General features: G+C 43.9%; 7 protein-coding genes and 1 long non-coding RNA gene across 19 annotated transcripts; 4 read left to right on the plus strand and 4 right to left on the minus strand.

The window, feature by feature from the left end:
* Window positions 1–18,321: 18,321 nt before the first annotated feature.
* On the minus strand, window positions 18,322–19,544 carry ARL14 (ARF like GTPase 14). Its single transcript, XM_068692608.1, has one exon. The coding sequence runs from the start codon at window positions 19,379–19,381 to the stop codon at window positions 18,797–18,799; it is 585 nt and encodes a 194-aa protein (XP_068548709.1). The 5' UTR covers window positions 19,382–19,544; the 3' UTR covers window positions 18,322–18,796.
* A 1,878-nt stretch (window positions 19,545–21,422) lies between these two features.
* Window positions 21,423–27,799, plus strand: B3GALNT1 (beta-1,3-N-acetylgalactosaminyltransferase 1 (Globoside blood group)). Of its 7 annotated transcripts, none has more exons than XM_068692600.1 (3): window positions 21,423–21,853; window positions 23,151–23,509; window positions 25,021–27,799. In XM_068692600.1, the coding sequence occupies exons 2-3, from the start codon at window positions 23,346–23,348 to the stop codon at window positions 26,069–26,071; spliced, it is 1,215 nt and encodes a 404-aa protein (XP_068548701.1). In that variant the 5' UTR covers window positions 21,423–21,853; window positions 23,151–23,345; the 3' UTR covers window positions 26,072–27,799. The 7 variants fall into 7 exon arrangements, with proteins under 7 accessions (XP_068548701.1, XP_068548706.1, XP_068548705.1 ...); XM_068692605.1 differs by having other exon boundaries at window positions 23,151–23,245; XM_068692597.1 differs by lacking the exon at window positions 21,423–21,853 and adding an exon at window positions 22,060–22,367.
* A 7,115-nt stretch (window positions 27,800–34,914) lies between these two features.
* On the minus strand, window positions 34,915–94,298 carry PPM1L (protein phosphatase, Mg2+/Mn2+ dependent 1L). Of its 2 annotated transcripts, none has more exons than XM_068692606.1 (4): window positions 93,420–94,298; window positions 47,436–47,610; window positions 38,777–38,938; window positions 34,915–36,026 (listed from the first exon to the last, which is right to left on the minus strand). In XM_068692606.1, the coding sequence occupies exons 1-4, from the start codon at window positions 93,816–93,818 to the stop codon at window positions 35,680–35,682; spliced, it is 1,083 nt and encodes a 360-aa protein (XP_068548707.1). In that variant the 5' UTR covers window positions 93,819–94,298; the 3' UTR covers window positions 34,915–35,679. The 2 variants fall into 2 exon arrangements, with proteins under 2 accessions (XP_068548707.1, XP_068548708.1); XM_068692607.1 differs by lacking the exon at window positions 93,420–94,298 and adding an exon at window positions 73,565–73,851.
* A 15,900-nt stretch (window positions 94,299–110,198) lies between these two features.
* On the plus strand, window positions 110,199–116,468 carry LOC137861330 (serine palmitoyltransferase small subunit B-like). Of its 3 annotated transcripts, none has more exons than XM_068692611.1 (3): window positions 110,199–110,655; window positions 111,773–114,022; window positions 115,410–116,466. In XM_068692611.1, exon 3 carries the CDS (start codon window positions 115,442–115,444, stop codon window positions 115,682–115,684), a length of 243 nt encoding a protein of 80 aa, XP_068548712.1. In that variant the 5' UTR covers window positions 110,199–110,655; window positions 111,773–114,022; window positions 115,410–115,441; the 3' UTR covers window positions 115,685–116,466. The 3 variants fall into 3 exon arrangements, with proteins under 3 accessions (XP_068548712.1, XP_068548713.1, XP_068548711.1); XM_068692612.1 differs by lacking the exon at window positions 110,199–110,655 and adding an exon at window positions 110,671–110,833 and having other exon boundaries at window positions 115,375–116,468; XM_068692610.1 differs by lacking the exon at window positions 110,199–110,655 and adding an exon at window positions 110,674–110,833.
* Window positions 116,469–122,809: 6,341 nt separating this feature from the next.
* Window positions 122,810–132,206, minus strand: NMD3 (NMD3 ribosome export adaptor). The gene is made up of 15 exons (XM_068692613.1): window positions 132,056–132,206; window positions 131,784–131,918; window positions 131,204–131,300; window positions 130,569–130,649; window positions 130,064–130,192; window positions 129,432–129,522; window positions 129,270–129,348; window positions 128,870–128,966; window positions 128,479–128,596; window positions 127,526–127,671; window positions 126,740–126,852; window positions 125,739–125,811; window positions 125,082–125,188; window positions 124,147–124,217; window positions 122,810–123,695 (listed from the first exon to the last, which is right to left on the minus strand). Exons 1-15 carry the CDS (start codon window positions 132,097–132,099, stop codon window positions 123,562–123,564), a joined length of 1,515 nt encoding a protein of 504 aa, XP_068548714.1. The 5' UTR covers window positions 132,100–132,206; the 3' UTR covers window positions 122,810–123,561.
* Window positions 132,207–147,163: 14,957 nt separating this feature from the next.
* On the minus strand, window positions 147,164–157,288 carry SPTSSB (serine palmitoyltransferase small subunit B). 3 transcript variants are annotated; one of them, XM_068692345.1, is made up of 3 exons: window positions 156,815–157,288; window positions 154,668–154,783; window positions 147,164–148,770 (listed from the first exon to the last, which is right to left on the minus strand). In XM_068692345.1, exons 2-3 carry the CDS (start codon window positions 154,709–154,711, stop codon window positions 148,497–148,499), a joined length of 318 nt encoding a protein of 105 aa, XP_068548446.1. In that variant the 5' UTR covers window positions 154,712–154,783; window positions 156,815–157,288; the 3' UTR covers window positions 147,164–148,496. The 3 variants fall into 3 exon arrangements, with proteins under 3 accessions (XP_068548446.1, XP_068548445.1, XP_068548447.1); XM_068692344.1 differs by having other exon boundaries at window positions 154,668–154,786; window positions 156,815–157,287; XM_068692346.1 differs by lacking the exons at window positions 154,668–154,783; window positions 156,815–157,288 and adding an exon at window positions 151,962–153,852.
* Window positions 157,289–170,175: 12,887 nt separating this feature from the next.
* Window positions 170,176–173,819, plus strand: OTOL1 (otolin 1). The gene is made up of 4 exons (XM_068692206.1): window positions 170,176–170,503; window positions 171,534–171,623; window positions 172,117–172,188; window positions 172,310–173,819. Exons 1-4 carry the CDS (start codon window positions 170,176–170,178, stop codon window positions 173,203–173,205), a joined length of 1,386 nt encoding a protein of 461 aa, XP_068548307.1. The 3' UTR covers window positions 173,206–173,819.
* Window positions 173,820–176,838: 3,019 nt separating this feature from the next.
* LOC137861176 (uncharacterized) lies at window positions 176,839–254,879 on the plus strand. The gene is made up of 4 exons (XR_011099448.1): window positions 176,839–176,986; window positions 246,809–246,914; window positions 247,347–247,400; window positions 252,400–254,879. It is a non-coding gene; the product is annotated as an uncharacterized lncRNA (long non-coding RNA).
* Window positions 254,880–286,918: the final 32,039 nt, after the last annotated feature.

The following is a 286,918-nucleotide window of genomic DNA, read 5'->3' on the forward strand; positions in this document are numbered from 1 at the left end:
CCCGCGCTCCGCGCCGCTGCTCGAGCGCCAGTTAAAACGAGACAAACACAGTCCCCAAAAAAACCACGTTTTTCATCAAAAGCTTCCACTCGGGGCCTGGCGGTGCGGGGCGGCCTCTGGAGACGTGGGTAAGCGCCCCTGCAGAGCCAACGTCCTCCACACGCAGTGGGGTTTGGCAATGTTCTCACCTACACCACACGGCAGCTGTGCTCCAGCTCCCCAACATTTAGGGGGAATGTTTCTGATGGGGATGGTCAACATCGAAAGCAAAATTATTTTACCCTAAGATCAGATTTCACAGCACTTCCTAGCCTCATAACATGATAAAAAGAGGCCCAAAGGGCGTATTTATGCCCCAAATAGGTAGCTGTCAGCTTTTGGATGGCTACCTCAGAATTTTTTTACAGGCCCACATCTTAGCATCTGATGATGACAGTCAGGTTTTGTGGCAGTGGATTTTGGCCAGTAGTAACTGCCATAACTCACTGTCAGGTGATGTAGGTGGACGCTCTTCTCATACTAATTATGAGCTCTCAGGACATAGGTTTCTGGGGTTTGAGTATAGTCATCAGTGTTACATGTTTGTTAACTCTCTGTTTCCTTCCAGGATGCTTTGTAACAAGAAATGTTACTTACGTGTTACTCAAACTGCCATGAGTTGCAAAAAGCCCTTCCTGAATTTGTATTTAACTCATCAGCAAAGGGAATGATACCAGGAAAATTCCGTAGAGGTGCGTTGTTTGTACACAGCCTGAGACATTTTGTTTACACCAAACAATGTGGTTTTCAGACTATGTCCCTGTTTTCCTTTTGATAAATCCTAATATATATATATATATATATATATTTATTGGGAACTCATTGCTGATAAACTATGGCCTCTTGACAGTGGCTCTTCCAGAAAGAAGAATCTCCCAGTTCCATAGCTTTTCTGTGATGCAGGTGATTAGGCTACAGAAAACATATAAGAGGTAGAAATCAATGATGTTCAGGGGAAAAAATAAATAAATAAATAAATATAAAAGTATTTTCTTCACAAAACATCCAGTGTTTTTTCTTCTCAAGGCTCATTTGGTAATGCATGTGACATCTGAACTCAATTTTAACTTGAGAGGAAAATATGCTCAGAGCAGGACCTGTTTCCTCCAGTCTCCCAGAACATTAGAAAAAAAGCTGCTAGCCAAACTGTTTAAGCTAACCTGGTTCATTTTGTTTCAAAGGAGGTAAAGAGTACTGAAACCAAGAAATTCACTTGTAGACCAGAGGATATGGTAAATTATTTTCTCCTAACATAACTTAATTCTATACATAAGTAGAAACACTCTCTGGAATTTGCAGTCCCGACCATGCTTACATGTAGTTTGTACTCCTAATGACCAGAAAAGTAAGTCAGGGGTTGTGGTGACTCTTCTCTTATGGGACTGCTAAGTCCTGTATGTTGATAAACCTCATGTCATCAGTGGCCTTGATAGATGTTGAGGAAAGTCAAAGCTATGATGGGAGATGCAGTCTCTCAAGTGTGTAAACTCAGTCACTCAGAGATATATGAATATCAGAAGAGAGAACTTGATTTATGTTTTATGTTCAAGAAGTCACAAAGATGGTGACCACTCGGACTACAGGCTACTAGGGAGTGTTTTATCTCTGGGAGATTTTTCAGTGGATGAGGCTCCACTCACAGGCAGAGAGAGTTCTAATCAAGGCTGAAAGTGACAGAAGTCCGAGTCACCACAGCCACTTAAATATAGTAACAATGTCACAGCAATATGGGTAGGGTAAATTAGGCTTAATTAGACCTGATGTCATTCCACATAGGCATAACTAGTTGTCTCCCAATATGTAAACCATCTTGTTCAAAGCTGGCTTTGGTACAGCAACCCCAACATGTTGCAGGCTGGATAGACAAGAAAGACATTTTCTTGATGCAGCTATTTCCATTTTTAAAAGTAATGCTGTTTATCCATTTGATACTGATTCAGGAGACTACTTAGAGAAAAAGAAAAAATCTTCTTAGATAGTTCTCATTCATTTTTGTTGAGAACACAGCTGACTTAAGGAAACAGGATGTTTTAATGGTATAACCATGCCAATACCATACCTCATTGTTTCCAAATTAATGTATTTCCAATCGATGTTGTCATTTCAGAAGGAAGTCTTTACTAAAGAAACAAGAAAAAGATCAACATAGGAAAAAAGTAGAAATGCGTAAAGTCTAGGAAACAAGAAATTCTGTCAGTCTCTTCAATTTTATACAGAACTGACAGAGTGTCTCATTGGTTTTAGGTTCTGCATTTACTGTTTTAAGGCAATGATTAGCAAGTAAAATATTTTGCGTTACCAAATTGGAAATCTCTTGTATTTGCTATGGCTTTTTATACAAGTTACCCTGTATCTACATCTGAGTGGTTTGAATTAGCTGAAGTGAAACTCCCTAGATTTAATTTTCAGGCATATCTTAAAACAGCTGCCTCCTTTTGTGATGAAAGGTTGTGTCGTATGTTTCACAGGGACATGCAAAATCCATGCATCTTCTTCATTCTCTGTCATCTCTAGAATTGCCCTTTCTGAACATACCTATTGTAGTCACACAGTTGGTGTGATGGAAATAGTATTACACTGGCAACCATGCTCTAATACTTTTTGCTGAACCACAGCTTTTTTACATAATAAAGGTCTCTCGAAAGGAATACCTAAAAATAACAAAGTTTTAACTAATAAGTATCACAAATACTGTGAAAATTCAGGGTGGAACACTGTGAATCTCTTATTCTGACTGGCTGATCTGTTCATACAGCTAAAGTTCAGCACCTCCCGAGGAAATTATGCACAGATAGAAGGAAATACAAGACTTTTAAAAATAATATCTTTAGAGCTTTATCTGAAAGTATCAATTAAAGTATTGAAAAGTTCATGTTAGAGAACAGCATGAAGTCATTGTCTCAAAATTAAAACAGGGACGCACCTCTCAATAATATACTGGTTAGTTGTAGCATCACGTCTTTTGAGAAACAATTTTAGTGTCCCCGAGAAAGATTTTTGCAGAGTGGTTTTTAAATTTTTGTGGTCCAAAAAAGTTTTCTTTGAGAACCAATATTTTAAGGCAAAACAGATTCCTGACCATGCCTTACGATCACAAGTAGTGAAGGTGGGAAATACACAGTGTCTAAGTAGTTTGTGGAAGGGCAAGAAAAAATGTTTTGCCTGTCGCTGCACCTGTCATTGTTACCTTTTTCTTGTCTTCGCTAACCCAAACAGAGTGAGTTATTGCTCATCCCACCTCTGCCACCTCCCTCTGTCACCACGCTTAGCAATAGCTGATGATGTAGCATGAGGTTTGGAAAAGATGGAAGTGGAAAGCCAGCACATTCTCTAGCGACCAAAACTGACTCAATGCCCTAACTAGTAACAATGACCTTTTAGTGAAGTCATCTCTTTCTTAACCTTCCCCCGTGTTCTTGGAAAAAGATTGACAGAGACAAGGACTGAGCAATAGTCATGTCCTTTCATGAGTAACCGTTCGAAAATAACTGAGAACCACCAAGCTGGTGTTCCTTGTAGGATCTTCCTTCAAATTGACACCTGTCATAAAATCCCCTTGCTGCATCACCAGATCTAACATACCCTTCTGGTGCGAGGAGCTCTCTTACTGCGCATCCTCTCGTGTAATGTAAGAACAGGCTCTGCTCTTATGAAATTATGTTTGTTTGGAGGACGACTGTCCTTCATCAGCCTTTGATCTGCACTTCTGATCTGGTATCATCTGAAGAATAATTTACGGTCTGACTTAAGTGAAGACATAATCAGAGATTAATCAAGTGCATTTTGTTTAACTGCAGTCTAATTAATCTGTTTAGCTCTCGGAGGAACAATTACCAAGTTATTTTTTATTGGTTTGATTTTACCTCAGATCTGCAGTGCAAATCTCCCAGCACATGGAGGAATAGTTCTGAAGACCAGTACCCTTCTGTGTTCTTGATCTTGTGGCACTGGTCTATCTTCTAACAAAACAAAACAACAAGAAATCACAGTTATTTCCATTCTCAATGAGTTTCTCTACAAGGATATGGTTTGGTTTAATGTAGATACCTACAACATAATAAATTATGCACATAATGCAAATTCTCTTGGCATGCTAATGTTAAAACATCACATGATAGTACAACCCAAAGCTGTACATCTTTTTCATGTTTTTGCATATTCCTCAGATTGGAAAATAACACTAATGCAAATATAGAGTTGTGAATTAGGTTTTTCTCCTCTTCCAGTCCTTCAAGCATTAACAGGAAAGATGCTGAGAGCTGGCTTAACCTCTTATTAAATGAGTGGCTCCTGCAACCTGAGCATAAAGTTAGGGTAGCTTGAGATATAAGTGCAGGATTTGAGTTCTCTGGGGATGTATAGGTGGTAGAAAGGAGATTCCACTTGACAAGGAAGAATTTTTCTCCAATAGGAATTTCTTGTTGCTGTTAGCAGCCAATCTTGTCACTTTTCAGAGTTCCTGACACAGAGGGTTTGCTGCTTGTGCATGGTATGAAAATTCTGTCCTGCCAAGCAGCTACACCGTGGAGAGGCCATGCTGGTTTATAGCACCGATCCTTGGACCTTGGGGGAGGCAGAACATGTGTGCTGGAGGTGGCTTTCAGCCACAGCTGTCCCTTACCCCTGGTTGTCACTTCTGTGCTGTTCGTCCTATGGGGTGTAAAGCAGTTAATTGGTTCTTCAGCGTTCCAGGTCATGCTGTGAGCCTCCCCTGCCTGCCCTCAGATGCTCACAAAACTAGCTAACATTGCTGAGCCAGGCCTGCTTCGGGTCTCCAAAATGGTGTTCCTGAAATGGTGTTTCACTCGCTGGATGTCACAGAGGGCAGCTGGGCCCTCCTGCACGTTCCCACTTCCAACATCCTTTCCTTGGGGCTGGGGCCACAAGCAAGTGCAAGCTTCCCAGCATCATCTGGGAGCTCCCTTCCACAGGAAATACAAGGTGGGGTACTCAGTGTTTTAAAGCCCCTTTATTCTCAGTCTGGCATAGTAATCTTACTTTAGAAAGCTAGTCTCCCTTTGATTTTTTTTTTTAATACTTTATTTCTTCAGCTAATAAACTTTGTTATGGAGGTTACTGAGCTTTATACATGCATATATAGATGCATCAGGAATAATTTACATTTACAGACTTGTAATGTTTATAATTTTGGACTTTGCACTTGATTATACAATTAGAAAATATGTGATTATCAGGTTATTATCTTGAAAATCTCTTTCAAGTAATAATAGAGATTGATCTGAAATCTTTTACTAATGTGTTTTGCCCTAAACCTTCATTAAAGTAACATGAATTACTGAAAATGGCATCTCATAGCCGGCAAACCTATCTCCCTGTGATGAGAAACAAAGTATTATGTGAAGCTGAGAAGATTTGTTTCACAAATAAAAATGTTTATTAATCCTGGGGTTTATCTGCCTTTTCAGACTCGAAATGGAATAGCTAGTATTAACAAAAAAGTGGATCACTGGACTGCTGGTGGGATATTTTCTGACAATCTTTCATCTGGTATGCAAACGCAGCCAGTGGTTTTCATTTTACACACATCATCCCCAAGCCTGGATTCCAACTGCGCTTGCTGGACGTCGGAACAGCCATATCAAATAATGCCTAAACTTAGCCTGGGATCAGCTGTGAATATTGCACCAGATGAAAAAGGCTTAAAAAAGCTGTCACGCAGAAATAGTAAGTACACAGAATTGAGCATCATAGAACATGGACGTTGTTATAAAAGGGACATTATTACAAAAAGCAGCTACCTAAGACTGAACAGGACCAATTCAAGTAAGGCACCATGGTTTTCTTAGGCTCCATGAAGCAGCTCAAGTTCTTTTGCTGCCTTTTTTCTATTTCACCTTTCCCCAGAGCAGCTCTGTAGCTCCTTAGCATCAAAAGCCTTTTCTAGAAAGAACCTGAGGTGCTGACAGACATTTTCTGCTGAATGAGAGGGCAGCTGGAGGCACAACGATCCCAGAAGCAAGTCAGCACAGAGCCCTTAGCATCAGCTCGTGCAAACCCCGCACCACGCAGCAATGGGCTGTGAGCAGCACTGCTGTGCTTGCATTTCAGACCTCCCTGCTGAAGGAACAGCAACCACAGGCTGATTTCAGGGGAAATAATCCAAAGTCACACTTTTGCAAAAGACAACACAATTTTTATGGTTAAATCTAGGAAAAAGAGATGATTTCTACTCCCTGAATGCAACTTTTGCATTTAGTCTTCTTTTACGTCGTTGCGTTAGAATCATGCCATTAAGCAGCAGCTGTGTCTCGGATCTCGCCTTTTAGTAGTGTTTGATTTTATTTGAGCCTCTATATTCACCTCTGCTGTTTTCTTATTTTACCCATTTGAACTGTTTGAGCCAGACTGTATTTTTTCTCTCTTAGAAAACATTCACACAAACTTGAGGTTCTTTTCCAGACTACTGCTTTGTTAGCTGATTCTATTAGTTGCTCGAATTTGCTTTGCTCCAGTTGTAAGCCATTTTGCAGTGAAAGGCCGTACATCGAGTATCTGCAGCATCTACAGCAAATCCACGAGAGTTCCTGCTATCGCTGCTGATGCTGCTATCCTTGCTTTACTCTTGCTATTGTCTAGAGGCATGCGAAAACAGCAGTGTGACGGACTGTGCACTGAAGACACATCTGGTGTGGATGCGTGTCATCCCTTTTGAGCTGCTTCTTGGACAGATTATTAACCCTAACACAGCTTCCTCCCCTATTTCTCTTCTCACTTGAAAAAAAGAATTGATATGCAATCATTTCAGCTTATTTTTTCTACTTACTTTTCAAATTTCTACCCTTACAGTTAACAGTTTTTGATGGAAGTTGTCTTAAGTGCTTTGCATGACAGTAGAAAAAGCTGTGGACCACAAACTCTTGACTACACATAATACCTAGCACAGAAGTCTAATGTTTTGAAATTTAAATACCACTGACAAGTGTCTCTGTTCCTTACAGGCCTAGAAAGATATCACAGTGCTGCTCCGTGCCCAGGGCTGGGAGATAAATGACTTACCCTGCTTTGAAAGGTAATACAGCCCATGTAACCAATGACAGGTGCTACTCTAGAGCATGAACAGAAAGAACTTTTAGGTAGTTTTCTCCAAGTAGTTGCAGCTCTCATATCTTTGGGCTAAATTCATTCTCATGCAGGGGTCAGTATCCTGCACAGTGGGACACTTCTGTTGTGTTCAGAAGCTGCAGAGTTCCCACGCATGTGTCTCCTTTATTTTTCTGTCTATTTTACAGCCAGGATTTAGAATTATTTCCTATATTGTATTTTAGCTTTGCTGTATTTTGGAAAAAAAATATGTATTTACACGTATAAAGACTACCCTTTAGCTGGAGTGGTACTTGGAAACCTACTTTCTAGAGCACAATTACTCAGAGTAATGAACTGCACAGAACTGAAAAAGAAAATCAACCTAAAATATTCTAATATGTCCAAAACTCAGTAGGATTCAACACCTTTCCACTTATAACACTTTAACCACGTTGTACAATACACTAAAATTACTAAGAGATGTTCTTGAATTTGGTTTCAGTAACAGCCCATATCAGATGTTCATGAGGCCAGAGGCATGCTGATATCACTGTGCCAAATTAGTTTTAGTGCTCTCGCTCATTTGACACTGTCCTTCACCAGGCTTTCTTTCCCGTGCTTACTTCGGACCTGAGCACTATAGATGCCTTGAGGATGTCCTCCCACACGGCCTGTTTGAATTCGAACTGCATTAATGAGCACTTTTTTCTAGTTAAAGAGCTCTAGATATTTTCCTTTTTCATTTTTTTGGAAGCTACTGCACAATTAGTTATAAGATAATGCACAATATTATTTTCCCTCCAAAAGAGAGCCTGCGAAACAGATCCCCAGATGGTACAAATTAAAGGTAGTTCCTCTGGCTTCAGTGGCAGTTTGCTGATTCACATCAGCTGAACATCTGCTCTTGCGATTAGAAAATAAACTTAGGGCTCCCACATGACTGCAAACACTAAGCAGCAGGCAGTCGTGTTAAAATTTATGTCCAGAGTTTCAGAGCTATCTCTGAAACAGTACACGAACCTGTGTCTGATTTTATTTATTCCAAACTAATTTAACTTTGTATTTAATATAACCTTTTATTTGGGGATTGCTTTAATTTACCTTAGTGACTTTTTTCTACAGTTCTGCCTGTATACATTCAGCTTTTAATGCATTAGATCAGATCATTTGGAGACAAAATTACAGATTATAAATTGACCCTTGCTAATGAAGCTTCTTGATGCTGGAGCTGGAGTTGATCACAAAATTTATCAGCTGCAAGAAGCCAAAAGAGAACAGGAATCAAGCATGAATCAGCAGATTGCAGGGCTGCATTTCCTGTCTTTGTCTTAGCAGCTCTACCTTTCAAACAGAACAATTTCCTAATGAGTGCAAAGGAAGAAAATTTCATTTGGAATAAAAAGTGAGGAAACAGTTGGCTAAAGGAGGTGTTTCAGTGTCCCTAATATCAGCTCACGGGACCGGGACCCTCAGCATTCTGAATTCTGTTCCCCTTGAAGGCTGACTGCCTGCAGCAAGAGTAGGTCAGTTGCCCTCATATCCTTAGTTTCTTGGCCTTTCAGATGGAAGAGTGATGCTCAGATCTGTATTTTAAGAAAATAATATATACAGTACGGTTAGCTAATTAAATACCAGTATGAACTGTTAGGTAATATGAGTTTCACGTTGTACATGAAGCACTCGGGCACTGGACCAGGCTCCCCAGGGCAGTGGTCCCAGCACTAAGCCTGCTGGAGTTTGGGAAGCATTTGGATAATGCTCTCAGACACAGGGTTTGGGTTTTGGCTGGTCTGCGTGGAGCCAGGAGTTAGAGTCAATGATCATTGTGGGTCCCTTCCAACTCGGGGTATTCTATGATTCTGTGACTAAAAGGATCACAGAGATAGAGACGCTTATGGGAGCATCTAAATTGTAAGCTGCCTTACTTCTGGCTGTTAACAGTGCCAGTGAGCAGAATTTAGCATATAAAATGGCATCGGATCCAAGATGCCTCTTTTATGCAGCAAAAATGTAAATGTCCAGATGCAGATTGCTATTTTCAATGCTGTGTTTCAGGCTAATTTTGCAAGGAAGCTAGAATACATAACTGACTTAGGAATTTCGGAAGGCTGAAGGATTGATGTTGAGTAGAGATGTGAAAATACACTAACTATGCATCTCTCTTTGTTAAACTCTAATGAAGAAAATGAGTACTTCTGAGCAGCAGCACTAATGAGGCCCATTCTCATAAGGACTTGAGACTGATCTCTCCTTGATTTTCGGATGTCTGATAAGGGGTAATATTTCTGTTTCAGCTTTTCTTTTGGAGGGGGGATAATGGCCACCTAATTTTCCTGAAATATGTAGAGTTTTAGTGCCTATAAGAACTGTACACCTGTCAGATCACCTAGATCAACTCTTTTCTTTTAATGTTCATTACTTCTTTTTATATTAAAATTTCCTTTTAGGTACGAACTGTAACCCAAGGCTCTTATAAATCACTACCTCCTTCATGCGAAAAATCATTTTAAGGTTAATGGCAATTCTAATTTAGCAGCACATCATTATAATCTAATAAGCTGAGGAGTCACTATTGTCCTTTCTCCACCATGGTATTCAGAGTCCGTGAGACAGATAGGGTGGAATATTGTTGAGTTCCTGCAGGAGAATAATGCTGCTGGCACAGAGAAGGAAACAGAGGAAGTGAAACTGCTGAGGAGTGACAAGGGACTGGGAGAATGGCAGTCTGGCAGTCCCAGATGCTGTAGTGGCCAACAGAGTATTTTTTTTTCAGTATTTGCAGTATTTTAGTAGTCTATGAGTAATACTCGCCCACAACCTAGGAGATAGAAAACTGATGTAAAGCTGGTTGCACTCCCATCTGTTGCACAGAAGACTTTGAGGCAGACTTACCTGCCTGAGGATTTGAGTACATAGCTGCCAGTGTACATTTTACTCTAATGGTGAAAATTGCTTAAAAAAAAAAAAAAAAGAGAGAGGCAAAGAAGAAGGGAAAAGGAAAACCTCACAGTAGCCAGTTAGGAAGAGAAGCAAGGGTGTCTGCAGACAAGTTACCTCCCGTGGGCTCCTCTACAGTACAGCGCGTTCCCCCATAATACCATTCCTGTAGAAATGAGAGAGTTTTCATTCAGATCCACTCAACCCCCTATTGATCGTTCCTGCCTTTGATGCTCTTGTTGTGGACAGGAGCACACTTTAATGAGGAGCATGTGTTGCACACTAATGGGTTGTTAAGCTTTGGCATCTATATTACCGGGTAATGCATATCGAATATTAAATGAATATTGTCTATTTCTCCCCCCCTTAGTGTAAACCAAAGACTACAACTGAGAAATGGAAAAAGGATGGGAAGACTGGGTGATTCCCACTCTGGTGACACTGCCTCCTCTGGAACCCACCCCAACAGCCGTTAAGGGCTTGTCGGTGCACAGCCGTGAGCGTGATGGGACAAGATTTCTTTCTGGAGAGGTAAGTTTGGTACAGTCGGAGGGAGGTAGTAGGTTGGGATGAGTGCTCTTGAAGTTACTAACATGCAGTGCCACATACCGACAGCTTAGTAGTCAAATAGTAAACGGAGTTTCTTCCAGAGTTATCTTCAATGCTCCGTAACTTTGAAAGATGTTTCAAATAAATGTCAGGCTTGTTTTGTTAGCCTTAGCTCATTACATCGTAAGCTATCCATGATTTGAAATCACTATTTCTTCTATGGAACAGATTGCAGGAGGGATTCCCATGAGATATAAACACTGTTTTTAATCCTCTCAGCATTTATATGCTGTAAATAAATCAGAACCCTGTGAAGCAAGTATGAAAAACTTAATACAATTTGCTGTATATGTGAATTATATTGCTAACATATTTAATGGACTTTTAATTACAGTAAAATATACAATATCTTTGTGCCCGCTGGGTTAGTGAGGTTGGTAATAACAAGCCCCTCAAAGCAAATGGAAAAGCATATAAAGGAAGGTCCTGTGTTACTGCTGCAAATCATCACATTCAGTGGGTCTCCCTTTCTGAAAGGGTGTTCTTTTGGCAGCTGGGGGTTAGCCTTTCCCTTGCTGGTTATAGCTTTCCCTAGCTGATGGCACTGTGCATTGAAAATACTGTGAAATGAAGAGACGATCCAAAAAACTAAAAAGTTAAGGTCAGAAGCTATCCTGCTGCAATACCTTTTTCACACTGAGGTATTCTTTCAGTGTGCAATACTATTTGCATTTATTGGCTAAACAAGTTTATGAGAAAAGCTACAAATACTGATTTAACTATAGTTCATCTCAAAAATGTTTGGCTTTTTTTTTTTTTTTAATGAAAGATTGAAGTAGAAAAGAACAGAATAATAAAACTTGTTAATGAGAAAATTGTCAAAAATAATTTCCCTGAAATAATTTATCTCTAGAGAAATCTTTTGACAAAATTTTTTGAACATTTGAGTCTATAGAGTTTCAAGTTTAATTGGAATATTTACATATTAAGGGACAAACTGGCATTTTTTGCATCAGATAAATATTAAAGTAAATGCATTTCTCTGTTTTGACACACTTCTTTGAGAAAACAGTAGTTGGGACATCACTTGCTGTTGTGAAGTTTCTGTTCCCTAAAGTGCTGTAGCTTTGAAACATTCATCTTAGTGTGGAAGGAAATGTGGGTATTTCCTAGAGTGCAGAAATTAGGATTTATGAAATCGTCACCGTTGGGTTGTAAATACGTCATGTCTGAAAATGTCTGATCAATGTTGTAATTGGGCACTTTGGGTTGAAAAAGTGAGGTACAGATCTGTGACTTGAACATCTCAAAACAGAGAGATCTCAAGATCATGTTGTTGCCATTAGAATTTACAATCAGTTTCATTTTTATTAACTGCAGTATGTCTTATGTGCCACAAGATGTCTCAGTGCATAAATACTAAACCTTATACAAGTACTTTTACAGTATTACTCAGTTTAGATAAGAATTTCCAGTATCTGGCTTGGGTTTCACCTAATACTCAACAGGGGCTTTTTAACAGCACATGAGAAAGAGAAGTGGATACCTATTTACCTATTAGCAGAGACAAAAAATTATTATTTTAAATGGTTAATGAACAAAATGACTCAAAGGAAAATCTTAATTTTAAAAAAGGAAGGGCTGAGAGTATAGCCCTGAGTGAGCAGGTGATAGCTGAGAAACATGAATGTTTTCTTACGTAGGTTATATGGAAAAACAAATTTTAACTACTATATTTCATTTCCACATTTGTTTTTAATAAGATGTTACGTATTTTAATTATTCATATTCAGGATTAATATTGTTTGTGGTTGCTATAGGGAGTCGACATGTATAACATTTTCTCTAAGGTGACATTATCTTTGGGGCCTAATGTTACTAAAATCTATGAAAAAATTGTCTTTTGCATGTCATATATGTTCAGAGAGAATACTCGTGTAGTTACATGTATGAACAAAAGTAGGAATGCTTGCCTCCATTAAACGTTTATTTTAAAATAAGAAAATAAGAAAAAAATATGAAAAAAATAAGGAAAGGCTTCTTAACATACTTGTTACAAGAGCAGAATGGGAAGTTTTCTCACCAATTTTTCTTTTCTCTATCCTTTTCCATTGTGTTCTTCAGCTTATCTTTTTTCACTTCCTCTCCTACTCAACTTTTTGTATACTTTCTCTGTAGAAAATTATTTCTTATTTTATTTCACCTTCTTAGATTAGGAGATAAAATAGAATAATTCAAGCTGTATTTGTATGTGCTCATGCCGGTGTGCAGCATGTATAAATAACTGATGAATACATAAGCATTTGTATTGTGAACAGCTGTATACATTTTAGGTACGTTGAACCTTTCATTGTAAAGCCTTAACAAAGGAAAAAACACGTGAATTCAGTGAAAAGCCATTGCATTGTGCTGCGGATACGTGCAATGATAGTAGCCAGCGGTGGAGCCCCGGGCATGAGACCCAGCCGATAAGGAGAGTTAACATTCATTTCTCAGAGAGCCGTTTCGCTGTTTACACAATGCCTTTCCATTTTGCTTTGTATCAAAATGAAAAGAGGGATTTTAGCGTGAATCTATGACGGTCTTAAACAAAACTAGACCATTTCAGAATTATGAATCAGTTAAGAGAAGGCTGCAAGACTGGCTTTCTTTAATGATTAACGTGTATGCCTTAGATAAAGTAACTGAAAACGATTGATTAAGGCACAGTTACCCTTTAACAGCCAAGCGCAGTTGTTAGGGAGATTAGCTTTTCTTTGGATCAATGAAGTTGTTGCTGCATTCTCCAACTATATTTGCTAAAAAGGAAAGGCTCAGGTTTTAGAGCTAGATGATTTATTTAAACTCACAAAATTACATATTTTAGCCAATGTTCCACAAGATTTGGGCTACTTGTATCAGTAGTATATGGTCCAGAAACTCTTCTCATCAGTCAGGCACAACAAAAAGATGATCTTTGGACCAAAGAAAGAATATTCTAAGGCTAAAAGGGAATGAATGAATAAAATAAGGAGTACAAGGAAATAATAAAAAGAACAGCCTCCAAAAAATATGGGCCACAGCCTTATCATAAAAGTGTAAGAGCTATTGTCAGGGTTTTTGCATACATCATGGGAAAGGAGTGCTTTAAGGAAGGACCTGGAAGAAAACAATGAAGCAATTTTGTAAACGTGCTTGGTTTATTGTTTCTAAGTACAAGGAGCAGCATGAGAGCAAGCACAAAAACGCTCGATGAAAATCTAATAAAAAGACCACAAAAACTGTCATCACCGTTCTGATAGCTGCTGAAGAACAGGGAAAGTGAGAAAATATCAGCTGTGCAAAGACCTGCAAGTGTCACTGGCAAGGGGGACACAGAGGAGACAGGTGAGGGAAGGTGCCTCGATGGCAGCCCAACTTAGCTCCAGATGTGGTACGATTGCATTGCAAACTGGGAACCAGTATGAGTGGTTCAAGAGCATCATCACAGTTTGAATACTGTAGAAACTGAAACACAAGATAAAGCACGATTTGTTAAAATCGTATGCATTCAAAATAAGGTGTGTGTGTAATTGCTACTGGTTCATGAATTTATAATTGCAAATTTTACCTGCAGCTTGGTATGTGCTGTTTAAGTAGGATCTCCACCCTCAAGAATTTACATCCTGAATTACAGAGGCTTAAATAATCTATTTTGTGATCTGAGGAGATATATGTCCAGAATCCTTATGCCTGGAATACTTGAGCTAATTATAATTGCAAGAAGTCTAATTGTAGCAGCACAGAACTCTGCATGGGACATGCACTTTGGCAAGAAAGCCTACTTCAAGCAGTTGACTATGCATATGGTGCTTTTAAATATTGTTTTTCTACGCACTAGGCTTAGAACTAATATTTGATATTTCAAAGTCTTTCCTTCAGTTGTTTCAGTTAACTTCTTAGAAATGAGGAGGAGATAGAAACAGAGGTGTTTGGAGTAACTCGACCAGCTCTAGAAGCTTGCATCACCTGACACTGAAAAAGCCTTGTCCTGCGTTCCTTCTACATGACACTTCCCTTGGATTCTGCAGAGTATTCAGTTACTGGGAGAGTGGTCTCCCAGGCAAAGGAGGAGGGCATGTTACTATCCAAATTTGTGGTGGTTTCTTATGCTGTTCCCTGCCTTCCCTTAAAACAGTGTTTAATCCTATTGGAATTATGTTCAATCAGCTCCGTGACAGCTGTTCCAAAACTCAGAAAGCGCATTGTATTTTTATACCTCGGTCATCTTATCAATGAATGGTCAAAAGGGCGATTCCCCATACTCTGGATTTGTTAACTTTGAAATTGTCACACCCAAACATGGTCCAGTGGATAAACTTCTCGAGAGGGGCAGGATACAACATGCCTCAGGATTCACAGCCCCTGCCCGTTGTGTTTCACAATCCATTTATTTATTCAGGGATGGTTGTTCTGTCAACAGAAACAAACAGTTACAGCCAACTTTGTGTAAGAAATAACAGCTTCAGACACGATATCCCCTTTCCAGTCCTGTTCCATTACAGGGAACATTTTATTTTTCAGCTAAGCAGTCAAAGGATCTAAAGCTCTCCGTAGCAGGATGAAGCAGCGAAATGCCTTGTGTCGTGGTTTGACCCGGCCGGCAGCTAAACACCACGCAGCCGTTCGCTCACCCTCCCCCCTCCCTCTCTGGGACGGGGGAGAGAAATGGAAAGTGAAGCCCGTGAGTTGAGATAAAGACAGTTTAATAAGACAGGAAAATAATAATAACAAAATAATAATAAAAATAATAACAATAATAATACAATGGTGATAATAGGAAAGTAACAATAGTATGTACAAACAAGTGATGCACAATGCAATTGCTCACCACTCGCTGACCGATGCCCAGCCTAACCCCGAGCAGTCCGGCCCCTTCCCCCCAGCTAGCCACCCCTATATATTGTTTAGCATGACGTCAGATGGTATGGAATACCCCTTTGGCTAGTTTGGGTCACCTGTCCTGGGTCTGTCCCCTCCCAGCTCTTACTGCACCCCCAGCCTGCCCGTTGGCAGGACAGAGCAAAAGGCTGAGATGTCCTTGGCTTAGTATAAGCACTGCTCTGCAACAATTAAAGCATCGGGGTGTTATCAGCACTCTTCTCATCCTAAGCCAAAACACAGCATTCCACCAGCTACTAGGAAGAAAATTAATTCTGTGCTAACTGAAACCAGGACACCTTGATAACTTCCTTGCTATTGATTGCACCGTGTAATGTGGGATGGGATCAGATATCAAACAATTTCCAGGCTTCCAGCAGGGACAAAACAGTGCCCTGGCGTGAGTATATGCACAAGGGCAGGCAGGCACAGATGCTGCATTCAGTGGCACGGGGGGGTCCTGCTCCCTGCCTCTGACAACTGACCTTCATTCAGCAGGAGCCCGCCTGGTCGTGGGCCAGGGCAACGTGCCACACTGGCTGCCAAGCGCGCACAGCTGTGCTCTGCTCTGTATTCCTGCACGGCTCAGACAGGAGTTGCACTTCCTCTGCACCTCCCTATCCGTGTAATAAAACTTTCCAAGGACCTTTACACCAAACGTGCTGGATATTCAGGGAGGTGCTTTGCTCCAGGTGCAGGAAGGAAATTTGAAACAGTGGAGTAACTATCCACTAACTCCTCATCCTAAAGAAGCCCCCAGGTGCGCTCTTTACTCACACAGTACAGGAAAAGACCAGCTAGCTCCAGGAGCAGACGAACTAATTAAGTCTGGGCTCTGTGGATTTATGTGCTCTTGTTGGCTCTCCCGCGGCTAAAATGGAACATTTATCCCACAGAGATTAGTCTCTTGTACCTTATCAGCCTTGCCTTCACTGAGGGCACCGGTGTGGTCACTTTTCTCTATCTCACTGATTTTTTAAATTAAACTTGCAGTCATGTAGTCCTTTGAGAATCCTTCTCTCTGTCCGAGCTGATTGATATTTAAGGCTTAAAAAATATTCAAAAAGGTAGGGGACTCCATAGGCAGATAAAATGGCCACGGTTTCTCTTCTTTAGGAAAGCTCATAGAAAAAAACAAATTTTAAATTCTTGATATTCTGTAGAGTGAATGGAATAGAGTCCATCTCCTTCAGGGTGTAATGTATAAGATTTTCTTCATATCAATGCAAGCATTGTTTCATCTATTTTGATAACCTGAAGAAGCAACTGTTTGCCTGAAAGCTTATTCTCTATTCTTGCTCTATCAGCTGGTCTATGTGTTGTTTCTCCATTCAGAACTTGCTTCTTGTCTAATTAGAGACCCCGGTGCACTCATTAAGCCTCTCAAGGAGTATTTCTCCCTGAGGAAGTCCTGAGGCCAGTGAACTAGACTCAGATTTATAATAGACACATGATTACATTAAACTAGTGGGAGAATTAAATGTACCACACACATGCAAATGTTCCTAAATGTCTTGTTCTGAAACAACACATTTTTTAGCACTGAACTGATGGATTTGGAAAAAGAACATTACCATTGTTGCGGACTTTTTCAAAACCTTTTTTGGGCAAGAAGATGATATTTTATATTGACCATAAATCTTCAGACCAAGCAATGACAAGTCTAAATAGTTGCTCCCCTTTTAGAAACGTAGGCTCAACATGACTCAGGATTTAGCCCACAGTAATTACTGTCAGTATTAATAACAGCTTCTGTTGGGAAAGCTTCCTTTGTTCACTGTTACAGCAAATTCACCTGATGACTTCTTGGCTTTGAATAATGTATGCATGAGACAATAGGGTATGTCTGGTGCTTTTCTTGCCGCTTCACCCTTCTGTAACTTGAAATTCCTGCTTGTTTGTCAGTAAGGACTAAATGTAAACTTCTCACGTGAATTGCTCGACATGGTCGTTTTGTCGCAGGACAGAGGCACACAAGCTGACCTTTGCCACAACTTTTTTGAAGAGCCTAACTGGGCATTTCATTCTGCCGAGGCACAGGGGGACTGAATGACTTGCTCATGGTCAAGGATGACGACAGATGTAGGGGAAAAGAGATCCAACCATCTAAGCAAACATCCTAACCAGTGGAGCATGCTACCTCTGCAGACATTGCTCACGAAGGCGAAAATAAAAGAGCTGGATTTTCTGGGACCGTATAACCAATAATTAGATGGCCTTTTTCTCTTGCTTTTTGAAGAACAAGGTCTATTAACTTCTCTGCCTTAGCATTTAAACTTCTCATGGTTGATACCATTCAATTAATCTTCTAGTTAACAATCCATTGTTGCTTTAATGGCATTCAGAATACTAATTCACTCCGCCGTGAACCAGTAAATCTCAACGGAAATTGCATTTAAAATTTTTCTCTCCAAACTGGAGTAGTAGAAATTGTAGTTTTGTGCCACTTCTTGTGTCAGATTTAAACAAAACTAAATTTATCAGTAACAAAATTTAACGTGTCCTCAGTACAGGCAGGACAGGATGCACCAAGATCTGTAAAAACTGACCAAGCAGCCTGTCCCTCCATTCCTCCCCCCCACCAGGATCCCTGCGAGCAGTGGGACATAAATAACCGGCGCTTTGCAGCGCTGATGCTGTGCTGTCTTCCATAGCTCCGCTGCCGGCTACGGGCAGCAAAGCAGCAGTGCAGGAACAAATCCAAACATGGAAACCGGTAGCGGTGACATCAGACCTACACCTTACACATGGCAGGGATCTCACTCGTCTGTGGCCTGATGAGGAGCAGATCCTGTTCGTTAAAATCAATTCATAGTAATTGGTTCTGGAATGCAATAATATCCAAACAAATACTTCAGTTTCTTAGGTTCTTTTATACATAACTAAGAGTTTAAACTCTAACCCAACTGTATTTTTACATGAGAAACACATTCACAGGGCACTTATTACAAAATGACATTTTATGTCATGTTTTTCTTGCTGAACGAACCACTTGGCTATTTTACTTTTTGACAAAATATTTGATGTAGATATTTTAAGAGCTGCTCATCTATTTTGTTTCCAATTGCAAAAATTCAGATGGTCAACTCTGCTTTTTTTATCATTCAACACACACTTCTAAGCTGAATAACCCCGAGTATACTATCACTAATAAAATAATACACAGTCATATCTCCGAAATATCTGCAGGTAAAACAGTATAATTTAAAATTGTCAAAGTGCTTTATAAATACATAGTTACTTATAACAGTTCTCCAGAAACAAATACTTCAGTCTGTCCCACAAAATACTTTGAGTAATGTTCGTCAAAATCTGACGACAGAAATTCTTACAGTTTTTCATTTTCCTTAAAACTTGTAGAAAACTCCTTTGATTTGATGTAGTTTTTTGCAAACACAGTTAGTCTTTGGAGAGCTTCTGACAAACCTTCTCCTGTGATTGCACAACAGGGTTGTACGTACCAATTTCTGTCACAGCAGTGCTTCTTCACGTGGAATCTCCTGGTTACTTCCTCAGCATTTAAAGCTCCAGGCAAATCCTGCTTGTTTGCTAGCACGACAACTGGTACGTTTTTTATAGATTCGTTCTTTAAAATGAGTTCAAATTCTTTCTTTGATTCTTCTAGACGTTGCTTATCAGAGCTGTCCACGACATACAGGATTCCTTCTGTGTTTTCCAGGAAGTTGCACCAAAGCTGTCTCATTTTTTGTTGTCCTCCAACATCCCAAATTGTCAACGTAAAATCTCTGCCGGTTTCAATCATATCAACATTAAAGCCAATTGTTGGTATTGTTAGAAAATCTTCATTATACTTGAACTTGTACAACAGTGTAGATTTCCCAGCAGAATCAAGTCCTAACATCAGTATATTAGCTTGTTTGACTTTGCAGTGTTTGGTGCTCTGGAGGCCCATCTGTGCCGCGTTATCCTGTCTGAAGCCTTTACAGGTGGTATTCGCTGTCTTCTGGGCAGCCAAGTTTTCCAGTAAGACTTTTTCCCTCCTCCGCGAGATGAAGCACGAAGAGTAAGGAAGAGGAAGTGGAAGCAGCAGCTTTGCGCTACGAAAAATAAGTAAAAGCTCTGTACAAATACACTCTGGCTTTTACCAACTTGATAATATGCAAACAGTGTTTATGATGGTGTAATATTCAGTGCCAAGCCTGTGGGTGGAACACTGAGTAATGCACCGATTGGTCACAGAGCCCAAAGGTTACAGTCTGTGAACAAGTTTGAACACTGACCCACACTTAGATGACCATCCAGCTCTAGAATTCAAGAACGCTTTTTACGTTGTAAAATTGTCTGGTGGTCCAGGGAACCACCCCCTGTCTGCTGCTGTTTCCGTGTGTGCTCAGAGAAAATTGCGTTTTTATTGCATCCATTTTGGAGAAGAAACCTAATATCGGTACAGCCAGCGAGGCGCGGAAATCTTATAGGTTTGTCAGGACTTATCGATCTGCAAAATGACGAGGTACCTGATTCATCAGTGTATCTCATCTCCCAGCAATATGCTAATCTCAAGTGGCTTCTAATGTAAGTCTACGTAGGTATATGGACTCAACCAAATCATAATAGCGTAGGAGCCTAAAATGCTGAGCACTTAAAAATGTGCTCTGCTCTGAAACTGTCTCCCTTTGACTTAGTAAGTTCCCTTCCTGCTCATTCCTGTGTGAATTTGTCTGCTTTGATTGCGCTGCTGTAAACCCGGTGAGTTACGTTTTTATGAACACGTCTAACTGCGCCCGGCATGATGGAGACAGATAAATGCAGGTCTTATGATCTGCTCATGGGTGAGATTCAGCTACCTGAAATCAGGAGTTCCTGTTAGCTTCATTGTGATCTATTCTGTTGTTTCTCGCTGATCCTACAATGAAGATTTCCTTTGAGAAAGGAGTAAGAAAGGTGGAAGTAACTGAGTCTCAATCAAAAGATGATTTTTTAATTTTTATTTTTATACTAACATTCTACATAGTAGACTAAAAAAGAAAAAATTGAAAATTTAGTCTAATATTATTTAATTCATGTTAGGTCTCAATTTTTTGACAGCTCCTAGATTTATATTGAGCTAGTCCAACACATACCAAGTCCTTCAATATTTGTTTGCCCTTATAACCAGATAACTAGTATTTATTAGTATCATTTGTCTTAGCTTCAGAAAGTACATAATCAGCAAATAGATGTAAAGGTCTTCTGGACAAATGAGCTGCTGACTGATAGGGTAATCATTTTGGTAATTATGACATCGGTTGCCCCGGATATTACACATTATGTAAAAAAAAAAAAAAGTCAGTCTTGACAGACAAGTTATAAGCTGGTTTCTCTTGAAGCTAAAAGGGTTATACCAGAACTAATTGGAGGCAACAAAAGATGACAGTGACAGACTCACTCTTGTACATTTTTCATGTTTAATAACATACATAGATTATGTATAGGATTTCTTTCAGGAAAAAGTATTAAACCATGGAAGAAAGTATTGCTGTTTCTTTATAAATAATGTATATGAATTGAAAGATGGGGAGAGAGGTGACTATGCAAAACACATTGTTAGCACAGTCAAATGAATCATAATTCCCTGCAAAATAGCATGTCATTTCCATGAAATATGGTTATCTTGATAAAGGGCAAAACCTCCCTCCTGCGTGTGCTGTGACAGCGTGGATGGATGTGTCCCTGGGTAGTGCTGTGATTTAAAGATTACTTACAGTTCTCTGTCCTGTACGTTTCCTTCAACTGTATTCGATATTTATGGTCTCAACTGTTATTTTACTAAATCTGACCATCACTTTAAAGAAGTGATTAAACAACATCTGACTTTTTACAAGCAAACTAAATTTATTTCCAGGAGAGAACTGCTACTTCCCGAGGACTGCGTGCTTCTGCAGGTGTAAACCGTACCTCATGTCAAGCACTGCTTTGCTTCAGAGAACGGTTTGGTAACTCAGAGCCACGTCCCATGACTTGCTGTGCTCCTTAGCAGCTCGTGCAGCGGTACGCGGTGCTGGCAGAGCCACGGCCACCTGCATGTGGAGCACCGCGGCGAGGCCTCCCCACCAGCTAGCAGGAGGGTGGCTGAGTGGCACTGCAGGTTTCATCCAGCATCCTTCATCCTTCATCCATCATCCATCGTCCGTCATCCATCATTCAGCACCCAGCGCCCAGCACCCAGCAGGCTGCATCTGGAAGGTTCTGCGGGCAGGGCCGCGGGCTCGATCCTAATTCACTTACAGAACGAGCAGGGCTGCAAAGCGCTGCCACACAGCCGAGTGCTGCATCCTGGGAGGGCACAGCGCTGCTCCAAAGGGCCACGGGCAGCCTCCCCGCGGGCTGTGGATGCGGAGTGGCACCCGATGCGCTAATCCGGAGCGAGCCGCCTCAGGACAGCCCGGTAAGCAGCGCTCTGCGTTCACCCAGGCAAACACACATCTGGGACACCGAGAGAACCACCTCTGCGTTGTCCAAAGGTGTATTTGCTCTGCCGGGGCGAGGCTGTCGTGCCGCTGGGGCACGCTCAGCTGAACACCCCGGGGTCATAAAACACAGAGAGGGGGCGGCGGGGCCGCCGGGGGGACCCCGGAGCCGCTGAGGCGCGGGGGCTGAGGCGGGAACGGCCGTTGGGCTGAGGCGGGAACGGCCGTTGGGCTGAGGCGGCCGCCCGGCACCGCGCTGCTCGGCTCCCTTCCCTTCCCTTTTCTTCCCTTCCCGTCCTTTCCCGTCCCTCTCCTCCATTCCACTCCCCTCCTCTCCTCTCCCCGCCCCGCCCCGGGCCGGAGCTCTCCGCGGCGGCCTTGCCGTGAGGCGGCGGCCCCCTGGCCGCGGGCCCCGCCGGTGCCGCTGCTGTGCCCGCCTCAGGTCCCGCAGCTCCCCCGCAGCTGGGCGCTGAGCCCCGGACGGCTCGCAAGGTAAATGGCTCCGAGCCCCGGCTCGCAATGCAAAATACCGCATCTCTATCTGTATTACTATGAAAATGAACGTAACCCAGCGCTTTCTGCACAGCAGATTTGCTCTTAAAGGTTTCTGCCTTCGGGCCGCTACCTCCGCAAGCTCTTCACTCACTGCAAGCTGTCCTAGAACGGAAAATTGAGATTGCCCAGACAACTTGAAGCAATAGGAAGTCATTACAAAAATATTGAAAGTGTTTTGCACAGTACTGTTGTTTTGGATAGCCTGGTATCTTGCACAAATACCTCTATCGGTAGTAAGAACTTGAGAAGCCAAAAAATTAAAATGGATTTGCAAATGATTTCTGCAAGTTGATTTTAAAAAAATATTTTGCTATATTTCTGGAATTATAACTAATAGCAGGTATTTTTAACCTTTAAAACAGTCAATTCATTGATTACTGTTATTAGAATTTAATTATTACAATAATTTGCTACTTTTTTTTCCTGTCAAATATGCCCACGCTAAATAATAACCCAGCTATAACAGAGTGAGTATCTAAAATTCCTAAGAGCATGCTCAGACTGTTTTCTGAAATTTGCTTTAAAGCAATTGGTTTTATCTGGCAGCGTAACCTCAGACATTATTGAGTCTTGCCAGGAAGCTGCAAATTCACAAATGAAACCATTTCCTTGGAAGGACCAATCCTGAACATTCATTTAAGCATCTGAGCTAGGAATAGCAGTGGATTCTTCTGTCCACTGAGGGTTTTCTCTTTAATTTGCCCTTTCTTTCTGCATGAGTTTGAAGCAGAGTTCTGTGCCAAACACGTTTGGAGGATGACTGGCCTGCATTGTGGATGCTCAGCACTACAGAAATAGCTGCCTGATGCTTTGGGGTGCGTGGCTTCTATCCCTGACCATCACGAGAGCCTTGTGTGGTGCACCTGTGCTAGCTTGCAAAGAGGTCAGCGTGTCACTGGAGGAACGTGACCTTGGATGTCCAGAAGTGCTCTCTGCCATCAGCAGTGCTCCTGGCACCTGCTGGCTGCTGCCCTCTCCTTGCCATGGATCGCTGCCTGCCCGCGGGAGCCAGCAGCTTGCCTCTGGCTGCCCGTCCTCTTTTCTCCCTCGTGCAGCTGTGTGATCTGCCTGGGTGGTAGGTTGGTGTACGAAGAGGAAAGAAGTCAGCACCTTTTTTTCCAGCTTGGAGTGCGTACCAGAAAGGGAAATGAGAGTGGTTTGGGGTTCTAATCAACTTCCCTAAGTTACTGGTAGCTTGAACAGTCCTGATGATACTTTCCTCTGCACTTACAAGACTTCAATTTTGTTTTATTTGCGTGTGTTTAATTCGTGTGGAGAAACAGAAGTGAATCAACACAAAATTTCTGAGGTTCTGTGTTTGTGTAAGCTAGAGAGAGACCATTGTCATGTTAGGAAGTCCTTAATAAAAGCCACCTCGTCACCTGCAGCTCTGTGAGGTACCCTCAGGGAAGGATCAGCTCCTGTAGCACGTAGTGGTTTGGAGGTAATACATCCCTGAGAGGCATCAGTCTCCTGTTTAAACTGCTTTTTGTATAAAATTGCTTTAGTACATTCTAAGTGGTGCATTATGCATCGCTGATGAAATGGAGTCTGAACACTTCCTGTAGGGAAGGTTTATTTCAAGTCAAGTCACACAGAAATAGAAGGCAGGTGGGCTCTGGTAAATCAAATCAACCCAAATTCTAGCATTGTTTTTTTTTGGTAAATGCTTTATATCAAGAAAACTCCAAGCTCTGCAGTGATCTTTGCAAAGATAAGTTAACGTATTTAATTGTGCTGAGAGGTTCAACCTTCCACCATCCGTACGGTGTCCTTGTATTTCACAGTACGGGGTAGAAATCATTTGGAAACCTCTCAGTATGACATAGTAATTATTTTCACTTAAAGATACCTAATACATGTTCACAGTGTATGTAATTTTAAAGAAATATGGTAAAGGTAAGCACTGCTGAATGGAGGGCACAAAAAAATGGGATTTTATTTTTAAATGTAGCTGTAGAAAGCTGTAGTGGTCTGAGCTTACAAGCTGTAGTGCCTTGTCCTGGTACTGTACTTATATCTTCAGCATGGACTCCAGGCACAGCCCTGAGGTGATGGATGAATTATTTGCCCATACTTCTTTCTTCACCTGCTGTCTTGGCTGATTTGCTCCATCTCATGAAAACTAGCAGAGCCTCCCTTCTCTTAAATAAACTACACATTTCTGAAGGCTCTGAACATCCATTTGACAAATGCTTTGTAGCCATTAGATTTTGTGGTCTGTATTCCTTCCTCCAGATTGAAATGAGTCGAAGACATTGTGCTGAGAGCTTTCGGCTTTCTTTGGGATCAAAATGTTTGATGAGTGATCTCTTGCCGAGATGTGGTTTATGTAAGGGAAATTTCCAGGGTGAAGGCTTAAGAGGCTTCAATCCATAGCATACTCAGCAGCAGCTCAGTATTCTGCTCATGCTTGTTTCTGGGATGCCGCGTTGGTTCAGGGTATAAAGGATGCTGCATGTGACAGACGGACCAGTGAATCTTGGATGTGTCTTCATTATTTTATAGCACACTTTTAGCTGACAAGCTAAGAAAAAGATCCTGTTTGAGCAATAGCCTTCTGAATACAACTTTCTCATTTCTTTTTCAGTAAGAAATGTGCCTCAGAACTTGTGGTGCAGATTTGGAAGGCCACTGATGTACTTCTACAAATTAGCTATTGCCTAGTTCCAGAAAGTGTCATGTATGTGGGACTGTTACAATGGGTTTTCTTGCTGCTTCTCATATTTTCAATCGTAACAATGTGGTACATCACCTTTTCTTCAAACACTGTGATTGAACATGCAAACACCATGTATTTCTATGAATACGAACCAGTTTACAAGCAACCCTACCTCTTCACGTCACGAGAACACTTGAAATGCAAAGACATAAATCCGTTTCTAGTCATCTTGGTGTCTTCAAGACCTAATGATGTGGAGTCAAGGCAGGCCATAAGGATAACATGGGGATCTCACAGCTTCTGGTGGGGACATCGGATTCTAACCCTGTTCTTACTGGGTCAGGAAATGGAAAGAGAAGACAAGTCTGCAGCACTGTCAGTAGAAGATGAAAGCATCCTGTATGGTGACATAATTAGCCAAGATTTTATGGACACTTACGACAATCTGACCTTGAAAACAATTATGGCGTTCCGATGGGTGACTGAGTTCTGTCCAAATGCTAGATTCGTCATGAAGACTGATTCTGATGTCTTCATCAACACGGGTAACTTAGTAAAATTTCTTCTGAAGCTCAACTCCTCAGAAACTATTTTCACTGGTTACCCTTTTATAGGTAGCTTCGCCTACAGAGGCTTCTACAAGAAAACGTACATCTCGTACGATGAATATCCTTTCAGTTTTTATCCGCCGTACTGCAGTGGCATGGGTTATATATTGAACGGAAACCTGGCGTTGAGGGTTTATGAAATGATGAATCATATCAGACCTATTAAATTTGAGGATGTTTATGTTGGAATTTGCTTAAATATACTCAAGGTGAACATCATCATTCCAGAAGAAGAACGGTTCTTTCTTTATAAAATTAATTTTGATGTCTGTAAGTATAGGCATTTGATTGCAGTACATGGCATTAAGCCTAGTGAAATGATCCAGTTTTGGCAGGATTTGTCATCCAACACTTCAGTTACTTGCCTTTGATTCTGTATAAATGTACGTGAGCTTAAACCTGTACTGTCTTAAACCTAGAATTGTACTGCAAAAGTGTTCAACTAATGCACAGGGCCACACAAAACAAAAGCATGGTTGTTGAGCTGACTTTGGCTGAAGGACAACTGTGCTGCTGGGGGAAAGCTGCGATGGCAGCATTTCCTGGGATGTTCTCATATTCTTAAGTGAAAATATCAGGAATTCACAGAGCACTTTTCCATGTATATATCCTATGCATGCAGGATACTTTGGAGTATGCTGTCCTGTCTTGCTCTGATGCTTCTGCACGCTGTATGCTGTAACCATGGGATTTCTGCCTGAATCTCCTGAAATTTATAAAATGTTACAGGAGTTATGTTTATGCCAAGAAACTAGCTTGGAAGATGCTTCTCAGGGTACTGCCTAATTTGACTTGTTTTGTTGTTTTTGTGAACTGCATCGTCCTTTGCTGCCTTCAGGTACTTGTTCTCTGCCCAGCACGGAACTCGGAGCTACCTTCGTACTGACACAGAAACCCCTCTGTAATCGTTCTGAGTGTCCCAGGGCTCTGGATTTGTGGGGTGTGCAGAAGCCAAGGGGAAGTTCTGAAAAGGGGATGCACTCTGTGTGCACGTGTCTGTATATTTATATACATGTAAACCAGAACTGTTTTGGTGCCTTACAAGGAACATTAATAACGTTCACACACCAGTAGAGGGCTGGCCCCAGAATACTCCATGTGCAGTGTGGGCCCAAGACATCCCTCACGCAGTGGTATCAGGTACCGCATGTATCCGTACACGTGTGTGTGTGCTGATGCATCCCGAGGGTTCCTGGCATCACACTTCACATCCATTCAAAACTTTATATCCATTTCAAAAATAGTCTTCGTGCTTCAGGTATTAAAGTGAAAGAAGTATGACGCTCTGTGCTTCTAATGTAAAGAAGACAAAGTGTACTGTATCTGTAAAGATGGGTATTCTAATCACTTTATTCATAGCGGCAAGACCAAGGTTTCAGTAGTTTACACTTCTAATAGACAACGATACAGAATTTGCAATTACATTAACATAATTATTCTAGACACATCTACTACACAGCAGAGACTATAGTTACATCCTGTACATCTAGAATGACAGAGCACTGCCACTTTATTTGTACTATAGCTAACGTGTTATGATATATTTACATTTGGCTGTCTTTCAGATAGTCTCTTAGAGACAAATTAGAAGAGGTACAGAAGCCTCTGGTACCAAGACTGAGGTTTCACCAATGTTTTTGTTATGCTGTGGTTATGGTCAGTATTGAATTCTGCTGTCTTCTCAATAACTACATGGTTTTATGATGGAAGTATAGGACTTTTTAAATATATATAAAAATGATGTATTGGGGAAAATACTGCCTAGACAAGTATTTCAGATATCAGTGTTCTAAGAACGTATGGGTCAAAGCTTTTCAAAAATACATATTTTTCGTTAAACCAAATAGCTAAAGCTACTGTATTGCATAACCAAGGAAAGAATGCTGTTGTAGCTCCTGAAACAGAGGTAAAACTACAGTTATTCCTGTTGTTTTAGGATCCGTTATTTGATTGTTGTAGCACTGTGGTCAGATCCTGAGAGCTCTGTGAGAAATGGTTAACTTGCTCTTTGATTGTTTATACCTCTAAATAAAACAAAGCCATTGGTTTTTTAAGCCTGCCATGTAAAATGTTTAGAAATAAATTATTTGTCACAAGAACACTGATACTACAGCATAGTTTGTATTGCTTTTTCAAAAAAATGTGGTTATGAAAGACTATGAAATCTTTAGCAACTGGGTAGATAAAGCAGACAGTGCTCCTGGTGAGAGAATAAAAAGGAGTACCCGGGGTAAATGGCTGTGCAGTGCTGCAGTAAAAATGTGACCGTCACCAAGCAAGGTAGTTTCATATTTGCACCCCAGAATGATAATGCTGATTATAGATTGCAAGGCTTTTGCTTTCACAAATGCAGCTTTATATACACCGTGAGCTGTTTATGCCACCTGAAATTGTCATTTAAAGGGAACATCAGTTCTGCACTGCAAAGTATTCCTGATTCTGTTTTTTTTTCTTTTTTTTTTCTGAAACTCTTTCCCAAGTCTAGTTTGTATTTGAGTCTGACCTTATTATTGCTTAAAAGGCTGGAAAAACACACAACTAAGCTAATGGTTCTGCTTAAAGCAAATATCGGGAGAGATTCTGGTGTGAGCAGCCATGCAACAGGTAAAAGAGCTTATGACGGGGGACTAATACAAGCATTTAAATCAGTGCTGGGCCCAAATTTTATAGCATCTGCTTACTGAAATTATGCATAAACCACAGGCTAAGATTTTTCCAAAGCCTAAGATTCTTTTTACTGTGCACGCAGGTGGCTCAGAAAGCCATATTAACATAAAATGCCAAGCAGTTATGATATTGATATGTTTCTGTTTTGAAAAAGCTGACAATCCATTGGTCAAAGATGTCTGGAAACTACTTCAGGGTGAACAGCAAAATGTTTACAGTCTGACATTTCAAGCCTGTCTTGCCTGTACATTGTTTCACAGAGTTCCTAAGTCAAAATGCTTCTGTGTGTTGTGGATGTTTGAAAATAAACAAGGTCAGAATAAGCCACTACGCGTGTGCTGCAAATCCAGAGGCATTATTCTCTACAACCAGCTCAGCGTGAGAGCACGCAGACCGGTGGGCACATCTTCCTAAGTTTTATGGTGCGCTCTCTAGTTAGTACTAACAGATCTCAGAGCAAGTGGTAAGTACCTCATGAATAGCTGTACAGTAAATGATGTAATTTCACCATATTTAAAAAAAAATTAAACTAGAAGCTGACTGGAGGTTAACCAACCAAAGTGACACCGAGTTGCTGATGTGCCTACCAGGTACGTTAGCGGTGGGGAGGCAGAGCTCTACTGCCTATTTTTTGTCTCTATTTTTGTCTGACCAATGTGTACCACGTTGGTCATTTATTAAGTTTCCTGTGATTTGCTTACAGTCGAGGGGTGGGGGAAAGAGATGGAAAGCTTTCTGCAGTCTGACGGTTAAGTTAAGCTTGTCAAGTTGTAACACAGTTACTGGGTATTGCTGCAAGCCATAGCCGAATGAAAGGACTCCATGTAGGAAGGAAAGCAAACAGTTAAAAAGGAACACGGCAGATGGTTTATTAGTCCTCATTTTAGAGAAACCCCAACTTGTGAAAAACAGAAAAATAGACCGGGTTTGTGAAAATCATAAAGATGCTTTCTTTCACAGGCCGTAAGAAAGCACAGTCTGTCTGAGATACTGCTGTTCCGTGAGTCTTAGCTACAGGCCCTGTCCACCTGCCCCTGGTACGAGGAAACATTCTATCTTCTGTTGGACAGTTTGTCTCACCTGCACTTACGGGACTGCACTTAATTTTCTTGTTATGAAATAAGCATTTAAAAACACGGTGTTCACCCCAGGTGACCTCTCCTGAGCGGGTCTGTGGCTCTGAGCACTGTTTACCTCTGGCCTTCCCACAGTTGCTACGCAGCACGTTCATTTTCCAGGCCACATTAATCCAAATGACCCGAATGAGGTTTTTTATAGTGTGAGTGACGATGGTGCGTAGATGTCATAAGCATCCCGGTCTGCTCTCTGCCCTGGGGTGACACAGCCCGTGTCCTTGCTGCTCCTCTCAGTAGTGCTGTGTGGTAGGCCTGGAAGTAAGAGGAAAGCGTAGCCTCCCCTGAGCTTGCAGTAAAGATGCAATCTCAAAAACACGTGTTTTTGAGAGAAAAAATGTTAAAAGAGAATCCGGAAGAGGCTCTTATCTAAGAGAATGCAGCGACGTTGTACTAAATGGAAGCTGTCTTTCACCAGGACAAATTGCTTAAGCATGGTGGTTTTATCTGGTGTGTTGTGTAGGCTGTTCTCCAATAAACATCCACACTACCTGTACAGAACCCTCACTGTGCACTTCATTTTCATAATGAGCTTTCCCTGGTCATTTTTTTTTGAGAGCACTTCAAAATGCCATGTGTAGAAGTGGTTTTGCAGGCACTCAGTGTAATACTCGTGCGATACAGCTTTAAAGTTGTTCTGGTAGCCCCGGCCCCTGTTAGCTTTGTCCTTAACGCTAGCATGATTGGTACAGTTTGACATGTTAAAGGCAGGCAGATTTGAAATGTACAAAAGTGAACTTCATTTGTAAATCCAGGACTTGCTAACCACTGAAAGAAACAGTTTATCACGGAGCAGTGTAATGGTTCGGTACAGAGTGGAACCAACTCCACAGAACTTTTTCCAAAGGCAACTCTTTAACATAACTCATTGTTTTCTTACCCAGACAAAGTTGAAAAATTGCACGGGGACTTTGGCAGTTCTGGCGTGAAAGTCTGATTTCATCGGCAGATGAAGCCAAGTGAGCGCATGGGCAGAGGCACAGGAGCAAACTTGTGCTGCTTTTGCACAGGCACAGCCCTGCTTGCTGGGGGCGCTGAGTAGGTATTTGTCACACAGCTTGATTGTGACTGTTCTCCTAATTACCAGGATTAAAGCACACGCAGTTAAAGTACACTTTTGTCTACATTACCCTCACGCCCCTGAACACAGTGTAGGAGTGGGCAGAGAGCAAGGCTTCTCAGCCTCATATTTTCATTTCTAAAGCGCTATATTGATTATTCATTCAGCTTTGCTGCATACAGGCTGAAAAAGATTTCTGGGCACCTGTGTCCCAAGAGGTACTAACGGGTCTGCACAGGCTTCAAAGAACACACGGCTGGTGCTTTAGATGCAGGGTGAAAGCTTTATTTCCCTCTTGCTCAACCACCTCGGTTTGTCCTTAATGCCAGATGTAGGAGCTGACACACTCATAAAAGTGGATTTCAAAACTTTAGTCCAGAATTGCTCTTGATGTCAGCCTCTCTATTTATGGCTTTAGACAGGTGTCAGCTGCTTTGACTGCACACTTTGCTTAACGGAGCACAGTAAGCCTGCAATGGTTCGTGTAACTGGTGATAAACTGAAACCCGGAACCTCTGGCTACCTGGGGGAAACCAGTATTTAAAACAGCTGCTTACCTGAGCCTGTCACTACTACGTAAATACAAGTAATTCAAAATGCAAATCAATATTAGCTTAACTGTATATGTCTTACTAGATACGAGCCCTCAGATTTAGAATGCTAAGTTATAGCATATTGGTAACGTGGAGGGGCAGCAGCTCTGGTCTTACAGCTGTCACACTCTGCAGCACGTTGTAATTCCCTTAATCGTGCAGTTGTGTACGGCCAGACCTCAGGATGGAGGCCGAACAAACTACTTTAGAAAAGGCTGATGAGTTGTGGCTTTTTCCTTTGATATAATCATTTACTAAATGGTTCTCTGCACACATTTGCAATATATCAATACTATATAAAGCCAGAATGCCATCTATTCTGAGAAGCAGCTGAACAAATTTTATTTTCAAGATTCAGCATTAGTGGTGACGTAGCAGTTAGTTCAAGCTGATGCAGTGTTCTAGTACTAATTTCTGTATCCTAAAATCTTCACAACTTTCTAATTTTACGTGTAAGTGGTATAATACTCTAATAACAGTAACAGTAGTTCTGATGCCGACCTTATGTTTGCAAGTCAGCAGACAATTCCTTGTTATGTTAGATGGCATTTACTTTATTTGCATTTATCTAAATACCGATCAATAAAATGGACTCATTCCTTTCAGATTTAGTGCTTGTAGAAATGTTAGGCCTCCAGAGCTGCTGCAGCCCCCAGAACGTTACCTGTGACCATCTGTCCCCCGAGACAGCACAGCCCTGCCCTGCCACCAGCACCAGGGGCCCACCAAAAGCAGCAGCACGCGTTTTGCACGGGACCAGCGATGAGTTCTGGAGCATTCCCAGCTTGTTGCTGTGGTCTGAGCGAGCTGCGCTCAGGCAGATGTTTGGAGCCCGCAGACAAACACCGGAGTGTTTGTGAGGTGTCGTGAGGTGCTGCAAAATTCAGCCTGAGAGCACGGGCCCGCGCCAGCCTCCCGGGGAGCGTGCACAAGGGGCAATGGAGCCTCAAATCTCATCGTCCCGTGTGTGTGTGCCCGCAGCGCGGCTCTGAGCTCGGCACTGCCCGGGCCGTGCCTGGGGCCGACCACGAGGCGGAGCTGTGAGACCGCCCCGCAGCCGTGGAGCTCCCTCAGTGCACCAGGAGCAGAACGGCGAGGTGCAGCCCTGGGCAGGATGACCGGGTACAGGCACAGTTTTCACATTGGACCGTACAAAAGATGCTCTTTGGCAGCAACTTCATGTATCAGCTTTCTGCCAGTAGATGCACTTGCCTGATGAGCAGATGTCGCTGATGGAACTTAACTGACAAAAAACTTCCATGAACACCTAAGGCAAGGAGGGAGCTCTGCCACGTCTGCTCTAAGCTGTATGAGTAAGGCAGGAGAATCAGGCCCTAGATATTTTAGGCTGTTTAAGCAATATGGACGTTACTTAACCTGGTCATGGGGCAGCTAGCTGCATGGATCAGAGCAGAATTTGGCACAAATTGGCACAGCCAGAAAGCTGCAGAGAGCTAAAACTGGGTTAGCAAACTGAGACATCTGGCAGGGAACATGGGCAGGCACCACGCCTGGACAAGGAAGACTGCACGAAGCCTCCATCTCCACTAGTCCTTCATCTCTAAACCTAGAGCAGCTGTTACCAGTTTTTTAAAAGTAAACCAAAGCAAGACAAGACAACAAACGCCAGCAGCATCACCAGAGATCACTGCCTTAACAGCTGTGGCCAGGAAGGGAGCTGCTACAGGGGCGGGAGTGTTACAGAGACAGCTGAAGGGGATGGAGCAACCACTGCTGTAACTGCACACGCTGAAAGGTTGAGAAAAAGCCGAGTCAGTAGCTGACGGGGCAGCCACGGGCGTGAGGAAATCCTGGCATAAATATCCAAGCAAGCCTGCAGGACACTTCTGCATTGTGCTGTGAGTTTTCTTAAATTCTTCAAGCAGGCCATGTGAGAGTTTGCTTTACTCCCTCCCTCAGCTTCCTATGGCAGCTACGGGGCTCTGAAGGCACGCATTTCCCGCTACCTCATTTCCCAGCTATCTCAAGTGCTACAGCACCCAGAAAGGCAGCCGTGCTCAGGAGGTCTGGAATTCCTCAGCAATGCTTGCCAGCTTCAGGAATGGGCACTGCGGAGAGGTTTACTGCAGCCACAAGCTTCTCACTGAAGTGGGGTTAGGCTACAAATATTTTTTAGAGCTGCCCATTGTTCTGCTTCCAAGTTCTCAAATGCCCGTGACGGACTGGTGGTTCTGTCACCGCTGCACAAGCCTCTCTGCTTCAGTCTTCTGTGGACTGCTAGGTCTAATTCTTCTCTCTGGGCAGTTGTTTTGATAAACATCCAATCTCTCTCTACACAGGAAAGCCAGCACAACAGAACCATCACCTGTGAAGGAGAAAGGAAAGGCAAATGCTCCATGCACCATGAGCTCTGCCTAGAGCCCGGTTTCGATCCTGCTGCTGTAGCATTATGATGTGATTTAGCACTCCCTTGAAAATAGCACACGAGGTTTTCATTGCACAGCATCTGACCTCAAATACTTCTTCAAAATAAAACAATGGAGGAACCCTGCAATTATCAGCATTTCTGGGTACCCACTCCGTTTAAATGCAAATCTGCATTCCAAATTCCCTGAAAGCTGTTCTTCCTGTTCAAGGGATTAAAAACGCCTGAAACCTTGCATCCTCCGGGGAAGGGCCACTCAGGCTGGCTTCAGAGCACGCTGGACACTTCTGTACTTCTGTGTCTTTGTCCTCTACTCGGAGCCAAGGGGCTCTACTCGCAGCTTTGACCGAGAGGAGGCAGCTGAAGGCCACGTGTACATGTTGGAGAGCACTGGCAATAGCAACATCTCCAGCTAAAAATTGTGATTATCTCCAAACAAACTCAAGAAGGGAAGTTTGGTAGGACAGAGCTAACCTAGAAATAAAAATGAAAAGACTGAGCTGGGAACTCCCTGCACAGAAAGCAGAATTTGTGCTCTTATCTTGAGAGACATCCCACCTGCTAACACAGCCACAACAGAGCTTGCAGAGACCTGCAAGCCACTTTCCCAGCAAATGCTTTATGTGGGCGATAGCTTTTTGTCTGATTACTTTGTATCCTCACCCAAGAAGCAGTGTTAGTTACTCTCTAACTACAGCCGATGGCCCTGGTTCAGCCCAGGGACCAATTCCGGAGAACTTCCACTACCTCCACGACAAGAGACGGCAGCAGATCATCCAGGAGCACATCCTGAAGGGGGGAGGAGTCCTAGGGGACACGATGCAGGTATGCAAGCCACCCAGAACACCAACATCCAACTCGGGCCCCGACTCTGTTCCCCTGACATGTGCAGTCCTGTCATGCCGCCACTGCTGCCCCTTGTTCATGAAGCAGCTGACTACATTATCAGATGGCACACTCAGAATGCCATTGCTTAAACTTACAACAGTCACAGGTTCCAAAATACAGTTACATATTGAAAGTTAGATCTAAAAATATTTTTATCTAGATTTATCACAAGCTTTCATCTCAACAGTGCGGTGACACTGTTTGGCATTAATCCATTAAACCAAAAAACAGTTCTAAGGAGGCCTTCCCCCGAATTAAAACCACAAATTAACCTGCGGTGCTACAAAGAAGTCTTTAAGAGGCGTGACTTCCACCTAGGTAGCTCTAAGGAACATCTGCTTTGATTAGTTTTCCAAACAGTCACCAAGGAAATGAATTTTATCTTGCATTGTTCTCTTACATGCCTATGAAAAGTTCATGCGAAAGAAATAACAGAAAGGTGAGTCTCAGGCAATGACAGGCATTCTGATAGCGCAACAGAGCTTGGTTTTGTTTTGTTTTGTTTTGTTTTTTTTTGATAGATGAGGTGACAGACCTCAGACCGCCAGTATCCTGCTGGAGTTTAACACTGTGGAGTAGAAGGAATGCTGGTAAAGCAGTGCACAGACTGGACAAGTGTGTGTCTTCGGGTAGCTCAGTACCTACACCTAACCACGTGCTCGGCAGGGGTTATTTAATGCGGGGTGGGAGGGGAAGCAAAGCGCGAGCCAGCTGTGTGACAGCGGGCGAACAGCTGGCTCCTCCTCGTACCAGTAACAGCCCGACAATCACAGACCTCCTCCAACACAACCTTATCACTGCAGATTAAAAAGAAAAGAGATGAGAAACATTAGAGCATCGTTCTGATAAGTCACACCTACAAGTGAAAAGCACCATCACTACCACCTGCTATTGGCAGCAGCGCTGCCCTGCCCTGCTGTGCATCACAACAAACCTCTGTTAGAAATGAGAGGTAAAAAATCAAGTGAAAAGCATACGCAGGATTTTGAAAGAAAATTCTGAAATGGAAGATTACAGTTAGCTTCTAAGGAGCAGCAAGGTCACAGGAGACAGATAGGTGTGAACAAACTTAATTCTGATAATCACTCAAAATGTGTTGGTTGTATTGCTCCTTCTGTTAAGCGAAGAACAAAGACCAGAGGGATCTGTTCTTTTCGTGGAGAATCTTAATGGTATTTACTAGAGCCTTCCACTATGTTTAAAATGTAAGAGTTTGTTTTAAGTTCAGCGTGAGGCAGAGAACCACTGGTAATTATTGTTCTTCTGTTTTGCTGCTATTCCTGAACTTCACCACCATCACTGTTATATTATCAGGGCAGCCTCTGTAAAAGGACTGTAGAACTATACTCTTTGCACCAAAGTGTGGCTCATCCAAGCGTTCCTTGATGAACCGGACAGCCTCCTCGTTGCTGAAAGCATCCCACAGGCCGTCGGATGCCAGGATCATGAACTCTGGCTGCAGTTTGTCCAGGTCAAAGGTGAGGATGTCGGGGTCGGGAATGACAACATTCAGGTTCTTCAGAGGGTAATCCCCCAGCGAGCGGGACATGGCCAGGATCCCCTGAACACGCCAGGAGCCATTAAAGCTGATGAATCCACCTGGAGGGAAACACAAACGCTGTTAAAACCTTCCCCGACTCGCTGTCAGATCCACCCAAAAATTCGTGATGCGGTGTCCTGAGCTACATCAACATTACAGATCTCAAAAAACAGGGGATGTCTTCAGTCAATGCCACTGTGCTGCAACGAAGAGCGGGACCGTGCCCGCCTGCTCGTGCTGCTGGAGCAGCTGGAGCACACGAGTGGCTGCGCTTTTGAATGAAACAGCTTTGTAGTCCCCAGTGAGACTGCACTGTACCGAACGCACAGACAGGTGTTGCTGTGCTGCACAAGTTAAAAGTTATTGGCAAGCCTTGTGGCAATGTTAAAATGAAAATACTGAAAGCGAGTCTTTACATCTTGTGTCAGTGAACCCTCCTTTTTCAGTGAAGTTCATGTTTCCCCACCTCAGATCTCTGAAGGAAACATAACAGCGACAACACCTGCAGCAGGGCCCAAATCTCACTTAAGGCGTTAGGAAAGAAGCAAACGCAAAAACATTTGTAGGCTCTTCTAGCAAACTGCCCCGAATGAGGTCTGTCAAACACACCCAAAAAAACACTGTCAACAAACCAATCACAAAATTTTAAGCTACAAAAATGCAGGGTGGGATCTGACTGTCTGACCATCACCACGATTAAAGCTACTGCCAGTTGAAAATGTGTTACAGCATTTAGAGGTTGCTCGTACTAAGATAGGTTTTGCACTGATACCAATGACTGATCCAGCCAGTGCCTGGCCCGACTGCCTTAGCAAGGGAACGACACAGGGCCTCGAGGTCACAGCAGAATGGCAGCACCTTCAATTTCACGTGTGTGCCTTTGCGTGCCACTGTCTGCACTGCTGCACAGCAGGATTTCCTCCAGCTTAACAGGAATCAAAAGTCAGAGTCCCTTGAGGACAACTGACTTGCAAAATGCCCAACACGGAGCATTAAAACACAACCAGGTTACACAAACTGCTGTCTATCTGCAGCTTGTCCCCTTTGGTGCTCTTCGAGATGTGGCTGTTCTTTGTAGTTATCAGAGTGTTTTCAGCTCCTCTTTTACCCTTCTGCGACTCCACTTCAGCCAGGCAGCTGAATGAGCCCTGTCCAGCTGCTGCTGCGTGTTTGGAGGGCACCTGAGCTGCCCGTGGCACGGCCACTTCCTCACCAGCACAGGGATTTTCTTCAGAAGTGGTTAGAGCCGTAGTAACTCGGCGTGTAATGGTACGTACGTATTGGAATGACAGGGGAAGCAAAACGCAATTAGGCAGAGGCAGTTTAAGCACACATTACACACACAATTAGAGGAGAGCACTGCTGCCATCCGTTACTGTGCTCACGGAGAGGGAGCTGATGCTGACTCGCTGCAGCGCGCTTACGCCAGCCTTTGCAGGCAGTGCTGCTGCGTACAAAGTGACTCTTCAGTAGGCAACAGGTGAGTAAATCCATTAAGTTATTACGCTAGCTGGAGTATTTCTTGTTCAGCTGCAGGTAATTATAGTATTTGCCTATTAAATTAGCTTCTTCCAAAGTTGGAAATTCCTGCAGAAATCCAGGTTCATTTTACATGTTGCTGTGTTATAAAGCCTCATTTCAACATAAACAATAAACAACCATTGAGTGAAGGCCTTCTCTAATGAACAACTGTGCAGAGCACCTGGCTGATGTTGCTAGAGGAGGCCTCGGGAAGTTGAACTGCTAAATGGAAAACTCTCCAGTTTTTATGAATACATCTCCCAGGTACACAGCTGAAGCAAAGCGAGACCAAGATTTTCCTACTCCTTCTTCTTAGGATCTGTAAACTTTTTATGTCCCCTTGGGGAACTTACACGACCTTGGGTCTCTCTGCAGCAGCAGCAGAATCGCACTGCTCTCACGCTTCCTCAGTGATAAAAGCAAACCGAGCAGGCAGGCGTTTGACACGTACAGGCATTTATACTGGTGTGGGCATACTGATAACCTGCAGCTTTTAAAAATGCTTTATGCTCAGGGAAAAATGTGTTATTTCCACTTTATAGATGAAGAATTTGAGGCAGAGAAACAATGCATCTCTAGAGGCAACGCTCATCAGTAGGCTTAGCACCTTTTTCTTTATCAAATAATTCCCTGCTGCAGGCTGCTGTGGGAGCCACACCAGAAATGGGTTCAAAAGAGGCTCTGACAAACTCGTGGAGAATTGGCTGTTAAACTCAGTGCTCCAAATGTAACTGCTAGCCCAGGGGGTCGCTGAAGTGACAGGGTAAGCAAGCTAGGAAGATTCATTGTGGAAAGATTACTGTTTCTGTACTGCTGCAACATACATTTGTGCTTATTAACAGCGATTATATGGGAATGAAAAATAGTTGTAAAGAATTAGATTCGTGCTCTGCTTATTTTAGCAACTAAACCTCGCTGAGGTTCAGACCCAGCCTCTTAGATGAGGGCTGCTGCCACGATGTGGCTGTGAGGGGGCTGTGTGAGGGGGCTGCTGCTGGTTGTTAACGTGCTCCCCGCAGGGGCACTGGCCAGGACAGCACACTGGCTGTTGCAGACGAAGGCCGCTCTTCTTACTTTGACACCACCTCATCAAGGCAGAGGCCAGTTGCTTCCATTTGTCTGCACCGTGAGCCCCTCCCAGCAGAGCTGTGTTAATAATGGAAGGGGTTTTCTGCTGATTCCTCGCTCCGGTGCTCTCGGTGTCTCACAGGGGAGAAGGCTGCATTACTGACAGAGGAGAGAAAATAAAGATGAACCCTCAATCCGGAGCACAAACGCTGTAACTCACCAGCTCTTTTAATCCTCTTCCTCTCCTTCAGCTGGTAGGGCTTGTGGTCGTGGGACAGGGGGATGGCGTTCCCGTCCTTGTCACACAGCACTCCCCGCGAGTCGCCGACGTTGGCCACCGTGAGCTCTTTATCCGACAGCAGCGCGATCAGACAAGTCGTACCTGGGGAACGGAAGAAGGCAAGGGGAAGCAGAAACCATTACAGAGGATACAAAGATCTGCAGTTACGCTGCAAGTTTTCTCCAACATATACCTGCAAATTTGCTTCAAATATCAGTGCCAGGGAGCAGGCTGTCATCACACCTGGCAGCTTTCTTCTAACGCTACTTAGTCTGTTAGATTTCCTCTCTTATCAGCTGGTTTTACCGAGTCATTCCCTACTTAGGCTATCTCACACCGTTGCTGTTTGGACAGACGTTACCCTGCGTCCTGCTGCGGTGGGCACTTAGCTCAGCATTCACTGCCTGCTTCTGCAGGTAGGCGACTGGGGGTGAGGCTGAAAATAAACTCAGTGGTTTCATGCTCAGATAGGAAAAATGACTAGCAGGAAGGTGTTCTTCAGATCTGTGATTTGGGGGAAGAGCTCAGGGGGAAGAGAGGTTTCCAGTCTCTGAGCACCACCTTTTCCTGATGGCCAAAAACAGCAGCAGGGGACAGAAATGTGTCTTGCAGCAGAGCCCCTGCGCAGCTTCTATGAACAGAAACTACTGCACGTGGCTGCGTGCTCAGTGTGACGCTAGGAGACAGCAAACCTGCTAAAACTGCTGCTGGGAGGAAGGCTACAATCTGAAGGATGATTTATTGAAAAAAGAAAATGATTTGACGTTGTTAATTACTTTAACCTTTAAACACACAGAGCATTTAGTCAGTCATTGACCACAGGCACGGTACTAAGTGGAAGGGAAACACTGGCAAAAATGGGCTGTTCTCAAGGTACTGACACCAGGGGTTTGTTTTTCCTCATTCAACTGGTGCGGAGCAGAGCGGATGCCATTAGGAATGTGCCTTTTATACACTCTGCCCTTGTAGCCAGTGTGATATGAGCTGCATTAATGAAAACTCCAGCTAATAGAAATACTCCTGCACCAGCTTTGGTGTCACAATTTCATTTGTATGTTAGAACAGAAAGATGACAAGTGACTGAGGTTTGATACAATCTCTCATAAACATTAAAAGGGAACATTCCTGACACGTGGGTTTCATTACAACGCACTCCTGAAATTATGGCACACTTCTTACAAAAGGCACTCCAGCATCCTTCACCAGTAAATTAAATTCATTTTGTGGCTGCTTTCTTTTCCTTTTACATGATCGAGGGAAGCACATGGCTGAGTTTTCACCTCCGTTGTTCATTTCCATCTAATTTTTCATTAACACGAGGCACCCACCCTTGCTGCATGGCAGAGACTGACAGGGAAAGTGGCACCAGCTGGGCAAGAGATGGAGACGGGCAGGATGCAAAAAACTGCTCCGACACGGGCTTCTTTGATGTCTGCGTGGCTCTGCCAGGAGGGAGGCAGAGAGGAATCCCTGCGGGGGCACAGAGGGCATGAGCAGGGCCCTCAGGCAGCAGCGTGCTGCAGAGCAGTGCGTCTGTGTGTGGTTTAACCTGACCAAGAAGCAGCTCTAAGGAGAATGCCAACACCCGGGCGTACCAGCACAGCCCTGGGCGGCTGCCTGAGCTCTGGTTTTGCCCGTGGGGAGCTCTGCTCAGGCCCAAGCCCATGCTGTTCCCCTCAGCCTGAACTCCCACGGCTGCAGCTTGTTGCGGTGCTGCCCAAAACGAGAATGAAGAGCTGAGTCTTGCCGTTCCCACGTCAGTGGTGGAATATCCCACGGCTGGGATAAATATAATAGCCAGCAATAAACAATTTGTTTTTAGACGCGCTGCGTGCTGGGGAATTTATTTTTTAACTTAACGGTCTGTCTCGCACAGCTTTAAACCAGAAATCCCTTTTCAGAACACAGGCACACACACAGAGATTATTTTGTGCAATCGGCTGACGCTTCGCAGACCCAAAGGGGCACAGTTTGGTGCTAACCCCTGCTCGCTGCACAGCCTAACAGCCCGGTAACAGCAGGACCCAGAGGAACCCGGCCCCAGGCTCATCCCAGGAGCCCTGCAGGGCTCGGGGACTGCTCAGGGACTGCCCCAGCTGAGGCTCCAGGGGAGGGGCCCCAGGCACCCCAAATGCAGGGCTCCTGCTGGCACTGCTGGGAGTGGCCCTGCCCTCAGCACAGGGGAGAGCAAAATGACGAGCCCCCTCCTGCCCTGCAGAGTGCCAGCAGCACGGGGCTTGCTGCTCGTACAGGCAGGAGAGGAACTCCCACGTGTCCTGCTCAGGGAAACACCACCAGGAGCACGGCATGGCCCCGATGTTCGGGCAGCACACCGCTCCACAAGCAGGAGCCTTAAAAAAGGTGACTTTGCAGGCAGTCTCCATGGATATACAACCTCTGTGTATGGAAGAGGGTGAGAAGCTGAGCCAGGAGCCAGCCTGCAATGTGATTGATGAAGGATGAAGCCCGCACTGCTCGGCCTGCGCCGTGCTCTGCCTGGTGGCTGGGCCAGCGCCAGGCCCTGACCCCCCTGTGCCAGCTGATTTCACTGTTTTCTTTTCCAGCTATTTTTATTTCAGCCGTTTAACCTTGTGCAGAGTTGGGAACCGCTGCACTCTTGTCAGTCGACTCAGATGTAACACGAGTGCACAAGGGAAAATTCCCAGCAGAAAGGGCCCAGAACTGACCGCGTGGTGGACTGGTTCCTCGAAGCAGCTGCCTGAATAGTGTCCTGCTGGGCCATTTAAAAGGAAAACCACCAGAAAATGTAAAACCTGGAGTACGCTGCCTGCACAGATGGGGTGGGGCAGGAGGGCAGGTTGGGGGCAAGGCAGCAGCGCTCCAGCACGGCCTCGAGCCAACGGTTTATTGAATGAGTCTTGTAAAGGGAAATAAAAGAAATGAGAAACAGAGATACAGAAGGAGCTGGAGGGGCCTGGGGAACAGAAATGTTAGCCAGGGGGGGTTTGGTGCCCCCACATGAGGGGGTTGGTTGGGCTCACGGATGTGAGATGAGGCAGCAAGGAGGGCAGGACAGGCTCCTGCCTCCCACTGGGCAGGTGCAGCGAGGTTACAGCACCAGGATCCTGTAATGCCACCTTCGTGTGCCCTGGGGATGAGCCACCAGCTGCAACCCAAAGCCATAAAAATAAATTCATTCTCCACTGCTTACCTACCAGGTAAGCAAAGATGAATCAGGCAGCAGACATCCCTGTGTCACCCGCACCGGGGCCGCGAGGACACCTCACAACATCCATGCAGGATGAAAATCCTTCATCAAGGATGTTGTGGCAGGCCGAGCTAATTGTGCTCATTAGCGCTCCTTCGCCCACTGCTCCTTTAGAGGTCATTCAAGTGTTGAAATCGTTTACAATTGCTCTTAGCAAAAGCCACATGGATTAGAGAAAACGTTACTGCAATTTCCAAAACAGCACCCAGTTCTGCCCCACCACCAGGATGACACAGGCTGCCACCCTCATGGCACCCTTCAAAACCAAACCTGCATTTTTAAGGTGCCCAACTGCCTTCCTCCAAAGTTCTTGCAAGGTGGCTGGGGCCGAGCAGAGCACCCAGCACACAGACGTTTGTCCTTGAGTCCCCTTGGTGCTGGCGTTTCGTCCGAGCGAGCAGTGCCGGCCTCTTCCCATGGTTAAATAAATTGTTCTGCAAACATCTGCGCTGTAAAGCACAGGCCTGAAAATAACCTTTCTGAAAAATGCGAAGTCTCAGAGTTTCTTAATCATCTCAGCATCACATCTTTTCCCTACAATTAGAAGAATGACGTATTTTAAAACAGAAGAAAAGAAACCCCGTGCTTACAGACCTACAGAAATCACGTTCAGCCTCTACGATCACAGCTCAGCTCCCACCCTGAGACGATCTCTACCTGCCTGTGCGACACCACTTCAAGATTTGGTGTTTGAAACAGAGAACTGCTTTGTGCTCCTCTTCAGCCCTGTCCTGTTCTCTCCATTAAGCCATAATTCAGTACCAGCACCCGATGCTGCTCACCCCAACCACACCAGGCTCAGCTACAGCACCCTGGGATGTGCCCACAGACAGAGACTCAGATGCTGAGTCTCTCCATCACAGCACGATGAATCCCTCGTCCTTGTGAACAATCACCCGAACGCAGGAGGAATGAATCTCCAGTTCCGTTCTGAAGTCCATTTCTTGGCATTGCTCTGATATTTAGTTTCACCTCGGCACCACGCCCAGCGGTTGAATGCATCAGAAGTAGAAATACCCACCAAGGGGATGCAAGGAGCCTTCCAACCCCCAAGACCTGGCGTCAGCAGCAGCAAAAATTATTAATGTGAATTTGGAGCGCTCAGGACGAAGCTGTGAGGTTTTCACCGGGCAAGATGAAGGCATTGGCTGGAGAGGAGAGCACTGAACTGTTCCAAGGAAGAGCAGGATCAAACATTTTAAACAAACCAAAGCTACATGGCTTTACGGCAGGATTTGGGCACAGCCTACTTAGCTAAAATTTGTCTCTAATTCCATCACATCGTCTGGAGCCACTACCAGGGCTTCCCAAAGGTTCACGCAGGAAGGTGAGTTTTGGTTATGACTTTTATCAGTAACACCAACTGCAACAAAGGCCTGGGGCTGCCCTGGGCAATTCACGCCACGCACGTCCTTCAGGTGCCAGCCTGTCCGCTGAATGTCAGCTCCCAGGTCATTCAGAAGCCGTCCCTCTGGTGGCTGCCACAAAATATCTCATGAAGACTCGTGCAGAGATGGGATGAAGTCAGTGGTGATCGTCAGGCTTTCGGGTAACAATTCTTACTGGGTTCCTCTGCCTCTGCCAGTGCTGGGCTCCTGCTCAGGCAGGGATTTAAGCCCTGGGGAGTCACCGCTGCTGAAATTGTGCTCTGCTATGTCCCCATGGACCAGCCCCGTGTGTCAAGGAGCAGCCAAACATGTACCAAAAGCAGGCTCCCAGAATTTTAAGACTTTTCTTTTTTTTTAATAACGTGGCTGCAGCAAACCCAAAAGATTTCTTCCTGCATTTGTAACATGCACGAGCTATCGTGTGATAAATACCATGGGGGCGAAAATAACTTACTGTAGCTTGGTTGTGATGTGGCACGACGATGGCTTTACCTGATCAAACTTCTTGCAGTGGAAAAAAAATGATGTTTCCCCAGCAAGGTGTTCATTCTCCCAAATTACAGCACGTATTCCCAGAGCGCCCACACTAACCTGGACATTTGTGTGAGAGAAATGGATTCGCCAGCCTACTGGGGTGAAGCTGAACCTTGGATATTTTTGCTTTTCTGTTCACCTGCCAGAAGCAGCCAAAGCTCCTGGGCCGGGACCTGGGCAGACCGGTGCCAGGCTGCGTCTTCTTGCAGGTCCTGAAGCCAGAAGGAATCCTGAGTCTTGGATTTACACTCAGGGCCACTTGTTCCAGAGCCCAGGAGGCACAGAAACCCAGCCTGGGCTTCTGCAAGGCACGGGAACAGAGGCTGAGCAGGAGAATCGATTGAATTCATCATCCACCCATCGTGTGCTAACTCCTGCAGGGCCACAGGGTGGCAAACACCTCACGTGCTGGGCACGTTGGGTGCAGGCGGAGCACAGAGCACAGACCCCACCTCATTACGGCGCTGCAGCACGCCGTAGTGCTAACGGGCGCGTTTTAGCTCAGCAGAAAATAAATTCTGTTGCTAAGATGGGAGCATTCGGGCACTTTGGGACGTGAGCTGCTAGCGTAAAACCACTCCTTACGGAAACAAACTGCTGACACGAGCAGTATCACTCATTCAGTGGCACTGAAAGATGGGCTGGAGGAGGAAAAGGTGAGCAAAGGGCTGAAAATGGAGCTATCCACGACAAGGACAGCGGGGACAGCTGCTTGTGCTCCTGTCTGCCGAGCTGGATTCCCTGGCTCCCTTTGGACACGAGCGCTTCGTGGTGAGGCAAAATGAAATTTGTCTTTTTTTTTTTGTTACCCGGGGAGAGCGGCCACCCGTCACAGCACAAACTATCAGCAGATCGCCCAGCAGGCTGGAGCCAACTGGCACGCAAGAGCTCAATGCCAAAATACCTTCAAGTATCCCAAAATTTCATTTGTACAGCAGTTGCTGACCACCCCAGAGAGGGGAGATGCCGTAGGTAGGCGGAACAGGATTTACATCCAGCAGCGCTTCAGAGGGAGGAAAATATCCTAGCCCAAAATTACCCCAGCTGTAGCAAGCCAAGAGCGGCACTTTTTAAACGAAGGGATTTAGAGATTAGGAGAGGATTTGTACCCATCTGTCACGCTGGGCCTGCTTTCATCTTACCAAGCTTTCTTAGTCAAACTTCACTAAAAATCTTGTCAACATTTAACTATTTTTAGATGAACTCCCTGCGTTTGGTAGCTCTGGGACCCCGAGCTCCTGACAGGGAAGATTTACAGGAAGGCGTTACGGTGTCCAGCCCTCCGAAGCTGCACATTGTTATTAACATCACACGCCGTGCTCTAACGGCTCAATTAACAGGCACAATTGTACCAGAAGCCCAGGCTGGTTTAGCACAGCTCTGTTTTCACCTGGGAAATGGATGCAGAGGAATCCTACATGCAGAAAAGGCGTTTGTGACCTCTGAAATGATGGAGTGAGGACAAGGAACAGAAGAAATTAGTTCAGACCCATTTCAGAAGTGCTTTTCCCTCGAGCACACCATGGACTACAGCACCTAAGTACAACACCCAGCAGCGTGCCTCCGAGCAATCAGCCAGCTCAAATTGAGGATTTTAATTTACAACAAGGCGCACTCACTGCCTGGGACGTGTGTACACCGAGACCTTTCTAAACTCGGTATTTACATAGCTCCTAATTTCTACATCATTGTTTTATTGTGAGATATAAATCCCCAGTGTGTGTTTGGAGCAGCTTACTCTTTATTTGCTCTGCACAAACATGCAGTTTTCCACAGAAAAAAATGCTTTCTCCTTATCCTGACAGGAGCTGGTAATTTTCTCCCCTGTACCCTTCCCTTCCTAACAAACTCCTATCAATCAAACTGACTACAGAAATAAAGGGACCGAACCAGCGTGACCAAGAAAGATCTGCAGGAGCCACCGGGCTGATAAATTCTCTGTTCAAAATATAAACAGAAGCGACGGAAAGCAACGACTTCCAAAGCTTGTTTTTTATGCATCATTAAAAGCAGGAGGTACCTGATGAAAAAGACAACCCGTGCCCATCTGTTAACCGTGCTGTCCTTCAACAACTCACACGACTCCGAGCTCCTTCAGCACAGGAGCACACGAGTGGGCTGCAAATGGCACCGCGAGCTGCCCGAGAGCTCCTGAGATCAAAGGAGTTCAAGAGAATCAGGCTTATTTACTGGGGGAGAGCGCGGACGTGGTTGATAAAGGACGAGAGCACTGTAATTACTTCAAGTTCCTAAAGCTCACAGTCCTCTAAGCACCCAGAGCACGCAGTCGGCAAATGGCATTTTAAGTTGCTCGAGCGTTTGAGATCAAAGTAGCTTAAGAGAACGATATTGATAGTGCGGGGGAGGCTGAGCAGGAGGCTGAACACAGCTGGGAAGTGGTTCCAGCATTTTAAGCAGTTCAGGCCACTACAGCCTAAGTCCAAAGTAACAGCAGAAAATGCCACAGGCTTGCTGCTGCTTGGTTCTCCAGAGCTGGGCTAGGGGAGATGAACTCAGGGGATGGGGATTTTAGCAGTGCCATTTAGCAAGGGCCAAACAAAACAGTGATCCGCCTGGAGGGGTATCTGGCAAACGTGAGCTAAAAGGGATGAAAAACCTGGTTATGAGTTTTAGGCTTCTGGCTAAAACAGCTGGAAGAAAAACCTTGAGTTATGCTCAGAACGCTTCCCAAAGGGCACCGCAGTGCCAGCTACAGCCAAAGGGGAAACAGAACAAGAAAGTACCAGGGACTAAGAAAATCCACTCTCTACCATGAATATTAATCGAGCAGTAACACTTCTAACTGTACTTTTTGTAGTAAAAAACCCACCTTTTTCCTAGGAGAAAGTGTTAGCTGCACCTAAGAAAGCCACCACATACCTAGACTGTCAAGGCACAAATACCAGAAGCGAAGAACCCCGTAACTGCACTACTAAAATGCCTCCGACACTCTACCAGTTGTCTATTTTTGACTACCCACACCCATCACGTCACAGTTAGAATTCAGATTCCATGACTCCCCAGTACACTCTTGGCTAGGCAAGTCCAAAACTAAGTCGTGAAGAAGAACCCAGTGACGTGCAGGACGTGCATTTAACAAGAACATTGTAACAGGCTGCAAAATCCTTCCAAACTGCATTGTGTGACTCGGTCACACAGCTCGCAGAGACAATGCGAAACACATGGCTCCACCACCAACATCTGTAGGTTACAAAGAACAGTGTTGGTACGATAACTTCCTTTCAGCTATTTAGGATGCAAATCACCAAAGTGGATTTTTTTCTCCTAAATTAACCTGATTTTAGGAGAAAAATGTTTCACTGAAGCACCTCAAACCTTTAAGAACAGAGTTCAATTTGCCAACACGACCCCTAGTAGTCTGAAGAACATCTGGAAGTGGGCAACTTGTTTTCAGTAAAACCTCACTTAGGAAGAAATAAAACCATACCTGCTTCATCATAGGATACGGTCAGTTTTTCCAGCATTTCTCGATCAATTGATAAAATCTGCTGTTCCAGGATGGTCTGGTAAGACAGCACGCTGTTCTCCTTGTCCTTCTCATAGTCTTGTAGGTGTTGCTTTAGGACTTCAGGCAGCCGGGACTTCACGTATTCAGCTGCTGACTGTAGAAAAGAAACAAAGGTTTAACCAGGACCTTTTCTTTTTGAAAAGCTTCGTGCGTATCCAGAGCACTTTTTTTTATTATTATTTATTTTACAGCATTTTCAAATGTGACTCCTCACAATAAATACTCCCAGTACTACCAACTCCAGTATCAGATGATCAAAAAGATCTTCAGCTGCTATGGATACATAACCGGGTTAGGACAGGAAGCCCCAAATAAATCTTTAATAGCATTAAAAACCAACGTACAGATACACATCCAAAGATAGAAAATTATTCCTTTTTTTTTTTTTCTGTGACTGCTCAAAGCCGTAAGAAAACAGAAATTAACACAAGGTGGCATGGTTGTACCAACGTTAGGGAGTATTACGCAGAAAATGCAGAGGGCAGTGAGCACCAAGGGCTCCTGCCCCTGGGCAGTGGCTCCTTGCTGCCTTTCCAGCAGCGATACAAACCCAGCTGGACAGGAGGGATGCGGCGAAGGCTGCTGCCCCGTGCTCTGCCTTTCCTGCCAACTCCCAGGCAGGGGAGAAAAATGAATGGTGAAAAGGTTAGATTAATCCAGGGAGTGGCCACAAGTTGCCCTGCTCAGCAGCACGCTCTCCTGGGTTTATATTTAGTTTTCTAAAGTCAATTGCTGATTAAATTTCAACCTTAAAATATCACTGAAGTTGTGGTCAATTTATCTGCAGGCTAAGCCACGGGAGACGAATGAAATTATTGTAGGGAAAGCAGAGGAGCTCTCCCCAGGAGCACCACACAGCCCCCGTTACAGTTCCATCAGTTTCCTTCCCAGGGAAGGCCCAAAGAGGCACTGGGTGCAGGCCTGGATATTTCATGTTCCTCCAAGAAGAGGTTTTGCTCTGCACAGGGACATTTTGGACTCTCCCACTGCCTTTCCACAAAGTCACTTTCAGGATTAAATCACAATTTTGGGAAAATGTACCAAAAACGTGGTCTTGTTCGCGTAGGGGGCTCTGCACTCTGTGCCCGCAGCAGTCAGGGCAGCTCACGCTTAATAAAAGCCACGTGAAACAGAGTAAAATTTCCCTGGTACTTTTATAAAACTGCAGGTCTGTTTTCCCCCTGAAGCTCCCTTCTCCAGCTGAACAGAAGGCTGACTTTAATAGCTCCATTGATTTTAAGGCATTTCATTCAGCCACAGAAATCTACTGCTTTATGTTGTGTACCTGCGAGGTAATACACTTGCAGAGCTGATTCACCAAAAATCACATTTTTCTCGAGTTACGGGGGAAAAAAAAGCCTGCACAAAACAAAAACCACATCAGGAGATGCTGAAACCCCTCCCTGTGCAGGAACCCAAACCTCACAAGCCCCCACATCCTCATGTAACTGCCCCACTTGCCCACGTTTCTCAGTACTCACTGCCTTACCTTGCTGCATGCAACTGGCGGTTTATACCAAAGGCAAAGAACTGAATCTCACGACAGAACAGGAGAAGAAAATGTTAGGAAGTGTTTATCAAGATCAGGTAGTTTCCAGCTGGCTGGGCCAGATGGCATTAATTCAGCTACAGGTGGCTGGCTGGAACAAGTCCCTTACCAAGCCCTATCTTCAAAATGCAGAGGATGGTAAGATGCTGTTTGGAAAGGGTACATGTAGGGGCCCCTTTTAAAATAGCATAAAGGAAGGCAAACAGACCAGTTTGTTCAACTTCGGTGCCTAAATAACGGAACAAAAGATCAATTGATTTCTAAGGATGCGAAAGCAGCAAGATTTGGAAGCCACAGAGAGCGAGGTGCTTCTCTCGGGGTTTATGGAGATGTTCATGTGGTTCGTAGCAGCTCTCTTCTGGGGAGCAAACCTTCCTTTGTCACTGCAGGCAGCACGCCCGTGCTCAAAAGCCCCAGCACTGCTGATACATCGTCAGCCCCAACACTGCTTTGGGAAACCAGAGCCTTTCATGTAAACGGGGATGCAGAATCCCATGCAGATTGAACATTTCAGAGATGTCCACGACCACCACACATCGGCAGCATCCCTTCTGACCCGCCAGGTGAGCTGGGAGCTGCCAGGGAAGCCCCAGTTGCTGTGCCACTGCCACTGCCTCTTGTTTGCTCCTCTCCAAGCTCCATCGTTTTATGGTCATGGAAATGATTTCCACCAGAGGAATGTGAAACATGTACTGAGCCCCCTTGGGATTCCACATTCCGTTGTACTCTTACACACATGCTTCTGGACTTACATCAACCACCCCAAACCCGACCCAACCCCACACTCACTTCTCACAGAAGCGTGCCCTTACCTTACACCTCACCCCACCTCCAGGCCGGCTTCATGGGCAGATTCCTGCTTTAAGCAGAGCCCAGCACCTTCACTCCCACTTCACCTTCTTTCCACACCGAGCAACCCAGCCACAAAGCTTCAGGGGGTGTTGGTGACACCTCGGTCCCCTGCTGGGCATTTAGGACAGGAAAGCAGCAGTCAGGGAATATTTTTTGCACTCCCGTTGATGGGAGCTGCACTCCTCACCCTGTTCATGAGGAGGGGTTGGTGGGGGCTGAAGGAGATCCAAAAATTCTGCCCCGGACCCAGGCGTGCCCCTTACCGGAGTGGAGGGCAACGCAGGGGCACGAGGTCCCAATCTGGCATCTCACGGGGCTGATGCTCTCCTCCATCAGCACGAGCCACAAATAACTCCTCTGAAGTCAGGGGAATTTTGCTAAGGCAAACCCCTTGGAAAAAGGACACGAAGCTATTAATAGCCATTGAAAAGGAAAACATGAGAGCAAAACATAATCTACTCTCGAGAGGATAATGCAGGATCTACCAATGGTGCTAGGACGAACATTTTGCCCTCTAAAGCCAGCAGCTATTTAAAGAACAAACAGGTCGAAAGAGACTCCGGAATAACATTTTCCCATAACCTAACTTTTGGTACAAGCAGCCTACCGGTTCTCTTTCAAAGTGTCTTTTCCTCCGAAGGAACTATCCAAGCAAATAATTTGCTATTGATCAGCCTGGATCCCAGGAAAGCCGAGCTCACAATGTGAAGCAAAAGCACGCCTTCAGAAGCGTTGCAGGACTCAGGAATCGCTCCCAGGAGGCTCAACGAGACCCAACACGACACCCACCACTATTATTTTGCAATCCACGCACCACATATTGCCATAGCAGGAAAAACATTAGCCTCACAAACATCTTTAGCTCATCAGCAGCTCCAGCATCACGAGAAAATTAACCTGATTCCGAGGAGATGCATAAAGTTCAAATTAGTATTCGCCCCGGATTGCCAGAGAGAGATGAAATCCATAATTACAGTAATCCACAGCTGCTTCCACTGTAGAAAATAACAAATTGCCCAGTGAGAACCGGTGTCCGTGAAACGGAAAGAAAAGGCCATCTGTTGTGGAGCTTCGCCCTGACTTCATGCCTCCAGCACGGAGAGCTCCATCCCCTCGGACACAGGATTTATGGCTACGAGCAACGCAAACAGCACCAAGCAAAGAGTAACAATAAAAATGAGGAGCGATGATGATTTACGGCTTTAAATTATGCATTTGAGCTTCTTCCCTGAGACAACGCTTGTCACTCACTTCTTAAATAGACGTATTTAAATGTCCTCGACTGAGCAGCAAGGAAGGCAACACGCTGTGTAATGCAGAAATCAGCCTCCTGCTCCGCCGCCCACCGCCCCTGCTAGGCACGGGGAGGCACACGCGGTGCTAGCATGGGGCTCCTCCATCCAGGACCTGGATCGGAAGAGGTGAGGCTAAATGCAAAAGAATCATTTTCCATCTTCCAATGGGAGAAGGGACAGCAAAATACGTGTTCGTGTTTTTTTTAAGAAAGAATTTTAATTAATTTGAATTAGCAAGAAGCACTCTGTGCTATAGGCAAGCAGTCACTCTGCAGCTAAGGAACAGGACTCGGGGCAGGGAGGGGTTTGTTGGAGATGACACCGTTGTTGGCAGAGCCACGAGGAGAGCTTCCGAATCGGGCCGTCTAATTCAAAGATTAATTTTATCAAAGCAGGGAGAACATTACAATTATCTCGTCCGACATCTCAAATCAGGAGGAGCACAGGACTGCTCTGTCTCATTGCTTGAAGAAGTCATTTAGAGAAATATCCAACTCTATTTGGGAGGCAGAGGATCTTCCACTGCCCTTGAAGTTAATTACCCTTCTTGTTAGTGGGCGATTTCACACAGCGCAGAAACCTTCACATCATTTCCAGTCTGAATCTGCCATTATCTACGACTTCCAGCCACTGAATCGAGTGAAATGTCTGCTCACCTGCATTGCTCTTTCTCATGCAAATGCATGCAAATTGATCCCATCACCCCATTATCCTCCCATTGATAAACCAAATAAATGGAGCTCCTGAAGGCAAGTTGTTTTACGTCAAGTTAGTGTGAGCGTTTTCTGATCTCATGGTCGATCCTACAGTGGATGTGCTGCCACTTAGAGAGGGTGAAAATGTTCCCAGGTAACCCATCAGGATGACACGCCGCCAGAAGAAATCCAAGCAAGAGTGGATTAATTTTATTTGGTTGGCATCAAAACTAGAAGATTTATTCCGGTTCTTTAAACAACTGCATCCATGCACCAAAAAGCAATGTTTAGTAAATATATTATGAGCAATAAGAGGAGCTGTTACCCTGATAAAAGGAAATGCATTTGGACCGAAACTGCATATGAGCAGACACAAATTCTGAATCCTAATTGTGCTAGGAAGGCAATTATTATTCATGTCCTTTTTAGGAGAAAAATTAAAATGAGAAGGGAAATTAAACTGGAAATTAGCCCCAGACAAAGCTGTGATTTTAATGCTCCTGCTAGGCTTAACAAAGAAGCTGAAGCTTATTGTGAAGGGCTTGTGCTTTGCTAACCCTGGAAGACACACACGGAGAGACACAAGGGACAAACAGTTACAACTTCCACGTCCACTTGGCCATATCTGAAGGGCATTACCAGTTGGCGTATCAATAACGTCTGCACTTGCCAAAAGGCGTGACTGAGCTGGTGGAACACTGCAAAAAGTGTTTGAATGAATTATTAAAAAAAGGAGGAGGAATGTCAAGGCTTTGCCTGAATTTTCTGATAATTGGTTGCCACTACAAACACAGAAGCAACCAAATATTAAAGCAAGAAACAATAATAAAAAAAAAAAAGGTTTTAAAATGCATGCAAATGCTCGGCTCCTACCAGTTAACGCTGCAGAAAAATCTGGGTCCCAAATTGCAATTTATGGTCAGAAGAGATTACTAAATATAGCCGCCCATACAGCTCCAGCAGCAGGGACTGCGCTTGCTGAAGACCTGCCAGGAAGAATTTCATCCAACCCAGAAGAACTGAAACATTTTCTTGTATTGCTATAATCAAACCTAAGCGATGGTGGATCAATTTTTTTTTTTTTTATGTTGGCATAAAACCCAGAAGCAACAGAAGCAGAGATAACGCTGAAAATAATGGCTGAAATATCATTAAAACAACTAACTTTACGAGGGCATCGAACTGCTCATTTTGCAAGCTAGGCATCAAGTGCTTCTTTGATACCGAAAGCTCCGGCGTTTTGTATTTTACTGAGCTCATCAAGTTCCACAAAGGAGAAAAAAAAAAAAAAAAAGTTGTGCAAAATGAAAATGAGGGCTGCTCTGTGCAACCCCTGAGAAAATGGTGTTTAAAACTTGGTGGCTGTAACCCTGCATTAGTACAGAAGCTGCAATGAGTGCCTTCATCAGCTATTAAAGTGCCTTAAAACCACTCCAGAGGATTTCTCCAGGTATTTCTGTGCAGATGCTTTTGCAAATAGCAGTAGGTTGTAAGATGCTTTATGGAGAATCACTTTTACCCAACGCCTTTCATTCTGCTGCTTTAGTTTAGTGAAAAATGTATTTATAGCCTATTAGACACAACTAAATAGCAAGAGGCTTTCTTCTTTCTCTGACATTGTTCTCTTTCTCCCGGCAAAGGAAGAGCGAGCAGAGGAATATTTCAGTCTAAATGCTCTCTCCTGACTTAAAGCTATCACTTTCTGCCAAGCAGGAGTCATCACAAGAATTAGAAAGATTCAGCCTGGGCTGAAACACTCTACGAATTAGCTCCTTACGCAGCAGACCAAGAAGATTCTTGCTTATAATTTTGCCCAAATTCCACCATCTGGCCAGAAATTTATAATCTATTTTAGATTCCTACTCTGTAAGAAAGAAAAAAAAAGTAGTCAAAGCAATCCAGTTCACCTAGAGAACATTAAGGCCACAATTTCCCCAAGACCTGGAGTACCTGCAGGGCTCCCACCGCTCCTGCCCACAGCGCCCAGTCCTGGGCTCCTGAAACACCTCTGCAAACTATTCCAGTACAGTTTCAAAGCTGCAAAAAAGCTTAATGAGCACAAAATGGACAGGAATTCTCCAGTAACATCAAGTACTGTTTTACCTCGCATGGTCCCAAAGCACCTTAGAGATCTCCTGACCACAAATTGCTGCAGTGGCAGGCAGCAAGTCAGGGACGTGTGCGTGGCAGAAGAGCCCTGGCCGGGAGCTGCCCCGTGACAGCCACCAGCCAAGCCCTGCCCCGCTGAGGCTCCTACCAACCTGGATTTGCCTGCTGGTGGAAGCAATCCTTCAGCTCTCACTCTGCGTTAAGAAATCGCATTAATAATTAGCCCCAGGATACATCTGATACTGCGATGAGAAAGAGATAAGAATTACGATAAAGGACTTCGCTGTGAAAAAAAAAAAAAAAGCATCAGCAGGCGCAGAGCCTGAGGGTTAACCCAAGGCCCGGGGATGTGCTCTGCTGTGCCGCTCGCTCAGGGGCTCGGGGGATTACTGAATAGCTGACAGCACCGCAATTTGTTCCAGCCCTATTTAGGGAGCCCCCACTGCCTCTTCAGAAGCTGCACCAAGCGGTGCTCAGGAACAGCGAACAAGGAAAACGTGGCCACGGAGTCCTGTAAACGATTTACCACGGGCCCGCTGCCATTTTCCTTCAGCCGCGTATATGGAAATTAAAATTTGTGGAGATAATGACTTGGAGATTCGATGAGCTCTGTTTAAATGCAATTACAGACCTTTCGCTTGTTCTCTCCTCGCCTCAGCTCTGTAGGGACCCACGCTGCACAGAATGAGTACGGGGCGAGCAAGGCGAGTGCTGCATTCACTGTTCATGTAAAGCTGATCTGACGCTGCTCGAGAAGAGTGAACTTTTGTCTCCCCCCTGTGTGTCCCAGCGTAACACCAGCCCGCCAGGAATAAAGATTTCTCCTGCCCATCAGACCTGGGGTCATGTGGGTGATGAGGGGCTGAAGCACAAGATCAGGGCACGGCACTGTTTGAAGAGGCTCCTGCGATCCCACAAAGTATAAATAGCAGAACAACACATGGCTGTAATGAATTATTATGGATTCATTAATGGCAAATAATATATTAATGGTAAATAATCTCCTTCTCATCCCTGCTGTCTGAGAACCAAGAGATCGTCCAAAGGATGAAGGACACAACGAACGACCAAACGAGAAGCAGCAGGGGCTGCAGCAGCAGGAGCAAGGAGCTCTCAGTTCACCAACGCCAAGGGGAACTCATCTCAACCAGGCAGATCGGCGAGGGGACCCAGCAGGCCAGGCTGAGGGATAACAGTAAATGTTGTGTGATAACACAACAAGCCGCTAAAAACACATTTGGGGGAATAATTTATATGCATTTTTCTAAATAAAGCATTTGAAGAATCGCATTCCTGGTGGGACGACATTTAAGGGAACAGCGTATTAATTACGGGCAGCAAAAGTTCATTAATTCTTTCTTAACTGCATGCGTGCAGGCGGCAGCAGCCAGGCGGAGAAGCGAAGGAAGAGAAAGCAGCAAGGCTCTCTACCTGCAGGATCCTTCATAAATCAACACAAAACCCTCTGCGTTTACACTGGTGAGCATGAAACGCGTTATAAATAGATTTGTAAAAAAACAAACCCTAAGGTTATGGGTTCTCTGTCAACAAGGAAGCACCACAAAGCCCTCCTCACGCCAACATCCTATCCAGGGCTTTGTTCGCAGGTTTATTTTAGATGGGGAGGGGAAATCTTCACAAGGTTTCCCTTTGATGTGTCCCTTTTAGAATTATCTTAAGAGGCTTGCCTTGGACATGGTGCTCATCCCAGCCGCGCACAGGATGTTTGTCTGCTCTGTATTTGGAAATGGAATTGGAGTGTCCCGGAACAAACAGCAGCGCCTGATGTTCAAAACACTCTTTTCAGGGGAGCTGCCAGAAGAGAAATTGGACGAGCCCTCAGCTGATGACCAGGGAAAAAAAAACAAAACATTCCTGACCCCAAACCCACCCTCTGGTGGATTTTCAGCCCCGCTGACACCCGTGCTCCACAGGCACGCGGAGGCACGGCTGTGGCCTCGGGAAGCTGTTCACGGAACAGACACAACAAATGCTAAAATCGGCACTGCTGAGACAGGAGGGGAAAAGAACAAACCCCAAGTGACTGCACAGCCAGGGACATCTCAAACCAGAGGTGGTTTGGGAGAAGGGAGGTGGAGGACAGGGCCCGATCAGCCCACGTGCTGCCAGCTGCCAGCAACCCAGCGAAGCCCAGCACCGAGGGAGCTGAGCGGCTGCCCCTGGATTCTGAAATGCTGATCCTGAAGCTGGACAGCTGACAGCAAGCCCCTTCACACACTACACATGAAGCAGGTTCATAAACCTCAGCCCCTTCCCATCCTTTGTGCCCTTCTCCCTTCCTGCTGCTTTCAGACACCCGAGGAGCACCTGGGGCTGCCGGGCAGGGCGAGAGGCAAGCTGCCTGGTTTGGGTGTTCTTCAAAACTCTCCCATCCCACTTGTTCCACATTTTCGTTAAGACAGACATTGCAAACATCAATTCTGTGCTAATTCCATGCTGCATTAATAAGTTCTTCATTATCTTTCCTGATGACGGACGTGCTGAGAGCTGTGCTAATACAGCCCGCGTTATCGCTGCTGCTCCTCACGGCACAACGGCTCCGCGAGCACCATGCAGGCTGCTCAGCTCCATTTCCCTTGACGCTGAACCCGAACATCCCTTAATGAAGACTTCTCTCTGATAACTCCACGCACCAGGGAGGGACCAGCACGTTCACAGCACTTTGAGCTTCCCAGCACTGCTGCCAGTGCTCGTCTTGACCAAGGAGGGCTCCAAAAAGCCTTGCCCGGAGCGTACGTACCCATACGGTGCCTTGACAGAGCTGGTGTCCTCCAAGCACTGCCTCTTGTGAGCAGGACAGGAACAGCAGAGGATATCGTAAAGCAGGTGCTCAGCAGGCCTGGGCTAATGCAAGAGCTGTTTCATTTCTCCTAAATACAGGACCAGAGACTTGGGGGCTGAAATGGGGTCTGCACGCATACATATACATATAGGAGGAGATCAGGAGGTGGCAGGAAACAGTTATCTCACCAGCAGGAAGGATTGAAGGGGCAGTGACATCGGCACACTTCAGACAGCTGACACCTGAAAAATAAGGTTCTGCACCGAGAGAAAAAGAGCAAAGAAAAATCTGATAAAAGAATAGGAAATGATTCATGAGGGAGTGAAGAAGAAGTCATCTGATACGGTTCTGAAGGTCGCTAAGCAGAAGAGCAGACAAAGGCACAGCCGGGCACCTCGCTGGGTTTCGGGAACCAGCACAGACAAGCGGGAGGAGAAGCGAGCGCACCCGGCTCAGCAGCAGGACGGGGAGATCACAAGCAGCTGCCAGGCTCTGCGGAGCTGGATCGCAGCCCTCCCGGCAGGGGCTTTAAAACCAGCAAAAGGAGGAGGCTGGAACTGGAGAGGACAGAATTCACTGAGCACGAAGCCTTACTGGTGTTTGCTACCAAGCAGGCTCTTTATGTAGGGCTCCCTGCGCTGGGAGGGCGGCTGCTCTTCTTTCAGCTGCAGCGCACACGATGGGGAGGGAGCGGGCTTGGAGCTCAGGTTAGCAGCTTCAATCGCTTACTTGTTACTTTAACGCGTTTTAGCTAATTCAGGCTAATTGAAAGAAATTGCTCTCAAAGTGCTGCTGCCTGCAGAGCTCACGCAGACGAAGGCGACGTTTCGGGAAGACCTGTGACGTTATCGATAATAAAGGACCAAAATAAGGATAAAGAAAGTTCTATTTAGAAATAAATGAATGCGAGGAACTATCTCCGCACGCCTGAATTGCCATTCCCCTCGTGACCAGCTCTCCCAGCTGATTGAAATGCACGTACTGTCCCCGGGGTAGATGGGGCGATGGAAAAATAATTACAGAAGATGATAAATGAAGTAAATTACACCCAAACCGTAGCTATAAAGCAACAACAACAAAGTCTGCTTTGTGTCCGATGTTTTGAGGTATTTTTAAGACTAGAAAGTTTAGAGATTAATCCAATAAATAGAAAACTGCGTGCTGGTTTTAGAACCCGTGCAACATCGCTCTTAAACACACCACAACCCACAGCAGCTACAGAGAAAGCTGATTTCTCCTGGTAAAGGGGAGACTCCTCGGAGCCGCGTGGCTCCAGCAGTGCCCGATCTGGGCTCAGGCCAGGCTGCTGGCTAACGCCAGCACCGATAGCCCTGATGGGCTAAAAAGCAATCACACCTTCTGCTGCTTCCAGGAGCCAGACCTAGGAGCAGTTGGTATTTATTGCCTGCTCTCCACTTCATTAAATCTGGGTTTTTATAAAAGGGAAACATGGGCGGTGTGACCGTTGTTCACATCCAACCAAGAACTGCTTTTATGTACCAGAGGGTGCAGCAGGTGGGATTTTATTTCCCCAATTCCAGTGATTCAAACAGCTTGGCACAAGACACTCCTCGCTCCAGGCTAAGGGTAGGATCACACAGTGCTTACTTTACCTACAAACCTAAAGGCTGAACCACAGTCAGCATGGGGAAATTAATTTTGACTTGTGCAGCGACAGCATCTCCACTTTGTGATTTGCTGACCGTTGCCTCTCGTCCTCCGTGGTGGGAAACAGCAGCTGGGAGAGGGACCTGCCTGGTCCCCGAGCTGCCCTCGGGTGAGCTCCAGGTAGGAGCTCAGGAATGGAACAAGCACAGCAGGTCGGGGAGCTCAGCCCCACGTCCTGCAACTGGACCAAAGGTGCTGCTGAGATCCCTCCTGCTGGGTGCAGAGCTCCCACACGCACTGCTCTGCTGCCTCGAGTCAACTATCGCATTTTCAGAGCACTTACATACAAGGGACACAGTAAATTGAGCTGAATGTAAAGTTTAGAATGACATTGGCCCGAGCAGCTTTTCCCTGAACAGCTCAGAAATTTGAAGTGCCGCCTTCAGGAGCGCGGGGCTGAAGATGAAATCACAGCTATGCATTTTAATTTAATCAGATGAAATTATTTTTTTTCAGCTGTTAACACCAAATTAGCATCACATTGTCCATTAAAGCACCACTAGAGAAGAAAAAAGATGCAAATTAAACCTAAAGCTGCAGCTGATGCAGGGAATAGCACAGAAACTAAACATGGGGGGGGGCAGAAACGTGGTACAGGGGACAGGGATTAGGAACTTAACTCCAGGATGTTGAACTTTTAAGATTAAAACCTGAACAATGTTATTTTAACGCTGCTGGAGGGTGTGCTTCATGAACCTTAGGACACAGCGATCCTCATGGGGCCCTGCCTGCCCAGGACAGCCTAGGGCTCTGGGCAAGCCCCACAGCAGAGGAGCAGGAGCTCCCCTACACCTGCCAGGTCTGTGGGTGCACGCACGGCTTCACTGTGTATGGCTTGCAGAAGACGTGCTGTACAATACCTGAAATCATTGATCTCCAGGTTTTTTTCCTTCCAGAAGTTGAAGTGGCCAAATTGCTGCTGGCGCAGGGCTCACGTGTCAGGTTTTTCTCCCTAAATCCACCACAGCGTAAACATTTAATGAATACAGTTCAGAAACAAAATAAAAGCCTCAGCTCAGAATTAAAAGATGCCATGATAGAGTCAAGATTTGAATTTCAGATGTAATTTTTGCTGCTGGTGTTAATGGAAATCGCTCGTGAATACAGCATCAAGCATCTTGTTGTCAGGTACCCTGCGAGATGACTGAAGGCGAAGCTCAGAAGCACAGCACCGCCTCCTTCCACTACTTCGAAGAAAAGGTTTAAAAACCCAAGTTCATAAGGCAAGTTAGAAAAACCTGATTTTACCAAAATCCCCCTGGATTCGCAATCCACTCTGGCAGCAGAGATGCTTCCCTGTTGCTCGTGGTTCAGCAGCACGGAGCTGGGGAGCAGGGGCTGTACAGGGCCATCCCTGCTGGAGAACAGCCCCCAGCAAGAGCAACAACTTGCATCCCGTGTATGAAAGTCAGAGCTGGGTTTGTGCTGCTGAATTTGAGCTGATGACTGGATGTCTGAGCAGTATTTTTAAATGTTAGTAAGCAGAGAACACGCAAAGCAAAGGGTCAGCAGCATGACTGTTGTTTCAGCTGCTGCTAACCTACAGAATTATTTAAGGAAATGGATTCGGTTCCACTTCTGAAATCCTTCATGATACTGAAATTCCAGCTGCCTCCCAGTCACACTGCCACCCGGGGTTAGTCCTGGTGAAACCCGTTTGTGCATCAGAGTAGGGGGGAGACTCGGCCTGGCCTTCTGGAGGCTGCTTTGGGAAGGTTTCAGCAGCACTGGCAGCTGTGGCGGGGCTGTGCTGAGAGTTCAGAAGTGGTGCTGGGAGGGAGAGCCAGGATGGCTCACGAGAGGCAACATCACGGCAAGAGGGCAGCTGTTACCACGCTCCCTCCTGCCCACGGGCACAGAAGAGGCGTTTGCTCAGCAGGTGGGACACGCCACAACCACGGCCGGGTGAGCTGACAGCTGTAGGCACCACCGAGACCTCCCCTGTGGGCTGAAAAAGGCGAGACAGGAGCAGGGATGAGAAGGGGAAAGCTCAGGAAAGCTGAGGGGGCTCTGGCCAGCTGGAAGAGCCGCCCCGCGGAAACCTACTGCACCCAGAGAGCCCAGGAGCAGGCGTGACACAAGCAAAGAAAGAAAGCACGAGGTAAAGTTTCAGTTCCAGAGGAACATCTGGAAGTGCACTACCAGGAACAGTCAGATTTTAAAAGGGGAAGGGAAAACCCAAGGGATTCACGCTCAGTGGTTTATCCCAAGCCATTAAGATCTCCCCAAAGCAAGGAGAGCTGTGCCAAGGACCCTGAACCAGAACACGAAGCACAATGGGCTGAAATGAAGCAATGATTCTACCTGGCAAAGCCCAAAATGAAAGCTGAAAACTACACTGCAGCAGGACTGAGGCAGGCTGTGAGATCAGCCCGCATCCCAAGCCGAACCCTCCTCTTTCTGTAGGTGCTAACTCCCTGAATTGTTCCCTCCAGCCAGTACCTGGATGCGCCACACGGCGACACAAGCTCCCCTCAGGACACCAGCACCAAGCACGTTAAATAGGAAATGAGATTTGGTGCTTCTGGCAGAGATCGTTCAGCACAGCCACAGCTTGTGTTGCCTGGCAATCTGCAGTGACCAGGAATTTGTTCAGGGCTGCCAATCTAAGGCAATCCTGGAGTATTTCAGACAGCAACACATCCATATAAATGCACACACACACGTTTTTATGCTTCCAGCACCATGTATAATATATAAACCATAGCTAAGGACTACACAAGTTCTTGCTTTATACACAATGCAACAGAATTTTCCTTCCACAGGCTGTCTCTTAAAAAAAAGTCAAATCAGAGAAAACTTGTTTAAAGATAAATAATGCAGAGCCGTTCCCAGAAAAGCTGGAGGAGGAAATCCAAGAACGCACTCGCCCTGCTTTTTTTCTTACAAGAAACCTGAAGGGTTGTCTTTGTTGCTCCTGACACCACAGGAGCACTGAAAAGGAGAAGATTTGTTTGGGGAAGCGAGGGGTGGGCGCTGCTGTGCTCTGAGGAGACTTGATGTTCTGCCGTCATCGCGGGCTGATGCAAATCTGAGGGCTGGAAGTGGCACAGAGCTGGTTTGTTATCCCAGGAACAGCATTCAGCCTTAAACGTGGCCAGCAGCACTTGCAGAAGGACAGTTTCCTCCGCTGCATTTGTCCAGCAAACGAGATGTGTTTTAACGAACCCCTGATCAGTGCATGTCTGGCATCGGGCTGTATCACCTCAGCATTCAGTATATGCACGTAAATGAAATCAGTCCCATCACCGTGGTCCTTACCTTCCCACTAAGCATTGACACGAGCCCACCACCTCCAGCTTTGGGATGGGAAACCTTGCCAACTGGGCAAAACACAATCCTCTTCCCCAGACGGATACAGGCACTCTGTGCAGAGACGCTTTCTTTCACCCCCACCAGCTTTTACAAGCCAATTCCTAAGAGGAGCTGAAGGATGTTGCACAAGTTACTCTGTGCCAAGGTGTGCCGCTTTGATCTACACCCTCTTACTCTTGTGTAAGAGAAAGTGATGTTTTTAAGTGCCCACCTAACAATGGAAGCCTACCAAAGCAAACACAGCGCTGCACAAACAAGTTCTCACCTGGAAAAGTGATACAAAGGAGAAGGAGTTGTTATGGACCCGAACACAATGCAGCTGCAGTTCAACCAGGACAAGCAGTACAGGAACTTGTACAGCATGAAATGTGTGCACAGGGGCTGAGCAACCACAAAAGCACACTTTGAGAGGCCTGAACACCAACAGAGTGCCAAGAACATGACAGGTCTGTGAGCTGTGGCTCTGGGATGCAAGGTGCTGCGAAGCAGAAGCCGCGTGCCCCTGCACAGCTCCAGGCTCCTGCACAAATCCCAGCACCCTGCCGGATCTCACAGCCTGGACACTTGCTGCTGGAATGCTTTTTGGGACCCAGAAGCAGCTGCAGGGACCTGTTTCAAACAGATATCACCTGGTCACTGCCATGCAGACAAGCAGCAGGCATTTTGGGGGACAGCTGCTGCTGGGATTGCTGCCAGCACCGAGCTGACAATTTGCCAACAGAAAAAAAAATTCACTTCTTTAAGCCCCTTTTTATAAACTTTAAATCTTGCTAATTTACTCCTATCACTGCATATGAAGCGTGACGATCTGCAGCAGCTCCCATTCCAGGGGGAAGCCGTCCTTCCAAGAGGAAGCTGTCAGGCTGATTAATCCCAACATAAAGTCACATTATTAACATTACTGAAGGGCAGATTTTTGCTGAGCGTGAGCTGTCAGAGCTGCTCCAATGAATTTCAGCCTGCAAACTGCCACAGACCTTCCCAATAAAGGAAGGTTGCCCCTTTCACTCCCAGGAGCAATGCTGAGGCAGGCAGGGGATGAGAGGACAATGAGAAGAGGAGAGGAGAGCCCCAGGAGAGATAACGGCTCGGAGCAGCTCTGCTGCTTCCCTCGCTGGGGAAACGAGCAGAATAAGCTCTGGGCTCTCCTGCTGTGCCAGTAAGGCTGAAGAGGGGTGTCAGAAGGGAAGAAGCATTGAGCTGGGGAGCATAAGAAGCTTAAAGAGCCAAAAAGCCTCTTCCTTGGAAAGAGAACAGATGAGAGCAAGTGGTAAAAGGAGATGTGGGACTTGGAGAGCACGCAGGTGTTGGGAAGAACTCACAGTTCCTGCTGGGTAGGAGACAGGGTGGTTCATGGCAAAGGCAGCAGGTCCCATGCTAGCTTCATGTTCGTGCACTGTGCCAGTTCCACGGCACTCTGCTGACCTGTGAGACTTGCAAACCACAGCGTTCCTCCCATAAAGGAGGGATGAGGAAACCAACATCGTAATTAACAGGCCAAAATTGGAGGATATAATCGTTTCAGTGAAATTTGGGGATTTGAAGCTTTGGTAATTCCCTGCTGCCTGTGGTTCTCCAGCTGCCCCCCCCCTCAGAAACTTGCTTATAGAGATTCCCATAGATCAGAGCTTTCAGCAGAGCACAATAAAAGCCCATCCATCAGAGTCAACTTGACAAGCCATTTTCCTGCAAAACGTGCAGGAAAGATAAAGGGTGCTTATTCATAAACTTGCTTTATGGGCACACCTCCTGAAAGCACCTTAATAACGTACTATATTTGGATTGCCACCAAAGCCTCACGCCTCAGTTGTGAACACGAGCCACATTTTGTATTTATGACAGGCAAGAAAGTGTGTGACAGACCTCCACTGGAAACAGCAACTGGGAATAATTCCCCAGCAGAAGAGGAAGGAGGGCACCCACTTGGTTACAGATAACCACGGGATGCTGCTCAATGCTGTTAGCAGGATGTGGGAGCTGGAGAAGAGCAGAATTTCTGCTTTAATCCGGCACTCAGCTCTGGTCAGCACACACCAGAGGAGTTTACTCCCTGTATATCCCCACCGACAGCCTTCAAGGAAGCAGCTCTGGCTGCAGGACGGACCATGAAGTTCATCACTGGCAGTCAGCACCAGCAGCAACCCCCCACAGGCTATCTCAGGAGCCAACTTCTCCATGTTCAGCACAGGGGGAGCCTCAGACAGAAATCTGACCTTGCCTGTGGTGCTTCAATGCAGGTCACAGGACGCTTTCTTCCTCCCAAACCCCAGGTGTGAACACTCACGAGACCGAAGAGAAGCCAGGCCACGGCTTTACTGCAGTGAAGGCCATTAACACAAATGCTTCCCTGAAGAGCAGAAGGAGAATGATATTTCTGGTATTGAAAAGGACGTTTTGCATCATCAGCAAACGCTCTGATGTGTTCTTCTGCCCAACACCAACAGGCCTTGCTGCCTTCTCAGCTGCTCCAAGATAAATATTAATGAAAAAGTACGGGGTAAGCACTTGAGTGGTTCCTCTGAAGCTACTTTACACTAAATAGGTACTTTAAAATATGTTTTTGCAGCAAATCCTTTCCTCTGTTTGCTGGCTTTGGCTTGGGTTTCTCCTCAGTCACACTTAAAGCTCACATAAAAATAGGCCTGATGGCTGTGAAGAGCCAGCAGGCAGAGGACAGGAGCTCTGCACCCAGCAGCAAGGGCAGTGAGGAAGCAAAGTGTGATTTGACACAAACCTCCCTGGACAAACCTTGCCCCCAAGGGGTGGCCTTACAGGGTGGGCTGCTCCTCTCAGCGGTCAGCCTCTGCCCCGTGTCTCCTCCAGGCCCCGCTGCTCTGTCCTCAGGCAGATTCCTGCTTCCCAATCGGATCAGGGCTGGAGCCTGGCCTGTTCTGAATGAAAGTTTAAGGCAGCTTCACTCATAAAATAAACATGAGTGAAATGAGCGTTGCACTGGGTAAAGGATCCTCCTCGTGCCTCTGAAAGGCATTTACGGTGTCTATGTGTCCCGAGTGCTCGTGCAGGGGAAATCACTGGTAATTTCTTCAAGGCAGGGTTCTGCTGCCTGCCTGCTCACAAGGATGCTGTTTCGTGCTCTAACAGGCGATGTAGGGCTTGCAAACGGCAGCCAGGCACAGCACTTTCTGCTTTCCTCCTCCTCTGAGCAGGCATTTTCACAGAAGTCATCCACGCCACACGTTACAGCAGCCTGAATCCCCAAGTAAATGTAAGATGAATAGTCTCTCGTTGGCACTTTCTAAAAATAGCTCAGATGTACATTGTGCTATGAATAATTCTTCAGTTTAGGAATATTGAAGTGCCTTTTAAGTTCTAGACTGCAGTCTGCAATTTGGACAAATGACGCTGCCAGGGGCCCTTCATTCAGGCAGGGTAAGCCGCTGCCGTTTGCTCGTAGCAGCGTTGTCGCCAGCGCTCCTTTCTCCAGCTCTTCGGGCTGATTTGCTTTCCCGACGCCATCCTTCACACATCCATATTCATTCAGGCTGCCACGGGGGTGTTTTCCATTCCTAACTCACAGATATCTTCACACCTGCCAATTACTACACCCAAAGGCAACAGAGACTGGGATAATCCCAGCTCATCAGGCTTGTCCTCAAGGGACAGGGGATGGAGCTGCCAAGGCCAGCTGAGACCAGCATAATAGAGGAGGAGGAGCTGCAAGAGGAGGCAGCAGCAGCTGCTTCCACCAGCCAGGGTCACCCTTCATTGTCCCCGTGTCCCCTCAGCCATCCCCCCAGCTCAGAAATCCCGCTGGGACCCCTGGAGCTGCCCCCTGCCCTGATCCAGCAGCACCCCTCTGCCTCCCAGCCGTGCCCAAGGCTCGTGGTACAGTCAGGAGGAACAACCCCATCTCACTTCTAGGTTTCACCAGCCCCTGTGGCTTGTCAGGTGTGACCCGAGCCTCAACTTTTTGAGCTGAGCCGTGAGGGTTTCTTGGTATCTGCACTTCGCAGATCGGCTTGAGACAGTGCAGCTTTGTGAAGACAGAAAACATTCACAACTGCATTGAAATCATAACGAAAAGCAGCTGGGAAACCTGCGGCCACCAACTTCTGGACTTCAGATGCCTCACCCAAAACTATTTTGTATTTCAGTCTGCTCATAAAGTAGCATGGGCAAAATTAATAGATGCTTCTCAATGAAGAGGAGCTAGGTAAACACGTACACCAAATCCAGAGTGTATCATTTTGCAGAAGCATAAACACAACACAGTTGTTTTAGTACATCATAGAAAAAAGCCTTGGAAAAACCTCAGCCGATTTAGAAGGGACAGGAGTAAGCCTGGACACAGATTTGATTCACCAAGTTAATTAGGAACTCGTTTTACTTGCATTAACCGCATATTGATCATAGCAATTACCGCTGATGAAGCTGGAGAGCTGCTTTAAGCACGTGCTAGGCACAGCTAATGACACAGCTTTCCTCTCGCTGACCACCGTGGAAACAAGAGCCCTCTGAAGATGCACCCCTGGTGTCGCTTGCTGATTTTCTCATCTCGATGAACTTAACTCCCAGTTACTTAGAGGCAATTTAGGAAGAGTCACGCTTTAATTGACAGTTAATTGCCCAAGGGCTTAATTGCTTCCTTACATGTGAAGTTGGACAGGAAAAAACTATCATTAGGGCCTGTAATTTAGCACAGAACTTTCTGGCTGCCAGCATCCCGGCCTCAGCAGGGCCTATAAATAGCAGGGACGGGAGCTGTGCAGCGCCGTGCCGCACGCAGGAGCTCGGGGCCGGTGGCAGCAGCAGGACAGCCACCGGTGTCATCCCTGGGGCTTGGTACTCACTGGGCTGCTGCCAGCAGGAGCATCGTGCCGGATGCTGCTCACCAAACCCACCTGAGTGCCCACTTTTGGTTAGGACAGGAACCAGTTGCAGGGTTGCAAGTGGTGACCTGGCTCCTGGCCGGCACACCACGACGTGTTCGAGCTCGTGGTGAGCATCAGCACATCAGATTGTTCCACGCGCAGCAAACTGAAGAATCCCGAGCATTTATGTAACGGAGGCACCAAGGACGATCACAGCAGCGTTGCTTCCCCCAGTCTTTGCGGAACGGCCGCCTTAAAGAGCTCTTCTCATTCATTCCCTTCTCCTGAACGCCCCAATTACTCCAACAGCTCCAGGCACTATGTCCCAGCACCTTGTACACCAGAAGCTGAGATCCCATTCGCCAGGACAGGCAAACTAACACAGCCTGTATTTACCCTGCTGCAACACCGGCTGCCTCTACAAGTGTTCCACGGCAGTTTCTGTCAAACAAGGTTTTAAAGCTTTTATCCATTTAATCTCAATAGAAAAAACAGATTTAAAGTGCCAATCTTCCTACAAAACGTTATGTTGACATCACTACTAAACTTCATCATCATTACTAAACTTTCTCTAAGCGTGACCATAAGTAAATAACTTCCCCCCTCACAATTTCAGGCCGCAGACAAGGCTCCGTGCTGCTAACTGGGCTACGGCGCATGCAAATCGAAGAGGTGAGAGAGAGCGCACGGTGCTGGGGAGAACATCTGGGGTTTGGGGCTCTTCAGGGAAACAGCTCTAAAAACAGAACCTGCAATCCTCTGCCTGCACAGCTCTGCTAATTAATTCCTGGTGGCGATGGTCGAGGAGAAGTAACTTCGTTCCGTTCTGCTGCTGATTTCCCTTTCTCTTGCCCTATCATCGCACACTTTGATATCACTTTGGAGTGCCTAATAAAAATACACATGAATTCAGAGGGACAGATTACAGACGGATCAAATACTATTAAACTTCCGTCTCTTCTCCTGCTGCACAACCAGGAGCAGAAGAACTCACCCTGCTTTTCTGTTATAGCAAAACCTGCGGTGCCTCCATCTCATTTGAGATGTTAGGTGATTATTTAACATTACCCATACAGTTCTTTGTAAAAATCTGAGAGAAAAAGCGACTAGAAGCACCTGTGGCTGTGTAAATACCAAAGGTATTTTGTCATTTGGTTCCCTGCTCCACCACCTAGCATTGTGCCTACCACACCTCCTGTGGGATGGATTTCCATCACGTTACTCTATAAATTTAAGTGTATTTCAGAACAGAACCCCACACTGTACGAGCCACCTGGCCACACGGCTATCGACATGTGAAGACACCAAGCCCAGGAGCCAGAGCCGAAGCTTCAGCTCCCTCCAGCACCACGCACCTGGCAGGCGGTAAGAGGAGAGCTGCGTCTCCAACAGCTCTCATGGAGAAATGAATCTAGTTTCCGTCCAGCAGCCCAAAACCAAGTGTCCCCAAAGGGAACCAGTTCCAAGTTGATACCAAAACATACTTCACTAGGCCTAAAGAGGTCTCTCCGAAGCCATCCAACTATGGTTACATGTGGGTTTTTTTGGCATTAAGAGCCAAATAATTAAAAACCAAGCGTGTTGTGCTCACAGCACAGTAGTTAAGAGGGAAAGCCTAAATTGATCCGACTGGGGAATCATACGAAAAAGCAAGACACGGGCCTGTGATCATTTGTTTCAGATTCCTAGCAGCTCCTGGGGAACCGTTTGCGTGCCTGCATCACAGGCAGACGATTTTATCTTCTGTGAGTAAAGAGGACCCGCATCCGAGTGGCGAGCTATGAGAGGATTCATTCCCAGGCTGGGAATAAAGCCTGGCACTTGTTATGGAGCTTTATTACACCACATAAACCCCAAAGTGTTTGCTCTTTGCATCCCAAAGCCACTCAGGCTACCATTAAACGTCACTAGGTAGCTTTCTAATCCTCGTTTTTTACTGCCTGGGGGAGAGCTAGATTTTAATATTTGGTATCATTAAACATTTAGCTGGATGCTTACATGCTCCTCAGCCCTCTGATATCCAATTTGGGCCCATCTGTTAGGAAATGACTAGGGCCCAATTCACCGGGCTTGTGTCAGACTTTCTGCATTACAAAACCCCACAGAAGCAGGGGGAGGTGCCAGAAGTAGCTGGGAGGGGTGCTGATCCCCGTGACACCAACCAGAAAAGAGGAGCAGCAGGGCTGGCTCAGACACGAGACGCTCACTGAAGTTACCTGGCACTGCCTGGACATTTCCAGGTTTTTCTGAGATGCTGCAAATCCACGGCTGCACGGTTCCCTCTGCTCAGAGCTCAGCAGATGGCAGCGGGCGATTTGGGGATGCAGCTGAACGACGCCACCGGACCAAGCTTCTAAACAAGGTTTTATCTGACACCCGGAGCCCCTTTCTGAACACCGGCGACTAAACAGAAAGCTCTTTTGTCACAGCAGCCGAGCCTCCTCCAGAGTGGGCTGACATTCCTGCGAAAGAATAAGGCGCCTGAGAGAGCCAAAGCCTCGCGAGGAACAATCGCCTCCTATCAGCACCGAGGCAAAGCAGGCGGGTTGGGGCTCTCACCAGTTTTGGTTTCACACACAGGACGCATTGTTCTGCTTCGCTTTCTCTCCCTGACCTCACGGCGCCCAAGCACAAGCACTGCCTGCTGGGGAAGCACCTGCGGTTTCTGCAGAGAGAGATATTTGTTGGACCAAGGGTGGGCCCCGAACTCCATCGCATTAACAGAACGCTACCTGCAGCAGATGACTTCTCCAGGAGATGATGTAGGACCCCACAAAGTGCCAGAGCACCACAAGGCAACTCCTTGCTCTACCCACATGAGCTGCTGGCCATCAAAGAGCTGGATGCACGGCGCGGGCAGATCCCCCATTACCCAGAGGGCTTCAGAAATAGCTTCAAAACAAGCAATGTGTTCATTTGGCATTACAAACAAATTTAACTACAGTTCCCCCACCCCCTGCTGTGTTCCACATTCGTATTGCAGAAGTGATAAACGGGTAGGGGAAGGCTGGCCAGGCACTAACAGCTCTGCTGGCAAAGGGATAAATCAGAACTCGCTAAGCAGTCGGATGTTGCCACGCAGTTAATGTGCAAAGCTAACCAAAAAGTAAAACATTGGACTATATTTTTCAGTGGCTTTTTATTTCATTACTGTTAGCACCTATTTCTGTGCCTGGCCTTGTTCTGTAAATTGCGTTCAGCACCTCAGAAAAGCTACATGCTCATTCTATATAAGCCCAGACCACAATTTGTGTGAATAAAACCTGAAAATTTCCTCCCAAACCCATGATTTGTGTGAAAACATTGCTGCTCCTCCAGCAGGGGAGCCAGGGCGGGGGGAATCTGGGGCCCGGCAGGGAAAGCAGGCCAGGACGTGAGCTCGGAGCCGAGCGTAGGCCCAGGGCTGGCAGCCTCACACGCAGTCACTGCTCGGAAACAGCACCCAGAAAGAGGAGACGCCTGGCATGAGGAGATAGATGAGCACGTCGTGGTGCTGCAAAATTTAGCCCTGGGGTGTACAGCCTGCCAGTCAAGGAAATTATAAGAGGAAGGGTGATAGATGATGGGGGCCTGGCCACTGAGAGCTTAGCTCAGGGAGAACGAAGGGTGAAAACTGAACATCTTAACCTGAGGCTTGGAGGGAGAAACAGAAGGGCAGAGAGGACAGCTTTCACTGACTCTCCCAAAACATGGACAGGTAGAAAGATGGGACAAAAAGGTGCTGACAAAGGAGTATGAAGGAGAGGAGGAGACAAACTAGTGCCCAGGAAAGGCTGAGACAAAAAAACAGTGGGAAGTCTGAGTCAATGGCAATCACAGGATGAGAGAGAACTCCAAAGAACACCAGAGAGCCCCATGTTTTAGGGAGAAAGACGCTTTCAAGGATGTGATAAACTGCAAATCCCTCATAAAAACACAAGTGAGAATACTGAAAGTGAACAAAAGATTTTGCCATAAAAACGACTGCATCAAGATGAGGCTACAGAATGGATCACAACGGCAAAGAAAAGCTAAATGCAAAGAAATCTGATTTGTTTTCCCTCTCCTGTTGGGGACTGCAGCTCTGTCAGCATCCCCCCATTTAAACGGCAGAGAGTTTGTGGGTACAGCTGGAAGGCAGCTCAAACAACTATCAGATCAGGGGGGACTGCTAGATAGGAAGTGCAGTGTCCTTTGAAACCCTAGGAACAGCACCCCAAAGCCTGTTGAGATGCAGAGGAACACGGAGCATCGTGGAACAAGTGTGACAGACTGGTGCCAAAATACAGGCAGAGAAAGGCACTCGGCAAGAAAAGGAACCAAACAGGGCTGGTGCCAAGGGACAGCTCGTCAGGTGCTCCAAAGGTATCGGCATTCACCCACCTGGCATCGCATGCTGCCTAAGCGAGAGACAGGTCCCAAAATTATTCCAGGCAATGCTGGGATGGGACAGGATAACTTGCAAGGGGGAGCACCCAGGTTTGGCTGTCTGAGCTACTCCAGAACCAGCTGCTGTTTATCGGGTCAGGGGGCTGCTTTATGCCATTTCCCAGCACAGCAAAGCTACAGCTCCAAGGAGACCTGAAAAAGCAAACAGGCTTCTGAAAGAAAATCAGCATTTCAATTCTACGCATTAGGATTCCCCACTCCTTCCAGAGGACAGCGTGCTCCGCCCAAACTAACAAGTCAATGGATGACAAATACGTGAATCTAAATGCAGCGCTGGGAACAGTCTCTTCTCTGCTGAAGTTTTCAGACCCATTTATAGCATTCACGAGTTTTTTCAGAACTAATTTAAAACAGTTCTCGTAAGGTTAATTCAGTTCCTCTCTCTACTGTCTCTGTTTCATTGCTGGTTCTCCAGCAAGGCAGCTTAATCCCTCGCTCTCCAAATTCTTTATAAAATTATATGCTTACCACACGGATAATCCTTATTGACAAGCAACCCATTAAAAGCAAGGCGAGATTCCTAGAAGGCTTATATGAGAGAAATAAAACAGAATAGCTTCTTTAGGCTCTGGAAACAAAACTTATAAAGCAACAATAACCAAACCATGTTATTATTTCTAGAATAGCATACTTTGAAGTATAATTGATTTTGCACAGAATCAATTTTAAAATTACAGGCTCACTGTTTCTTGTCTTAACCCCTTCAAAATGTTGCCTTCAGAGCAGGCTGAAGGAATTCAAAGAAAATTGCTACTCTAAAATGTCTCTGAGCCTTTATAACTGCAACATCTTCAGAGCTTTCAGCCCTCACATTTGTCACGTGAAGCTGTTTTCAGTGCATGCAAGAAACTCATCAATTTGTTTATCTATTTCCCTCTAACAGCTTGAATGCCTTCTGCCATACAATACGGATTGAACACCCAGACACCTCTTCTGTGGCTAACTCAGCAGATGGAGGCACAAAGGCACTTCTACCGTGTTCCCTGCTACTTCCACAGCTCTCCTACAAATCAGCTGGTGATGAAGTGCTACCCCTAGGTATGTGCATCACAGAAGCTCTGCCTTCACCTTTTTTAAAACAAAGCCAGAGATGACACTCACCTTTATCTTTATGAACGTGACAAGCAATCTTTTTTTCCTTTCAAAGTTACATTAATACAAATAAAAACTCACCAAGCCCCAGACCAAGCATCCAAAGGGCAGAGGCAGAGCTGGCTGCCACCCCCAGCCTGCTCCCTTGGCGCGGAGCAGCAGGCCAATTACCCCACCTGCCGTGCTGCGAGGCAACGCCGTGTCTGGGGCCTTATTCCTAAAACCTGCAGCTATTATTAGATAATCTCTGACTTCTCTCTCAAGTTTTGCTAAGCCGAAGAGGCGACACGAAACACGCATCAAGCAGAACGTCTGCTTTTGCATTAAAGGAATTAGGAATTCTTAAATGCAGCTGAGAGGATGCCAGACAGGTCAAGCTGCGCGAAAGCCAATTTGGAAGCGCACACGTTCCTCATTGCAAAGTGAAAATAAATCACAACAGCGAGAAGCTGTGAAATGCCGTCAGCGAGGCCAGGACAACAGGAGCTACCTCACCGAACAAATACAGCACCGCGTCACCGCGCTGAGATTGAAGCTGGCTGCTGAGGGGAGTGCTGGCTCAGGGGAAGGCAGCGCCTCAGCTCTCGCTTCAGCTGCTGAGTTTATCACAGTACCACGTCCAGGAAAGCAAACCAAACAACATCAAGACAACACTACCAAGTAACTCTATTCCAGCCCCAGGTGGGCAGGCAGTCCCTTTTCCCTTCTACCCTCACCGTTTTCCTAGGAGCAGGTCGCTCCTCTCTAGCCACCTCCTGTCTGGAAAACACAACTGCTCTCTCTGGAGGAGCGCTGCTAAGAATAAGCCTTAGCAGAGCGACAGCTTCATTACACGCGGTTTAGCTCACAACAGGTGAGGCACACACACCAAGGGAGGCGTTTCACCTCGAAGCCATTCTGCACCCCAGCTCGGGGACACCCCAGAGGTGCCAGGCTGTGGCACAGCACCAATTTCTGTGGCCTCCGTGACAGGATGCCCGGAGCTGGTGCCAAGAGAGCCGCGCATCTCCTCCAGTTGGATTTATGGAGCTCCGAATGCAAAGGCTTCGCAAAGCTCTGTTTTACTTGCCTCTTAATGGCTGGAAGGAGAGGAGCCGTGCTGTTGCTCCCGCTGCCAACACGCGTTAGCTCCCAAAGTGCAGCAGCTACTTTTAGATCCGAGCCGTCGGATGCAGCCCCCACAAAGTTTCTCCTCTCTGTGTTCTGTCTGCTTCAGAGCGCTGCGATGCCGGTGGCTCTGCAATGAACATTAACAGTGCCTCCGAGATTTGTTCTGTCTCTGCTACCCCAGCACGTTATGGAGCACTCGTCAACCTGCAGTAACAGTTTATTACACCGGAGACAAGGAATTCACTGTACCCATACAACGGGAGCACACAAACCGTGCACAATGTTAGTTACTGATCCTACCTTCTTCCCAGGAAGCTTCTTCTTTCACAAGGCACAAACTACGGCTGGCTTACATTGCTGTAGCTGAAAATCATGCAGGGAAGCACCACTGCTTGTCTCCCACACCTCTGTAATATTTCTAACAAAATGATTACTTCTCCTATAGCTCCACAGACTGACTCAAAAGCACAAGCAGGTTAACACCCAAAGGCAGGCACAGAAAGGAGAACAGGAATACAGTAAGGGAGCAGCACCAAATTGTTGGAACACCAAAGCCAGAGGAGCTCAGCTTACTCTTGGAGCCAGTGAAGGGGTTGGAAAGGGAGCTTTTGAAAAGGAAGAACGCTACCAACAAGGCACAGGTGTAAAAAATACAATGGCAGACTGGGTGGGGTAGAAAGCAGGTGCTGAAACACAGAGCATGAGTCACAGAAATACTCTTATCACAAGGATCTTAACCTGAGGCACTGCCTTCAGAAGGCAAGGCAGGTTCTTTCTGCCAGGGTTGCACAGAAAAACAAGTGTCTGAGAGTACAAACTTTGTACAGAGAAACCCATCCAAGCAGAGGTCCCTGCCCCACGTTCCCTCTCCTCCCTTCATGCTGGCTCTAGCGTGACTTCGTGCCTGCAGCCACCAGCTGGGGGCAAAAAAAAAGCAAGCCGCCAAGCTGCTGGGTCCTTACCAGGCCAGCGCCTCCGGGGAGCCGTGGAATTGGGAATTTCCCTTTTTTTTTGGTTATTTTAGCAGTGACACTGTGGAGGAAACAAAGTCCATGGAGGGTTCATCTAACAGCAAGGCAGAAAACTTCCACCTGTGGTGTTTTGAGTGTCCAGAAATAAAAGAGAACAAATGGGGCAGGCAGAAGGTAGCGATGCCTGGTACAAGGTAGGTGTAATAACAGGATCTGCTGAATCACAGCAGCTGGGACAGAACGAAAGGAGTTGATCCTTTGGGGACTGGGCATCTCTGGTGTCAGGCAGAAGAGCAGGGCCAGGGGACATTTAGGAGCCTGTGGTTGTACAGCCCCACAACCACAAAAAGCACCTGGGGAAGAGGGAGGAGAAGCGCAGGGAACGGGAGCTCCCCTCCTGCTGGCAGCTTGCCCCCGCGCTGGGTTGGGTGAAACAGGAAACCCTACAGGATTTGAAATCCTGTATGTTGGTGTAAAGTAATTCAGTGCAAACAAATTAAATGTCAATCCGCCAGCACCTCTGGATACCGTTGAACACTAAGGAAATACAGACCACAGCCTAGGGAAGCCTGCTTCGAGATGGGTTTGATGAACTGGAAAAGAAAAAGCAGGAAACTACACAGGGCAAATCTCCTGATGACACCCGCTCTAACTCCACACCGCATCGCTTGCTGGAGATCGGTGCTTTTTCACTGCCTCCAGACACCAAAATGTTCTGCCACAACTGTTTCCTGCTTCTTTTTTTTTAGGAAAAAAAAAAAGACAGACCATAGTCAAAAAAATAAAAAATAAAAGTATTGATCACATTGGAGGTTTTCTAAGAGATTTTCAACAAACGTTCAGACAACATTTCAGCCCCATTAGGGCATTTTGCTTTCCCTAGTATGACCGTATTCCTGCTACAGGTGTTTCTCAGAGGCAGCGAACACCAGGACGAGCACCTGCCAAGCAAACGCCTCCCGAGCTCTCTCTGCTCTTTGGTGCCAGCGGTTTCCACACTGGCCCTTCTTCCCCAGAGGTGTCTGACAGCCTGATAGCCTCGTGCAGACTTTTTTATCAGCTGGAAATACGTACCTCAGAAACCATTTGCTCAATTATTTTCTTAAATCCCCCAGTCCCTAGGACTAATCATAACCTGGTAAAATTTTAACACCTGCTTCACAAAGTTTTAATCCACAGAGTTTGTTTCTGTTTCCCAGTAACTTGATGGGGGCACAGGAGAAGAATTCCCACTGTGCCTCTAGGACCTTGCTGGCGTGTTCCAGCCCTGAGTGCAATCACAGCTTGCTCTATTTCCTAGATTTCCTTCTTACCAAAATGGCATCCGAATTCAGCATGACATCTCCACGAACTATTGCCACTTTCTGAAGCCTCGTGCAAACATTTAGTGCCCACCATCACACTGAGGATTTTTATTTCTGCATTTAAAGACCAGGACTTGACAATACTGAGCCCGTGTGTAAATACAAATACCTGACCCACACTGCTCCTGTTACTGCCAGCAGACTAAACCAAAAGGCACATGTCCCAAGAAAGCTGCCTGGTAAATGAATTTCTTCTAGTGCCACAGACATTTAAGCAGCACCTCTAGCTGGGATGCTCCTTCTCTCCCAATGCACCTCTGACTTAGTGGCAGGAAAGGCTGGTTGCAGGCATGCAGGGCTCCTCACAGAGGAAGAATTAGCTGGCATTTACTTGTACCGTTTGTGTATAACAGCTGGGGCCTTTCTGATAAGGCAAAGGAGAACCACCTCTTGGAAAACATGTATAAAAATGTATAAAATCCAGCCTTGGAAGAATTGTATATTTAATTTCATGTATAATTAAGAATACCAATTGGAGCTCCATGCATCACAAAGGAAGCAAATCCATCCTCCTCGCAGGGTAGTCCAAGGGCACGGTTGCTTGGGCCGATCCCTCGAGCGTGTAGCCCCCAGACGAGCCCCTCTGTGCAGTTTTGTCCCCAGAAAACACTAACACATTTTCTCCTGATTCTAAGCAGAAGCTGAGTGCAAAGTAGGTTTTTCTTTGTTTGTTTGATGCAGGAGAAAAAGCAGAGATTAACACATTACGTCAGGCAGCAAGAGGTTTGCAGCAGACCACCCTGAGAGCTGTCCTGCCCTGGTCATCTCACCCGACTAGAGGCAGTCCTGGAGGGGAAGAAGTTCAAACAAAAAAGCATGCATGAAAAAATGTGCCCAGTTTACGGCTATTTGGAATTCAGGGTTGTACAATTATTGTGCTGTGCTTATTGGTTCTTCTTCTTCACTGTTGCAGCTAAGGAAAATATTTTGAGATCTCCTGGAACACGACTACTATTTTTTCCTTCTTTATTTAACCGTAGAGCACTGAAGAAAACTGCCCGTGTCCAGTCAAAACATCCTCAAGTTACAGATGAGTTCTGTTTCAACTGCTTTTTTCACTTCTAGAGCAACAACATGAATTCAAACTTTAATTTCTTCTCCCAGACAGACTTGCTTTGCTAGCAAAGCACCCTGCAGCTTGCAATGCAGCTGTAGCAGGCATTCCCCTAACGTGCTTTCTTGTCCCTCACAACCTCAGGAGACAGCCGTGCTTTCCTGCCATACAGCTGCTCAGGTGGTAAAATAAAGAAATGGTCTCACCTCCAGCGTACAAAGCCTCCTACCCAGCACGGCCCTGGTGCCTGATTTCTGCCAGGTGGTTCAGAAATTAAAACACTACACGTTTTGGTGCAACAAGCAGCCTCACACTGAGAAGTTGTAGTTGTTAGGGGTGAACAGCCCTCAGCCTGGGGCAAAAGTTTCTCTTCTGGCTTCCATAATACGTAAGCCAAATTTTCAACCTGAACTGTTGCAAACACTGAGTTCTCTGACCTCGGGAGGCCACAAATGCCATCAGGGGTTGCCACGGGCCGGTCGTTGCCCCAACACCAGACTGAAGCATCCCGGTGGAGAACAATCATCTGTTGGGACTGGGGAAGAAGAAATAACCACAGAGCACACATGTAACTAGATCCAGATTTTAAAACAGCATTATTTGCTCTAAACAGAAGTGATTTTCTTAAGATGGGATTAACTTTAAATGGGACTAATAAATCCAGTAATAACACAAACATCCTTTTAAAAGGCACATTTACAATAGATGCTCAAAATGTTTTGTAAGCAAAATGCAGTTTCCACAATGCAGGAATGACCAAAACAAGTTTTCATATATCACCACTCCATTTCTGTGGCTGAGTTTACACAACAGATGCTCCAGCTCTGACATATTTCCTAGCACAGGACAGAGATACGCTAAAAGTTTCCTATTTTAATCTAACCTAACAAATCCTCAGGAGCCTCTTGTCTAATAAAGGCCCAAAGGCCAGTAATGCTCTCAGATTCTTCTTCCCCCTCTAGACATTTTTTCTTGACCACTCCATTCCTGACATTTAGCTGGGACAAATCCTGTAGACGAGCAGCTGCAGCCTTCCAGCTGCAGATTTGTGGTGAGATGTCCTTGTTCAGATTGTGAAATGTCACAATGTTTCCTTCAAGTATTGTCATGTTTCTGCTAAATAAATCTCCGTATTTTCTTTGAGTCGAGATAAAACTTTTATAACTGGGTTATATCTCCTACTCCACGTGGGTTTCACGGGCTGTTTTCCTGTATTAGTGCACATGAGTTCAACAGTCTTTGAGCCTGCTGTCCACCGAGGCGTTCCCTGCCCCAACAAATCGCTGTCATTCCACTCGTCTTCTGTCAGCGGAGCGAGGGCTGAAAACACCAGCTGGGAGAATGAGGACAGGACAGCCCACTAGCCCTCGACATCCTGGCCAAAAGGAGCTTGATACAGCTGCACGACACCACAATTCCCACCCTCTTTTTGTTCTTCCTCATCTCGTTCTTTGTAGGCTCGTACACCGCAAGTCTCTCTCTTTGGTCTCAAAGTTCAGCTTCCATTTTGTCTAGATGAAGGCGACTAAAGAACCCTTGAGAACTTTAATCTGCAGCTGGCAAGGCAGCAGTCACACCAGGATTACAACCAGGGAGCGATGAATTATTCAGCCAACATAAATCTGCAATTTTTACTGGATGGGCAATTTAAAAAATTTATGAACTTCCCTTTTAGGGCAGTTTGAAGCACCCTCTCTAAAGCAGGAGTAAATAGTTACTCCAACAAACTCTCCAACCTCCTCCTGCATTAAATCCTGTTTGCACTGATGCTGAGGCTTCCAGCTCACCAGCTGCCAGTCCAATCACTGAGTTGCACACCCATAAACAATGCCAGCAGAATGTCACTGGTCTTAAACATATATGCATGTAACAAGAGCTTTTGTTTCAAAGATGACCTCTTTTAACTATTAATAAAACCTCCACTAACTATACTTCGGGTGTATGAAACATTTATGGTTATTGGCTGCTTTCAACTTAGGAAGAGCAACAGCATTTTGCAGCCTGACCTCACGCTGTTTATGTGCACGCTGCGGCCAGCCACGCCGTGCACTCCTGCCCACGCCTGATTTATTCAATGAGTACAGATGCAGATCTCTTGTCCAGAAAAACAGCAGGAATTAGGAGCACTGATGAAATCCAGATACAGTGCTAGCTACTGCTTCGCAAGCTTCTGGCTTCCAAAAGCGCTTAAATCCGGATTGTCATATTCAGACTGAAATTCAGCTTCAAGGCAGGCCGTCAGGATAAAAGTCTGTACTTTAAAAGCTGTATGTAAAGGAACAAACCTAATGCCCACAGAATAAATAATCAGCACTAAATTCTCTCGTACAGCAGAACATAAACCAGCACTTTTATCGTCTCTTATTAGCTGGAAATCTCCGTTTCATCCTAACGAGCTGGGATCTGGTTTCACGCACAGACATCAAGTATTAAGTCCTGGAACAGCCATCAAATATTTTATTTAAGCAGTTAAACATTTCAACTTTGGGGCTGAGTAAAATGAGGAGGAATTAAGTAGGTCTGGAGGAGACAGAAGATGTGTTATACGGCAGATAACCTATACCACTACACCAAAATGCCAATTTTAAGGCGCTTCTTTGCATATTGCTAGCGTGTGCCTGCTGCAGCACGGCGAGCCGCCGAGGCTAACTGGGCCCAGCTTTATCAGCTCAGAGCACCGCAGCAGCTGCAGGAGTCACGGTACCTAAACTAGCTCAAAGCAGCTAACTCACGTCACAGCCACAGCAGTGCCTGTGGTCTCCAAACCACCACAACGTGATAGAACTGTGTATTCCATCGCAGTATTCCTCCTCTTCTTCTTAGGAACAATTTCAGATGAGTGCTGGATCTGCTGCTGCCTCCAGCTTCTGTGCAAGATGCCCTTTCTCCCGATGAAGAACTCGCAGAGCAAAGCAGGAGCTGGCTCTGTGCAGCCCCTTCCGTGTGCTGTGGCAGCGCTCTGCGATGAGATGAGCGATACCGAAACCTCTGCAACTGCATTTTTACATCTCCTTCCTGTATCACCTCTCTCAGCACAACCTGCAAATACCCAGTAGCGCACAGGACGATATTCAAAGTCAATGCCTCCTGCTTGCAGGGCAGCCGTCCTCCCTTCTTCACTTCTGTCCCAAACAGCTCGACATCGAGAGCTTTGGAAACGACACAAGGGCAACAAGCAGGACTGACGGACACACAAAACTCAGAGCCAGCTCTTTGTGGCACCTTGCTGCAGGAGGTGCGGGGCCAGGAGCAGCGGTCGGTGCCCACGGTGATTCTGCACACAAACAAGCGCACAACAAAGCCGGCGTCCGTATCCTGGTTCGGCACCAGGGCCCTCTCCTGCCCCTTGCTCCAACCTTTGCTTCAGAGCTGGAGCCGATGCTCTCAGCCTCACTGGAACGAATCAAGGAAGCAGCTAACGGGCTGTTTTTCTCTGGGACAGAAAGGAAAAACCTTGCCTTGTTTCCCTGACTTTTAAACATTCCCTCTACTCTCACTTTGGACTGATGCGATCTTCAGTTCCCGTTCTTTGATATACTGATGTTTTTAAGCTATGAATAGTGTCCCACAGCGCTGTAAATTCTCCTTATGAAAGAGGAAGATGTCAGTAAGAAAGGCTGTGTTTATGTCTCCCCTTTCAGGTCCACCAGCCGTGACTCCCACGTAGCTGACAGCTGTGTGAGCCGCACACTACACAGTCAAGCCCATCACTGCTTTGGTCCCTTTGTAATTCAGCTGTCATTTAATTACTTCCCTTTTTTTTTTTTTCCAAGCTCATGCAAGTAAGAGATCATTAACACATTTACTAATTGCAACTGGTTCGAATTGTCTCCAGTACTGGAAACTATTGCACGTGCAAGAGGAATGTCCCAGAACAGGGACCAGCAAAGGGCAGTCGGGCAGCAAGGAGGCGAGCTGCAAAGCACTTATGGAGCACTGCCAGTGCTACCAGACTTCTACAGCTCCCCGCAGGCGTCTGGGCACCTGTGCACACCCGTGTGAATCAGAGGCCAGAGCGTTCAAAACCTGGCTGTGAGGAGGATCTCGGACTCCTCCAGCACATCGCTGGGAGCCGCAGGACCCTGCTGCTGCACAGACACATCAATGGGAACAGCTTCCCCGGGGCGTTGTGCCTCACCTTCAGCCTACAAAGGCAGCTTCGTGGCAAGCTCCTGAACTCCAGCGTTTAAGTTCTTGGGTATTACGGCATAATGCTGCATGATGGAAGCAGGCAACAGTGAGACAATCAGAAACTGGAGCACCTGTACTTCCTAGCAGCCCACAGACCCGGCCACTAGTAACTTCTCTTTACAAAACATTTATATATTCGCTCCTTTCAGGCCCTCATTATCTCTTTCAACCTCCCTGCCCCCCAGCACCTCACTGATCTCGCCGCACACAGCTGACACTTGCAGGTCATTTCCACTGGCACCGAGCTCTTCAAGCCAGGGGCCTCAGGCAGCAGTAAGCACCCTGATCGGCTGGGAGACACGCACACACCTCTGTAATTTGCTTCAATTCTTTTCCCTCCTCATGTGGCTATATGGAGGCACGGTAAGAACACAGACCCTCGTCCCCAGCTGTAATTTGTTTAATTCCCTTTTATTGTTCTCAGCCCATCCTTCTTCCTTGAGACTCTCCTCTCTGTTTAGAGCGATCTTCTTGTGATAAAGAACTTGAATTCAGTAAACACCAGGTCAGCCTTGAGTGTTTTATCAACATAACTAAAGGCCGAAACCAAATAGCTCACCCCAACCATCCTCCTTCCAGCCTCCGCATTGTTGCTGTGGTCACAACCCAGCCTCTTCAAAGCTAATCTCCCGGATCCAAAGCAGCAGCTTCCAGAAGATGTCAGTCCTGCGGGGCATTTATTTCACCCTCCTTTCAGCACCAGAACATTGGAGGGAAGGAGGAGAACTGCCTCGGGAGCCCAGGCTGCCACACCTGCAGTCGTTACACTGCAAGCAGTGCACTTGCTCGCAGTGACGCCTTTTTCTTGCTCAAGAGGGAGCAAACGATGCCAAGTTCTCCAGCCCTGCCATGAGCTCCCTGCACTGCAAGACTTGTGTTGGCAAGGAACGAGAACACCGCGTCCCCCTTCCAGAGCAGCAGGTGAGCACCACGACAAAGTTCAGCCTCTCCCCCTGGGCAGCACCACAGGGAAAGCCTGGGAGCTCTGGGAGCTACCCCAGTTAGGCAGCAGGGATTAAATGAGCGACATCCCAACTCCTGACACTGCCAGGCAGAACCTCTTGAGCTCCAGAAGTGACCGATAAAGCACCAGCCTCACAGCTCCCGCACGGGATGAGTTCATGGGATCCGCTGTGGGCTATGAAGTCAGGCAGCGGGCTGGGAGCTCACTTGCAGAGGACCAGCTGCACTCTTCACCCTCGTCTAATAGGGCCAGGCAGCTTCCCACATCCGTGCCTTGTTATTTCCATTACTTTTTAAGCCAAAAAATCTGTTTCAAAACAAAATGCTGAAAGAATTCATTTAAAATGCGGTAAAATTAAATGTTCTGGCATTTCACAAACGTTGCTTTTTTATTTGAAGTATTTTCCTCTTGTTTGTCTAGACAGAACAATTCAGGAAATTCAATCCAACGCCATTAGTGTTAGCGTACAGGCCCAGGAGAGGATCTTATTCACACTGTTCTCTACTGCTCATTTTGGGTTTTAAAATCAACCTGTGGCTACGAGAGTTCAGTGCTAAGGAACTGAGCAGTGCTGGGAGAGAAGCCCCAGCCCGCTCAGGTTTACATCAAAGCTGCTCACAGGGCAGGGACACAGCAGCACCGTGCCCTGGTATGAAAGGTGACCCTTATGATCCGTGGTGACGTGGAGAAAGCATTGATGCTCCCGGATCTCAGGCCCCATTATTTTCTTGATAACCATTAAGAAAAAAGAACCTGAAGATTGCAAAAAGCAGCAGGCAGGTGATGACATTAAAAAAAAAAACAACAACCTGGAAGCTACACAGTTAATGATGCTGGTGCCCGACAGAGAGCAAAAAGGTTCAGTGGCACCTGGGAGAGAAAAGCAGGGGGACTACAAAGTTCTATTTTCAGTTGTATTGCTGACTTGCAGCACATCAGCCAAGGGACGTCAACAGAAATTCAAGCCTGTAAAGTGATCTGAAAACACCTGTTCACAGAGGTATAATGTTTTCTCCCGATATACTTCTGAAATACTTTGGATCAGAAGCTCAGCCAGGTAAACTTAAAGCCCCCGGGACAGACAAACCACTACGTTTGCAACTTGTATATAAAAATAATCCCAATTAACGTTAAACAGCGTTTGTCACTCAAATTGTATTCTGCTCTGCCAATCAATTGGGAGTGCTGGGAAGCTCAGTAACAAAACATTCCAGTAAAAATCTCTCTGCACCGTAATAGGTTTGAGGTTGTGTCCTTTCCTATTATTCATCAACATGATTCTCATCTTCCTTCACAGTCAGGTTTTCCCTTAATAAGAGGCGCACAACCCACATGCCAAAAAAGCTTTTAAAACTTAGGTTTGAAGCAACTAATTCCAATATGCAGCTGGATACGCTCTCCTTTGGCTCTTCTGCCTTGGCACCACTGCCTTGTTTAGTTTATTAGAAACAGCTATGTCAATTGCCAGTCTTGAAAGTTTACATGAACACTTTAGAGTATACAAACTCCAGCTCGGGGAACTTAAAGCGAAGAGAGCAAAACCCAACACATCCCAAGAGCAACGCTGAGCTACTCAAACATCTGTCCAGCAAAGTGACACGCAGACTCGGGCCAGGACACCGCTGCCATCCTGCCTGGCTGGGCACCACTAGCAGGCAGACGAGTGCTGCTCTTTTTGGTTTGAGAACACGCTTGAGAATAGAAACTCTCACCTTCTAAGACAGCTAGCTGAAATAACAGGCTCTGAACTGTACCTGCTTGCCTCTGAAGGTTAGAGAGAAGCGCGGTTACTGAGGTCGTAGTATCAAGGTGCCACCTTCGAGCAGATTGACACCACCGCTCCAGCAAAGACCACCTTACAGGATGGCAGGCTCTCCAAAGCAGGGAAACGTTTGGGGTTTTTGAAGTGACTGGCTGGCTTACGGTCATTCTCTCTGAAGGTGGTAGGTTAGCTTGACTGCAGAGCAGTACTTCCAACTCTTTTCTGTCCTGTTGTGATTCAAGTTAGAAATGGAGCCTGAGGAGACAGTGCCTGACCTCATAACCAACAGTGTGGCCACAACGTCCAGGTTTTTGGGAAAGACGCTTGGTAAGAACACCTCCAATACAAAATCAACCTTTAAAGTCCCCAAAGTATGTCTCAGATCAATTCACACTCCACGGCATTAAAACATCTAACACACTTAGTTCTATTAGCAATCGTTCTGTAACTCCCAACAAATGCAGATACATTATTTAGTGTCTTGTTTTTCTTCTGCTTCTATTTACAGTTATGATATCCACACAAAAACAGGGGAAAAAAATCTCAAAGAAGAAACTGATATCATGTACCATTCTCCTTTTCCCAAACAATACAAGATGCAGATAATGCAAAGAAATATATCAGGAGATGTAATTGCTAAAATAAATACTAAAGCAAAAAAAGAATTCAAGTTGATGATTTAAATGCTTGTCAATTTAAACCCTCACAGAAAGTGCTCATTTAAGGCACTGATTGAAATAATTCCATCCCGGAGGCAGGAGATTGCTCCTGCCCTCAATGTTAAAAATAATATCGTCATTAACCTCAGCAACAATTTTCTAATTGCCAAAGATTACAAATCTTTTATGTAACATTCATCCACTGAGAATTCAATCACTCTGCTTTGCCTTTCAAAACCACCGCTGGAAGAGCAGTCGTAAGACGAGCCCCCTTTAAAAAAAGTCAAACTCGTGTGATGCATTTTGCATGAAAGCATAAAACATTTCTCTTTTGCAAAATGGAAAGTTTGTCCCATCCATCTCCCTGTGAATTAACGCAGCACCTCGCATTCTATTTCTGCATGAAACATAAGCAAAAGGAGGGGCAGCCTGGAGCTCTTCTCTGACGTTTCCGTGCCAATTGGCACTCCGAAACCGGCAGCTGGTCCCGCATTTTGTTCTCTACGTCCTGAGCAATAAGGACTCTCAATGCGTGCCAGCAAAGCAATGACGAGCAGTAGAAACAAAGAGGGCAAAGTTTAGTTTTCAGAGCCGCCAGAGTTATAAAACTGTTAGTGCTCTTTCAAGAGCCATAAAGAAACGCAGCCAAAACGCACACTCATGTGCTCTGTTCCTCTCAAACAGGCACAGAAAGAGAGAGATAAAACAGGATTCATCCTAACCCCCCGAAATCACTCTCACACACACATCTCCCAGGTCTGGGAACTCGGGCAGCATATAAATAGTGGTACCCTGAGAGTAATTTTCCTGTGGCTGCCTGACAGCCGTGCTAGGAGGGTTATTAAACGTCCCCAGCCCTACAGCAACCTGCAGCTGGGGCAGACCGATGCGCGCACACACACACACACTGCTCTCCCCTTTTCAATACCTCCTCTTCAGCATGTGTTTGGTGGAAACACACATTTCAGGGAAAGTTTAGGCAATCCTGCAGTCCACACGTAGACTACCTGCAAATAAACCACGTTCCCATTTAAAATGCAAGTTTAAAGAAGTGCAAGCAAGCCGTGGCACACCAGAGAACTGTATTAGGGACCGTGCGCTTCCACTGAGCGGAAGAAATGTTTCGTGCCCTCCAGCAGTTTTCTGTCTGGTAGAGAATAAAAAAGTAAAGAGATTTATTACATTAAAAAGTGTATTGATTGAAAACACTACGGTATGACAGTTTCAGCTATTATAGCAGAACTTAATAAAATCAAGTGTTTACCCCTGAAGGGGATTTGGGGGAAAAAAAAAAAAAAAAGAAAGAAAGAAAGAAAGAAAAAAAAAAGAAAGCTTTTGTACCATTTATGACAATGAGAAAATTTGCAAGGGATAACATTTTAACACCAAAAGTAAATGCAAATAAATGTTCATTTCTCCAGGGGAGCTTTGAGGTTTGCCGACACGACGTGCTGCGGGTAATTGCGCGGCGGTTTAGCAGTTAAGACACGTCCTTTGATTGTCTGGCTGGAGATGTCAGCTGCTCACACAGCTGTGAATCAGACAAGGTCGGAGATGATGAGAGCCAGCAATGTTTCAGCATCATAATCAATTTGTATCAGCAGCAGCGGGATTGCAACTTGGTGCTGCCACGCTGCGCCCCCAAGTTCGCCCCGGCACTCGCCGGGCACAGCAGTGCTTCCTCCTCCTCCTCCTCCTCCTCCTCCTCCCCGTCCTCTGCCTCAGCGCTCAGCTGCAGCCACACGTCAGCCCCCTTCCTGCAATGCCACTTCCACGAGAGCAGAAAAGGCTCAGATTTTCCGTTCAGATCATCTCACAGCCTGCACATGACTCTAAACCTGGAAGCCCCGAGTCTCGAGCAGTGCGTTCTGTTCTTTTTAGTTCTTGGGTGTGCTCACGATAGTTCACCTGCAGCAGCTCAGGCCCAGCTCTGTGATCCAGGTACCAGGCAACGCTGGCACTGCAGGGCAGTTATTGCAGCTGCCCTTTACACCCTCACTAGCATCACCCACTCACCCTGCCTCAAGTATTTGTTGCTATTCTGGCATCTTCAAAGCTTTTTTTTTCCTCCAAGTTGTAACAAAAATGACACGCTTTTTAAGCTAAATTGCCTTCAAACAAATCTCTCCGTTTAGCAGCAAGTTTTGAGCTGCTTTAACAGAACCACTAGCCGGAGTGTTTAACACCAGCTAACCGACTGGAGCGAAGGCACACCGAGTGCCCAGCCCAAACACTGCCCAGCTCGCAGCAGCTGCTGACCCTGCCCACACCTCCTGGCAGCCTGGGGTCACGAGCTGTCTGTGGGCACGTCTTTGGCAGCACGGAAACTTCCTTCTGGACTTGTCTTACGTCTTCTTTGTTGTCACGGTACGTTCAGGGTGAGCTGAAACTCCGCGGGGCTAATAAGAAATAAATCTTCATGATGATCTTTTCCAGCGAAGATCCCTTGGGCGAGGAGCTGGCCAGCAGCCAGGGAAGCTGCTCTGTCCTGCTGAGCTGCCAGCGAGGGAACATCCATCACGCCCAGAACAGGAGCAGGGGGCAGCCTCTGAGGCCGGCTTGGAGCAAGGAGAGCCCGGCTGTCACCTGCTGCCTGGCTGCAGAGACACACAGGGAGCGCGTTCCCGAGCTCAGAACGGATTTTGCACATGGAGGCGCTTCTAGGAACACAGGGATCACGTTCAGCAGCACGGCCCTGCCACATGGCGTGAGCAGCAGCAGCTTGCCTTACCTTGGCACAATGCCCCTGCAGGCGAGCACCCCGGCAGAGACAGCGACTGCTGAGGGCTCCTGCACAGCTGCTCCCACATCTCCGTGGTCCTACAGCTGGGCACGCATGGGGTCTGCCCTTGCACAGCCCCAAATTGCTGCCACAGGCAGAGTATCCCCTAAAGGGGTGAAGGTGTAAGCTTCACGGGATGCGAGGGACAAAGGTAGGGCCCCAAGGTTATCTGGAGAGCAGGGAACGGGAGCCAGGACGCTTCCCTCGAGCAGGGGGACGGCAGTGGGGTCGGAAAGGCAGAATTTGGGTTGGGGAGTTCGCTGCAACCTTAAGGTTTTAATGAATTTTGGAGAGAAGTGGAGCCAGAGGCGTATGACTTTCAGTGCATAATTATAGCAGCCGCTGCCCTTAAACTAGTTCTGGGAGCTCTCATTTGGAGGCTGTGAATTCAGACCAGAGCTCACAGAATATCAGCACTTTGTTCCTTTTTCTGGATCCACCGGTGTCTGTGATGTGCTTAAAATGAAGAGCGAGCCCTGAACACTGAGGTTCAAGGACCAAAATCGTTAGTGCCAGACACCTTTTTATTGCCTTTTGGGTCACAAAACACGACTGGTCTCATCCAGCACTGTTCCCAAGATGTGATTCAGAGGCTCCTGGTGCCAGGGCAAGGCACCTCACGACACGAGGGTGAGAAGTTACTGCCTGCAGCTTCCCTGCTCCGAAGGCTCAATGTGCTTTGTGCACATGCTTTGAAAACATCCAACCCCCTGACCTGCAGACCTGCCTCCACCAAGCTCCCCGTGCCCCAGAGCCATTTGTTTGGGCTGGACACTGTTAGCACAGGGTCTCAAGTTGAAAAGCACCAGGCCCGCTCCCATCAGCATTCGAACATTCCCGTCCCACAGCTGTGGCGATGGCCGAGCAGCTGAGCACTCAGCCCGGGGCAGGAGCACGCACACCAACACTTCTCATGGACCTGCTCCCCTTATTCCAGCTCACCGAGAAACTTCAACGACTGCTCATAACCTAAAAGCACCTGTGGATCAGAACTGATGTAATTAAATCAGTGGCAATCAGCTGGCCCCGACGTGGAAGCAGCGGTTCGAGCGAGGCTGGCAGACCACGTTTAGAAGTAATTGACTTTTTGATGTTTATAAGAATTGAAAAAGATTCAATTCCATGCCCAGTAATACAGCTGTGAATGACAGCGACGAGACTCCCTGCTTCCAATTACACGTTTTTACACCATTTTAATCAATTTTAAGTCACATTTTTGCAGAGTCAATGAGAGCACAGAGCAGATCTAAACATTACACAACCGTGGTGTTGTTGGGTGAAAATCCTAACCCTGTAAGGCGACATCCAAGAATCAAAATTTGGGTACAGTAAGCAAAATGAGACAAGTGTTCCTCTGTGTCGTTTTGGTTCACGTTGCAGGCCACTTCTGTGGAATTTACACGCAGATCTGAAACCCGTGGATCAACGCGGCCTCACCCATGTAAATATTCATTCAAACTTAGGCACTTTGCAGAGCATTCTTCTGAAATTGAAAGAAATTAATATAAAAGGAAATCAGCAGTAACCCCAGCAGTTGCTTTTTTAAAGCTGCAAAGCTTCAAAGACTTCACCTTTATGAGGCTACAACATCCGCAGAACCTCAAAGCTGTTTTTTCATTTATTCCTACGTTTCTTTTTTTAAATATCAAGCCATTAATCCTCAATGGCCTCTGCTCAGAAGTACAACAGACACATTTTCATTGCTAAGTTTGCTTAAGTAGATCTGTATCAGAGGAACAGGGTGTGAGTTAGTTAACAGATCCCAAATTAAAAAAAAAAAAAAAAAAAGGAAAGAAAAGAAAAGAAAACTAACAGAACTTTCAGCTTTCTCTTCCCAGCATAAACACCTTTTGCTATTAGGATCAGAAACAAACCAAATGAAAGCAAACAAACAAAGAAACGAAACCAAAGATGAAGTCATTCACTTGTTGTTAACCCATATTTGGTAGGAGGCGAGCATTTCCTTCCAACTGGCAACTACCATCTCCGGTTAAGCAGAAGAAATTTCCCCCCATCAATGCTGAGAAGATGACGCTCATCACAGCGTGGCCTATGCACACGGGAGCTCAGGTTGTCAATCCCGTGCACTGCCAGGAACACAAGCACCGACTCGCAGGCGTGCAGAGCCCAGAGGAGCTGCCGCGCTCTGCGAGGACGACTCAGGGCTGCTCAGCTCTCCCCACACCTCACCCACCTGGCACGCACGCGGCGGGCTCGCTGCAACGCGGCTGGAGCGGTGCCGTCTGCTCCGGGCTGCACCTCAGTGCTCTCGTTTCCATAGTCTCGGACAACATTAGGAAGGGCTCTCATCATTATCTTCACACCTTTTATTTTTTTTTCTCTTTTGGTAAGTTAATCAGTAACCAGAGACTTCTGCCAAAAGTTTGTGCTACTGATTTCAAGGCCCCGCGGCACAGAAGGCTTTGCAAGGTTTGTAGAGTTCGAAACTTGAGCTATTTATACAGCAAATCCTCTCCTTTCACATTTAGGCTTCCCTACACCATGAGTAAAGAGGTGCATTTCCCATACTGCAACACCACCTCCGCAACTCTGAAACCAGCTGTATCAGGCAAAATGCCCTGATCCACATGCACGGGTTCCCAAGGAGCAAGCCTTGCCATGTCCCTGCCTAAGGAGGCTACGAGAAAGAGCGAGACACTTTTTATGAGCCAATTACTCAGCTTTAATTTCTCACCGTGATGATCCACGTCCGTTTACAGCTGCAACAAGCACAGGCAGCACAGAAGGCACTGTCAGTAGAGTTACATTAGAAGTCCTCACCCGGTGGGACCAATAAAACAACCTGCAGAGTAGCCACAGCCACAAAACTGCAGCTGGCAGCGGAGCTGCTTCGTCCAGCACTGAGACCTCAGGTCAGCCCGGTGCTTGAGCCTTGAGGATCTCCAAAGGGGACCCTGTGGTAACTGCTAGTTAACGTGGTTAAATCATTCTGATTAAGCATCCCTTCCCTTTGGCTGCTCAGCTTTCAAGCTCATTGGGTTTTATTTTATCATTTATCTAGTTCGCTACTTCTCCAAGCCTCCACAGCCCCAAGACTTCTCGATAGAGAAAGAAAAAGAAGCGTGCAAGACATCTTTAGGCTTCCCAAAGAGGCCGATGAGATAACAGCCCAATGCTTTATTTGGTTCTGATTTGATTCCAAGTCACGTCACCTTACAGACTCCTCTGACCAGAATCATCCAGGGAGACACCAGGCAGAAACTTCTTCGTTCCCCCTAAGCCTGCTTCTTTGCCCTCTACCCGTGCCACACCAGTGCTGCTCAACCTTCCAGGAAAAGACAAGCTGACTTCGTAAGAAAGGAAACCTGCACTACACACCACGCATCACATTTCACCCCTAAAATATGATTCCCTGTAAGAGGTAATTGCAGCAGCTCGTCAGATCCTTAGCTGAACACAGAGCATTTACAATTCCTTTTGTCTATCAGTTTATCAAGGCAGCCACAAACTGAGGTAAATGGCTGCCAACCTATTCGGGATGAAATTGTAAGACGGGAGAGCAACTGACATAAGAGAAGGGTAGAATTTACCCAGAAAGTTGGCTGTACTTGAGCAAAGCCCAGAAATCTTCATAAATTAGCACGACGCAGTAATTCCTGTTACTTGAATCGTGCTTCGCTCCCCTTCTGCTTCACCCCCCTTCCGCTTCACCCTGACAGGGCAGGAACTAATTAACGAGGACACGTTCCCCTGCACATCGCTCTAAGTACTCAGTTCGCATCTCACACGTGGCACTGACCACTTGGAAAACATTTTTCCACATCTAGAACAATTTGTTTCACACGCAGCTCCGCAGATGAGCCGGTCTTTGTTCTTTATCTACACACAGAGACATTTAATGGGAGCGCGCAGTGAAAATTTAATCTTTACAAAGGCTTTGCTACACATGAAAGCAAAGCCTTCCACAGAGTCATTTGTCTCTTTTACAGAGATAAAAATAAAATAAGACATCCAGAAAACCAGTTCAAATGGAGGCTTCAGGTTCAGTATTATGTACTGCCGATTAAATAAGGCTCTTCAGTCCTGGTCTTTCTTTTCTCCCCCCTCGTTTCTACTGAAAACTCTAAAACCTGCATAGATAAAACCCAGTTTTCCATAATATGCTTTGGCTGTATGGAAAGCACACGGTTCATGCTTTCCTGATCAATTTTGCATAAAACCTAAAAGTAGAAACTCCTTGTGCCCCAGTGACCAGACACCTCTCTCTCAGTGGCTCTAGATGCCACTGAGAACATCTGGAGATTTTCTGAGAAACATAAACAAGAGAAAGGACAACTTACATTTAAAAATATTAACTTGAGTAAGATTTGGAGAAAGATCTGCAACACCCTTCAAAGGACAGGCTTCTTCTAAAAGCCTCACGCTTTGCCACTGAACCAATTAGAACAAGTTCTCTGAGGATTCGGAATACCGAAGATAATTGAGCTTTCCACAGGTCCTGTACGAACACTGTAACAGCTTTACTGGATGTGATTCCAAGCTCCATAACAAAATCTTTCTGCCTATATACAGATATATGGACAGACGTATAGAGGGAGCACATTCTTGTCATCTTGCTGTTCCCCGTGTTAGTTTGGGGTTATTTCAGGTACTGAGTACGCAGGTACGGGGCAGAAACACAGAAGATACAAAACAAACTGAAGAGGATCGCTCCTCCACAGTGCCCAAATCTGAGTGCTTCTGTTGTACTTCTATCTGCAACCACCTCAGAATATCATTTAAAAACACAACAGGGATACTCCTGCAAACTTGTTTTGGCTGATCAGTTCAGACAAGGAAAGCTGACAAGTGAAACAACCGGGAAGGCGGCACAAGACGCAACACGAGCACCTTCCCTCCCAAAGCCTCCGAAAACAAAAAGCCAGATGTACCAATCCGGGCAGCAGAGGTTGTATTCCCTGAAGAGAAGAGACGCAGCAGTTTGAGATCCATACACACGTTGCTACTGCTATTCCTCAAAGGCCAAGGAACACTGACCTGGCATGAGTGTGCCACTAAGGGCTGCCACAACTGTGTCCCAACCAAAAAGGAGCCCAGGGTTCAAACACAAGCAGGATGTTTAGGAAGTTGCCTATTTTCAGTGTCCAGCGTGTTTGCTTTATTTTAAAGGGGACAAAATGCTAGCCACTGCAGGGCAGCAGCATCACAGATGACCCCCTTCCCAACTGTGCAGGCAACAGAAGAGAAGCTTTTCTATTACGTGCCTAAGGCCTGGATCCTTCCGGCAGCACTCGGAGGTTCAGAGGGACAGCAGCTGCCATCCTGGTGCTCCATTAGCGTCTGGTCACTGCCAGGGCTGTTTCGGGAAGGACTTTATCTGCGTGATCCATGAGAGCAGCTGGAGGAACAGCCAGGCTCTCGTGCTGTGCAGCACACGCAGCCTCACCCCTCTCCTCAGCAGGAGCACTTTCATGTAAAACTTCCCCATTCCTCTCCATCTCCTGTCATCCTAGCAAAACCCCGAAGGTAATTTCCTACCTTGCGTAAGGGATGCTGGAGCTGGCGTGTCAGACAGGAGCCGCCTCCTCGGCATTTCTTTGCCACAGTTATGAAGGACGTGCTCCGTGCTACACAACGAGCTGAGTGGCACGCTGCTAAATGAGGAGGAAGCTGGAATTTCAACATTTGTCACCTGAAAGGACTGAGGGACCCCCTCAAGCTCTAACCCTCGTTACACAGCTCAACCTCCAGGAAACCACTGCCTGAGAAGTTGGAGGTTACGCACCCGAAGTTTCCCAACGGTGTTCCTGGCTTTCCACTAGCGAGGGCAGCAGCACGCCAGCACAGTTAGAATTACGTTAAAACCACATGCAATTCATAAACACAATGCTCGTCCTCAGTGACTTGCTGGTCTTCGAGGGAAGGTGAATTGCACAGAAGACACGCACACAAACCAGCTTCAGGGCTGCACACATGCCTTGCTCGGAGAGGACGCTCCTTCCGAACGCAGCGGATGAGCACAGCTCCTGACAGGAGGGGGAGACGAGACTAGCCCTTTGCCAAAATCAGATCACACCACACTTCGCTGTAACAAAAGATGCCTCCGGGGAGTTTGTGTTCATCATCGTTATTCCACGCACGTAAGAGCCACCTTCAACGGCTTTTGCTTCAATTAAACCTTTACTACTGCAAAGGGCAGAGGGGGTGCAAACGTATTCACACCATGCTGATCGTGGAAGTGGTAATGAAAGAGAAAGCAAATGGAGTATCTCCCTCTGTATTCAGAGCATCTTCCCCCACACACCACCACTGAAGGAGAAAGACACAACCCCCCAAACAATGTCTTGAGATAAACCCCGAAACCTCACAGGCAAGGACATGACCGTGTCCCTTGCCCTGTAACCCTCCTCCCCCCACATCCCTTTTTTTTTCCAGCTGAGCACTTACCTCTCCTCCGTGCCCATCAAATATCCCGAAGATGGAGGGGTGAGTCTTGTTCACCAGGTCGGTGATTACTTCGAACCTGTCCTCCATGTGATCCCTCCGGCCTTGGATGGAGTAGACGGCCACGTTGTGGCTCTTGAACTCCCAGGTCTTGGAGAACTCCGCATCCAGCACGTCCAGCCCCCCGAGCCGGTCATTCTGCATGATCTCGGCCACCTTGCCCTTCACCATCTTCACCGCATCCCTGCTGGACTTCACGATGGTCTTCACCTCATCCGTGTGGAAGAAATAACTCCACAGGGCCAGGCTGATGCACAGCAAGAACAAGGTCTCCGGTCTGAGCAAGAAGTAACGCATGATCCGACCCAGCAGAGACAGCAAAGTCATTGTATCCTCTATCATTTATTATCGGCACCGGGTATCCCCGCACCATGCGACGCGCGCCCGGGCGGCCGGGCTGGGGCTGGGGGCGGCGGCTCGGGGCTGGGGGCTGCGGGCTGGGGGCTGGGGCTGGGGGCTGGGGGCTCACCGCATGCTCGGCCGGGGCGCAGCCGGCGTGCGGCCAGCCCGAGCCCCGCTCCCCACCGCTGCCTCCTCCCGCTGCCGGCCTCGTCCCGGCCCAGTCCCGGTGCCGGTCCCGGTCCCGGTGCGGCCCGGCCCGGCTCGGTGCGGTTCCCCCCGGCTCGGTGCGATGCGGTCGCTGTCCGCCCGGCCCCGCTCTCCCCTCAGCGCCCGATCCCGCCCCTAGGCCGCTGCTCGGCTCCGCTCCGCCCCGGGCCGGGCGGTCGGGAGGGAGGGCGGGAGGGAGGCCGGCGCTCCGGGAGCTCGCCGCGGGCAGGCAGCGGCCGCACCTGGCCCCGCGCCCCCCCCCCGGCCCCCCGCAGCCCCCCGGCCCTCCCCCGGGGCGGGGCGCCACCGCCTCCGCCGCGCCCGGCCCCGCCGCCCGCCTACAAGTCCCGGCGGCCCCCGCGCGGGGAGGCAGCGGGCGCGGGGTGGGAGCGCGGGGCGCGGGGGATTGTGGGGGATGTAGTTCCGTGGGGTTGGGCCTGGGGCTGGGGCCGGGAGGGCCTCAGCGCTGCGGGTGGGGGCGCGGGGCTGAGGCAGAAAGCCCCGAGCTGCTCAGGCGGAGTGCTGGGATGGGCAGGCACGTGGGAGTGGTGCTGAGAATGAAAAGTGGAAATTTTGAGAGAAAAACGCGCCTTTGGAAGTGCCTCTCAGCCTGCACCCTGCTCCAGCCAGCACCTGCCGTCCACCCGCCCCGCTGCCTTGGGGCGCTGGGCAATGTGGCACCACGTAAATGTACACGAACGGGTTCCTGCTGCCTTGTCAAAGGTCAATCAGTGACACAAACCCAGACCTGGTTAACCCAAACACAATGATTTTGTCTCTTTGTGTCTGCTTCTTACCTCCAATTACGAAAAGCAGGAAGGTTAACGACATGTTGTAAGTATCAGCAACACTGCTTTAAACCTTAGCGGTATCTGGCACGCCAGTAAGAGTTTAAAAGGTGAACGGTTCAGGAAACTCTCTTACCTTTATCTTCCCACGTGCCGCTGTCCCCTGGAGCTGAGCCACGTGCCCGTTACCTGAAAGGCCAAGACACACACACGTCAGTTTGGTGACATGGTAGCGGCGAAGGCTTTGTGTCTGCTGCTTGCGGGGTGGCTAACCTACCGAGTGCTTCATGCACCACGGGGCTAATCGGGACACACAGGAGCTGCAATAGGTTGTACCGAGGAATTATTTCTGTTAGTTTAGAAAACTTTGTAACAGCGCCAGCACTGGAGCTTTTCGGTCAGTTTTTTTTTTCCAGCTGGGTCCCCAGTTTGTAATCCGAGCTTTTCTTGCGAAATTTCTCAGTTTAAACAAAACCTCTGCTATTATTATTATTATTATTTCTATCTAAATTATGTCTTAGTGTGGCTGGGACACTTGCAGTACAACACAGATCCCTCTGCACAATTTGTCTTTGTATGTATGGCCTGAGAGCGCCAATTCCTTCTCCCTGGCTTTTTGCTGTACCCGCTAGAGCAGCTCCCCTGGGAGTTACTTCTTGCAGAGCCGATTAAATGCCAGCAGTGCAGATAATATCAGCGAGTCCTGCACAGAGGTACCAGAAATGCAAAGTGAGGAGGTTCTGAGCACCCGTGGGACAACCCAGCGGTCAGATCCAGAGTGAGCAAAGGAGCTCACCGGAGGGTTTCGTGATGGCCAAATCCTACACGGTTTGCTCCAGCCAATCTCCCAGTGGAAGAACAGAACTTCAAGATGCAAACACGTTCTTTTAAACATTGGAAATCAGAAAGAAAATTTCCTAAGTATTCAGCATATCAGATGGTACTGAAAGATTTTGTTTGTGTTGGGGGGAAAACTCTGGCATTTGTTCACTTGTGAAAGCAAAGAAAAGCAACCCCCGAGTCAGCTTCACAAACGCACTTAGGGTACCCGCTATACCATGCGTCGAGCATGTAGGAACAACCATACCTTGCTCAACAGCTCCTCCTGCTGCTGCCATGTATCATGAAGCTGTGAAGGCATCATTCGATCTCAAGCATAAGCTACAGAAACAAATCATCGGCTAATATAAACACGCATTGATCGTGTCTTTAGTGGTATAATACACTGGTATTGGTTTTGTGTTGCCTGGCTGGGAATAAAATGGGAATAAAATGGGAAATTCTTCTGGGGCCAGAGCAAAGCAGCAACATCCAACTTTTACTCATGGTAATTTTGACGGTACTAGAATCAAAATGCAGAGTGAGATATTGGAAAAGGCACTCGCTCTTTGTTAGCTTATACAACACCAGCACTCAGCATTGCCACTCCTTGCTTGTGATAGGAAAACAAGGGTTTTAGTTGTAAGAAGCCTCACAGAAAGATGCTTACAATGACAACTTAAAAAATAATAATAATTTACTCTTTATGCAAACTGATTTTAGTGATACTATTGGCGTAGCTCAGAAGAGCACAGAGGTGTAACTGGTGGCAGGTCTGTCCTTTTGTTGCAGGTGGGAACAAGGACACGTACCACAATATTCCACAAAGCCCACAGTCAGCTCCTTGTTTCTTCTGCTAATAAAATCCTGATAGAAGAACTAGGAGGAATGATGACTACAAAATTGTCTCTTTCGCATGTGAGGAACAAAATGGCAATGCAGCAAAGTATCTCTCACTTTTCTTCTCAGATGTTTAAAGGAAGGCATTTTAAAATACTCAGGATGTTCTTTGGCCACAACAAACACAGCTCTGCAGAGGATGAGCAGTATAAAAATATCATAAACTGTTTTCTGCAGTAGTTTTGATAACAGGTAAATAAAGACCCAGTTTGTCGGGAGAAGTTTTTTATCCCTTCTTTTAGTTGCTATAAACAACACTTTATAACATTGTTCCAGAGCTTGATGTTGCAGCAAATGCCAAGCATTGCAGGTAAATTCTCCCTTCCCTCTGGTAAACCCAGGAGAAATCCTATTATAGAAATGTTGCTCATCTCGTGTCTCCCTTGAAGAGGAACATTTGCAGATGCGGAGTGAAAATAGCAATTTTCCACATAAGTTGTTCTCTTCTATTTTCCATGACTCTCATTCCCTCTCCCCACTACCGCCCATCTTCCCGCGCACAGCCTGCTCTTTGTTTATTTCCCGGCCACGTCGTGTCGGTGAGAATGGGGGCCACAGGATGTGGGGAGGTTCCTGGAAAACAGCCTCGTGTTTTAGCAACATCTTTTAGTTAAGCATTAAGGCTGGGATGGAATGGAGCGCACCGAGGCACAGCCGTGAAGCAGAGCATTGCTGTGCAGCTGGAGCCCATCTCAGGGGTGTCGGGAAGGTTCAATGTATGCAGAGAGAACCTGGGAACTGAAAGCCCCAATTTTAACTGATACTGAAATCTGGTTTTGGTAATTTCCCAGACACCAGATGATTCAGGTACATAAAAGGTACCCAAAAAGAAGCTGTAATACTGACGGCAGCAATGAAATACGGACCAAAAGATGAAACTGTTCCCACTGAAGTCAGCGAGCGTTTGCCTTGGACCTTGGTGGGAGCACGGCCCCGGAATTTTGATGCTGAGTCCAGCTCCCAGGGACGTGCCATGCTCTTGGAAATTCTCATTGATTTACTCCGAGGTTTCCCTGCTTAGCTCCTCTGTATCATAATTATTCAAACCACATTTTTTCCCTGTCAGTTTCCAGAGATTAATTCACTGAGAATTGGAGCATGACTGAAACATCGCCAGAAAAGCCCAGCAGATAAAGCTGAAGATGATCCTGACTGCCAAAGCTGCTATCTGAAGTGTGCCTTCATTTAAATAGCAGCGTAACTTTGCATCGCTGCTCGGTGAGGATATATCTGGAAATGTTTGTAAAGTATTTGCCGGTAGATTACTGCCTCACGAACGTACCACTTTCATGAAGAACTCCAAGGTATGCAAGCAAAATAAAAATAGAAACTGAGCAATTTAGAATCACTTTGAATTAGCGATGAACTGGCAGCCTTCTTGTGAAATCTTTCTGAGATTTGAACACAAATTGATAAAAATCAATAACAAAGGAATCTTAATTTTCTTCTTCATTAATTTTTACTCAGTTTAGCAGCTGTTTCTTGTCTTATGTTGTAGACCATTTAATTTGCATTAAGCAAGAGACTACAAATTTGATTTATACATTTTAATTCCAGGTTTGCATTTTCACTTCTTCCAGATACATTTATATGCAGAACATTACGGGCTGCAGTCTGGAGCAGATCCCTGGGTCAGCCAAGCTAGGCTGGTCCCAGTACTGAGATGAGAGGGGAACTGAGGTTACGGGTGCCTTTTGTGTCTGTTCTGAAGTGAAAATTAACTGTGGACTCAGCTGATTTTTAATTGGGGTACAGAGAGTGTAAGACTTTCATGATTTTTTAAATTACATTTTTTTTAAATCTGTGCCCAGTGCTTGGAATTTGCTCGAGGTGGGTTCAGTACATCCAGCTGAAGCACTCGTACCTCTGGGGCTCAAATGGGACGTGTATTGTGGAAGTGGAAGGGGAAGGAAGAGACTCAGACATCCTCTAACGAGCCACCACAGCAAACTGAAGGAGCCTTGCTGACGTCCGTGGGACACAGCCAAAATCCTTCTCCAAGAGAGATACAAAAGCTCAAGAAATACAGAAGTAATAGGGGAAAACACCACCACCAAAAACAACAACAGTGAAATAAATTGTGAGCGATACTCACAAAGAAGACTTTAAAATCCTGTTAGGCATTAGTGCTAAGACACTCCGAGGTGTTTAGATCTCCACGCTCCACTGAATCCTACAGGAAAGTTTGGGCTCATAAGAGCTGGGTGCAGGCAGAAAAGCAACAATCCTAAACACAACTCCTACTCCAGGATGTTTTACGTGTCATCTATTCCATGTGTGTGTCTGCAGTGAAAACCATTTCTTTCTGTTTGTTCTCCATCTTCTCCTGGGCAATATGTCTGGTAAGCTCCGAACTGCACGGCTTGTGCTAGAATAGCTGCACGGCTTGGTACCTTCAGCTGTCAGAACTGTCTCTCCTCTTTCCCAGTTTGTGAAATACACACACCACGGCACCATCTGCTTCACCCTGATGCAGATTTGCCGCATAGGAGCCGTAATTTAATGGGGAAAATCATTTGACTAGAAGAGAATTTTATGACTTTGTTTTAATTTTCTTTTATAGCTACTTTTTTTTTTTTTCCCCTGCTAATTCCCACATCAATCCTAAGTCTCCTGAGGCACCAGACTGTGAAGCTGACACCAGATGGGAAAATGAGTTTCAGACAGCTGCGGGCTTCCCTACTGCTGCTTCCAGCCATCGAGGACTCATTTCTGCACGTGCGTATGGGAAACGCTGGTGGTAGCAAGGCAGCACTAAATGCAGGCTCCGTGGTTTCAGCATGCTCACAGCTCACAAAATTTGCCACAACCACAGTGTCTGTTTAGAGGGCGCACAGTGACTGGCAGCTGCCTTTAGTCAAGGAGAAAGAAGCAAACAAAGGATGAGGGAGCACGCAGAAGGACCGGAATGTATTTTCATGCATCCCTTTGCAGGAGGCCGTTTATCAGATGTTACCAACTGCTTTATTTATAGTTAATGACATCTCCGAAAACATTGTTCTCTGCTGACCTTTACTTTTAAGTTGACAGTCAGGAAACCTGCTCTGCCAAGGAACTGAAATAATTTTTAACCAGAATTAAAAAACAAAACAACAACAACAAAAAACCACAGCGGAATCCATTGTTAAACCATGAACCCCTTATAAAGTTCTGTATCTCCTGCTTTTCTTAACCTCATTGTCATTACTGGTTGCTGCTGCTAGCTAGTGTTATCCAGAATGACCAGCAAATCTTGTGCATGCAAAGAAAATAAGCACAACTTTATTTAATATGGGAGTTGGAGACACTTAGCTGGTAATCTGATCAGTTGCTGGTACTGTCAGCTCCTTATTCAGGGGCTCTGTCTCTCAGTTGCCTGTGCAGTGCCTTATCCATGAGTAATGCTACCCAAATAAAGAACAGGGATTTGTATCTTTCCAGGCTGAAATAATTAGTCACTGCTTCCTACAGAACCCAGAAGGCAATAACCAGGCGATTTCAGCCCAGCAGATCCCACCTCTTCCAGCTGGCAGACCCACTCCCACCGGCAGGTCTGAGCTCAGCTTGCAGAGAGGATCGTGCCCGTGCTTTGATCAGCATCTCTGCGCTCCCAAACAGCTTCCAGCTGCAAAGCAAAGCAAAGAGGCAGCAGGAGGGAAAATGCCAGCACGCTGGGGCCGGCTGTGCACCACAGAGGCAGCTAAGTCACCTCACGCTGCCGTGGAGCCCAGTGCTGGGGGCTGAGGCGTGTGTTTGGCAATTGCCTCATCACGGTCAGCAGCGCCTGTCACTGCTTCCAAAGCACGGTGCTTCAGGAGTCAGCGTGCCCTGCCACTTTTTCTTCTTGCAACACCAATTAGACTCCTCACTCTGCGATGCCTGACTGAGGCACAGTGGATGTTTAGGAATCTTGCTTGTTGTTGCTCATGGGAGTTACGAAGGAGAGACACAAAGTAAAGGGAAGGTGCCTCTGATGTCCTGGAGTGCTGCTGGGGTGGCATGAGAGGGGCAGGGCTACTGCGTTTTGTCTTGACCTGCTGCAGAAGAAGGGCACAGACCACACTCAGCTCTGACACCACAAAGGAAACGCAGCCCTTTGTCTGCGGGCTCGTAACATTTCTCGTTGAACTTTTCAGCATCAGCAATGTACCTCGGGATAAGCGGATCAACTGAGCAGAAACATCTTCGTGTTAGAATTAATCCTTCACTTTAGAACTAAAACCAGATAGCTGTGCAGATAAAACTGCTTCTCCTTCCTGCTCCTTGCCGTAATGGAAAAAGTAAAGTATTTGAGAAATAATTTCAGAGCTTTGCTAAACATTAGCAGCGCTTTCTGTGTAACAAATACGTGGTGCTATGGTTTTGGAAATGGAACTGGAGAGGGTTGATGCACTTATATGAGAGGAGCTGGGCTACCAGCCAAAATCTGAGTTCTGCTAGTTATGTTCCCAAGCAGGAATTAATTCCTGAATTGATGTATCTGAGGATAGAAACACAAAACATAGCATAATGTGCAGAATCTGTGGGCTGTGTGCACATTTATTTCCTTATATTGCTTTCCTTTATCTGGCCTCTCTAGATCTGAAAATTCACAGGAGTCTTGAATCACAATGCTCTTTGGAAGTGAAGCAATCTGTATTTACAACCTGTCCTGAAAGATGGAAGCCCTCACTCTTCCTGTGCCTCTGAGCCTGGTGCCCTTTAAAGAGTTTCCTTTCTCAAGGGCTGGTTCAATCAGCACGCATGAAACTGCAGAACCAGGGTGAAAAATACTGAACACTCTCATACTTTTTTCCTCCAATAATTAAGACATGAAACATATTACTTGTAAGTCTTTGAGATTGTTATTTTTTACATCTTCATACGTTTTCTACCTGAAACTACAAGTAACAAGCACTCTCAAGAAAATCAGCACTGCTGAGATGTAAGGAGAAGTCTGGCAAATTCCAGATAAAGAGCTGAAGCAGGGGCAGTAAATGTTGACTTGTGGAAAATACATTTTGAGACAGTTCTCTTATGGTAAGTTTTAATTCAGAAGTTGAGAAGATGTAAGAAGTTAAAGTACTTTTGGGGCAGACTCAATTGTAGGTAATAAAAACCTATAAGCCCAATCAAATGGGTTCTCAAGGGCTTGAGCTGCTTCATGCTGGCAAATATCAAGACAGGAATGACAGAAGAAGACAGCACGCCAGTCAGAACCTCTCTGCAGAGGAGAAGAAATCTCATTTTAAATGGACATATATGCTTTAAACTTTGGCTAAGCTATGCTGGAGCGAAGTAATATGTATCTGAAACCGCAGCTGCCATTTTCTAAACCTGCTCCATTACTTCCTGAAGTTTATTAAGCTCACTTAGTCTTTATGCCTCTCTAATACCAAGAGACGTTTAATTAAGTCTTGTCTTGAAATCTGTTTCTCCAAATAGCTGAGTTCTGCTGAAGAATCTAAAATTAAAGTTTTTTAACTGTGCCCTTGCACTGGAAAGGCAGTTAAGCACATAAATAGTCTCGCTGACCTTCGGTGTGTGCTTTGCTATATATGGCTGTCCTGCATTTATCTCAGGAACATGCATACTACTGAAATCCATGGGACTAGCTCTGAGGGTAATGATCTACCTGTAGCTGTTTGTGGTGTTTGTTTCAAAGCTGGGGACCTCCTGGTTTTCTGTCATTGTACCTCAATAAATAAATAAGAAAATGTCAAAACCACAGAGGGAGAATAAGCACAACGTGCTGCACTGTTAAGGCAAACATTGATAAACTAGTGAAAGACTTGAGGAAGGGTTTATAATTCTTTCCATACCTCCTGTATTGTTGCTAAATACAAGTTCTTCTTACAGAACTTAGTTTCACGGTGATTTTCTTCAGTATTTAATAATGTGAATAGCTGTGCATTTAAAAGCAAATATAGCATAATTGTGCTGTTGTGCTGTTAAGCTGGATTTTTTTTTCCACGTAACTCTGTACATGTATGAAAGGCTGTAGAAAGAACAGTGGGCAAAGGCATAGCTACGTTGTACTTTTCGTCAGTGTCAAAAGCAGTTCAGGAGGCTGCCCCTGTCATGCTGAAATCCTCTGCTTTCTCACCGTGCCCACACAATTCCTTATCACCGCTCTGTTTCCCAACAGCCTGAGGATCTAGTTTTAAAAACGGCCTGAGATTCTTCTTTGTATTAGCTGCTCAGAAATATTTAAAAGGATATTTTACATATCAGAGTTGCTATAAATATCCATTTAAGGAATCCCTGACATTTGTTTTATAGTTTTCATACTATATACATATTTTTTAAATCAAAGCATTTGAAAATTCTAACACTGTTTTGTGGAAAACTGCTTCCCTGGCCATCCTTTAAAAACGAATCATGTGAAAGAACACCAGGTAGTCCTGCATTACGTGTACTTGGCTGAAATGTCACATATGGACATATCTGACAACCAGAAGCCGAACACAATCCCTTCCATGAGATGCAAATTTCTGAATGACTCACAGAGACACGCTGGTATCATTTAACCACATCTGAATCTCTGCCTGATACATCGCTCTGCTATTAGAATCAGTGACAGGATTACAGTTAAGATGACTGCTTTGTGCCCAGAGCTCTCCCTTTCTCCAGCCATTGCAAGCTAAGGGTGTATCGACAAACGTCCCTGACTAGAAGCCTACCTACTGACTGACCTCTGCGTCTGTAGAGGCAGGAAAGCAACAACTACAACACTGATATTAGCAACACTGAAGAGGATTCCAATAACTAACAATAAGACAAACTGGATAATTTTGCCCTTTGTTTTCAAAATGGGCTTTGTTTTCTCTCCCTGTCAAACGATATTTTACAGAGATTCTCTAGGGCTACATCTGGAATGAGGGAAATATGGCTGAAAGGATTTAATTTATCTTCAGAATAGGATCCAGTATGTCATCCAGATAGGAAAGCAAGCCAGGGATGAACGTTTGATATAAAAATTTATGAAACATGAAATGGGCTTTAATAGTAAGTCTGTGAAGTCTGGAAACAAAAAGTCTCTCTGGAGTGGCAGAGTCCTATTTTTATGGTGCTTTGATAGGTGGGAAGGTGATAAAGTGCTGTGTATGAGGGAAGAATTAAAAACATAATTGAACATGGTTCATAAATCCATGAAGATCCAAAAGCTAACCTCTGAGTACTAATTCCTGCTGAGAAACGTTTCTGTTTACTTACACTGTAAAAGTTAACAGTAAATACCACCTTGCATCTGTAAATCCTTTGGTTTAGTCTCCTTCTAAGATATGACTTCCCACTGACCTTATCTGTCATTTGATGATCACGTCTGCATTTTTCAAGCAGGAGCCGTTCTTCCCTTTTTGGATTAAATTAGACTGTGAGCTCAGATTTTCGTTTATGTGGAGTAGCAATGCCTCATTCTTTCAGAATGGAAAATGTCCTCATTTAACACCAGATCAGAAGGCGGGATGAAATCCTTTTATGATTTTGAATGGAATCAGTCTTTTTAGGCCTGTCACTACATTTTTGTTATTAATCATAAAGACGGATACATATAAAAGAAGATATTTTTACATCTATACTAAAATTCTGAAAATTCTACATTGACAAATGGCTATTAATAAGAGAAGGATACAAAGAGAAACACAGAGAAAAATGTTCAAAATGAGACCACCTGGCTCAAAGACCCAGTGCTTTGGCAGATCACTCCGAGGTGAAAAGTTGCTGAACGTAACTGAAAGGAGGATTAAATTACAGAGAACCAGAGCTGAATGAAAATGTTCCAGAGGGCATTTAACTGGTTCTGCTTTGTGTTCATTGCTCTCACTTATTTATTTCTCTTCCCATGGAAGCGAGGCCATTTACTGTCGTGTTCAATGACGCCAGTATGCTGTTGCTTGTGAAGCCACCTTTTAGGTATGTGTATAAAAGATAGTAGCCCACTGGTAGTGCTTAATTACACTGAAAATAAAGCTACCCTGGCTGGTCCGTAAATCAGTTCCTTGCAACAGTATGACATAAGTTTTCAGAAGGCAACAATAAAACCCAAGAAATTTCACACACACACAAAAAAGAGTGTTTTATAGGAATACTGCTAAAGCTGACAAAATAACATGGTGTTATCGTACACTAGAATAATATACACTGTTCTGCCACACGTGCATACGTACGAATCAAGTGTGTAATAGTGGGAAGTCAGATTGTTTTGATATTGCTGTAAATGACAAGCTGTGGGTATGTTTATATTCCTTTTATTTTTCCTGCAGTTTTCTAGAACAGTTCTAATAATCCTTCAAATTTTTTGTCAGGGGTGATTTGGGAATTACGTTGAAAATACAGCCCCGTTTCTTATGCCATAGTCCTAGAGAAACTGGGGCACGTAAAAATATCTAAATAAAGAGAATTCAGATACGGGAAAATGCCTGAACCTCTGTCAAAAAAATATGAATAAAGAGGCAGCATCACTGATTATCTTGACAGTGCAGAAATGCAGGACTTGTTTTCTGATAGAAAAGTCATAAAGATTAAGAAAAAAAAATGGCTCAAATTCTCATTCACCATTAATCAACTTCATTATCTGGACCTTATAGGAATAAAATACGAGATGGATCCACTTCTCTGTTAGGTGCTACTGCAAAGCATAGATGGAGCTAACATAAAAAAGCTGTATGAGAGTTTCAAATCCATGGATCCTGGAGAACAGTGAACTGCAGCATTGTTAAGCAAAATATGAGGGTGCAATTCTGTGTATTTTAGTCCTGGTGTTTTATAAAGCATCTTATGTAGAAAGACTGGATGAAAAGTAAATGAAGTCAGAGAAACAAACAAACATAGAGGCAACACTTTGTATATGTAGCAACTTTGCAGGCTAAATATTGTTCATAGATCTTTTAAAATACTAAACTTTTAGTCCTCTGGGTGGTAAATTAATTCTGAACATAAATTGAAGCATTCTGTTGCAGATTCAACTGTCTGACACACTCAAACTTACAAGTGTCTCCCATATTGGAAGTTATCCTTTAATGCCAAAATTTGTTCATTAGACCTGAAAACAAGCCTTTTCCCCTTTATGTGCCACAGTAAAAAGTTTGAGAAAAAATTCTTGGCAAAAGAGAAGCGTATCTTCTTGGGGCACATAGATAGTTTTAAGGAGCTAGTATGAATGTCCTAATTCAGAAACTGCTTTATCTGCTAATTTAGCTAATTAATTCTAACATTTCTGCTCAATCTGCCTGTCCTGAGATGCATTTTTTTATGGCTACAGGGCAACGGTAAGATTCACAAACATCCTTTGTGCCTGTTACAGTGTGGAGTCCAATTAATTAGTGTTGCAAGAAGAAAAGGTGACACTGACTCCTCAAGCACTGTGCTTTGGAAGCAGTGACAGGCACTGCTGACCGTGATGAGGCAATTGCCAAACACATGCCTGCAGCCCCCAGCACTGGGCTCGACGGCAGCGTGAGGTGACTTAGCTGCCTCTGTGGTGCACAGCCGGCCCCAGCGTGCTGGCATTTTCCCTCCTGCTGCCTCTTTGCTTTGCTTTGCAGCTGGAAGCTGTTTGGGAGCACAGAGATGCTGATCAAAGCACGGGCACGATCCTCTCTGCGAGCTGAGCTCAGACCTGCCAGTGGGAGGTGGGATCTGCTGGGCTGAAATGGCCTGGTTATTGCCTTCTGGGTTCTGTAGGAAGCAGTGACTAATTGTTTCAGCCTGGAAAGATACAAATCCCTGTTCTTTATTTGGGTAGCATCCCTGTTCCCACTTTCATGCTAGTGTTAGGATGTTCAATTCTCTAGTTCCTAGGAGTCAGCAATTCACAAAACAATTGATTTCCTTAGTCTTCAATTGTCTTCTATGCTCCTCCTATTGCAGATTAAATTTCACTGAGAGCTATCTTCTGTCCTATAAAAGGCACCCAAGAGGCAGCAGCCTGGTATAGTCTCTAAGCAGAAGATAAACTTATAGCAATTTGTCTATTGTTATATGTCATTTATACAACATTTTTCCTTTCGGCAGTACATAGATTATCCTTTCTCCTCATATAGCAGCATAGATTAAAAAATAATTTTTATAGTATAGGGGAAAAGAAAATTTAGTGCATACAAAGTTACAAATACTTTTAATTTGATGACATCGGTGAAGGTTAAAACTTGAAATAGGCTTTAGATAAAGCTCATATACGCTGACTGATCTGTCCTACTTGAAAGAATATGTATGATTTAGATTAATCATACTGTTTCCTAGTGCATTCCCCTTGTACTATTTTCACTTTTTACATTATTTATTCCACATAGGATTCAATCCATTCAGGATTTCACTGAAAGAGAATAAGTAACCAAGCGAACATGCCATTTCTACTCTAATATTTATAGCTCAAAGATATTTAAAACTAAAACCTCTTAAAGACAAATGTGAGTAATGCATTAAACATCTTTGTAAATCTGATTTAGGTTCCTCAACCTGACAAATTATTCATGTCCACAGTTGTGGTCGTATGCCCGGTTCCTCTGGAGGGACCATTCAGCTGGGCATAGCTCTGCACACCGAGGAGAACCTACACCCAGTGTTTGAAGAGGCAAGGATGGATCCATGCTAGAATTGCAACAATCTCCTTCAAAATTAAAGGAAAAAATGCAGAAAACAAAACAAAACAAAACAAACAAACAAAAAAATCAGAAAGACACCAACAAATTTTATTCCAGTGAAAATCCCTGTGTCTAGACAGAAAGAAAAAAAAAAGAGCAAATGTGTTTGCTAACACAATCGAATATGACTTTTTAAAGCAATTACAGAAAAGTGCATAATACTTTGTGGTACTGAACTCCTCCAGAGACCTCCGTGCCACACTGACTGCACATTTGCCTTTCCAATGGATTGTTTAGGGAAGGCAGGAGTGATTTTGTTCCTCATAAAACTCTAAATAAATTATTGTATAGTTATAAAAAACATATGCCTGATTAGATTTTTACCTGGGATTTCCTCTTCTTATAGCTAATTTGAATTCTATTCAGCAAGTACATGGGTATGGTGCAAAGCAACGTACCAAAGCTATGGGCACGGTCTACCTGCAGGGCTCCGCGTGACGGCAGCAGCTGGCCTTCTGGGTTTGTCACTCCACCTGAGGTGAAAAACACAGGCTCATGTAAGTAAACCACACTCTTTGGAAAGTGTTGCTGCCTTAGTTGGAGGAAAATGTAATCTTAAAAAAAAACAGAAGTGAAATTCACTTGAAACTCACATGGAACCTCGCTGCTGGCTCTGGGCTGGACAGATTGTGAGGTGAGGGGATGCAGTGACAACAGTAAAAACCCTACAACAAGGAATTTCTGTGCTCTGTACGATTGTTCCTACTCCGTCACCGACGCAGACACAATTTTTTCCCTCCCGCTATGCCCACGCTGGATTTTTCCTCTCACGGTGTGCCCGTAGCCCGCGCTGCGCCTTGCTGTGGGAGCCCTTTTCCCGCCCTTTTCCCGGAACTACAACTCCCAGCAGCCTTTGCGGTGCACCGCCCACTCCATGCGCGGCTCTCTGGCGAGGGGGCTGCTGGGAGTTGTAGGCAGCTGCCACAGCGGGGCTTTTGAGGCGGCCAGGGGCCGGCAGGGCTGTGGGGAGCGGGGCGTGTTGAGGAGATTTTTTTCACGTCGGGTCCTCTCCCTGCTTTGTAGCAGAGAGCTGAGACCTGAACGAGGTTTTTATGTGGTTATTTTCCTTTGAGTTTGATTTATGACTCACCATCCCCTCGCGAGGTGAGGAGCAAGGGCTCCCGCCTCACAGGGACACCGTGCCTGCGAGACTGAGTCTGGCTGCAGCTGGATGTGGTGCTGGGCTGGGCTGAAACGCCTAGTTCAGCCCTGAAATCTTCCCTTAACGTGATAAAACCTTCAGGCAGGCTTTATACGTCCCAACTGAGGCGTGAATGAGAATCATTCTTCTTCCCTGTGAAGGGACGTGGGTTTGGGGATTTTAAGGCACACCTTAGTGACAGCAAGACATCATCACCGAGCTCATCCTTCTATCCTGCATATTCTCTTAAAAAATTAGCTCTCAAGTCACTTGTCTTTCCTCCCAAAAACACAGTCCTTAGACCTGCTGATGGCCGGCTGATTCTTGCTGCGGGGATCTTGGTGCTCCTGGGCGCAAACACCATGCAAACAGCACCTGGAGTCCTTTCAGTGCTCCCAAACTGTGATGTTCTTTTCCATACACCAAGCTCCTGTGGTTTCAGCATTAGACAGGGGATCTATGACGAATTTTACATGCTATGATGATTTAAAATTAATCCTTGCCCACTGTTTTGTTTTGTTTTGCTTCTGGGCTAGGTCGTGAAGGCTTTGGGCTTCCCTCGCTGCCTCTGACAGAAGGAGGCAGCTGAGCGCCTTCCTGGAAATGCGGTGAAAATGCTAACGGAGCACATGGGGACCGCAGCTGTTGCCACCCGGAGCCTATGTATAGCAGTGCTCTGCTCCGCACACATGTGGCAGACAATTGTATTTGCCAGCAGCACAGCTGAAGTTTGCGTTACCTTTCTGTCATTTCTCCAGGCTCAGTTTTGCTGCAGGAGGACACCTGAATCAGCTTCAGAGTTCTTAATTAAAGGTGGAGTTTCATTGAAGTATATCGCTGAAATGTGTGCTCTGACTGTTCACCACAGGTGCACACACGGCTGATGTGAATGAGGAAGGGAGAAGCAACAAGAGGAGAAGGCAGTGCAGGAGGATATGATGTCCCTGACCAGTGCTAATGCAAAGCCTCTGATTCCCATCCTGTGCCACTGTGCCTAAATTTCACAGGGCACATTATTTCTCACAAATATGACTGTTACTGTGCATCTTGTTTGCTGTATGCACACCTATTTTTCTATTAAAAGCTGAATGAAATTTCTTCTCCTCAGCGGGAACAGTGAGAGCTCTCTCAGTCTGTTTTTCATACATCCTGTGCTCAAGGTCTGCAAGATAGCAAGTGGTGTATTAGCCCTATTTTAAATTAAAACTCAAAAATGATTCTAGGAATTACAGAACAGGAAAATCTTGGTCATAGGAGAGCTCCCCATTCAGCCCCATGTTGTGCACTCAGCTGTGGAACCCAGCTGTGGCTTTTTATTTGTACAGTTCAACATTTTAAACTCTTTTTAGGCAGCTTTTCCGTTTCTGTTATAATTGCTTTGCACCTGAAACAACATCAGTCACACGTTGAGTGACACCACAGCATCGACAACACCAGAGAAAAGACCTGTAACTGGTGAACGTTGCCCAGAGAAGCATCAAGAGAGAAAGCACAGAGCTTAGCTGCTTGATCCAGGATCACGGAGGCTTCCTTAGCTTTTCTATCCCTAAATGCACCATGCTCAGTTGAGCAGACTGCCCTGCAGGAGCGATTGATATACTGGTGGGACACTGGTGGGCTGAAGCCCACAAACACTCATCTTACATCATACCAAAATAGTGTGTCCCTGATCCTTCTGGGCCTGCTATGTATATTCCTTATGCTTTTGGAGATCATTAGTGTCCATGGTTTCACTAACTTAAACATATGTCTTGATGCAGACTTAAAACAGTTCTTGAACTGGTCTAACCAGGTGTGAAGCACCATGCTGGGAAATTGGATGATTCAGGCAGACAACAATGTAATAATGAAAACACGTTATTTGCATTACAAATGGCCTATAAGCTGGAGCCAAGGCACATTCCTTATCAAGATACAGCCCTCGTCAAGATACAATCCCCATCAAGATACAGTCCCCATCAAGATGCAGCCCTCATCTTGTGCTGCTGTGGGTGTCTGACAGCCTGATTCCAGGGGCGATACCACGGCAGCTAAACCTGTGTGCCCGGGTGCGTGGATCCACATGCCAGGTATTTTACATCATGCAGAGCAGAGCCTTTCGAAGAATTGGCTTGTTCTTCACAACAGGGCATTTTTGCTCCTTTCCAAGAACAGCGGCGTGGGTTCTTCTGGCTCTCTGCTGCAGCGTGATGTTGTTGGCAGCTCAGGCTGACATCGCACTGTAGGAGCCCCTCCTTATCCCTGGCTTTCTTTGTGCTGCGAAGCTGGTGCTCAGGTGTCCTGAGGACGCAGGATAAGCATCAGAAGCTGCAGATGTTCATGGGAGGAGGTTGGCGCCACCGTTTGCGAGCAAATTATCCGGCGGTGTGACTCCACAGCAGGTGAAGCTCATCTTAGCCTCGGCTGCCTTGGCCTGCCCAGCCTCCCAGCATCTCCTGCCCCCTGGGGGGTGTTTCCATCCCCTCCTTCCTCCAGCACCTGTGGCTGGGTGAGAAGAGCACGGCTGTGTCCTGCCAGGCCTGGCCACGTTCCCGATTTCAAGGGAGAGGGCAGGAGGAGGTTGGTGTGGAGCAGAACCGTGCTAGGGACTCAGAGCTGCAGCTGCAAGAGCTCAAACTGAGGCAGCCTTGTTTCTGGAGCCTGTGATAGGAGCGACACCAGGAACAAGCCCCGAGCTGGCCTTCCAAATGGTGCTGGAGCCAAAAGGGATCAAAGGAACTCAAGGGTGCTTTAATGACGAACCCAGCTTGTCTGGGTCCTGCTTTGTGTGGGGCAGACATGGGGCAGATCAGAGAGAAAACTGCCCTGATCGCCTTAAGTTTCTGCTTCAATTATTTTCTACTGTCTTAATTTTAAATGGGCAGATAAATCATTTCCTGCAGCCTTCAGGTGTGAGGCAGAGCCATGGCAGGCATTTTCAGCTTGGTTTTCTCCAGAAATGAGGTTTATTTCCTTCCCCTACCCTTAGCTCTGCACTCCCCTGTACCACACCTTTTAACCCAGGACCAATTTCAGCTGGGCATGGAAAAGAATCACTCAGGGTGGGTTTATTCCTTCTTAGACCTCAGAGAATCCCATTGTAAGGCACAAAATAATGGGAAACAAAACAAATTTCTGCTTATGGAGCTAATCTGCTAAATCCTGCGTAAACCAAAAGTCTCTGCTTTATCCTACAGGGAGCCTCACTGAGATGAAGAGGGGGCTGGTGATTTCTTTTGAATGTTTCTGGTCTGATCTTTTAATTCACGTTTCCCATGCTAAAAGGAATGAGTGATGTGTCACTGCACAACCTTTTATGTGGCTGGGTTCAACTTTGTTTGCCTGCAAACCAGAGCGAGCAGCAGTAAAAAGGCGTTTTGGTATTTAATTACCCGCCTGCCTCGGTGCAAACCTGGGCAACAGCATGAAAAGGCCTGAAAACCACCAGAATCCGTCATTTCTGGCGGCTGCAGGATCAGCTTGTGCAGAGGCTAACATCCCTAAATCCTTGCCTTGCAGGTGCTCACACCATCGGAGGGAGAAGAGGGCCTGAGAAGGGGACAGCTCAGCAGGACGCCGCGGGATGGAGGTGTGGGGCTCAGGGAGGCTGAGCCCAGCAGCCTGCTGCGTGCATTCCCATCCCCAGTTTCTGTTCCACCAGCAGCTGCAGCGACCGGTTTGGTAATGAAATAACCCCAGAGCTGGACACTGCTAGTTAAGGAGGAGGAAGGGTGACTGGTGATGGCTCTCAGGAATTTGCAATAAAGCCTTCATGACATTACCCTGCCCTCCTCACGTTCCCCTTTGCCAGATTAATGCAAATTTGTGTTGATGCAACGCTGTGAGTCAGGGGCAGGTTTCCTGGAGCACAGATAAGTTGACTCCAGATACGCATCTGTGTCGGAGAGCTGCAGCCAAGGCTCCGCACGGCTCCGGAAAGGTTCAAGAGGGGACGGGGGCACCCCTCCGGGCAGGGGGCTCTTTGGGGAGGTCTCTGCTGCTCCTCGGAGCTGCAGCAAACCCACTCTGCAATAAAAGGCTTTATCCTTGCATCTCCAGTCACCCATCTGTGTATCACCAAGTACAGTGTGGGTTTTTGTTTGTTTGTTTTTAGTCTTGAAGGCTCTTTCTAGTTATTCTCTGTGAGATAAAAGGACCTTTAAGCATGTAGGCTAATGCTGGCACAAAAGGTAGGCATTCCAGGCACATTTTGTACTTTGAATGAAGCCATACGCGTGATTATGAACCGTGGAAGGTATTCACCAGTTCCTGCTCCCCCCCGGGGTAGAAGCTGGGAGAAGCAGCAGGAGTGGCTGCACAGAAAGCACGGAGGAGAGCGCGCCTGGGGCTTTGCACCGCCGTGCTTACAGCATCACGTCACGGCTGGATTCTGCTGAGCCGAACATTTCATTCCTGTGAGCAGGCCTCTGCTCCTGCGCCGCCACCGACCCCTTCCACGGCTTCTGGCTTCGGGGGAAAACTTCGATGGTCGTGGAGCTGTGAGAGGCAAAGCAAAGAGCCAGGGCTCCGCTCTCTGCGTTGTTTCGGAGGGTGAGCGAAATGGAGCAGAACGCTGGCCTGCCAAAATGCGGGCGCTGCTCCAGGGTTGTGTTTGGGAAAACCCTAAAAATGCCTCCTCCCACCCCCAGTGCTCTGCTGCAATACCCAGCTGAGGAGGTCTGGGGGAAAATAGTTGCCGGGATGGGGCATCGGAACTGCTGCCGGAGGCACTGGTTTACCACTTCTGAAACTTACCTGCGAACCGGGCAGGTTTTGAATTAAAAAAGCCTGATTTTGTTGGAAAGCATGGAAATAAAAAGGCTGTGGGAGAAGGTCGGCATTTCCTAACAGATCAGCCCAGGCTGTTTGCTAAGGGAAGAAAGAAGGTGCGGCAAGGATGCCCGAACCTTGCTTGTGGCATATTCTTCCCCAATGAAGCTGATTCATATTTGGAGATGATTTGACTGCAGGCAGATAGTTTGGAACATAATGTATTATGCAGATCTCTACCTAATTTACTTGTCAAATTAGATCATTAAAATGCTTCGAGCACTCACGGCTTGGTTTAATTCTGCAGCGTTTTTAAGGCAAACTTAACGCCTTTCCTCACCCAAATCCCAGCCCCGTCTTCTGCCACCCTGCTGCTCCCGGAGCAGGCCTGGAGGGACACCGACACAGCGAGGGCTGGGGGCTCTCTGAAAGGGGTTTCAAGCCGAGGCTGCAGGAGGTGGTGGCTTCACCCGAGGCTTTCCTGTGACATGGTAATTGAGCTGCATTTTTGTGGCTCCGTGACTCTGACACCACAGCTCTGCACAGACATCAAATTGCACCTTGTAGGAACCGGGACAGCTGCCTTGTGATGTCCCACAAGGAGCAGAGGTCGAGTTTTTGAGATTTGTAACGAGGGAAAACACTAATTGTAAACATTTTGGGCTGATTCTCCTAAAAAGTGTGTTCCAGCCTGGCGTGTTCCTACCTCCCCGCAGATCTTCAGCGTTGACTCCGTCCAAATTGTCAGATGAACGCTGCCTGGAGCGTGGTGCCGAGCCAGGCGATGGGTGTCCTTGTTGCATAAGGCAGAGCTTTGGCCAGAGGAGATTTCAGCAAGAGTGGAGAGGGGCGGGGTGTGGAGGCCACACTCTGTAATTGAGGATCAAAGGTAATTGTCTCTGCAGCTCCATGTGTGGGGCAGCCACTCAGCTGCAGGAGGCAGGAGCGTCGGGAAGCAGCTCACATCCAAACGTTTTGGCAGCAGGGAGAGGTGAAGGGGTAAGTCCTAATTTTACAGAATCTGCGCCCTTTTTTTGTAAGAAAAGCCTTTCCTTAAGGTAGGTTGGTGATGCGTTTCTTTGGTAAGAGGCTTAAGTGTAATTTGATGGAGCAAAAACTGCCTGTAATGCGCAGAAGTGTGGCTGACAGAGTAAGGATATTACTAAAAGCAGTTAATAATAATTCTTAACTACTGAAGCATTACCTATTTTATCTCACCTGTGGGGAAGAAATGTAGAGACTATGGGAGTAAAATGGAAAAAAAAAGGCAAAGCTTCTCTAACAGCTTTAGAAGTGGCTTATGTTGGGATAAAATCTCTATCTAGATCTATGAAATTTTATCTAATTTCTGTGGGATGGGATTTTTTCCACACTCTTGACACCACCAGAAGTTCTAACTTCCCAATTAAAAAGTGGGGAATTGCAGCTTTTGTTTTGTCTCCTCGTATTGAGTGAAGGGAAGCACCAGTAACCGAACTAGTCCCGATTTCCTTTCACTTCCCCGGTTCTGTATTCCTCTCATAGCTACTGGATGTATCACTGAATAACGATTAGCATCAGTCTGAACACAAAGCTTTAAAATAAACGTGTATGTTCTTATTCTTGTACCAGCCTCTGCTGCAGCAGGAGCCGCACGGTCCGTGCACAGCTTGGTGCTGTAGTTCTGTAGGTGCAGCACTCTGCACACTTCCAGTTTGTCCTCCGGTGACAGCTGCAGAGTTAGACCTAAAATTCCAGCTGCAGTGGCAGAAACCAGACCTCCACCAAGCTCCCCCTCAGAATCCATGACCGGTGAAGAGAAAGGGATGAGCGCTTTGTGAATTAAGCTGCTTCAACAGAGTCTGAAATAATCCAGCTCAAGGCAAAGTTATGAAAGTAGCTTGGTTTGGAGAATGAACCCGTAGCAATTATTGGGTAACCAGTTTCTGGGAAGCCGTCTGCGGAGTCTCCTTGGTGCAGCTCCCATTGTGCAGTGGTCTGGATGGGACTTAGAAGTGAAGGCAGAAAGGGAAAAAGAAGTGCAAAGGGAGCTTTTTATGGGACAGGGTAAAAGAATGGCTCACTGTAGGCTGTCTCTATTTGGTGTCATCTTTTGTGCTTTAAGGTGTTTTGTGGTCTTGGGATTTCAGCTCTCTTGGGTTTTAAATTATCATTTACCAAACCTGGTCAGTCTGAACAAACCGAATAGGATGGAGGTGCTGCCTATAGGACAGACTTTTTTCTTCTTCATTTTAATGATATATTGATATATACTATACATATATATTATACACACACATATTTTTGCGATATATTTTATTCATATATAAATATTATGATATATACAAAGGCTTTTTTTCCCTGTTTTAAAGGTTTCTATTCTACTAACTCTCCTTTATTGCCATAGAGAAGACTTCCAGCAGCTGCTCAGAGGCGAAGATGGATTTTAAGAGCATGAAGTACTATCTGTACTGGCTGTACTGCCAGTTCGAGCTCATCACCTGCAGCTACCTCATGGAGCCCTGGGAAAAAATTCTCTTCTACACTTTTAACATCACCATGCTGGTGATGATCTCGTACACTGCTTACCTCTTTATCCCCGTCCACATTAACACGGCTTTCCAATTCTTCTTGCACTTGCTTGGAAACCAACATGAGAACGCTGTTTCTATTGTGAAGTAACACTGGCAACCTGACACTGGCTTCTGGATCCAAGAAGTGTTTTTTTTTAACACTCCATTTCTGTTTAGAAAGACAGGTTCAGGGCATGTGCAAACACTGTTTTACTCCGCAGTATCTCTTAGTTTTCTTCTGTGTTCTGGGCTCTGTGACAGCAAATTATTTTGCCAAAACTATTTCAACCAGTCCTTGTTTTTATCATTTGACTGACTGCTTTTTAAAGAGCTTTCAGTTTTAAAGACTGGCTGGAGTTATGGAGCTGGGTTTGGTACAGAAACGACTGTGCTGCATATATTATTATTCCAGGGAGAGCTGCTTGGATATGGAGTTTTCACCTTCAGAAATGACACAGCATGTATTTGGTCTGGTCCGCCACAGCTTTGCTGACGGGAAAGATGTATACATGAAAGATTTTGTATGACATTTTACAACCATAAGCTGCTTCCATGTAACTAGTCTTGGTACGTATATATACATGTGATGATCTTAGTATTTATTCCATTTGCCTCAATTATTTAGCGGTGAATTATTTGACTGGTTCGTTACCATTATGTAAACAACACAGTTGATTTATTGAAAATGTAGGGGGTTAATTCCATACAAATTTAAAATAAAATTTTGATTTTCTTGGACTTAAAAAAAAATTGTTTTACTTTTAAAAGTCTGGTAAAGCACACGTTTCGTATGCAAAACACTAAACTACACGGTCAGTTGCGGTGGGGATGTTTTACACTCTTCCTGTTGAATAGTGTCTGGAACACGAGCTCCTGAGAGTTCAGATTTTGTAAGTAAAATCCTGGGCATCCTACAGTCGGCTCCTTTCAAGTCCATGCCTTCATCTTTGAAGCACGACGTGCCTATGCTGCCAGCTGGTTAGGGGGGACATAGGAGCTGGTTGGGGTGGGGCACCACCACAATGAAATCGGGAACTAGATCAGTGCTCTGCCATCAGCCCCACAGACAGGGACAGGGTGACATAAATCCAGCTCTGCTCCCACCCACACCAAAGTGGGTTCCCCTACAACTTCTGAGCTTAGCGCTGCTCCTCGAATATCCCCTCCTTCAGGAGAGCAGGATGCTCCCAGGAAGTGGCAATCAAGTTACTCAGGAACTGAGATTTGGTCACAGACTGTGACAAAACAAACTAAAACACTCATCAGGTTACTTGTCATTTCAACACCAGGTACAGTTACTTTCCCAATTTATAATTAGGGGAAAATGAGGGAGGATATGAAAACAGCTTATTTGTGAAAGCAAAGGAGTTTAAACTTACAACACTTTTGACAGGACGTAGGCAATCCCAGTTTGTTTAAACAACAAGCCTATTTAATGCTTCCTGCTGATAATCCCATTTTAAGTTTTATTAAAGTAATAGAATGGCTAAAGTGATAGATTTTTTTGCATTTTCTCCTAAGAGCTCTCATGCACAGGACATGTAGTGCCTTTAGTGAGGTTTAGGAACAGAAGGGAACGCAGTGTTTTAGTTGCATCAATTATCAAACTATTTGTCAAGACGACCCTTTGGTTTCAAAACGGTCAGCCCCTAATGGAAGCACGTAAATGCCTAAATTACAGCACGACTACACACACAGCCGAAGTATTTGTTGACATGAAGGAACCTGGCATCAGGCTGAAGAGCCAGGAATTGTGCTGGGCGTGTTTGTGAGTTTTGTTTATTGCCGCCCTTTCCCTGTCCTCCCAGCGCAAACCCACTGGCTGTTTGCTGTGGTTGCCGAACCTCCCGCTGCCTCTTTTGCAACAGCTGGCACAGGACGGGCTGCGGAGCTGCCCTGTTTGCAGGCTGCAACCCTACCTCGGGGCTGGCTCCTGGGTGTCTGCGAGTGACAGCTCAGCTGTTCGCTCCGTCCAGTGACAGCAACGAGCCCGAGGGCTCGGATGTGTGAGCTGGAGAGGGCAGAAGGCCCCCAAAACCAGAAAAGGAAACAAAGAGAAGAATACTCAATAATTTCACTCATTGGAATCTTTTCCTGGCATGCCGCTATGGCTCCTAACTACAGGATAGGATTTAAATATTATTTTCAAACTCTGCTTTGCAATCTGTTTCAAAAGAGCACAAACACAAACGCCAACCTGCTGGGGCACGCAAGGCCACGGCTCCACATCTGCTAGTGCCAAAGCCGGGCACGCTCACCTGGCTGTGCAGATTTGATCCGGACCAGGCACTGGCATCCTAAGACACCCAAGTCTTAGAACAGCCACAGCACCTTGTACATCATTTATCCTGGATCTGCACACGCACAAGCTGCACGAGTGGGAGGTTGTTGTTCAGACGCGGGGCTGGCTGGTTAGTCTCCTACACATCAATGTCACAGGAGTTGCGTGCTTAATGAGAAAATATCCAATCCTTAACGTCACTGCGTGCCACGCGGGAGAGAGACACTCATTTCACACGCCTTTTTCCCAGTGTCACTGGGGGTTGAGCTTTTGGGTGTGTGCGCATGGGAGAAGATCGGGGTGTTTGCAGATGCTGGTTGCAGGTTTTTATTAAGCAGCAGATGCAAGAGTGAGAGGCGCTCGTTGCTTTCTCCCAGGGCTGCTAACCACAGCGTGCTCTCGTATGTGCTATGTGTACTTGCTGAGTGACTTTCTGACAAAAAAAGGAATTAATTTTTGTATTCGCAAATGTGGGCTTAAAACAAACAAGCAGCATTAATTTAAGTTCATTTACCCAATATGGTGTTCTAATGTCCTTTCCGTTCCCATCTTTGTGAATAGTTCAGACCTAGAAAGAAGTGTGGGCAGACATGAAGCACTGTTCACATTGCTGCTTAACCAACTTTTAAAAAGGACTCTCACGTTTAAATCATACAACTTAACAACACTGGTTCAGCAAGAGTTGAAACTAAAGAATGAAATAATAAATAACTGCTAAAGTAAAACAGCTCAGGCTGTTCACTGTGAACTGTTTGATCGTTACAACTAGGATGTTATAGTAGATGCGCAGCTTCCTCATTATGAAGGTTTATTACTGTAGGACTTTTACAACTCATCTCATAAAGCTGTAATCCCTGTTTTATAGATCCAAATAGTTTAAAATTCCTACAGGCAATGAAGATAATGATTTTGTTTTGCACAGAACATTATCTCCTCAGCTACCGATTGCTTCTAACAATTTTTGAGGCCTGAGATAAGTTGGTGACCCTTGTTAACTTTTATTGGTTTTGCTACTCTGACATTCACATTTTGTCTATGCTACTACTTACATCTGGCTGCAATTTGAGTTATCTTCGCTGCCTGCTATCTGACTTGAAAATCCTGTTTCCAAGATGAACTTGTCAGCGCTTCCTGGCCTCTGCATCCCGCAGAACATATTCCATCTTGCACGTGTGTGTTTAGAACAATGTTGGGTTTACAGACGACCTGCTTCCTTTTACAAAACCGACCAGAAATCGGTCAGTCCTGCCTGGCTGAAGCCTTCTGCCTAATTTTTCTGCTCAGCTCAAAGTACTTTGTGCAACAGCCTCGTAGTAGTTGTCCTGGATGAGATCTCCGATATACAAGTATCTACACAGAGACTTTTCCAGGTATTTCCCCGAGTGACACACATAACAACCTGAAATCAGGAAAGTTGTCCTGATATTGCTTGTCCAAGGAGACCAGGGCTTTGCCTCCATTCCTCTCTGCCTCTTGTACTGTCTAAACCGAAGTGTTAGAGCGTCTCTGCTCCTTGGTGGATTCAAGACTCCTAAAGGACCTAATTCTGGATTGTTTTGATTATGATATTCATCTTTTAAGAAAAAAAATCTAAAACAAACCTAGAGCTTCAAACAACATCTTTGAGGGCTTTCTCTTCTGCTGCATTCATGCTGGCTTAAATATGACAAGCCTCCTTACATTAGCACAAATTATTTTCAGGAGAGGTATGGGTTAAAAGTTGCAGCCCTTTATATCTCAGGTCTACCCAATAAAAAGGTATGAATTAACATAAGGAAGGTGTTAACCACCATCATTACAGCCTATGTAACATGAAGGCACATCATGCTAAGCAGTATACAAACAACCTGCCAAATAATTTACAGCTTAACTAATTTCCTTCTCTTATAAAATTTGTCACTAAACACTGGTTATTTTTGGTCTTTCAAGTCCTTCCAATCCTTAGCACAGCTAAAGCATCTTAGTCAACATAAGAAGTTGTCACATGTAATTGCTTCATCTTATAAAGCTGAATATTCAAATTATGCAGGCACCTTTCTTGATTATGCTGTTTTTCACCATGGAACTGAGATCCTGACAAGTTTTAAACCTCATCTCTTCTTCCTGCTTTAACCATGTTCCCATCCTAAGCTTATGATGAAGGTGAAATACAGAAAACTTAAAAACAGGTAAATTCCAAAAGTAGTAATATTCTTTGCTACATAATTATGCTTTGGAATGAGCTACAGCAAACACTGCCAAAAGAGCTCTGAAAGCAACACGAACCTCCACCATGTTGCGAGCTGTTCTGGCAGCACGCAGCTCAAGTCAGCGGCCATGGTGAAGTGCAGGGAGGGGAATCTGCCAGCAGGAGAGGTTACCAGCAGCAAGTCCTTAACATCAAGACCAAAGCCTTGTCTTATTTTCACTCAGGGTATACCATTTGCATTTAAAACAACCTAACAGAATCTACGTCAGCATCGACAAGAACCAAACCAAGTTTTCCTGACTTTATGGCCACCTTTTCCTTCCAGCAGCCGAAACTACTGCCCTTCAGGCCATTAACATGAAGGAACAGTGACATCAGGTGGACTGTCACATTAATCACAAGAACATCGCAGCTTTTCTACCACTTTTACAGAAATGTGTGAACCTTCTGTGACGCGCTGACAGGCGTGAGCTCAGTAACTTGTGAGATACCTCAGCTTTTCTGTAGACTGTCCATGCAGCACTTCAGCTCTCTCAGGGCTGGATTAGTGCCAGACCTCCTGGAAAAAGGTAAATTTCACCTTAAAGCCAGAAATAGAGACAGCTTTCATTCCGCCCTTTAAGCAGGTGCACTGTTATTGCATGCGTGTTGGTAGGATCTGCATGCCTGGAACAACAGCCTCTGGTAGCTCCTCATTACAAAATTCTGAGCAACAGCTCTCATGACAATGGATTTGTTTTTTGGTAGAACTTTACATTTCATTTAAATGATCTAGAATTGTAGTTAATACATCAGATGCTCACGGAAACACGTTCACTAAGGGAACTGAACCCTCCCCAAAGTAATTTACTGTTAAACAAAATTAAGATCCAGCTCTAAAACCCCCAGGTTTAGGTGTAGTTTTTCATTTTCCCTGTCTCCCTCCCTCCCATCGTTAATTCAGCGGGGGGGGAAACATGAAACTCCCTTAGCGTAAGGAACTATTTCTTCCCACCATTTCTAAGCAGGGAAGTTAGGGCTAAGGGCCTGTATGGAGCCTTATTTGGTTTCTCACTGAGAAATAATTAATTCTGAAACAACAACACATTCGCTGTTTTGAAGGACAAAACTCTTCTGTGCTGAAACAGAACCTATTCAGCTGGCTAGGCTTTTTTTTTTTTTTAAAATACAACTTAAGAAAGTACTCGCTCTTCGGTTTACTACTAGCTTACCACAAGTAGCAAGTGTTTTGAAGTGTGACAAGCGTACTTCAGACTTCACCACCATATAATTATTTCAGCTCTAAACAACCCTTTTATACCTGCATTGCTATCCATAAATCTGTACTGTATTAAACAAGGTGCTTTCCCTTTAAACCCTGGATTAATCCAGAGGTAGGGATTTTTAGGAGATGCATGGTAACTTCACAACAGAGAAAAGGCTGCCATTAAGTACCTTTTGTCAAATTACTTATCCGGTGTCACTGAGAAGATCTTGGCACACGTTTCATTTGCTGGTACACCACCCGAGCCTCTTCTGGCTCCCAACTGTTGAAATGTTAAAGGGACGCTGTAAACTTGAGAACCTAAAATTAGAATTAACTTGGGTTTCAAGTACACACACAGCTTACCCGCTCACTGGAGAGCTGTTACTATGCGTCACTAGCTAGCAAACAAACGCACAAAAGCCAAGCAATAGACTGAGATTTATGACTTGTTTGTTTTGCATCCCCAGTACGGCATCTTACCATACAAGTCTCTTGCTGAAAGATGCCTGAAAGCTGAGACTGGTAACAGATCATGGGGGTAAAAAGAAGAGGGACATCTTCAGTAACAAACAGGCTGACAGACGAGACAGCATTGCATCTGAAATTACTGAGGGCTACTATGAAGGAAAACACTAGAGAGGAAGGAGAAGGGTTGATCAAAACAGCGCAGTTTAAACCAAACTTTTATTACAACTCCCTCTCCATCTGCCAAGAAGAGGAAGCTTCCTACCACAGCATGTGAGAGAAAGGATCGATCATTTTTATCTGTCAGAAAAATCACAACCTCTCATCCAGACACTGAACACACTGACTACAAGCTGCAAATTGAAGTTCTTCCATTTCCACGTATTTGGCCCATGGGTCACTGGAATTGCGATTATCTACATTTCCCCAGCAACACTGCTGGCAGGTGTAGCTACAAGCACCATCTGTATAATAAAACATTGTTATTGTAGTGATAATTCAGGTTAGCTATGCAGCTGCATTCTCATTTTTAAGGAAAAAAAAAAACAAAACATGTCATGCCTTTCCTTATACTGAACTAAATTACTGTCATGAGATAAACTGTACCTTTGCTTTTCAGCAACTGAATGGATTTTTCTCAATTGCTTTTCTACATAGTAGAAAACAAAACAAAACAAAAAGACAGTTCCTGGGAGAGAAAGCAGGAGAGCTTAGTTACACAAACGCACAGTAAAAGATGGCAATTCTAAGGAATGCCTGAGCTGCTAACAATGCCTACATCAAAACTGTCTTTCCAAATTTCCATTTTCCCCTTTACAAATGGATGATTACAAGATTGTGAAACAATCAAAAAAAAGCACGAAGAACTGATGACTAAACATACCTCCACCTTTTACAACCAAAAATACCTCTGCCTTCTCTGCCACACTGCTCCTGCAATAAACTAAAACCAGAACAATTGGCATGTCATGTCCTAGTACCCTGCTTGTGCTCTCTTTGGGTTCACAGTAGAGATAAACTTAACAGTTACGTAAATAATGATAGAACAAAGAAGTCCGTATAGTCTTTTAATAGTTGTTAACGTGTGTTACTAATTAAAAACTGCTTTTAATCCACCGATACAGGCATGGAATACAGTACAATAAAATATTCATTACCATTTAACAGAAGACATTTTTTTTCTGATTATGGGCTGCATCTTCAAAAAATTTAAAAGGAACTGCTTTTGTGTACACAACATGTATATTTGGAGCCTCCTTATCAAAGGAGCCAAAGATACATTCTTGAACTTTCCCCAAATATTATATGGAATAATCTAGCATCATCATAAAAGGCTTCAACCCATTGTGCCAAAAAGATTAAGACATGACAAAATCTTTTTCAGGTGAAGAAAAGGAAGCAATTTAAAAAGGATAAAAGTCTAGCAAACTAGAATAAAATCTCTCCCTCTGGTATTCTTCCTTGATAAGTGTCTTCCACTTAAGACAAGGGCTATTTCCAGTGGATAAACCTGCAGTTAGTCAACTGGTCTTTATCCTGCAGAAGCTGCAGGAGAAAGTGCTCAAGAGGTGCAAAGAACTTGTGGAGCTGATGCTGCAATGCTTGCACAGGAACTTAATTGCAATTGCTGATCCTCAAGAGAATTTATATATAAAGTGTTCGTTCAGCAACATGATTTAGGGGTACGCTGATAGAGATCACGGTACTTTTCACACCCACGTGATCACAGTTCATAATGTTTGCTTACTTACGGGGTACTTTCTCCTCTCCAAGAGAATATTAATTGCATTGATTAATGCATCGTTCTTATTCTGTCATCATATTCGCTCCCTCCCCACCAGTGGCATCCTGGGAGATATGGAGATCCTCCAGCATTTCAGCCAGGCTGATCCGTGGAGCACCATCGTCATCCGTGTCGCTCTCCACTGGAATGTCTGCATCTACAAAAGCAATTAAGAAGACAACAACACAAGAACAGCTAAGCAATAAAAAACACCACCACCAACAAAAAAAATGCAAATAAACCAAAAGCAACTAAACAACCTCAATGAAGTAAAAACAAACAAACAAGTAAACAACTCCCTCCTAAAACCCAACAACTCCAAAGGCTAATGCTTGCCTTCTTGCAAGATGCCAAGTTATTTATCAAATCTTTCATCCTGCACAGGTTTTGAGTGTGGAAGAAAACAGGCTTTTACCTCCATATGACGGGCAAGAAAACACTGTATGCATCACGCAGTGCATGGGAAATACCACACGCTATCACCACATTACTGCATTTCTCTAAGAATGAGCAGTTCAAAGATCCAAACGCAAAACTTCAACAAAAATATCTTAATTCAAATGGTAATGATGAAGTTACATGCAATTAAACAGTTAAAAAAGCCTTACTTCTGTAAATGTTGACATTTTTCCTTATGGTTTCATCTTCTTCAAGATCTTCAAGGAAGTCTTGGTATTGTCTGTAAAAGATGCTTCATATATTTACTAAACTTTTCCTTTGCGTTTACACAAGTTTATAAAACAATCAAAGAAACAAAGCCTCAAGAAATGACTGCAGTCTGCAGTTCTTTAGACATGCCTTCTGATTGCATTCCAACATTTCCAACTCGTTATTTCTGCTTTTTCTCCAAATTTTTAATTCTTATCAGCACCTATTCATTTCCAAAGAATGTTTAAATTGCCTGTCCTCATTTAACTCTAATTACCTCATTTTTTCTACTCAGTTGGACATTATTTAATAACTCCTGTTGCTCTTTCAGCTTTGCCATGGAACAAACCAGCCACAAACATGTTTTCATAGCCAAACAGACAGCAGCCATAACGCTTCACAATGCTTCATAAAGCAGACACAATGCTTCTAATCGTTTGTCTCATGGTTTAAGTTTTTCTTGAAATAACATAGTTTTTTAATATTTTGCAACAGTAAACCTGAAAGACTTGCAGGGTTATCTTTAAGATTCAAGATTTAGTTTGTGCCTTGCCCCCTACCACTGGCCTCAGTATCCATCTTCCCTGAAAAATGAGAAATCATGACAAAACACTTAAAAAGCATAAGTAAGGTGCATATGCTTGAAGCACTTCCTGCTCTAGGGAAAGGGGAAAAATGCAGAGATACTCCTCAAAGAACACCAGGATCAACCTATCCTGTGAGCCATCATTGTGCTCACCTAGAACCAGCATCATTTGCTTGTGCCCCCCTAGCAGTCAGTATGGCATTACATCGCAGGGGGTTATCTTCAGCAGAAAGTAGTAACTGTTACTTCTAGACTTGGCACAGTATCCTAGGTAGAAAGGACTGAAAAGCTTCATTGCAGACAACAAACCTTTCATCATCTGTATCCATGCCTTCTTTGTCCCTTTCCAGCTCTTTCAGTTTCCAGTTTCTGCGATGCTGGCGTTTGGCACGGTCATAGCTCTTCTTTATTAATACCTGCAGAGAAAACCAACAAATATTTACACACGCACACCTTAAATGGAACTGATGGCACACTTTAAAAAAAACAAAACACCACTTGAGTCTACATTTGAACAACCATAAAATCAGCTTAACAAATGTTAGGCTCATTCTTACCAACAAACACAAGGCAGCATAAGAGATCTGTACTTTTCCCCTAAACACCCCACAACGGCCAGTCTGGCACTCTAAAACTTTGTATAGAATTTGTACAGTATTTTTCAATTCAATCCAAAGTATTTGGGAACCTTTGTGTCCTAAGAGGCACAGATTGGAGATGTAATACAGTTTTCACCACAAGTGCAGGGTAATGTGAACAGCAACAAGTAAGGTAAGTTAAAGTACGTTATTTAAACACCACCTAAAAAAGCAAGTACTCAAAATCAGACTCTATTCTAATTGCAATATTAACATCTCCTTCCTTCAACACCAGGGAACGTGTGTGCTCATTACAAAACTATTATATGTGCCTTAATACCCCTAAGTAATGCAGAGAACTTTATACAGAGAAAGAAGATGTTCTTACCACGTCGGGAATACTGTGTGGGTTCATCTTATTCACAAACTCATCATTCAAGTTACAGTTGGCCAAGTCGAATCTAAAATTAGAACAGGTAGTTAGTTCATCCTTTAATGTGAATGTACAAGATTGTACTCAAGGTATTATATGCTTGTGTTAAAGAGCTAATTTAATGCTTGTGTTAAAGAGCACAGCACCTAAGTTACACAAGTTACAGCTCTGAAGAAAGACAAATGTTGCCAAATTAGTGAGCAAGGAAAAAATCCACATCGATATGCAGCTGACAAAACTGAGTAATGTAACTCTTACAAGCTGCTGTTCCCCAGTTCAGCAGCACACTGCACTCAGCAGCCTCCTGAACCGGCGTAACAATATCCCTGAGGTTCTGCTGGCTTCAGTCATGTTTAAGCATCCCTGTCTAAGCCTAACCTTTCAAACATCTCCCATTTGTCACTGCTGTACACAATACTCACTATCAAGCAAAAAGGCCATACGCATTCCCTTCCTTGGGCCTTGCCCAGCATTTTGAATACCCCTCCCATCTGTGTCTGAACAGTTCTTCTCATCTGCACTTTAGAAGTCAACACTTAACTCTCATACTACTAACACTCCTTTTCCTGGAGTTATTTCTGCTAGAAAAGTTTTATTGTATTAGAACCATCTCTTCATGGCCAAGATGAAAGATTCTACCCCTTTTGCTGATTTCACCTAGAAAGCTGACAACTTTCTTGATAATATATAAGCAAGAATCCAGGCCAGCAGTATGAACTGAAACAACCATTCCTGCTTCCTAGCAACCAAATAAGAGTTAGGTCATCAGGTGCCAGTATTTTTTCCTGTGTTTGCTCTTGAGAGATTCAAAACTTCCCTTCCACAACAGCAGATAAAAGTCTTTAAATTCTTTCATACTTCCTATGTAAATCACAATCCACACAATTCCTACTGCAAGGCTCAAATGAACTCCTATGGCATAGCTCATTCAAATAAAACCAAGAAACGGAACAGACCCCAAGACAAGGTCTCCAGGATTTAGAATGTGTCCCAAGTGAGTAGAGCAGAAATACTGATGATCTGTATCCAACTCCGAGGTTTTCTGTACCCAGGCTTCAGCCAGCGTGTGCTTAAGGAATGAAAAATAAACTCTTGTAATAAATGCAGCTTAGCTTTCAGTACCGTTGAAATATTTGTAGTGCTACATTGCTGGTTTAAATTACAATTGTAATTAGGCTTGTACTTCTACAACAGGCATGCAACAAATTGCTCCCTACTCTTAATTTCTCATCTTTACAAAGCTAAGGAAATGGGCATGGCAATCACTTTTCACAAGAACTCAATGATTCAATGATTTCTTCTTTTTAAAACACACTTCCTAACTTTGTATTACATGTAGCTTTTGCCTGAGGAAAAAAAAACAAAACAAAACACAAACATTTGGCATCAGTCCATTGATTCTGATTAAAAAGCAATGTTTCTAAACTTCAACAACCAAAGAAATCAGTAATTGAAGAGCTGAAAAGCTGACGTAATGATTTCAATGATGATAACAGAATGTACAGTTTAAACTCATTGATACAAAATTCTAAAAGTGGGACTCAAGGAACATCTTCACAATTTCCAAAACAAAACACTGTCCACATCTGCCTGAGAGGAGCTTTTTCAAGTGGCAAGACAGAAGGACATACATCTGGCTTTTTAACATAGAAGGATTCAAAACTGATGTTCAGTGAAGGAGGGGGTGGAGAGGAGAGGAAGGCCTAAAACATGAAATTAAACACAGAGGAATGAACTCTTACTTTGTTTGATCTTGCCCCTGCACCTGCACCTTTCTTCCTTTCTTGAACTCTATTGATATCCATAACAATAAATTCCTCCAGCTGTTTCGGGTGGAACAAGCTATTGAAAGGGTAGCGCCAGTAGGTATTTCCATCAATTTCAGCAACTGGAAAACAAAACAAAAAACAGAGTGGCAATCCCAAGGGAGAGAGAGCTCGCATCGGAGAAATTAAAAGAAAGCATTCACCAAAATGTAGGCAACTGCAATGCATTCTGTTCAATTTTTTTTTTTTTTTAAATGGTAACAAACTATTTGGGACAAGACACAGATTGCAAACTCTCGCTATGACAGCAGTTGATGATCTGTGACAGCCAAATCACATATCACCTGCCTGAAACACAGATGACTTTTACTCACAAAAATAATTTCTCTAGTAAGGTCCGTAGCCTTATTAGAGGTATTTTTCTTTATATAGTATACATGCACACAGTACTATAGTGTGTATACACACATTCATGCACCCCTACTATATAAAGCATCCAAATACACATGCACACAGTGCAGTCTGTATAACTAGCTGGGCAGTCCAGCTTAGCAGCAAAACCTAATCAAAGCATCTGCTTCTGTGGCACCCAGACAGCTAGAATTGAAATTACACTGGGGGAAAAAAAGAAAAAAAGGAGGTCTTCTAATTTTAGAAGCACACCTCTCACACATCTAAGTGCTTAGAGCACCAGAGCACCCATGAACCTAGTACTGACCCTCCACATTTTGCCTAGAATACTTTGGAAATGAGGCTTAGAGAAGAGCTATGTATCAGTTTGCTGTTAAATTTCCAATTCTGTGAGTGCACAGATGCATTTACAACATGAAGGTATAAAAATACAAGATTTCATGAAACCAAAAATAGATCGTGCCAACAACAGAAAAAAATCACATGCTGCATAGCACAGAAAAAAAATGAGAACTTACTCTGCAGAGTGCTCGGATCAATGAGGTGGACAGTACTCGTTACTCTAATGCACACGCAGATCTGGCTCATATTACCGAGACTCTGCGCCAGTTTTGGTGACAGACATACGACATTGTCCTGCACACAAACAGAAAATAGTTAAAAAATAAGTAAATGTGAGCGTAAACTAAGTCTTTAGAGAAATCTGAAATGGATTTTTAAGCTTTAGATTTTCAATTTTCCACCCAACATCCCCCAACAACTTCAAGGTACCTGCTACCTGCGCTTCATGCTTGGTGTGTGTAGACCCTCCCCATTCCCCTACACACACAATAAATCTTGCCTCCCTTAGCAAAACCAAACTCTGCCCACTTCATACAATACCCTCTGGAGATGAAACAAAGAAGCTACCTTGCATATTGGAACAATTTCCACAGAGAAAGTGCTTTTGTAATTGTAGACATTACTATGAACATCATGTGAGGTCAAACGTTGGGATGACTTAGATCTACAAAACACAAAAACAGAGCTTTCATGCGGCAAGAAAGACACTACTTGAGACAGAAAATAATCACAATGTACAGCAAAAGCATATGGCTATCAACAACCAATACACTAAGACATTGGAAAGATGCACGAAGGTTAGCTTCACAATGGCTAAATGGAAGACACAGGACTTCTGTAGAAAGGGTTTTGTCTGTTTTAGCCAGAATACAGCTTCATTACACTTCCATGATTCTTTAAAAATAAAGGAAACAGACACTTCTCAGAAGCTTCTGGGTACTCAATGCAATAAATGTAAGTGATGTACCTAGATGGAACTGTACACTGAAGGAAGTCTACCATCTTCTGGGCCTGTTGCTTTGAAGAATAATAAAAATCCAGGCCATCTGAAAGGAAAAGAAAACCTTGATGAGCACACCTACTTCACGTATTACATTTACCCTGAAGATTAACAAGCCACCCCACTTACCATGGATTTCTTTGATGCGAAGTGTATTTTGATGAAGCTTGTGTTTTAAAATCAGCTGCTCCAAATAGAAGAAAGTCTTTTTGTGCAGAGTCTAAAACAAGGACAAGATAAATCTATCAAAGTTGTTTCAGAACCACATAGTGCAAATGCAGTATCTCTGGAGAATAAACATTTATGTGAAAAGAACATCTAGAAAAGGAAGAGTCCAAAGGCTACCCTAAATAATCAAAATGACTTCAGAGATGTGCTCTATTTATAACAAATTCTTTAAAGCTTCTGTTTCTTATTTTTGTATAACTGATTGCTAAAGATAACATTTTCTTTAAAGATTTAAATATTTATAAACAATCTGTCCCATTGTTTCTAACACTGCCTTAAAATACAGAAGGATATTTAAAAATTCACATAGGATCTGCCTGCAAGCCATCACATAAAAATGAGTATGTTAATAATACTAGAAAACAGAAAAGGCTTTTTTAAACTAAGACCAATAGGGAAAAAAAACACCAATCACTAAATTTATTACTGTGGCAGTGGGCAAGTGTAAGCACATCTTTTCCTGAGAAAATCATCCAACAATTTCTCTGTGTTACTGTTTTGCCATCAACAAATGAAAATCAGTTTGCCTCTACCTTTTGCCTCACTTGAACTACAGCTTTCCAGAAATCCTTAGCTTCAATTCTATGACAGTCTTCACACATTTGAGGCTGAACCGTATATTCCACCACAAATACTTGTTGAAGAACCGCTCCATTTATCACCTGCAAAACAAAAGTGTAGATTTTCTCTTGTCAGTCCTGTCAAGAGACTGGAATACTAGTTTACCACAGCATTCTGAAGCAACTTTCATATTATACTAGAACTGCATGACCAACAGCTATACTTATGTAAGAAATGTCAGCAATATTTTCCCAACTGTACAGGGACAGCAGGCATCTTCTTCAAATTGTGATGAACAGCACTTTAATGACAAATTTTAGGCATAACAAAGTCAACATTTTTTCAACAGAAGGCATTAAACACATTAGATTTTACCAGAGAACAGATAAACTAAAAAGCAGTACCAACAATAAAAACCATACTGCTTGCCATTCGAGCTTTAAAAAAGCTACATGCAGATTGCTCTACTTTTGTTACCTCTTTCTGAACAGTCACTTTCAGCTTCAGTCTCTTAGAATGTGGTTCAGTCCAAATAAAGCCTGCATCAATCAGCCGGACCTGCCAGCGGGAATGAACAAAGACTCAGTGTTAAAAACAAGCAGCTCTAGCTACCAAAATACACAGGCTTATGGTATAATTTTTTGTTCCTTAGTTAACTGAGAGAATGAATAACCTTATTATAAAAAGCATACGCTGGCATACCAAACCCAATTAATAATGCTAAATAAATAATTAATGATGTAAAATTAAGGTGCACTAAAATACATTAGTTTCTTTCAGTTAATTATTTTTAATTCAGTTAATGCTCATCTCTCATCTATATGACAGCAACAGTGCAGGACACTGCATGCTGTTAGGCCACAGAACTGTACTGCAGTGGCCTCCTCAGTTTGCTTCAAAGTTCTTTCTTACAGCCTGTCCTTACATTCCAGAATTCTAGTACCGAGTTCTGAGATCAGATTGTCATTACTTGTGCTCACTATAAAGCAGTTAATAAACTCTACACAAATACTAATGACTGCTGTGGGAGAATTGACACTTGTATGAGTCAGCTACACTTCACGTAGTGCTAATAAACATGCTGTGAAATACTCATACAGTTAGCTGCCCACCTTGTTAAGTGAAGCTTTGATTTTTTTAAGACACAGGGCAAGGAGCTCTCTTGATTCTAAGGCACACTGAATCCAAGTTCCTGGGGGCTGAAGATATCTATAATAAAGAAAACATACTACAATATATAATGTGACTTCAAACAATTAAATCATTCAAAAGATGCGCAATTATCTATCAAACTTTCAATTGCAATATCAGCTATGCAACTACAGCTTTTGCCTCCATAAAAGAGTAAGATTTATGCATTCTAAAAGCACGCAAACTTTTACTGCCATCATTATTAATTTGTATACTTTTTGCTCCGAGCCCATAACTTCATACAATTACTCTTAAATCACATATTGAAGACTTCCATGAAGACTATTTAATTAACCTAGAAAAGAAAGCTAACCCTGCATCTCCAATACCATCTCCAAACCGGTGCAAGCGACCAGCAGATCCCCTCCAAGCTGTACCACACTTGATGGAAACACACCACAGAGGGTGACAACCCCCAGAGCGAGGAGACCACCGCTCCCCTGCTGGTTTGCTTTGCCCCTGAGGGGTGCCGCCTCCGGAGGTCGGGGTGCAGGTGCCCACCTTTCGCACTGCTTGCAGAAGCTGAGGGTGAGCTGCTTGGGGATGCCCTCGGTGATGTCCACGCGTGCTCGCAGGCAGCCCACGCACATGTTGGCCGGGTTGGGCGGGATGGGCACGCCGCAATGGCAGCATAGGCTTCGACATAAGGAGGAAATAAGTCAGTCACACACTGAACCCCAACGCAAACACAAGGTACATGCAGGTATTTGTTTTGTTTCCCCCTCAAATATAAAACGTTGGCCCAGGAGCCCGCCCATGCCCCCCCCGCTTACATGTTGCCCTGGCTGTGGGCCGCCGGCCCCACCATGTACTCCATGGCGCCGCCTCAGCGCCCAGCACACGCGGCCCGGAGCCGGCTCGGAGCGGAGGAGGCGGGGACGGCTTCCGGGCGATGGAGGAAGGGGAGGAGAGCGACGAGAGGGCGGCCGGCGGGGCCGCCACCACGAGATGGCGGCAGCGCCCTCCTGCCCGCCCCGGAGCCCCCACCACAAGATGGCGGCAGCGCTCCCCTGCCCTGCAGCCCCTGGAGCCCCCGCCACAAGATGGCGGCAGCGCTCTCCTGCCCCGGGCTGCTCCCCTCATAGAAGTCGGGGCACTGGGCCTGGGCCCCTAACGCGTTGTGCTTTGTAAATAAATAAAGAAGTCGGAGAAATAGCAAGTGCTGTGTTTTGGAGAGGGAAGCTTAAGAGGAAGATTGCATTTACACTGTTTACACTATATTTTATGGTCCAAGAAAATTAAAGATTTTGGCGTTTCCCATTGATTATTGTTTTTTTTCTTGGCTCAAGTTTGGAAATTGGATGAGGTGTGAGCAAGGGCAGCAGCAGTCGCTGCCAGGGTCAGAGGGCCGTGAGGGGCAGAGGGCACCGAAGCCCCTTCATGGGCCTGGGGTTCCTTCAAGCATCCCATGTCTCGGTTTAGCACTAGTGCAGGCACATAAAATGCTGCTATAGGTTTTGTTCTGAAAACAAAACAAAACAATGACAACAAAAAAACCACAACACCACCAAATTGAGTTATCAAAACAGTAAATGTTGGAATACAGAGAAGGGAGATACATTGGCACTGCTTCATTGGAAAGACGTTAGCTGAGAGTGAGGAGCCTTCCCTGATGGGGATTTCTACACATCTCCATTGCTCCCTCGTGTGGGATGCAGGGGAGCTTCTCTGGAGGCCTTTCTACTTCACTCAGCTCAGAAAGATGAAAATAGAGAGCTGCTACTCTCTGGTTTTCAGATAAATGCATTTTATACTTGCTGGAGTATGTATGCCACTTGCAAATAACAGTTTAATTAAGTGATTTTTTTTCGAGCAGACAAATTGTTTTTGTCTAGTCAGAACGGAAAATTCCACCTTCAGGAGTGGCACAAAAATAACATTGTGGTTTCTCCTGGCTAAACTATTGAATCAACATTTTGTTTCCTACTTTTTGTCTTTTGCTGTTTTGTGTCAGTGGTACATTTTAATCATTTCTAAAGGAAAAAGTTAATAAATAAATAAATCTGAAATATATTGTGCAGCAACTCTTCATTTTGCCTTTATTTTTGGGTAGTAGTACATCAGCTTGCCTTTGGCATACATTTAAGCTTCCTTTTTCTGTATCTTTTCTGCCTTCAACACTGGCAACTGTTGTTGTAAATGCTAGACATTCTGACATTTCTATTTTACTCTTCAAAATTCGAAGTAAAAAACTTCTGGATGCTACCAGTTAGATTTTGGAAAGCAAATCAAACTCCCTGAAATACATGATCAAAGCATGGAATTTGGCGTGCCCTTCTTCCTTACCACTGCCTGTGGCATGAATCTGTGCTGCCTGGTGCTTGTATTAGCCTGTATGGTTAATGTTCCCAGTAGTAGTGTACAGAAGCCACTATTTGTATGCTTCCCTTGGTCATTAGATTTATGTGCTTTTTTTTTTTTTTTTTTCTTTTTTTTTCTTTTTTTTCAGAGAACGTGAATTAAAATATTTCTGACTCTTCCTGAAAGTGGGGTAATAGATGTTCTGATGGTGCAGATACTTGTAAGTGAAGAATCAGACAACTATTTCAGCTAGGCATTCAGGGTTGCCCAGAGAGTTTTGCAGTCTTCATTCTGGAAGGGTTTCAGGCCTAAACTGGTAAAACCCTGAGCAACCCACTCTGGTCTCATATTTGACCCTGCTTTGAGTGGAAGATTGGACTAGCAATTTATATAATACACTATATATATACGAAGTAGAATTTAAAGCTTAAGTCCCAAATATCCGAGCCTGGCAGGTTCAACAACACCAAGTTTCTCTTCTCTGTCCCACCCATTACCTCCTGTTAAGAATTGTTTCTTTGCCTTCAGAAAGAGGCTTTGTACTTCCCCAGGGGTGGAAAATCAGAACAATGAGCACCTTTCTTCCTGGATCCACTCCTGATACAATTTACTGGCTAAACTAAAAAACAAACAAACAAAACCAACCAACCAACCAAACATCACCATCAAAAAACCTTACAGTGGGATTGCTGTCAACTATGTTGTTGTAATCTTTTAATTAAATTACTTCATACTTTGGGATAGGAGGAGGAGTTTGTACAGACTGGGTTAGATTCCATTCATGGTTTGCAATAAACAACTATTCCTGTTGGATAGGAGTTCCTTACTGAATTATCAAGATGTTAATGCATGTTTGCAGGTTGGCATTTATTTTCTGTATATTTTCACTCACAATGGAGAAAAGTAGAGCAGAATTGCATGAACACATTGTGTGAAGTCTATTTAATACAGCAATATCCTCACGGAAAGGAAGAGTTGCTTTGGTTGCTTTAAAGTTGCTTTGGGGAATAAAAATCACAGGCTGTCAAGCTGTCTGACTTTTTTTTTTTTTCCCCTACTTTGGCACATTTTCCTTTGATGGGCTTGTTGTGTTCTACAGACTGTTACTTTTGCTTTTCTGAAGCTAAGTTTCTTTGCAGGCCTCTCTGGAGACTCACTACAAACCAGTTTATATATAAAAAAAAATAAAATAAAAAAAAAAGTGTTTCACTGAACTGAAGTTTTATTTCTATGCCCTTCAGAACCCCTGCTGTACAGGGGGTGTTGTATAGTTTTTCCTTTCAACCCCTGATGGATCTCTTGATCTGTGATTTCTTTGATTGATGAAATAACACATCTGTAGTAAATTACAGGCTTTCACTTGGCGAGTCTCATGTTGCGAGAGGGGTAGGACAAAGCCTGTCCTTTATGGGAACTGCATCTTCTGTGAAGTCACCAGGAGGAGAATTTGGTCCAAACAATGCTCCAACTATTTCCATTGCAGATTTATTTTCAGCTGTGGTTTTCTCCACTTTATTTCAGCCCTGATATATTAAACTCTGCCTAAGCCTAAGGCACAGCCACCACCTACTGTCAGTTGAAATCAGAACTGTGTTCTTTGTAGTCACTAAGGCATTGCCTCTGTAATCTCATGCTGCTCTATGGCTACCACACATTCAAGTAAAATTCATATGTTTTAAACTGTCAAAGTGTTGTTGTAGTCTTCTGAAAGATTTTACATCTTTATATGCAATAAACAAGATAAAAAGCAGACTTTAAAATTCCCTGAGAACTTTGACTATGTAGGGCTGGGGCTTAGATCTTATTATATGAGCAGAAAGCTGCCTAAATCAGTGGCAATGCAATGTAGACTGAAAGATTTCACCATCTCTTTGTAATGAGGATTCAGTATTCAAAGAAATGCCAGCATTACTGTAGCTGGGGAGATGAATGATGTTTCATTTAAATCAGTGCATTTTTAGGAATGGGTCTATGTAGGCTGCCAATAGCCGGAGGTCTGACATCTCAGGAAAATCCTTTGTAGTACAAATCCTTCAAAAGAAGGGCAGATTTGCGTAGGTGTGAGTGTTAATTCTGTAGTCTCTTGTGTGCTGATGACCAGCAGAGGTCATCAGTTTCTGAGCATGTGATCACCAGCCATCTGTGGTAATGTCTGTGGCAAAAATAATGGATGTGGATTTGTTCTTTCAGCCTTGTCAAGCCACACCAGCTTGGTGATAGTGGTTGGCTTTTCAGTCAAGATCAGTCATTTAAATTAATTTGCTATGGTTAGGAAGACTGCAGTGTATTCTTATCATTGTATGTTGGTTACTGTCTTACTGAAATCCAGACTCTCAGGAGCAGGGCAGGAAATCTGCTTTAAAACCACGCACCCATCTCCTCGCTGCCATACCTCCTGTAATGGGACTGTGTGTAGGACAAAATTGAAGATTCTGGGTTGGGAGAACACACTGCACGAGTATAGGTCTGATACTTCACGGTTCTGTACATGTGTTGGGCAGTCACGCTCACAGCAGTCCATAAAAGTCTAGCAGGGAAACAGAACAATTGCACTCAGGGGTGTTCAGCTGTGACCTGGATGTGCTGCAGCGTGTGTGCTCTTGGCTTCTTTCTCGTTCTTTCTCAGTGAAACATAGCCATGCGCTGCTTAATGACATATATAAGCCGGAACTAAGAAACTGGAAGTAACTGCTTATCTTCCTAGGGAAAAAAAAAAAAAAAAAAAAAAAAAAAAAAGAAAGAGAAAAAACACCACAAGAATTATATTTCTAATGTGGGCCGAGGCTTGGAGTGGCTTTTTCTTTCCCTGCGAATGTCTCTGGAGCTGTTGTCTGAAGTGCAAGATGGTAACTCATCAGGACATTTCAGTTTTCACAGCTCCATTTAATTTCCCTTTTCACCCAGGAGCTGCAGGAGTTATAAGACTCTGTACAGGCCCTGCCGTGAATTTAAAGAAGGCTTTGTAAATTCTGGCAGCTTGGGTGATAAAGCTGTCAGGTCTCCACTACCAGCTACTCCAGTAGTAATGATTGAGAGTGGTAAGGGTGAGAAATGTTCCTCCTTCCGTGACTGCTGCTGTCCAAACCTGACGTGGCATTTCAATGTATGACTGGTGGCACGGAGTTGTTAATTACTCCTTAGGATTCCCTAAGGCCTGAAGCATGGCAAGTGGTATGCATAAGTTTTTATTGTGCACTTCTAGTTTGCAGTGTTTGGGGATGAGGTAGAGGAATTTACAATGTTTTGTCTCTTTTTTCCCAATACGGATTTAGAGGCCAGCATGTGAGTGACTTGGAAATGAATATTCAGTGTAGCACAGTGTGTACCCGCTGATCCTTCACATCTGTGTCTGTGTGGAGCTCCACTTGGTCAAACGGGGAAGGCACCACTGCATGCTCCTGTTAGGGGTAGGGACCTTTTGGGGGATATCATTTAGTCACTAATACGTCTTGAAAAATGATGTTTTCATCATGGCTCCGAAAGAACACAGTGAAATTCTTATCCTTTTTCTTTTCTTCAATGAGTACTAAATATTTATGCCATATATTAGTTTTCTGCCGTTACTGTCATACTCTTTAGGAGCTGTATGTTACCACAAGCACACTACTTCATCTCGTGCTGGATTGTGCTTCATTGCTAATCATTAGGCTATCCAAATATTTAACCAGTGTGCACATTGGCAGCTGAATTATACATGTATGAATGATACTGAACTCATATGCAACTCAAGATGAGTTTATCCTATGATTTGCAATAGATTTTGTATCTGATCTTTAAAAGTCCTGCTCAGTCTCTGAGCTACTAAGCAATACCGAAGTCATGGCATTAGAAAGGATCAGTGCAATATGTAGGGAAAGCAAGCACAGCATTCAAAAGCACTTTCAATAAAGATTTGCTCTCATTCTTATAGGCAGATGACTGGGTCCTTGAGTAAATAGCTGTGCATAGTTTGCTCGAAAGCTCAAGTGCCAGAAGCCCAAAGCCAGAACAGTGCTGGTGGAGATGTGCCAGCCACAACAGCTGGCTCACAGTGGCTTAATTTTCATAGACACTTCAATAAATAGGAGGAGCAGAGAATGGAAATTCATGGGGAAGATATCCCTGTGGTTAATTTAACAGACCACCTGAGGTCACTATTCCCTCACATAAACTGGATCCAGGAAAGGAGCCCATGAAGCTTCCTGAGAAGCTCTTGGACTCCTTGCCCAGCGGGAGCTGCTCCGACCTGCCTACAGGGAGGAATCTGTCCCAGAGGTGTTGTCCTGCTCTGGCCTGCTCTCTTCATTAGCTGCGTTAACATACATGTAAAGCTCCAGAGGATCTAAAAACAAAAGAGAACACAGTAGTTTACGCACGAGGTTTTGTTTTAATATTTACAGTGAAGTGAATTTGGGATACAGAGCAACATGCACAGCTTCTAGGACATTTGGCACTGCCAAGAGACAAATTAATAAAAATTCCATGATGTAACTCTAGAAGTATATTAAAAACCTTAAGCTGGGTACATGGGGAGCATTGGGCAATAGGAATTACAGACCTCTGTGGTCCCTACCAGTGTCCAATTTAGTTTTTATTAGGACCATGGTTATAATTACTCTGCATTTTTCACTATCAAGGTCCTAAACAAGCATATGTTCCTAGCAATTTCACTCATCTTACTATTGCATCAAGTAATAATTTGGAGGAATGAAATAGTTTCCATTCAGAGGAACATAACAAAGCATACCCAGTACTCAGAGTGAGGAAATCAAGGTGGGGCTGTGCTCAAGTGAGCTGCTTAAAGGTTCAAGGCAGAGGCAGCAGCTGGCTGTGCCTGCAGTGCTTGAAGCTGTAGGAGGTCTTCTTCTACAGGAACAGTTTGCGCCTTGCCTGCGTGCCGGGCGATAACTCAGCTTCCACATTTAGTATTCCCCTGGCCCAAAATGCAGCAGTAGCTCCTGTCTGCCTCTGCAGGTGCTGCTGCGGCTGCTGGGTCGCGGGCCCCAGGAGGGACATCCTCACATCCCCTCCATGGATTGCTGCTCCTCTCTGCTGCTTTTTCATTTTATTGTTATTATTATTTATTTTTGCAGTCAGTTTCTCCTGTACAGCACCGTTTCTGCATTTGCAGTCTGGGACTCATTCACCCCCCCAGTTACAGCCTGTTCCTTCAGGAGAGGAGGGCTCTCGTGGCCTTTTACTGGTTGCAGCTGTGAAGTTGCACACTGATAATTTCAGCAATGCAGCAATACGGAGCTGTGCTTGGGAAGAGGTACTGCTGCTTCAGCTCAGCTTCCGTGGCCTCAAGGAGCGCTGCGAACGGGAGGAATAACATCACCTAATGCCTCTGGGACATGACACTTCCAGGCACTGCTTCCTGTGAGATAATCTGCACTAAATTTACAGGGATAGTGCTCCAATTATTTCCCAGTTTTTGCCTATTTCTTCAGTTCCTTGTAAGGAATCCAATTAGCAATCCAATTTATAGTATGAGCCACAAACATTGTTACTGCTGAACTTCAGAGGCAAGAACAAAAAGATCCGAGAAGAAACTTCTTTAAAATAGCTTTCGACAGAAATCTGCATATTGTGACACTCCAGCTTTAGCTGATCCGTAGATAAAACCTGTGCATTACATCATTGAGCTTTATTGCCGCACAGGTATTTGTGGTTTAGTTTCCTCTAACCAGGTAATATGTTGCATAAAACCGTGATATAGCACATATTTGGTCTGGTGCTGTTCAGAATCGCAGGGTTTACTTGAGTAATGTTTGAGAGAGCAGCACAAAAATGGGTCAGTGCTGCTCTTTGTCAGCAGAGGGGGATAATTCTCAGTCTTGCTCTTTGTCGAAGCAGTGTGGAGCTGTTCTGCGGTGTGGAGATGCTCCAAAGGTCTTGGTTTTCTGCAAACCCTGTCCTGCTGCTGCAGCCAGAGGCCCAGTGGATGCCTACGGCAATTTCATGGTGAAAGGGACCCAATTCTCTCTAAATTCCTGGGCCTTTTTTATGAGTCGCTGCTACCCCTGTCAGGGGGTTAGCACCAGATGCTATTTACCAGTAGCCTTTAAAATACAAAATAACCCAAATCATGATGCCACTTGAATCAGGCTGAACGAGGAGACATCCTTGATTCATGAAGTAGGATCCTCTTCTGGGTATTACGAGGGAATGTGCTCCTCATGCTAACTTCTGTTCATTAACAGCTCCCGGCTCCCGTTTCATGTTTATCAAACATCACAGGTTATTATTGCTTTATAACCACAGAAACCAAAGCTTTTTCCTTATCATCAGGACAACCTCAGTAGCTCAGCCTCTACACCATCTTATGAATGTGCTATACTGTCAGAGAAACCCTCTTTGCTGATTAATTCTCCATTGCTCTGTGATGCTTGGCTTTTCTGCACCTCTTTTAAAGAGGGGTGGCAGTCTTCATGGGGTACCGGTGGGGTACCAGCACCTGCCTGTCTATCCCTGAGAGCCTGTGCAGGAAGGACAGCCAAGTCCCACAGGTCCATCCAACTTACCAGTCCCTTGTACTACAAATTTTCAAACTTCCTTTTATTTTTATTTCTTTATTTTTTACGTGTGTGTGTAAAAGATCATGTCTGGTCACGCTGCTCAGTTCAGCCTTGTTTACCAGGGCTGGGGAACAGCCATGCCCAAGATTTCCCTTGAAGCCAAAGCATGGCCAGGAACCAGGAAGCCTTGGTTTATTTCTGGTATGTTTGCTACCTGTACCAGGATGCACCGAAGTTCAGACTCAGAAATAATTGTTTTAAAAAGGTAAATATTTGTTTGTCGGGTCATGATAGCAATCTTAGAGACTATTGTACAGTAGCTATTTGCTTTCCACTAGTTTTGTAATCTGTCCCGTCTCATTTAAAAACCTCTGGTTCCATTAGTTGGCTAAAGGAGACACGGTGAAAGGTGCTGCCAGCAGAGGAGCCACAGCGGTGTAAACTCTGGGCACTGGCATCAGCAAAAGAAATATATTGTAGAATTTATGTTTTCACATATTAGCACTTTGAGTTCTCCTCTGAGAGAATATGAGGATAGCAATATGCAGGTACAAATGGTTTGCACACCGAGTCTGTTAAAAAGCTGTACATAAAAATTGGTGTTGACATTTCCTAGGCTTTCCTCACTCTAGCTGGCTGGAAACAAAACCAGTCGGAGAAAAAGCCAGAAACAGTTCATTGACCTTGCTCCAGAAGCAAACTTGAATTCCTTGTCCTTCAGTTGGGATGTGCACTGCTCCCCCTCCCTCCATCACTGCTTTTGTGGCTGGAAGCAGAGAGCAGGAGTGCACTGGAGGCACATTAGATATTTCAAAGTGGATGGAGGAGACAAAGATTAATAGTTCATAGAAAGAAGGAAATTCAGGAATGGAAGAGATGGAAGGAGGATGGCAGGAATGCTCTGGCCTCCCAGGGCTCTGCCAGACCACTTAAGTATTTTACCAATAGGTCTCACACCAGTGGTAACCTAGGACATTACTGAAGTAGCAGGTTTGGCAAATGCAATGGCAGTTAGCCATTTTTATTTATTTATTTATTTATTTTTTCTTTTTGCTTGTGCCAGTCCTCTCTGATAATATATGCATTTTATAATTATTCATCAAGACAGATTCTCAGGAAGAGGTGTTGCAATTTCAGTGGGTTGAATTTTTCTTCCCACCGCTCCCATCACGCTGGCACAAGCATGACAGGGAGATCTGACACATCCCTATTAAAAGATGTCTGTACAGGTATTGCTCTGCTATAAAATTGCAAAACTAGAGCTTATCATACGTACTATAGACTTTTGATGTAAAGGCACAGACTGTAGACTGCTCTTTGTGCGTGGAAACTTCCACGGCTGCTATGAATGCTTGCAGCTCATGATTTATTTAAGAGTGCATGCATTTATATAAAAGAAAACCTCAATGATGCTGGTTTTGTTATTGAAGATTTCTTGGGAAAAACAGGTCAAATAATTGTTGCAAAAAGATGCTTACGCCAGTGCTCGAGTCCTGTTTTCTTGTATTGATGTTTGAATTGAGTGGCTTTTAGAAGGTACAATAATTCCGGATAGAAAGCTGATGTAGAACAGAACTCTGAAGTGTTTTGGTGCCACCAAAATATGTTAAGCTTTTGGATACTAAGATACCTGGACTAATGGAGTGCGAATTAGCCACATCTATCCAGGTGTGAACGTTTTAATGCAAGGAGGACTTGGTGTTTCTCGATGTGTCCTCACAGTACGTGCGCCACAGCACTACAGCTGACCGGAGTGCTGACTGTAGGCACGCTCACCGTGATAGTGAACTAATTATGCTTGATTTCATCATGTTGTGATTTTTGTTATATGAGAAGAGATACAGGAGAGGGAAGCAAGAAGTATTCATGTGTGATTTGGAGAGGTTTTCTCGGGATCTGAGTATTATCTAACTGCAGTGAAATATATGCCCTGTACATGATATCTACATGATATGTACTGCCTCTGGCAAGCCACCAGGATGCATGGAGTTGGATGCGTTTCCTTGCTTTTCACCATCATTTTTCCAGCTGTTACTTCATAAATCAGTCAATTGTTGCGCAGGTGGCAGATAATTAATGTATATGGGCTAGCAGGCTTCTGTTGTGCAATTCGTGGCTGTGGGGAATGCAAAGAACTGATACAAGCTCTTTCCTCTGCCAGCCAGAAGATGGGTGAGGCCATGTGCTGTGCCTTGTCACCCTGTCCTTTAATTACATTGCTGCAATCCCATTACAGCCCTCTTCAGTGTTAGGAGGCTTTATTCTGAGCTTGGCCTCAGTTGTTTTGTGTCAAATACTCCTTGATGTACATTTTACTGGCAATTTATCTTCCTGTTCATTTTTTTCCCTTTAACATCTAAACCTCATCAAGATTCATGGCATGTAACTCATCCTTGAATATGACCTTGAAATAATGAGCTATATCTGATCTACTCCCTGATTATGAAGCAAAGATAGGAGCTGTCTGAAAAAATAACTGAACCATCACCCTGGCTGACAATGTCTATTCCTGACACTGCCACTGTTTGACATCCTTTCTTCCCCTCCTCCCTCTTTGCTCAGTCCTTGTAAAAAAGCAGACTGATTTTTCTTACAGATTTTCCAGATTTATCCTATTCTCTATCTCATAGATATTTCTGCCCTCCTTTCAGTCCTGCTGTTTAGTTTTTCTCTCCTGCCTGCCTGTTTATCAGCAGCAGGCTGGACATGCTTCTGATGCAAAGGGTACACATGCATCCTTTTCATTTCACTTTTAAACCAAGACAAATGGCTCTTGGTAGCTGAGGAAGTAGAGCTTATATTAGGCCACATGAAGCGATTTCTACAGCCTATTTCTAGCTGAGCACTCCTTTTTCCAGTCTAAGGTGGCCTTGGTTATCCCAGGAACAGCTCCAGGACTGCTTCACTTTGGGCTCTCTGGTGGAACACCAGACTCAGCACAGTTTATCAGCTATAAACTCCAGTGACGTAGCAACTACTGCCAGCAGCTTCTGAAATAAGGGTGGAGCAGACACCAACGATGACAGGAGTCTCAGAGTTAATTCTTACCTCTGCCTGTGAATCACAGCCTGAGAGCCAGGGAGTTCCCATAAAATTGCCAAGAGGTATTTTCATAACCCGGGCTCTACGAATTCAGTGGCAAAGTATTGCTTTCTCTGAGGAATAAATAACAAAATTGGTCATGCCTTGAACTGAGCTATCTTCCTTTAGCCCAGGCCAAGTTTTCCTCAGTGTGTGTTGGGAACAGGAGCGAAGAAGAGCCTGCTTCATTTTGGTTCTTGCTGCTGGCTGGAGCCATGGGACGAGGCCTGTACCTCTGCCATGTGCTCACACCCAGCCCTTCCTGCCTTTGGGGACCCTGCAGGTGTCCCACGTTCCTTGTCAGCTGGCAAACACTGCCATTACACTGAATTTTAGCCTCCTGAGATATCGACCTAACAGGTCGGTAACTTTGACTCCCGATTCCTCGGCTGCCACAGGCCTGAGGCAGGCTGCTCGCTGCGTGAGGCTCCGTGTGGGTGGAGCAGCTGAGGTGGCGTACTTCAAAAGTCTGGCTTTCCCACTGAATCCCCAGTTTTTCACTTTCTGATCAGGCTTTGGTCACAGGGAAAGGCTGACACGGTCGCTATGAGGCACTGACCATGCTGCCAGCAGGGCCATAGGCACCGGGTGTCCTGCAGTCCTGCTGCCACATGCTCTTGTCCCCAAAGAAGCACTATGGGTGGCCTGTACTCTAGAAAGGAGAGGAGTGGCTCTGCTTGTCACATTTTATCACTGAATTCTGCTGCTGTCAATACCTAGATGTACACAGAGAGCCCAGATTAATAAATTACCTTATCTTGGCTAGGAAGATATCTGGGGTTGCCAAACAGAGGGAAGTAGATTCCATGCAGAAAGCAGTTTGTGGTAGGATAAGAACAGTGGCTTGCTGATATAGTGCGGGTTTGGTATTTTAGGAGTAAATAATGAAGATAGCTCGGGTAGGAGCTGACACGCGAGGGGCAGCACTGCTTTCAGTACAGCATTGGGTATTGATCCTTTTGTGTGAACGTGACAGTCCTCACAAGGTCAGTAGTGTTTAATTTGAAAATTAGCCTTTTCTGCTTCAATTTCCAAATGGTCAGCCTGGCATGCTGCCACTTGTCCACATCTCTGCCCTGGGGAGCAGTAATCCAGCAGTGAGATTTGGCCAGATTTTGGCAACCGCATCCTGATGCCGTGTGAGTGTAATTTGGTTCTTACGGCTCTGTTGCCTGCCAGCACACCCGGCTGCTCTTCTTGTGCTTAGAGAGCCAGTTTCACAATGGCTTAAATATTTATTTTCCTAGCTTCCAAGTAGGTAGGGAAATTAAACTCTAGAAGTGGGGCATTGCCTTGGTAAGAAGTGAAGGGAGACAAACACAAAATGTCGTGTTCAGGGTCCTCGTCAGCAGGCACTATGTGATTAGATGATTTACCTTTTTGTGACAGTTTTGCATGATAAAACTTTAGGGAAAAAATTTACTTGAATATCCTTAGAATTTCAGAACTTCAGAAACATGGGGTCTCATTTTTCAGGGAATTCCATCCATCAGATTCCCACATGATGATGATGGTGATCTGTCTCCACAGGTGACTGCTCTGAGCCCAGATGCTCTGAGGATGTGTAGGACAGTAAGCACTTCCTCACCTGCTCCTTTGGGCTATTTTGCATCTTCTGTAGAAAAATCAAGAGGAAGGATGGGAACATCGCATTCACCACTGAGTTCAGGGATTTCTCTTTCATTTGTTAGGTTATTAATGAGACAGGAACCACTGAAGACTCTCTAGGGGTGTGAAAAGAACTGGGAATATCACACTTAATATACATTAATGCTACATATTACTGCTGCTCATGTTAGCTGAGTTTGCTGGCAGCTGGTTATCAACGACATCTACATCCCATGACCACCTTCTGAGCCAGAATCTGCTGCTACCCTATTTCAGGCCCTGCATTTTAATTCACATGATAGAAGATATACAACAAAATAATGTGGAAGAAAACCCAGCAAGATAAGCAGTGGTAATGATACTGATCCCTACGTGTCTTGTGTAAGGCCACAGCTAAGCAAGAGGTCCAGGGAAGCATTCCTTACTAGTCTTAATAGCAAAGGCTGCCTGGAAGGGCTTCAGGAATATGCTTCTTGGGGTTCGTTGTCTAGGCACGTGCACGTGTAGTCACCCTCTGCAATGGATTTGGGAGGTGAGCCATGAAATTGGCTGGGAAACTTTTACAGCAGGATAAATGCTAGCTTTGATTAAACGAAATTAAGAAAATGAATTTTAAACAAGGGAGGTATGGTGCTGGCCAGCTGAGCTCAAAAATTTCTTGGTGCTTAATTTAATGATGCATTTGTACTTTCAGGGTGAATGCAGCTGGAACGGGTTCATTTTCGTTTCTGCTTTTGTTTCATTTATTGCTGTTGGTTCTGTCTGCTCTCAACGTATTGCCTTTTTTTTTTTTTTGTGTAAAAACTTCCAGCTGCTGTGATCAGCCTGAACTACAGCTAGCATAAGGTAATAATGGAGCAATTAACTACAATTAGCGTGGAGAAATAATGAAGCAGGAGAAACGAGTGTCCTGCCAAGGTGTTTTCTATGGAGCCCGTCACTCTTCACAGTGCAGTAGTTGCCCGTGTGCCACACGTACTGAGCTGTGTGCTGGTGTTACTGGCAGAGCTCCGAAATGTGCACCCTCCTGCCATGGCTTCTTGCTCTTACAGCAAGAGGTGCTTCCATGTTAATGCTCAGATGCAATCTGATGAAAAACACTTTTCATCATGTATGAACGGCTTCACCTGTGGGGAAAAGGATTTCAAAACTGGAGCAGAATTTCCTAAGCTGTGGTGTGGTCTCAAGCTGTGGACAGCAGTGTCCTGCCTTCTTCTCTCTTTCAATTGGGGAAAAAATGGTTCTGTTCTCTGCCATGGCCAAAAATGCTTTGGGAATCTCCTTCTGGAACCCACTAATTTTGGATAATAAGTAGGTATATATATATATATATATATATATATATATATATATATATATTTTTTTTTTTTCTAGTAGAAAGGAGTGAAAAGGGTTGGAAAAATCTCAACAGGCTTTTCAGCAAGGAGAGGTTATTTTCAGCCATCTCTCTACATCCTTGACTACCTCCTGCCCAAAAACTCCTTTGAAATCTAGTAAACAAGCTGAAAAACACACACAAAAGAAGTGTTTTCAGTTAAGTCATCCCAAAGAGAAGCAGCTGCTGCTTTCCTCTTTCTTCCCAGTACCTCCTGCAAAGCTAAACACAGATAACAGGAATAATAAGGAAGAGAAGTGCTTTACAGGACTCCCACCATGTCAGTGGAAATTCCCCCTTCTTGCCTGTTTGCTTGTTCTGTTTGCTTTAAGTGTTTAAACTGCAACATTACATCGGGGTGTGTGCTCCTTAAGATATGAGACCCAACCTTTGCAGACCCAACCTTTGCATTCCTATAAGAAAGTGTTTTTCCTTGTACTGCTGAAAGCAGGCCAGTTGGGTTTGATGCCGTTGGGAACAAACAACCTTTCTGGGAAATGAGAAAAAAAGAAGAAGGAGGCAGTGGAGGCTGTCTGGGCTGCAGTTACCACGCCCAGGATGAATTTGTGATCTCGAGGAATATGGGCCTGGCGAAGAGCAAAGTCAGGACCTTGAACTTCTGAAGAGCAAACTTCCAGCTATTTAAAGACCTAGTGGATGAGATCCCCTGGAACTGAGCTTGGCAAGGGATGCAAAACACAACAAGAAGGGATTCTAGAGGTACATCGCTCAGAAAAGAAAGGCCAAGGAGACTGTACCCCCTCTGATGCATGAGAAGGGGAACTGGTAACAACAGACACAGAGAAGGCGCTGAGGTACTCAGCAACTTCTTTGCCTCAGGCTGGAGCATTAATGAGGGTGACCACTGCAGTCCACGCACAGATATATTTAAGGAGCTCTGAAACCTCACCCCAAAACACCTGCAGCAAAATGATCTGTTTGCCATAATACCAACCTGGATTTGCATCACGGTGCCTACAAGTAAAGAGAAAACAAGAGATACAAGTCATGCACTGAAGTATTGTTTCCAAAGAATAAAATTTTATTGTTTTCAGAAAAACTGCATACACATGTTCAGATCTGTTCAACCTTCAAAACATGTCTTCGTTTCCAAACAAATGTAGGAAGGCATCGTTCTTTTAAGCACTGCAGCTTGAAAAATATATATATTTTTTAATCCTGTAAGTGTGCAAACATCATTTGAAAGCTATTTACATTTTACACCTCTCATTTTAATAACAGCAGCATCAGCTGTTAGATACATGCACTGTGTAATTCATGTGATTTGGCATTGATATTTGATTTGGATGTAGAGTGAAAAAGCAACAAACCTTCCATTGTTTGAGAAACTTCCCACAGGCAATTAAAATATATCTCATTTCTTCTTTATAAAGGGGATGTCTTTAAGCACTCAGACTTCCCTGCAGTTGTTAAAATGTTACTTCCACTCTATTTACTGGATCATCTTCCCCTGGTGCAGCATGCACTTTGCTTGCCTTAGTGAATGGGAGCAGAAATAAAAGATGTCTTGGATTTTCTCAAAGGTGGCAGGAGTGCAGTGACACAGACACAATTCCGTTTCTTTCTGTCCTTTTCAGTAAACTGCAAGATTATCTATAACCTGTTTTTCTTTTTACTATCTTAGACCATCTAAACAGATGCAGCAACCTGCACGCAAAAAGTTGGATTCAAGTTACCCTCTTCTAATTTCCTCTCCCACCCATTAAAAACCAGAAGTCAAAAACCAGATATTAGTTAGCACTCAGACCACGCTCTGTTTTACTCATCTCCTTACATCCTCTCAGCACAACATATTTTGCTCCAGCACTCTGTTGGCAGAACTTCTTTCTGTAAAAGCAGCACAATGCTCTTCCTCACAGCCATCACAAGCAGCCTTTGCTGCTCCCTGGATGCCAGCATGAGTCAGTTGGGGTGCTGGAGGTGTATAAAGCCATACACTTGAAAACCGTGCAGTCCTGCCTGCCTGCCTTCTGTTCCAACAGAGAAAGTCCTGGAGATGTTAGAGACTAGAAGATGGTCTTGAAAGCAGGGGACTCCTCATCGTACATGAATATTTTGCTTAGAGTGAGCTGGTTTAATACTAGGTGAGTGTTGCATTCCAGATGACGTGCTCCAGTATCACACAACAAAAGCAGGCCTGTGTTTAATTCAGCTGGGACCGTGCAGCCAGCAGTCAGTGCATTATTCTGGTTGTCAGCTATGGTAATTAAGCAAGCCATATTGTGTAAGATTGAGTAGGATTTTCACAACTGCAAAACTTCTTCAGAATAAATACACAAAATCATAGAAGCCATTGCATTTCACACGCTGCTAATCACTACTCAGACAGGTTCAGTTCACGACGGAAACCGTGCTGTCGGGCTGGCCTCCGAATATCTGGGAGAAGAACTCGAAAGCCAGGCGGACGTGGATGGGGACGAAGACGTAGGCAGTGTACACCACCATAGCGAAAACAGTCACGGTGATGGTGTGGAACATGGACTGCTCCCAGGGCTCCAGCACGTAGCTGCAGGTGATCAGCAGGTACTGGTAGTACAGCCAGTAGATATAGTCCTTCACGTGCTTAATATCCATCTTCAGCTTCCAGTGGCCCTGAGAAGATGACCTGTAACGACAGAGAAGTCTAGATTGCACCTGCAGTGGAAGGAAGGACCTGGAAATAAAAACTGGTGGTGTGGCCATATTTCAAGTCCAATTCCACGTGTAATTGTTACATAAAATAAAGTTTGAAAGGAAACAAGGCATCGGTACCACCAACAGCTTCTACTGCTCCGGAGGCAACCGACCTTTAGCTCTGGAACTGCTGCCTGCAGTTATTAAAGTTGTATCAGTTGGGCTCTGGCTTCTGGCATTCCACTTAGGAGTATGTTTGGCTATTCATTCTGCGTAAGAATTAAAACCCCATTAGCTCGTAAAGGCGCAGGGTTCACGTGGAAGTCAGGGTAATATGCATTTAAAAAGGGAAGGCTTTGGGCCAGCTTGCATCCCTGTGGATGGCACTCTCACGCTCCAGACGAAGGATGAAATGAAAAGGGCAGCCCTGTAAAATCTGCTTACTTCTGATAACCATTTGGTAGTGCTCTGCAGTTGTGGATGAAGACAAGCTAGGAAGGAGGGGAAAAAGTAATCTCAAAGAGCATAAGAAGTTTTTTCAGCTCATTCCAAAGCAGTAAGATCCACTGCAGATTAGAAGAGTGTTTAGTGGAATCTACGCGTCTAGGAAGGAATTTCCTCTCAGATAACAGCTTTATGCTTTCATTGTTCCCATCTCACAGAATCACAGAATTTCTATGTTGGAAGAGACCTCAAGATCATCGAGCCCAACCTCTGACCTAACACTAACAGTCCCCACTAAACCATCTCCCTAAGCTCTACATCTAAACGTCTTTTGAAGACTTCCAGGGATGGTGACTCCACCACCTCCCTGGGCAGCCTGTTCCAGTGCCTCACAACCCTTTCAGTAAAGAAGTTCTTCCTCATATCTAACCTAAAACTCCCCTGGTGCAACTTTAGCCCATTCCCCCTCGTTCTGTCACCAGGCACGTGGGAGAACAGGCCAACCCCCACCTCGCTACAGCCTCCTTTAAGGTACCTGTAGAGAGCGATAAGGTCGCCCCTGAGCCTCCTTTTCTCCAGGCTGAACAAGCCCAGCTCCTTCAGCTGTTCCTCATAGGACTTGTTCTCCAGGCCCCTCACCAGCTTCATCGCCCTTCTCTGGACCCTCTCAAGCACCTCGATGTCCTTCTTGTAGCGACAAAGGAGAACGGCTGAGCAAATATTAACTAGGAAATGGGTTTTGCCTTCCACTCTTAGAGAGCTTGGGGCAATGGGAGGTTTCTGTCCCTCAGGGCCATAAATACTAAGCTAACACTGGGAAATTTGCTGCCCGTGATTGCAGTAACGATGGACCACTGGTATAGACCAAATAAATTACGGTGTTCAGCCATTTGCTGCAGGTGGGGGCTGTCTGGTGTATTTTCTCCACAGTAAGGCACTATGTGGGTATTTACCAAAGGGAAGACAAATTAGAAAAACCCCCAAACCACGTTTGCCTTGCAGCAGCTTCCCTCTGGTTACCTCTGGGCACCACCTGCCCCAGCGGATGCACTGCTGCGTGCAGCACCTTGACTCAGCTTCGTCCTGGCGCTCAGCTCACCTCGCAGAGATGCTGTACGACAGATTTTTGCCCCCTTTCTCTGGGAGGGCAGCAAGCACAGGCTCACCTGAGCTGGCAGCCTTTCGGGTTGCTCTGGCTCTCCACTTGCCTTCCCAACGGTGCTGACTGGGGAGCTTCCTGCCTTGGCTGCCTCCTTCCCCCATCCGCTGGCTCCTCTCCCAGCGTTTCTCTCCCCCCTTGGCTTCCTATCCAGCCCTCCTCCATCTGCTCCCCGCTTGCTCCTCAGCTCTCAACACCCCCATGAACACGACCTCTCTGCTGGCAACAAGTGCAGGAACGCAGCAAACGCTGTGCACAGAAAGGGCTGGTTTGCCTTAGCAGATTTCCACGCGGAGAAGTTTCTGCCCTTGCCCTGTCCAGCCTTTACTTTCCACCCGCCCCTCTTCTTCGGTGTCCTCCAGCCCAAACCCATCTTTTTCCCCTCCTTCTCCCAAAGCAGTCCCTTTCCTTCCTTTCCCTTCCTTCTTCCTCTTTTCTCCCAGACTGAGATCCTGCAATCCTTCAGGAGGGCACGGCTCTTCCTTTTTAACTCCCACAAATATCTGTGCCGTGAAAAGCTTCAGCTGCGAGGGCACAGGCTGGGGAGAAAGGTCTGCCATGGGCTTCTGGCCTGGCCTGAATGGAAGATGACTCCCTGCAGATAAATGGTTTTAAGGCAGAACTCGGGAGAGGCCTTAAAGCCTTGTAAATATTGCAAAGCCTGTAATAAAAATGACACAGCTGGCAAACTGTGACTCACCGGGAGCCAAAAGTGTCTCTATTTATACCGCCTGCGAAAAGAGCAGCGTTTTTCAATGGAGAGGTTAAGCCCTTGCCTATAGAACCGAGAGCAGACCGATAAGAGCCCTCTTATGCTATCTAGGATCGCGGTGTTTGCTCTGGGGTTATACCCGTGCTGCTCAAACTCATTCCTTGCTTGGGTAAATAGCTGGGGAGCCTGGCCAAGGAGGAGCGCCTGCCGTGCCCGCTTCGCCCCACCAGGTTAGCAGGGGGCTGCAGGGGGTTTGGGGGCAGAGAAGAGGGGCTCGAGCAGCTTTCTGCCTTCATCAGCAGAAGGAAAAGCCCAGGATAACAACAAAAAGTCCCTGGGCTGGTTGCACCGATCCCTGAGCAGCCCGGGCTGCAGGCGTGGTGCTGTCGCTTGCTAGACGCTGCCCTTTTGGAGGGATACTTGAAGAAGGACGAAGTAAATAAGGAGCAGGCTTCCTGAGTTATTCCTGAGGCATCTTTATGGTTTTTCCAGCCCGGGGACAGTGTTTCAGCCTGGCTCTGTCACCGATCCCCAGCGACAACACCCAGCCCGAGGTCGGGCTCTTCCAGCACCCCGCAGCAGCAAGCACCAGGGGTGTCTCGGGACGATGCAGTTCTCCATGAATAATTTATAGAAGGAAAACATAGATGGGAAGGAAAAAAAAGCCCTCCTTAAGCAGCTGCTTAGGCAATGAGATACAGAAACCCTGTGTTACAGCTGCCTGTCCTGACCCTATTCCCTCCGCATCAGCTCGGGGCCGGCTTGCAGCACGAGCAGCACCCCGCGGCTCCGCACCTCCAGGCTCACCAGGAGTGGCTAGGCAAACTTCTGAGGCTAAAAATTCTGCATTAAGAGGGCTTCTGCTTACATTTTTTAAGCGTTAGTGGATTTTCTCACATCAACGCTGCAGTCAGCTGGAGTTCCAAGCGGCCGGGGTGCTGTGCTACTTGTCTCTCAGTTTGCTCTACGCCGTAACGGGAGGAGATAACTCCCTGTTAGGCAACTACAAATTAGCAATCATTTGTCTACAAATTTGAATTTAAGCATCCAGTTGTGTTGTGGAAATGCCTTCCTGTTTAGAGGGCACAGGGCTGTTACAGCCAGCTCTGAATGAAATGAATAGAATTCGGCTCCTGAGCCATTGAGCAAGAATCAAGTTATTTTCAGCAATTTCACCTCCAAGGAAAAAAGCAAGAAGAGAAACCTGTAAAGCAGCTTTTATTGGCTTAAGCGGCAACCTGATTTTCTTGCTTGTTGACACGTCTCTGATTAGAGCGCTTGGAAAGATAAATCATCACCCCCAAAAATTCCAGGTTTCCTTTAGAAGCATGCCTAATCTCAAAAAAGAAAAAAATAAAAGGAAAAAAGCCAACTCCAGCTGTAGTTCACAGTGCTACAGGTGGTGTTTGGGGGTATAACCTGAAGATGCCAGCAATAAGTATTTTGCTGTAGCTTTTCTGCTTTGGGTGACAACGTTTTGGGCCCTCCGTTCACACCAGTCCCCAACTGGCGGCTGAAGGGCACCTGCCCAGGTGCACACACTGGGAAATTCCTCTGGAAGGAAACAAACATTCTTGCAGGGGAACTGGGACAGACTGGTTTCCAAAGAATGCTTGACAAATGCCTTCACCCTCACCGGGAGAGTCTGGCTGGCTACACACACAGAGAAAAAGGGTTTCCAACATATAGTCTGCTCTAGACAGCTTTGGAGTGGGGGAAAACAAAGGCTGGAGCTGTGGGTAGCCCCACCATCACTGGAAAACACAGCCAAGTGTTATGAACTAAGTAGGAAGGAAAACCGACCAAGCAAAAAATCAATCCCAAATATTGCAAATATTTAGCTGGCTGAACATTGATTTACGCTAAATAATTGCTGTGACAGCACAGGAGCAGGACGTGGTCAGTTTTGCAGACTCCCGAGGGACTGCATCCGTGATGAAGCTTCAGAAAAATCCTGCCATGGGCCCCGAGGCTTGTATTTGGCCTCGTGTGCAGGACACCCACAGCACACACGCTTCAGGGGGCAAATCTGACAAGGCAAACTGCAATAATTAGGTACATGGTCTAATTTCTGCTATTAGAAGTATGGGTAGCCATGCCCCATGGAAACTGAAATCAATATCCAGTCTGCAAATTATTTGGTGCCATCTGTAATCCCACTGTGGCAGTTCTTTCTTGCCCTGCTGGTACTCAGACAGCCCCTCCTGGCTTTTCCAAGGCCCCCCTCATGCTGACATAGCTCTGGGATGACCCCATTGATTTTATGTGGGCTGACGTTCCTGAAAAGGCAAGTAGAAGGAGAAAGGGATGCGCAGTCCCAGTCCGACGTGCATCTGCTTTGATGCGTTTTATCCGGCGAGCACCACGCAGTGCATAATGAATGAAACACGGGTCCAGTGGACCAGTAATCAGGAAGAAGTTGGGAGGAAATTTAGATGAGGCAGCAGTTAAAAGTGCATGGAAAAGCCAAATGCCAGCATTGCCTGGGGACACCGTCTCGTCTCTGCGTCCCTATTGCATCTGTGCTGCTCTGGTTCCCTGTATGCAGCCTGGCCTGGAAAGCTGCCTGCTCCCTGTGGGCAAGCCGAACCCTGGAGTACTTACACGTGGGTGTTTAAATGCACCCTAAAGCTTGTTTTTCCCAGGGAGGTAATGCCAGGTAGAGAATGTCAGTGAAAGGAACAGCAATAACCCCTGCACGGCTCCCGTTATGCACAGTTATGCACCATTAACAGCACCTTTACGTATAGACCTTAATCAATACCCTCCCCTCCTCGAGTTCTGGAGAGAAAACACAGCAGCTTTGAGGCTATTTCTGGGATCTCTTCCTCAGCACTCGTCCTCCTGCATCAGCACCTCGGCGCACGCTTGGCCACGCGCTGCTGCCGGCTGCTGTGCTGCAGGAGCGGCGCTGGCAGACCCCACGCAGGTCCCTTTCTGGCCACCACTCACGCAGAATGAATGAAGCCGAGGCCGGGCGACGTTTTCCTACTGCCCGTGACTCAGCTGTGTGCATGCTGGTGGACGTGCTCCAACGGCACCTCGGGCCTTTCTTGGAAAAAAAAATCATCTTCCAGGAATGGGAAAAAACTGCAGGAGTGGAAACAGTGGCAATGGTGCTTTCAGCCCCATTTCTGCTTCAGCATCTGCAATGTGCACAAGACCTAGGAATCCACCATCCATCCCTTGGCAGAGAAGGCTTTGTTTTACCTTTGGCAGCTTCCAACAAGGCAGCGAAGCAGTAGTCACTTGGCACCCAGCCGTGGCCGTGCCTACCGGTGCACAGACACACCTGCAGCTGGAAGCTGTGGATTCCCACCAGCATCTCTCTGTACCTGGTGGCAGTACACCTAGGGAATTTCCAAAATGCAGCTTTGCAGGCCGATCTCTGCAGCCGGGCAGGGAGGAGGAAGATGCAGCCCCTCTCTGCGACAAAAGCAGACTCGGGACAGCTCCATCCTGGCTCCTGCCAATGCCTATCTCCAGGCCAGGTTAAACTCTCAAAGACTTTTCTGTTCTTCCCCCTCTCTGAAGCTCCCGCAGATGCCCTCCTGCACAACTAGCTCGTACTTACGATTTACAAGCCCCTTCCTTTCCAGCCTTCTCTGGGCCGAGCATGCTCCGGGCTCTTGTCCTCCCCCGGTGCCAGGACCCGCACCTATGAGCCGAACCGGTCTCTGGCGATGGGCACTGCTGGGAGGGAAACACATCGGCAAGCTGAAACCTCAGCACAACTCCTCCCTGAGTTTTCTGTGTAAGTTTATTAACATTAACACAGTTTATTAACATGGTTTTGAACAGAGCTGATTCCCAACTAGCCCCCAAAATCTGTGACAAGAGGCCAGCACTGGGTCTAAATTGCAAATACTTCAAAATGTAGAGCTCTAAAGAACCAACTTTTGTATGACGTATCTTATAGGGGTTTTGGCCTTGCTCTAGAGGGCAGACCTAAGCTCCCACAAGATTTTTAACATCTGGGCCATTGGCTAGATCCTCCAAGGGAGCTTACAAGGCTTGGGAGCTCAGAAGGCAGTGAACACGCATTACGCGCTTCGCAGAACAGCCAAGATGCTTTGGGTTCTGCAAACTTTTACTTTTGAATGCATTTCTTATTTTATTTGGACTTCTTTGGTTCTCTGAGTCATTCCAGAAGCAGCTGAAAATAATAGCTGCTCTTGTGCTATAGGTAATACGAGCAGGTGAATACTGTCATGCTCATGGCAGGGAGTAGGGGAAAACAGCTCCGAACTCTTGTGCAAGCGCATATCCCTTGAGCACTAAGGAAGGAAAGGAAGCAGCGTTGCACCACGCTGGTTATCAGCCTGGAAGGTGAAAAGAAAAACGAAGTGAGACACTTGCGACAGATATGAAATGAAAGGGGAGATCTGCATTTTTCAGAAACCTATTTAATCCCACAGATCTGATAAGGAACAACTCCCTTGGCAGGCCACTTCATCCCAAGGAGGAGACAGGTTTGAAGGCAGCTAACTACTGATACAGCAGAAAAGCCCTTAAATGTGGGACACAGCAAGACCACCGTGGATTTTTGGAGCGGAGGGGACAAGCAGTGCTCCTGCTCGGTCAGGCAGCAGGGCACAACAAGGCTCTTCAACATTGCAACACGCCGCTGTGCTGACTGTCCCCAAAAGCTGGGTTGAATCACATTTAACCAGATGGCCCAGGTGAGCAGAGAGGAGGAGGTCTCCTTGAGATCTGACTCGAAGGCACGTGCCGGGTACCCACGCCTGAGCAGAGAAGCGAGTGGGGCTTCTCCTGCTGGGTGCCTGTTTGGGGAATGCTCCCGCACTCAGCTCCACGCCTGGAGCGTGGCGGGGCTCAGGGAGCACCACTGCTACCCACACACGTGGGAAAGCTCGGTACAAGTGGGCCTGGCAGAACGCACCACGGGGCCATGGATGGCTTTTCCTACAGCATGGCTACAGCACCCAAGTCTCGGTGCCGTTCACGGGGTTGTGTGTGGTTGTGTGTCCTGGCCATGCTCCTGGCACTGGGTGACCACGCACGTATTCTGCAGGCACCCTTTCACCCTGTTGCTGCCCACCAAGCAGCACCTGAGCTCTGTGCAGGGCTCACTCCAGGGACTCGCAGAGCCTCTCTCGTAGCACGGCCATGCTCACAATACCCAAATGCCAAAGAACGAAACACCCAAATCCCTCAAGCACCTGTAAATACACAGCCCACAGAGTGCCGGCCGTGCTGATGAAGCAAAGCAGTGGCTCTTAATGCCTGGCACCCTCCTGCCTTCTGGCACCGCTGCATCCCACCGGGGGGGCCGGCAGCGAGCAGCAGCTCCGGGAGAGCCACGGGGTGGAAAGCGGCGCGCAACGAGCGCTGCACCGCAGCTCGGCAGCACCTCCACCTCCAGACCCCTCCAACCTCCTCCTCTGGGACCCCCTGCCTCGTTTTCCCCAAGCTGGCTGCAGCAGCAGCAGCTGCAAAATCGCTCCCTGCAACAAGTCCGGGGGCCGGCAGCCGCCCTTCAGCTGCCCGCTGCCCTGCGCGCATCCCGGCGCTCATCCTGCGCGCTCCGCTCCGCCAAGGTCACCGCTCCCGGTGCGGGGACACCTCCAGCCTTCCGGGGGGTCCCTTCCCTTTCTCTTTTCCCCTTCCCATTCCCCTTCTCCTTCCTTTTCCCTTTTTCATTCCCCTTCCTCTTCACCCCCCAGCCCGGGGACCCCGTGCGCACCGCGCCGCCCTCACCTCCGCTCCTCTCCGCTCCGCGCCCCGGCGCCCTCCGCTCTTAAATCCCGGCCGCCCCGCTCCGCACCGCTCCGCTCCGCACCTCTCCGCCCCGCTCCGCACCTCTCCGCACCGCCCCGCCCCGCCGGGCCCGGAGCGGGGCGGGGGCCGCGGGTCAACGCGCCCCCCCCGGCGGCCCGGCTCCGGGTGGCATCGGCTGGCGAACCCCGAGGGAGCCCCCCTGCGGCCACCCGCGGGCCCGGCGGGGCCGTGCGGGGCCGGGGGATGCGGGGGGATGCGGAGGGATGCGGTGCGGTGCAGTGGGATGGGGTGGGATGGGATGCAGGGGGATGCGGTAAGGTGGGATGCAGGGGGATGTAATGGGATGCGGTACGGTGGGATGCAGCGGTACGGGATGCTGTGGGGTGCTGTGGGGTGCTGTGGGGTGATGTGGGGTGCTGTGGGTTGCTGTGGGGTGCTGTGGGGTGCTGTGGGATGCGGTGCAGCCAGGCGGGAGCGCAGCTCGCACTGCGGCTGGGGGGGAGCCGCGCTGCGGGGAGCCCGCCGCAAGGAGGGGACTGGTGGCGGAGGATCAGGGGAGGTGTTGCCAGCACTGGAAGAGAGGTGCGGGTGGGCAAAGCAGAGCCCTCTGCTGCGCAGAGCCTCTCGACAAGCAGCTTGGGTTTTCTGTGCGGCTTAGGTTTTCTGTGCTTGTTCCCTGCTCGGTACCAGGAGCTTGCTGCAGCGGGCTGCTCGCTGCCGAAGAGCTCCATGAGCTTCCCGGCGTGCTCACCCTGCCTGCTTCCCCGCAGCAGGATGCAGGTGCAGCCTCTCTCGCTGAGCAGAGCGATGGCAGCGCTCCTCTGGCCGGGCTGATTCTGTCATTTAGGGTTTTGGGGTTTCCTGCAGGGATGTGGCACTTCTGGGTGGTTCCTGGTGTCCCCCCACTGCCATGTGCGTTGTTCTGCCTTCCAAGGCACAAATCCTTCACTTGCTTTGACCAGAGGGTGAGAACACCCCCTGAGCACCGGTGGGATCAGGGCTGTGTATGGTGCTGGGTCCTTGCCCTGAGCAGGTCCTGATCCCTGTCCATGAGCAGGCAGCTCCCACAGCTGGAGGTGGGCTGAAATCACCCCAGTGCCACTGGAGGCACCATCACCTCTGGGTGCTGCACCCAGCCCGAAGGAGCGTGGGCACCCATGGGTGCTTCCTTAGCCCCAGCACTGAGCCACCCACCTCCCTGCCCCACATCCCACATCCCCCCCAATCCCATCTGCCAAAAAAGAAGTTTCTTTTGCCAGTGACTGCAGCACAAGGTGAACACAGCTGCCTGGGGGCAGCACAAGGATGCAGCTGCCCCAGCAGCACCCCGAGGGTTTGGCCATGGCCCGTTGGTCATGCCCTGAGGTGTGGCTGGCTCCTGTCACCCCGACACTGCCACTGTGGTGTCTGCTGAAGGCCATAAAGGAGCTCAGACTGTTTCAAAGGCCAGAGGTAACAACAGCTACTGAAGCTGCTTTTGTATAGGAGCACATTTTAATGATGCTTTAAAAATGCTCTTTCCTTGTTTGATGTCTTTAAAGGTGCTTACACAAACAAAGTAGCACCAGCAGCAAAGGGGCAATCAGGATGTGGTGCTTGGTGCTTTCGTTCCCAGCTCGTACCCTAAGAACCTTCTTCCTTCTGCTGCTATTTTTATGGATGTTGTCTGCAGACCTGATGCTGGCTTAGTCTTTGATCCTAAAAATACTTACACAGAGGCTTTGTTTTAAACTACCAAGTAGTCGTACCCCTCTCCAGCTCCATGGATGCTGGGCGGATGGGGCTCGATATGAGATTTTTGCCAGGGATGTAGTAGCAGGTGTGTATCCCTCACACTGATCCTTTAAAAATACTTGCAAAAACACTGTTGGTTCTCAAAACTGAGGCTGTGGTTTGTTTTATCATGCACTGGTGCTGGGAAATGGAAGGTTTGTTCCCTCCACCTGCTCTTTTTCCTTGAGCTGCCTGCTCCTGTTGGTCTCCTCCATTCACTGAGCCAGGAGAAGCCTGTACCAAGCTGGGCTGCCCCTTGTCCCTGGGCAATGGAGCCCCAAAGCTCCCAATGCCTTAAAAACAGACCTAGAACATAAAAGATAAGTGATACGGGTAACCTAGATCTAGCCGTCACCTTCCTTGGGGTTGCCATCCCTTGCTCCAAACCTGTTTGAACCCCGAAAGAGTCATGCTCTTGGTATGGCAAGAGTCATAGCAAAGTCATTATTTTTATGAAGTATATAAAAAAAGTCAGTTTATTTCCTTGTCTAGCTGGGGTTTGGTGCTCTGCAAGATCTGCTCCCTTCCTTGTTTCACCACTGGGGATTTGTGTTAATTATTGCTGGGGATCCGAGCGTTGGCTTCCTCTGCTGCAGGACACATGCAGATTACCCCCTTGAGACAGGAATAACGCAGCGTACCTGCCATGAAGGCTGGCTCAACAGTTATAAAGTCAAAACTTCACTCTTTGAATATTCCATGAGTCTGGAGGCTCTGTCACACCCTGCTGGGAAATACCACTGGGCAAGGTTGCTTTTTGGCTCCACGGCTGCGTTGCACACCACGGCAGGCTTTGCTGTCCAGGTGTGCATTGATCCCGTTTCCTTCTGCCAGCTCCTGCAGTTTGGCTCCTGCCAGAGGAAGCAGGGATTTATGCAGTGCCCGGACCCACTGCTTTCTGCCACTTATTTCACTCATATATACCAAGCTTCATCTGTCCCGGAAAATAAAGCACCAGGCTGTGAAGCTGCTCGCTAGGGACTAAGGCAACCCTTTGAGAGCATGGAAACGCAGAGGTTCTAAAAATAAAGATCTGCACTGGTTAGCTGTGTTCGTGTCATAATCTATGAGAACGTTTGGTATTTGCAAACTTTGAATGGCAAATATTTACCGAGTCATACCGAAGTACGGTGGTGATGCTTTTATTAACTCCACCACAGGCTCTGCCCTCTGCAGACGGGAACTTGTGCTGACACGGGCCAGGCCCAGAGATTCCCCTTACTCATCTGAATAGGTACAATTTACCAGAAGTGCAGGAGCAAAATACCTGCAGGGTCCTCTGCGTGCTGGAAGTGCACAGAACCACAGAACCACAGCGGGGCTGAGGCTGGAGGCACCTCCAGGTCCCTCTGCCCCAGAGCAGGGCCCAGGGGCAGCTCCTGGTGGCTCCTGGAGGTCCCCAGGGAGACCCCAGCACCCTGTGGCACCCGGGCCAGGCTCCAGCATCTGCACAGTAAATCCGAAATGAGGTTGCACTGCAAACAGTAGCACCCTATCACTTGTCACCATAAATACCAACGCTAATGGGTGCCGTGGGCAGACTCCAGCTGGGCGATGCTGCCTGTACCCGGGCCAGCGCAGAGGGGCTGGGTGGCATGGGAGATCTGGTGCCACGCGTAATTAGAGGATGAACGATTAATCAACTTGAGTGCCAGGGCTGGGCGGGATCTATACTCCTGTGTGATTCACCTTGTCTCATCACTCCGTGCTCCCAATGAGTCCTTCTGAAAATATTAAATTGCTACAGCCGGTCTAATAGTCTGTATGAGCGAGTGTGTGATCTCCCGTCACAATCTGAATCTCATAAATGACCTACAGAAGGTCTGAACATGACCATACCCAACCCTCCCACAGATATCAGGTGTGAATATTTGTCTTTGAGGACTAAAAATACCTTAAGAGACCTTAAATATCAGACCCTAAAGCTGCCCCAAGCTGGGACCTCGTGGCTGAGGGCACCAGAAGTTGGGGCAGCGGGCGGGCAGCAGCTGATGGCACCTGCTCCTTGCACGGCGTCCTCGGGGTTTTGGAGGAAAACTTCTTTATGGGGGACTGAATGCTTCCCTTTAGAGCACAGGGCGGTGTTTGGTGGGGTTGGAAGCCCTCACCTGCTGGCTGGTGGCTCCAGGCAGCGGTGTGGCTCCTTTGGGTCACAGCCAGTGGCTGGAGAAGGCTTTCACCGCCGTGTACACACACGCAATTCCCTCCTCTATCTGCTTCATCTCCTCGTGCTTGCACAATGCTGTACGGGTATAACCAGCCTTGTGAGTAATCCTACTTATTCTGATACCAGTTTTCCACGGGAAATTTCTGAAACCTCTGGTGTTTTCCTGCCCCCTCCCGCCTCCTGCCCAGCATCCCGCTCCCTTCACAGCTGCCCCTGCCAACACGCAAACCCCACTTTGTCTTTCAGCTCTGCCCAAAGAAACATGCTCTTTTTAAAGGCTGCTAGGAGAGGTGGAAAGGAAATCCCTCTGCTCCCACACCATTAAAAGATCTAATAAATACAATATATTTAATAATTTATTTATAATATTAATTTAGTACTGCTGGGCATTCACCTTCATCATCCTGTTGGAGATTTTTTCGCTGCCTCCGCTGCTGCTGGGAGAGGTGCAGGCTGAGGTGTGAGATGGGCCTGAGCCCATGATGCTGTCCTCCTGCTGCCTCTCGCCTGTTAAATGCGGAGGTGTGTTTTTAGGATGGTTAATTTTCACCCTGCATGGGCACGAGGAGCCTGCTCCAAAGAAACCAGTGGGAATCTTTCCTCTGAATTTAATTTTCATCCAGAGTCCCTCACATCTAGCTTGTCTATCGGAAGAAACAATGCTCTCCCTCCCCTGTGGCTCTTTAATACTGTAAATACCCCAAACTCCCAGCAAGTTCTGAGGCCTCCACACCGGGCAGGCAGCTTTGTTCCCACCTGCTCGCAGGATTACAAGCTCGCAGCACGCGCCTCTTCTAAAACACCTCCACTCCAAGTGGTGCAACCTCGCTTTGTTACAAAACACACGCTTGCCAGGACAAAGCATTTGGGCTAAAGCAAAGTAAGGGTTTCCATTTCTTTATTTCCAGGGGGCGTTGCAACACCACAGCCCATCAGTGTTGTGCCACGGGAGCTCTGCGGGACGGAGCTGGCTGCTGCGGAGATCTGCGGGCACATCGCCCTGTCAGGGTTATTCACCTGGCAAGTTTCAGGCTGACTTGTTTCACAGAGCCATCCACCTCAGGAATCAGAAACATGGCTTGTTGCTTCTTCATGTGCCACTGGCTGTGCTTTCCATGTGATATCCCTGAAATATCCCAAGCCAGGACTCATTTCCTCTCAAATGATGAGACTGGAAAAGGTTAAATGCAATTTAATTTGGGATTATTGTTATTTCCCTCCTCGAGCCGGAGTCTTTTTAGCACAAGGCTCAGAGCTGACTTTTTAAAATGAAATCTGCAATTTTCTGCAATCACAGGGTTTTAAGAGATTAGGCTTTAAGAATACTAAATATCATAAGTCTTACAGCAGAGCTGTGTGGTACCTGCCCTGCTTCTTTATACCACATCTCCCTTTTAAAAAAAAAGGTGCACAGGCATAAACCCCCTGTTTTTAATTAAATTCTGCCTTTCATAAGGGAACATGGAGGTGGATGGAGATAGAGAGACCTTCTGTGATTGGTGAAATAATTAGATGAAAAATGAAAATATTGGGCTTACTCAACAGGGCAGGCATAAAGTGTCTTAAAAAACACAACCTGCCCTCTGCTGATTAATAGGCAGCCCCTGTGCTGGTGATCCCTGCGTCCACCTCTGGTAAATGTTGCCTGTTATAATTGGGAAAAGCCGTCTTAAAGCTTAGCAGCCAGCCAAGGCGGATTTATTCGTCAGTGCAAACTTAGGGGAACTTTCTGTCTGAGGAGTGCACCTGGTCCAGGCTCAACTGCTGTGAGCAGTTTTCTGGCTGTATTCCTGTTTTAATGGGCCTGATTAAATCACATTGCCTTAACATGAAGCGACACAAGGTGCTCTTTGCTAGAGAGCTGTGCTGGTGTTTCTGGATGGGGCAAGTGTGAGGTGAGTGGGGTGCTGTGGGGGCACACGGGGCCTGCTGGCAGAGCAGAAGGCCGAGGCGAGCCTTTTTCCAGGCTGGAGAGAGATTTTTTTCAGCCACGCAGGGAAAAGACAGGCTGATGTTGCTCTCTAGTGGAACAGCCCGTGTCTGCACCATGAAACTGGCGGTGCCAAGGGATGCTGCTGAAGGCACCAGGAGGCCCCCCCACTGCTGCAGGCCTTCTGCTGGGTCTCCCCTGCCCTCCTGCAGGAGGAGAGGGCTGTTTTCCCCCGATTCATATAAAATCGCTTTGACAGTTCCTTTCCTTGCCGTGATATTATCCAAAATCCAATTTTATAGTCCACAGCGTGAGCAGTTTTAAAAAGTAAATTACGGGTCATGACTGTTTATAGAAGTCAATGTGATTTTTATCAGGCTATTCACAGGCAAATGTTTAGCCTGAGAGAAATAAATATTTCCAATCAGTCGGGTGTCTGTTTAAACACGATCAGTTATGTATTTGGGTAAATAACCCTGCTAGTTTGCAGCATGCTGAATGCAGGACGCACTTCCTTTGGGTTTATTTTGTCCTCCAGCCATTCTGGCACTTTCCCCCCCCACCAGCAAATATCATCTTCCCTGAAGATGGCACTGGAGAAAGGCAGGGAAGCAATCCCACCACTCGCTGTTAGCAAAGGCCCGGCTATTGAGGACGGTTTTGTCTCTTTCTCCTGAGGCACACTGAAGGAGAGCAGCAGTACACCGGAGGAGCAGGGTTTCTGTGACACCCCCACCACGAAGCACAAAGGGAGACCGGGGGGAGCAGGGAGCCAGGTAACTTTATCACTTTTTTACCTCTGGCCATCTCCAGTTCCCAAACGAGCACAATGGATGTGTTTCTTAGGCAGAAGGTGGTGACAAAGGGATCGCAGTGGGGCCATGCTCTGCCCCTGCTTGGTGGCTCGCCGTGTCCCTTTGCGGGGCGGGTGGCACCCCAAAGGGGCCTCGGGATCTGCGACAGCTCTGGGCTCCACTTCCCAGCTCCCACCTAAATAAGCACACGCTGCCAATGGCTTTAATCTGCATTTAGGGACCCCTGAGTGATTGACTCAATAGGACGTAATAGCTATCATAAAGTTCTTACAGTTCTTAAATAACTCCCTAAATGCTTATTTATGTGAAATGGCTGCTTTTGGGTCTTTCTAGTCATTATGCTTTAAAGTGCCATAAATCTCTATTTAGGTGTGATCGCACTGCCAGCCAGCGGGTGCAGGAAATTTAAAGCAACACATGGTGTAGGGCTTGTGGGTTACCTTGTCATAGACTGATAGTTTTTTTGTTTGCCCATGTTACGTTCCCCTTGACAACTGAATCTCAGTAACACTAAATGCAATTAGACTTTTAGGGGGAGATTATTTTATCCCCTTGTAGTCAATGAAAATCCCTGTAGCAGTATTTTCATTTTGAGGTCAAGCATTGGGTAAATATTTGAGTAAATTTGAGGTAAATTTGAGGTCAAACCCTACAAACCTGCATTCAGGGCTCAGTCTGGAGGCTGCGTGTAGGGTGTTAGGGTGCTACGACACACAGAGGGCGTGAGAGGAGAACGAAAGCTGTGCCTTGACTTGATTAAATTATCTACTGCACTGTGTCATGTAGAAATACTCCCTCCACTAATTAACAACCTAGCAGGAAAAATCCATTTCTGTCTGGTTTCTGTTTAGCTCCACTGCTTTGTGAAAATGAATAGAGGAGAGCAGAACACAGCCCTGTTTTACAGAAAATAAAATTAAAGGGAGGTGGGGGAGAGGAAGGAGGGCCTCTTCTAAGAGATGTATGAAATTGTTGCAGGAAATGTGAGAAATGTTAATTGTTTTTTATGCAGAATTCCCTTTTGACATTTTTTACCCAGCTTCAATACAATTCTGTTCCATTTTTGCCCACTTCCCATTCTGTGTGCATGTTCTCTTTTCCAGTTTGCCTTCTTGATACCTAAGCACGAAGATTTAAAAACACTTATTACTACAAACCTGCTTTATTTTCTGTGCTCCTCAGTTTTTCACTGTTTCCCCTGGTACGGTATTTCCAAAATCGTTACCTTAGTTTATCAATCCCCTTGTGTCTGCAGGCCTACATTTTCTACTTCCATTTGCAAACAAACGGCAGTGAGGCCTACTGGGAGGTGTTTTTTGACTCTCCTTTGACAATCTCATTTTAAAAATTCTCGATTAATTCAGTACAGACAGGATTGGTACAATTTGGTGTGTCTCCTCGTGCTGTGGCACCCAGCACCCAGGGCCTAGGAGGGGCCTCAGGGAGCCGAGGGGCTCTGGGGCCGTGGTGCCGTGGCCATGAGCAGGCTGTATGGCTGCAGGTGTAGGTTTTCTGCTGGTTTCAGCAGATGTTTGTCCAAGTCACGGCTAGTTTGGGAGCAACAAATGCAGAAATGGGCTGCTGGTGGGGAGCTGCTTGTGTGGGGAGCTGCTTTCAGGCCTCCTCCAGGGAGCTTCGCTGCCTTCCCTTAGATTGCTTTTGGCAGGCCCCCGGGGGGGCTCCTGGTGGCCCAGCAGTTATCAGAGGAGCACAGCTCTCCCTACCCGCCGCTGGTGTCGTGCCGGTAGCAATCAGCAGCGCCGGCACAGCCTTTTGTCACTTGTCAGCTTTGCAAATCTCACTCCAAACCAGCTATCTGCAAATATGCAAAGCTGGGAATGTGCTTGAAATGTACTTTGAAGGAATGTTAACAGACTGCATGCATCATTTATATTGGTGAAGTGTGGACTCTAGATCCCCCGAATAAACAAAGTGATTAATCTAGTGTTAAATCTTAATTTACACTCTCAGCCTATGAGTTTCCCAAACTGCTTCAGTAACTCAATAAGCACTGTATAATTTAAAAACCAGCAGTTGTCACATAACCTAATAATACTATTCCAGCCTGCTGCTGTTCAAACTATTCAAGAAAATACACCAACCCAGGATTAAAGCTGTATTTCTTGCTTAAGCTTTAGCGTGCTGCAAATACTGCATTAAATTGAAGTCCATGAAAGAGTAACTTTGGTGAATATGGAGGCAACACTGGAAAATGAAGCAGTCTTGATTAAAAATGGTTAATTTTACCCCATTGAGTAACTTCTGTTGCTAATGACAGGATATAGTTATAAGTGATTTGACTGTTTTTTTTTTTTTTTTTTTTTAGGTAAGTAGCTCAGGTTATGGTAAGGCCTGATCCTGCAATGCATTATTTGTGCAAGTGATTCAGTGGTTAATAGCTTTGGGTGAATAAATTTTCAGTAAATTCCTATAATAATTCACTGTGAGAGTTAAACTGCAGCAAAACATTAAATAAAAGTTAACAGTGTGGCCACTAAGATTTTACATATATACATATACATATATAATATATATATATATACAATGCTTATGTTCATCCCCAAGAACAGCCTGGAAGCCACTTGGAAATTTTCCTGTGTTACTGGAAAACACACGACAAAATTAGTTATAAAATGCTGGAAATGATTATAACTTTTGTCCTTCTTAACTTATATTGTTCAAGAAAGACAGTAACAAGTAAATGCAATCTTTTCCTAAGCTTTTTAAAGTAAAAGGTAACTGGTAACACTCAAAAAAATAATTAGACTCTGTGATTCAAGTACACACTGTCATTACAATGCAGATGATTAAATGAGTGCATGCAACTTCAGCTCAAATTGGGAATGCAAATTACCATTTTGGTAACAATTTCCAGTTAAAGAAATCCAGTGTTTCATTCATCTTACCATTGCAGAATGAGAATGTATTAGTTCAAGTATTTTTCCTCCTTAATTCAATAATTTCACTGTTGCAAAAGTACAGTAAAACAGCCTTCTTTTACTAGCTTTAGCATTTTTATGGATTCCTCCACACAGAATAAATAACACAGTCATCAGGGCGGGCTGGCGTACATCATACATCCCAGTGGGCCAGGCAGCCTCCCCCCTCCTGGAAGACCTCTCCTTTTCACACATCTCCTTGCCAGGCTGCTGGGACTGACTTTTCCTGGAGACCCCAATCTCCCGTTTAGTAGGGAAGAGGTATTTACGTAGACACCATCCAGTTTGGCTTCTTAATGAGAATTAGCCTAAGACTTTACTTCCCCTGCTGTTGGTGTCTCCCCCTGTTTGAATAGAAGCTCTTACGGGGAATGACCAGTTCTTGCACTGTCAGATGCTCGTGATTTTATTTCTGATGGCTGCAGGGTGCCACCGTCAGGGCTGTGATTTAGGAGGTCGCCAGCTGCTTCCTTCCTCCTCGGCCGTGCTGCTGCAAACCAACTGCTTCTGTAACAACTGCATAGAGATGCTTTAGATTTACACTGCGCACCTGAGATGTTGTGTTGTCCCTGATTTAGGTCTAACCCACAAGTGTTTCTGTCTTTTATCTTCAATTTATGTGCACGTGTCCAGTCTTGTCAGCAGTTCAGCTGCTGAAAACACAGGTATTTTTAACTTCAGTTTAAAACATTTAATGCAATTATGGAATTGAAAATGGTTATTATTTAATGGTTATTATTTTTTTTAAGGCCTGCTTGAATTCCAGAGCTGTGCTCAGTTTTCAGCAGCACCGATGGGCAGCAGGGAGTGCTGGTACAGGTTCTGTTGCAGGGGCTGGGATGAGTGCCTGCCCTGTGCAGAGCAGCTCTGCAAAGCTCCTGACCAGCTTCTTTGGAACAGCCTGAAAAGCTGGTGAATCGAACCAGCCTGGTATGCTTAGTAATAGACTTTCCTTAATCAACTTTTTATTGCTGAAAGCTGTAGACGATTGTGCAGGAAAAGGTAGCTTTGCGATTCCGAATAAATCATGGAGGCTCACAATTCCCTCAGCTTACATTAAAGAAAATTGATTGTTTTCTCCAGCCTGCCCGAAACAAGCAGCCTTTCTTGTCTGGCAGCTGAGCTCCGAGTGTGCTGGTATGTAGTAAATTCAGACTGATTGAACGAGACGGTTTCTCGTTCGTGTTTCACCAAGACAGGGCGATGAAAGGCAGCCTCGCATTCCCGCATCTCACACTGCACTGCACCGGGCTGGGAAATCTCGGAATAAATGATGGCCCATGTTGGTGTCCCTGGGGAAGGAGGTGGGTGCTGTGACTGCAGGGGGAGAGACAAGGAAAATCAACTAAATCCAGAGGGTTGATCAAATCTTGTTCTTGTTGTTCTAGAACAACATTACAGTAACCCTCCCATTTTTGGGTACCTGCAGAAGAGCTGGGGATTGAGCGCTGGTGGGGCCACACAATGTTGTGGCATGAGCAGAGTTCCTAATTTTCCAAAAACCATTTTTTGGCTAAAGAACCAAAGAAGTCCCATGTGAAGAGCAGCGTCCCAGGCTGGGGAAAGCGCTTGAATTTCCTTGGATATCAATGTCACCCTGGTCCTTTCAGGGGACATCGCCAACCGCCCCCTCTCCCCACACCATGCGTGCTCTCATTGGCCACAGCAGCAGCACTTACTCAAATAAAACAGATTTTCTCCAAAAAAAAGTTTGTGTCTTTCAAAGTGCCATTGAGGGCAGGTCATCCTGGGAGTGGGACCGATTACAAGGTAGGGAACAATGCACATGGTTCATTTGGTGTTCAGTCGGGATATTTGCAATGAACTCGTAGACTTTAAGACACAGGGGCAATATAATTTGTCTCCAGGAAAGTTACTGCCATAGCTGCATGAGAAACTGTTTTTTTTTTTAAAGCTAGTGTTTTAAAAGTTTAATTCTTCATATTTTGTGTCCACTGTGAATAATAATCTTTCCTAGTGGGGGGATTCAGATGAATGGCTTCAGAATCACTGGTGGTGAGCTGATACAATGAAAACACCCTAAATACCAGTTTTATTAAAATGTATTTCTATATGTAAGAATAATTAGTTTAGGAACAGGCTTGCCCATTGTAATTAAAACCTGTCTAATGATTCCTTGCTCTGAGCAATTTATTTTCTACACAGACGGGTAAGGTATATTTTTTTGTTAGTTATATTTTTCCTGTACTTGATGGCAATCCATCCACCTGGCTATGCAACAGGAAAATAGTTGTTTTCAGCCCCGTTGCAGAAGTGGTTTGCTTTTGTCTCTCCCCAGCAGCTGGCTGACCCTCCCAGTCCGTGGTGGTGGTTCTGTACTGGTGGTGGGGTTTGGCTGCTCTCTGCCTGCGCTGAGCTCTGCCCTCCCGCACCTGGAAGCTTCATGGTGAGGCTGGCAGGGGCTGGTTGGGATCAAATGCGAGGTTGTGACAAAAAATAGTGCCTGGTGTCCCGTCCTAATCCACCTTGTATAGTGAGAAGGGATGCAATGATTACATGTGATAATTTATCTTCCTGGAGATGCTGGGGTGAAGAATGGGACAGATGGCAGCAGTGGGCAACTGTGGTCACTGGGCATTTTTTGTGGATAATGTTTGCTGTTAAATTATTTAGTCTTGTAGGGGAATTGCCTTTTTATATAAGAACATCACGAGCTGTTCCTCTAAAACTGAATTCCTGAACATGGCAAGGTTCCAGTCCAGCCCCCAGACACCCAGCTCTGGGTGGGCCCGTCCTTTTGCCCTCTGGATGGCAAGAACAGTCAGCGTTTCTCCCGGTGGCTTTCTCATGTAATGAAGCACCTCCGCTGCTATAGGAAGGTTAGGTTACAGGTTCAGCAAGAAAGGGAGTCTGTTCTGTTTGTATTTACAGGCCGACACACGGGATTAAGAAAGAAACAAAGATGCTTTATATGACAAGTCATCTGAGAGGCGTCATCTGTCCTATAGGAAAAAACAGGCAGTTCTTACTTTGCTCTTTTCTTTCTGGTTCAGCCAAACCACCTCTTTAAAAACTAAAAGAATGGACCTGAGAATTTGCACTAAAAGAATGTGCAAGTCTGGGAACCCAGTCAGTAGCAAAGAAAAAAAATTACTTTGAAATTTTTGAATTCTTTTTTTTTTTTTTTTAATGTTCGTTTCATTTATTCTTTTATAGCATACGTTTTTTATGGCGTGTGGTTGTGTTTGGCTCTGAAATCATTACTGAATTTTTCCTAATCGTATGAATGGAAGAGACATCGTGGTGGCAGCGATCGTGCCGCTCTCAGGGGTCCCCTGATGCCCCTGGGAGCACTTCCCGGAGCTAACAGGAGCAGCCAGATGGCAAGTGCTCTGTAGGGTGGCAGGCAGCAGGGGTGGGCAGGCAGGGGATTTTCCCAGTTTTTGCTTTACTTTCCCCATAAAATAGACGCTGTGTAAGGCCACCTGCCAGGCAGATGGGCCCAGCACTGCCACAGGTCCTATGGCTTGTGTGTAGGTCAGCTGTGATGCACATGGGCCATGGTTCTCATGCTAAAAGGAAACCAGGTGATGATCTGGATTAAAAAAATTGGAAGTATAATGAAAGGGATGCAGGGAAGAGTGCAGGAATGAAGAGGGTGAGTGCAGAACACACGGGCTCTATGGGGATAAGTGGGTGCAGAGGGTGCTGCATGCACTTCGTTATGGCCTTCCCCTTCTCCTACAGCTGCCAGCATGTGGAGCTCTCCGGTGGCCGTCCCTGTGGCCGTGATGCTGCTGGTGGCAGCCACGCAGGCAGCAGCGAAGGTCACCCCGGCACTGAGATTCACCAAGCCGAAGCCATCCCCTCCACCGGGTGCTGCCAACCCTTCTCTCGCCCCCCTCGTGGGAGCCCCGGGCAGAGCCCAGCTGCCCTCCATGAGCCCCGTGGTGCGGGCGGCCACCACGCTCTTCCCCTTCGAGAACGACACCCTGGACACGGCCGACTTCTTCTTCAACTGCTGCGACTGCTGTCCCCCCACCAGCGGGCCTCGGGGGCCGCCGGGGGAGCCGGGGCCTCCAGGTGCAGACCGCGATGGATCGGTTGGCTCACACCAGGCATCTCAGCACGTTGGCTGATGTCTGCAGTGCCAAAATCTAATGGTTATAACGAGCAGTGCGTTAGTCTGCAAATGCTCGCTTTGATAGCGCTGATACCGGAGCTAGGAACTGCTCAGCTGGGGAAGGCTGGCAAAAATGGGGAAATAATATTTTTTTAATACAATGTACTCAAGCGATTTGCACTTCCGTTAGCTTCCACAGCTAATAGAAGTTATATGGGCTGTGGAAGGGGTTTGTGCTCATAGGGCTGATGGAGAAGCTCTCATGTCAGATGCGTTGTGCTGGGATGGCTCCAGCTGACCGAGCCTGCCCTCAGACAGGCACCAGGAGCTTCGTGATCCTATGTGGATGGAAAAGTAAACTAAAAGAAAGCTGAAAAGAAAGCTGGCTTGCTCGCCTTTCCTTGTGCAGCATGGAGCCACCTGCAAGGTTCCTCTTGTGTATTTGCAGATTTAATTCTTTTTAAGGAGAGGGGCAATTACTAAGCTATGGGAGCTGCTTGGATGTGCTCATATATTAAAGACAGATTACTTCTGATGTTTTATGAATGCCTGAGCCCCTGCAGCTTTGAGGCAGCTGAAAGTTGGTTTTAAAAAATCTTTAACTGTAGCCAAGAGCAAAAAGGAAAGCTGTACGATTTGGGGATTGCAGCAGCAAAAGACAAGGGCTGGGGAGCTGCGTGCCAGATCAGGGCATCCTCACCAATGCCAGTGGAAGCCGTGCTGTGTTGTTGTCTCTCCTTTATGCCCCACAAGGGTTTCAGCTGCAATGCACAGAGGGCAGGGTCAGGCCAAACCTGTCTGTCTCACATTTGGTTTGCATCAGCCATATGACAGCAAATAAAATAGCCAGCTCTTACCAGGGTGATGGAAACAGGGTTGCCCTTGTTGCATCCCCTGATGGCGTGTTGCTTAGCTGTTATCACACGTTTTCTCTGTAAAGTTAAACCTCTGAGTTACTAAGATAACTTTGTTGATGTGATTACATTACAGGTCCTAAGGGGGAGAAGGGAGATGCTGGTGTGCAAGGTGTGCCAGGAACCCCAGGACCTCAAGGTCCCAAAGGCTTTAAAGGAGAAAGAGGTAAAGCAGACGAACTGCTCCTTTGGAAAACAAGTGCTATTGTCCTCAGCAGATACCACAGAATTGTAGGAAAAAATATTTTTGCAAAGGAAGCAGATTATGCTGATATGGATTGACACCTTGCGAGATTTAGCATGGCATGAACAGAGGGACAATAACTTGGGTGGTGGTGGGGTGTGTGCAGGTTGTACCGGAAAGCCATAAAGCCATCTTTATGGCTGCTCATAAAGGTCCCACTCAAAACTCCTTGTTTTTGAGGAGTTTTTCCCTCATTTGGGGGCAGAAATCCGACATGAGGACGATACGGAGTTGTCTGCACGGTGGTGCTTGGTGCTGGGCGATGCAGCTGGGGGTTGTGAGGTCTGTTCTGGAAAACAAACATTGCTCCTTGTGCTCAGGGACCCATGCAAAATGGTACCAGTCACTTTCTGTGTAATGATTTCTGCGCTGCAGACAGTGTCACAAATGGCATATTAATGGTGCAATGTCCTAGGAGGCAAAGGGGAGCAAGGCGAGCGAGGAATAAGTGGAAACCCTGGTTATCCAGGCAAGCCTGGGCTGCAAGGTACGTAACATGGGCCGGGAAAGCCATGAACAGTGCGTTGGCCTGTCCCTTTGCTGCTGGTGATGGATATCCTATCCTACACTAATGCTGTAACCTTTTCTCTGCCCCTGCTCTGTCCTAGGTGAAGCTGGAGTGAAAGGCAATAAGGGCAGCTACGGCTTCCCCGGCCTGAAGGGACAAAAGGGCTCCAAGGGGGACACCTGTGAGAACGGCACCAAAGGAGACAAGGGAGACAGGGGGGACGCCGGCGACCCGGGGGTGGATGGAGAACAGGGTGACAAAGGGGAGAAGGGGGACATGGGGGACAAGGGGTATTGTGGGGAGCCGGGGGGGAGAGGCCAAAAGGGGGAAAGAGGGGAAGGAGGGATGAAGGGAGAAAAAGGCAGCAAAGGGGAGATGGGGGCTGAGGGCATTCAGGGGGCGGAGGGAAAGCAGGGAGAAAAGGGCGAGCAGGGAAGTAAGGGTGACAAAGGGGACCTGGGACCCGCTGGCGTGACGGGACCCTCGGGGCCCAAGGGGGTGGCTGGCAGCAAGGGGGGCCGCGGGGCGCCGGGCAGGAAAGGCTCCCGCGGGGCAAAGGGGTCCCGAGGGGATGCCGCGAAGCTCCTGAGATCAGCCTTCAGCGCCGGCTTGTCCAAACCCTTCCCTCCGCCCAACGTCCCCATCCGGTTTGATAAGATTCTGTACAACGACCAGGAAGATTACAACCCTTCCACCGGGAAATTCAACTGCAGCGTGCCCGGGGCGTACGTCTTCGCCTACCACCTGACGGTGAGGGGCCGCCCGGCCCGCGTCAGCCTGGTGGCCCGCAGCAGGAAGGTGGCCAAGGCCCGCGAGACGCTCTACGGGCAGGAGATCGACCAGGCCTCCTTCCTGACTGTCCTGAAGCTGAGTGCGGGCGACCAAGTATGGCTGGAGGTTGCGCGGGACTGGAACGGGGTCTACGTCAGCGCCGAGGATGACAGCGTCTTCACGGGGTTCCTCCTGTACCCAGATGTTCTTGAGATCCTGCTGTAGGTTTAGAGGGCAAAGCTGTTGCTGAGGATCATGCCTCTCTCCCCTCCCTCCAGAGGAGAAATGAGTATCAGTTCAGCGACTCCGCAGTGTATTGGTTTAGTTTCTAGGTTCTGTGATTTTTCTACAAAATGTTTGTGAAAGAGGGATTTCTCTTAACTAGCAGCCCCAAGAAGCGGCATGTCCTTCATGCAGGTGCTGATAACCAAGAGAATCCACTGCCCAAAGGCCTGCAGGACCAGCATGGGGAAGGGGAACCTGAGGGGGCTTCACATCATGGGCTTCAGATTTGTAACCAGCATTATCAAATTACGTGATGAAGCTCCTTATCCAACTGAAATTTTAATCAAGCCAGCTGTGGCAATCCTTGCATGGTCAAAACTCCTCCGGCCATCAGTACTGGTAACCATTGGAAAGTCACAGTTTTGACAAAGGTTGTAGAGTTTGATTCGTAGAGCTTAATCCAACGCGAGCACGAGCAGTAGGTTTCTTCAAATCATGTGAAAAAATATACAAGTATTTTGTCATTGAATCAGAATTATGTAGTACTTTAGACTGGTCATGATTTTTTTTTTTTTTTCATAAAAAAAAATAAAGCTGAGATCCCATAATTAGCATTCAGTAGCATTGGGATTTGCTCCTCTTCTCAGGCAGTCACAAGCCTGGGATGTTTTCCCAGTGATGTGATGAATGCTGGGTCTGACCCCAACACGGGCATGGAAATTGGGCTACTATTTCCCTTGCTCCCACCTTCCTTGCTTAAATTGCCACCATGCTTGCCATATGCTATTTGAATACCACCATAAATCGTGTCCCTCATTTCTTTTTTTTCCACAGCACCAAGGTCGAGTGTTCCTGAGACTTTTTATATATGCTGAGAAAATTAACACGGGAGAACCGCTGTTAAATTTTAAGATAAAAACAAAGCAATTTTAAAAGGTTGATCCTATCTATTTGGTAAATGCAAAGGGTGCTTCAACTCATCAGCTTCTCAGCCCCACTTCAGCATCAGCAATTCAAATATGAGATGAACCAGCTTTGTCAAAGAGTTGATACTTAATTCGGTGCTTAATCTGAGTTAGCTCCTATGTGATTCAAATTCAGAGTACCAAGTATATAAAAGATGCAGATTTCAGTTTATGAATTCCCTGGCAGCTGTTGAATATTGAGGAAAAACAACAAGTTATAATAATAATTTCAGATTCCTGCTGTCACAACACCCTTAATTCTTTTGTTGTGCCTTCATGCTGCTTCTCCTACAGTCCCTGTAACAGATGGTGGTATACGGACATCTGACTAGCAATTTTCTCCTCTCCTGCTGAAGTTTCTTACACTTTCTATATAAATAACCTCTACAAATGCTCCTGAGAAAGCAATGCAAAAATGTGGGGTCTCACAAGAACCTGCTCAGATCTAATCCTCTCCATAAATTAATTGCTTGGCTGTCAGGGGAAAAGAAGAGCTGGCAGCACCACACTAGCTGGAAGAGCTCCTGCTTCCTTACAGACATCCCTGCACAAAATATACCCAGCCAGATTAGGGGGCTCTGGGCTGCTTAAATCCTGTGGAGGTGCCCTGAGAGCAGGTTAATAGGAACAGCCGGAGACAATTCAGGCTATGCAAAGGTCTGGACTCACAGACCTTAAGGAAGGATATGGGATACCCACAGCACAACCCCAGTCATTTCTGAGCTCGAATAATGGATATGGGAGAGCTGTAATGGCACTCTGAGCTGGCTTCTATGCTACATATATATATTTTTGTCATTAACTTAATACCAGTGGAAGGTATTTCTGCTTGAAACCCTGACTGGGAAGGCAGAGAAGCATGCAGGACAAGCTACTGAAATATCACGCAGCTCCTTCATATGTATAAGTGTCTTAGGATCTACAGCTTTGCCAGTAGTACTTTGAATTTAAAGTGTGCTCACATCCATTCTGTGTTTATTTTGAAATAATTTCTTTTCAGATTTAATTAAGACACATTAAACAAGTATCTTGTGAAGTTGAGCCTGTGTAAAGCACAGCGAACAGTAGTTTAGATAAATATAGATCTTTGTAGAGAGGGAGTTATCTTCATCAAATATTAAATAGAATTAACAGTAATGCCTGGAAAATATTGTTTCTCTACACTGTTATCCTTTCTACTTCAGAGCCTTGGCAAAACCACGCGTTGTTTGTTAGTCCTAGTACCGCTAATCAGATCAGTCCACAGCTGGGCTCATGAATTGCCCCAAATTAGTCAAAAATTTCAATGCAAACACATGCACAAACCTCCTCCTTTTACAAGCAGAGACTCCTGGGGCTTTTTTTTTTTTTTTTTTTTTTTTTTTTCTGTCTTCTAAAAGTTACGTGAAACCTGCTGAAAGGACTTGGGGCTGTAGGACGGGCATGGAGCTGCCTGTGGGACCAGATGCTGCAGCATCCTGGCACCTCCACCTGCTCAGGTAGTGTCCCTGAGCAAATCTGGCTGCAAAACTTAACTCAAGCCTTTAATTCTCTCTCTCCATATATTTTTTTTAAACCATGGCATTTGCAGTCTCCCTGCTGTGGGGTGCTCTAGTGAAACGTTCTGCTCCAACAGCTCTTAACTGAAGCAAACTGTTCCGGGGGAAAGTTTTGGAGAATTAAAAATTCCCTCATTTTCATATGGCTTTCCTCATTTTTCACGCCATGTCAGAACAACAGTGAGTGAATTGATTGAAGAGGTACTTTGTCTCATTGCATGCCGTGGCTACAAATGCCAAAATATTTGTTCCGTTTCACTTGTGCTTCTACTTAGTATAGATTTATTTTGTGAAACTGAGTGTCTCCTGTCTGTGTTGCAATGAAGCAGTCTGACACTGGTATAAGAGAAAATAAATGCTCATTGTGCTAATCAAAGAGCAGCTGTTTTCAATAACTAAGAAAAATTATTCCAAACTGACATAAGGACATAAAAAGCAGCTGCTTCTTTAATGAGGATCTTGAGGGCTAAATCTACAGAGGAACTTGGGTACCTCGATAGCAAAAATGTCCCTGAGCCCCATGTTAGACAAGCAAGGCCTCCATATAAAGCCTGGGAGGGGTGAGGGATACCAGATGGAGGATGGGAGGTGCCCTGCATGGTCGTGACTTGCTGCAAAATTCTTAACATCCAAAAGCAGCGTGTGCTGATGGGAAGGAAAATCACTCCTGATGCTTTGATAAAGACCAAAGCTGGTGCAGCTTTGCTTTATGCCATCAGTTTCATCCCCAGGCCCATGAAGTGTCCGGCGTGGTGTCAGGCCAGAGCTGAACTTGCCCTTGCGTGGCGCAGGTCAGAGGCACCCACAGTACAAATCTAGGTCAATGCCCACCTCCCCTCTGGATCTTTCCTTGCCTTTCCATCCCCATCTCTGAGGTTACACAAATGCCATAATATTAACTCAATTTCTGTAACTGTGTTGGCAGGGCTGCGGGTTTTGCCCAGAGGAATGCTGGAGGCAGTGTCCTACAGGGAGTAGCTTGGCTCTCCTGGTGCTTCTTGCTCATGGTTTTTGGATTTCCAGGTGCCAGTGTTTGTGAGCAGCTGGGCTTGCTTTCAAGCCTCTTACTTTGTTCACCTGTTGAGCTGGGCTTGCCCCAGAGCGAGGGCCACCTGCAGAGCCTTAGGGTTGCTGTGCTGGTTGATAAAAGGGATAATGTGGCCTGCATGGAAGGTTTTGAGATGGTGTTTTTGGGTGGCAGAAAGCACCCAAAAAAGGAAGGGAGTTGGTAGGGTCTTCCCCACGAGATTGATGTGCTGGGTCCTTGGCAGTAGCTAGGTAAGTAAGTGCTTGCTCTTACTGGCTGGTTTGGGTAAAAATAGATGAGTTTTAGTGACTTCAAGACAGGAATTCATAATAGGTTTGGAAATACAATATAATAATCCCGCTTCAGGTATTTTAGTTGAAATATATCTCACCTTTTCTTTGGAGACATGTAACTTTGCTGGTATCTGCTTGGTTGTGGAAAGAATCCCTTTTGGAAGGAGAAAATATGCCTTTCAGTGTGAATTAAAATGGATTATAGTGTGATCACTGCCAGTTATCTAGCATGCTTGTAAAATGCTGGAGCTTCTTAATAGAGGATATCTATCAAGCTGTGTGTAGGCTGATATTGTTTTCTAGATATAGCCACCATTATTTATTCACAGTAAGAGCTCTATCACAGTTTTATGTGCCCTATCTGCAAAGCTGTACCTCTGAGACTAGGGTTTCAGAAGTATTATGTGAGATTGTTTCAGAATGGCGCGATGCAATGATTTAATTTCAGGACGGAATGTGGTTACTCTTGCGTGGTGTTACAGGGTCTGGTTTAACAAGAGCTATGGTCTTCCGTAGAGGTGCCTGGACTTAGGTGCGTGTATTAAATGTTGCAAAGTCAATTTTAAGGGTAAACTTGGATCACTATGTCCATTTTAATGATTTTTTTGAATTGCTCTTATCTTCTTTCAGTTAATCCTTTTTGAGTGGAGACTTTCTGTCTTAATAAAGAAGATATCTGGGTAAAACTCTACTTGCTGCAGTCAGACTTTTTTTTTTAATTTTTTTTAAATTTTTTTTTAGTTCATTAAATTTGGGGTAAAACCTCAAACTTCTTATTTCCATGAGATAAAGTTGAGGATGGATAGAAAGTGAACTGGATTTATTCTGGCTGGTTCTTCTCAGTTCAAGCTTTGTTTCACAACCCCCAAAACAATCTGCTTGAGGCTCTTTGGACTTTGAATTGAATTAAAATTAAAATAATAATAAAAAAGGAATAAGTAATATTAGAATTAAAGTCTTTGAGATGTCTTCATGAAACAAATATCTTGTTTGAAATTAATGAACCAGCAATGATGAGCTCCATTACAAGCCACGGTGTGTTGTGTTTAAGGGAGCTGACTCAGCTGGGCTTTGTACACCTTTAGATTGTGGTCATGTCCTAGCGAAGTAAAGTTGAAAAGTTTTTTAGGGGAAAGAAATCAAAGAGAGGGCCAGCAATAAGTAGGACTCCTGCTTCTGCTTGGTAAATGAAAATTTGGAGCTGAATTTCAAATCCCCATCATGCCTCCGGGGGATAGGGGCCAGGTGTGACTTGGTTGGGCTAATGGGCTTGGTGTTTTCAGAAATAATATACAGGAAAAAATTGTCTTGGGATTATTTATTGCAAAGAGTGTGGTGTCATTTGAAGAGTTTACAGAATAGGTTTTTGGGTAGCTGTCATGTTTCTGCTTTTTTTTTTTTTTTTTTTTTTTTATAGCAGGGACTGCAGAACGTGTTTGCTCTTGGCTCCTAGCTGTTCCTTGGCTGCTTTCCATGTCCTCCCCAGCCTGAACTGCATATGTAACACTTATGTGCATCTAATTCAGTGTTACGCTTTTAACCAAAATATTTCAGTAAACTGTTGTAATTCTATTTCTCTACCTCTCCTTGCTTTCTTGCTTTCCAGGTACTTTTTTTTTTTCTCCTGAGAAGGCTCTTACCCAACAGTGGCATGTTATGGTAATGGATCACTTTTCAAAGAGTTATTTTAGTGAAATATTTTACATGTCAAGGCAGTTCCAGAAGGGGGAAAAAAAAATATTGCTCTGCATAGTCTGGAATGGGGTTTCTATACATGCTGTGTGTGTGAGCCACCCAGCAAGTCCTTAATTGCTTCTGCTAGGAGAACCAACTTTTCCTTCCTCTCCACTAGTGATGCTGAAAAACCTGGGTTGACTTGGATGAAAATCAGTGTTTTTCCTAAAGTTTCTCCTTACTCCAGATTGCAGCATAGCAGCCAGGCACAGAAGGGGTAGGATGCAGTCTGAAAACTTATTTTCAGTTTCCCTTCCATGTTTCTGGTGGATGCTGTTTGGAACAGATATGTTTAACTTTTTGGCAGCCCCTCCAAGATCCTGCCGTGCCAAGCCCTATATAAATGTGGAAGGCTCCTGTTCCTGCTGCAGACTTTCTCTTTAGGTGTTTGATGGGAGATGAATCGTCTGAAACAAGAACTTTTTGCAAAAGGGTTGGTGCACATGGACTGCTCTAGCCCAGTTCTGCTTCTTGCAGGGAGTCAGGCAGACCTCTGGGAGAGGAGGTGACCAGAGACAGCTCTGTTTTTCTTTCTCTTGCACTGATCTGGTAAGAGATCGACGTAAATGTCTCCTTTAGTGAGGATTTAATTGCTCCTCTCATAGGAGGAGCTATGAGGCAGTGGGAAAACTGCTGGTGCATGCCTGGTAGAGGAAACATCCATCCTTACTTTATTTCTAAACCTTCCCTATAGTTGCATCTTGCTCACCTTTATTTTCTTTCTATACCTTAAGCCTACTGTTCTCCAATGGGGGGGAAAAAAAGAAGCTATTGGTAAGTCAAAGCTACTTCTGTAGAGTTTATTGCTGCTCAGAGAAGGAGCCATGCTGAGTCACCAAGTGGAGAGAAAGGGCTGGAAAACTGGAGTTTGCTGTGAGGGCAAGGTCATAAAAGCAAGCTTAGGGGCTGATTTTAGTTGGATTGTGATTCAAATGAGCGATACTCTATTTTATGGTGCCCGTGTAATGCTATTCTGACATTTCTAGTCAGCTACGTAAACTTTCATTGCCCCATAACAATTTATTAAGCTAGAGGGTCTTTGCAGATATGTGGCCAGCTTAATGCAATTGTCTGCCATAATTATTCATTGGTTTGGTATTGAAAGGGTACCAACCTAGTCAATAAAGATATCTGCTTATGATCCTCACAGTCTTGGCGTTTGTTCCATTTTAAAGAGTCAATAAAATGTTAGAATAAAACAATCACTTTCACAAGCTAAATTGTTGTTTTTCCATTTTGACTCTTGCCCTTTTTCTGTTGGTATTCAGCTGCATAATACAGAACAGTAAATTGGCTTTAGAGGTTTAAGATTGGGGTTACAGAGAATAACTTCACAAACACAAACTGTAAGGATTTACATTCAGAACAGCTGTGGCCCTAGAGAATGCCATGGCTGGAGGAAAAAAGTTTGCAGCTTGTTCCAGAATGTTTTTCTCTGTAGTAAGTGAAGAAACTCAATCGTCAGAGGTAAGGTTGAGAGCACAAGAGATGTTTCTGTTTCTTCCCATTCACAACAAATCTTACAATTTCAAGTATTAAGTTTATGGTATCAAAACCCAATTAAAAAATGCTGTTAAACCTGACAAATCCTCTTAGAGCTTTCAGTACCTCTGTGGCATGTGGATTGCAGCTCTTGATGGCACTCCTGAAATATGCCTAGCAGAGATGGTTTGGGGGGCTTTGCTCTGTTATTGGTTATGGTGGTCAGCCACAATAGCCCAGGTGTGTGTGATGGTTTTCTGTTTTCCTACCAAGTCCTCAAAAATCTGGAATTTGATCTGCTTCCCATGCAATGTGTTCAGTATTTAGAATACGCGGTTGCTTAGTGTGACTGCTTAAATAGGGACAATTTAGAAACCTCCCTTCCTGGTTACTGCCTTGCCCTAGAGGTCAGAGAGTGTGTAATTTCTGCTCCCATGGGATTGCAGGGGCAGGTGCTGGTGCAATGCTGGCGGCTCTCATTGGCAGGGCATATGCAGTCCTGGGCATAATCTCTGGTGCCAGTTTTTCTAAACCTTCCATTTCCAGTGGGTAAACTGAAGAAGATAGCTTTGTAGGATGCTTGTAGATCACAGGGGAGGCCATTAACTCTTTTCTATTCCTCCATTGATGTTGGAGGCATTAAGTAGGGGGGTTGAGGAGCTGGGCTCAGCTTCTTGTGAGAGCTCAGCAAGGATTTTATTCATCCATAAAACGGAGCACCATTTCCCTGCCTCAGAGGATAGCTGTGGTGTTATCTCTCAAACCATCTGGGAGGCACTGATGTTTTAGGGAAGAGGTTGAGCAATAACCAGCAAAGCATTTTGATGTCTTCTCAGAGTGGGAACTGGGAAGGCCAAGGGGGGAAAAGCAAAACCTGGACATGTGCAGCCGTGGCAGCCTGAGACCAGGCAGCCTGTGCCCAGGGCTCCTCTTGTGGGTTTGTGCCAGGAGCTCTGGAAGGTTTCTGCAGGGCTAGGAGAGCTCTGGCAGATGAGAGGACAAACCTCACCCTCCATCAGCTGTCTTGTCCCCTTTAATTTAAGCAGTTCTGCTGTCAGCTCTGTAGCTCGCTTTCCTGCCTTTTTTGTATGTATCAACGTCATCTGCCTCGCTCCTCTGCTTCAGGAGATGGATCGAGGGGCTCTGATGTATGTAATGAAAGCTGATGCCTCTTAAATTGCAGAGCTGCCCTGCTTTTGATAGCTGGTGAGCAGGAGGGCAGCGGGGGCTCCCTCGGGCTCTGCCCGTTTCCCCACTGTGACAAGAGGAGCACAAACTCCTGCCTGGGAGCCACGGCCGGAGCCAGATCAGAGGAAGTGAACGCCACAGATGAGAACTTTTATGAACTCTTCTTTAGTTTGTAATGGATACTTGGAAGGCCCTAATTACACAAGAAAGCTTGGTATAGATGCAGCATTTTCACCCTTCAAGTAAAGCTCTGCTGCTTTTATGGCTTTGCAAGTAGGCTGAATGGCCTGGGAGCATCAGGGCCTGACCACGACCACCACGGCCCATGGTCCATCTGTCAGAGGACTTAGGGTCCTTCCAGCATGCCATTACCTGCTCTCCACAGTAGATTAAACTGCCCCACAAATGCAGCTGCAGGTAGCTCTTCATGGCATGTTCCTCTGCTTTCCCACAGAAAGTGTAATTAACATGGCTGCAAATGAGCTCTTTCAGCAGTTTTCCCCACTGTCCCATAAAATGTGGAAAAATATGGGTCAGTGCATTTATTAGCTAGACCCTCTGAATGTGCACAGCTCTGTCGGCTCCTGGCACTTAGCAATAAGTCCTCTGCTCTCCCATTAAAATGCAAATTGCAGGAGAAAATGTCTTCAGGCTGGTGGGTTTCTAACTTAGCTCTTCTGGTGCTGCATGGGAAGCTAATGGGAGAATTTTTCACAATCCCCCTCATGCTGAAAGAATTGGCTGTTTGAGGCTGATATTTAATTAGTTCTGCTTCTCCTGGATAATAAATGAGGAGAAGGGAGTTGATGCATGTGTTACTTCTGCCTGCGATGATGACTTGAGGGAAAGAGCGAGCAACTATGAACTCGCCAACAGCTTGGCCAGGGCTGACACAGATGTAAGTGGAGGTTTCCATCTCTGCAGTGTGCTAAATATAACTGAAAGGCGGATGGGAATGCCTCCGATCATAAGTAAACTGCACCTTCAGACTGTTCTGCTCCTTTCATTCAGCTCTGTTCCTTGACTGATGTTGGCAAAAGGATGCTGGAGCCCCTCTCCATATAAAATGAGTGGTGCTTTGGAGAGTCCTGGTGATGAGCACTCAAATATTCACATTTATGAAGAACTAGATTTCAAATTTAAGTAACTAGAATGATGCATTTTCTTAGACCAAACATGTCTGGTATCATGCTTGGACTGAAAATAATTTCAGAGCAAGTATTTATAATGCTTTGATACTCTTGTTCTTGGGTCACTTCCTGATACCTGTGCACCTATGCTACCCACTCAGCACAGCTCTGTGGCAGAAGGAGGGAACAAAATACTAGAGCAGGCAGGCTGAAAGGTTGGAATATTTCTGCTTTTGCTCAGGATAAAAGCTTGGGTTTCCTTGTCTGTGCAGCCTGCCTCTCTTACCCTGACTTCCAGTGTTCAAGCTCCCAAAGTCCTTAGGCAGCCAACTATATATGATTTAAGAGAAAATTTCAGGAGTTCCTCTTAATAGAGAAAGGTTAGTTTTCTGGTCAAAATGGGATGTGGGCTGTATTTAAAAAATGTATGCTTTCTGACCAATGTTTTCTCTGAGACACTGAATGTTGATGACACCAAAATAATAAATTGGTTTTAGCAATCATCACAACTTCCATCTGGAGGTACCCGAAGAGAAAAGCTTTGTCTATTCAAGCTATGCCAATGTGAATTTTGGTTTGGGCCTTTCCTTGGCTTTGTTTCCCAGGTAAATCCTGTTTGTGGTTCTGATGCTATCGCTGCCCTGATGGGTGGGAAATAGCTGCCAGACTAGCAAGTAGCTCAACCCTGTCAATTTACCAAGTAGATGGAAACAGAGCAGGGACTGGTGTAACTGTCTTTCACTGCCAAGTGTAATCCAGGTGTCTGACGGGCTCCTGGAGAGAATACTTAATGCTCATGCAGCCCTTCCTTTCTTTCTCCCCTTCTGCGAAGGGCAAATGTCAATGATATCTCAGTTTATCTTGGTGTCCTCTGTCTGAACAAGACGGTAGCCTCTGACTTACTGGAATCTGCATCTGTGGATCTGGCAAACAGTTTCTGGACAGGTGCAAAGCAACGGGGTCTGGGAGGAGGACCTGCAGTGCATATGCTATTTCTAGACACCGTGTGTTACATATAATCTGTAATGTGAACTGAAGGTAATGACACAGCACTGACATGAGAGATGATGAAATCCTCTAGACCATCCTCTGCCTTGGCAAGGTTGCTTGATCTGAAATGTTTCAAAGAGAAATGACGCCAGGAAAGCTATTAATTGTGTAAGGGATCGTGCTCTGTGACTTTAACGCCCTACTAATTTAAATATTAAACTCTAGGCGTTAATGTATCCTGAATATCTCACCCCATCAAGCTGCTGATGCACAAGGTAGGGTAACTCACCTTCTGGGCACAAGTCCCACCAGGTGGTTTTTTGTCTGACCCTGGTGAGCACACACCATGCAGGGTGGTGGTTGAGCCCAGGGAGCATCATGAACAGCCCAGGGGAAGGGGCTGGGGGCACATGGGGTGTGATGGCCTCGCTCCTCTGCAGCACAAAAAGCCAGGAAACAAATACAGGGACCTCTGTGCTACAATGACTAATGTTCAGTGCTTAAGATCTCAAACTGTCCCCTTCATTTTGTTAAAAATGCAGCCACGCAAGAAACGAAAGTTTAATAGTCACTTGCACATAACTGCTTTGTTTTGTCGTTCTTCATACTCAGTTTATAGCTGTTTGTATTCTGCATGCCCATGCTCTTTCTTTTTTTTTTTTTTTTTCTCCAGAGTTCTCTTGCTATCCAGATTTTTCTTCTCCCCAGGGTATATCTATTTGTTTGGATGACTAACTTGCTTCTCCTGTACAGATCTGAATTTTGAAGTTGCTGATCCAAATCTCTCCAATGATAAGTCATTGTCCATCTGTTTGCTTCCTCCTGAGCTTGCAGTGAGCTGCAAAAAGGATCAATGTATATATAGTAAGCATGCAAGTTAGGATAGACAGATTTAGTAACAAACAGCCTTGTGTTTTGTTCTTTCCATGTTCCTGTTGGTGTTTGATTTTTATTTTTTTCCTCTGTTGGTTTCTGCCTCTGTAACCTGGTCCACTGGTTCTGTGCTTCTCTGTGGCAGTTAATGGGTGATGCTCACTCCCCTGTGCATACAGCTGTGTCTCCTCAGGCTGCAGGGATGGTTAATGCCACTTCCCAATTACTCATTAGGATTTTCATTTTTGGAGTGCTGAAGGAGTGGCTGACTGACCCCATCACTAATGAGGGGCTTTGTTTTCCATCCCTCAGACAAAGGAAGTCAATACATGGTGAAATTACACACACAACCACTTGTGAAGAGGGGTGCTTCCCATGTTCTAGTGATAGCTGGGCCATGCTGAAGGTGGTTTTCATTCAGGTGAGGTTCATTTCTGGGAGCTGCTTTCTTCCCTACCTGCAAAACAGGGCCAAGAAGAGCTCCTGCCTTCAGGAGTCTTTGTGAAGGAAGATCCAAGGCGAGCTGGTGTCCGGAGAGTGAGCGGCTTCCAGGCCCTTGCTTCTCCTGTCTTTCTTGCCCAGCTGCTGTGACAGGGATTGTGACACGTGAGATTAAGGAAAATGCATTGAACTTGTGTTTTCTCAGATGTTTTGTAAAGCAGGGAGGACAAAAGAAAAGAAACAGTACAGCTTGTACCTGTAGACAAACCTGTTACCATTAGGCAAATAGGGTAACTGTGCTCATCTTCAATGGAGAGCCGTGTCCATCAGAGTGCCCTGGGCTGGATACCAGCTCTCAAGGAGGCAGTCCCCTTTGCTGGGCTTATTTTCTCAGTATTTGTGCCTGGATGACCTTCTGAAGAAGGTTTTTCTGACTTCCCACTGTGGTGAAGACCCAGGTTCTATCCCTGGTTCTGGGCAACTTTGTCCCAAAGCTGCTGCTTAAGCCTGTACCTTACAAAGCCTTTCCCAGAGGTTTTATACAAAACAAAAGCAGCAGGACCAAGGGCAAGCCAGGAACATTGCCTGCAAAACAAGGTAGCTGAGGTGTGCCTGTCTGCTGCATGTGGGGCTTAAGCAGGAGATTACATCTGCTGCGAGTTGTTTGTTGGTTTGCTTTAGGAACCAGTTAAATTTTTTAATTATCTGAACATGTGTTACCGACAGAAAAAGCATAATTTGTTTCTGGATGATGGAATTTCTGAGCTATAAGCAGCTATTCAAGTGATACACCCATGCATACCATCACCCTGAAGTACTGAGATTTAATAGTTGCATTGCTGTTGTACGCAGCCTCTTGTTTGTAGCACCTCATCCGACTGCATCCTTGCAGGTTCATGCCTTGTATTTCTTAAATAGTTAATTAAAATGTTAAAATCCATTTAAATAAGCGATGGATCATGGCCCTATTTGCATTTTGAACAGCTTTGTTTGGACTGAGCTAGCTGTGCTGCTGTATTTCACCTGGCTATTGCCGAGGCTGCCAGGGAAGGGGAGGGACAGCAGATGGCAATGTGGTGCCACAAAAGGACCAGCACATCGAGGAAATCCTCGTCTGGCCTACTGAATGCCCTGAGAAATCAAGACGACAGATGCCGTGTAGGACCTTCCTTCCTCACGCTGGGGCCGTGGGGAGTTGGCTGGGGCTGTAGGGATGGAGGCCAGGTAGGGCCCTCTGCTTGCACCAGGCTGTGGTGAAGGTTGGCTTGGATTTATGCTCCAGAAACAGCACAAAAGGTAAAGCTTGGGTCCATGTGCAGCTCCCTGTGGAGGCTGTGTAAGTCTCAGGGCTCTTCCACCTAGCTGAAGAAATGGGTGCTGAGGGCATGCGAGTATGGTGGCCACAAACAGGGGCCAGAAATTGCTCCTGAGCAATCTGCCTGGTCCAGAGGTCCAAAGGCATTAGCAGAAGTTATCGAATAAAAGAGATGGAAAATGATACCTGAATGGCAGTCCTGGCCCATCTGGTGGCAGAGAGAGACACTACAAGTAGAGTAATAAATGCTTTATTTGTAATGCAGTTTGGCTTTTTTTTTCCCTTCTGGAAAGATGCTCTATGAAATTATTGTGCTTCACGTTCTTCAAGAAGAAACTTCAGACACTGAAGTTTGAAGCCACGCCAGTGGCTGCTTCCCAAACCCCAGGGCTGGGCTTGAAACCGGGCTTTTATTTCTTAGACAAAAGTAATATTAATTAATATAGGAGCTGAGTGATGTGGGAGCTGGGCTGGGGAGCAGGGAGGGACTGTGATGGGGAGGTGAGAGGAGGTCGGTTCCCTCCTGTGGGGTCTGTGCTGTTAGCTTCTGCTGTGTTGCTCAGCTTCAAGCAAGCATAAGTGATATTTCTGTTTAAAACACCTCTTATACTACAGACTTCTTTTCTCATTAGGCTATAATGTGAGGATTTCTTAAATGCTGTCAGCAACACTCACACCAGTCTAAGCTATTTTAGAATAGCAATAATTATTTTTCACTGGAAATATCTCTTACAGTAATGTTCTCTGAAATGTGCTGGAGCAGATGGGAATAAGAAGAGATGAACATATTGTTTTTTATTCAGCGTAACTTAATGGAAGTAGCCTTTAAAGTCAAATGGTTTAAAACTGATTTTTACACAGTTTATATGTATGAAAGAACAACTTCTGTCTCATCAGGACACCCAAATGACTAACACCAGCAAAATGTCTCATTGTGAGAGATTAAATAAATAGTATGGGCATAGAAGAGACAAAAGTGTTATTAACATCAGCGAGGAAATAAATTAAATCGTGGTGAATAGGCTGAAGCCAGATGTGAGGATCAGTTACAATGAAGAAGGCGTTGAAGTATGCGTAGCATAACGCAGCTTGACCTTTACTGAGAGACCACCTCGACAAGGTAGCTGAGCTTTCTTCATCCCTGAGGTGGTTGTTTTACAGTATTTAATCACTGGCTTTCAAATGTCAAACAATTTTAGGGGGGAGAGGCAGCGTGTGCCACTCAAGTTCTTAAAAACGGAGACTTGACCATGAGCAGTAGCTCGGCTCTGTGCTTTTGAGCCAGACCTCTGTACAGGTGAGGGGTGGGCAGAGGGCCTGGCGTGTCCCCATGCATCCTTCTATCAGATGCTTTGACAAGGATGTGCTGCTGATTGCTGTTGGGATGGGTGCACAGCTTGTTTGGGGGCTGTTGAGTGTTTTAGGTGGGAAGATGCCCCTGGAGGTCTTCAGCCCTCCACCCAGCTGAGGCAGGGTCAGCTTCAAAGCCATAGCAGCTTCATCTGGCTCCTGTGGTAGCACCTGAAAGAAGTTAATTAAGATGATGAGGGGAAATGAACTTTTTTCCCTTGCTTTCCTGTATGCTATTTGAGAGAAATTTAACCGTGATATGGGGAGGAATATCTTCATTGACTTTCATAGACAAATGCCTCTTTCAATTTAGGCTTTGACACTTGTTAAATATCCCAATGCAGCATCTTATCAACATTCTTGTTGTTTCCATAATATAACTAATAGCTGGCTGTTTGTACAGCATAACTACTCAATTCATACCTGCACTTCACATCAGTGCGCTAGGTTTTGGGGATAATAAATCTATCAAACAGGTGCAGTAACTGCTTGCCTTTAAGCTTAATAAGATTTATTCATGTGGATTTACTCTGTGCAAGTAGTAGTCACAGGCTCTATTGGCTGTAGCTTTGCTCTGTTATTGTATAAAGATACCAAGGCACAACAAATACCACTTGAAAGCAGAGGGCTGGAATATCACGGTCTCATGAAGATAGAACAGTATTTGCCATCTTTGGTGCATTGAATATTCAGCGCTGAATACGGCTCTGCTGTGAGGGTTACCCACTGGTGAATCCAGATGAGAGGAATTTGGGTGATGAAAATACTGAGGATAAAGAGATTGGAGGCGAAAATGCTTGATAGATCTGCAGTTCTGGTTTTATGAAGAATTTATTTAAAAGCACTCTTCCAGAAACTACAGTTTAGACAGACTTTTTCATTGTGTAACTGGGGAAGTCTGCTGCGAATCTTGATAATACTGGGTGTACTGATCTTTGTCTGTGAGTGCAGTGTTCTCCCCAGGTCGTATTTGTTCCACTTTTGATGTTTACACGGGAATTAAGGGTAACTGCTCCTTGGCAGGAGGACAAAGAGCTTTGTGGATGGGAGAGGAAAGGAGTGCCCTGTTCTGCTGCGTGCACCTCTGAGCAGGCACATCCCAGTCTGTGGCGCTGGTACGGGCACATCCCAGCCTGTGCTACTGCTGCTGTGATCCAAGGTACCTGGCCAAAAGCTTCCTGGGAAGTTTTACAGTCCTGTAGGGTGTGTGACCCTGGCACCAACGTGAAAACTGTAGCCTATCTTTTTGCACCGGAGACAAAGTAAAGAAGAACAGAAATTTATTATTATTCCATCCCAGTCTTCATGCTCTCTGCTAGGAGGCACTCTGCTCTCCATGCCATTGGCTTCAGTGTGTAGTTTTTGAACCCAGCTCTTGCAGCCTGCCTTGCCCACTCTTCCCCCTGGGAGAAAGGGCTGTGCTGAGCTATTAATTCCAAGGCCTGTCCCACCAGACTGGCTCCTGTGCCATTTAAAAACAGCAGAAAGTGTTCTGGGATCCAGCTATGCAAGGGGTTGACTACAGCCCAAATCCTGGCTCTTACTCCTGAATTAGGCTGTATAAAGAGAAATGGAGTTTCAACATTTATAACATAAACAATAATAATGAAAAAGTACCCGGAGCTATTAAAGCAGTAATCACAGTTACAAACAGCCATGCCACCATCTCTCTTGCTATTTCAAAGTAAAACTATCCATTTGTTATTCACTGTTGTTATCTGTGTTTAACTCCAATTGAGTGGAAATAATTGTTATTTGTAGTTGACTCAGTCACTTTAAGGAAAATAACTTTAAAAAACGCATCTAAATATATTCTTTCACAGGCTCATAAAACCTTCCTTAAAACTTTAAAATAAACAAACACGTATGAGCTGCTTTTCCCTGTGGAGACCAAGTTCATCTGCAACACAATTAGAGTTACAGCATTTCCTGGCAGCCAAAAAGAGTAATCAAGAAGTAAAACTAGAAAGATCTAAGGCATAGAAAACATAATTTAAAACAAAAATAAAGCACTTGAGTGAAAAACAAACCTTACAATGAAAACAGTTTTTTGGTAACAAACTGTCAGATCGGTCAAACAAGGTATCTAGTTAGCATAGCCTTATCTTTGTTTTATTTTGAGCTCAAACTACAGGAATCTCAACAGTTCCAGCATCTGAAGCGAACCCGCGGATAACAGAAATAGTCCAAATTCAGTACAGAAAGCAGCACCTGGATTTTTGGCTTTTGGGAGAGGTGTGCAGCCTGACATGGGGAATCCCCAGCCCTCGGTGCCTGTGCCAGCTGCTGACCTGCGGCACTCCAGATGTGCGCTGCCCTGCAGACAGGCTCCTGGAGGCTTCATTTCACAGAGCTGAAATTGGAGGAGTTGCTTAATGCCACTAGCTTTGCTTTGATGGAGGTGGAAAATATTTTCTACTGTCACTTATATTTCAGCACTTTGTTCATGCATATTTTTAGCAATATTGTATGATACGGACCTGTTTTTACTGGATAAAGTGTCTTGGTTTTGTAGAAAAGCTAAATGTGATATTTTTCTCAAGTTGCTGTAAGATGTAGGTGCTCCTACATCAGACGAATATGCAGAGTAACCTGCTAAATGAGCCCCATGCTGTTCTACCATAATCCCAATGCTGCATGATGGGTCTAGGACTTCATTTGGGCAAAATGAGAGGGTGACTGAAAATCCCTAAACAACTTCATCCTAATGAAAAAATCTCTCATAGTGGGCACCTTGAAATATGTAAAAGTTATTACCAGTCATTGGGGTATTATTGCAAAAGTTTCTTCTGAGTGCTGTGTCACTAAGTGATACTAATAAGTCAGCCCTGGTAAAAACACCAAGGTTTAGTGGGGCAGACATTATACTTCTGGCAAATAATGGGGTTTTCCTGTAGTGCTTCAGGAGCACCTGGCAATTTCCTGCCCCTCCTCTGAGGAGGATGTGACTGGGATGGGATGGGCTGTACCCTGGCTCGGTGCTCTTATCAGCCCAAATGTCTCTAAGGCGTCCTGGCTGCGCAGGGATTTATGGTGAATCGTTTTCCGTGAGATTTAAAGTGACTTCAAATCTGCCTAAGATTTAAAAGACTTAGAGCAGGGAAGCTTTAGGGATTTACAGTGTTTTTGAATTTGCAAATGCTAGAAATGCCATTATCTGAGCAAAGACTTTATTAATCAATGTAAATAAAACCATTTTTCTTTCCACCAGAAAGCTGTAGAGCAGCTCCTGAACTTGTGGGGAGTGTGTGGTAAAACATGCGATGAACAGAAATCTGTAATTCCACGCCCTGGATAACAAGGAGCTATTTAGAGCCAAATTGAGCCGTATCACTCAGGTGTAGCTCAAATCGTTCGCTGGATCCTCTCCATGTGCGTAGCCTGTTACGAGGACTGAAGCCCGAGGGAGTCCTTCCTATCAACACGAATGAACTTTGGAGGCAGAAGGATAACATTTATCTCTGCGTGGCACACCTGCCCTTTGAGGACGACTTCTCCAGAGGGCTCAGTGCTGGCTCACTTTGTGAGGCCTCCCCAGTAAATCTCCCTCCCTGCGAGTGGCTCTGGGCTGTTGCTGTGCCACAGGACCCGGTGGGATCCTGAGCTGGCCCCGTAGGCTCTCTGTGGGGTGATTTCCCCCGTGATGCAGGCTGCTGTTACTGGGTTGTGCAGGGGAAGAGTTGGTGACGTGCGATGCTGGATGGAGCGCTGAGCAGCATATGGCTGGTCCGCAGGGAGCCTCGCGAGTGATTTGCTGTGTGCGCTATGCAAAAATGTTTTGTTTCGACATGCTGGCTTCCTGGATGGAGCTGGTGGTGGGCTGCTAACTGCAATATATCAGTGAGCTCAGTAAGGTTGGTAATTCCGGTCTGTGCCAAGCTCTGAGGACGCTTTGACAATGTGAGTGGCTCTGCAGTGCTAACCCCTGTGCTGGTGGGTGCTCGGTGCTCCTGGTGCATGTGGCCAACGTGAACACAGGTGACCCCAGAAGAGTCAAAGTGAGAGATATTAATGGGTAGTTCCACCTGGAGCTATCCAGGGTATGGGATCAAACCTTAAATTGCTTTTTGAGAAGTGCTTCTGGGCCTGGGCGGGCTCACTGTAACACAGGCATTGCGACCTGCTCTGGGGTGGCACAGAAAGGAGCAGGCTGACTCCTCTTCTGCTGACTTTTGCTAGGTTGTGTGTTTATAATCCAGCAGCTCTCTTGAAACTTTGTCTGGCCCACTTCATGCTTTGAGCATTTACTGGAGTTTGTTATGTATAAATTGTTTTCTTTTCCACTGCTGACTCTCCCCAAATATTCTACCTTTTATTTGTGCATTAACTTTGTCAAAGCATTTCTCGACTTGACACCTTCTGAGGTTTGTCTCCTATTACAGGGGCTTTTTAATGCTTTGCAGTGGGAGCTCGCCGTGTGCTGGTTTTCCTGCTCTTGCTGATTACTTTGCTTCTTACCCCTGACAGCCCTTCAAGCTCCCCTGAATGGAGGTGTCTTCATGCCGTTTGCTTCCTCGCAAGCAGAGTCAGCTTTTTAATACCAGGGAAGTCTGAAGGGAGACAAAATGCAAAGGATGACATTTCTGAAGAAGAAAAGATTTGCATTTTGTCAGTTCTTCCATTCAGTGTAATGACAGTGTTCAGATGCAGCAATGATTGATTCTCTCTGCTGTTAAAGTCTTCCTTATGCTTCTGAGTAGGACCACCAGAAATCCAGCTAGAGCCATTTGCAAATGTTTTTTTTCTTTTTTTTTTTTTTGCTTATCCCTTTCAAAAAAGTGATTAAAAAGTAAAGTAGTTAAATAACCCATTCTGTCAGCTCTCACAGTGTATCATGTTCCTGTGTCCCTTTGTACATCATCCTTTACTGAGCTCTGTTAAATTGTACCCATGCTCTAATGATGAGCTCTCCTTTTTCCTTCTGAGCCATGGACAGGATATTCTTGCAGCTTAACATGATTGAAGTGTGCTGTAGTCTCTATATCACTATTGCAAAGTACTTAAAAGTGATACTTAAACCTTGCGTATCTTAAATTATCTTATATATAAGGATAAACAGTCAGTTTAAATAAATTTCCCCAAATCATGCAATGCACGACAAAGCAGGCAAGAGCAGAAGGTCTGCTTTTAGCAGGTAATGTACCAGCAACCAAATGGGAGTGGAGTAGTGGCTCCCGAAGGGCTTTGCTGTTAGGCAATATACTGATTGATCAGACCAGCTTGACAAGTCCAAGGTAAACTCAGTTGTTTATAAACTTAAACTAAAGCCAGAATATGTTCTGCTATTCTGTTTCATGAATTTAGAAGAGACTTCTAAGATCATCTAGTCTAGCCTTTAACCTAGGACTGCCAAGTCCATCATTAAACTGCGTTACTAAGGAAATGGTGTGTTGGATTTGTTGGTGAACTCCAGGCTGATCCATAGTGGAATTTTTACTGCTGAGATCATGCAGATTTACTCGGTGTCAGCTCGCCTGCTTTATCCTATAGCCTGCGTGTATCTGTATCTAAAATGACCCTTGAGGTGAATGTATAATGATTGTGAGGAAGTTATAACATTCTCTCTCCAAATTGTCTGAGAACACAGTAAGACTTTTTGAGTTCACTTGTAAGTCAGTGTTAGCTTTTAATACATTCTGCAAATACTTTCTAGCCAGTGGATTTCTTATGGACAATTTGTTGCAAGCATTTGAAATCCATATAATGCCTTTTTCTTTAATCAGTGGTATAGATTTATCCTTGGGCTCTGCCTGGGGCATGACCTAAAGCCAGCAGTAGCTGTTGAGTTCTTCCAATGCCATTAATCACTAGAAAAACAGAGTATGTTAAAGGTCTGATTTTGATTTTACTCAATCCTGTTGGTTTGAACAGGGTTACAAAGACTTGAAGGATGTTGCATCTTCTCCAGCAACTTTAAAGAGAATGTTCCTATCTTTGGACACATCATTTGTAGCCTATGAAAGGCAAACTGTAGGCTTTTATTACCTAATCAATGGTTCTAATCAAGTTTTATAGGAAGGGTGGGTTTATTTTATGTTTTCATAAATTCTTCTCATTTTGTCTATCAATATTTACAAGATATTTGAAAAGTTGTTTGAAAAAGAAACCCAATTCTGTCTCATGTCTAGTTTGTCAACTGAAGTCTTAAATCTCTGTCCATGTTACATTAAAAGCAGAATCAAGGAAGTGTTTGATAACTGCCTATTAAATCTGCTCTCCTAAATCAAATCAAGACTAGAGACATCCCAGATGGAAACTCATCTCATTCTCATAAACACACTTCATGCACACAGGCACAAGGCATGGATACTAATGAATCACTGAAATAAAACTCTGGTGGAAATCAGAAAACCCACGGTGCTAAGTCTGTTCCCTGTGCCCTTTTTAGCACACTGCAGTTCGTGTCTGTACCTGTTCTGTCACCGAAACAAATAACACGGGGTATGAAACCTTTGAGCTGCGACTAGAAAGGATGCAAATTGGATTTCCAACCTCAGACTCCATCCTTAACCCCTTAAAACAAATGGGCATACTTTCCTTGTTGCTGAGTACTAATTGAATGAAAATGAAGTTACCTAGAGGATTCAAAAGCCCTTTGGTGACCCTGGGGAGCCAGAACACTGCAGTTCTACCTGTTCTGAGCAGGATACTATTTCTTTCCTTTATTTTTACTGGAAAATGATGGCGAAACTGAAACGGAGGGTGCAATAGTGAATATGACATCTGAAGTACAGTACCTAGACTGCAGGGTGTTTGAAGTCTCTAGCAGTTCATTGGAAAACAAAACTGAGCTCTTGCTTGGGAAAACTTTGTGGTAGATCAGTGCTGGTTCCAGTGTTTCAGAGGTAGCACTGGGGACCAGCTTCCATCCATGTTAAAGCTCATTGCCTGCTCTCTGTCCTTTGGAAGGTGCCAGGGAACAGGAGTTATTTCAGCAAGGGAGCCTAAACTGCTGATAGTGGAGCTGATTCTTGCATTAGCTGGTTTCCAAAATTGTTTCTCTGACCTCTCTAGCTTAGTTTCTAGAGACATCTCCTTAGGCATCCCAGATATTTGGTTCCAAATTTCATAATATTGTACATATGCTGTATGGATTTCTGTAAACATCTGTGAATAAGACTATTTTTGGCTTTAGTAAGATGCTGGGAGAACATCTTGTTTTGAAATAGTGGCTTTAATGAGACTCTGCACAAAGGAAGAGAGAGGTATGTGCCCTAACACAGCTGGGTTTGGAGCATGGGGGCATTTGGGGCTTTTTTTTTTTTTGTGAGGCTTGAAGCAGTTGAGTTGAACATGTAAAAGAAAGTTTATTAAACTTTTTAAATCTTATGAAATCTGAATATCAGTGCTTCCTCTGAGAAAAATATATCTAAAGTTTATAAAAATGACTCCCGTGGGATAGTTATGATTTAATCTGAGGCGTAACTGTTGGGTTGGAGCTTGAAGTGAGCTGTTACATCTAGGCAGAGTTGGGATAGGTATACTGAGGATGTGAGAACTCAGGAATAAAGCTCTCAGTCACCCCCCTTGCACATGCAGAAAATTTAATCTGTCACCCAGCAGCAAGTGCAGGATAAATGCCACAGAAGGCTATCAGCTGCGTGCACAGCCTGCTTCTGTCCCCCAGGCTCAGTCTGAGCATGGGAATGGGGTGGTCTGACCCTGAAGGATGAGACATACCAACCTGGATGAAGTTTTGTTCCCCTTAAGGTACCACCATGGGTCTTGTGATGGAGCTGAGAGCCATCCTTAATGTGAGCTGGTACCACACAAGCAGGTTGAGCCTGCACATTGTAGGGCACCTGGGCTTCCCCAGCCCAGCATGATGGGGCGGGAGCGCATGTTTAGCCAAACAGGCAGGTATTGGTAAATCTTGTCATTTGCAGAAAATAACTATTTTTGTCTCCTGTCACTTGAAAATAAATACTACTTGCATTTTTTTTGTGTTGAAAGTAGCTTTTTCTCCCTCAATTATGGTCTTTCTGCTCTATTTTCTGATGCAGTAGTTATGCTATTTTTTTCCAGAGAAAGATTTGGAGTTTGTGTTGGTACAAAACATGGCCCTGAATCTCTGCTCGTTTGATGCTTTTTGTTTCATACAGGGGATGTTACAGGAGATGCTTCATGGGACTTCTTGCAGAAGGACAGTGAATACCAGCCTTTGAATTGCCAGGTCACTGCTCACATACGAGCAGAGGTGTCTTGACCCTTAACTTTTTACAGCAGCAGAAATAATTTGTTTGCTTTCTGTAAAGGTCTGCTTCCCTTTTGTTTTGGTGGAGGATATCTGTTTATATGGACATGCATAATGTCGTCCAACTACTCAGACTACTGATTTAGTTCAAGGACGGGATCAGGAGATGTTGCCAAGGGATTTGAGGTGCCCTTCTGTTGTGCAATATTGTGTCCTATTTTCACCGGAGCTTATTAGTTTGCAGACGTCTTGTATTCAACAGTTACTGCGTGTTTTAATTTATGCTGAAGTTCTAATTTATTCATGGCCAAGATGATATAGCTGGATTATTAAGCCTCTTAATGAAGATGTTTTCCAGGGGTGGCTTTATTTTGTGGCTGAGCAGGAGCTGCTGGTGGAAGCCAGGTGGTGACCTGTAAGGATGTGTCCACTTGTGGTCTCACCTCTGAACCAGGCTGGGTCACCTTTCTTCACACCTCCTTCTGAAGTCACCATCACTTCTTCAGAAGAAACTGCTCATGAGTAAGAGGCAAAGCGTTGCATTTTTGTTAAATATATTGTCATGCAGACATGGGGAGTTCTCAGCTGTGCCCCCTGTAGCTGGTCTATTACAGCTGGCAGGTCCTGTGGTGGGCTGCCTCCAGCAGCGTTAGGGTACTGGCTTTTTAGGCTTTCCGTGGCAGAGACCATAGAAAACCCTTACAGGATATCCCTTACGTTAAAAGTAAAAACAAGTCAATAGTAAAAAACAAACAAACAAACAACAGCAATTATTGCAATTTGGTAAATCCAGCCAATTCCTCTGGCTGGGGAAACTCTCTTCCCTCTACTGTCTGTTAGGGGTTGATATTTTTAGGGTGGCTGTTGTTTATCAAACAAACAACTTTTTTTTTTTTAACCCCCAAAAAATTCACTTAAGTGCATTCCCATAAGTGGGGAACAAAAAGCGGAGGTCTTGAACCAAATAACGCTCCAAAGGAGCTGTGAAAGCAGAGGCACAATGCAGTACACAGCCTGCGCCTGCTTTCGTGCTGCCTTACACTCTCTGCTCACGGCTGCCAAGGACGGTACGTGTGCTGCGCATAAAGCAGGGCAGGGAAGATGCTCTTATCTTCTGACTAGTAATTAACCCTGAAGCTGAGCTCCTTCTTGAGTAGGAGGCTGGAAGAATAGTGGTGGAAGCAGGTACTTATCTGATTATTTCTCTTTGGTTCTTCTTGACATGCTGCATATTTATTTCCAGACTATTTCTGGCTGGCAGGAGTTACTGATATTAATGATGGGTGAGACTTTCAAAAGATCCTGAATCTTAAAGCAACTTTGAAGCCAGTTTCCTTTAAACTCCCTTGAAAACTTCAGCCAGTACAAATTTTTTAAGCTTAAATAATTAAAATCTTGCATCTGTGTGATCTTGTAGTTATTACTCTTCATTCCTAACTTTTTTTGTGATCCAGACTAGTAAGTGCATTTCTGGGACAGAGGAGGGTATTCCTATATTGCTTTAAAAATTCTTAGGCAAGTGTGAGAAGACCTTGGGAGAAGAGTCTTTAACTTGTATCATGGAGCCGGTGAGGACATTCAAAGGACGCTACATCTAAAGGGTGTAACAGGCTATCTGAACCAATTTTTGCACCGACTGACTCAAATTTCATACAGCATTTAAAATCCAGAATGTAGTTTGGATTCTGGTTTTCCACAAACCTGTTTCTGCTTTTTGCTATCGTAAAGGGGTAAATCTTTTTCATTGAAATGTTAAAGAAAGCATTAACTCTGATCAGTATTTTGGTGCTCTTTTGCCATGACTGTACCTTCTTCTTGACATTTGATAGTGAAACGTCATTGTTATCTCTTATTCAAAGATGAATTATTCTGAGCTTTGCTGCTATTTCCTCCTCCTTGGCCACTTGTCTGATCAAGCTCTGGTGATGGGGAGCTGCTGATTTTCCTTTATGAACAAAAAAAATCCTTCTGCTGGAATTAAATCCAGCTTGTTTCAAAGAATTGCTCTGCTACAATTAAGAAGGTGCTTAGTGTCCATTTGATCCCTTGCTAATTAGCAGGTTAGGGAACGGAGCTGCATCCGTTAAACTGGCTACAACTAACTAGGGAATGAAAACTACTGTATTTTGTGCCTGCTGGGGATGTGCTGATGGATGCAGAGCATGATGATGGACCAGATTGGTGATGTTCAAACTGATCTCTGCCAGATCTCCTGTGTCACTGGGGTTTGGGTTATCTATTACAGATCACGCAAGTGAATACAGATAGCAGCAAGTTGGTTTTTATTTAATTGTTTAGCTCCTCCACTAGAGGCCTAATCCAAAGCTGTCAGTTTTTGGCTAGTAATGGTTTATTTCTGTCCTGCTGAAGTCCCTCCTTGCTGGGTATGTAGTGGCTCCTGCCTTGTGGATGCTCAGCTTTATGGCTGAGATGCCACAGGCTCAGGGCCTGCTGGGTCCTTTGGACTGTTTGGTCTTCAATCCCTGTGTTGTTCCTGGATAGAGAATCCCCATCTGACTTGATCACCTGCCAGAGATGATCCCCAGGAAGCCTCATCTTTTGGTGTGTTCCTCAGTTTCCCTCCTGGTGCAGAGGCCAGGCTGGAGAAGCTGCTTTGCTGTGGCAGATCCCATCCCTTTGTCGAGCAAGGCTCTGTCTGAAAGAAGGGCAGCTCAATTTTCCCCTCCTATTCTTTATCACCTTTCTGTCCAAGAGCTTCTACTGGTCCCTTCATGAGTATGAGGTTAAAGAAGATGATAATGTTGACACCCAAGAAGTCCTGCAGCCAGGGTAAGCTCTGCTCATCCTCTGCCCCGGGGCAGTACGTGCTTGTGTGCCTGGGCTTCATGGTATATAAAGTTGTTCTGCTGCTGACATTAGAAGTCCCGCAGAAATGGCATAGCACTTGGTAGCAATGCATATTCATCTTCTGTCTTGTTTTATAATGTGCGAAATGCTGTGGCTTAGGTGCCTGCCTCGGAGCAAGTATAATAACTGCGGTCCTTTCAAAGAAATAATTGATATTTGCTTGGGGATGTCTGTGAGACTATTGTCTGTTGCTTTATTTATATGGGCTCAGATCCAATCGGCTCAGCCTGAGAAAGTGATGATGTTGTTCTTACAAAGTCAATATTTCAAAACAGTTTTAAGGGAAGGGAAAGGGGAGAATTAGAGGATACCAATATCCAGAGTGATGGCTTTTTAATCCTTTATCTCTAATTTAGCTCAACTATTGAGAAATAATCTTGTTATCCATAGCTACCTGGCTGGGTAGGATGACATTTGTTCGTTGTTCATGTCTCCAGCTCACTGCTCTCCTCGTCTGTAATAACAACGTGTTCCTGGATACCTAATGGTAGCATGCAAAGTGTCTGATATCTTCAGATACTCTTTAGCAGAAGCTATGAATTCACATGTAATGAAGCCCAAGTGTCAGGGAGAGTCACTTCAATTATACTTCTGACTAGTATAATATTTCTGAAAATGCAGAGAGCTGCGAGAAATAATTGTGTTCTTTATTTATGTGGCAACTTATAATGGAATATGTATATATTTTTTCCCATAACATGATTTAGTCTCATGAAATGGATTTTTTTTTTCCTGTGGATTGTGGCTTCAGCTGCCACTTTGTTCTGAGATGGGAATTTGCTAATGAGAGATTTTTCTTCTGTAGGTCGATTGCTTTTAGTGGCCATCTGAGTTCAGTGGCATGACTTTAATTTTAGCCAAATTTCCTAATGCTCTGTTCTGTGGGTGAGGCAGAAAGGCTTGTAGGACAGATAATGGATAATATGCAAGAAAAATTGCTGAACTCTAAAACAAATGCTGCTTTTAAGACATGCCTTTATTAAGGGTTTAGGGGTTGCCTGGTGTGCATGGTAGCATATGGTGGATGGGTCGTGCTGGAGCCCAGCCCCGGTCCCATTTGTTTTTTTAACCCCTAGCAGAACAAAGCAAAGAGTATTCTCTAAAACTTTTTTTTTGATGGACAGACAAGAATGAAAATGCATTCTGATCAGCAGAAAACTTTTCTGGCCTATTGAGAATATTTCTGCAGTTGCAGGAAGCACGCGTTTTATTGAGGAAGAGCTGATATTTGGTGCTAGATTAGTCTATGGAAAATACTGTTGTGCTGTCTGACATTTAAACACAGTCATTTCAAAATCTTCTTTACAGGGGAGAATATTGGATTTATCTTTTAATATTGGTGTGGAAAACTTTAACTCTGTGAAGCTCTGAGGCTGAAATTCGTTCATTTTATTTTAGATATAAAAAAAACCTTCTTTAAATCTCAACAGTTTCTCTGCAGATGGATCCTACTGGAGGAACTTGTCTGATGTGGAATAGTTGTAAACAAAAAAAGTGAATTCCTGTTGTAAATTGGCTTAATTAAAACCAGGACACCAGACTGTGATTCGCCTTATATATTGCCAAGGTTATACCTGTGCAGGTATTTACAAATGCAGTGCTTACCCTGCCCCATGCCTGCTGGAAGGGGACATCAGTTCTGAGCCTCCTAAGCCAGAGTAGGGCTACCAGGAAACTTCTGTGGGACGAGGGTGGTGCTGGAAACTTTTTTCCCAGTATTTAGGGAGAAATCCATGTTTTTTTTTTTTTCCTTTTGCTTCCTCTGAACTAGTATGCTAATCCTCTGCTCTAACACAGAGCCAGGAAGAAAAATCTTTGTGATCCTGTTAATTTTCTTTTTTTTCATGTAGGGTTGTTTCCTTTAAATATATTTAATATATTTATGAAATATATTTCATATATTTAATTTCATATATTTAAACACGTCCAGTAGAGCTTAAAGGCATCAGAAATGTCACACAGTGTAGGGTGGACCTTGTCAAACTTGTGAACTCTTTGTAGGTATTGAGATAAATTCATTGTTTGTAGAATTGTACAAGCTTTAGCCAGACTTCGGGGGTTTATACCAGTGGTGATTTGGCTTCTGGTGAGTTGAGCATGATGCTTCTGCTTCAGAGGTAAATCTGGACCTAGTCTAAGAAATATGGAGGATATGTATTTTGGGAGGATGGTCATTGAGTATATTAAATAGTGTATAATTTGGAGGATGATTTGTTTCAGGAGAATAGGACATAATTCATGGCTGTTCAGGATGTTTGCAACAGAAGTCTTTAGTCTTTGCTTAAGAGCTTTGTAAAGGAAACATTTTTCCTGAATTTGAGTTGCTAACCCTTGAACGGGCTCCTGCTGATCTTTACATACTTAATGCCATGGCATTCCCCATGCCACAGTCACCTAGTGGTCCAGGTTGCAACAAGCCCTGGTGGCAGAGCTTGTGTTGGCTGGGAACTCGTGCAACAATCTGCGTATGATTAAGTGCTTTTCTTATTTGGATTTGCATGTAGAAACTTGGAATTGTTTTCCATTAGGGGATATGTAACAGTTTACTTTGTGATCGAGCCTGAAGTGCTTTTGCATTCCAGAACTAGCGCTGACAGTCCTAACTGCTGCCATCGGCGTGTTAATTAGTACTGACTATGCAGAAATCAGTCACCTGCTTAAAGTAAAGGCAAGCAGAGGAATCCCATGAATGGTCGCGAAGTAACTGGGACATCAATCAAAGGCTCAAAGATTTGGAGATTATTCTAAATTTACGCGGGGTTGAGATCCCACTGGGGACCTGTACCCTGCCTGGGAGGCTTAATTAGCCGAGCTGCCTGCCAGCAGCATAAAACAGATGGGTGCCTTCCTGCTGGAAGTTGGTTAATGCACCTTTTGATAGCTCCGAAAGCATATGCACCAACTTCTGGGCATCTTCAGCGAAGCCTTTTGTTTGGCCTTTTATTTCCTTAAGGAGACTTTTAATAATGGGAATAGCTACACCGAAGAGCATCGTACTTCTGAGTGCTCTGAGCTAGTAACATGTGCTGGGCGGGGGAATTCACCTACAGCCTGAACCTGATGGATGGCTGAGTAATTTTAACAGCATAGCATCTCAGAGAAATAACTTACAGTTTGGGAAACGTGGGGGATAATTTTTAATGAATTGAGGTATAGAATGTATTAAATAATTTTCCTTGAAAGTTTATACATTTTTCTGATTTTTTTTTTTAAGTAATAGCTGCTTTTCCTAACCAGTATATTTTTTGTGAAGCAAAACAGCCCCATCCTTGCACAAAGTTAGGTGGGTGCTTTTACAGGAACTGCTGCAACTAAACTATAAGCCGAAGACAAATGCATTTTTCTGCAGCCAAGATCTTGCCTGGGGCTGATTTGTCCTTACCTGCCCCAGCCCCAGGTTTCGCAGCTGCTCCACGTGTCCCACTCTTGTTGCTTACCCCACTGGGACAAACATTCCCCTCTTCGACATCTGCTTTGAAATTAGGGCTGATGTGAGTCCCTGTCCCTAGCTTGGGGACAGCTGAGGTGAGGGCGTGCTGTAATCTTATGTGGTGATGAGGCAGACTGAAGGTTTTTTTTTTTTTTTTCTTTATAGAGAGGAAGGTAAAAGCTTTCAGTGACTTCTAGCTAATTTAGCTGTTTGTATACTAGTCTGTTTTCTTGTGTGAGCTTCTATCTAGCTGTGTGATGCTCTGCTGGCATATTTGCTCCACACACAAACTTGTCCCCCACCCCCCAAAAAAGTGGAAACACAAGGGATTCTATCCAGTCTGTTTATATATATATAGATAGTTTATATATATATAACCTTAGTGCTGTTTGGTGTCTGATAGTCTGGTGACAAGCCTTGTATCTGCATTCAGGCGTTTTGGAGGATTTCTGTACTTCTCTGAAGCCAGCCCAGGATCTGTAGGAGCTCTTGGGGTCACTTAGCAATCTTCATCTTGTTCCTTGCTCACGAGAACAGATGGAGGCTGCCTTCGTGCTTGGGCTAAGTTCAAGCAACATCAGGAAATCAGTACAAAGGTAGATGAAGAGAAAAACACTGACATGTTCATTCCTGGTTTATAGAACTCTTTTATATCCCAGCGAGTGTTTTTCTTTGTGCTGTCCCTTGCCAGAAAGGCAGCCGTACCGGCTTTGTGTGGGATTCGGGTCGTCAGACACAAAGGATTGAATCTTCTGTCCTTGAGTAGCTTTGTATGGACTTTGCAGATTTTTGGTTAGAGTTCTGAACAGACTTTAATTTAGCCAAGCTGGCAGTTATATTTCATTTCTGAAAAATAAGAGAATCCTCTTAGAATGGTTTGTTACATTCTTCTGCCAGAAATCTATGTCCCTGAAGTTACTGTTTTCATAGACCTACGGCTCTTGCTGCAATATTATTTTCCTGGCTTTTGATGATTAAAAGACTAGTAGCTTCTTAGCTTTACATCATGCTGGACGTTTCAAAAGTGATTTGTATTAATGTGTGCCTAGATGAATCTGTTTTCATCAAAACACTGATGTTTTCATGGATGAATAGGACCTAATTCTGCTTGCAGAAAACATCCCTATAAAACAGGGCTGATGTGATTGCATTGAGAAGAAACAATTGTAAATAATGGGAAGAAAATTCTGCTCATGGAAATATTTCTTGTCCAGAAGGTCATACGCATTGCTATTGGCTTTTAACTTGACAAATATCTGTACTTGGAGTGAACACAGATGGTGTTGCATTTTGTGAGCTTTTTAAAGGTAGCAGCTGAATGCTCTGGCTGAAGTTGGCCAAGTTTAGAGTAACTTAGTTGCTGAAAACACCCTTCTTACAGAGTTTTCTTGTTGACGATAAGCTGTGCGTGGCACAACCATCCCCTTGCTTTTTTTAAGCAGAAGAGTTTATTTTTCTCCTGGTGTTTTGATGCTTTGCATTTCATCATGTAGATGTTGAAATTTTCAGAGATTAAAAGGAGTTGCAGGAAGTTATTCTGGAGGCTTCCCTTCAACAATTTTCTCTGACAATTCTTCTTTAATGCTATATTATGCTTGCTTTATCCTTAGTTTTCCTAGGTCTCCTTCCTCTTTCTTTCTTCTTTCTGACACTATAGCATGTTCCTTTCAATGTTTTTTATAGATCAAAGTGCTCTCTTCTACCTTCCTGTCACTGTCTTTAAAACAGGTATTTCAATTAATGTAGACTGCAGCTGGAAAGAAAAGATGATTCAAGACTGCTCTCGTACCATGGTAACTTCATTTGGACACCTCTGGGTACCTCGCTGAATTCCCACTTGTTAATGTGCTGAAATTCTTTTTGTCACACTCAATTTTTATGGAAATCTTAAGGGATGGATCCAGACAGCAAGGGAAGAGCAAAGTGCCCTGAAGAAAGGGAAGAGTTTAGTGAGGTCTTGTTTGTTTATTTTATTCTTTCGGATGATGAAATGAATCTTTAATTGGCAGCGAGCTCTCTGGGACCACTGCTCTCCAGTCTCATAGGTCCCATGGGACCCAGCCACCTCCAAAGGCGTTTCTTGCATGTTCGAGTTGTCTGTGCTGCTGGCAGCCAACCTGCTGCAAGCTCCCGGGGGGGAATGCTGGTGCTCCCCTTTGCAGCAGGAGCAAAAAACTAGTCTTACTTCAAAAGAAGCTGCTCAGCTGAGTTCACTTTACTGCATCCAAACAGCTAACTAAAGTTTTGTATGTTCTCTCTATTAATTGATGCATCTTATCAAGCAAATCCCTAGGAAGAGGGTGGAGGTGAAATCTTTCACAGCTTTCTCCACGGCGGTGTGCTTCTTCGGGAAGTGGAGGCTGCTGAGACATCAGAAGTTGAAAGGGAGATGGATGCAGATGGTCCTTCCTGTAGCATCAGAGGAATCAAAAAGAATTTATAAGGATGTTCATCCCTTTTAATAAGCTGCTGCTTTTGAAAAAGCATCAGTTCTCCATGAAAGACATTTTTTCCTATGTAAGGAAAGACTCTAGAACTTATCTGCATGGATGTGGATGTTTTTTTTCCTTATTGTGCTCTGCCCATCCAACTCATCTCCAGACTCTCCTGTCCCTGTGTCCTGCCTGGGCAGAAGGCTGCAAGGCTAAGGGTACAGGCATGTTTTCTGTATCTGCCTAGCAATTACCCATCCTGGGCTGTGACCTGTGGTTGTGCCTGCTTCCCATGGCTTGTGTCATGTCTGTTTTTACTTCCCTTGTTGTAGGGGTCCTACCCCAGTCCCTTCCCCTGGCTGCAGTACAGAATTCAGGTGGGAGAAAAACACAATGGCCTGGAGCTTCCCGAGCCAGGTTTAGCTCCTGAGTTGCATTTTGGCCACCAGTGCTTTGTTCTGAAGACTGGAGCTGTGGATGTAAATGTGTGTGTGCATGCAGTCCCTTATGAAGAACTTTAATTTCTTGCAAGAGCGGGTGCTTCAAGGTACTGAGCTGAGAAGGCAGGGGCTCTATTTATAGCTGGTGTTCGAGCTTTGAGTATGTGAGATGTACAGCTGTGCCACGTGGGCTCTGCTGAGCTGAAAACTCTTGTTCGCAGCAGTGAGAATAGGGGATGGCTTTGGTTATTTAACTGCTCGGTTGGAATAAAGCAGCTGATGTCTACTGAGATGCTGCAGGCTCTGGTCTGCTCTGTGCATGTCTGCCCCGTGAGGTGTCTCAGGTGAACCTACTGAGAGCAGCACTTTGAGAAACCTGAAGGAGAGGAGAAACATCGAGGTGGACAGGTCTCCAACACCATCTGTGCTCACACCTCCCTCGTGCCACAGTCACACAGAGGTGAGGTTGCACCCTGACAGGAGAGGGGCTGCATCTGCTCAGTTTTATAAGCCTTCACCTAAACTGCTCTTGAATCCTGATTTAAAACAAGCAAACAACAAAAACATGTAGAGTTACTGTTTTATTTCTGTAGACATGGTGTCAAAATTTTTATAGAATCATTATGAACTTGTGGGCAGTGTAAATATCTATTGCAATTCCTTAAAATTGTTTTGCAGTTCGATTAGTTGCTACTTTGATCTGATGCAGTGCAAACAGGAGAGTGAGACAGTGCCTCTTCCCTCAAAGGCCCAGATAATGTTTAAACTGATAAAGACACAATTTGTTTCTGCAGCTGCTTTTGGTTTAGTTTGTCATCAAATATATTTATTTGTTAGAAAGCTGCCAGCAGGATTATGTAGTCTTTTTCTTTTTTTTATGCTTTCAAATTTCTTTTCATTTCACAAATACTGCAGGAGCATCACACTTGTGGTATGTTAATCTTGTCTTATGTTCAACGGAAATTGCATTGGTTGTAAGTAATCATAAACCAACAGACTTGAAAAGCTAACATTTTCTGGCTTCAAAGGAATGAAAACTGGTGATAAGTGAGGTTGTAAAAAGTCAAATTAAATGTTAATTGATGCAAGGGCACAAAGCAGGGAGGTACTTAGTTCAGATGCAGGCACTATGTTTATCTGTCTTGACAAATTGACCACGATGGTTTCATGGATGTTCTCGTTTCTATTTTCTTCATCTTCATTTACATGAAAAATGTGGTGTTGGGAAATATTGGTGGTTAGACTACAGCTAAAGCCAGATGCTTATTTAGGCTGGTGCGGAGCTGCAGGTATAAGTTGAATGTCACTGTACACACTTGAAGTGTTTTATTTTTAGGAAAAGTGATCTAAGAGGAGAAAAATACTGACTAGTCCCCATAATTTGCATAAGAAGAAAGGACATGCACATACTCGGGGAATTAAATTGAAAATCCTGTCTTAATCATATTACCTTTTAAGTTATGTGAATTTGCATAAATCCAGATAAATACTAAAAATTGAATGAGTCTTTTTCTGATTGTCACAGAATCATAACTATTTTGTTATTACATATCTAAAACAAAGAATTAAAGTTATCAAAATCAAATCAGATGTTAGGGACCATTATTCTTTTCTTTTTTTCCATCTCTCTCCTTAATAACCTGAGATGAATCAGACTGTTTAGAATTGCTTAATGCTTAAAATAGGTTGCAGAAGTAGGGCAGATACATGAGCATACATTTAGGATATTTGCATTGGCCTTCAAAGTAAGCTGATTTGGAGGGGAAAAAAAAAATGGGGACAAAAGTCATCTTTCTCCTGAAAATTAAATTCCTGTGAATTCTAAATCAATGTGTCTGTCTCTGAATGCTGTCTGCTCAGCTGGGAAAGCTTTGGAGCAGAAATAGCAAGGCTCCCACCCTGGTCTTCAGGTTTCTCTGAGCTTGAAGCTGAGCCCTGCCAAATCAGTCTAAATTTTGTGTTCTCAGAAAATAACAAAACAGCAGACGCTTCCTCACCCACTCATCTGACTTTTGTTAGGAAACCTTTGGGACTACTTGGGTGAGCAGCATGAGTGGGGTTCTGCACTGAAGCTACTCATATAAAGCCTTCAAAAATTAATGCATACGTGGAGTCTGAAAGCAGCTCCTTTATAGTGATAATTTTTGTGCAAGTAAAGCTGTACAGCAGAATAATAAGCACTTAAATAATGAAACAGCAAGGCAGTAAGTGATACCTCTGGGAGGTGGTAGTAATATTAGATCGCAGATTCAGGTTTGTGTTGCCAGGACTGTGTAGGTGTGAGGGGAACGAGAAACCTCACCCTGGTTTTGTACCTCCTCAGCAATGTCAAACCCCGCAGCCTCACCGTGTCTTCAAAGGCTCCCTCCGCTGCTATCTTGGGCGAGAAGAGTGTTGTGGCACAGGAGGCAGGTGCAGATCCTCTCCTGAGGAGCCTCTCCCTGCTTGCTTAAGTGCATGAATATTTTTTCTTAAATAATAAAACCAAACCAAAACGCAACCGGCCCTCTGATGCAAGGATGTTGTCACAGATGCAGGTATCTGCATCTTTCTGACCTTCTGGAGAACGCGGTCTTTTGGGAAAGTGGGCTCAAATCTCTGATTCTATCTTGTCAGTGCTTTGGCTGCATAGCACTAATCATATGAGGAAGAAACAGGCTTGTGTCCACTGGACTTTCTTTACTGGTTGATGCCTGCTTTGCTGTATAGTGAACTGAGTTCATGTTGGCCTTGATTCAGAAGCCAAGCATTACATTTTTAGTATAAATTATGAGAGGATTACAGGAGAGCTTTGCAGACTGCTGCAAGCCAGTCACAAAGGAGCATCCTGTTCATTCAGCGCCTCCTTAGCATCTGGATGCTGAGTGTAGGGATAAATACACAGATTGCCTTTTGTGAATTTCACCCCCCACTTTGAGCATGGTATATGTGTAGGGGAGAGTTCAGTGATCAGCTCAAAGTAGTATTTGTATTGAGACCAGGTGAATGAAACCATGTTAGAAGTCAGGATGGTCCTGGTGAGCTGTTAGTACTCAAAGCAAAGAGGGCCCAGCCAGCAGCGTAGGTACCTGATCCCTGTTTCACAGAGGCATCTAGCTGAATCTGGAAATGGTAATCTTTTAATCTAATAATCTTTTGACTGCAGTCAGAGGGCAGTTCTTGGCTTATGATGACTATCTTATATAAACCTCCTTTCTAACAATTTTTCTCAACTTTGGCCTAAGTTTCTGGTTGTGAACCCACTTATATTAAAAGCACAGGGAATATATATCCCCACAAAGCATGCCAAAATCAGTCAGTTTCTCCTAGTTTTCTTAATTCTGTTTTCCACTGTGGCAAAATGGAAAACATTTTGTTGTGGTGCTGCAGATCTCTGCTCTGCCTTCTGCCCTGCTTCTGTTCAGGGAGCTCCTAAGCAATGGCAGGCCTGGTGGTGGCCACAGCAGGCATTTGTCCTTGAGAACTGAAACAGTTCTAAAAGTGTCGACTCTTTGTACTAAAAAATAAACCCAGAGAGGGAAAAATCAATACTTGCTAGCAATACATTCCAGAGTGTTTTGCAATATTAAATTTCTGGTACATTTAAAAAAAAAAAAAAAAGCTAGGCTTTAATATTTCCATTGTTTTTGTTTAAAGTGATTATCCATGAAGGGTTAGGAGATGCTTGTTTTGGCATTCTCTGAGTTAAACATCAGGCTGTTTATGTACTGAGAATGACTCCTAAATTTTGCAGTGTGCAATAACATTATGGAAAATCTTTCATGTTTTTACAGTTAGTTGGAGATAACTATTTGAATATGTGGTTTCCAGTCCTTCTGAAACAACTTTCCCTCTTCTACTGCTTTGCTGTCTATCTTGCCTTGACTTTCAGTAGTGCTTGATTTTTCTTGTGAGTGTTGATCATCCCAAACTATGGTTTGTAAGCCCCTCACAGTGACTAATGTGCAGCATCTCTACGAGCTGTGTTGCTTTCTGTGCGTGCTATCATCGCCTTGCTATTTGAGACAGTTTGATTCAACTGGTTGATGGAAAATTTGTCTAGTTACGGCTGAGATGTCTATAATCAACTTTTAAGCTTATGAAAAATTTCTCACATTAGAAGTTCTGGCATGTGGAGTTAACACAACTACATCTGCAGAAGCATGGATGGTACAGCTCTAATAGCATCTCTTGTGAATGGTGTCTATCAGTATATTTAAATGTATTTAATTACATTGGGAAAGAATTTGAAAAATAGCAAAAGATTTTCCTGGTATGTATGTCTGTCTTTATGAATTAGCACTTCAGAAACTTTAAGGATGTGTTGTACAGAGCTATTAAAGAACACTTCCTTATTCAAAATCTCTTAGCTTTCTGGTAGGATTAAGTAGGCTTGAAACCAGCCAGACAGATGTCTAGAAGACCCATGGAAATAAATGTGAGAAACAGAACTATAACATATTCTGTGCTAGCAACAAAGGCTGCAAATAGAGTGTACTCAAAGTATACAAGTGATCTTATTATCTCAACAACTATTTGCATAGTAACACTTAGACGGATTTAGATTAACGGCGTAATTAACTGATACAGAAACACAACTGAATATGGAATAGCTGGGAACACATCTGCTTGTTTAAAAAGTATGTTTTAAGATGATAAATTGTTGGAACAAAATACATTAAAGTATTGGCAAGAGGCAAAACTTGAAAGTCTTTCTTCCAAGGTCTTTGCTATCCTTGAGCTTTTTCTCCAAAACACCCAACTGTTTTAAAAAGCAGACCAATGCTACATTTTCTGCTTGCATGAATTTCCTTATATTTCAGTTACTGAAGATTACACTTCTGGCAAGCCCTGCTTATTACACGCCTGGCCTCGTAGCCTGCTCCGTGTACCCTCGGCTAATGCTGCTGGAGCTGGACCAATGTTCCGGCTGCCCCAGGGCAGAGCAGGGAAATCCTCCATCGTCTTCCACGAAGTGCTGCTAGGAACCTTCACAGCCAGGTTTTCCTGTGCTGCTTTCTCTTGCAGACAAATTTTTGAAGTGGAAAAAAAAATTGCAGTTAACTTTTACTTAAACTCAGATAGTAATTATGTGCTTTATACCCAGCCAATTTTGCAGGGCTGGTTAATTTTCTTGTAAACAGCAGGGCTTTTTGTAGAATATAGTAACAGCTTCAAAATGCTCTGAAACATTTTAAAAAGGTTTTGTGACTCTTTGATGCGAGTTAACATCTTATATCCTTCTCCTCTTTGACTTTGTCAGAGTGGGTAAATTCCCTCAAAATATTTCATTCTGTCTCCACATTTTGACTTTTATGGGTTGTTTGTCTCTAGTTCACCTCCTCCATATGAGTTAATCACGCAAATCTTCATTTTGTATCCCATAAGCCTCTTCATTTCACACTTCCGTGGAGCTGGTTAATATCCCTTAATATCCTATAGAGGTGTCTGTCTGGTGTGTGTGTGTTGATCTCCTGACATGAGTTAATAATATCTCCTAAGACGGGTTTAAATTTATTTAGGGTCTCCTAGGGGGGTTTAAATTTATTTAAAGTATGTTGGATATTTTTACTTTGTGTCAGTGCAAGTTGTATTTAAGATGTATTTTAAAATATATGCTTCACAAGGGACAATAAAGTTGCATAATAATATTGCAAGTTTTTATGCAGAGACTTAATAATGTTGCTAAAGGTGAAGAAAAAGTTATTTGTTAAAAAAAAAAAAAATGTTGTGATGCAGTCACTTGATCCTAAGCCAGTGGTCAAAACTAACTTCTACCTAGTTATGACCAACAACTTCTGCCATACCAAAATAGTTTCACGTTACAGAACCGTTGTTGCTTTAAGTCACTCAGTAGAATTTACAGGGCATGTTATCATGCCATCATTTCAAGACCTGAGCTATAAAATCAGGAAGCAAGACAGTGGAGTTTGCAAAACTGGAACAATCTGGTAAACAAGGTAATTTGTGCTTTTCGTCCATAAGAATACGCATGAGTTCAGTCAGAAAGCAGTTGTTGAGCTGAACCCTACCTTTAACAAAGGGAATTTCCTTCTGCTTCCCCTTCTCTGCATGAAAACTTGTCCTAGTCACATAAATGCTTTCCAAATAGCTCATGCTACTAAGCTTGAAGTCATCAGCCATTTTGTATGCTGCTTTGGGCTGTCAGAAAAACAATAGATTTGGCACCAGGGGATGCACTTTTTGGGGGAAGAATATTTGCTTGGAGGCTGATTTGGGGTATGCTCAGTATGTTAGTGACTGCCTTGGTTGCTTGACTACAAGAGCTGGGTGAAATGCTTGCCTTGGGTTTTCCTAGAACTCTAAAGAAATAACTGCGGAGTCAAAGTCAATATTTACAAAGTATAATGAGTGATGGCTGATGTGCAGCAGCCTTCTTCTGAAATATGAAATGGCTAAATATGTGTACATATATGCTTTTATGAAATTATATTACATGGTCCTTATTTTTCTCCAATATTTTTTCTTTAAATTTTTCTATTTTTTTCCTTAAAATCATCTTTTTTTTTTTTGCTGTTGGATGTTTATCATGCATGTGTACAGGACTGCTTATCCCTTGCTGGGTTGAGTGTGACTCATGTATAAAACTTCTTCACTTTTTATCTTGATGAAAAAGAAAACATGCAAGGAGAATGAGAACTCTTCCATGTGGCACTTCCTTCCTTCATTGCGTTTCTGAAATCCTTGCCTTTACTGTTTTAAACCCCAGGTGAGGGGATCCTGCTTCTGTGAGTTTCTCATGAACTATACACTGGGGAGGAGCTTCATTGAGGGAGAGAGGGAATGATGAAGAGGTTTCCAGGAGCCCAAGCAGGACTGATATTAGAAGTGGTACTTGTAGGCTGGAAGCATGGATGCTCGTTGCTCCCATCTAGTAAGGTTTACATGACTGCTAACAGTATAAACAGAATATCGATGTTTGTATACCATGGAGAAAATAGAGTCTTGTATTGTGCTGTGACCCAAGTCAAAAATCTCTAAAACTCGTTCAGAAGAGATGGCTTTGTTAGCACTTGATTTGTAAAGGTTCTTTGAATTTCCTTGAGTATTGGACATGGCAAGAGGCATGCCATAATGCTGTAATTCAGCAGTATTTTTAGCACAATGATTACTGGAGAGGTTTGGTATGAAATTTTAGTAGAATTCACAAAAATTCCACATGAATTGCTTGAGTTGACTTCATCTCTGCTTAATTTAAAGATTAGTATTTCCTAGTTTTTTTCCCTCTTTTGGGAGGAGGGGAAGAAAAACATAATTCTCTCTGCAGCAACAAAAGATTACTTCTCTAATGCCATAAAAATGTATTTAACTTTTTTCCCAAAATACAGTTCTGTTTGTCTTGCTGTCATATTTGGGATAGATAGTTTGTTTCTCAGTCCATGTGCAGCAGATTGTGTGGATGAGCAAAGGAGAAGACTGAGTGAAAACAGTTTGCTCTATTGTAGTCAGCAGGGACAGGGATGATATATAAAAAGATCCAAGGGATTTAACAATAGATACTCCTGCAGCTGAGCTAATATGGTGAATGAAAGCTGCGATGGTACAGAATGGTGTTACCTGGATTATGGTTGAAGCTGCATTTTAAATGAAAAACCTGGCTTTTTAACATATGCATGGAATATGTGATTATAGAAGATTGTAATTACACTCCTTTTGATTGCAATAATCTTACATATATATATATTTTTTTAAATAAGATGCAGTTCAATGGGACAAAACCACAGATGCAGTCCTGACCTAATAACCAGCAAATGCATAACAATTCTTTTGCAGCTCACCCCACTGTTTGTGCTCTTCTGTGATGGACAAAGTAATGCTCTTGTGTGTGTATCTGGATACCCTCGTAAACAAGATATCTGCAGCTATACCAGCTGTCAGGTTCCTCCTTGTTTGCAGAGGTCAATGATGGAAGAAAATGTCACTCTAAGCTGCCTGTTGTCTAGAATGGCAGGATTAGTTCTTGCAATATATAATATAGTCCTATATCTACTTAATATTTAAATGACTCTTTTGCTTTCATCCTTTCCTAAGGGACACTATTACTTAATCTGTTAGTACCTGTGCTTATTAATTTTCCCTAGTGTGGAATTAAGCAAAGCAAAAATCCAGACTTAAGCTTATCCTGGTTTTATAGCTATTTTCCTCTTTTGCTATGTGAAGCCAAGGGGTATTGTGTTAGCAGGCTGTTGCAGTGCACATCTTTCTCGGGACGTGAAAGAGGATGTGAATGTTGAGATGGTAAGGCTCCTTTAACCTTATACCTATGTGGGCAAAAACATGACCAGAGCATTTAAATTATTTTCAAAACTTTATATAAGAGGAGTTGAAATAAGATAGTACAGTGTATCTGTACACTGTATTGGATATGAGAAACTCTAACATCTTATTTCTTTCAGTGTAAAATTGTAATATAAACACCAACTGCCACAAAATGAATCCATTTTCTTTATACTTCTGAGATTTCAATGTCATGGTCTTTCTTGCATGTCATGCTTTGTTTTCAGTGGGTCTCTTCATTTTGAAAACTTTAGGTAATTTTGTGGGTACTGAAGGATTTTGTGCTGTAATTTTCTTAAGGACATTACCAATCATATCCGATGTCCTGACTAACATTTCATTCTCCTGTGAAAGTTAAAAAGGGCTTTTCTACAACAGAATCAGGACAATTACTTCAGCAAAATTACAGTACATTATCAGTGAAGTGTCAGAAGATGGCAGCCAATTTCTGCTGTTTGATCAGGATAGTCAAGATCTTCCTCATTCGGTAAGAACAAAAACTCTCAGAAGAGGAAATGAGATGTAATGGTAATTTCCAGATTGCCTGTCAGCCCTAAACATATTTCTATCCATCAAGATGGTGACATAACGTTGACTTCTCTAGTATTTTATAGTTAATTTACATAACTCATGGCACCAGTACTTCCTGAGATTTCATAGCAATTTTTCCATGTACTGTAATTCATAAAAAAAAAAAAAGCCTTTCACATATTGTAAACAAAGGTTAAAGGGACTTTACTGTCACTGCATGACTTGCAGTCTCATTATCTGAACATATTATGGTGCTGCTGCACAATTCGTGTATAACTTTCAATAAAAACGACTGCTATAAAATCAAAGCTCTCATCAAATAAACCATACTGATATTACTTATGTTGCTTATTTCTGTGATTAGGATAATAAATACTTGGCAATAGGTTTTCTACAGTTTTTGATGGCTTGGTGTTAGATGCCTAGTTAAATGAATGTCTTTGGTCAGATGAAGGATACTGAATTTATCACCTCTTTGGATCAGTGAAGATGCATGTCCTTCTGGATGTCCAGGCTGCAAAAAAATTGTACCCCAGAAGAAAATCATGAAAATAACTTGTATTTTTCAGACCTCTGAACTTGGCTTGTTTGGTGGCAATGGATAGAACTTGCAGGTTCAGTTAACAAGGAATTCCCCAAAAGATCTTGTAGAATGAAGACCTGTGGGGAGTGGGGGGAGAAGTATTTACTTTTTTATTGCTAATCCTGATTCTGTCAGTACAGCAACAAAGAGAGCAAAGTATTTAAGGTGCTTTGTGCTTGGGTGTTGCTGGGGGAAAATGAATTAACAGTTCTAAGTGTTTTATTCTGATTTGCCTAGGATGTAGCCTAAACCTGACAAAAGTGCAAGCACCAGTGTAGCTTCACCAAGATCTCTGATCTATGTGCTAGCAGCAGATGGTCAGCCTACAAGGAAAAGACTTAAAGAAAACAAAAATGAGCATGGATTCTTTTATAGAAAAGAGGAGGAGAATATGAAATATAAATGAAAAGGACAATGTTCTTATCCTCATTTGATACCAAAAGAGGGGTCACTAATCTTACTTCCCTGCTCCATTTTAGAGGGAAAGGGAAGGAGGAAGGTGGTATCCTCCCCAGAGGGATGCTAAAAGGACAAGTAGCTTATCTGGGAATGATTTATGCCAATAGGACCAAGAGAAATCTGCTTTCGGGTGGTTTCTTCTCTTGTTATCTGAATGTCTAAGGGGGAACTGACAATAAGAGCTTAATTTGACTGTACTTGTAGTCTGAGATAGACTGGGACAGCTGATCCCAGGGGGACAGTCAGGGGTAACTGCAAAGAAGTTACCTTATGTAGCACAGTGTTGTCTTGTATTCATCCTTCTGTAACAGAAATGCCAGAAAAAGTTCATCTCAGTTTTGTGAGATCTGAGAAACTTGTCTCTTGCAGTCAGGTATATGCAGCATCCCTGCTCAGGGTATGTGCCTGTGTTGATCCTCCCCATAATTCATTCATTTGCTGCCCTGAGAGAAATGTGGTGACAGTCTCTGCACTACTATCTAAGGGATTTTAAATTGTATATAATGCTTCAAAATAAATGAAGCAACAATTTGATCCAAATGATAATCCTGCTTTAGTTGAGGACATATGGCTATTTTGCCCATGTGTTTTAAGTCTTTATCCTTTACATATTCATAATGCATAATATAATCAATTATTATAATTCCATTGGACTCCAGTGGATTTATAAATCCACTTTTATAAATAGGTTTTTATAATTCTATGAGCGTCTAGCTGTAAGTTGGAAGACAATAGACACTATTGGGAAAATTCATTCTTACAATTTCCCTCTCAACTTTCCAAACTTTTTTTGATTTACCATGCTGGTTCTAGCACAGATGTTGTCTCAATGGCTTCCACAGAAACTACAGAAGGTTTACTTAGTCCGGTCTGGGTTGATTGAGGAACATCAGATTTCGGCATTGTGGATGTGCTCTGTGATCAGTCAACATTTGGGAAGTGTTCAATCCTCTTGGGATCCAGTTAAGTCTCTGCTTATCTCTTGGCTTAGTGAAGTTCTAAGGCACATTTCATATGAGGTGATCTACATAATCTGCATCCCACCGAATTGGAAGAATATAACTGCTGCTTTGCCACAGCCAATGGGTGTGGTAAAGCATGTGGCTCAACTGAATATTCTGTGTAAATGCTTCTGTTTTGTTCCTTTTTTTCCATGTTTCATATCAACCATTGTTTGCACGGTGACTCTTCAAAAACATTTGATACTAAAAACAGAGGAAAAATACCCATGAGTGTGATCTGTAAAACCTTGCAGGTACAGATGTGTTTGGTCACTGTGGATGGAGCATTTTTGGATGAGGACTTTTCTTTTGTCTGTGCTTTCAGCACCTCTTGAAAATTTGTTCCTTATAAATAGTCTGAAATTTCTCCTGACTTTTTTCAGCAACATCACTCCTAGACTATAAACATCGGATTGAAGGTGAACGGACTTCACCTAATAGTGTGGCCTACTGAAGCTATCAGATACAGAGCAGCAACATAGCCTTCTTTCTGAGTCCTTTTTGTAAAGGGGTTTATTTCTAGTGTATTTATATCATAGTGTCTTCTATGAACAGTCTAGAGTATAGAAAGAGACAGTTCTTGTTGGAAAAACTGATCTGGCAAGAGGTGAGCTCTCAGGTAGATGATGTGGTCAGTGATACTGCACTACAGAAGGTGGAATTTTATTTTGGGAACCAGGTTGTCTACCTGGGTGTACAGCGTTAGTTGTGCTGGCTAGATTCTGAGTGTAGATGGATCATGTTGAGGCTAAAACCAGGCAAGGCTGATGGCAGTGGGGAGGGACTGCTATAACCAGGGAGGGAATGGGGGGACTAGCTTGCAGAGCAGCCTGCTCAGGCAAGTGTAAATGCCTGATAACAATGGGGAGATTCTAGAGAAAGAGGAAAAATAAACTTTAGGATTAAGTCTGGGAGAGGTAATTCCAGACTTTGGGTGGAAGACTGAAATGTGCATTCAGGGTGAGAGGGTGGATGTGGACAACCTGCTCAGCACATTCAGAGGTGCAGGGGAGGAGTGAGAAAGGATGGCAGTCACAGAAAATTACATCTCCTGAAATAGCTTGCTTCCGAGAGTGTTTGTTCCTGGGACTACAGGGAAGGTATCGTTTTTGATGAGTATTCTGCCTATAATTAAGCTTCTAAGCTGCTGCAAAGGAGAGTATGATTTTTTCAAAGGAGTATGTACCAAATATATTGAATTAGTTAAAAAACAAATGGGCTTTGTTTATGCTTTTGAGGCAACTTCCTAATTACGTTAAGTTCAAGTGCTCAGAATGCCGGCAAGCAAAGAAAATAAACATGTAATTTAAGAAAGAACATTAGATACCTTTCCTTGAGTGGAAGGATTGATCGTATATCCCCAAATAGCAAGAATATTACAGCCGAAGTGTTCAAGTAGAGTTGTTACCTAAAAGCTGACTACAGAATAACATGTATTTAATTATACAAAAATGCAGTTATTACATCCTGTCTGTAAACTTCAATTCACCTGCTTAAAAGTTTTTTTTACCCTTTTAAAGATATTATATATAATGTGAATAAAAACAGAATATGTACTTTTTGTACTCTTTGTACAAATCCAGTTTTGTTCAGGGCTGAGGTTCCATTCACATTGAGTATAAAATTAAACAATATCAACAGTTTCTACAGAAAAGAATATTCACCCTACAAACAAAAAGCCCTTCAGATAAACTTTGTACATCTGTGTCTCCTATGGCACCTCTTTCATTTCTTCCAACATGGAACAAACAATTCTGTGTCTTGTGACTCAGTGGGCTGCAGAGTGGGACAGAACTGTAGGATCCCAGACTAGAGAACCCTTTGCATCTCCTGATCTACCTACGTTATCCCATATAGATGTGCATCTAAACTCTGCTGATGGTTTTCACACATTTCCCAGTATTTTCTGCTTTTCTCTTTTTAATTAGCCTCTAGCCTCCCATCAATAGTTGTTTTCTAGACCAGTGATAATTTTCATTGCATGTCTTATTTGCCTTGAAGTGTTGTCTTCAACAGTGAACTTGGCTTTCATGTCATGCAAAGTAAATCTAAAATTACTAAAAATCATAGAACAATAAGATAATTCCTGTTTAATAATATGTACATTCCTGTGTTAGTCTGTTATCTTCTGAATTCTTTACAAATGCACAGTCCACAAACATCACAAGACATATTTTACGTTATATTCACTGTATGCCTTCATAAATCTTGAAGTTATATATTGAAGAATATCTTTTGGTGTTCTGATGGGAAATCTTACAAGTCAAGAGGCCATGAAGAAAGGAGTTTATTTTTTTTCCGTAGTCCTCCATGCAGTTTTCAGCTTAGCTTCAATGATACTCATTTCCAAGAAATAATATACTGTCGTTAATTTGACTAATGAATGATCACATTTGTTCTTATGAGTCAAACAGGGTCACGGAGCAATACAAAACATATTCTGGTGTTGATGGTTCAACTATATTAATGTTGATTCAGCCTGCCTGAGTTCACTAATCCCTCTTCCATCTCATTTAGTTTCTCCTTTGAGCTGAGGATCAGTACAAAATAGTCTCGAAACTATCTCAGTGACCAGAAGTCTTCAGTGGGACTGGAGTTTCTCTGAAAGCTTGTCAAAGCGAGCAGCAGAGCCTGCAAATGTGGGTGCTGTGGGAGGAGGGTTCTGGGAAGTACCAAAGCTAGTTTCCCACCTGAAGTTCTTGCATGGCAATAGAGAGAAATGAAGAGGAAGAAAAAAGAAATAGCTCTCATCCATCATCAAAGGAGGAAAAATTTACCCTTCTCAGATGAACTGATGGTTTTTCTGCTCCATCATCCATCTTACAAGTAGTAGATTCCTGTTCTAGCAGTAAGCATGGCAAGATTGGTAGATGATTAGCAAAAGCTGTGACCCTGTGAGTTTCAGAAATTTGTTAAAGGTCAAGTGAGAAGAGGTTTGGATCTCTGGCAATGAAATACACTCTGTGAAGGGAACATTCAGTTTTTGCAAGCACCTCAGACAGCACTCTCTCTTTCTCTCTCTCTGCTCATTAATCTTGACCTAGCAGCATTTCTGCCATCATATATCTTTTCTCCTGTTAAGGATGAAGATTTTTTTTTGTAATTATGAGGGCACAGTTGGAGACAATAACTTGTTATGTGCATCAAACGTAAGTATTATCTTAGTACTGAATACCTTCAGAGAAGTGGGGTGGAACCCATGAAGTTTATCCACAAGAATTAGTAAATTTTAGGGGGAAAAGGCATTTTGTTTTGGAATTATTTTTTTTAAGGAAAAAGCTGAAAATAATTTGGTGTAGAAAATGTGCAGTTTTGTTTGTTTTACACAGAATGAAGCTTTACCATTTGTATGTTGGGTCCCAAGATCCCCCTGAAGAGTAACTGTGTTGAAGTTTTGTTAGCCAAAACAGTCAGTACTGAACTTCAGTGTCAGGTCTTTGCTATCCCTGCAATGGTCTTGTGAATTATTCTGATTAATTGTTTTTTTTTTTTTTTTTTTTTTAATATTACCTTACTGATAGGTTCTTTAAAGACCTGTGGTCTTTGAGTTCTTTCTTCCCATTAGAAGCAATAAGTCACTTTTACGGATTCCACAGGAAGAGCTCATGCCCTGTTAGTGCAAAATGTGGATGTCTGGGGTAGTAAAGATTAGCTATCTGACAGCAGTTTTCCTTCTTTTATAGGTGAACACCACCGAGGAATATTTATTTCCTAGAGGGGAAACAGTCCAAGTAGAAAACCCAGACTACTCCAACTATTCCTTCCTAGTAAGAGATAAGATTTCTTAAATGTAAAAGTAAATACTAACCCTAAGTCTCAGCCTCTCACTTTCTAATGTGGAGGTGCTTAAAATCTATTGGAGATCCCCACCAGTTTGCCTTTAAGTGCCATCAGTGCAAAGATCTTTTCCATTAGAGTAGGGCATTGCTCAGAATAAAAAAAAATTGCTGAAATAAGTTGGGATGTTGCTTACTTTCAGGGAATTAGTGTGAAATTTAGACTCTCTTAAATTTCTTCTCATGTCTTCCTTCAATTTTGTTTAACAAAAATTAATGTGGTGTTTTAAATTTCACCTTGCTGTTGCATGTAAGCTACTGCTCTGCTGGCCAGTCAAATAAAGAAAAGTCTCGAAAGTAAATCACTTTCAGAAATATGCACTTGTTACTTTTTAGATATTGATATTTTCAACTCGCAGTTTCATGCTTATTATCTGAAGAAATGAAGAATATAATGATAAATTACATTAATTCAGATAAATCAGTTTATTTCGTCAAGCTAGGTAATTTTTAGTTGTCTCGGTTCTGAAGAATGTCAATTAGTGATTGTGACACAGATCATAAATATGACTAGCGAACTGAGCTCTATTTCCTTGGACAGCTTTTGAGTGCCCAAAGAACACCATCCTAGGGTGCTGAGTTCAGCCCCATTTGGGTCCAGAGCTTACTCTTGTTTCAGCTGTATTCACTGAAAACTTCTCCTGTTCTTGAATTAGTCTATTAGATATCATCTATCTCATCCTTTGCTTGCCCAGGAAACTCTTAGAAGACAAAGAGAGGGGCACTTTGTGTTGCACCATGTACACATTGGCTGCATGAAAAAGGTCTTCCTTTGGTTTGAAAATTAGATGCCTCCACAAAAGCTTTGCAAAAGAAAGGCATATATTAGTACCATATAATCCTCTATCTGCACCTAGGGATACTTAACTTAAGCACGTTGCAACATAAAAACAGCTTTTATTCATAAAGATTCAGTAATCTAAAAGTAAAATGCTTTTATTTACTGTCCATTGGGGGACCAGCAGTGCAATATATTGCATTAATTTTACATGATAAATGAGTTTGAGGTGCATGTGCCATTTCTTTCCAACTACTTGTGTAAATAAGTAGCTTTTTTAATGCTGGTATTACATTGGGTAATCCATTGCTTTCTGTTAATTTGTCTCAAATTTTATGGGTATGAGATATAATTGAATTCATCTTTGTTAAAAGTTGACCTTTTGAATAAGTTCCCTGCTGAGTGTTTTAATTATTTGAGCAGGTATTCACAGCTTGAGACCCATGACAGATTGATTTGCTTTGAGTGCATCAAAGAGAGTGGGTCACATTAATCCATGGTGTAACCTTGCTGAAATCAGTGCCATTTCTGAAAAAGGAACAATTTGAAAAATTCTTTATAGGAATACCTATTTTGCCCAGGGGAGTCTCCTAAAAAGTGTCTCATGCTCATATTTTAATAATTCAAACTTAGTGTTAAAATTAGTGTTAGGTATTAGAAGTTTTTTAACTACCATTTAAGGAGTTTCTTTATCAAAGAGCAGGGAGATGATAGACCATCCATGGTGCTAAGCCAGCTGGGAAATTTAGGTATGTAGGTAGCCCCATGGCCAGTTTAGCCATCCAGATGGTGTAAAGCAGGATGCTGGGCCCAGCCTGTGGTCCTTGCACATACAAAAGGCATTGGGGCAGCTTTGACTGCTGCTCTCTGCACCTTTTGATGGCACGGTGACTGTGGCCAGTCCCACAAATCTGGGAAGCACGCTGTTCCTGCCCACATAAACAGGCAAATTTATTTTAGTCTCCAAAGACTAAATCACAGAGCAGGGTTTCCAGGAAGCCAATTAGTAGTTAAACAGGAGATAATTAGATTTAATAGGAAAACTGTAAAGAGCCTAAGAAATGAACCAAAGAGGTGAGAACAATAGGTTGTGTTGAAAGAGTATTGGGCAAGGGGATAACTATCAGTGGAGTTCCTTGAAAGGCTGGTTTAAGAGAAATATTATTTTTTGGCTGATGACTTTGGCACTAAAGTAAAAAATGTGCTAATGAAATTTTCTGATGACATAAAACCAGAAGACGGTGTCAATGCTGAGAAAAATTGGATTAATTAGGCAGAGTTGGATGGTGTTGAAGATGAGAATAATAGAATTACGATGAAATTGAGTAGTGCAAGTTCAGGGTCGTGTCCTGAGGACTAACAACATGAATATCATTCAGCAACAGCAGGAAGAGAGAGACCTCTGGGGCATTTAGTTGATGCTTCTGACCTGTTAATACAATGCAGTATGCTGTGAAAGGTGCTGTCGGGTCCTCAGCTGAAAATATGTCTGGGGCTGTGGCTACCAGTGCCCGGGGAAAGCAAAAACTGGGCCAGAGCAGATGCCCTGAAAGGCTGCTGGTCTCGCTGGGGGACAGAAGAGCCAGTCCCAAAGGAGGCCGAAGCAGCTCTGCTCATTTAGCTCAACAAAATGGAGACTGAGAAGGGAAATGATTGCTGTGTATGAATACATCTGGGTGTAAGGGAAAGGAGGGGGTAAACTCCAGAGGACACATTTGTCAGTTGGACAAGTGATTTAAAAACTAGTTTTGAATAAATTTAGGCTGCAAATTAATGAAAGGCATCTAACTGCAGGAGGAATGGGAATACTGGGCAAGAAACCTAGCCAGGTTTGTAAGGGCAGTGCTGACGTGCAGTAAAGGTTTGGACTGTCAGCAGGGAGAGGCCCAGGAGCCCTTCCAGCTCCCTGGTCTCATAGCACTTAAAGCTCAGAGCTTCCTGGTACCCAGCAGTGTTTTATGTACCCCTCAGAGGTAATTTACAGGCCTGTCTAGACAATCATTGCAGTATTTCACTAGCTTGTGGGTATCCGTAGAGGTCTTAACACCAAATTACAGAGGGGCATGGTTACATTTTTAAGCCTGTCATTTAGGTATTCAGATCCACGCCTGCCTCTCGCAGAGCCCAAGTGAGTTCACTTAGAACAGTCCTTGGAGGGTCTGAATTTTGAAGGGATGCTGCGTGCTTGGTTGACATCCGCAGTGCAGATATATTTTGCATAACTTCTTTTCAGCAGATGATTTTTTGTAAGCTTTTTTATACAAGAGGGCACACAGAAAGGGGAGTTGGAAGAGGTAAGGTTCATTTTGAGTGCAACGTCTATTTTAGTGAGGAATACTATTTATCTTGTGGTTATACCTCAAAAAAAAAAAAAGACAACTGGCAGATGGTTTTCTAAAACATCATCAGGCTAGTCAGTCACGCTGCAGGATTATGACATATTACAAAAATAATAAACATTTTTGGACACATCTGGAGACAAGGGCTTCCCTCTACTCACTTGACAGTAAGATGCCCAGGTGAGTTAAGAACGTGCAAAATAACCTGTATGTAATACATTTTTCAGGTCCTGCTTTAAATTTGATAATTGTTTTTTAGAACGTGGGGTTTTTGAATGCCTTCTTCACTAAGGTATCCTTTCCAGAAGGCCAATCGGAAGTGCCTGTTACCTCTGAACTTGGCATCTGGTTACAGATATCCTTGTTCATTTCCCACACTTCAGAACTGTTTTTATATAAAGGCAGCCCCGTGTGGGCTCCTGTGGGTGTGGAGCTGCAGGCTCAGAGAAGTGATAAGCTCCCAGTTCTGTTCACAGGTGCTGCACAGCACCCTTCAGCGGGCACTCGGCTCGCTGACATTCAGTGTTAGTGCTGTTATTTCTTTTTTTTCCTCTTGCTGCTTTTTCTGTGGCTGCCTTTGTACCTGGGACATGTGGGATATTTTTGAAACAAAAAATCTATCTCCTGCCTTTTGTGCCCCTTTGGAGATCACACTGCCACCAGGACCCTAAGAAGTTCACTTGGTATTCACCATTGCTTTATTCCCATATGCCTTTGGTAGCTGAACAATTCTCTTGTAAAATTTTGGGTACTGAGACACGATTGATTTGCATTCAAAAATGATTTTTGACTGCTGTAGGGAGTACATATAAACCTCTTGTTACTTGGCAAATACAGATTTCATTGCTTGTCTCTCAGGAAGCCATTTCCTGAGTATAACCTGGGAGTATTTGACTTTCCTGAATGCAACCAGATACAACCCTGATGAGCTAATGTAGTTTTAAAATTATTAGTTTGTTATTTGAGTGTAATTATATTCCAAGACCAAATCTTTTCTAGAATTAGTTTTGGTTCTGCTCCTACAAGTGGGTATTATTTGCTTTGTGTAATTGTAGATCTTCAGTTGCCTTGGCAACGTAACACAGTGTTAAATTTAGAAACTAATTTGTTTTCTGTCACTTTGCTCTTTACTGTTAAGAAGACAAGCTGTTTGCTATTAAATAAAACTTGAAAAGGAGGAGAGATAAAGTGTGCATAAAAATGTAACATATAAAATACCATGTAGCATTCTCTGGTGGATGAAGGGTAGAGCACTGGCAAGGCCAGGAGGGAAACTCCTCTGTTCCCAAAGAATTAAGTGGAAGCTGCTTTATGCTGCTGAGGGGGATTTGCATGGAAGCATCCCTGCCCTGCTCCAGGGAGAGCACGAGGCATTGATACGCCCTTCAGAGTGCCTCCTGCCTTCAGGTCATGCAACTGAATATTTTTGTCTGTGTGCAAATATACAGTTATGTGCGTGTGTACATAGAGATGACACAGATATGTAATGGGAGAGCTGCAAAGGGGTGGGCAGGAGTTCCAGATTTGTGTTTATAATCCTGTTTCTTGCACTGGCTTTGTTCTCTCCCACAGGGAAGGTCACTTGGCCTCTCTAACTTTTAGCTAAAATACTGACAGTGAGCAAGTTACTGAATTAAGCACAGGGAAAATCTAGTGAACTTTTGCCCCTAGGAAGGTCCCCTTCTGCCCTCTTTCTTACAACTGAGAGATTTTCTAGCCTCTTTGCCTGCCTGGCAGATGCTTGTCTAACCTCTGTAAAAACTTGTCCTGATGGAGGTCCCTAAATAACATTTCACTGATTAGCGCTCTTCAGTAGTAGAAAAAAATCACAGTACCCTAGTTAAATCTTCTCGGCTTCTGTTTAAGCCTATTACTCTTGCACCATTGCAAAATTGTCTTTGGGATAGAAGTGAGATACGTATCATGTCACAGCAAAAAGCTTAAACCAGTGCTCAGAACTTTCCAGTGATGTTAGCAGAGGATTCCTGAGAAAAACCCATGGTGTAGCAGTCATCTTTCAGTCTGTGATTAAGTATATGTTTTCACAGCTTCCTTAAAAGTGCATGAATCCTGTACACTAGAGATTTGTCAGTACGTGGCCGAGTGGCTTTCGTCTAACTGGTTGTGTGCCATTTCTTCATCATGAAATCATCTACTCTACAAATATTTTCATATGTAAAGGAACACTTTAAGTGCACAGTTTCATGACAATGTTATTAGGCTTTGCTTCCTAAAATAGAAAGTAGTAGTAATAATAAAAAAAGAATCCCGACATTATTGCCAATAAGTGGGTCAGTCTACAAATGGATAATAAAGGAATGAAAAGAAGGTAGAATAAAAATTCCTGCTGGCAGAGATGGATTGCTGGGCTGAGAGTTGCTGATGATCAGTATTGCTCTGCAGCCACGTTTTTAATGGCTTTTTATTCAGCCACTTAAAATAGATCATTTGTGACAATTTAGGACGCTACTGAACGTGCATTGTCACTCTGATGTGCCAATTATGTCAGAGAAATAAAATAATAATTTTCTAAAGTCCTTCTGGGATTGCTGTGTGGCAAAGCAAGCTCATTTTTAAGGAATATGAGAGTTTCCTTTATCTTAACACTTTGTCCACTGAGTTTTGTTGGAGGTTTAATTCTCAAACTATTTCTGTAGCTTTGGATTAAAATGTGATGTTCCCTTGGAGACAAAGGTGGTATTTTATATTACATAATATGATGGGTTCGGTACTCTTTTTTTTTTTTTTAAACAACATATAAATCAGCCTGGTATCTTTACAGCAAAAAGAAGAATATAAAATATTGATGTTACTGCTGTAAAAGTAGGTCTTTCAGATTAATTTTTTTTTAAATAAGTAAAGTAGAAACTCAGGAATGCTTAAGTGAGTAGAAAAGTAGGCTGGCAAATTCATCCAAAAAGTTGCACTTTTGTGTTGTAGGAGATGTTTTTATCCTGCTTACACTGGTGGCCTTGTGCTGGTGAAAGCTGAAAGTTGGTCATCAAAGCTGCCCAAATTAGACCCGCTGCTTTGGGTGGTGACTGTCTGCATATTGTCTCAAAAGCAGTGAAGGAATCTGTGTACTTAAAGATAATGTGTGTAGTTTCTTCAATATGTAAAATTCTCCATAGTCCTGATCCTGGTGCCATTGAAGATGGTGGGGAGAAATCCCAGTGTGCTTTCAGAGGTCTCTCTTCCTACCACTCTTGAAGATGTACACCTGGAACACCATCCAAAGGCTGACTGGGTGCAGGGGGGCTCTGATGCGTGACCTCACCAGTATGTACTGCAGATGGCACATGGTGCTTGTTCTGGGGCCTGCTGGCCTACAGAGGTTTTCTGGATTATGCTAGTACCTCATATCAAACGAGGTTCTATTTTATCTTGTAGGCTTATAACAGATTTTTGTAATAGTGTCTTTAATTGTGACGATGTCCTACAGTGTTTGAGTACAGTTTGTGTCAGGGGTCTTACCTGAATTTTATGCGACCTTTAGATCCGTTAAGTATTGGAAAATAATATACACCTTGAAAGGCATTCTTTTCTACCCAGTAAATTTAGTTTGTGCATTTTTCTTTCTATTTTTTTAACTGCTAAACTGATAATGTAAGGATGATTTCTGTTTTTGTACACTGTGAGATATACTCACATAGATGAAACCTAATTCTGTAGACCAATATGAATCAATTACTGGTGTGTCGAAAGTGTTGCATTGAAGCTAGATGTTGGTTGTACTTCAGCATTTTATTGGGAGCATTAGGGCAAGGATTGACAATGCAATGCCATACAATATGCTGTTGTTTGATTATGATCTATAGTTCTAATCAATATGTTAAGCAATGCCAAACTTTATCCTTCAGGCTTTTATTTTTATAGAAAGAAGTAATAATCTGTGTAGAGGAAATGAAGTTGAAAGCTGGCAGTTTGAAAATGTGATTTCAACTCGAACTAGTGCTGCCCTGCCCACAATGCCTATTTCAGGAAACAAAAATTTGGATTTGAAGCAGACTGAGTGCAGCATGTTTCTGCAACTGCATGTGCAGGGTAGACACTGAATCTTCTAGATTTTTTTGGGCTATGTTCCATTTTAGTAAATGGACTGGTCTTTTACCACCTTTGGTTTAAGGGCTAGCAGATAAAGTTATGGAGTCTCACCGCAAAAAGAGTATGTCTTAAGTACTGCTTGTACTGTTTTTGGCTTTGGAAATACCCTACCAAGTGTGTTTATTTTTTTGTGAGTGACTTTACAGATGATACATACCAGGCAAGTTTGACCTACTGGTGCCTGGTTTTCTCGTTGTCATAGGTTCAGTTCTTTAGGATCAGCATAGGTACAGTCAACAGTCATATTCAGGAGTGTGGCAAGCTAAAAACTTGACTGGGCATCATAGCATGTAAAGCATATAAAGTAAACTTAATTCATAAAAATACTCTAGATTTTTTTTCAACGTTCTGAGAAGAATAGAGAGGAATACCCTACAAAATAACTTCTATGCCCAGAACAGATTAGATATATTTAAATAGTTATAAACTGATTAAAAATTCTGTACTGCTGAAAAGTACACATATATTGACTTATTATTGTTATTTGAGTATTAAACTTTTATATATATAAACCCCACACATAATCTTAAACAGGAAAGAGGTGGGTGTCAGTTTTGTAATCCCAGTGTCTGGCTTTGAAAGGCAAATCTGAAAAGCACACAGCCTGTCTGCTTGTATTTTGAATAGACTTGTTGAATTCTGTTCAGCCAAAAGAAAGTAAGCCAATTATAAGGAAGTCTTTTATTTTCAGTTGAAGTAGAATAATAAAATGAAGCAGCCAGTATGGCACTTGGGCTACTTCAAATACTCTCTTTCACCCAAGCAAATACTGCACAACGTTTATGATTAACTGGCTGCTATTTCCTTTAACTGCAGTTGAAGTGTAACAAAGTTGATGGAGCTATGTTGATTTCAGTGCTCGAGGAGCTCTCCTCTCTGTAGATTGGGAGTTATACCCCAAATCCTTTGTGTGGGGAAAATGTATAACCATACCTTTCTGCTGTTTGCTTTTACTTCTGCTGCTATTCCTGGATTAAACTATAACTGAAAAGTAAGAGGTACTGCAATAGAATTTTCTTGATTTCACTGTTTGAGTTTGTTATGACACAAACTTTAATAGTATACATTATACAGGCAAGCAATGCTACCTGAAAGCATGCAAAAGCTGTATAAAGGAGATGCAGTTACAATCTAAATATAGCTTGTGTAAGCTGTTTCCCAGGTTGAAAGGTGGCATACTGATGCCTGCCTAAAACACTGGGAACATTAATCATAAATTTTAACAAATTTAATACATTTGCTTAATACAGCCTTCCTTATGTTTCTTTAATATCTAATGGTGCTGTTGGTGTAGTTGTGGATGGTGAAAGTCTGCATCAACTGCATGATGCTTCAGAGAAGCTCCTTGTATCTGTTCAACTTACAAAACTGCAGGGTGAAAAGATTCTCCCATTTTAATTTGTTCAATAAATATGCCAGTACTTCTTACTTCATGATGTAGAAACAGCAATTCACATTGAATAACAGATGTGTACCTGTGTGATGGAACTGAAACACGCGTTTCCCAGTGCCTGACCCGCTGTGCATAGAGGCATTGTGACAACATCTTGTCACAGCCTGTTGTAAGTGGTGTATACCTTTTGGGTTAATCATTGGATATGCTGCCCCTCAGTAATTTGTCAGCATTTCCTTATAAGAGCTTCAAGGAGGCAGATGTTTTCTGGAAGGAATCAGCAAAAGATATTGACAACTTTATTGAACACTGAGGTGAACTTGGATCCATCTTTGGAATGGGTTTGCAAGAAGCAATGAAATGGCAACAACTTCTGTTCCTTAAAGTGACCTAAAATTCAGTCAATCTTTGCTAGATATTGGATGAAAACTTTTTTTAAAATTTTAGCCAAACCTACCTAATATTTTTTTAATTTGGACATTTCAGATGATCCATTTTGCTGTGGAGGGATTCCAGAGATGACAAGTCTGAAAAGAAAACATTGGAAGTACATTAAATATCAGTTGCACGGCTAATTTATGTATATACTTCATAAAATGACAGGATTTCTGCAGTGCTAGGTTTAAACTTTATGCCCACTCAGTTTTCTTATCAGCTGTATGCCAGCGGCTATACACATAATTCTCTTTCACTGCTTACTGGACCCAAGCCTACTCAATTTAGTTTAGCTGGCAATGGCACTTCTCACTTTCTTAAAACACAGGGCCTTCCAATTTCCAAGAATGTTTATAGTATCATAATAATTTGGAACAGGTGTTCAAACTTCTCTCCTGCACTGCGCAACAGAAGGTTTATATATTTTTCATTATATGTGGAGACAACTCATAGCACTTAGGATGACCATCTGTCATTGAATTTCTTCTTTTTGACTATAAGCAAAATGGATATTTTTTTTACTGCGGACACTAGTGCAGCTGATGGGACATCCCACTTCACACAGTTTTATGGATAGTCATTTCCAGGGGATTAGCCTGCTTGATTACTTGACGTGACTCTTTCATGTTTGGATAATTCCAGTGAAAACAAGGGTGTGCGCACTTCAGTTGAAACTTCTTGGTGTGTGATGTTCCTGTTTGAAACTCATGAACCTTCCTGTGATAAGGGATCGCTTCTATGGGGAGTACTACAGAACTTCTGGTGCTACTGGATAGCCTGTTATTCCACTCTACATCTCACCTAGACTAGTTGCATTCACTTTCTTGTAGAGAAAAACGTTTTTTTTTTCACAAAGTGTTTTCATTGGTGCCCCCAGAGGGCACACCAAGCCCTCTTCTCTTTCTACTTCCCTTCCTTTTGTCCCCTGTTCTCCACCAAGCTCTTCTGTCCTGTTCAGCCTGTGCCTGTTGGTGGCCTTTCTTCTCCTATTCAGCTACCTCTTGTTCTGCCTAGCAGCTCCAGAAGCCCTTTCATGCCAGTTTTCAGGGCCGAATCTGTTTTTTTTTGTTGTTTTTTTTTTTTTTTGTTTGTTTTGTTTTGTTTTCCCCAGGCAGTGCTGAAGTGCATAGGCTACACTGGGTGAAATTTCAGATCCTGTGGGATTTATCTGTGAAACTAGAGTGGTAGCGGTGCTTGCACAATGGGCTACCTCAAAAAAGAATTTCTGGTGGAAAACTCAAGTTCTGTTGCTGTGTTCTGAACTACAGTTCAAGCTTTGTATGTGTCAGTCTGTGCTGTGGAACTGGATGTTTTCTTTTAACATTAATAAGATCACTAAGGTGAACTGTGATGAGAGTAGTCAACACAGTTCATTGTGAAATTATATTGAGTCTAGGGATAACTTTTTCATGATAAAGGCACCAATTGCATTTAAACAGCGACTTTAGGCAACTTTATTCTCTTAGGCAACACCTAATCTCTCATCTGGGAAGGGAAAGTGAAGTGCAAGTTGCACCCCTTGGAGGTCCCTGACTACCACCGTCTCCAGTACCTGGTGGGAGCTTCCAGCTGTGCCTGAGGGTCCGGACTTCCCTTTAAAACCTCTTTTAAAGTGCTGTGCCTCCAGCCCAGTATGTCACTCAATGCCTGCTTTGGCATCTTGCAGAGGGCTTTTATTAAATTTCCAGAAGGAAGGGATTAGTGAAGAGTTGTAGGTAAAGAAACCTGAACAGGCTGCTCTGGTGCTGGAGGGCTGCAGGAAAGGGTAGGGAGATTCAGGGAGACCTTGAACAACACCGTGAATCAGTAGATAGAAAACCTTCTGTTAGGGGGCTAAAAACCCGGTTGGGCCTAGGAAGGATTTTGCAATGGTTTGCTCTTTCTTTGAACTTGCTTAATAATATAGTGTCGTTAACGTGCTTCTAAGCATGCTAACACAGCTGCAAGCTATTGTGTTTTATGGATATAGCGGATCTTGTATCCCTGCCCAAAGAAATCTTATGGGAAATTTTCCAAGAACTCATTAATAGCAGACACTAAATATACATTCCCACTACAAGAACAAGTACTCTCAGGTCTAGTAAATTGTTATGTCAATTAATTTTATACAAGAACACTTCCAGACACCCAGGTGGGTGAAGGCTGTAGCTAGGTGAGAGCTTACTTTGTTCCATCCCATCCTAAATTATCAAAGCAAATCCCTGTTCAAAGCTGAAGAAATGCATGGCTCCTGGAGAATGGCTCACGCTGAAATGAAGTAAAAGCTTTCCCAGTCACACATTCAAGGGGACATTTAATCTGAGCACAAGGCCAGTCTTTTCACTTTTTTTTTTTTTTTTTTTTTTTTTTTTGCATTTTAGAGGAAGTTACATTTTTCCCCAGATATTCTGCCCTTTCGTAGTTTGTATAAGGGGCATTACTTACCTTTGTATTTGAAGCTGGGGATGATTTCTCCTCTTCTGTAGGGGGGAAAAAAAAAGCATTGAGAAAGGGTAGAGAAGTCATGTTTGGGGTGCCTCCTCACCTCTCCCTCCTGGCAGGGTGCTTCAGCCAAAGCAAGGTGGCTGGCTGCATCAACTTGTCTTTGCCATCTGTCTTTTTCTCATGAACGTAAGGGAGGGCTCTTCAAACAGAATTTAAGAGGATGGTCTAGTCTTTGCATGACCAGTGATTTTCAGAGCTTCCTGCAGTTCAGTCCAAACTGGGATTTGGAAACCATTGTATGCTGAAATGAATGGGAGCTGGGCACCCAGAGCACTTTGGCAGATTCAAGCACCTCAGCTGCATAAGAAAAGATAATTCAACTCAGCCAAGTCCTTGGTGTTATTGACAGTGGAAATAAGTCCTCAAGTTCTGTGCTGGCTACAAAGGGACTGGTGTTTGGCTATGTATTCTCAGTCACCTTTAATTCTGATACTAAGGAAATAAAATTATTATTAGCATACATATCTGCAATGTATTACAATAATATGGGAAGCAACAACAATTTTTTTTACTAACTTGATTGATAAGTAAATAAAAAATACTAAAGCTTGTGAAAGAATGTATAAAAACAAATAATAGAATGCTCTCTCCTAATAGTTTCCAAGGGAAGATCAGAATAAATAATTTAGGGTAGTTTTGCATAGATAATTTGATTATTAGGTGAGAGCAGGTTTCTCTAAATCTCCATAATAGCAGGTAAAACAAATGGTAATAGCTGGGAGGAGAGCAACAATTAGCCCAGTTCTGCTAGTCCCTTTCAATTATAACTAACAGGAATGGCAAATCAGTTCAGCCCCTGGAGATCTGCATCTGCCTCTATCTCCCTTGTAGGCTTCAATCTACATCTGAAAGTAACTATTACTGCTTTTTTGTGGAGTTGATGGCTGCTATAACCATCAGCAGCTGCAGACAACCCTAGGTGAACTTGTGCTCAGGCCTGGTTTTGGATTGCAAAGTTTTATTGATATAATTTACAACTTCGAACAGAAGTACCCATTTTTGTAGTAGATTATATTCTCGTTCAGCCTTTGAAAAATAACTTATTCCATATACATATCTAACTTATAGTTTATATACATATAGACTTAGAGTTTACAGGGAGTGAGTCTACCTAGTGCCTAAATGTCTAAACAAATAGAGACAAAAAGACTGGAGAATCAATTTCTAAATTGAATACATTTCAGCCATGCGGGTGAATAAGTTGCAGGACTGTGCTCCCTAGGAAGCAGTTTTTCTTTGCTTGTATTTCCAGAGTAGCTGTTGATACAAAAATGCTTTGTCAAGCTGAGCTCTTGGCTGACAGTATGGCAGGTTACTTCTGGGGAAAAAAATAAACTAAAATAAAATTGGTTATAAAATAAATTTGGAGTCACATCAGGAAAGCTCTCTTTGTCATTTCTTCATGTGGCTTTATTATGGTCTAATAAATTTAGCAATTAACTGCTACCAAAAAAACATACTGTTTATTAGTTTAGAAATGCACACGGACAACATAGATTTTGTTGCAATGACTCCTATAGATGGTTATACAGTGATAAACATAGGAGAAATTCAGACTAAAATATTTCCTTGTGCATTCTTACGTGTATGATGAGTATTTTGATCCATTTTCTTGAAATGGATTTTTTTTTTTTTCATTTTTCAGGGTATAGAACCTGCTTTGGGAACTAGGAGCTTGAATTTCTTTGCCATAGTCAGCCCTTTCCTTCCTGTCTGATGATACTAATATTGTGTGTGAAGAAGTATGTGTCATTAGACACTTAGCAGTGTGAAGTAGAGCTACGATTTCTACAATTTATACCCAAAGGAAACAAATATACCCTCATAGCTGTGTACTTTTTGATGTGCTCAGAATTTGTGTATTTTGCAATAAATGATAGTTACCATCAGTCCACAGCTGAGAGCATTTTGCTAATTTTAAGCTCTAACTTGGGGGTTATTCAAAAAAAATCATAGACTTTTCAAAAAATTTTCAAAAAAGGAGGGATAATAGATTGAATTGAGTTCTAGCAGAGAGACTCTAGTAAGAGTTCATTTAACTCCACACAAATGTAGCTCTTTATTTCACCTCTTCCATCATGACCTCTGTTTTTGAAGCCTGTAATTGTTATGAGTTAATGTTCCTGAGTGGGTTTTGAGCTTCTTTCTTCAGATTTATTCAATATCTAGACAAATATAAATTACATAATGCATAGGAAACTACCTAACCAGTCTTCAGTAACCAAAGGGACAGCTGAAGATTAATTATATTTATATTCAAAAATTTAAATAGAATGTTTTTTTTTCCCTATTAATGTTAGTGCAAACTGGATCAGATGGCAGAGCTTATGAATGCATGCCGATGCTCTTGCTTGTCGTAAGTACAAAGCTTTTGAGAAGAGGACTGTCTTGGTGGCACTGGCTGGTGCAATGTGTTGCTGCTCACTGCTGGGAAGCAGCAAGGGCTGCATGGGGAGCGTGCCTACTGCCAGCAAGGAAAGGGCGTTACCTGCAGAGCAGGTAACGAAGGTAGGATATGAGGGTCATGGATCTGGCACTCCTAGATCTTTGCTTGATGTCATTTTAAATAGGTTGGTCATCTTTGCATCGACATCTTTACTCACAGGAGTGTTCCTGGCCCACTGTTGCCTTGTCCTTTCCCCCCTCATCCAAGTGCTGTGGCAATATCTTATTGTAAGAGCAGATGGAACATTTGCTTTCACAAAGAGTTAACGGGAAACAGTAGCACAGCAAACATCTCCCACTTAGGACAGAACTGTGATCATTAGAGAAGGTGGATGGAGGTCAGGATGCTCCCTCTGATGTAAATTCACAGGCAGTGTTTTGCTGCTGCAGATGTAGCAGGGCTCTGTAATATGCAGAGCTCCAGTGATTTGGAACCTCCCACTTTACCTAAGCCTTCATATCTTGTTTTCCTTAGCATTTTCTTAACCTTCAAAGAGGAATGGATTAACTTTTTAAGCAGGCACAGTGCTGGCAACTATAAGAACTTGCATTTACCACCCGGAAGAAACTTGTCAGTAGAATAAGTTTAGGAGAGTGTAGAATGATTCCTTCCTTAATTATACATTAAAAAATGGTAAATTTATTCTTGCAGATTATTCAAAACAAATTATTCAGCCACCCTTAGGGAGCACTGTGAAGCCTGCAAAATGGGTAATGCTTGGGCACTTCTACTATGGATATCTACCATAGCTATAGGTGAGAGAGTTTGAACAGATGATTAGCCCAGGAGGTGGCTGCATGGAGGCAGAATTTGTGAGAGGAGCAAAGGGATCACACCAGCTCCTAATCATCACGCTCCTGTTAAGAGATACCTACTACAACTGCAGCAGGTTCCTTGTTCTTTTTTTTTTTATTTCTCGCATAGATTAATACTGCTGTTCTCTTGACTTCAGATAAGCGTGATAGTAAAAGCTCCCAAACTCACAACATAAGTTGTAGGGAAGAGAAGACTGGACATAAACCACTTGCAGGACAAAGCCTGCCATCTGAACTCTCATGATATTATCCTGACCTAACAGTGGGCCACAGTTATCCATTGAACATCTTGAGACGTATGTGCTGCACTGACATCACTTCAGCCTTGAAAATGTGAAAACCAGGGATACAGGTGATGTAGTCCCCTACATCACAACTGCCTTATGACCAACAACCCAATTTGTATCATTAAATTCCTGAGATAAGTTCTGGGATTTATCAACCTGTGTGTTGCTGAGACAACACAGACCAGCCATCCTTGGCTTCTTGTCAACAGCTGCACAAACTAATGCTTTATCTAGAGAAACTATTTTGTGGCTAAGTTCCATGGAAACAAAATAGCCTGGATCTGGGTAGTGAGTACAGGTTTCTGGACCTGTGGGTTGGAGGTGAGAGAGAAATTTGGCAGGGGAGTCGGAATTCTTGTCTGATGGCGTGTCTGAGAGTGGTGTCAAGAGGTATCTCCTCTTCACCCTACCTGTTTACCTGTGAGTTTTTACATGGGTTGAGAAGTCTCTTTGTAATCTGCTGCTTTAGAAGAACTCGGTTGTGTTTTCCATATAGTGCTGTTCATCTGGTTTCTCTTTTGTCCTTGGATGGTAGTTCTCATCAGTAGATGCAGAGATTGCAGTCAAGTTGTGAAAGGGCAAGCAGTTAAACTGCATGTGCTAAATATTCATTTAGAAGACAAACTTTCCAGAACAATCAGAAAAGGAAGAATCTGTTTCTTGATATTATTTTTGCTGAGTCTTACATAGCTAGGTTCAATCTAGAATGTGCCTCTTGGTGTAGTTTGTGTTATACATCATGTTTTACAAAAATGTGTGGTGTTTGTAAAAGTAATGGAGAACTTTTGCACCCATAATAAAATACGTCTGCCATCTTTAATTAAGTCCAGTTCCTATGGGTAAAAGTATGTAAATCATTCTCCAATAATAAGTTTGCCATTTAGTTTTATTTGCAAAATGACAACACTGAGTAATCGCAGAACATTATTTACAAAATTAAACAAACAAAAGCGCATGCAATTCAAAGAATTAATATACCCACACACTCAAAAAAACAAAACAAATCAAAGAGAATTCATTTGTTTGACAGGCGCGCAAACTGAATAGTAAAATGGAAAAAAAACCAACATGAGTTTGAAGCAATTTGGCTTGGAATGATTTGAGAAAGGAAGAGAGAGAAGGCAGGGGCAGGAAGAGGAGGGAGAAAAACAGTTTTAAATGACAGCTTAACTTGGTATAATTTCTACTGGACAAATTGAATGAGTTTAGAGTTGTATGAGTGTCAGTGAAGCAACTGTATAACAGTAAAGAATTGGGAAAAAGTCAGTTTGATGTTTGTGGCGGTTCTATTTAATTAGTAAGAACAAACAATAACAACAACCATTAAAATACGCAAATTCTGGGTGTTTGCTGATTTACCTGCTTTCATTCAGTCTGCTGATGGGACTCCAGTTTCTGTTCTTGTTGTTGTAGCACTTCTGAACTGTATGAAAAATCAGGACTTTACATGGATCTGACAGGGATGAGAGTGCATAAGTTCCTCCTTGAAAGGTTTAGCTTTAAATTTGCTCTAGTGGAAGGTGTTCAGCAGGGTGTGGATGTAATAGCCTGATATTTTCTCATGCATCTATAACCAAGGTAACCAAATCAACCAAAGGTAGCCCACTTAGAAACAGGGCAGATAGTCTTCAGTTTGCTTCCCATGAGGGCTGATCTCTTCAAGACACAAATCCCATGGTGCTGGTACTTAGTTGATTTAACGTATTACCAGGTCTAAAGCCATCGGTATGGAAGTTCTGTGTGAAAGTGGCAAAAGGCTAGGAATATTTCTGTTGACTATTTTGGTATCAGTATCAAAGCCCCATAAGAAGGACTGAAAAACACGACAGTTCCTTTTTGGGAAAGCCTTGTATGTGTTACAGTCTGAGGCTAACAGTAATAACATTTTTCTCTTTTCTGATTTTAATAAATGCCTCAGGGCATTGCATTTGGTTAAATCAAGCAGCAGACAAAATGTAATGCACTGGTAACCTCTGAAGTATGTGCAAAAAGTTTCTTCATAAAATATGTATGCAGAACACAGTGCTGTAATGATAATGATCCTCTCTAGGTTATTCTATGAAAGATTTAGTATTTTAGTATTAGGGTCTGTAGTCTTTGATTTTGTTTGAAAGGAGTTCCGAGTATTTTACTTTTGTATTTGTTTATTTTTAATGAACTTTCCATTAGCATATGAAAGTCATATTAACATATGCTATGCTGAGTACTCACTTTGTGTTCCTACTCCTGGTGTGTATTTAGATGGAACAAGTTATCGTATCGGCCTGTAGATGGCATTCTTGCTCAGCAATTTAAGGGTCTGTAGCGAATACAAAACTAGTCTCGCTTTTTGTGCTGATGTGGAAGATGTATTTTAATTTATGATGCTCCCTTCCCCCATGTATATGTTGCATATGCTGTGTATAATCCATTTGGAGCGGCTGGCATTTCTGCAGAGTATAAGAATGATAAAAAGTGCATCGAGCTTCCCTGATAACCATTTAAGTGATTTCTTCTATAGTCTGTTTGACACTGACATGATCTGTAGTTAAATGTGTTTTCCCTGTTAAAGCTGGAGTCCTCATCTGGGTGTGTAGGCAGAGGTGTACGTGGGGGCTGCTCCAGTTCTGTCTTTGGGGAGAATGGGGTCTTTTCAGGCAGCAGAAGTGGTGATTTGTAGGAAGATGTTGCTTTGTGCAAACAGCAGAGTGAGCTCTGGAAACAGGCAGTGGTAGGCTGGAGTTTGTGGGCAGCTACTGCTGTTTGCTTTTTGTCCTCTCTCTGTTAAGCATTATATTGCAAAAGAAGGAAATTGCACAGCATGGGTACTAAATAGCCTGCAGATACGGACAACCCTTTCTGAATCTGGGTGCAGGTTTTTGCTCTGGAGCTGGGGATGCAGCCAGCACGTGCAGAGATAGCACTGTGAAAGCCACTTACAGATACGTTGTTCAAAGTCCTGACTGTGGGTGATGCTCTCAGGGTCTGTGGACAGGGACAGAAGAAGAAAGCAAACTGGAATGGGAAAATGGTTCCAAATACTTGAAGCTTCTTTCTAGCTCATCAGGAGTCTGAAAATCTTGAAGCCTGCCACAATGCAACCGATACCAAGGGCTATCCCTGTTGTGTTTATTTTGCAGCAATGATGACACGCACTCCTCTTCCCTCCCTAAACTCTGATTAATTGATTCAGATCTATGGCTAAAATCACAATCCCAATGGTCCTTCAGTTCCTTTCTGTATGGTAGGAACTAAGTATTTGTGTGTGCATTTTGAGGGCTGGGTCCTAATTCCTTAGAACATCCTGCCACCTGCATTGCTCTGCCCTGCTGCATCTCATCTACTGTTCCTGTGCTGCTGCTGCAGTTTATCTTCATTTTCCCAAAACTCAGCAAACTCTTCCCATCACACCAATGCCTTTTCTGCTCCTAAGCTGGAAGCCCTCTCAGCTGATTCCCAGTCAGCATAATATCTTTGGGGTTACTGTCTCAGAAGAACTGTCACAAGCAACCCCTCTTCCTCTTGAGAACAACTGAAGGTCTGCTGGAGCAGTGTTTGATTTACTGCTGGAGGTGATGTAAGGTGGGCTTGCTCCTTGTGTCCTAGCCTTGTGTTGTCTTTGAGGTTATATTTGCAAGCAGTCTGAAAGCATAATTGTCTTACAAAACAATCCCAGAAATCTGGTTGGGTCATACTGTGTGAGTAAACATCAAGCTCCTTGTGTGCAAATACTCCTCAACCCTACCACAGCAGTAATTCTTAGTAAGGAAGAATAGATGAGAAATGTTCCTTCATTAACTGAAGTCATAGGCAGAGTGTGAAACATCATTACTAGATAGACACGGGAGGATAATATTGGGTCAGAATGAGTTGCAATTTTGGTAATTTTGTTGGTTATGATTGCCTTTTTTCCCCATATTTCCTTCATGCCTTCTCTTCAGGAGACTAATTTTAATTGTCAGATAAACTGAAAAGTAGTGGCCACGTGATTATGCCAGGTCACTGTTGTCTCTGCTGAAATACAAAGGAAGAAAAGCAATAAAGTAGAGGCAGTTTTACTGCATGTGCCAAGTCTGTCATTAAGCTGTGTTAACAACGCATCCATCTACAAGGAGGAGAAATGCTGAGAGCTGGTAATATCACTTAGCAGAGTTCAACTTACGTTGTATTGCTGGGTTCTTGATAACATGTGATGTTTAAGATTCCAGGCTAACGTCACTTTCCATTTGATTAGAAAATCAAAAGGGTCATATTTGTCCTTGTTGCTGTCAGCCTTAACTCTGATGCGGTGCCCGGTGTACTGAAGTCCAGTGGCAACACTTTTTGTGTCAATAAACCTGCTTCATGTGGAGTAAATGAGGGGTTCCCATATTTTATCCCGTAAAGCATGAAGCAGAAATTTCTCTCTTCTCATATTCTTGAACTTTTAACGTCTTTCAAAGTGCAAGTAGTGTTGTTTTAAATTAGTGGGACATAGATGCCTGATGACTCCAGCAGGCATTGCTCAAGGCACTTGGGCCAGGTAATATGTGAGAAACAGTAAGACTTTGGGCTCCAAGAGGTTGATAATGTAGATTATAATGTGACTGTGCTATTTACAATTAGTTAGATTACTCCAGTGCCTTGGAGTTCAGGGAATGAACTAGATAACCTCTTGGCTTGGTTATGCTCAAGAGCAAGATAAAAAGTGGTTTTCTACCCCAAAGAGTAGGCAGTGTGTGTGAGAAGTGTTAGAGAACAGGAAGAAAGAGGATGAATCAGCTGAAGAGACAATGGTCTCAACATATTAGTGGACCAACCACTGCCCGGTTTCTAAGGGTGAAAAGTGAGAGGAGAAACAGAGACGTGTCCTTGGAGTGCAAGGCATGCCCTGATTCAGAAAACAGAACCCTCTTCACAGCTCAGTAACTTATGCAGATGAATGTAGGGGGTCGTATGGATTCATTTATGTTTTCATGCATGAACAAATGATCTCCAAGACTTCAGAGGCAAGGATAGAAAATGAAAGAAAGAAAAAGATATCTTTTTTAGATCTTTCCTTCTAAAACAATATATTCAATAACCAGCCCTGAAAAATAAAACTTATCTTTTTTTTCCACCTTTTTTGACCTTTTCCATTTTTATCATCTGGAATCTATTCTGGGAGTATCAGAGAAATGCAGAAAAGACCATAAGAAGGAATGTTTGAGTGGGACATCAGGAAAGGAATTATTATTGTAATGCATTTTTACTTTTCAGTTTAATCTTAGATCTGAATTTGTGTTACATTAAAGAAGGACTCTTGGCCTCTGTTGATAACTGTAATTGTGTTGGGACATTGCTGTCCTTCTCAAGGTTGCATATCTGTGTTTGAAGACAAAGGAAGGGAAAATTGTTTGACTAAAAGAAGGAAGTTTCAGCTTCTTTGCACTTGTTACCCACGTAGTCCTGTCACTGGTTTATCAGGAGCACAATATATTCCAAACACATGCTGGAATAAACAGCACACACGACTTTCCTCTGATGAATACTCAATACGGAGCTGTCTGCTGTCTGAGCCGGATGAGTTTACACAACTTTTTTTTTTCTTTAGCTATTCAAATGCAAAGACCAAGAGTCAGGGACGTCATGTGGATTCGTGACATTCAGAGGCAGACAATGGATTCAAAAACCAAGGAATATGTTGCTTTCATTCATACAGTGTCTTCTACAGTCCTTCTTTGTCTCTGACAGTTATGATATTCTGATGGTTAATAATCACTTAGATCATTTAGGGGCAAAAGCCGCATTTAGTGTATATTGAATCTCATAAAAGGATTCCCGTTGACTTAGAGTGGCAGCACAGAGACCTAAGTAACTACTGTTAGAATAATTCAATCAAAGAATTGGTGCATTTGAGAATGAAAATGTAGGTTTTTTTTTTTTTTTTTCCAACAAGGTTGAGTAGAAACTCTTCATGCAGTGAGAGGAAAGGAGCTGGTAGTCTCTGGGAAGTGTACTATATTTTTGAGATGTATCTTTACGCTTTTCTGTCATTCTTGCTTCCTACCTTAGAGGTAATAAAATAATAAAGGGCTACTTGTTTTATGAATATCCTTACCAAAATTAAGTGTCATTACAACTACTGTAACAAAGGCATAAAGCTGCTAAATATTGTATATGATTATATGGTTAAATTTCCATTAACTTTTTTTTAGAACCAGAGATAGTAAATATTTGGGTAAATATTGTTGGTATGCCACAGAAAACAAATAAACCAGCATCTTGGGGAAATACTGCTTTTCTAAATCTGAGTAAGAAAGTGCATATTACAGCCAGCTGAGTATATCTGGTTTGAATCATGGGAAATGGGGTTTTAGTAATTACATGGTGCTTACCATTGGGGTCTCATGGCAGAAGTCTACTTGAGCAGACACAGCAGTGTCATGGGAAGCCAAGAGAACTTCTTGCATCCAGCAGAGATGCCTATCACAGGGAGCCTCTGCCCTGAAGAGTTCAGAGTTTTCTTTTTGAGGAGAAAAAGTCTAGGAACTTGCTGCTGATGTGGCTGAATCATTCTGGGAGAAAGACAAGCAGCATGCTACAGACTTGTGGGATTTTTAAAATCCCTGTATGAAAATGAGGGAGGCTACAGAACACTGCTGTAGGTATATATGATCAAGAAATCCAGTAGGAATTTAACCTTATTTTGTGCTAAATCAATTACATTTTTTGTGAAGTGATGTCTCTACAGACTTGGATTTTGTACAGCTAAAGAGAATTTCTCTGGAGTCATTTCTGTATTTCAGAAAGGTGCGACCCACTGAAATCCTCTTTGGGTACTGCCAGCGTGGGGGTAGTGACTTGTGGGAGTACTTGCTAATCTGGCATTTGCACTGTAAACAGCATACGTTTGTGCACATATGGAACAGCTTTCCTCATTACATTTGAGATATATTTCATTAAGCTCAGCTTATATAATTGCTCCGAGCTATATGGTAGCTTTATGATTGACGTTAAGGAATTTAAGACAATTTACTAATCTAGTGTGACATTTTAGATATTAATGGAACATTTTAATGGAAGCTGGTGGTAAAAACTTGTGGTCTTATTAAGTGATGTTTAAATAAAACATTAACTATAAAGTGTGTGAAACTTGTGGAAAAATACCTGCAAACTGCTGACCAGCCAACTCATTTCAGAGTACCTGTACCATAGCAAATTTCTAGTCTTGTGTCCTTGGCATGGGGGGGGGGGGGAAATGGTTTTGTGGGTATGTAACACACCAAGAAAAAAATAGTTTGAATTTAAGATAGTTTGTGTACCAAGCATTGTATTATCTTCATTGTACCTGAAAAGGGAAGGGGGAAACTTTGATCAAAACCTGCAGCAATCATTTAAGATGAGTGTTTAAAAACATTGAAGAGTGCTAGGCTCAGAAGAGCAGAGCTGGAAGCACCAAGGCTTTCACGATGTGTTTTCAGTCATTTCTTATCTCTGAAACACAAGTGAGGTCAGCAGGAATTTCATCAAGCTCATCAGCTGAGTACTATAGAGCTATCAGTCTACATGTGCAACAAAGCAACCCATGACCTTTAAAGGGGTAATTTTGATTAATGGTCCTTTTGGGTGTGCCACCCTCACCTGGCCACTTGGATAGCACTGGGAACAGACATCACTGCCACAAAGCACATGTGCCAAAGTAAAACCTGTAGAGCTCTGTCTTTCTCCCCAAATGGCTAAGCCACAAGTCAATGATGAGCAAGACCTACTGATGATTATGTAAAGACTGCCCCCATAATCTTGTCAAGGTCAGTGTCAGTTTGGTTTACTGGCTGTGTAAGTGCTGGTCATGCAGGTTAAAGATGCCTGAAGGCAGCCTTTACCCTGGAGCATGTTTCAGTGTATCTCAAGTGTCATAGTTTTACTTCCTACAACAGAAGCTGATGGAGTGTAGTACTTGCTATTACTAAGGGCTTAGGAAGTATTTCTACCTCTGTATATGTCAGATTACATTAACTAAGCCTTGTAAAGATGCTTCCAAGGTTAAGCACTTTTTATTTGTTTTGTTTGCTAAAAATGTTGTTACAGAGACATTTTACAGTATGGACTTCCATACTGTATTATGAAATGTGAAGTGTAAGGATGTTTCAGAGACCTTTATTCATGATAGTACAGTTATTCCAAATGGCATCAATACTGTTATTCTACAGGCACATTTCTGAGTTGACATGGTAATATTTAGTACCACTCTTAAAAACAGTTAAGCAAATGCATTTTTATAGCATATAGAGCAAAAGCCAAAAAGATCATATGAGAGCTGACCGTCTCTGTGGACGTGGTGAAGGATTGCTGGATGCAGGATCTGCTGAGCAAGAAATTCTCATTGAATTTCTTTGTATTTTTCTGGAAAACATCCTGACATGTTTGAAATTTGTGGGCTTCATGCTGTGCAATTTGTCTCAGTAGAGGCTGGCCTTTTTTTCTCCTTTCGCTTTCATTTGGCACGTTTTGCTAGTACTTAGTGGTATTGGATACTACAGGAAATCACTTTGTTGTATTTAATCCCACATCATTCCTGCATGTACATAAAGCCCGAGTTCTCTTTTCACAAAAGAGCAGGAGTCATTTATAATTGCTTGATAGAGCTGGAAGAAAGAAATTTCCCTCTGCAGCCCATGCTGTACTGGTGTACCTGTGCTTGCTGTTGTCAGTATCTGTTCTCTCTTGGTTCTCTCAGGCTTCACGTTCTCTTTCTGTAACATGTCATGCATCCTTGAGTCCAATTCTGTGTGAAGAATATCAATTGCTGATGGTGCAGCACTTCTTATTTATGTCACTGCACAGCCCCAAAGGAATATGCAGTGAGCTCAGTGCTGCAGGTACGTGGTCCTGCATGGTCCATGGCTAGGAGTTTTGCAGCTTGAGAACATCTGAGCTCATGAGAGTGGGCTGAGTTGTAGAAAAGTACTACAAGTAGCATTTCAGCCATTTTATTATGGGATTCCTTGAGAAGGAACTTGAGAAGGAGCTTGGGTGGCTAAACATGCTCTGGCACAGCCTGCAATGGCAGCATCGAGGCAAAAGCTGGGCTTTATCTTGGCTCACATCCCATGGTCTGGCCACTATGTGACACAAAAGCATGCTCTGTCATTGAGGTAGTTCTGCTACTTTCCCAACAGAAAATTACATTTTTATAAATGGAGATAAATACAAATAAATTATGCATTAAAAAGACTGAAGTGTAAAACAAGCTGTGCAGATTTATCATTCCGGTGGTGTTATGTTCAACTTAGCTCAGTTTTTCTTATCTTTAATAGAGCAGCAATTTTATATTCTCTGATGAATTGTTTCAATGACTGTTGACTTTTGGCAATTATGAGGCCACAACAAATAAAACAAACCAGTGCGCACAGGAGTATTTTAAATATAATATTCTTTTAGATGGCATTTGATGTCTATGCATTGTCACAGTGTATAATGGCATCCTGTGACATATGTCAACCCTATGTGACAGGCACCATGAGGAATAGATTTGAAATATAGAGAAAATAAATGCAAGAATCAATGGCTTCTGCTGGCTGCAGTGAACTGTGCAGGCCTCTATGCTTGGCAATTTCATGTTTTATGTAAAAGAAGAAACTCTTCTGGAATGCATTAGGGAGTCTGCTCAAAACCATTTACAGTAAGTGAATCCAAGAAAATATGGTCAAGTGGAAAGGAGACCAGTGACCATACCTTGCATGTCTGCAGGTACTTTGGGTAGCAGCTCACAACACTGTTGGCTGTTTGGCTTGTAAAGTTTTGAACCCAATGATTTGGACACACATTTAGGGAAAGAAGCATTGTTTACTGGAGTTTTGTGGGTATTATATAATATTCTTTTTACAAGCTTTTAATGATTGGAATATTCTTACATTAGCTACAGGAAATATAGAGAAGAGATTTTTTCTGTTGATGTTGCTTTGGACCCTAAGAAAATACAGTGAAACTTCCCTTTATTAGTTGGCTGTGTCTTGCAGCATAATTTGTGATTATCTATTTCTCTGTTTTAATCCAAATACTTTTCTCTTATTAAAATAAGCTGAACCATTTTGAAAATATAAATAATGTGAACAAATCCTTTCTGGATGCAATGAGAGGACCTCTGTACAAAGTCAGAATGGTTCAATTCCACTCATGCTATTTTTTTAATATCAGGAGTTTCTCTCAGGAATGGTTCTCACAATCAGAATGTGTTTTCCTGGAGGAAGGAGAGAAGACATAGACCCCAGAAGAGCCCAGTGCTCTGGTGTTATAGTACTTAGGCAGGGTGTGGGAGACTCTTGCTTAAATTCCTGCTCTGATTCAGAAAGTCTTCACTGCTCTATAGTGTTTGTCTTCCTGGTCAGGTGAACGTTTAGAGCTTGATATTAGTTATTGACTTAATTAATTAAGCAAGACAGATGTCTATTTCCTATTGGAAAGGGAATGAAAATACTTTGAGTTTGCCAAGGTGGACACAAATTTAATGGATTTTGATTCATAAGTGTGACCTTTTGATTGTAAGGGCAACCTGCAGGAAGGGTGAGGCGATGCTGCTGCTTCTCTCCCATCACCTGCCCATACCTCTGTCCATATCAAGCTCATGCCCACCTACCTGCCGTCCCCGTGTCATGGTGGTGCCAAACCTTCCCCCTCCCGGCAGGTGGGGATACTCAGACACCACCACGCCTACAGACGTCCCATAAAGCCATGATGGAAGCCACTCACGTGGCTCAGGCCCTCCAACAGTGCTGTCACCACAGTGTGATTTAAAATGTCTCCTATTCGTGTGGCCACTGAGCAGGGTTGTAAATGATGATACAGTTATTCCAAATGCCATGAATCTGAGAGGATTTGAATCACTCCAGAGTGCAATTGTTTAAAAGCAAATCAGACGTGGCTGACCCCATTTCTTTACTTCCTAATTTTATGTACCATAAATTTAGCTCTTATGCGAGGCTGAGAGCCTGCAGTGACATTGGATGTGTAGCATAACACTGAGGAACGATCCCTGATCCACTTTGCTAATGTTGTGCTGAGCGTGCTATTAAAGAAATGAAATTCAGGTGAAGCACAAGTTATGGCCATCTTTACCCAGCTGCTTAAGCATACTTTTCTTCAAAGTGAGCTGCACATCTTGTTTAAAAAATATAAGGTGGTCTTGAGTGCAGGGTCACGCCAGCTGTATCGAATTAACTGTGTGTGCTGAATGCACAGTGCTCCTCAATAAACCATGTTGTCAACACCAGTGTTTTCCTTCTGGTTTCCTTCTGGACAGCTCTAAGTGCTGCCAATTTTATTTTTTTATTTTTTGAGTTTTATTTTTTTTGACAATGCTTGTCAAATATACTGGACTGGCAGCCTAGGAGGGTTTGTATGTCCACACGCCTGTTGTGTAGGTACTGAGCAGGTGAGAGCAGCGTGGAGTTCCTGTGCTGGCGACAACTTGTACCTGCAGCAGGACTCACCCCTGGTCCCTGTGCATCCTCCTCCTCCTCTGTGCAGCTCCCTCCTGCCCATCAGGTTTGTTTGTGAGTGGGGATGTAGATACCTGCCTGAAAGGACTGGCTGGGTGCCCCCAGCTCGCAGGAGCTTGCATAACATGCTGGCACATTGCAGGGAGCATTTTGGCTGTTTTACATGATATGTTCATATCCAGGTAACTGCCCATTAAAGTGGATTTAATTTTAAAATCAGGGCATATGAAATATGAATTCAAATATATTTATTATTACTATTATTTTTTAAAACATGATCATTTCTGTGTGGAAAGTTTCTAGTCCTTTTTTTTTTTTTTTTTTTGCTCAGGAATTAGCCCTGCCTTGCAAGTAAATGATTCCCATGCTACCTGGAAAAGAAAGTCTCTCTTTGCTTGAAGGATTTTGCAATGAAAACAACCTCATTTTAGAAAAAGGGGAGAGACTTATATTAGAAAGGCTTTTTGTTTTTCTACTAACATTTCATAACTTCCTTAAGAGTGAAGACATCAGCACCTTACTTATAACTAACGGATCTAGGTGAATACAAATTGAACAGTTCAAAGATTTGTTTCAAAAACTGCCAGTGGCAGGAGGGGGTTGTTCTTTATTTTTATTTTTCCGGTGGATTCATATTTTATTTAGATTTTGCATTTTTCATTCTAAATGGAGTAATAAAACCTTAAATGTTTTTTTCTGCCTCCCAGTTTCTCTTGCACTGCGGTTCTGACTGATGTAGCCAAGGCTGAGCTTCGCCCTCTGAATAATGTATTAATTTCTCTTCAAGGAGTGGAAGTCTAGAGACTAATTTCTGTAAGTATTGTGCTTCTAGTTACCATCAACAGAAACATTTCATTCCAGCTGAATATCAGAAGGCAGCCTCAGATGTCTGTGTGCAATACACCACAATTTGCCTAGTGGAAGCTGTGCACCCACCTAAAAGCAGACTGGAGCGGAGATTGTCCTGACTGGAACAGAAGGTTTCTGCCTGCTATTGCTGGGATATCTCACTGGTTTAGACTTCTACACTGCTCAGACTAGGGAAAAAAAATCACCATGAGCAACCAACTGTAGGGAAGCGTTTTGTTGATAGCAAAATCTGTTTTTCACTGCTGACTTGCTTTACATTCAATAAGAATGTTACTTAAATGGAGCTAAATAGTACAGACAAGGGGGAATAATTAAAAACAATACTTAAAATCTTTTTACTTAAGCCTATTTAATGTTTTTCTCCTGTTCTAATAGCTGAAGAGACCCAGCCTGCTCAGAATGGCATGTTGGCCTTGCTTTTGTGGACAGGTAACTCCAAGTCTCTGAAATTCTCAGGATGTGTGGGGAGCCTCTGGGAAGCCTCTCGCAGAGGAGCCCCAGGTTCCTGAGCCAGAATAAATTCCAGCAGGAGTCCATATTAGAAAAACAGAGGCTTTCGGGCAAGAGTTAAATACTTTCTTTTGGATCAAACATACTTTTGATAAATCCTCAAAAACTGAAAATGAGAGACGCTGGGCAAATTAACAAATGACACTGCTGGCTATAGTTTTAGCAATGTCACTGTTTTGACAGATTCATTTTCTTTCACCCACTATGATTGATAAGTGTATCTGTCTGGGATTAGAGAAAGTTGCTAGGAAGGGAGTGCTTGAAGGTCAAATTGCTCTAAGGAGACATTATATTTTCCTGCCAGTTTCTTTGGTAGGGTCAAGGCTTTTTTTCCTTGCTTCTATAAAATGTAGAAAGCAATTAAGTTTGATTCATGCCATGAGCTACTTCTTTTGGTTTTGGTTGCCTCTAAGCATTCTAGCAGGAGAGAAAAACAAACCAACCCTGTCATTTGGTCTGCAATACTGAAAAAGAGCTTCCAACACAGTGGGTGACTTCTTTCTGCTCCAGAAGAGATGTTTTGTGCATCTTAATCTTTAAGTTACATTGAAAAACCTATCAGTGCTGTGTAGTGCCATCCAGGTTAATGACTGAAAATTTCATCAGCAGGATGCACATGTGAGAAAGCTACTAAAATATGGCTTAAAGAGGACAAAGTACCTGTACGTCACCAGCATCTGGGTGTAGGGGGAAAACATTATTTTGCTGACAGTACAAGACCCCAGGAAGATATTGATATCTATGGCTTGACCACTACTATAGTCTGCGTGTGTATGTGTGCAAAATAAATGATTACAAGCAAAAGAGCAGGCCAAAACTCTGAAACAGCTATAATGCTGTTTCCCTTCTGTCCAACGTAGGAAATGCATTTCATATGAAGGGCTAGCAGAAGGCTGTTTGTAGGCACTTTGATGTTTGGGGTGGATGATTAGAGCCAGTTGTCCTAGCTAGAGCTGGATGATGTGAAATGGTCTGTGACCATGGCCTTGGAAGCCAAGAGGGATGGTTGTGAAGAGGTAGCCAGTGATTTTCTCATGGGAGATCAGTAAAAAGATCCAAATCTGTTGGTGGTGGTTTAGTTTGTTTCAGAAGGAAATGGGGGATTTGTTTTTCAGGAATCAGGAATGCCTGACTCAAGTCAGGGACAGGGGGGCACACCTGACGTTCATGCTTTACAGTTTTGGATAATTACTTTTTTTCATTTGTTCATGGTACCTGCTTTTACTTTTTACTTGTCTCTCTGTCTTTCCTTTTTTTTTTTTTTTTTTTAACCTCCTCCCATTTATTATTGCTTCTTTTCCTCTCTAAAATAATAGTGCCCAATTCTCTCCATATAGTCATTCCTTTTCCTTTCCCCAATTCTTCCTACTTTATGCTGGTTTCTGCCTAAAGCACCTGGGTAACTTCAGCTGTTTATTTCTACAGCCTGATGGTTTGAGTGCTGTAACCAGAAGTTGCTTCCTCTGCATTAACACTGCCAGCCTGAGCCCAGAGCAGATTTTGGGACAGGCAAGACCAGGAGCAGGCTGCTGCTGGCTGGATTGCTAAATGAGCTGGGATTACAAAGCATTTAGTGGATGCAGTCATTGAAAAATGGCAAACAGCAAGAAAGCCTTCAATTAAGAAATGTTAAACACAATGACCCCTCAGCAGTGCAATCTTTGTATTAATAGGAAAGAGAAATTTTAAGTACCTGAGGCCACGCAAAGATTGGTATCAAGCCACCCTCCATGTTCATGGTACTGTGCCTAATGGCATCTGAAAACTGTAGAACAAAGCATCATTTTATCAGTTTACTTTGAAGCTATTTTTTTTTTTTGAGTCCAATTCTGTTGGAAATTAGAACTTGCTAGCTGAGGTCATTAGTGCCCAAAAGCTGTGGGCTGCTTGAAATGACTTTGAAGAGTTTGGTTCAGCCCAGTTCTGCTGTCAGCACAGTGGAGACGTCAAAGACAACCTAAACTGACATATCTGAGACTTCCCACCAAAATGCTAGGGACTGGGTCAAATTGGTGAATGGGAACCATTTTTCCTTCTGCAGTTAATTCCTGTTAATGCAGGGAGCGACTCATGGGCTCCTGAAGCAAGGTCCTCAGTGAGGTCCATGCAACCCTCTGAAATAGTTCAGTGCCTTAATATACACAGAAGCAGGAGAGATGGGTTCAGCTCTTTTCCCTAATTAATCTACTTGAGGATCAGGTTATGCAAGAGGCATGAAGGACGGATGCTGGAATATCCTCCTGTAGGAACACTTCTACTTTGTTTGAAAGAATATTTTATTATTTTCTGAGGCTGAAGTTTTGAGAATGACCTTGTCGGGTGGCTGTGGGAACATTTAGATCCCACTCTGTGAGTCACTGGGCTCTTATCTTAAAATGCTGTTTCCTTATTATAAAACAATGAAAACTTTGGGAGGCAGGGACAAAAAGCCTGTCTCAACTGGAAAGGTAATTCTCATCCAAGGAAGATTTGAGATTCATAGGACAACTTCAACAGAAAGGTTCAAAACATGCCCATGACCCAAGCATGGGCGTCGGGGCAGAAATAAGGCTCCTTGCTCCTAGGCAGGGATGGGATCTGTGTGCAGCATTTTCCACTGAAGCTTTTCACAGCTCCTTTCTCCATAAGTTTGCTTTTCTGAATACCAAAATTTGCTCATGACATTCATGGTCTAAGATGAATGTTGTGAAATCTGTTAGGGTGATGAGATCCCAGTGTACTTCATGGATCTATGCTCAAAACTAAACCTTTCTTTAAAAAAAAAAAAAAAAGCACAATGTTCAAACCCCTTTTGAGAAGCTGGACATTATGACTCACAACAGGAGATAGGGAGTGCTGGGCACTTCTGAAAAGCATCCCGAAGTTTCTGACAAATTTTAATTAAGAGACATGAAAAAGAAATTACAAACTCTGTGATGGTTGGTATGGTGTAGATTTAAATACACTCATTGTAGGAGCTCAAACACATTTGTTTGAGTATTCTGTGCACTTCTGCTCTTTGGGAGGTGCCTGGCCTTCTCTTTGGGGTTATGTGGGGGCCACACTCTTCTGCTCACAGCAAGCTATAAGCCTGTCTCCTGGAAATAGCACTTCTGGTCTAGGTGCCAGTGCCAAAAGGCCTTTTTCAATTATCCTGCCTTTCAATGTGGGAAGACGGAGGATGTGGTAAAAGCTTTTGTTTGCATGAATTGAGCAGTACGTGCAAACGCTTCTTTTGCCAGCAGTGAGAGCAAGAAGTCAATCTTAAAAAGTTTTCTTCTCTTATTTCCTTTCTTTCCTTCTTTCTTCAAAACAAAGAATATTCTGAAGGTGCAGCTCTGTAGTGGGAACGTGCTGCTGGGAGCTGTTTGGATGGCCCCACGCGATGCTGCAGCGAGCCGAGCAGGATGTTTGCTTGATGTTAGCTTGGAGCTACCCCGAGCTTCCAGTTGGCTGGTGGATCCCCGCTGGTCACAGGCTGGTGCTTTTATAGCTCTGCGAGATACCACGGTGTGATTTGAAAGGGATGAAAGGTGTTAAGAGCACAATGGGATGCACACTCTGAAAAGCTGGATGGGAAAGCTGAGACTTTGAAGTGCAAAGAGGGTGAAATCATCCCTGTGTAGGGAACTTGAGAGAGTTGTGTGTACCATGTAAATTCCTGTTATACCATCAAAGTAAGGCTTAAGTTGAGCTTAAGTGACTGAGTCTCATGCGAGTGTTCTGCCTGCGGGTAAACTTTTACCCTGGCTGCTTATTTTTGGAAAATAAGCTGTTTAGAGGAAACTGGAAAACATGCTGCTAAGTCAGGCTATGAACAGGTATCTGTTACCCAGCTGCCCAAATCCGGACCCAAATCCATCCTTTAGCTCCTCGGCAGGGATGGTATCATTTCGGAGAGCACTGAGACACTCTGCAGGCAGTTTTCTATTCTGATGGACGAATACCTGAGGAGTTATTGGGAGGAGAAAGGGGAGGGAGAGGGTGAAATACAGGGAGGCTGGGAGCAGGATGGAGAGCAGCCACACCAGGCTGTGGCATGAATGACACCGACACCACCGGGCACCGACCAGCCACAGCAACCTGGGAGACTCAGGGGGTGATGAGGGTCATGCAGGGATGTTCATTTCTCTGGATTTTAGTTCGTTGTGTAGGGAGGTCAGGGCTGCAGCAGGAAGGGGATATCCTGAAATTATCCTTGCCAAAGGCCAGTAACTTGTGTCTTCAGAAGAGGGGTGAAAACCCCCCCACGAAACTCTAGAATTAAGGCAGGCACAAAACGGCAATGAAGATGAGTTTTGGCCAGTATTGTTTCTAAAAATGAACAAATTTCTTAGCTTCAGCATCCCAATAAATCCTTTGGAAGTGGGTTTTTCTCTCCCATCTTTAGAATGTTTTTAAAAAATAATGCATTTATTTATTCAAAGGACCAAAAACCTTATTTTTTCCATAGAACCAGCCCTCCCTGAGTGGAGCTGTGTGTGGTGATACCACGGGCAGAGTTCCTGGGGGCTGCTGCAATAAATCAGTCCCGCAGGCAGGGGCTGCAGCCCCCGTGCTGCAGTGCAAGGTGCCGGAGGCTGGTGTCATCCCCCTGCCGCTGTGCCTTCCTGCCTCAGCCTTTACAGCACCGTTCTGTAATTTTTGTCTTGGAAGTAATGAAGCCTGACAGTGCTAGCTTGTGCATGATAACAATCCCACACTGGTATCTTTTGAATCCTTCCTTGCCAGATTCATAAAGGAAGAATGACTTTTCCAAAGCGACAGTAAACATGTTTCATTTTATAAGACATTGTGGTTAACAGCCTGAAACAACAAAGTTTTTTTTTTTTTTTTCTTTTTTCTTTTTTTTTTTTTTTTCCTAAGCTATAACTAAACTAATTTGAGCTATATTAAAAGTGCTGATCTGGAAGCTAAACCACTTTTTTTTGTAACACAGCAGGAAAACATATATGGCCTAACTCTTGCAGTTTGCACCGGGAGGAGGAAGCGAATGTTTGCAGTGTTTGTGGAGCAGCTGGATCCTGCACAGCACGGACTCCAACACAACAGAGCTGTGCAGTGCTGCCGATCCCGTGTGATCCCCAGGCTGATAGCGTGGTTTGAGGCTTTTAATGTTGTGCTTCCTGGGAAGGAAACCCTTAAAAGATGCTGTGTGGAAGGAATCTGCATGCAGTTAACAGCAACCTGCGAAGGATCAGGTGGCGGTGATTTTAGTGCCATGGGCTTGGGGGATTGACTTGAAACGATAAAAAGTCATGTGAGCTCTTGCTTACTGTCGGATAAGTGCAGCTCAATTTGGCTGAAGTCAAGTGAGTTACTCCGGGACTACCTTAATGTAAATGAGAGAATAATTTGTCCCCTTAGGACTCTCGTGTGTTGCTTTGCATTTATTTCATTTGATGATATTTTGTGCTCATGATTTGCAAGTGTAAACGAGAGGGCACAGGGCAGGACGGCAGGGGGTCAGGGCCCCGCTTTGGGCATATCTGGGCTGGAGAGTTTGGTCTCTGTTTGCATTTAAGTGAGTTGATTGCTCGTTAACCTGAGTTTGCTAATGTGTGTAAGTGCTTGTCTAGCTCATCTACAGGCACTTGTTCCAGGATGCGACGCCGAGCTGGACTGGGTTACGGAGAGGCTAAGCCAGATGTTAGCTTGCATTGGCAGTCCCTAATTTCTGCCTAAGCTCTCCCAGCCATAGGGCTTCTCAACTGCTGCTGATTTTGAACTGTGCAATACTTAAAGGGTTTTTTAGGTACTGCAGCACCAGTCCACAAGCACTCAGGTGCTCTGCCAGACCCTGCGAGGAGCCCTACCCTGGGGATGAGGTCTTGAGCCTTTGGTCTGAGCAGGTCTCCATGGGAGCTGGGGGGGTGATGTGGTGACAGGTAAGTGCCTCTGCTCTGCTTTTCCTCTCTGTGTTGTCTTGGGTGATGTGGGATATAGCACTGGCACTCCTGCAGTGACTGATTACCCACCTGCCAGCCGCTGTTCACACCCTGCACACTTGCAGGGGCACTTAGTAGAGGAGCTCAGTGCTGGCACTAGCATTGCTGGGAAAGCCATGAACACAGCTACGCTGCTGCAGGGGGACCCTTACCATGCAGGAACAGATTTTTAGGGCAGACAAACACATGTACCACACAGGATGAGGCGTGGGGCAGAGCAGCCCCTGCAACCCCTGCCCTGCAGCCAGCTCAGGCTTGCAGAGCTGGCAGCTCGCACCGTGCTGTACGTACCACATCTGTCAGCACTGCATTGGGAGCTCAACACCCTTTGGTTTGCAGCGATGGCCTCTCTGCTGGCAGCTTGTGCTGCCAGAGCCTCTGTTCTGCAAACTGACAAGGTAACAGGTAAAGTTTTCCATCCGGCGCTTCCCGTGAATTCATTTTACTTTGAAGGGCATGAGAAAGCAACAAAAGGTTAGAGGAGACGATGACATTTTTTAAACTGAAAATGTAATTGCAATTTTCCTCTGAGGCTTGTAAATATGCTCTCAACTATAAATAGGCTATTTCCATCACTTTTATAAGGCTCTTAATTCATTTATCAGTGATCACGGTAAATGCAGCTCCACACCTTTCTGACACGCTCAGCGCGGTCTCCTTGAGGTGCAGCACGCAGGACTTGGCAGGAGTGGATCTTTGCAGATGGGACAGGGAGAAGGGAAAGCATATTTTCAACCACAGTTTATTTTCCTGCCCTACAATTTAGTAGCCACCAACAGACAGCTGCAAAGGTGTTTTTCACGTCCCCAGAAAAGATGCTCCCTCTGCAACTGCAGCGTGCATTTAGGTTTTTGTCTGTTGGTACAACAGCTGTAAAGGTTTTTGATGCGCTGGGGCCATCAGAGAAGAGATTGATACCATGTCAAGCTGTTAATGCTGGTTATAGAAAAGTAACATTGTGAGTGAGGCAAAGTGGAAGGTGGTTTTAAGAATATCCTGGGGAAGGTTTATGAGCTGAAAACATTAAGTTGGAGCCCAGACAGGGTGCTGCTTTCTCAGCCCCTTGGTCCTGGGGCCTTTTTCTCAGGGCTTTGCTCTTTCTCTGGCGTTGAACACACGCCAGGACCATGGCACCGTGTTGCACTGCTCACCGAGATGTTGTGCCTTGAGACAGGCAGAGCCCTGAGAGGTCTTTGGCCGTGCTTCACATCCCCAGGTGCTGCTGTGTTTGTGCTGCAGTGCCCTGCAGGACAGAGCTGCCCTGGGAACTATTAGCAAGGGCTGTGTGTATGTGTGTGTGTTTAGGATTTGGTTTGAATTTCTGCTTTTTTATTGTTCAATCACCATCTTGTACCTTTAAGCACCTTTCCTTTTTAAAACCTGAACTTGTACTTGAAATATTGCTATTAATTTTGCTTTTATTTTTTGTTTGTTTGTTTTAAATACAAAAAACAACGGAGAAAATGACAAACCAGGTGTGAAGTATTTGTGAAAATACAAAATGGCATGGTATAAAGAGTGCGGCAAAACAATACTTGATTAATAACAGCTATAACCATAAAACCATCAATTGGTTAAGAGTCTCTTAGCCTTATGATTAATAGTTCACTCAAAATCTTAACAGAAAGACTGCAAAATTAATCTTAAAAATGTAATGCTGTAGATGAGTTGCTGAAAAACTGTTGTTGAAATAGCTTTAAAATAGTTTATATGTTAAAAGCTACAGTAGATTGAAGGCTTTGGGTAGAAATCCATGTATATTTTGGCATTTAGGTATAGAGACATAGGACTACTTGTAGCCCAAAGTGCGAAATGAGTGTAAGGTGAGAGAGCACGGAGACATTTTACGGCTCCTTAGCTTCAAAGTGCTAAAAATCCACCCGAAGAGGCACCCGCTGTGTGGCTGGCATTTGCATGCAATTCCATATTCATGCACTCTCTTCTTTCCAAGTGCTGCGTTCAGCCCCCATTAAAAGGGAGCTAGGTGAGTCTTAGCACCCTTGGTTCCTTAGCGTAAGGATATTATTCTTGTCCCCAGCACTCTCTCTCCATGCACGCCTGAAGCTCCCCCAGGAGAGATGGGCATCCAAGGCACCAAGTGATTCTAGCCCTGCCCATGCGACGGTGGCCATCTGGCCTGAAGCTTGAAATCCTCTTGTTCTTAAAGCTTGGTTTTGGCTTTTTTTCTTTTCTTAAAGAACTTGAACGGAACAGGACTTAGAGTTTTTGCAGGTTTTAATGATGATTACTTAGACTTTTTAGCAAGATTATTTAAACGTGGTGGCTCGTGCTCATATTTAGGGGTATAATGCAGAGCCTAAGACGACAACAGCAAGTGCTGTTCCAAAGTAGCTTAAAAATCCTCCTGGGAAAAGTATCTCCCATCCCAGATGGCCCCTGTATTTATTGTCATTACAGCATCATTCCCCACAGAAGAATGTGATTCCTCTTGAGAAATAAAACCCCAGAACCTGACACTGGGCCTGCCATTCTGCAGTCGGTGTGGATGTTGTACGTTTGCTCACTGAAGCCTCTGGAGCCGTGGACAAGAGCTGGTTTTGTCCTCAGACCTCATGCTGACCGAGTAACCTGCAGTGACAGCATGCGGCAGCGTTTATGTGATTATGGGATTCAGAGATGTCTTAAGACAGCTGATATCAGTTAAAGACGAGAAGCCAAATCTCCACGTTCTCTTCTCATCAGAATCCACACATGAAAATAAAAATAATGATACACCGAGTTCCCTGAAGAAAAGCCATAATCCAGTATTTAAAATCTAATCTGCACTTTAATTAGTGTTGTCTCTTGTAAGGAGAGGGAAAACAAACTGCGTGCAGCCTGACAAGGCACACGCCACCTCTGAGCCTGATGCAATTTAAACTGTCAAGTCATGAAGCACAGGAGGGAAAATTGGATGTAATGAAATGTAAGGAGATGGCACCGGCAACAGCAATGCTGCGATGCAGCTCGGCTTGCCACAGGAGGCCCTGCTGGAGAAGGCAGGAGTTCTAAAAGCAAAGACCAAAGTGGTGCTGCCCGTAGGACCCCTGCCACATGCGTGTGCTCGTTCCTCCTGTGTGGAGGAAAGCACGGCTCTGGTTCTCCCTGAGGGCAGGATGCTGCCTTATTTATTTCTGCTGTTTCCCATCTCTCTTCCATATGCAGCACAGGTGTGAGCTAAGTGATAATTTTGACCACTGTAAGTTTTTTTCAGAATATTTTTTTAAATAAAATTTTCAAAATCATTTTATTTTATGGTTGTTATCTTTTTGTCATATGCTGCTGCTTTTAGCAGCTTGTTAATCCATTTCTCTTCTCTAAGCTTTTCATTTATATGCTATAATTCAGTTTAGCAATGTAATGTCTTTTATGATAATCCATTTAATAACCCTGCAAGAAACATCTCAAATGTTGGACATTTGTTCCAGTGAGCACAATGTATTAAGTCTTAATCTGAAGGTATTTTAGGTTATAAAGTGACACTAGAGAACCCAGTAGTCTCACAATTGATATACTTGGCATAAAACTGCACCTCATTATTTTACTGAACCTCCTCAACATGAAAATAAAGAGCCTGTGCACTTGCGCTATCACACTTAGCTGATAAATGTCTCCTCCACCTAAGTTTTGATATGTTCTGTTTCTGTTTATGGAAGGTGGTGATGGATGCACTTTTCTCCCCACGTGTCTGATTTTCTTGAGCACTCATGGTCTGGTTTCAGTGAGTAACTCTGGTGCCCTGATGTGCTCCTGGATGCAGACCTGGGGGTCAGGTATCTACAGAGCAGGTGCAGAGGGATGGCCTAGGAAGGACAGCAAATGTGTAGAGCTGCTGAAGACTGGGAGATAAACTCACCTGAACAAAAGGATCATGTCTTACTGTTGGTTCTATAAAACCTTAACCTTAAAATATGCAAATTATACTATATTATTTGAAATTAATTGGTTTGTATACCTGTGTCTTGCACAGTATTTCAGCTTTTAGAGTCTGCTTGCTAGGGCTCTGCTGCCCGCACGATGAAATTCAAAACTTAAATGTTTTCCAGAGTGAGCTGGGCAAGGATCCGTCTTAGCTTCTTACATGTTTATGGCAGTCAGCATTGGGTATTTTAGCTAATAATTCATCTAGATTGTGGTGATATCCTAGCTCAGCCTGCACCACGCTCAATGTCAGCATTAAGCAGTGTCCACTATAATCTTTTTTAATAGCTTGAACTACATCAATTTTTATTCCTGAACTGTTGATAAGCTTCCTTAACTCAATTCATCAGAGTTTATGAACACATCCTTCATCTCTTGACTTCTCATTGAAGTGCCTTTTTAAAAAAAAATGAAAAATATAATAGCAACTGAACATCAACACAAGTATGCTGTAGCTGTACTCCATGCCTTAAAAGGATTTTGTACAGCTACATCTTAAGTTTCAGTGTATCCTACTCTACTGAATCTTGTTGGATTTAGCGAGTGTTCTTTTTTGCTTTGTATTGGGTATTTTGTCCATTAGCTAATTAATAGTTAAAGCAAGTTTTGTGGAATTATATATTTCATAGTTGGATTTTAATGAAGCAGAATGGTAAAAGAAGCATTTTATCGTGGATACATTTTGATGAACCATGTGTCCAGTAATTCCCTTAATGTAGGAGGATTCATTTCTTCAAGAGAATTTCTTTTGGAGAAGAAAACGCAAACAAATAGTATAAACTTGCAGTCTGCAGAATGCCGGCCAGAAAGCATCCAGCCTGCTTTACATGCCTCCCAGTGCTAATTAGGAAACCAAATTTTTGTCTATATAAACACAATAATAGCTTTGTGTAAGCAGGTTCCCAATGTGTGAAATACCTTTCTAGCTGAAACAGCTGTTAATTTCCGGGTCTCTTTTTTGTGCTTTTTCCCTTAAAGAGAATTTGCAAAAATGAAGTTATAAACATATGGTCGAAGTTTTAAGTGCTTTTGAAGCACAATTTTATAGCTAATGCCTTCTTTCCGGTGAAGATGTAGGCTGTTATTCCAATGGATGCATCTCCAGGAAAGGTTACAGACTCGTAAGCGTGCACATTAGCAGTGCACTTCTCCACATGCTCCAAAGGGGAATGCTGGAGCTGTTCCCAAGGACGGGAAAAGCAACAGGAACTCAGGGGCTCTGTGCAAAGTGACAATGGAAGAAATGCCAATTTATCAACTTCCCTGGGGCCGAGGCAGTTTGATTTCCTGGGCAAGTGCCTGCACTTAAATCATGGCTGATATAGTGTTGCTGCACGCATAAAGTTAAAATTTACTCTCTTGTCAATAGACATTGAACTTCTGAATCCTCATCCTGTGATTATGCACCAAAATATATTATATGAAAAAACTTCCATTTACGTTAGAAAACAAGTTAGATTTTGTATACTTTGATAAAATATGACTTAAGACCATTAATTGATTTGACCCTTAATTGACTGAAGATTTTAGTGTGTCAGGTGTGGATTGGGTTTGGAAATTTTTGATTTTTTTCTTTTGGAAAACACTCACTTGTCAAAACCAAAAAAAACCACCCATAGTGATTTGATTAATCCTTGCATGTGAATTACATCTGAAATCTGCTTGCCTTCACCCTAGGCTCATATGCTTGTGCCATGTTTGTGGCCAAACAGAAAGGTCTGGCTCTCCAGCTCCCTGCAGAGGTCCTGGTCAGCATGTGAAGTTTCCAGGCAAATCCCTGGGAAAAGCTGAAATCCACAACTTGATGATAGATGTGGCTCTCCATGAGGATGGAAAGTCTAACCTCCACAGCTGATCACAGGGCATATATGCCTTGAAGCCTGGGAGGTGGGTTGGCATTGTTTTGGCTGATTGGGTGTTTCTTTGAGGTGATTTGCCATTAAATCCTGTATTTTCTAATAATGAAAAATGTTGCATTGGCCTGGTGAGTCCCAGCTTCCTTACCCAGGAGATGCTATACAGAGGAAAGCCTCAGCATACCAGTAAGACCACAAAAAGTAGTGTTTGTACATTCAATGTGTCTTCCTTCCTCCAGATTTTCTGTACATTTATCCATCTTCTGCTTATGAAAGGCTTGGCAACATTAGCAGTTTGTTTTTGGAGGCAACATAATTGCAGGATAAAGAGAATTATTATATTGAAGGTATGTGAGCAAACACTTTTTCAGTAGACTTGTTGAAAGAGTTTTGACATTGAAAGCAACTGTTCTAAAATATTTTATATTTGTATTTTTTTAATCTAAATATTTACAATAAAATATCTGTTTTATTCTGAACAACCACTTATATTGAAAGGATTACTGTTTCTGAAGAACAGGGAAGTATGAAAACTGTGTGTTTCTGGTTTGTAGTCTCAGAAGAGCAAATGAAATTATCTTGAAATAACTCTTTACTACAGTCAAAAATGGGCATTAAGTGCAGTTTCTACCAGAAGCTGGGCTTCCCTGTTCAAGCATCCCTGTTTGGCTTGTTGTTTGATTTGCTCTCACTCTGATTAAACTTGAGTGGGATTGTGGTCTTAGGTGAGTAAATATTGCTCAATATAAGAGCCGTAGTTTCAGGTCCGTCTTTAAAAGACTGAACTATGCTGCTATGCAGGTCTCAGTCAGGTTTCTAAGATAATAAGAGAAGGGTTCAAATATTTTGCTGTTCAGTGTGAGTTGCATCCAGTGTCCTTTGGCAGTGCTTTATACACAAGAGCCTTGTGCATGCTTTGGGTCTCTTGTCTGCAGTGATCTGTGCAAAATGCTTTGTGGGCCTGAGCTATTAGCAATCTAAATTCTCTCTGCTGTCATATTTATCACTCCTTATTAATGTGCCTTAAGGAAAACCAGTGCAGATAGTGCTTTTTTTTTTTTTTTTGACTTGGAGCCTGCCCTTGTTTGGCTCTTATGAGAGTTTTTAGGCGGAGGAGGGAAGGTTCTTGCTTGACAGAAGTCGACTTCAGAAGTGCTGCCGAAGGCTGCATTATCAGCTCTAAGCACTTTTCTAGATCTCTCTTACTGTCACTATTTACATTAAAACAATGAACCATTTTTCCCAAAGAAGTCTCATACAAGGTATGACCTTGCTTTCCAGCAAGTATAAGCAGAGTTTGGCGCTGCATTGAAGAACCCTTTCTCGAGGTATCCCAGGGCAGTTCTGTACTGTAGCTACTCATTTTAATTCAACGTTCACAGTGACCTTTTCCAAGACAAAAATAGCCCTTTATCATTCTTTCACCCCTTGATTCTCTGTTCCTCTGACCCATGTTTAATGCTCAGCTGCTTCCCTCTGTCTACTAAATCTCAGAGGTATTCACCTCTGTAGCACTGCCTACAGCAAAAATTGCTGGAGAAGACTAGGACCAGTGTACAGTGGTTGTAAATATTCCCTTGTGAGTATGAATATGTCCGGTCTCTGCAGCTACCAATTTGGCTTCATCCATCCCCAGGGGAATATCATGTAAGAAATACAAGAAAAGTTTGTCTGGAAGTTGCCTAGACTCTCCATGTGGCTTACTCAAACTCATCCAACTGAGTCATATTAGCAAAGCTCATTTAAAAAAAAATAATTCATTAAGAGCCCCCCAGGGCTTGATTCCGCTTCCACTAGCATTTTTGATTAACAGGAAAAATAACTTGGATTAAGTTGATGGAGTTACACTGGTCTAAATCAATACAGGAATAAAATGACCCTTCTTTACTTTACTTGAAATTAATGTAATGTTATGCCAGATTTCATTTGTTCTTTTTATGAACTGTGTTTAGCTTCAATGGGAGAAAAGCAAGGGAATGCAGATTTTGAAGGACTGTTAAGTTATAATACTATGATTTTCCCAAGAGATGGCCATTCTGAAATGAGCAGTTGTTTATAGGCAGCTTTCTTTGCCAATTTTTGTGACTTAATTTTTAACTTGGAGCAGCAGCTGTATTTTTCCCAGCTTCCTAAGCCTGCCTAAATTAGCTAAGAACTGGGGAGAATCCCTTAAGATTTTTTTTTTTAAAGAACTAGATTTAAGCCTTGGAATTAGATCCCAATTTGACAAATGTGACCACTAGAAAAATGAAGATATCTTGAGTCAGATGAAACATCCCTAACTTGAGTCTATAAATCCACATGATTGGTATTTCTATTTCAGGGCTGTGAACAGGGCAATGGACTTGGCTTATTGTTTAAGGCTTGGCTTATTGTTTAAGGACATGGAGCTCCTGCAGTGCTTCGTAGCTGGGAGCTGCAGCCCACTGGCACATAGCTGCAGCCTTTGGGGACACAGAGAAATTGGGAAGAGTAATGAGAAAGACGCAGCTCTTGCATGAGCTAAGAGAGAAGGAGGTAGGTTGTTTGTCCTGGAGTTTGTCTTCCAGTGTGTGCTTGTGCTTGCAGGGCCCTTTAGAGCTAGGACAGTGCCCTCTCCTCTGCTGTCTCTGTAGTAGCATCAGAGATCATCCCACTTCCTGGGAATGCCATAAAAGAGGTGAGGGCTGGATACAGGCCTAAGGTCTGTTTAGAGGTCAAAGTCTTTCTAGATGGTAACCCCAGATCACCCATCTTTTAGAGCAAAGGTGAGAGCCAATCCTTGACGTCAATCTCAAAAATTGCATTGTCACAGAAGAGGTAACAGGCTGACTACCAGCAAGCAAGTATTGACAGAAGTGTTGTAACATACTGCCTGTTTCCCCTGCCCTGCTGATTAATTCTTCAAGATACCAATGGAATAAAATAAATATCCTGCCACAGGATAAGGGATGAAGCAAAACCATCCCATTCATTTTCCAAGCTGCAAGCTGAACTTCTGTGGGAGAAAACCCCTAAGATAAATTTATTTCTGTTATGGCAAAGGGCTGATACAGATGCATTCAGTGCTGAGGATGCAGGTGAGTAGGTGTTCTTCATTTGATACACTTGAGTTGTGACTCTTCAACCGTCTTAAGGGTGGGCTCTTTGCTCTGGCCAGAAAAGACTGTTTTGTTTGCAGAAAAACTTCCCAATTAAAGGCATGGGAAATCTACAGGTGTGCTGGGCCCAGATCTTGTTGCAGTTAATGGTAATGTTTCTAGTGACTTCAAATGAGTTTGGATGCAGACTAGAGAAATTGTGTTGAGGAATACAGTCAGGTTATTTGAGCAGCATCAGTAGGTATGGCAATATGCAACCTGATTACCTGGCAGCTTTTGATTTAGTTCACACATATTTGGACAAAATTTAGCTCAAAGAAATGAAAAGATTTTCTTTGGCTTTTGAAGAAAGACCTTGCAAGCTTGCAAGGAGAATTAAGAGAAGATGAAAGAGGCACCATAATGGGTGTTGAGTTGGAGATGAACTGTGGGGCAGATTTTCCCTAATTAGTTTAAAGACTCTGTACTACTCCCTATTTATTAAGTTTCTATGAGAAATCTACAGCTATATCTGGGGGCTTAGAAAACTTTAGGGATACTTTGACTCCACCTGACCCTTCCCCCCACCTTATTGTTGTTGCTTTTGTGTAGGTCAAATGGGCAGTTTTGGTGTATTTGGGAGAACTGCTGAGTTTAAGACTAAAAGGAAATATGCATGGAATTAAACACCGTAACAACTTTCTCAAAAGAGCTGCTTCCCAGCACTTCCTTAGGAACTTGATGTTTTGAGTTGCCAACTCCCTTCTGGAATTTTGTTCAGTAGGCAAATCCCCCTGCAGACAGTGAATTTTTCAGACCTTTCTAAAAGTTATTCCTAGGCATGTTCTTCCAGACATGTCTGATCACCAAACCATGTGTTCTGTTTTATTGATTCATGTGTAGAAATGCATGGCTAGCTGTAGCTGGAATTTGCATCGCTAAAAATGTTTATTTCCTCTGCTTCCTGCAAGCCAATAGAGACTCATTCTAAATGTTCTTCCAGCCAGTAGAAACTGTGATTATGCATGCTTGTGCTTGAAAAAGGTTACGGTAATATAAGGCATGAAAAGCAACTGGTTTTATTTGAGGAACCTAAGAAAGATTATCAAAATAATTTGGTATTTTGTGTGAACTTTGTATGCAATAACCCCATAAAGAGCCCATAAAGGGCTAATTACCCTATTACCCTCAATTTTTTTTAAAAAACTTCTATATTCTTGCACTGTACACCCCAGTCTCTTCAGTGTGTGTGTGTGCACGCATGCTCATCACATTCATTGAGGCAAATTGTTCATCTTGGTGTTTTTAAATTGATCCTATTGTGACTGCTAAGATAATGCCTAAAGAATAGGACCTTGTCACAGGATAATGGTCCTCCTGCCAGATACATACTGAGGCAAAGCTGGGACATTTATCAGAAATACACATCAAGGTGAAGCAGACACATTTATTTCCAAAGCGGGAGGCTTTTATCCTGTCAAAACCTACCATACTTTTTTTTTTTTTTTTTTTTTTCCTTTTACCTACATCTAAGCCAAATGACTAGTGGCCTGGGTTCTGATGCTTTCTTTGTCTGTCATGTTAATGGGGTTGTTGCAGGTCTTTGGTATGTATGCTAAGTTGTGCTCTGGTTGGGTCAAGAGGGAGGAATTCTGTCATAGAAGTGGATGATGCAATGAGTTCATTCATGTTTCTTGGATCTTCAAGAGAGTAGTTGTTTGACTTGCCTCTGATGTCAAGACATAATTCTCATGAACTTGGCCAACTTAATAAGGAAAATGAGGAACTGTGGTCCCACACATCCATGCCTATGTTCAAAAAGGTTCAACGTAGCGGCAGTAGGGTCACGTACTGTATGCTTGTAGCCTCTCTAAATAGCTCAAAAGAGGTCATCAGGCCTTGGTTAACTCACACCATTTTTGTGTTAGTTACGTAGGCAGATCTCTCTTGTGAGAGATATGAGAAAAAATCTGAGAATTATTAATCATTCTGAATGGAAAGTTCTTTGGTCTGAAAAATTCTCTCTCCAGTTAAATAAGCATAACAGAATAAGTACTCCTTATGCTCTTATCATGCCTAGCTGCTAGGGGGAAATCCAGCTTCTGATACATTCCTGACTGTCTGGGCATGCAAAAAGACAGAATTAAACAAAATAATCATCAGATGGCATAGGATGATGCAATTTCAAAACTTAATGCACCCATCCATTCATTAGGTCATAAATGTTGGTCACCCAAAGTTGTAAAGCTTCACCAGAATCTTGGCAGCTAAAAAATGCCTGCTTAGGAAACAAGAAGATCTGAAGAGGTCTGCTAAATTTTTCACCTGTCAAGTCAGAACTAAAAGCTTTTTATTCATGTACCTCATTGTTTGTGGATTTGGGCATTTAATCCCCTGGTCTAGGAGTCAGGATTTCCCAAAGCTAAGCACCAATGCATTATTCATTAGGCAATGTCAAATCCTTACAAACTTACTATTTATTCAAAGCATTTTCATCTTCCTTTTTAATATAAAGTGCAGTGAGAATGACTAATACTTCCCCTCATCTCCATGAGGTGATGGTATTCATTCATCTGCTTGGGGAAGTTTTGGCTTCCTTGAACTGTGTATATATTGCACAGAGTATGTAGACATTGTATGTAGGTCTGTCCTAAACTTTTCCTGAATTAGATTTTCTAATCTCATTGGTTCAGACCTATGGACATTGCTACTTCAACCTAAACAGCTTCCCCCCCCCATCCCCCTTTAGCAATAACAAGAGCTGGGCTTTCAAAATGAGGTGGGCAAATTGCCAGCTGCATTTGCAAATGTGTATGACCATGTCTGGCAGCAAATGATTCCTTTCAAGTGCTGGCATGCATTTCAGGTTCAATCTTCTGTTGGATATGTACCTACTCATCACTCAGTCCACTTCAGAAATAGGTTGGCTGGTATTTTCTTTTCTATTAGGATTTCAGTTGTACTTCTGCTGAATGCTAGCTGCTCTGCATTCAGAAAAATAGGGTGAGATTATCAATCCTGTCCAATGTGTTTTGGGCAAAGAGGGTGGGTAATCTCCTTGTGTGTGTGTGTGAATTTTCTGTTCATTTGTTTCCAGAATACTGTACCAGCCTGTAAGTCAGCCTGACCCAAAGGTGCCTCACACTGTCAGAAACAGCCAATAATTTTGTCAACACATAATAATATTTGAAATCTTTTACTTTTAGCAATAACGGTTAAAGATAAAGCATGCTACCTAGTACCCAACAGCTCTGAAAATAAATCTCCTTGAGGATTTACTCTATTCCCATTTATCTGTACATAATGAAACAATGAATTTTGACTTTGATTTACAGGTTGCCTAGTCTTACAAATCCTGCCAGGAAGATGAGCAATTCTAAATCTTTTCTGCACTGATGCTGCTACAACAGTATTCTTCCTTGTGTGCAAAGGTGTACTCAGTCTTCTAATCTCTAAGTACAGTGGGCGAAATCGGATGAAACTCATGATTACAGTGTATTTTGTTTAATTTGCGTTTGTTTAATTTTGCTTTCAGAAAGAAAATTCTTATCTACTGCCCCACTTAGGAAATACTGTCTAATACCTGTCAAACACTGCAGCTGGGGTCCCTGCCACAAAAACACACATCTATCCATGTGGAAGAAAATATGAATCCAAAGTTAGATCTGGAAGAGAGTCCTGAATAAGTCCTCCTTTGCTGAAGGGTGGTGGTCTCTCGGATGTACCTGAAGTATTCCTTCCCTTAACTGGGGGAGAAAATAATGCCTGAGTCCAGCTGAAACTGCTGCTGCTGTGCTTCTCCAGATCCCCTCTCCCTCCCACCAGAGACTGACATCTCTCCAGGGTCCATCCATGGAGTGAGGCAGCCGGTGGTGGTGGCACAGAGCTCGGTGCTCTGCTGGGCTCAGCCACCCCAAGCCTCTCTCATGGCATCGCTGCAAAGCCTGGCACAGGTCCAGGGGTGGAACTGCCTTCAGGAGCTGACGTCTGCAGCACGGGCAGGAGCCCATCAATATTTCACATGGAGGTTGCTTGCAGTGGTTGAGTCATTGACCTGGATGACCTGGCACCTCCCCAGCTCCCTCCACATCCCGACAAATCCTTCTTGTACTACGGAGCAAGCAGTGTCCTGAGGCTGCCTGTAGTCCCAGGCCCCTATAATCTGGGCCTCTCCCTTTCCCACAAAAAGGAGCAGACTGCAACTTGTGTGGAAATGGCAAGGCTGCACTTCTTTGGGCGAGGCTGGGAAGGAAAAATAGAAGATTTTTAATAACTGAATATTGATTGCTCCCTTCTTGGAGCTGTGTGCGCTGCAGCATTACAGCACATGACCTCTCCTTTGTCTTTTTCGAATGAAATAAGCCTGCACTGGCTAGAGAAATAGATCATACTTTCTCATTAATGAAATATTAATTGCATGTTTATATTTTGGTGTGGCCTAAAGTGAATATTAAAGTGCACATAAATAAAACATTGCCAACTTTAATATAAGATGGGGTTTTCTCACGCTTGTCTTAAATGAGCTCATTACACCGGAGAAGGTAATAAATATTTGATATCATAGCATGTTAATGAGGTGCTTGCTTGTGAATTCAAAGTGTTTAGCATAGTTTTCTCTCCCCTTCAAACATGTTATATAGTGCAAACATTTTGAATTATTTAATCAGGGAGATCTTTAAGCACTCTGGCGCTGTGTTTAAAAACCTAAACCCACAAAACCACAAAAGTAATTAATGGTTGCAGCTTCCAAAACGGACCATAATTTCTTGAATCATGTTGTTTGTTTATAATTTGGAGTTACTGCGGAGGGCTTTCCTGCCATAAAGGAGGAGCCAGCTCTCGCTGTAGGCAGCACGCTGTGCTAGTGGTACTCACCCAGTGCGTGCACGAGGCATAAATTGCAAGGTGTGTGCAAGCTTTGTCTTACTGGAATTTTAGCCGCTGGTTTTGGACTTCAAGGTTGTTTAAACACACGAACAGGCAGTATGCATGGATATGATGCTTCACAGCTGCAGCCATATCTCTTGCTGGTCAACTGTACATCCTTGTGGAAATGTTGCAGATGTTGGCCCTTTGGAGTAAAGGGGAGAGGAGTTTGTGAAGTCCATCCTGGTGGTTCTCTCTCACTGGAAGTTCTTCTCTCTGTATAAGACATATGTCGTTATAAGCTGTGATGGACTGGGGAGGGGACATGGCTGTGGCTGAGCCAGTAGCCAAACCCTTCTGCTCTTGGTCTCGTGTCCTGGTTGCTGCTTTGCTGAACCATCCATACACCTGAGATAACATCCTTGTGGCTTCCTGTGCTTAAAAGACATCTTTCTGCTCTTCTGTTCACAGGAGCAAATTCCCCAAAAAGAGGCAGGCAGGTCTGATAGAAAAAATGATATGAGACAGTTACAGATAACTAAGTGATAGAAGTGTGAGTAGAAATGTTTCTCTCATCTTCAAACCTTTCCGGAATATAATTTCATCTGTAATTTGTGTAGCTCTAGGCTTTCAGAAAGGTGAAAGCTCATACGATTTTTAGAAACCTTCCTTTCTTTGACTTCTCTGCTTTTCAATTCCCTTTCATAACTCAACCATTAGCAGAGGTACATATTGTTTTTAAGGCAGCAAGTTCTACAGTTTTAGATGGAAAGAGACTTTTATGAAAAGTTATCATGGGTGCTAATAGGGACACATCTCTGAGTGCTTGATTCTGCAACATTTTGAAATATTTCTACCTTTTGCTGACATAAAGGGAATATCCAGATCAGACCCAGATGCAGAAACTTCATTTCTTTAAAAAATGTGCTCTGTGGTATAACCACATCAAGGTTCAATTCCTTTCATAATGAAAGATATTTTCCTCAATTCCCGTTTCAAAACCTCTTAGAATATCTATTCTGAGTTCATTGTTTTTCTCCTACATGTCTCTGTTTTGTTGATGAAAGAGGATGATCCATATTATTCTAGGTATATGTAGGCTGTTTTGCACAAAGTACCACAGAGCTCAAGTGGTTCAATAGCCACTGAGATTGACAGTACTAAAAATCAGTTTTCTATTTTGGAAAACTTAGCCACTTACTTTCCATGAAAGTTAAAATGCTGATTTTGCATTTAGCTAAGTGCTAAATTTAAATATTAAATTCAAAGCCTTTGATTTATTATTTTTTTTTTTTTAAAGAACAAACCTACCTCAAGTGCTAGTAAGAGCAATCCACAGTTGGAAATTAAGATGCTGGCTCTGATTTGGGGCACTGCAATTTCTATACAGCGCTGAAAATCTGTGCATGAATCTGCCTGGGAAAAGTGCAGGGCAGCTGACGACAGAGCATATGTATGCTCCTGACCTCCTCTTGCAATGCTTATGATCTTGGGAGGTAGGAATGACAGAAAATCATTCATTAGGTCCTCATTAGGTAGTGCATAGGCAGTAGCGACAAAGAGCCAGAGAGCAGAAGAGAACGTCTGTGCAGAGAGGCTTTGCCCTGTGCAGCCACCTCTCATTTTCCTATTCTTTGAGCTTTGCTCTGCGAGAAGACCCAAGGAGCCTGATGGTGTGGCTTCTGGAGTGGGGTGATCATTTAGTCAGTCTATTCTGATTTTAGGGAAACATAGGCTATTTTTTGTCAGCTTGTAAACTTGGATAGTAAAAATAGCATGACCCCATGGACACAAGTGTTGGATAATTAAAGCACATCTGCTTGAGCTTGTGCTCTGGAGGGGTGCAGGGCTCTGCTGAGTGTCAAAGTGAGTAGATGAATGCTACTGCTCCAGGAATCCTTCATGGTTCATCCCAGGAAAGGAAGGCATTTGCTTGTAAAAATTTAAGTGCATTAGACTTAGTCTGGAATGTTTATCAGAACAAACAAACAAACAAAAAAACCCAAATGATATTCCAGTGATAGATGGTTTTAATTATAAGTAGGTAGCAAACACTTTTTAAAAGATATAATTTCAAGCAGTTTCTATACTTTAGTGCTCCTGGAAGGCAAGTAGTATTTATTCTGGAAACAAGAATTGGAGAACTAATTGGGCCTAGGTTTAATTTAGTGATGATACAATTTAGCTATAATTAAATTGGAACAAAAAAAATCTAGATAACAAAATTTAGTCAATTTAGGTACCAACTTGATTTTGTTCCTCCATAATTAATTTGCTTTTCAAATTGTTACTTCAAAATATCCCCATCCCTAGGTAAACAAAATGCAGTCAAAAGCCTGTAACTTCCAGAATGTTACTTAAGTAGTTTGGGAGTGAGAACGTGGTAGGACAACCCTTAAAGTAAGGTCATTTGACATGAGTGCTACCTAATTGCGTCTTGATTTCTGGATCATTGACTTCACATTAGTTGAGCCTGCCTAATTGTGACAGAAATTGACCCATTTCAATTTACGTGTTTTGGATGTACTCCTCAAAGGATTGAGAGAATCCAGGCTTTCTGTGTTGCTAGATTTTTGTAAGTCTAATTTTTGGTTTCTTAGCCCATGAAGATTGATAATGCATTTGGAAACACTAAAGTAAGTTTCAAAATAATTTGATAAATCATTCATATTTTTGAAAATAAAATTTTAAAGCTTACATAGAGTAGCAGCATTCATGTTTCTTTCTTTACTGGGGCTAGAAGGATGTATATCCATACCATATATCTTCATTCAGTAATGAGGAATTACGTTTATTAAGTTCTGAAATTTATTTTCAGGAGCAGCAAATGATTCTCTGCATGCATCTGGACAATTTGACTATATCAATATTGATCCATGCTTTGCAGTTGTTGTTAATCCCCCTGGGAAATGGATTCTTTCAGTGATATTAGTTGAGCAGATGTTGGTTGTTGATTTTGCAGTTTTATTCTCGGTACTTTCATTTTTTTCAGAAGAAGGAGAAACTTCCTTAATCCTATGCAGAGATAGAAATATAAATGACAGCTAAAAATACTCTGAATTTTCTGTCCTTCTGCAGCTCTCAGAATACACACTGCGTTGAGAAGGGAGGATAAGCATGACTGCATGTATCTCTTTGAAGTACTTTATCAGCATTCTTAAAAAATATCAAAGAGGAGACTCACGCCATGTAAAAATAGTTATGATTACATCCTCTTCGGCTGGATCTGATACAGTTCTCAGGCAGTACATCTGTGAGATGACTACCTGAATATTCAGGAGAAAAAGACATGGTTTTCAGGGACAAGACTGCCTCTTGCATTTCTGAGGCCATTTTTCATTTCCAACACTGCTTTTTGTTTTTGTTATCATTTTGTTTCAAGGGTCATGGATTTATCCTCAGCTTGTAGGCTGTATCACAAGTTTAAAATCTAGTTTTAAACATTGAATTTCTACAGGTTTTCATTTAACAAAGCTTTTGTAATTCATTTTGCATTGGTTGTAAACGCTTGGCATTTCAGATTGTTGGAGCAATAAGGCACATAGCACAGGCTTTCTCTTCAATAAAATATTCAGTACTGTCTTCCCTCCTCTGCCTTATTCACTGTTACCTTTCTGCATGAATTTGTTGCTTCTGGATGAGGTTTGGATAGATGTTCTCCCATCCTGTGGCTGCTGAATTCAGGGGGAGCTCGTCCTCTGTCATATGGACATCAAGCAGCCCTGGGGCGGTCACTGTCACCTTTAAGAGATTTTAAAGAGAATTGTGGTCTCCTAAAAGGTGACATTTTTATCACAGTTCTGCACAATTTTTCAACAGCAATTTTTCATGGAAGAGACATTTTAGCTGGATCAGGTTGAAGAAAGGGTGGGAATTCTTCCCAGGATCCTTGGGAGGAGCTGCCACAAGCTCCTTGCTGTGGATCGTCCCTCTGGAGTACCCCTTTGGTCCATAGAGCTCTTTGTGTTTTCATAGGACCTCCTTTTCATAGAATCCATCAAGTAGCTGATGTTTGTATAACGTTATGAAATTGCTATCAAAACTGCTATGCTTTTTAATCATTCCTTTAAGAGAAATCTGAAGCCACCTCAGTATTTGTTGTTATTTGGTACTTTTGGATGCTAGCAGTGCTGTTATTGTGCAGATTTCAATCCTGTTTCCTCTATTTCTCAATGTATATTTTAATATTTGTTTCCCCTTGGAACAAAGTCACTCAGATAAAACAGTAATGAGGAGCAGACTTAAGAGACAGAACCTTGTGAAATGGAAAAGACTGATCTGTATGTAGTTAGGAGGCATTTGCATCGACTCTGTTCTTCAGACTAGCTGACTGGAGTAAGTGCTACATCTTTTGGTATTGTTTGTGGCTTCCGTTTGTTTGAGAGTTAGGGAAGAGTAGGGTCCTGTGCCATCTGAACAGGCTAATGGTTACTTAATTCTTGACAGAAAGTGATCTGTGCAATCATATTTTCAGATCCTTTCTGGCCATCTTTAAATGGCTTAATATTTAGTGCAGAAATGTGATTTCAAGAATTTCTGTAAAGAAATCCTCTTCAGTGTCTGTTTTCATTGCTGGGTTATCTCATTTTTTTTTTTTTTTTTAATTTACTCTTTTTCATATTTCATTTCCAATTCTCCATCCTTCAAATATCTTTATAAATTGCTACGTAACAAGTGCATATTTGCCTCCTGTTCAATGAAAAGTACCAATCAGGCCGTGATGACTGTGACATCTCTTACTAAGAGAGAACAAAGAAATCACTCAACTCTAAATAATCAAAGTCTGGCTTGTCAGAGTTGGGGTATGTGGTCTATTAAGCTTTATTGAGGGCATGTTGCGAAAGCAGTGGTGCTTAAATAAGTGTACAGGCCCTTATGCGATTAGTTATGCAAGTGGCACAGTGATCTTGTTGGAATCAAATTTTATTCAAAGAAAGCAGAACTATCTCCAATAAAAGTATAACATAGCATAAAGTCAAGCAGTGCTTCTTTGCAAGCTGAAAATGCCCTGTTCCTACTGTATTTTGTTTCTGGGATATTTAGCTGGGAGAGGTCTCAGGGGGGTCTCACTCGTGTGTGTAAATACTTGATGGGAGGGAGGACTGAGGATGTAGCCAAGCACTTCTCAGTGGTGCCTAGTGAAGAGACAAAAGGGAACAAGCACAAACTGTGCTGAGGTTGTGTGCTAAAATGCTTCACTGAGATGGTCTCACCTTTTTTCAACCAAGGTTCTTCAGCCAGTACGAGTGGAGATGGCTGGGAAGCAGCTATTTCTGAGACAGATAATAACTGGAGGGGTGGCCTTCAAACTGTGCTGGTGAATTCAGCCATCTCTGCTTTCTGCAAAGTAAATCTCCTGGCTCTGCAGACAGAGCTTGTCTTGGGGCTGACTTTGCCTCCCAGCCTGCTGCTCTCATCAATTTTGCCACAGTGGAGGGCAGAAGTGGCCAAGAAGAGAGGGAGCATCATATTTTGGTGCACACCCTTCCTCGCTTTCTTTTTTCGATCTAGTATTTTCTAGAATGGACTTTTGTTTAACATTTTCTCTGTTACTCAGTTTTTCTTTGTTAAATGCAATTGGGTCTCCTGTCAGAAATTTAAGATGACAATTTATCCGGGGCCAAATGTTTCCTTTGCTCTCTTTTGCTAGGGCTGGGGACTTTCTTGTACTCATGAGAACTTTGATGCTAGCAGTGTGCTGGGAGGATTCCCTGGTTACGTCAAAATCAGCCGGGCTTTTCGGTTATATAACTCAGACAAAATGGAAGACTTTTTTCATTAATAGCAAAATAGCAAAGGATATTTTAACTGTGAGAAACTTGGGCAGCATGCCCACACTCTGTGGGGGCTCTGTTTGTCCTTTGCATGGCTCTCAGCTCCCTGCCACCTCACCTGAATGCTCGCTGGGGCTCCAGGCTTTGTGCATCAGGCCAAGTCAAAATGCCAGCTTCAAAATCTGCTGGGAAGTTGAGGGATAGCACCTGAACTGACCAGTGGTCACCAGGGAGAGTCCTCGCCCCTGAGCAGGGACATGGGTGTGTGGCGCATGTCCCTGCTCCCCTTGAGGTGACCAAGGCCACCCTGAGTAGGGACAGCCCGCAGTGACTGTGAAGGCAGCTGCTGCCATTTTCTGGTGAATAAGCCATAATTCTCAGGCACTTTGTCTCCTGTGAATAGTCATGTTATTTATCTCCATCTGCTATGCTGGTTTTTGTCTTCTCATTTGGCATCTCAGTTTGATTCTTTATTTTTCATCCTGGTTCCTGATGTATCTTGTTTATCTGTCAGCCTAAATGGCAAATACCAGCCTCTGACTTACGACTCCTTCTGCTGATGTTCCCCGTCGATCTCAGGTCTCTTTTCCAATTTTCAAGGCTCTCCCGTGGCACTCCCAAGCAACCTGCACACTGTAAATTCTGCATTGTCATTTGCTACTCTGTCATCGTTACTGAACCTTTATTCCACAGAATTTTAATGAGGCATTTTGCATATGAACAGAGATATTTTCCAAAGTGGGATGTGCACCCAAGCTTTTGTTGTTGATGAAATAATGAGCTTTCCCTCTGGTCTTCTACTGTATATGGGGGATTCCAGTGCTGTGTGGGTAAGAGTTTTATCCACTGGATTTCTGCCCAGTCTAAAAAGACAAAGGCGTTATCACCTTAAAAGTGAGCAAGTCCTTTTATCTGATGAACTGTCATAACTTATTGCCAAATTTTCTTTGACTGATCACTGATAGCTACTGAAGAATTATTTTGTGGTAGCTTAGAGGCTGAGCTCAAACATTTTGTATAGAGTGAAATCCGAAGACTTTGAATGGGTCATTTTTACAGTTGATTGTAGGACTTTTACTACTCCAGCTTTCATAGATGCATCTTTGAATGGCTTGATTTATGCATAGAATCGATGCCGTGATTTTGAAAAGACATTTGCAGAACTTGCATGCTACAGGCAGAGTGTTGAAGATTGAGACTTGTGGCTTACAGAATTATTAACTTGAAGAAAAGTAATTCAATAAAGATAAACCCAAGTATTCATTCAAGTCCTCTGTTCCTGAAACTTGCTCAGATTCACCATTAACTCTGCTTGAGGTGCTGCTGACAATTGTTTTAATCTGAAAGGTGAGGTATGTAGTCTCACACCCCACCTCATCTTGAATCATTCAGACAATCCCCTGACTGCAGTAAAAGCTGTAGTATCTCGAGGGAAACAGACTCTCTAAGGTAAGAACAGGAAAAACCCATGACTTCCTTGGGGCTGAGCAGTCCTCCTCCAGGGATGCTTGTTATCTGTCTTCAGTCAAAATTGACTTGACCACAGAAATGTAGTCTCACAGACCTATGGAAGCTTCTCTCTGCTGTGAAGCTGCAGGCCAGGAAAGCTCCCAGTGCTCTCTTTAGGTGATGTTGTGTCTGTACCCAAAACCAGAAAGTCTACCATCAACTTAAAAGAGGAAAAGGGAAAATGCTTCCTTTAGGGAAGCCCAATTAGGCAGATAAATGACACAGATGACTTCACTAATTTATGTTCTCTGTGATTGTTGTGATGAAACACAACACACATGCTGTTCACTCTGTTCCTTAGAGCTTTGGGTAGTTTACTGTTTGTAGCTGTAAAAACACAATAGGGAATACCTTAACATATGCTGGAGCTAAACTGAATGAAAAATGGCAGCAGCTAATGTGTGAAACATAAAATGCATTTTCTTGAAGTGTTTGTGTAGAAAAAAAGGCCATTTTGACTTCAAGCTTCTCAAAACCTGTTGGAATTCTCTTCATTGGAGGTACTGCCTCTTAAATACATAAATTTCCAGAGAAATATATTCTGCTTCATTAAAGTGTCTTCCCACTTGATGCGTTTGTCTGCTAGGGTAGGACTAGATAGCAGGGAGACTACTCCACTGACCACAGGGTTCCTCATTTATTTAAAATTTCTCTCAGTATTAAAGGAGGAAAAAAAAAAAAGGAAACAATTCTGTAGCTCTTACAGCTCTCCTCTAATAAAATGTCATTTTGCAAAATGTTTAAGTGTCCACTTACCTCCTGTTACCACTCAGGAAGTCCTCTATGAGGGTGCACTGGATGGGCTGAACACCTGAAGTGGGTTCCTGCTGAGGAGAGCAGCAAAACGGGTGGTGGTACGAGCCCAGATCCATGCATGGGTCCTGGGCAGGTGCTCCTCAGGAAGTGTTTGGCTGAATACTCCAGTCAAAATGCTACTTAAAATACAATCCCAACTTAGTGTCCAAAAAGTGACTGCGTGTGTGCTAAACTTGAGCTGTATTAACACTGAAATATTTTGGTTGCTGTAAGCAGATTTTGAAAACTATGATAAATATTTGATTAGTATGGGATTTTGATCAGGCAAGAGCTGGAAGCTAAACTGGGATGATTGAAATAGCCTTTCCTTCTGCCAGTAGGGACCTAATTATTAGAAATCTTAGACTGAGTCTTAATCACAGAGTATTTCCAGACTGAAGCATTGTTTTACTGTTTCAAGACATTGGGGTAAGTCTTAGATTCATTTTGAAATGTTTATCTGAATTAAGTTGTTTGAGGCTTATCCATTTTTATGACTATCCTCTTTCATTTGCATTTAGGCACAGTGGATTTAATGATTAGAAATCTTTTAAAAAATGGTCCCAAGTGTGTTTTTCAAAGATTCATTACCTTAATTTCTTTTGCTCTTGAGATATGATAGCCTTATGTTTGTGTTTTACTTGCTGTGATGATATACTAAGAGGGCTAGAGCTAAATTATATGTCGCTTTGCTTATTTGACATTGACTCAATTGCTTGCATCAGTCAGCAGATGACACTTGTAGGTCATTTTCCCTCATTGGGATTCTTAAGTTACAGAGTAATTTCTTGTTCTTTCAGAGGCTATTCATTTTAATGATTTTTCCCATATATTACAAATCTATAACGGTAGTTTTCAGTAAATGTCTATATAGGTATTAAAACCAATCTGTTTCTAGCATTTGAATATGTATTATAATATTTTGGGGATCATCTGTTCCACTGAAGTTTATAATTTGGTGTATACGAAGTTTCTTGCATCAATAGAATTCTTCAGGTTTCTAAACGGAGATGAAATGTAGAAAGTATTATTAATGGATTTGGGCAGTAGCAGTACTCTACAGCAGTAATCCTTTTGAACAAGTGTCCTCAAAATTTATTATTGCTGTAAAAATGCAGAAATGCACAGCAGGTGGTGTGGGATGGTGGGGTGAGAGCTTGGCCCAGGACAGGGGAAGCTGTGAGCCCCTGCACCTCCAAGCTGTGCCCTGGGTGTCTGAGTGCCATGGCATGATTTGAGCTGGCTTGTACATGTTTTGGGAGCACTCCCTAGGAGGCTGGACTGGCTGAAAACCAGATGGGGTCTGTGGCTGGCAGGGAGTTGTCACACCTGTACAGAAGCCCCCTTGCACAGCACCACCCCTCCTTGGGCAGTGCTGTAACCCCCACCTGACAGCAGATGGGATGCCAGGTCCCTCTGCCACTGCAGGTTTCTTCAGACCTCAGAAACTTAATGCCAGCCGGGTACACCGTTAATGAGAGCAGCACATTTATCTGACAGCTGATGGTGCTGGGAGCAAGGAGAATTGCGTACGAGGCTGGTGAGAATCCCAGGATAGAAGTGGAGGCTGATGGCAGACGGCATCAATAACAAACGCATCGAGAGCAAACAGCTCCAGCAGGGAAGAGCAGTGAGAGCAAACCTCATCAGCAACAAACAGCTCTCGTACATTGCAAAACTGCGGTTGTAGCAAAGTTCTCTTCTGCTTCGAGGGCCGGGTGAGGACTCATTTTTATTTTTTCCAGATGTTTACTTCAGAAACCCTTTCTAGCCTGAAAACGAGAACAGCCTCGCCTATCAAACTGTTAGATATGGGGCAGTCATTTAAATTTTACTAGAGGGACATCCACTAGAGTGGATGAATTTTCACTTTGAAGCTATAGGGGGAAATGCAAAAGAACACTTGTCAGACACCTGTAGTTCAAAACTACTTACATGTTCTCCCTCTCTGCACTGTTGCTGCATAAGTCATCCTCATTTGCAATTCATCAGCCCCCCTCCACTCACGTATGAGCAGTTACCTTCCATTTAGACACCACAGGGGTGCTATCACCAAAAGGGTGAAGTCAGCTAAGAGAATCACTTGAGTTAATGCAGAAATGAGGACAATATATTAATGTAGCAACAGGACATCTAGCTTTTTATATTTAGATCTGGGAGCCTAAAATTATAGGTGTAAAGGATGCTTATTGGAACCAGTGCACCTTTGTTAAAGAATAAAAGGAATCTCAAAGGAGTGGAGTTGCATTTGAATAGGGTACAGCACCCAGACTGCAGAGGGATGTTGCTTTTTCAATGAGCGTTGAAGGCATGAAGGTTATAGAGGGCTGGATTTTCTGGATGTTAATACAGGCTTAAAGTAGATTTTTTTTCTCTCCCTTGCGACAGTTGTTTGTGAAAGAAATGTCACAACAGTGCAACAAAAGCACCAGGGTGATCCAGGCAGGTGCTGCTCTCCTCTCCTGCCCTCCCCTCAGCTCTGCACTGTGCAGATGGAGGTTTGCCATTGGAAACGTCCAACTTTTCTCTGGGGAGGGGAATAAGTGGAACCAATTTAGGCCTTTTGGGCTAAATCACTGCATAATTTTTGCCTGTGGAATAGTTTGGGCCCTTTGTCTTTATGCTAGGGCTTGGTGTTTTGTTCTCACAGGAGTCTTTAGGGTGCTAGGGCATTAAGAAACACTTGGGCTGAAACTTGTCAAGGGGAAATAATATCTGCAATTGCTCAGCTTCCTGATTAAAAAAAACACAACAGTGTCTAAGAGCAATGTTTTCTCAAGCATGATTAGTAATACTTTAATTCAACACAGCAACAAAAAAATGGATTTTATTGCTCTCTATTTTATGGATCATGAATTTAACTGAACTAAATAGTCAAAGGACAGGCAAATGATACTTTAGTGAGATGTTGTCCACATTTCCTTCTGCATTTCACTAACATTTTTTGGGCTTGCTTACTCAGCTTTTCACAGAGCTAACTCCAAAGAGCTGTGTATCAGTGAAGAACAGCAAAGCACTCGGCTGCTCTGTTCACCTTACTGCGGTGACCAACACGTCACTCACCTTCTCTGGAAGGCTTTTCTCTTCGGAATGTATTTCAGCAAAACTGACTGCTGGGTAGCTGTGTTAAGCAGTGTTTTCTCTCAACTAAAAATAGTTGTTACTGATATGTTTTTGAACCACATATCTGAATCCATATCCACTGGGCTGTGTATTGGACAGATGATATGAGAGACTGTTCTTGTAGGGCAACTACAGCTCTGATACAAATGGGTACAAATAAATTATTCTCTACTTTGATAGATTTTCATCCCATTGCACCAACGCCGTTGCATCTAAGCCATTACCAACAGGCATTTGTGTAGCCCATTGTTATAGGGTTTTCTGCTGATGGAGAGCCCACAGCCTCCATGGACACATGTTCCCAGGTGTGACCGTCCTTACCTTGGAGAAGCTTTTCTTAGTATTTACCCTGATTCCTTCTGGCTGTGAATACTTGACTTCTGCTCATCACTTGTAGTCTTCTAGCTAGTGACCACTGAGAAGACTTTATTCCTGACCATTGCATTACCTTCAAAACACTGTCAGAGTGCTATCATGACTCCCCTTAGGCACCTGCAAATGAGACAACCCCAGTTTTCCCAGTCTCTCCTTGTGGGCTGTGCTTTTTAGATTTATTTATTTTTTTTTCCTTCTCTCTTGTAGCTTCTCTTTGCTTGAGCCACACCTTGGCCACTGATCCCCAGTCAGATTTTCAATCTAGCCAAATGGTTAAGGCAAACCCACAGCATTTTGCTGATGGGAAAAGTCTTCCTTAGAAATGACAAACCTGAGATTTTTACATAGCCTATTATCTGGTTAAGTCATCTTATGTTTTCTCTAGTAATTACCTTTCTCTAACTGTTACTTCAATAAAAGGCTCATAGATCCCATATGGGATAAGAAGGCACACAAATTACTCATGCTTTGAAAGGAAAGCATCTAATTCCAAAGCTAATGATACATGCTGAGTTTCTCCAATCCATATAGTTAATTTGAACATGAGTAAGAGATACTCTGCATGGATTTTTAAATGCCCCTGAGGTACCTACATGGAAATAGTTTTCTCTGTAAAGGTTGCTGCCTGTCCCTTAGTAAAGATGGGTTAATTTAACCCACAGTACCTGTTTTAGCAGTAGAGTTCAAAGGAGCTTAAAGATAATCATGTAATATAGAAAAAAAAAATGTTTTAATTTTCTTTATGCTCCGAGTGTTCCTATGAAAACAGCTTTAACCAAGCAGTAATATTGCTAGAACCAAAATTAATGCAGCAAAAAATTCCATAGGTATGTGAGAAGTGATACAGATTTATATCAGCCCATAGGGTATCCACTACCAATAAATGAGTTACTCTTGCTTCTCCGAACATATATTGTAGTGTTTTGCATATGTTTCCATAAAAGATAAATTTGTTGATGCAAAAATTAGCAGCCTACAGTGAAAAACCTATTTAAACAAAGAATTTAATTTTGCTACATTTATCGCCTGCCTCTGTTGTGTAAGGGAAAGGTGAGGTGTTAACACTGCTGTAGCAAATTAGTTCAGATTATCTGAAGACTTTTACAGGACCACTTCTCTAGCAAATTAAAGAAAAGGAAATTTTATAGGATAAACAACTCTTCTTGCCCTTTAAATGCTGAGCCTCTCATACAGGACCACAGGCACAAAAGGCACATAACAAAGTCTTGTAGCCATGAAAACAACAGCACAAAAAGGAGCTTTCTCTCCCAGTTTAATTTTCCGTAGTTACAGAAATGAGGCTACCAGCTGCTTGAATTACAGCGTGCAGTGACACAATAATGAGAAAGTTAATCTCTTTAAGTAGCTATCATATTCTCCTTTTCCATTGGTAACTCCTGGCCTGGTTTTCCCATTTACCTGTAAATCTGCATCTAAATGCAAGCAGCAATGTGCTCAGTACAGGTGGGGGAAAGCAGAACACCTGCTGGTAGCTGCGATGAAGACATCCGTGCACAAAATGTGTGTGCATGCACATATGTATGCCTGTTTTATAAAATTTACAGTAGGACCACCAAGTACAGCCTGAAGGGAATATGCTGGTTTTGTTGTGTCCTGGCTACTTTTCAGCTTGCATTGAAAAAATTGATGTCATTAGGTTCGTTATTCTGCAAGCATGGGTGGTATGCTCCAAGGTGGGAGGTGTCCCTTGACTCTCTAGCACGCAGCCCATTGCTGCTGCAAGCTGGTGAGTTTTTTGGAGCCCCAAGGGCACTTCAGGGACCTTGAGAGGTCACCGGTGTTCAGTCTCTTGGGTTTTCAGCTGGGCTGTGGTTGTGGAAACTTCTTGAGTTGTCTGTTTTATGAGTAGTTTTTGGAAATGAGATGGGTGTGCAAACTCTGACGGGCACCTCATGGTTCAGAAACTTTCTCTTATGGAAACAGCTGGGAGTCCACTGGGGAAAGAATGACTTTTCCTGTAGTATTTAGACATGGAGAGGACCCCGTGGCTCCTTGGGAGAAGGAAAAAGCATTTCATGTTATCTATCCCTCAGTGAATTTAAAATGACCTTCCTTTGTCACCTGGGCCTGGATAATTGGGTGTCACTTTAGTTGGGCCTTCTATAAACACAATAACATCCAAATAAACAAAACTGTTGTTTCCCTTCTTGGTCTCTCCCTTCTCCCTTTTCTCTCTCCCTCCCTCTGTCCCTGCTTTTCCAGCAGCTCTGGCACTCAGGTTTCCCCATGTCTTCTGGGCACAGCGTGCAGTGAAACGTCCAACTGATGTAGTGAAGGGTCTTGAGGTGGTTTATCTGATGAAACGTTATCTCTGGTTCCCCAAACTAACTTGAATAAATTTAAAGCTAGCACACGAATAGGATTTCACTGTTTGAGTGCTTTTACATCCCCTCTGTACCTGTTCTATAGCTGAGGTGTTTTAGTGGGCGACTCCCAGGCGGCGTTACTGCCTGCGTTCATTGCAGAGCATCTGCAGAGACGAGGTTCCAACATTACACTAAGAACGGAGGTTTTCTGCACGGTGCCAAACCTTATATTTATTTCCATTTTAATTTAAATGTTTCATGCTTATGTTATGCATTATTTTTCGGCTTAAAGGAGTTACTTTGTAAAAGTCAACTTTTGTTTTAATCCTTTAAAATTCAGCAAGGGAATCTGAAAGTGGGTCAAACTGCAGCTTTATTTTTTTCTGTGGCAATGTTATTTTCTTGATATGAGATTACTTAGTTTATATGAGTTGCTAGTGGCAAATCAGGCTTGGTGTTTCAGCCATAAAAGGTGGTACATTGCCGGTGTGCAAGATGCCATCATTCTGCTCCTCCATTTCTCAAGCAGTTTGCCAGTGTTGTAAATGGCCCTTGGCTATGGTGGAAGCAACTGAGGAAACTATTGCAATGCACTCTGACTTTGGAGTTTAAGATATCTTAGTCTGGGGAGATCAGCTGATCCTTTAAAAGGGTTTGGGACAAATGTCCCCAAAATCCTGTGCTTCCTTTCTTTTTCCTAGTCCTACCACAGGACTTTTGTATCCTGCATGGCTTCCCATAAAGGGAAATGTGATCATTACAGATGCTCGGACGAGGAGGGCTGTTGTGTATGCAGGTCACTGCTCATTTAGACTACATTTTCTAAAACGTTGTTTCGGGACTATCTGACCTTTGGGTGAAAGACAATTGGATTAACTGCTTTCAGATGTATTATATGCCCAGCTCCACTAGCTGAAAAAACATTAACCCACCACCCCCCAAACTTTGGAAAATTGATCAATTATTGCTAAAAGTTTTCAAAGGACATACAGTGCCATGTAAGGTCATTTACAATAAAAGCTCTTAAAAAAAGGAAAAGGATTCTATAAATGTCAAAACCCAGACCAAATGTTGAGGAACAATTGAAAGGAGCAAAGTAAGGAATCTAAACTTCTCTTACAGCTAATGGGAGAGAGGTAGATATATCCGGGAGGCAATTAGTAGCAATTCTGAGTGCTCAGGAGCTTAAATTAGATGGGCTGAATTTTTCTCATATCCTTCTGTTCTGGAACTAAAACAAAGTTAGGGAAAACCAATATGTAATGTATTTCAGATACAGATAGAGTACACTGAAGGTGTCAGTCCATTGTTTATTTCCGTCTTCAAAGCTATTTTTGGTTACCATACATCAGACCTGTGGTTGCTTTTCCTTAGACTTCAATTTCTAGGTTTTTCACATAGCATCTTGAAGGTACGATGGTTATGGTGTAGGTCCCTGTACTTCTGGAATTAAAATCCAAGATTTTGCCTATATTTAAAGTGTCATGCCATGGAAAGAACATGTAAAATATTCTGAAAAAATGTTATTTCTCTTCTAGCAGAGGATTTGGGGCAATATATTTATAGTCCTCTGTGCTATTCCCACATAGTAGGGACGGGTAGACCTGGCAAGAGTGGCATGTGCTGTGCTATGCCTGTAATCTCAGTAAATGTGTGAACCAGGATTCTCTGCCCAGTGGTTTTGACCCTACCATGTTTATGAATGCAACCACAAACTGTTCTGTAAGTGTTCTCCGTGGCTCACCAACTATCAGTTTAAATATCCAGTCATAAAATCAGGCTATCTTCAACATTTCAACTTGCTTTAGTAAAACAGTTTTGCAGCCCTTAACAGACAGCTTTAGACCATAGATGCCCAGAAGCAAGGATTATGAAAATACTACAATGGGAAGCCTGCAGCTGTATCCATCATTTTGGGCCATAGATGTCAAGTATAGAGGTGTTGGGTCTAGGAAGATAAAACTACTCCTTTGTTATTTCCCTATTAGCGTTATAATACCCTTGAGAACTAAGAGCTTGGTGGATGCATTATGGATTTATGTAAATGACTTACCTCAAAACTTGATCCTGTGCTCTGGAAGAGCTGGAAATGGTTTCTGAGCAGGAGTGTTGGTGCAATGTGCTGCCAAGGCAAGGGATGGGAAGCACAGCTACTTCTGCTGAATTAATGTGGAGTAGTCCTTGGCAATTTTTGAAAGTCTTATTTAAGAACTTGTTCTAAAGTGCTCTTTGAAATTCCAGGCAAGCAGTTTTAAAGATGGTTTCTGATGATTTTTTTTAAAAAATGTGCTGCAACCTCAGAACATTAAGCTGTGACTCAGTGCTGTGTTTTCTGGTGGCAGCAAGCAGCTTGAGCCTGCCCTCCTGCCAGCCCAGCCCTGCCCAGCACACCTGGGTCAATGCCGAGTGGGCTGGGAGTCTGCTTTGTGATCCTTTAACTAGTTTAACTAGTAATTTCTCTACTCAGTGTCTTTATTTTTCAGCTGTGCTCAGATTCCTTGTAGCATGCTCTAATCTGCAAAAGCTGAAGCTGCTGAAGACCGCTGGCAGCAAGGACCCAGATGCAGCGTGCTGCCATTCTTCAGGGAGCGTCTGCTGTGTTTCTGGGGGGAGATGCTGGCTGTTGGCTCCCTGCTGCATCTTCCAGTCCTGTCTGTGAAGCTCTGTGTCTGCTAAGAAGCAGCAAGGTCTCCTGTTTCCATGTTTTTATTTATTTTTTTTTTCCTTTTTCTTTAGCAGCAAGAGATAAACCACAAATGCACGGTGGCATCTGCTTGAGCTTTTAGCATAACACAGCATAGTGAAGTGGGGGACTCCACCTGAGTTTATTTGGAGTAGACTTGTGGATGTTTCGCATAGAAATATTAGTATTTATGTATTTCCACAATAGCTTCTGTTCAGGGAGGTGAAGGAGAAGAGAGAGGTGTGACACTGCAGGGGAGCATTGCTGATGCAGCACAGCATCTTCGTGGGAGGAAGCGCCCTGCGGCGACACACCTTTGGGGAGCTCTGTAGAGCAAGCAAAAACCTGTGGGATGCTTGTCTGTGGGAGTAGTTAGCTGCTTTCCGTGGGATTGTCTTCTGTTCTGTGCATCACTTCTTGCTCTGTATCAGTAGCACCCAGGATCGCTTTGGGCCAGTGGATGAGACTTCAGCTGCAAAGTACACACAGGCGCACAGCGTGTGACAAATCGCAATGACAGGGTTTTGTTCCTTGCTAGCTGGTGATAAAGAGGAACAGCAACACTGACCAGACAACCCCTCTGGACATTTTAGGGCCATCTTTTACATGTCTTGAAATCTATTTGGTCTGTCATTAGTTTATTTTTCAATATGGGCTAATAGTGGTTTTAAAATCATTTAAGAAATAATAATAATAAAAAATCACTTGTAGGAGAAACAAGAAAGAGGCAAAATAGGTTGCTAAAACTAAAAAAAAAAAAAAAAAAAAAAGAGTGTATGCGCTCATTGCTCCTCTTAATATTTCCTATATTAAGTATATATATAAGTAAATATATAAGTAAATCAGCATAAACTTATTCATATTAAAGAATGTTTTTTAATTGCTTTAATCTATTAAAAGACAACTTTTTCAGGGGATTCAGTGTCTGATTTCTTTGTTAATATTTGAATAAATTTTTCGTTTACCTTTAAGTATACAGCCAATGGAAACTGCTATGTAATAAAATTATTTCTTTTAAAAAAGGTAATCTAAAGAAGAATTTTTCAAAATTTTCAGAACTTCAAAAAGAAGTTTTTTTACAATCTGCATCTGAAGTACCTCCCCTCTCCTTCTGTTCAAAACTATTTCTATTCTGGCTTTAAAACTGCATGTTGTGACTGCATGGTAATTTTCAGACACTTGTGCAGTGACAAGTTTCAGAACAAGTGAGCTAAAACAAAGTCCTGTGCAGTGGCAGGCCTCAGCAACAGCGTGGTTAATGCACTGGATGCACTTAATTCTGCTTTACACCATGCTCTGGAGCTCTTGAATTCCCTCACCCTGTGAGAGCACTTCCATAGCTTTAAAATTCCTATCACATTAATAATATTAGGGTTTAGATGCACAGTAAATGGTCGTGGTGGTTTCTAGAATAATATAAATACAGGTTGCCACTTGTGGTCCCTAATTTGCTGTTCATTGCTGCCCATATCGACCCTTTGGCCTGTCAGGTCTGAGGATGGATCCGGAGTGGTCAGGTTGGCACTGAAGTGAGCACTCATGTTGTTTAAAGACAAATTCAGTCTTCACATATTCAGTCAGGAGCTCTAAGTATGAACAAAACCCCACCGTGGGTTCAAAGAAACCTGTTCCCCAGGAAGGAGCCAGCCCTGCAGACAGCCAGGTGCACCAAGGTCTTGTGGTTGTGTTTTGCTGGGCAGTTGCTGTTCCTGCAGCCTTAGCACTCACTCTTCCCCCTTTAATCAAAGGCATGGACTACCCTACCCATTGTTGAAAGTACCACGGAGGTGACTTCTTTCTCATTTTGGTGCCACTGTCATCTCCACACATCCTTCGTCCTGGAAGCCTGAAGAGCAGCCACTGCTACGTGTCTTCAACAAGTTATTCCCTGGATCTTCCCACACAGGAGGGATGGAGTCACACTGGGCCTATGGTGTGAACTTTTCAAGACATGGAGAGCTTATACTTTGGTCTGCAGGTATCTGAAAGTAAGTTGAAATCCAGTACTGGTGCAATATATTCGTAGCAAACGCTTTGCTAAATATGGGCCCCTGCCTCCAGCCCTGAAAGCATTTCAAAGACATGTTAGCATTTACTGTCTCTTTAGAGGACAGCAAGAAAGAGAAGACCTTATTACTTCTTTCACGAAAAAAAAATAAATGTGGCTTTACTCATACTTTGAAGTGATTTTACTAAAGTGCAGCCAACAATTGGAAAGACCAGAATTTTGTTCTCTGAGCAGACATGATTTTCCCAACCATGTCTGCCAGTGTTTGCACAGCTTTCTGATGTTAAGCTGATAGGAAAGTCATCCTGCTCCTCGGTAGTTTAGGCTGCTTCTGCAGATCTGATAAATCCACTTAGGTAGGCAGCATTCAGTTAAAGCAGAAATCCATTTAAAGAACAAAATCAGCATACCTTTTGTTGCATTTCTCTGCTCACAGAGGAGGATTGCAGAGCTTGTTTTCCTTCCTATGCTTGTTTTCCAGATCATTGGGGTGATTTTTTTTTTTTTTTTTTTTTTTTTTAAATGAAAGCCTTCTCTTTTGATTGAGCCGCTGGGTTAAATGCTTCTGACATCTGAAAGAGAAAATTTAGTTTTCAGGTTCCTGGAGCCACATTAGCCTGGTGAATGGAGTTGTCATTAACCCCGCAGTCAGAACTCTTCCAACTACGTGGCAATGTTCCCCAAACAAGGTTAATGTATTTCCAGCAAATCCTGGGGAACTCGTACTTGCTAAGAACTCAGAGTCTGTGCACCTGTTGCTCAGATTTTGTCGTTTGCCTTCGTTTCATTCCCATTTACCCTTCTGGACATTCCCCAGCACGTACTGGGGGGCACTGTTCCCAACTGCTTTGGGAGTTTCAGTGCCTGCTGCGAGGGCTGGTGGGTCTCACCCGCCTGAGCTTAGTGCATCTTCCTCTGTCCTTGTCTCCCTTGACAGCTGTTTCATGAATCCCCTGAAAGGAGCTGGGGTTGTTCTTAAAGAGATTCGTTTTTAATTTGTGGTGCTTGAAGCAAGTACTTGCTCCACCAGGTAAAATAAACGGGATTTAACACAGAATTTGGTTACTTTACAGCAGCTGCAGTACAAAGTGAATTAATGTATTCTAGTATGTTCTTTCAGTCTTTTCCCAGCATAAATATTTTCTGTGGGCACTCTCCTGCAATATTTTTCAGAAGAGACTGATTTGAGAATAAATGTTTGTAGTAGGCATGAT

Source organism: Anas acuta, chromosome 9, assembly GCF_963932015.1.
Source record: "Anas acuta chromosome 9, bAnaAcu1.1, whole genome shotgun sequence".
Classification (NCBI taxonomy): domain Eukaryota; kingdom Metazoa; phylum Chordata; class Aves; order Anseriformes; family Anatidae; genus Anas; species Anas acuta.

Bases quoted from the DNA above. Each gene is read 5' to 3' on its own strand.
- PPM1L (XM_068692606.1), bottom strand. From the start codon at position 93,818: ATGATAGAGGATACAATGACTTTGCTGTCTCTGCTGGGTCGGATCATG. The intron at 47,611-93,419 runs GTAAGTGCTCAG...TCTTTTCTACAG, and splicing joins TTGATGGGCACGGAGGAGAG to TCAGCAGCTGAATACGTGAA. The intron at 36,027-38,776 runs GTGAGTTACAGC...GTTTCCCTCCAG, and splicing joins GAAGAGGATTAAAAGAGCTG to GTGGATTCATCAGCTTTAAT.
- ARL14 (XM_068692608.1), bottom strand. From the start codon at position 19,381: ATGGGCCTCCAGAGCACCAAACACTGCAAAGTCAAACAAGCTAATATA.
- OTOL1 (XM_068692206.1), top strand. From the start codon at position 170,176: ATGTGGAGCTCTCCGGTGGCCGTCCCTGTGGCCGTGATGCTGCTGGTG. The intron at 170,504-171,533 runs GTGCAGACCGCG...ATTACATTACAG, and splicing joins GGGGGAGCCGGGGCCTCCAG to GTCCTAAGGGGGAGAAGGGA. The intron at 172,189-172,309 runs GTACGTAACATG...GCTCTGTCCTAG, and splicing joins AGGCAAGCCTGGGCTGCAAG to GTGAAGCTGGAGTGAAAGGC.
- B3GALNT1 (XM_068692600.1), top strand. From the start codon at position 23,346: ATGTCCAGAAGTGCTCTCTGCCATCAGCAGTGCTCCTGGCACCTGCTG. The intron at 23,510-25,020 runs GTTGGTGTACGA...TTTCTTTTTCAG, and splicing joins GTGATCTGCCTGGGTGGTAG to TAAGAAATGTGCCTCAGAAC.
- LOC137861330 (XM_068692611.1), top strand. From the start codon at position 115,442: ATGGATTTTAAGAGCATGAAGTACTATCTGTACTGGCTGTACTGCCAG.
- NMD3 (XM_068692613.1), bottom strand. From the start codon at position 132,099: ATGGAGTACATGGTGGGGCCGGCGGCCCACAGCCAGGGCAACAT. The intron at 127,672-128,478 runs GTAAGTTCTCAT...TTTGTTTTCCAG, and splicing joins TGATCCGAGCACTCTGCAGA to TTGCTGAAATTGATGGAAAT. The intron at 126,853-127,525 runs GTAAGAGTTCAT...TCATTCCTTAAG, and splicing joins CAGGGGCAAGATCAAACAAA to CACACGCTGGCTGAAGCCTG.
- SPTSSB (XM_068692345.1), bottom strand. From the start codon at position 154,711: ATGCTCGGCCCAGAGAAGGCTGGAAAGGAAGGGGCTTGTAAATC. The intron at 148,771-154,667 runs GTAAGTACGAGC...CTGTCGTTACAG, and splicing joins AAGGAAGGGGCTTGTAAATC to GTCATCTTCTCAGGGCCACT.